Genomic DNA, 241,040 nt, shown 5'->3' with positions numbered 1-241,040 from the left:
ATTGAGCAAAAATAAGAAATCTTCTTTTTTTTTTCTTATAGCGCAAATTTTCTGTTGGGCTTCCTAGAGATTGTGCAGAGAGCAGGGCTCCTCTTTGGAGGCAGACTGTGTCGTATAGTATACATATATTATAGTTCTTAAGTGAAGCGTCACAAAAGTTGAGTGTACTCTGCAGTAAATCAACTTCTAACCAATTAGAGATAGAAGGAAAGAAACGAATTATTTATATTTAATTTTAAAACTTTTCTGATAAGTAAATAAAGAGTTTTCAGATTTTTACAGAATCTCTGTAAAATTTTTTTTTTGTAATAACGTTATTAAAAAATGAAAAAGGAAGAAGGGAATTATTTGTGTTTATTGAACAAATTATTCTGTTTGATTTAAATAAATCACTTATCTTAATAAGAGATCATTTATTAATATCGTATAGATCTGAGGTTTTGACACAATTTCTCATATATTTTAATTATTATTTTTCATATTATTTAAATTACAATTATTTATATTTGTATGTATTATATTATTATACCCTCAACCCATATTATTATTTGTTCAAAAGGCAAATTTATGTAACAGGCAGAAGGAAGCAACTCTGACTTAAAGAATCTATATTCTTGATTAGCGCAGATCGAGTTTGTTTCTGATAATCGATAACTTACTCCGTTTCCAAGTAATCGATAAAAATCGATATCGACCTTCTATTTTTTGAGCAATGTTGGTAAATAATAAGAGCTTGAGTAACCAAATTTAATATATAGCTTCTAGCAGAAGAGGGTTCACGGCTTTCCCCTTGTCGGGAGCTGCCGACTAGAACCTCTTACTTGTTAAACCATTTATTTATATTTTATACATTTTTTTTTTGCTTAACAGGCTTTCCAGACGATTGTAATTCTTCCAAAATAATATTGGTTCACAGACTCTTGTAATTTTAAATTCGACTTTGTCCATGTTTAGCCTAAACTTTAAGTTTTCTATATATTTCCGACTTGCGATAAATACGATTTTTATTTTATTCCCTTCCCAACATTAGCCTATTGCATTCCTCGCATCTATAACATTGTTTTTTCTTCACGTTCTGCTCAACTCTAAAATAACATTTGCTTTAAAATAAGACCTAGTCAAATTTCACTCTTATTGAGCAGAAGTTTGTTTAGATTCTACGAGCGCCTACGTAAAGCGTCATTAATTTTAAGTTGTTCTTCGCACGCTTAGCAAATTTGTTGTGTTCTACTATTGCAAATGTTCTGGACCATCTGGCATGCCCGAGTGCCCAGTGCGTGCCTACAAATTATTTTTCTTTTCATTCCAAATGCCCCTGCCCCTGGCCCTGCCCCTACATTAAATGTTTGTTTTGTATGCGCTTCCCGATTGCAACGCGTGCATTTTATAGTTTGTGCCCTCACTTTTCCGACGTGTAAGTTAGGAGCTGCGCTGGCCTCTGCTAAAGAAAAGTGAGAATGTTTATGCCTCTTGTTTTCATTTTCTCGCAAGCGTTTTGTTTACCCCACAACCGAATCTGATGATGCAAACATTTTTAATTTTTGGCTGGGTTTTCCCATTAGGGATGGGCCAAACGAAAGTTAAAACCTGGAATTACAGTTTCCTTATAAAGAAGAACCGAACTTTGGACTTTGGTTTAATTTAACTAAGAACAGAAGAAACTAAAACTTAACCGATTCTTACTTTGATAAGTTTTGCATGACCTTTGTACTTGGAATTTAAATGTAACCAAGTAAGAAAAATAATAAGAACAACTTGTTTTAATCATAAAATGATGGATAATTATAGTAAAAGTAATAATAAAACAATAATAATAATAATAATAATAATAATAATAATAATAATAATAATAATAATAATAATAATAATAATATTTATTAAATGAAATAATAATAGCTATGTATAATAATAATCAGAGCAATAATAAAAATAACAATAAAGTAATAAAAATAATAATACTTCAATTATAATAATAACAATAATAATAATAATATTATTAATAATAAACATAATCAGAAAAAGGAAAATAATACTAACAACAAAATAATTATAACATTAAAAATAACAAATATCAATTATAACATTTATTATAAAAATAATAACAATAAAATTAATAATAATAATAATAATAATAATAATAATAATAAAAATAATAATAATAATAATAATAATCATAATAATAATAATAATAATAATAATAATAATAATAATAATAATAATAATAATAATACGTAGAATTAATATATTTTATAAATAAGAACAATGTAATCGTGAGCCAAATTTCTTTGCAAATTTGTTTTAATCGCGAAGTGGCTATAGAACATTTTGGTTTAACTTGCAGCCATGATTCGTTCCGAACCTTATGTATGCCAATGCCCTGGGCATAGTTGGGGTTCGGCTGCTTCATAAGGTGTCCGTATATAATTAAATCATTAACGTGTGCAGAAAGCGACCTTTGGGGGCAATTTCTTCATTTTATTTTTGGCAAACAAACTGAAATTAAACTAATTTCACTTAACGTCGACCCTTTAACATTACATGGAAAATTACATGAAAATTTGGCAATTTTCATTTGAGCTGCGCGCATTTTTATGAACACTTTTGCGGCCTTTATGGTATGTGGGTCGGTTTATACAGTCAGGTTCGTCGGGTCGGGTCGGCCGGGATCGGTTGACTGGTCGCTCGATTGTGTAAACTCTGGGGTTTTCTGTTTTTCAAGTGTGCAGTTCGTGCTTTCTGGACTGTAAACTATACGAACGTACATCTCGCATGTGTACTTGAGGCCTATTTCGAAGGTTTTAATTAATAAAAATTGTGCTTGAGAGTAGGTCAAGTGTATTAAAGAACTCAGTGAGGATTACAACAACAAAAATAGCAGTATTTGTGCCATTAAACAAGATCAGGGTCTGATATGAAGGCCAATGTAATGCAATTTGTTTGAAATATAGACATAGAAATTGGAATTAGTTAGGTTTTCTGAAATAGATTTTTAATTCCAAATGCAAGCTAATTAGAGAGTATTGTAAAATATTTGATATGATAGTTGAGGAACTAGGATAGTTGTAATATAAACATATAAATAATAAAATAATCAAAATCATGTACAATTTATATAAAATGGGTATTTATGGAATCCGTTAAATATAATATAATATAAATTGTATAAGTTATTAATTCGAAAGTTTTGCTGTCTGCTCTATGTTTATTTTCAATTTTAATTTTTTAATGAATAATTAAAATAAATACTTGGCATTTTGTATATTTATTGTATACATAATATGATTAATAATTTAGTCGTTCTTAGGCAAGAGATTAAATTGAAAATATGCACATAGACGCTGCATTGCTCTGACGCAGCATTTATGGTTGATTTGAAACGCAGCCAAGATAAATATGAATTATAATAACAGCCAAAGGCAGACAGTGTCAATTCGTACCAAATGCAACCAGTTCTAACGACTGTACAAAGCGAGTCTTTTGTTATCGCGTAGAATTATATTAATCGCAACGAGCACAGAAAACTGTTGCGAAAGATTCAGATTGCAGTCGTCTCGGAGCTCAACTAAAGCAATGCAACTGCGCAGCCAGAAAGTGATAAATATGTGCGGCACAGTTTTACAAAGACCATGGAGCAGGGGTCCGAAGGGGCGCCACCGAGAGGGAGAAGTCTAAAGAAGTATTCTAAGCGTTGCAAAGGCGGTCGTAATGTAAATAAATAAAACGCACATTGTATAAGGACAAACATGGTCTTAGCGAAAGTGTAAGACTTGCAGATACCCTGTAAGCTGACAAAACTGTCTAAGGGTTACGTCAAATATCCAGAAACAATTATAGATACAAAAGCAGTTATATGTACAGAAGCGATGCAAGACAGAATACCTATGAATATGCCAGAGAAATAATTGAAAGTAGATATTGTTCAATTACAGGGAACAAACAGCAAAAAATGTCAGGAATATATTAAAATATAAGATTCATTTAATTTAAAAATTATGTGTTTTTTAGTCGGACCTAAGTCAACATAGCTTTGCTGCTGAGCGATGTCTGCTGCCACTTTTCCACCTCAATTAACACTCAAGCTCATGCCAGGGTATATAAAAAACTGAAAAGAAAAACTAAAATTGGAACACGGAACATTGAATTTATGCGCATTTTACGCTTTTTGTATATCAATTGCGAAATCGTATACAATTCAAAGCGAGCGTTTTCTATGCCCAGAACAGCTGAGATACTTTCGTATCTTGCAGTTACATTGCAACTTATTCAAAGTCTGGACAAATAACCTTGAACCCTAGTGTGTTGACAACAGCTGAAGATGAATTTCTATGGCAGACTGGACATGGCCAGCAATTACCACCCCTTGACCCCCCCAGACCCGACACAACTTGCACCCCGCACATTTCTCTTACAGCTGTTAATGAAGCACATTAATTTTAATGCACAGGCATTTGTTGAGTTGCTCAGCAGATTGAGCTGGACAGGGGGTACCGAAAAGTCTGCTAACAGGGCGCCTCATATGAAATTAATGAGTTGTTGCAACATTTTGTGTCGTGTTGCCAGTGCAAATGTCAGGCACTCAATCACATATGCGAATTTTGAAGCTACAGCTCGGGGCAGTTGAGGCAAAATGTTGAAATGCTTTCACAGAGACAATTTTTCTTTGACGGTTCAGGGGGCAAGTAGATTGCTGGAGGGAGTTTGAAATGTTTTGGGCGTGTAGAGGCATGGCTTATAAAAGATACATGTATACATACATGGTACATAAAGTCTGAGTAAACAAGTTTTAAGATCTGGATAACAATATACATATGCTCGATTATCTCGATATTGTAAAATATATTCTATATTATATTTAATTATTTAAAAAAATAACAATTCAGCAGTAATAATAAATTACCCAAAATGAAAATATTGCATTTGCTTTGGGTTATGCAACTCATCGAAGAAAGCATCCCCAAACTTATTTTATAAATCAAATATAACAATCTGAGCCTATTTTAGACACCTAAAAAAAGAGGAAAAGAGCCTTGTATCGATAAACTTAACAATTTCATAGCGATTACTTTCCAAGCTGTTCTCAAAAACGACAGCTATCGACCTACAACCTGGTTGCACTTAGCAAATCTTTAATCATATAATAGAAGAAGAAACAAAATTTATAGGCGTGCAATTCCACGTAAGGAATTCTTAAATGATTCCAGCTGTCTTCTTTTAAGCGAAATAATACAAAAATGATTCAAAAAATTTCAGAAAAATATTTAAAATAAAATCCACGTATTTCAGAGTGAAAAATTGCAGCTCATAAAATGAGACAGATTTAAGAAAAATGAATGTCACATTTAATGAACTGCATTAGCCGCAGCCGTTACTCAAGAAATTATTTTTAATGACCATAAATTAAAGATTCTCAGTTTTAATTATAAATTTCCACTTAAATAAAAGAACCAGAACTGCGAACGCGACTCATCAAAGATGCTGACAATTTTCAACGCATACATTTTCCTGTTAACAAATGTGCTTTTAACAACAATTTTTGAAGCATTTTTCGGGGAGGAATACCTTAATTTACACCTGACAAGCAGCCAGAGGGTAAATTCAGCAGAATTTCTGGTGACAGCCACGAGTATCTTTTTTTTTTCATTTTTGTTTCAAGGAAGTGAAAAATTTTTCATGTGAAAATGCGAAAGTGTGAAAGAGAATTTTTGCATGAGAGAATCAAGTTATTAAATTTTCCGTATATTATTTTTACTTTTTTTTTTTTGGACCCCAACAAAGCACAAGGAAATAAAGCGAATGGCTAACGCATTGGCAAGGTCAGCCACCTGGCGTGGGCGGGGGCGACACGTTGGTGGCAGCGTGTTGGTGGGGTGGGGTTTGGTTTATCGCGCTCGCCTATTAATCAACAAGTGGCTGCGAGTTGTCTTGACATCCAGACAGGCGCGGCTCTCAATAACACACAGCACTTGAAGCAAATGAATCGACCGATTGCTGTGTAAAATATATCATCATGCATCAGATTTCTCAAGTCCAGCAACAAGTCACGCAAATGTCCAAGTCTCGAGTCATTGAACGTGGAAATTGTTGTAAGCCAAACGGAAGTCGTTTGAGCTCGAGAAAGGATTTGCCAGTAAAAGTATCTAACAGTTAGATCGCATGCCTCGCAACTAAAAAGCTACCGTAAAGCAACGTCCCCGCTTTGCGTGTTCAATTTTACTGTTAAATTAAATTATTAAAAAGGTTGCTTAACAAACAACGAAAAAAAAGCCAAAATAAATTTAACAAATTTTAGCGCACCGCAAATAAAATACTCTAATCGATAAATAACAAGAACATACTTAAAAAGTTAAGTCAAGACAACCTTCTGTCATATTCATAGGAATGTTAAAATGAACTTTAAAATTTTGTCAAACTCCATTAAAGTTAACTTATTTCTTGAAGCTATGAAAAAGTCGCAAAAAGGTTATCATCATTGCAACTATTTAAAAATTGTATATCCTCATTGTAAATATTTACAATGTGGATAGAAGAGTCAGTTAAATGCTTATTATTATTAACAATATTTGACAATTCAAAATGGAGCACAAGAAGTAAAGTGAAATTGAAAAAATGTTACCATGGAAAAATGTGGTTGAAAAAATTGTCATCGAAGTAATGTTAACAAGGAGAATGTATGCTAGTTGAATGAGTGTTTAATGGGAAACAGTTTAGCTGCATGTACAATTAAAGCGAACAATTAAATTAGAACAAAGGGAATATTAAAGTGACCATGGCTGATGAATAATGCTTGAATGCAAATTTTCTGAAGAAGAATCCATGAGAGGTCTTAGGTATAATAAGTTTAAATAAACTGGAAATAGAGGACATTAGTCATATACTGAGATAAGTTAAAGCAAAAGTAAGTGACAATGGCAAACATATGAGAGTGGTTAAGTTAAGAAAGGTTGATTAATCAGAAACTAAGAGGACAGAATAGAGGACTTACCACGCTGCTAGAGTCCAAAAAACTGTCAATGATGATAAGTCCATATAAATCCATATATATATAAATGGTCCATAAAAGTGAATCATGTTAAATGTAATTCCCAGCAAATTAAAGTAAAGTAAGTAGGTGCACCTAAAATGGTCGGATTTTAATGTGTGTAGTTATTACCTAATGTGAAAAAAATTGATCAATATGCGACTTATAGAATTTAAATCTAATCTGCCTTATCATTTGCGATATATGATAATATTTGAAGACGAACGCGGTCGCCAGAGTCCTGGCTGACCCCATCACAGAGAGGCGCCTGTAAAGCTAACATCCCTGCGACCTACATCGAGGCCTATCATTTCAGTACCCTACAGTTTTAGACTATGTTTCTTATTCCCTTTATTGTAAAAAAAAAACATTAGAATATCCTAAGGGATTCAAAAAACATTAAATGTACCTTCATTCAACTTTAACGTATAAAAAGGCAAATTAGAAAAAAAAAACTGTATGTTGCCTATGCCACCATAAAGTGCAAATACCCCAAAAAAGCTAAACTAGCTGTGATTTTGTATTTGTTCAAAAGCCAAAATATATTTAATAGCCGAAATTGCCAGGCATCGCTTAAAAAAGTTATTAGACTGCGTCAACAGCGGCAACAACAACAAAACGACAACAATAACAAATTAAACTGTTGCCAGCTGTTCGCCTCATAGATGCTGCTGCTGTCGTTGTTGTTGTTGTCGTTGTTGCTGTTGTTGTTGTTGTTGTCGCCCAAAAACTGATCATTGACCGTCACGCCTGACGCAAATCTGGCGTCGCTTTCCAAATTCGTGTGCCCGCACGGCGAGTGGGCGGCGCGCATGGGCCCAGTGGGGTTGGTGGTAAAGGGGCTTGTTGGGAGGGGGGCGGGCGAGACGTGCTGTCTGAACGCTGGCTACTCAATCAAATGGCCAGCGAAGCGCCAGGCAGACAATGAGCCACACGCGATTTATTTATTTTTTTCTACTCTCTTCGCAGCGATTTGCATTTGTGAGATAAACTTCGAACAGATACTTTTTAGCGTTACAGATTCAGATACACGTTATATATATGTATGTGTATATTTTTTTTTACAATTTTTAATAAACACGTAGCCTAGGCCGCAGCTAAATGTAATTATAAATCGACGCGAATGTGAATAAACTTTTGCTTTGAATTGAAGGCGGAAGCGGCGCGGGCAACGGGTCGTATGAGTGACGCGCTGTTTAGATTGAAATAAATTGATTGAGCCTACTTTCAGCAATAGCAAAAACATGCGAATTTCTAATGATACGCATCGAGGTAGCTTTGTATCCAAGGGATTGCCACATTTAATTATAGCCATGATGCCAACTGGCTGAGATAAAATTTATAGATACATATATGTTTGTTTTTTTTTTTTTTTGTTGACTGTGGCGAATTATGAGTTATTATGTGGAAATTGGGAATTTATGTGGCGATAACTTGTTGAGTTTGGAGTTTTTTTTTAATGGTACTTTAATTGAGTTTATGAAGCGTAATTGTAGCTTTAATTGTGTGAAATTAATAGGCTGCAAGGCGAGCAGTGTATTGGATCTATTGATCAGTCTCATGCTATTTATGTAAGATAAGATTATGAGAAGTGACTGGTAGAATAGTAATATGTAGAACATTTTATTATTATTAGATATCAATAAAATTATTATTATCATTTTTTAAAATATATATACTTTATAAGTTTTATATACATTTGCTTAAACTACATGTGGCCTAAAATCAAATCCAATTTTCTTAAATCTTTGGATTAAAAGCAATTTCTATGTATAAAATTCTCCAACAATCTCAGACTATTAAAATTGCATTGCATTGTCGACAAGTCCTCACTTGTATTGTACAACAATTTCCCAGCTCATTTGCTCGAACATTAAAGTTTCATGTACGTTGAGGCCCAAGGCAATCATCGCATTTTCTTCAACTTATACACTCGGCTCATTTTAGAAATCATACAACAGTTTGTGCTACACAAAATCCCTTAGAATATATCCCGGCAAACGTAAAGTTCATGTTACCACAAAAACCTACACAACAATCAACAGCTTGTCTATCAAAAAAAGGTCGGCCCGCACAGACTCAGCCAGGCTTAGGGTGGCTCTTGATACTCAGGCATGTATCCCCCAGTCAAGTAAATAATGTATTGTAGTGCCGCCCCTTGCCCAAAGTTTATGTATCACTTTCGCCTGTGTCTGTGCGCATTTCCTATATGCCAGGCCAGACACAATGCGAGGCTGGAGCTGGGTCTGGGCACAGCCTATGTCAACATGAGAGCCCGGCGCAGACACCGATGAGTCATAGGCGGCAGAATTCGTCAAAGGATATGTTACAGAGCAGGGTTTGAACCGGGCAAAAAAGAAGATAATGCCTTTTGTATCCTCTTCGCAACTTCCATTTCTCTCGGCATTTTAGCCTAATTAAGCGTAAACTTGGCAACACTTTCGACTGATGCCTTTTGCAAGCGTCTGCAAACCCAGACATATAAAACAAGTCCATTTACAAGCCCCAAAATCTCACTCCATCAAATTGCTGCACTGAAAGAAAATTACAATACTAATCAAAATAAATATTAAAGCGCTTTTGTATATACATAAACTTTTTCTTTTGGTAGAATTTCGGATAAGTACAAACATATAAATTATTCTTACACGAAATTCTTTCAATAGAAATACTTTTTTTTTTAAGGAATGCCTATGTATCTTATGCCATAAGAAATATTATATAAAATTAAGAACATAATTTTCTAAAGAGAAATATATATTTATTTAAAATCATCAAATAGATTTTCTAAACATTTAGAAAAAATTTGTTTTACTACTTCTAAGCTTTTACTCAATATATTCTTAAAGGAAAAACTTCTCATTAAAGTTTGTAATGAATTTATATAAATATTTAAAATTCAATTTTTTTAAATATTTCTAATAAGTCTGATTATTTTCGCCAAAATTGCCTATACTACCTACAAAATAACTATAACTATATATAATTAAGATATACCTTCAGATATGTGTAGATATATATATTATGATTTAAATGTATATTTAAAGATATCTGTAGCTGTAGAATATTCTTTTCTCAATAATAAAAAATTATATTATGAGAAACAAATATTTTTGTAAAATATTCTATTGTGTATATTTTTTATCAAACAAATCAAAAGTAAATATTAATTGTTTTGAGTGTGTGTATCTGTTTGTTTTTGGCTGCAGTCATTATGTTGCCTCTGCCACATGCCATTTCCTATCAGTCTTTCTTTCTCTTTCTACCATCTCTCTCTCTCTCTCTCTCTCTCTCTCTCTCTCTCTTCCTCTCGCTCGTTCTCTATTTCTCTCTTGCTTTATTTATTACTCCTGCAGTTGGGCTTTTCATTTTATCGATTTGTATCTGCGTCTGATACGGATGCTGTTGGTCTGTTGGGGTTTCTGGGGTCCAAAATTGTTTTTGGCTGCCAACTGGGGGTTGTCCTTGTTGTTGTTGTTGTAGTTGTTCTTGTTGTTGTTGCTGTTGTTGTTGTTGTTGTTGTTGTTGTTATTGCTGCTGCTGGACCGTACAATGTGCTTTTTATTGGTCATGGACATGAAAATGTAGCCTTGAGTGAAGCGTATAGAAAGTTTTTTTATTTGTGGCCCTGATTCAGGGGTTTGTCATAGCACTTTGGAAGTGTTATGAAGTGTTTTATTAGAGAGTGAGAGTATAAATGAGCTTGTGGTAGATGATTTACCACGGATACTAAGCAGTCCCAAAGAAGATTGTGTGCTTATCGAAAGTTGATGTAACAATTAAGCATAATCTTATATTTCTTTAAAATATAATGCGTCTAATAGGAGCACAGCATGGATATCAAATTATTCTTATAAAACCGAATTAAAATTGATTGAAAATTCGAAAATATGAAACATTTTTATTTCTATCCTGAGTTGGCTCATTAAATGACTTGACAAGCGAATTTTAACGCATTTTATAACTGATTGAAAATCTCTTTTAAATGGATTCAACATATCGTTTTGTTTTTATTTACAAAATGTGGTTAGAAGAACTGCGAATTTTATTATGGGTCAACCTAAAATATCAAATGCTCTGAAAACTTTATATTACCCTAGTGCTAAGGCTCTAAAATAATAATAATAATCTTAATATTCAGTTTATCCTCACAATCACAAGGCATTCGTACTTTTTCTTTATCTTCATCTACTCCCTTTTTCAGTTATCTAAAAGGGTTTACACCGCATATATTTCCATTTTGTTCACTGAATATTTGCATAGATTTACTCAGCCATGCGATCTATAAAAAGTCAATGACCTGTCCCAAAATTTATTCATGTTCATTTTAATGCCAAGATTGGCATTTGCATTAAACAGTATATTAAATACTCTAGATGAACAAATTAGGCGGCAAGCAGAGCAAATGGGATGCCACGCGTAAGCTACTTTTCGGCTTGACCTTTGGATGCCATAAATTTTTAAACAGCAGGTAAATGAGGGATGCTTGGATGGAGGGATGCTAGGTGTTTGGCCAAAACTGTTGCCTAGTTTGACGCAAAACATGTCCGGCAGTAATAAAAGTGTATTTTATTACACACACAGAATTCACATAACATGGCCAACAAGCGGCTGTCTGTAATAGTTGGAACTCACGTATCATATATATATACATGTAGATATACTCTACATTTGGCCTCGACAAGTGTTGAGTTCAAGGAGACGTCACTGTTGAGGTCCGCGTCCACGTTGCAGCTTCCCCATACAGCTGTTGTCCAGAGCGAAGGACACTCGAAGAGCGAAACTCTACATAAGCTTTGGCTCGAACTCTCCCAAGTGGGCTGTCTCTCTCTCCCTCTCGCTCGCACTATCTCTGTCTCTCTATGAGCCTGCGCATTCGTCTGGCAACGCTGCAACTCACACACACTCAACAATTATGCAATGTTACAAACATTTCTTCCATGTTGCGGTCCATGTTTGTGTCTGCCATTAACACGGCTCCTGCGCTCTCACTCTCTCTTCTGTCCAATTCTAAGCTGCATCTCGCTCCCTTTAATGACGTCAACTGCCAGCAGAAGCTGTAATAGAGACTTTGTCGTAATACACGGGCATCTTCCAAAGCTGTCGCTTGGAGTGTGAACCCAACACAATGACGTCAATTTGGGGCGTGCGAGTGGGCGGCAACTAAAGCCGATTCTCGTGGCATCAGTTGCAGAACTTTTAAAAAAGTTACAGCTAAAGTTGGGGTTTCTTTTAAGTAGCTCCCGCATTCGGGAAGCCGGGCCGGTTTTTTTTTTGACTTATTGAATTCAACACTTTTAATTAAAGTTAGTTAGTAGACTCTAACTTAAATATCTTTCAAGCATTTTAATTTTAGATTAAAGGCGGCCAATTTCTTTTTCGGGCAACTACTGAACATCTTTTTTTAATATTTTCTTAAAACTGAAATTGTAGTTTAAAAATTTCTTCGTTCGATATAAGAAAATTGCTTTAAAAATTTCAGTAAAAATAATATATAGATATAAATTTCTTAGCTCATATTAAACAAAAATATCTTTTCATAATATTCCTATTTATTTTATTATAAATATTTCCTGATACTAGAAACTTGTTAAATTACAAGCTGTTAGATAATAATATATATGCTATATTATATAATAAAACACAATTAATCTCCATATTTGGTAACACTTAAAGTGACAACATTTCAATATAAATTACACCTGATTAGCAAATCGAAAAGGAAGTCATGAAAATGTGATGTAAATTGGCACAAAGACACAAACAAAACATAAACAATTACGTGTAAACTTAAAGTTTTTAATGCGAATCGTGAATTGCGCTCGATACGAAAATCTTTAATGACATTTGCAATCAAAATCAAAACAAGCCTCCAATTTTTAGTGCGTAATGCAACTAAATAATATACTATATGCCAATATGATTTCCGCAATTGGCGAGCCAATTAATTCATCTGGCTGTTTCCAGGGAGGATACGATATAACGGGAATTGAAAAGCCGCTCAATTCAAAGCCAATTACAAAATTGTTGTTGAAGGCAACTGAACCAAACTGATTTTCGAGCATTGCATTTTTTGTTGTTGTTGATGATCTTGTCGAGATATCAGCAACAAACAACAAATGCAGTCATTGACTGACTGCAGCAGCCACAACAATAATAAACAGCAGCAACAACAATCACAACAACAACAGCAACGACTACAGCAACACAATAGCAACTAGGAATTAGAAGAGAAATATATTCTGCCACAACGAACTGTAGTTACTCTATCAATTTAGTGAACACATAAAGCTTTGACTATTTTAAATATTTTTAAAATATTTTAAATTTCACAAAAGTTATATTTATATATATATAAAATATATTTTTATTTAAGATTTAAGTTTAAATTTTAAAGCTAAACTATGTAAGCTTATGCACTTGATTCTGGAAAATTAGAGCTTGTAGAAAATAAATAAATAAATAAATAGATTAAGTAAATTAAAATGCATCAATTAAAATAATGCAAACATGTGCATTTATTCATTATTTACTTAGATAAAATAATAAAAGTGTAATTAATTAGGATGCGTAAATAGCTTATAGGTGAAATTAAAAGGCAAGGGCTGCGCTTTATTTGTTTATTTGTTCAAGACATATACAGTAATAGTATATACTGAACTAAAAGTACTCAACTATATATATAAGCTATATATACTGAAGCTTATTAGCTCATTTATTATAGTTTATTCTTTCATTTTTTCAAAAGTAAATGACAAAGTCAGCATGCCCAGACGTAGTGTATAACAATAACAAAAACTTGCAACTGTAAACAAAACGCACGCGTCGCGAATGAAGCAACATAAAGAAGAGCACATTGGAGCCGGAAAAGTAGGTGGAGAGCGAACCAGTAGGAGAGAGGAGAGGAAGATGGAGTAGATATTTTGGAGTTGCGAGACGAGACGAAAATTTCACTGTACAACACATCGTCAGCCGCATATGGAAAATTTCACTTGCACGCTTGACTAAAACTGCAGTCACAGAGGGGAGGAGCGCAGTACCATTTGGGAGGGGATAGTGGGGGGGTGGGGGGCTAGGAGTAGCCCCCGTTGTCGAGTGCGGTAATCAGGCGTTTTCATGGATTGCCAATGGGGGGAACTGGCTACAGTGCGTTTTGTATTTATTGTTGTTTTTATATATTTTTTTCTTTCTATTTTTTCTTTTTTTTCTTTTTTTTATTTTGGCACTTTCACTCTCATCCTCAGCTCGTTCCGTTTCGTTCAGTTTAAGTATTACGTTATGTTTTTTTTTCGGATGCTTTTGGTGCGCGTTAAGCGGCATTTGTTTATGTCATTTGGAGTTTTGTTGCTCTCGTTTTGTTATTGTAAACATAAACAAAACAGTTGGAAATCGAATTGGGAGTTGTTTGATTTCGTCGACGAGTCGCAGACGTTGTGCAGTGTCCAAGGTTCGTTATACGAAACTCTATAAATATTTGTATTTTGGAAATATTTTCGTGCATTTTCCGTCTTGGCTTTCAAATTTATTCATGCGCCCAATAGCTGTGTGGGCGACTAAGCTGTGTGCAAGGCATTGCAGCTCATCTTATCTAAATTGATTTAAATGCATAATTTCCATGCATTCCGATAAACGCAGAGTTCATTAGTGAACGATAAAAATCGATTGTGCAATCGCATTAATCGGCGTTTGGTCGATTAGCTTAAAAGATGATAAATTATTCAAAGCGAAGTTGAAATCTTACCAAATGTTATTATTATAAAATTCTGTAAAACTTCTTTAGAGTATAGATAAAAATATATATAATTAATTTTAACTAACAGCACAGTTTTATATTTATTTATTTATTTCTCTTGTATGTAAAGAAATGCTAAAATTAAATTTATTGATAATAAATAAGATTATCTAAATACTGCATTCTTTTTATTTTTTCGACCAAGGCACTAAAAAACAAAAACTGAAAAATATTCATGACAAGTTCTCAGAAATCATCACAAGACCTCTTGCTTAACTTTCAACTTTAATATCTTTTGGCATAACCGAGCTGCTGTTCATATCTCGAGCAAGGTTTTTCCTGTACAGCTATAGAAAATGTATTTACAATCCAATAATAGTTTCTAGGTCTGCTCAGAGCAACACCTCTTAAATCTTTTAACGCCCAGGCATTGCCTCAAAGCCGCAGGTCATGCCACAAGGTGTACGCAAAGACAATTATTGAAAATATCAGGCCATAAATCATGTTCCAGTTAATTATGGTTCCGCTGTTATTTTGTTTATTGCGCTGCGGCAAGAAAACAACAATAAATACCACCCAGAAATGACAGTTTTGAGCTTCATTAGCGCAACGGGAAAAACAACAGAAAATGTATATCGAATCAAGGCGATTTGAAAGCTGGAGGATATTATTGTCGAGCTGTGCTGGGCATCTGTGCGCCACATGGCGCTACCTTGTGTCCCCCGCCCACCAAACCGGGCAGATGCAGATGCAGCCAGATGCAGCCTCATTGAACTGTCAGCGCAGTAAATTCGTATTGGGCAAAAGACTCAAGAGTTTGCTTTAAAGGTTTTTGTTTATGGACTTTTGCCCAATGCAACTGTTTATTAGCTTTTGGATAATGTTTTTGCATTTGCAGCGCGGCGCAAATGTATCTGCTGGATGCACGCGTATCTGTATCTGCAACTAAAGTATTTCTTTTTGGGGCCAACTTTAAGTGTCTGTCAAAAGCTGACTAATGGCCTACGCATTCGATTTATGTGGGCTCCTCTGCACTGCTTGAGGAAGGGGGAGGGGGGGGAGGGGAGGGTCAGAGGCGGGAGGGCGGGGCCAGCTGTCAGGCGGCGGCGTGTGAAAATTGTTAACAAATTGCAGCGTCGAAACGATTTGAAAAATACATCGATTTAAATATAGAAAAAATATATTGAAATATATTTCCATCGGACTGCACTTGCAGTGCGGGCGCGCACTCAAAAGTGAAATGTGTGAAAAATCGATGTTAATTTTATTTTTTCTACTGTGTGTGGGCGGAATATTCAACTTTAATTGACAATTTAGATTGGGAAATGTTTGAAAAAATTAAAAAAATTATAAAAAACGATGGCGTTGAGTGATCAATGCGATTGATGTGACGCGTACTTGATTTATGGCTTTGAGCAGGAACATAAAAATCTTGGCACCTGCATCAAAATATTGTAAAAGGTTGTTAGAAGAATTGGAAGACCTAGTGTGATTGTTTTTGGTGAAATTATTGTAATAGCAAGGTATTAGAAAGGTACACTAAATAGCCTTAACAGCTGAAAGTGTCAAATATATTTTTATTTTTAATATTTAATAAGACAAACTTGTTAACTGCATATGCAAAGTTACATTAAAGTCTATAGGCACACGGCTTGCGGGCCCTCAAGGTTCTTGCTTGATTGTTTATTCTTTATCGATGGCTCATTATTTTCGCAAGATCAGCAAACATTTTGAATGTTCATTGAGAGGCAGTGCCCGGCACAAATTGATAACAATTCACACCTAAATGTGGCACAGGCACAGGCGGTGGTGTAATTAACCCACTTTTGGTTTGTCGCTGGTGCCTGGTTCCAGGCCAATCGGATGACTCGACAGCTGTTGCTTTAAGTAATTTGTACAAATTATGGGCCATCGTGCAAGGCATTTTATTGTTATTATAACATTAACACAATCAGCGAGGGCGAAGAATCGAAAGACTTTCCACTCGTTTTTTGAAACACATTCAAAATGGGTCAACCACATAGGATATATTGGTTATATATATATATATATAAGTTAATTTTGTAGAATCATCTAATACTTTTCTCGATAAATATTGGTTTCATGTTTAGTTTAAGCATATATACAAGGTTTTAAGAGCTAGGCACACACTGGCATGCAGCTTCTCGTATAATATTAATGCATATAGAATATTAAAATTGCAGCTCCTTGCTCTGTACAGGGTATCCTCTATTCGAGATCCCTCGACTTATGCAGTCTTACTTGTTTCTTGTTATATTTTTATTTATTTCCCTTTTGCTGTGCTTAACTCTTTCTTTTTGGCAGTCTACGCACACGCACTTTCCAAATGCGCTACGGCCAACAACAACAAAATACTTGACTTGAATTCAAGCTAAGCAATATTATGAGAAGACACACTCTCCAACTATTTGGGCACAGTCTTTCTGCTATGCTTCTTTCTGCTGTGCTGTAATTTCGCCAAATTTTGTAATTTTGCGCATGCGTCAGGCATTTATATTATTTCACTCTTTTCTGCGGGGGGCCGGTTTTTACCGTTCAATATTTCAATTGCTAAATTCAAAAATAAACAATAAACAAACGAGATTTTTTTTTTTTGCGTAAAGCGTTTCGCGCCTCACATTTGCAATGAGTAATGAAAATGTGATTCACGGCACGAGGTTGCCTCCGCCTGTCAATTTTGACAGCTCTCTTTTGTTGTGCGGGCTCTTTTGTGGAGCAAGGACGTAAGCCCATTTGAACAGACCTTGTATTTCCTGCTTTCACCGATTTTAGAACCACCCACAGACAACAGAGCTTGCCGACATCCGTATTTGGCTGTCAAAGAAAGTCGCTTTGTGCTGTAATTTCACTCTTGCCAAGATAACGCAGCGAGGGCAAGTTGACAAATTCCATTAATAACATTTTGTATGTAACATTTGGCATTTTACATTATGTTAACATTCTGTTAACTTATTATGTTGCGTTTTGATGTAACTTGTTTGTTCCCACATAAGATCGTAGCGCATCTAATTATAAACATTCATCAATCAATTTTATCATTTTCCATAAGCCGAAATGATTCAAACCCTAAATTGAAATCGATTTTTTATTGTGAATGAAACACTTAACCAGTTCTTAAAATAAACAGCTGAACCGAAACACGTACTAAACCAAATGCTCTTTCAAAGATGAATTCGATTCAAATGAAGACATTTTGACGTAGAATTAGATTTAAGCAATAATATCTGGGGCCAACAAAAATGGACGCTTACTATAGCCAATTTACGGGGGAAAGAACCCCATTCTAAAAATATTAAATTAAATAAAGAATTTAATTAAATAAAGAATTTAATTTTTTTTGGTTCAGAAAATAAATGTTTAGCCAATACTATGAGCCAAAGCTTTGGTTTATGGAGGTGGACAACCAAGTCAAAGAACCGAATCTCAAAGCAGAAAGCCCGATCGAAACTTCAAATGAATATCTAGGGATATGAATAAAGATATGCATATTATAAATCTTAGAAATAGATGTTTATATATTTCATATTTAATAGAAATACGAGAAAATTATACACATGTAACTGATCGAAAATTCTAAATATTTTCAAAATATTTTTGCAGCCACTTTAAAGTAATTTTCCGGATTAAAAAGATGAATTTTGCATTTTGTCTAACATTTGTCTTTGTTTCATATGTTTTAATCGCTAGGAATACCTTCTCTAGGCTAGAGTTAATGGACTCTGCATAGCGGTGCTTGATAGTGATTACACTTTTGCAAGTAGCTGTCATTTTCGCAGCTCGACTGCTGGATCTCGGCATAATTGGGATTGGTAATGTGTGTGCGTAACATGGCTCTTTCTAGCTTATTTGTGTGTGTTACATCTACAAATTCGGCATCTGTTGGATCTAGACGTAACGCCTCCTCTACTGTTACAAATAGAGGCTTGACGGGATCTAGGCCGGCGATCTGCTTCAGTTTATGATCCACAAAATTGGCCGTCTGTCCAGCCAAATAGCTGACCAGATTGAAGGCAATGACATGCAGCCAATCATAGGTTGTTCAATTATGCTTGACCAGACTGCTTAGGCAGGCACTTGCTGACCCTGCACAGCCTGAAAATAACAGAGTGGGTGCAACAGTTCCTCATAACTCATCGGTATAACATAGAAATTGTCATAGTCGACCAGTGCGGGCCCTAAAACTTAAAACGGACTGCGCATAGACTGCCGATGGTCCCCATAGCCATTAGGTGCGACTGACTCAATTAGTTTTGGTTCATTGCGTGTCTCACTGTGTGTGTGTGTATGAAATAGTTGATTTCATATAGAACGTGTTTCCATATACGTTGAGCACATCATAATCTGCTCTTAACTTACTTGGAGTACAGCCAGTAAACCACGTTCAAGTTTGGACAATCGACATAGCGTATGTACATAGGAGCCGAGCACCAAAGCTGTAGATAGACTTACTTAATGTGCCACAGATTTATTTAAATATGTCATACACAGCAGCAAGAGCTACATGGCGTTAAGCGTTGCAGTTGGTTTAACTTATATTTGTAACCATCAAATCTAATTATTACAATTAAGCTCGCAATACTTATGCAGCATGGCTCCAGTTCGATTCACATTAGAGAACAGAAACTTTTTATTTATAAAGTGCGTATTTTCAAGAAGGGAGCAAGCAAAAGCGCTAGTTCTAAGAGACTTAAACAAGCTTAATTTAAAGATAATATACATTTATTCAAGCCCAAACTATTATTGTATAAGGTTTATAAGTAATATTTTTAAAAGTGTTTGATTTTTAAGCCAAATGGTATATTGTTTTATTTTATTAATTTAAATATACTGATTAGAATATGATATGCTGATTAAAATTTTCATATTTATGTAAGTTTTTATAAAACGAAACATTTTAGGAACAAAGTGCACAGAAGGTATAAAATAAATTGGGTGTAGAACAAGAAATTATTTATCTTCATTATCTTCAGCAAGTTTTTGCGTATTTAAGAGCTGGGAATTGCCTTTATAAGAACATACAATACCATTTTCCACTCAAAAAAATGTTCCTACCAAATTTTAGACAATTGCAATGCAAGTTTGTAGAAAAATGTTGTTTTTAAAAAATAAATTGCTTCTATTCGAAGCAAACTCTAAAGTAATGTAAAGAGCTATAGTTTATGCTAGGGAGCTCCCGACCAGGGGATACCCTGTACCCTCTTCTTACAACACCAAATGCAAATATATATACTATTCTAGAAGCTACATGTCAAGTTTGGTGACTCCAGCTATCATTATTTACCAAAATAGCCCAAAAAACAGGATTTCGATATAGATTTTTAGCGATATATCCTTTTTACCCATTTTCAATGGGTTCAGGGCGTAAAAAGATAAATGGATAGTTTCTAATCAGTTCTCAGGCTGCTGAGTCACAATTTCCATTATCAAGTTGGGGATGTCTATTGTGCTTATTAGGCTTCAGCGAAAAGGAGAAGACAACGGTTGAAAGTAGCAGAGCTAGTGAAAATGGTTTGTCACCTTTCCAGCAATTAGTTAGTTTGTTTTAAGCATAAAAACTGCTCAGGTGCATTAGCCTATTGATTTTCCAACAGAGAGAAAGAGAGCAAGAGCAAGTCAGAGACCAAGGCATCAAGAGAGACTTGAAAAGAAACTTGGAACTTGTTCCGTCTCAATTTGCAAATCAAACTAATCCGCTTAAGAGCCTCGATTTACGGCTAGACAATGACAACATTCTGGCCCGTCGTCTGGGCCCCCAATTGCAATTGAGGCGCACTAAGCTGTTGGGCCCGTATTGATTTTCAAATGCAAAGCCGAATGTGAACTCAGGCGAGCAGTCGAGATGGACAGACACGTGACTGAGCAGGTGCCACCAGACACAGGCACAGACACAAATACAGGCACGGGGCCAGGTTGTTATTTTTAAACAATGCAGCTGCTAATTTCGAGTGGGACACTGAGTGGATAAGTCGCCCAAGCTGCCGGCTAATCTAAAGCCAATGGCCACAGCCAAGCCAAGACCGAACAGTCAGAGAGCCCATCCAAAAGCCACAACGCGACCCACTTGAACATGCGCGCTCGTGACATTCGACTGTGGAAAACGTGCAAAGCGACGGGAAATCGACAAAAGAAAACAAAATGCGAAACGTGCGAAACGTCACTTGACTTGCGAGCGACAAGTCACAAAGCGTCAGATGCGTCACTGCGGAAAAGCAACAGCAGAAGACAAGACTCAAGAAGAAAGAAATGTCAAGCTAAACACACACAACAAAAGTGTTTTAAAATAAAACAAAAATCAGGAAATGTGCAGCGCGAAATGATGCGACACGCACGAGAGACACATATGTGAAGACAACAAACAAACTGTGACAAACAATAACATCTAATAAGAGAGTTATAAACAAGAGGCGGCTCGACCGCCACATACCCTGTAACCAGCCAACAGTTGCCCATAATAATCACAATCACGCTCAAACTTAAATTGAGTGCAAGAAATATTTGTAAAATATTGTTTTCATTAAGCTTCGAAATTTCTCTTTCGATATTCACAACATTTTCGGTACACTCAAATGGCATTCAAATGTGCGCTTATCTCAAGATTCCAATCTATAATATCTCTATCTATATTTAATAAGCATCGAGAAATACTCTTTAACATTGATCGATGTCATCGATATTTATGCGCATTATTGATTCTTATAGATTTTTAATTAGCGAATCTTCGAATCTTCGCTCCTGTGGCTATTTTAGGCTTAGAGAGTGACAGACAGACAAGCAAACCTGGCTCAATGAATAATTTGTAGATACCTTATGGTAACGAAGTACCCCACATGCTCCATCATAACCAGGCTTTTAATGGGTACCTGAAATGCAGCTATGGCAATTGTTAACGTTGACAGTTTGACGTTTGAAATCACGCGCCAAACGTCGAGAGTTGCCACTGCGAAGGCAGCGCACACATAAACAACAACTCAATAAAGGACATTTGACGACACAAAACTGAATTGAATAATAATCAAGAATTATTTATGTTTCTGTTTCGTTGCAATGCCAATGCAATTAACGGTCGACATCGAATTTATGGCAACAATAGCCGACAACAGAGAAAGATTGAGAGGTCAACGGTGTCAGATGCCAATGCAAATGCATTCAATTCAAGTGCATGTCAAACTGCTAAGGTGCTTGTCAAACTACGAGACAGCTGCGAGTGCAGCGAAAACCGAAAAAACTGTCAGTTCAATGCAATTCTGGTAGGCCTTCAAATTTGGTTTGAAAATATTTTAAGTAAGCTATGTAGGAAATTTAGTCTGTGTACTCTAAAATGCTTAAGTGCATGTCAAACTTTGAGCTAAACGAGAGCTGTTTAGAACCGTAAGGGGAGTTAGCTCAAATAAGTTTTTGACATTATGTGCCTAATGATTTGAATAAATTTAGTGCTCCTATTGTGGTGTTCCGTCAAACTTACTTAATACTAAGCCTAAGGTAGATGATGTTCTAAAACACTTCTTTAAGTAGTTTTAATTTATTAAGTGCAAATCAGGACTCAAATAAAGATGTAAAGATGCCCATTTAATCGCAACTAATTTTTGGGCATTTTATTATTTTAGTTTACTTTTAGCAAGGTTTCAATCTTTCACCCAATGCCTAAGGCAATCGACTGCTCAAAAGCATAGTCAAGCTATATGCGACAGCATTTTCTCAGTTCTTCCTGGTCACACCTACGCACACACAAAGACACACAGCAATTATTTGTTCGACTAATTTCCAGTCGACTTTCTTCTGTCGTCTAGAAGTAGTTGACTTTATGTATCTACGCTATTTATGTTTACCCCCACGCAAAAAAAACTAACCGCCTCGGCTGCATCTTCCATGCTGTCGAGTCTGTTCAGCAATTTACTCGTAGATTCGATGCATTGCGTCAATTGTTATTAATTTGTGAGAGTGTCAGCTGCACTATAGAAGATAAAGGCAACAACAAATGGCTGTATATACAAACATATATATGTACAGAATCGCACGCGTCTCATGTCAAATGCCTGACACATTCCCAGGTCCAGTCGAGTCGAGCCTCGGGTCAACTGCCTTTGGTTTGCATTGAATGCTCTGCTCTTCTATGTCTGTTTCAGTGCTGATATGATTTAATATGGTGCATGCTGAATAAACGTGTTTGGTATCAATTACCATGACCAGCTCTTGTTAGAGGCGAGCTTAGAAGCTTTTCTATTCTAATCCTATTAACTTGCTCTCTTCAATATGTGCACAGTTAAGGCTCAAATTGGCATTCGTTTGTCTATCATATTATTTAGACATTTTAATGGACTACAAATATTTTGTTAGGCAAAGTTTCAAAGAAAGAAAAACTTCTGCTGCTGCCACGTGCCACATGCCACTGAAGTTCTGTGTGGACGCCAAAGGACCTCCCCAGCACGAGTTTTTAATACCAAACATATTCATTTTGTGGGCTTGACGGCAAACGTGGCCTGGAATATATATACATCCAAGAGTGTGAGCAGACGCTAAGCAAATCCTTACACTATGCAGCACAATAATTAGTTTAAATTGAAAATTTCATATTTTGTGCATATTTCTTGATTGTATTGAAAGATTTTATGATTTATAGAAATTATATGGAGTTATTTAATGGAGTTATTTATAGTTCGAAAATACAATAAATTAATTATTTTTGAATTTACTGTTTTCAAGCTCTTTAAATGTGAAACTTTGGAAAACTCTTCCACGGTTTGCATTACATTTTTTTCAAAGCTCAACATAAAAGATTTATGAATACATGTTTTAGCGATTTGAGAATGTTTATTCATAATTTTCAAGATTCTCACCGTGGGACTAATCGGTTAATTTTATCGGGCGTGTACTTCTTAGTGAAAAGTTAATATCTTAAATTTGTTGCACAAAACGATTCGCCAGCAAGGCTGGACCATATCCGCTAGTATTATATATTCTTTAATTATATTACGATAAATATTTGTATATTCTATAAGGATTTGCATCATAGTGTACTTTAAGATTTTGTCTTATATATAAAATAATATAATATCATAGTGATTACAGTATATATAATAATACAATTTAAAAAGTCTTATCTAAATACAATTCAATTCATGTACAACTTATTCTTTACAATAAGTTCCACTTGTTTGTTGCACAGTGTTGTGCCTAACACTTGCCCCACCTGCGTGTTGCATACTTTAAGGCCGAGTTCCAAAGGTGGAGAAGGAATTTGCTTACGAATGCGCTGCGAAATTAAATTTGATTTATTTGGCGACGGGCGAAAATGTGCTAAACAACATTTTGCTGACGACATTCGCGGCCAAACAAATTTTATTAATTTGTTTTTGGCAGAACCTTTGCAGCGGATATGAATTTCAAATATTTGCTAAGCGTGCGTTGACGTCAATTGGGCACACAGAAGGAGCTGTTGAAAGCCAATTCATTTGAATATTATAGATGGACTGTATGAAACTAAACATTTATATTTAGAAAAACGTCCAAAGATAAATAACTATAACTTAAATGTAAATATCTTTGTCTTCAATTTAAAAACTTTTCTTGTGTGCAAGCAGATATATTGCCATTGCATACTTTCCGGCAGTGTTGATAAACGCACACAAACAGTGACTGCTAAACTGTAAAAGATCTTAGCTGTCTCTGAAAATTAATGCGTAACTTTCTGTTTTGGGTAGGCGCTTTTATTATAATATATTTAAGGAATTAAAAGACCAAATTAACTTAAATGTGGCCATATATTAGTTTAGTGTTGGGAAACCCTGAAACTAAGTTTTTACAGTTTTTTTCAAGTTTTATGTTTAGTGTTACTGGAAAACGATATCGACTCTTAATGACTCGAAATGCGAGCAATTCATCAAAAGAACATTGGGAAACAAATACCCTGATAGCATTAATGTATGCATTGTATTAAGGAATATCTATATATATATATATATATATATATATATATATATATATATATATATAAAGTTTATATAATTATTGCATGTGTAACTATTATTATTAAGAAGTAATTATATTATATTGTTATGAACCTTAAAAAAGTGAAAGAGTGAAAGAGAGATCGCCCAGCTCTCCTGTCGATCACTTTGCTCCGATCCTCAGCACCTTTCCAACACTGCTCTTATAAAAGTATCTTTTACAGTTCTGTTCTGCTTCTTCTCACTTACACACAGCGCTCGTCTAATTTGCATGTAATTTGTTGTGTCGGCACCACAAGACCAAAAAAAAAGAAACAACAACAAAAAAATGTTCAAATACTCGGCTCCATTTCCAGACGGACCAAAACAGGAGCACACTCAATATTTTTGTATTTGCTGGCAGCACAGATGCTTATCGAGGTGACAACCACGGCAACAACAACAACTACGCCAAATTGGCTCGAACCAAGAGGCAACTGCAGATCGAAAGGCAACTCGTCTGTTGCCACTTTGCATATTGGGCCGCTTTTTTAGCATAATATCAAGTTCACGCTCTGCGCCTGGTTAACCTGAGACCAACCATTGTTGTTGCTGTTGTTGGTGTTGCTCGATCATGTCTTCTTTTGGGCAACAACAAGCCAAACAACAACAGCCAGAACTGCAAAGCTCATTGGCCCAGTTGGCAACTGTTTGACATGTTTACCACGCTTCTGGGCAAAAAGCATAAGGATGAACCTGAAGCAGAGACTCTCGAGACAGATGCGAGGGTTTGTCGCGTTTCGATCTGGTTTTTCAGTTATGCGGAAGCTACTTGTGAGTTGTTATTGTTTCTGTTTGCATGGAAAGGTGTCGGCTTCTGGGCATGATTGATTGGATGCTCTGGGCGGAGACTGGCCATAACTGAAGAAATAGATGTAGGAGTCATAAAGAAGACACTGTTTTTATTTGAAAATGTGTGACTCCTTCAGCAATACAGAAATGTGTAAAATTAGCTGAGCTTCAAACAACATTATCGCTGCTTCAATTTAAACCACTTCAGTAGAAAGTTAACATTGTTTGCGAACATTGATTAGATTGTCTATGAAGATAAAAAAATTTGGATAATTTTAAAACTTTCCTTGACTTCTCCGAGCAGAGTCGCTTTTAAATCAGCTCCAATTTCTCCACCTTCTACGCAGATATACATTCACACCATCAACGACATGGTGCGCACATCCCGCCCATATTTTCACCTGGCCGACATTAAACCAAACGCTTTTAGCCAACACTCGGCCACACTTAATACCTTTAATTACGCCCCAAATATTGCGGCAGCATAACCGATACCCAGATACAATCTGCCGTTTAATCAGCAAAGTAAAGAAAATAAAGTGCCTGGCATTGGGGCAACGAGTGGTGGCAGCCACCGACTGGAATGTTATCGGCGGTCAGCAATCGGCGCATGCGCCACACATGCAACCAACACAGCCAGCCACTGCAACCACTGCAACCACTGGGAAAAGCAATTACACGCCGCATGAGCGCTGTCAGTTGCAAGGCCCCCCCCCCCCCCCACACGTCTCATTATAACTCTCCTGTGAGCCGCAGCAGCAGTAGCCGATCCTGATCCGTCTCCATTTACCTTGAACTTCTGTGCATTCCCATCTACTGGTTGCCCGCCGTTTTCCACTGCCATATGCAAATTGTCCGGCTAATAGGCGCTAATATGTTTTGCCAGCTACCGCCTTGCGTTAATTTACAGTTTACTTTTAGCAGTTGCCGCTACCCACGCGACCGTCGAGCCTCGACTCGCGTAAATCTCATATAATGCTCACACAAACTTTTTATGTGTATATATTTTTTTACGATTTTGTAATTGCGCTCTTAACGCGCAAATGGCGCCTCCGTCCGGAGGTGTAATATTTTTTGTGAGAAACGTGTGCTGTATGCAAATCTTTGAAATGCCAAAGCTATGAGCTGTATTTTCTCAAGTCTGACTATGCTTTGTGAGTCCGAGAGCGATAGCGACAGGGAGAGAGAGAAAGTGAGAGAAAGAAAGAGAGAGAGAGAGAGAGAGAGAGAGAGAGAGAGTATTGTTTTAAATTAATGTGCACAATACCAAAAATTTGATCAAATCAACTTTTTTTTCATTGGGTTCCTTATAAAAAAAATATAGGAATGAAATTTAAAAAATATATATATGTTAAAATATATTTTGCTATTTTTTGGATTTGAAGAAACGTTTGTTAGTTCCTATTTTAAAATGTTTTACACCAATAAAAAGTCATTAGACACAACAACAAACATTTTAATATAATAAATATTAAAAGAAAAATTTATTTAATTCCAAGACTCAAAGAAGAGAGCAGAAGAAATGTGAGGATAAAGAATTCTGCCTAGGCAGAAGTAAACCAAGAATTTACATAACAGACGACATTTTTAGGATATATAAATTCTAATTATCGAATTTGAAGTATAATGCAATTCGGCTGGACAACATAAACAATATTTTCCTTTTTTTTGTTTGCTATACATTTTTTTATTATGCATAATTAACAGATTTTAAAATTATGCAGTTTTCAATTTCATTTCACAAATGCAGTCTTTTCTCGAATTTCCCTAGATCCAGCTGAGTACACTTCATGAAATTGTGACACAAAGAAAATGCAACCCATTTATGACCTCGTTTCTCTTTATTGGTGTGTCTAACAAAGCAATTAATGGACATGCAACATTTTTGCCACAAAGAGTTAAAGCCCCCACGGACAATACGCAGCGACAACTTTATTAGCTTAATTAAAACTCTTCAAAAGGTTCAACAAAGCTGTGGACAAGCATGGTGAGGGTTGGCGTGCGGTGGGGAGGTGTAGTCGATTGGTTGCGCTTCTCTTCGCCCGTGGGGCTGGCAGCAAAACAAAATCTTTTGAGAAATAGAGAAAAATGCGTTGAAATGTTGGCAATTTAGCAAGTTTACAGCTCGGCGTCAGACCTTGCAGAGTCGCATAGTGCCCCACCCCGCTTCATTCCCTCCTGCCACTCCTGGCATCCATCGCAATTCAAGTCCAGGCTTTGTCCATGTCCCGCTCTCGCTTGCATATCGTGGGCAAGTCCCAGTTGAATGACGTTTTACTTGATTGCAGTTAATTTTCTTCTTTTTTCTTCTCCCTCAGCTTTGACCGAATGCAAATTCTACTTTTCGATGTGCCCCTGCCCCCCTACTTGCTGAACCCATCATGCGGCTTTTGTGGCTGTTGAAATCCAATTGAAGCCACAAAAAAACTTTTGATTGTTTGTCCCTCGTCGACCAGGGCCAGGGTTTTCTATCGGAGCACATCATAAAAAATTAAGTTGTAAAATGTGAAAAACGTGTTGAAAGAGTTTGGGGCCTAAGCGAACTCTTCGATTAACTACAGTCCAACATTCTCGGGTGTGTGGCATTGAATTTTTATGGCCCTTTAATGTGCTCTGTGTGTGGGGCTTACCAAAATAGTAGAAGCGCAGATCGGATTACAGATAAGTCCACTTTATAGGGTTTATCATAACAGAAAAACGATTTTAAGAGCGTGTTGTGGTTGATAAATATTTGGATTTGCATTTCGGGTTGAATAATATGGAAAGCAAAACAAAACGTGAGCTTAGAGAGTATTATATATTAAATTATAGGGTCGGAAAATTAGTTATTTATATTTTGATGAACTCATTAAAAATATAAATTATCCGCCGATAATTTAATATATTTAATTATGTATAGTTGTATGCTCATTTTTTAAACTTGACTTCTTTCCATCAAATGTTGAGACGCAATCAACTTAGCTCTGTACTGTTCAGCTGTAAATTGTTAGTGTATTTTATAATTAAACAGTTACTAATCAAACACTGGCAATTGTACTTTATTAGAATTCAAAAGATCTTCAAATATTGACAATATATATTATTTCATTTTTTGCAAATATTTTATTTAAATCCGTTCAAAAGTCCATTATACCCCACGGAAACAACACAGCGTAGGGGAATGAGAAATTGTAGTTTCATGACTTTTACCCGTCTCAAAAGCGCTGAACTATTGACCTGAATAGTTATTCGGATGCCCCACGACGAAGTCATCAATGACGTCGCTCTGATGATGACTTGTGTTTGATTTGGCCAGATGAAGTCAAGAGTCCAAGTCTGACTTTGAATTGAAACATTTTGCCCATTACTAGATGCAAAGGTGAAGTGGGTTCAAAACAATGGAAAATCCTCATTCGCAACGAATACGAAAATTTATGTTGTAAAAATTCATTGAGTAGTAAACAGTATAATGCGCCAATTAGGCGACTTCCTGCTGGGAAGCTAACAAGTTAATGGAATCCATTCAGTTGGGCGTTCTTTGACAGAAACTAGTTCTGATAAATATCAATTATATAATTGAATAGTATTAAAATAATATTTATTATTTTATCTAATAGAGTCATACGACTGCGACTGTCTAGCAAATCGGCAAGCTTTTAAGAGATTTGCCAATAAAAATCGTGAGATCGTTTATGGTTTGTTAACATTTTAATGGCAATTAACAGACAACGTCCATTGGCCTAAACAATTAAACGAAACTGTCAGCAATTTATCTTGAAGCGTCGACGCGACGTGACTTCCCAGGAAGATATGCCAGGTTTTCATTTGCGCCACCATAACGGGCTAGTCAAGCTACCTGGTAATGAGTGGGTTGTGCAGCATTAAGAGGTGACGAGGAGGCCAGTGGCAAGTAAAAGGGTCGCGCTTGCCTCTGCCTCTAATTGGCACCAAATATGGCAATCGACTTGCACTATGGCCAAGGCTGTGGCATGCCGCAAAAATATGTCAAAATGTGACAAAATGCGTGTAGTCGCTCGCTGCTGCTGCTGCTGCTGGAGAAAGGTACAGCCTGCTGGTAAATCTACAAGCTGCTGGCAAAAATACCATTTAAGGTGTTCATTAGTTGCGCACAAACCGAAGCGCGCCCCTCTCGCAAAAGGGACATCCAAAAATGGCAGCAAAATCTCATCAATTGTTGACCATTTCTGCAGATTACGAGACAAAGATCATCATGAAGATGAGGATCGGTTCAAGATCGATCACATTTTGCGATCAATCGCAGTCAGCTGTGCAAAAGTTCCATTGTCTGCACAGAGAGACGAGCAGAGAGTCTCCCTCTCACTCATTCTCTTACTCTTTCGCTTTTCTCTGCATAACTGTAAAGCTGATTGCCCTTAAATGTCATTGTTGACCAGTTTGGGATTTTGCCGGTCGAAATTAAGCGATTTTTGCTCAATTTACATTTTTTAAAATACAAGATTTCGTTTATTGTCTGTCAATTGAAGGCGAATCGTAAATTGTCCTCAGGTGCAAAAAACAACAAATTTAACTTTCACTTGCTGCCTGCTCGAGTTGTGCCACATGTTGCAAGTGCGCTTGAGGTGTATATATAAGATTTAATATTATTACGCTTGGCCGAGTCGTTTTCTGCAGAACCCACTTCTCAGTCAAGCTCTTAAGTTAGTCAATGCTTTTAAAATAAATTGCTGCTTCAATTGAAAATTTATCCATAGCAACGATGAATCGAGTTTCAGTATCAGTCTACAGATTTAGTATTTTCTTAGACGCGTCCCTTTAAGTAAATGCAATTTTAATAGTTAGATTAAAACATATCCCTTGCTTATAATAATTTGCATGACTGTTCTATTCATCTAAAAGATGAATAAAATATACATGTAAAATCCAGAAATTGAATTTACCTACATTTCTTTCCTCTCAGGCACATTTTGTCATTTTTGCCATTATTATCCTCGCTTTTGTTGCCATTTACAACTTATATCTATCTTGATCTCTATCTTTATGACAGTTCACGATGCTGCCATTGCCATTGCAAGTTCTTAGTTTAACTAATGCACAACATAGAATTTTAGCTTGTTAAGTGATTTGTCTAAAATTAATTAAATTGAACATTTTATGCCTGGAATGCGATAAAGCCAGACCACAAATGAAGCCAAGCACGCAAGCCACAAATAAAGGCAAAGGAAGAAAAACAGTCTGCATTAAACACTGAGAAAAATAATTAAATAAATAACTTTTTGTCAAGAATTAAGAGTGGAACTAAAATTGCAAAAAACGAAATGGCTTAAATTAAACATGAGAAGCAAAACTAAAAAAAAAATGTTTTAAAAATTATCTTAAAGTAAAAGAAGGGGAAATATTAAACCATAATCCTTTTTTATTATAGAGATATTTATCAATTTCCAATATAAATAAATATATTAAAATTCATTCAAACTGTATACTTAAGAAATATATTCAATTTCGCTAAAACTAGGCTATTATATTTTTTTAAATTAATATTTTTCTTAGTGAATCTACATTTATGTCAATATTATATAACTTTTTCTATGATATGCCCTACATATTTGAATTTCGATAAACATTATCATAATTTGTGTAGCTACATATTTTCATTATTAGCCCTGCTTTAATCGAAAATTTCGCTCAGTGTACGCACAATCAAGCCACAGGACCTAAATGGAGTTTAAATTAATGGGCTTTCGGTAGCAGCAGAAAAGACAGCGCACAGAATCAACAGCGAGTAGTGCCAATGCCATTGGTGTAGGAGTCTCCCGAGAGCCGAAAGGCAACCGAAAACCTTCAAGTGGCGTCTGGCCATGGCTTCGTTGCGATGGCTAATCAAAATATTTAAAATAGTTTGCCGCAGGCTGTTAGCAGCGCACATACATATAAATGGAAACTGATGAGAAGACTCCACCTACTCTCCACTCAAGAATCGAGAGTCTGGCGTGCGCTGGCTATATAAATTATGAAACCTCCCTCTGGTTTCCTTAAGCCCTATTTCACAATATTGCATTAAGCGGCGACTTAAACAATCTCTGCTTAATCATTGCACTTGGTTAGCAACGGGGGCCGGAGGTTTGGCTGCAGGGGAGCGTTGTAATTGCGCATGCGCGACATGCTTCAGTGGCGGCGTCTTTATGCCGCACATTTTGTATGTAAAATATAAATAACGCCATTTACGCGCACTGCATTGATTGGATACCCTTCCTTTGGCCTCTCACTCACGCAGCTTTCTCGGTTGGTCTCTGGGTGACCTACTAAACGCATTTATTTGATGCTGACCCCCCTTCTTCTTCTATCCCCAGTTGCAGCCGCGTCACGCAACGTTGCGCCGTTCTGGGCGTGCTGCGGCATTTCCCTTTCGTTGATTCCAAAGTTTGTCCCGGCTGGAGATGGCAAAAAAAAACTTAACCCCAAGGTGTGCCAAATTCCAGTGATTAGACAATATTATGAGCTGGCCTAATAATGGGCCAAGTCTTCATATAAAAATCGACCACACAAAATGCCAATTGAGACGAACAGCTAATTGGGCACTGAGTTAGTTATTTGCTGTCTTTATTATATGGTCACGATTAGCAGACAGATCTGGTTTCAATAAATATATACAGTACGCCCTCGCAAAACGCAATCCTCGGTGCACTTAATACCCTCAACATTGCAGACTCAGCAGCTACACAAAAATGCATTTTTAAAAAAACTGAATTCAATAAAATTGTTGCTTTTAATTAAATAAATTAAATTTATTGCTTCAAAGCTAATAAATGAAATTATTGCTATAGTTTTTTTTTCAATTTTTTTCAATATCAAGGAGAGGAAAATGCATCTCTTGTTAAACGCTTTTTAGCCCAATTTGCTAAAGTTAATAAGTTGCACTGTGCGAGGGCGTACTGTACTTGAATTTCATTTTATTATTGTATTGTAATGCAAATATATATAGAAAGAATATTTGTACATATATTAAATTATTTCTTTAAAAATATCAACAAATAATTTCGCTCCTTTGTAATAAATAAATTATTTTTTTCCTAAAAGTTTAACATTTAAAATGCAGCTCACTCGCTGACAACAATATCTTTAACCCTTGAACATATATGTTTCTTTAAAGGTTTCACGTGCTTTCTAATTAAATTACAGTGTGCAACGCCTATTAAACTGGTTTCGATTACAGTCTGTTTGCGGACTTCACTTTGAACTACAAAATACACGAGTATTCACGCCCTCTTTTAGCTGGAGCTAAGCGAACCCACAATTATAACTTAATTTTTACAGCAATTCAAACGCTTTGGGGCGTAATCATATTAATTTCCCATAAAATTCTCTAATTAGTAACTCATTCAAAGCGCCGCCTCATGCACAGCTGGTGGCTATAAAAAAAACATGGCCCAGCCAGAGGCTTTAACAGATCTTCCAGAACGAGTGTCAATCTGAAAATGCAGCGCATAACACTTAAAAGGTCATAAACTTGTCTGAACCCTTTCCAACAGGGATCTTCAATTTGTTGTTGTTGTATTTGGACTTAAAAAAATTGGTAAACACATTTCATGCCTGTCGTGATTGTGTTCGTTCTTATTCAAGGGCCGCCTGCTCAAGAAGTTTCCCCGCAACACTTAATTATAAATTCTATATGCATAATTTTGTCGTTTCAGGGAAATTTTTGGGGCAGGTTGCGGCTGCGCATAAATAGTTACGCATTGACTCAGTAGATGATCTAACAGGCAGGGTATTCCGTATGCGTTGACATGCAGCGAGTTTACAAGTGTTTTTTTAACTTTGGGTATTGTAGACATGCATTTGTATACACGTTTGTCTTATGTCACGAATTTGTCAAAAATAAATAGAAAATAAATTTGAATTTCAGTTGAAGTTCAAGGCTATTTCGGCGACTGTAGAAGAAATTTCAATTGGAAGACAAAAGAGAAAAACTTGATATTTAATATGACAATGAATAAAGTTTAAGTGCAGCAAAAGTGGAAGTTTAGCTGCTCCAATATTATTTTATATTTTCTGTTATATTATTATATTTATTGGACGATTTTGGAAATTTTCTTGTCTCAGAGTGTATATCTATTGGAAGATTGCTTGGAGAAATTAAACATTTTTCAAATAATTCAAGTCTAAGGAGTATTACTTATGTGTGTCATAATTTGATTATTAATATATCTATAAAAATTTATTAGTTTCTCTTTAGTTATCTCTATCTCTCCTCCTTTTCTATCTCCCTACTTTCCTTCTCTATCCAAAACAACGCTTGCTAATGAAGCGATCAAGTGGAAACCTCCTCAAAGAACCGTTTTTACCGCTAACTATGCGACCAAATGTATTTTCATCATTAATCTTTTAAACTCCTTGGGCAATGCCACAAACATTTTTCCTGGAAGCCCAAAAAAAACATTCAACAAAATATGTGGGAGTGCTTTAGTCGAACCTGCTCGACTAGCAGATATCCTCCAGACAACTTAGGATCCTCGTAACAATTATTCTTTGGATTTGATCCTGTCAAAACTATCCAATTATGTGTTCATACCGCAAAACAGGAAGAAAAGTAAAGCCCTGATCAATATATACATATATATATATATATTTTTTTTTTCATTAAGCACCTTTTTGAGCATAATTTTTGGCTACAGAGCAGACAAGAGTTGACTAAAAAAGGCAACCTTGTTAGCACTTGGATATCGTTTTTTGTGTACTCGATGTGCACCCACAAGTAACTCGTAGCAATTTACATAACAAGACCAGTTCCCAAGGCGAGTGGAGCACAATCAGTGGCGCTCCGGCAAACCAAAGCCTGTCAACGCGCAATCCATCAAACAAGAGCGTGCAACAACATGTGAGGCAACCGCTGCGAGCAGCTTGCAACTTGCAACGGATTAGACATATGTTGCGAGTGGTAGAAACAAACACTGAGAACTAGGTAGTTGGCAGTTGGCAGTTGGCAACTGGTAAAAATTCCCCATGGGCGATCGAAATCAATTTGGCGCTTTAGCACACGAACGTGCTTCAAACGTGCCACGCCCACCACGCCTGTTGCCCCCACAGGAATTGCCGAGACAGCAGCAGCAGACTTCAGAGTCTTGAGATTGCGCCTCAGCTGGCACCTAACTCTAATTGGGCATAATTTAAATTCCGCTCGTGAGCGCCATGAATTGTATTTAACGTTTTTGGCGCTTCCAAAGTTGGACTCTGGGCATCGATACCGAACAGAAATAAGACTCGTTGTGGCACTGGCGGTAAATTTTATTTGATTTTATTTGGATTTTAGTTTTTGTTTTTGTTTTTTTTTTTTTTTGCTTTTTCCGCCTGCTGCTCTACGCCACAGATTGCAGTCGCGCACAGAAACTTCCTTATTTGTATGAGCTTTGTTTTTGCTGCAATCCGGCCTGTGACTCCTCCTGCTCCTCTCCCGGCCCCCTGCCCCTAACAATCTCTTGGCTTAATTGGTTTTGCGCCTAGAGAACTGTACAAGCCTGTACGATGCCTTAGTTTTGATTAGAAGGCGGCTATTAGAAAATTGAATACACGAGTTCCTTTTAGATGCTGTGTGAAAGTCACAGACGAAACTTAGCCAAGATTTTTATCTGGTCATGAAAAATTGCATCACAGGCTACCCCAAGAAAAAAAGCATAAAATAAAAACGTGCAGTTCTTCAGTGGGTCATAAAGTGGGTGGAAATAGTTGAGGGTCTTGAACTAACAAGTGCTTTGGCAGAAGTGAACTTGGACTTGCAATTTCTTAGATACAATTACGAAAAAAAGACATCTACGCAAAGCTGGGATACATAAGCTATTTGTAAGGCCGCTTGCATCGCCTGTAAAGTTAATTTAGGTTCGAACTTAATAGAACATTGAAAATAATTAAAACACATCTATCTAAAATGAAATTTATTTGAACGAATAAACCACACTTTCATAATGCCTGCAAGGATATTTCTCCAATAACTTTAAGTAAAGTTAATTTGGAATAGAGTTCCATATAATCTATTAAAATACCAAACTAAAAACACATCTACTTAAAGATGGTATTTGAAAATTATTTATTAAAGGCTGAAGAAGTCGAAGCATATTATTAAGCGCATTCGTCAAATGCCTGCCAAGCTATTTGTTTTCTTTTCTGTTTTCACAAGCCCCTTAATGCAATCTTTAAACTCTAATAGATTTCAATTGTCCGCAGGAAGTTGTCACACTTCATCAAGAGGCCAATCCTAACTCTCAATTCACGTCTATCCGAACCATTCCCAGAAACAAAAACCAAACTTGTTGGCATGCCAAGGCCAAACGTGTCTCTGCGGCCAAACAATTTGTAAGCCATCATTTCAATTAAGACGCATAAATCACAAGGAAATCAGCAGCAGCCATGACGATGATGATGATGATGATGATGATGATGAGATGATGATGATCATCCAGCTCGTACACATCGTTATCCTCAAGTACTTAAACAGAGCACTTAAACAGGCACTGGGCAGGCGCACAGCCTACGCAACCAAAGCTGAACCTTTGCTTAACTCGTTGCCGCATTTCTTTTCATTTTGGTAAACGAACCAATTTAAACGGCGCAGACAAAGGGCGGCCGACTTAATCCTTGTCGGTATGACGATGGTCTGCACCGAGTTCGAACCGGAGGAGTGCACAAGGGTGCCGTAAATAAGGCGCTGCAATTGCAGCAGCAGCTCGTGAAACTGCTGTTTCACGCTTCGACAAATGCCCTTTGTGCTCGCTCGATGTGCTGAGTGTTGAGCGTTGAGCCTGCTGTTGCTGTTGTTGTTGCAGCGGCAAGAAATTGCATCAGATACAAAACGTACTGCCAGATACTTTTGGCGTGGTGAACTTATTAGGCGCTGCATTTCGAGGATGAGGTATTTATGTGAGTGCCACGAATTGAGTTGCAAATAGCCGGCGGGCAACATGAAACGTGCGCCACCGTTACTAAGCTGAGTCTCAAGTGTATCTTTCAGATACTTTTCGCAACAGATACATTGTTGAGCCCGTGTTGCCTGGCGTTAAGTGCCGCCATTCGTTGCGGATGCATCACCTGCTGCTCAAAAAAGAAAACACGAGAGAACAACAAAAGCACCGCAAGGATAATCAGGAATGCCCGTTGGACAGTTGTGTCCCTCCGTCCGTCCCTAACTGGCAACTGTCAAAACGAATTTAGAGCCAAACAATAAAGTGTAAAATGCCAGAGACAAGGGCAAGGTGCCGGCGGGCGGGCAACAAATGTTTTTCCTTAGCACACCGGAAAATCCCATTGAACCCAATACGTATTTCTATATTTCAAGTACCTGTAAAAGTCACAGCTGAAGAACAACACTGAAAAATCAACAGGTAAACACTAGCGAACGCACCAAAGTCGCTACCAAAGAGAAAAGAAAAGAGAAAAATATAAGTGAAAGAGCATACAAATAATCCCTCCTTGTGGAACGTAAGTTTAAAGAAGTGTAAACAAAACAATTGCCGGAAAAACATTAAGCTCATCGAGAAGGCGATGTAACTGTTCTGGTCAAAATAAATGTATATGTAGGTCTTTTCTAAGTAACATTAAAATTCTGTTTAATTCTTCTTTAAACAATGTTTATTTACCAAAATAATTTTTAATATTTAGCTCATTATTAATTTTGAATATTTATAATACTTAAATAAAGTTTATGTCTTTAATGTTAACTATAGAATTTATTAGTGAGTTCTCTGATAAAAAATTATGATTTTATATTTTGTTTTCATTAATAGGATATTTCATTATATTCATCAACTAGTTTCTAAATTTAAACTGCTTTCAAAAATTCCCACAAAGTTTTTCAACAAGAAAATAAACATGCAAACCAAATATTTTGTAAAATAATTAATCTGAACAAATTTATGTCTTTAAAAAAGATTTGTTTAATTTAGCTTGCATATCTTCTAGAAGGTCTGCAAGTGCAGCATGTTGCGCTATAAGGAACACCAGAGCATGCCCAATGCGTTCCACAACAACACAATCAACACGATCCCAATGCCACTTGCAACCAGTGCTGTTCATGTGGCCTTTTTGCTGCCAGAACTAGCTACTAAACAATGTAAAAAACTTGTGTGTAAGATTTGTAGATTACTTATAGAGTGACTAGATGTATTTAATCCATAGAAGAATTTAGATAATAATGCTTTCTCATAAAATAAAGGGACATAAAATAAATTCAAAATTGAAGTATGCAGTCTAGCTAAATTTATTTAGCTATGAGCTACGTTAAAAGCAGTATTCAGCAATTTCATAAAAGAAAACTTCAAATACGCTGACATTCAAAAAATCATTAAGATTTTTATATATTTTCATTAATAGCTCTTCGATTTTTTATGCAAGTCCAAAAACTCTAATTAATTAATAAATATATGCGAAAATGTAGTAGAATGTTTAGTACGCTACAAATAGCTGCATTGCAAAATCGTCTAGAGAATATAATTTGTTTAATGTTTAAAAGAAACAGCTCTTGTTCAGCTCTTGGCCTTTTTATCAAGTCAAGCCAAGTTGGCATCACTGAGTGCAACGAACAGGCGGCACGATCAGCAAGCCGGCACGAGTGCTCGGCTCAGTTTGGATTTGACGGTCGTTTGTGTAGGACGCGGCACTCGCTCGATAGCCGGATGCGTTTCAGTTTTCAGATCGTAATTTGTCGGTGCGTCGTTCGGTCTCAGTTGTCGATAGTTCCGAGTGGGATACTTAGTGCTACTAGTAGTTAGTATTGTTGCTGATAAATGAGCGTGTCATAAAAATTGCTGGCAATTAAATGATAATGCAGTGCCAATAATAAATAAAGGCGAAAGTGCTTTATGCAACTGCAACCACAGATCGTGCCTATATATATATATATATATATATATATATATATAAATTGATAAAAATTGTATTTTTTTTTGCGCACTTGTGTTGAGGATATACGAAAATAGACAAAGAAAATTTTGTCGCTGTCGCCGCGTGCAAAAGGGGCCAAAACGTGCAACTGAAATAAAATTAAATAGCGCAAAAATGTGCGTAAAATAAATGAGAAATGGGATAGAAATGAGCTGAAATGCAAAGAGTAGCGTATGCGCAATTCAAGTCAAATAGAGTGCCAAAGGAAGTGTGTATGAAATAATAAAAATAAAAGTCAGCCAAAAACGTCGCGACGACAACTGACAAGCGGAAATTGTAAAAAAGATTTGAAAGAAAAGAAAAAAAAAGAAAAGAATACAAATTAAATAAAATTATGAGTGAAAATTCTTGGAAATGTGCTTGAGTGCGCGTTTGGTGTAATTCAAAAAATATCTAAATATAAAAAAGGCGCTTACAACAAGTCAAATAAAAATATTCATCTAATATTTAAGGCACCCAGTTCAAGGGTAAAATGTGCTTTGTGTAAAATTTGAGTTGGTTTTTGCACATTTCAATAGAAAATGAAAACCAGAAAGCTGATCAATTGGCCCAAATGCTGCCTCCTACTGCAGCTGCTGATCCTCTTGTTGGTTCAGCAGCAGGCTCAAGGCAGGCGTTCCAACGCACAACTGAAACGCCTGAAAGTGCAGTCACCCGCCCAAATGCTTAAGGAATATACAACGTTCACCAACCTCAATGGCAGCTCCGTAGAGCAGCTGGAGGAGGAGAGCATTGTGTCCTGGACCGGCGCACGCATACAGCACGCACGCAAGTCGAGCTCAACTCGCGCACAAAATCCGCGTCGGCGTAAAACCAAAAGTGGCCTGCTAATTGAAAGTAACATCAGCGCTGAGCCGACCGACCAGGCAGCTGCTTCCTCCGAGATCAATGCCAGCAGCAGCACTAGAACAGGCAAGAAATCCAAACAGCGTGGACGCAACGGACGCCTCCAAAGAACGGACAGCAAATCGAATGCCAATGGTAAGTCGCTGTGGCCATAACTATGAGCCTGGACCAAACAGTTCTTAATATGGCTTTGATCGATTGTTGAGCCCAGTGGCAGACGCAAACATAATAAAAAGAAGTCGCCTCGTTACTGCGGCTTCCTTCTACTGGCGCGTCCATGTCGTGTCCGACGTGTCCAACGCGCGTCCATATTTGGGCGCTCAAGTTGAAAGAACTTTCATGTGAAAGTTGTGACAGGAGGAAGAGATTTTTTCTACTTATTTTCTTAGCTCAGTTATTTATTTATTTTATTTTATTTTTTTTTTTTACAAGTAATTCTATACGTTATTACGTGAGAGGTCCAGTTATGGGCCAGCAATGTTGTCGTTGCCTTTGCCGTTGTCTCGCCCATTGGGGCTTGCTGCTGCAGCTCCATGCTCAACATTTGCTATTCTTGTGCTTCTTCTTGGCCAGCGCAAAGGCTTTGTCATGTGAACTTTGCCTATTAGGCGTGCGATCTGCATAGCTGCATACCTGGTTGAGCAACTGAGCGACTACAAGTCGGTTATAGAACCACCTTTTTAATGCAGAAAACATATTTATATATAACTTTTCATAATTTCAAACTAAATCTCTCCCTCTCTCTCTTTCTCTTTAGTTTAATTACATTTAAAATTACTTGAGCAATAGATTATAGATCAAAGTGGTTACTGTTCTAGTTTGAAGAATAGAAATTTTAGCACAAACAATAAACACAATTAATAAAATTATTCGTAGAATATTTTCAATTTGCGAAAAATTGTTATTTTTTGCCATACCACTGTCACAAAATGAATACGCCCCATTATAAATGAAATAATTTATGTATTTAAGACAAAACACAGCGCAGAAATGAGTCTAAAATATGTCTTTAATTTACTCAAGTTCAAGTCTATTTAACATCTGATTAACACAAACAAAACAGCAACTGTTAGTCATAGCCAAAACAAAGAAAACATTGGATAGCAATTGAAAATAATTTAAGGACCCACAACACGAACTCAAGAACAAAACCAATCAATGTGGGGAACCCAAAAAAAAGGCACATTCTCTATTGAATGTACAGCTCTCTAGTAGTATAACATAGGGGTTTGTGTATGTGTATGTGTGCTTGTGTGTGCGTGTGTGGGTTTGGGCATTTTTCTTTGAGACCATCTGAGAGGCGCACATACACATGACCCCTTACGGAGGACAATAGCGCCAGGCTCTAGAGTGATGCCGCCTACTCTTCTACACTCTGGCAATTGTGGTCGTGTCTAAAGAAGATGCCCTTACAACAACAGCAACAACAGCTCAGATACAACAGCAACAACAATGTACACAATGGCCAATTGTTAGACACACATAACCCTCCGGAGCACATAATGGTTGGGCGAGTTGCGTGCGTAGCCGAGCATCGTATGGAATATGTCAGGCAGGAACCGCAACACGCGCTAATAGGAACATATGTTCCAGCTGGTAGTTCGCAAAGGTGTTGACCAAAACTCCGCCTAGGGTCTAATACAATGCGGTAGACGACGACGATGAGAACGGGCCTTCTGCTAACTGGTTATACAGAATTAAGTGGCTTATCGTGTCGAGCCGTTGAAATTTGTTATGGGCCCGAACTGATTGCTTGCTCGAATAGATGCATTCCTGTGGTCGCTTTTTAGAGCTTATGACTTGCTAATAGATTGCGCTGTGAATTTCAAAATGAATTGCCTGTGGATGTATTTAAGGCTGGGAATTTAAGGCGCGACAAAGTGAGAGAAGTTTTATGATAATCATGTTGTTAATATTGACGATTGTTGACAGTATTTTGAGCGCTTCTAAAACATCGTTGACCTAGTCAGATAAGCACTAAAAATATGTATAACCGAATTTAACGATTAATTTTTAGGGAAAATATTATGATAGGCTTCAAATGCTTATTTACCCAATCGAGCTCACACAGAATAAAACTGTTTGTATTGCCTAAGATATCTGTTTATAAATTCACAAGAGTCTGGCGTAGATATTGAATATATATTGCATCACGTTTTCTCTACCGAACTGTCTCTACCCCTAATAAAATCGTTGCTTTCAGGATACCTTCGGGAAGTCGCTGACCATTCCCAGCTATGAGCAGGGGCATAGCTAGCCGGACAGGCTGAAAAATTTTCCCCCACCGTGTCGGTGATTTCCCAATACTTTTCTCTTTGTCCTATCCACTTAACACTCTTTATCTAACTTACATTGCTTTACTTTATTAACAATTTTCTTACTTTCTTTTTTCCTATTTATTGTATTTTCTTTATTAATTTAGCAAATTAAGATTATTTTTAATTTCACTTGAGATCACTTTTTTCCTACTTACAACCTTCTGCTTAGATGTAGGCTCTAATAGCGTCACTGACAAAATTAGCTGTGAAAAGGGGCACAGCTGGCCGGACTGGCAAATAAAACACCTCCATCGGTCGGTGATGCTATTTAGAAAATTGTATCCTTTAACTAGGCTTTTAGAATATACTTATATTGTACAACCTTTTGAATAATGAGGAAGACACTCGTTTTGTCGACCATTAATAAATAAATATAAATATAATATAATTAAATTTTCAATTTCTAAAATTGGAGATCTGAATTTTTAAATATGAAAATTATTTTAATGAGTACATTTTTATTAAAGCAGAAACTATAAAACAATGTAGTCCCAAATATTTAGATAATATTCAGATTCTTTATTAAATGTTTTAGAATGTGAATAGTTTTACAAAAGACAATAATAATAAAATATATATATCTTCTTTATTTAATATAATTTACAATCTTTTTATATCCTTTTTTAAATCAATATTTTTTTGTCATTATTTTTCAATTGCCTTTGTGTTTGGTTAAACTGTCCAAAGTTTGAACTTTATTTGCGTATTATTGAGAAAACATGTTATACTCATTTCTTAAAATTGGCATATCGTTTTTACGAACACCAATTAAGTTTTGAAGACAATTAAAAAAAAATAGTTTATATTAAGAACACATTTTTAATTGCGACAGTTTTATAAACTTTCGGTTTCAACATGTTCGAAAGCCCCATGAATTTATAAAGAATATTTAAAAATTGAAATTGCCGTAAATAACATTCAATTATTATTTATATTTGCATAATGTGCTTAAGAATTAATACAACTTTGAGTTGATTACCATTGAAATTTTGTTTATAATTGGATGAAGAAAAAGACAAAACATAATGCAAATGTTTTACAAATAACCCAAACGCTCAAAATTTGTAAGCATCCACTTTTGAAGTTTAAAATAAATTTCCTTTAAATTTCAAAGCTTCAGAATCAATTCATAGTATCTTAAAGAAAAATGTTTAAAATGATTTAGGCTTAAAACTTTAAATACGAACAAAGTCTTGTTAACGGCATGCCGTGGCGAAGACTTGCGTCGAGCTGAGCATTCAGCATTCAGATTCTTCAAGCCCAATCAGACCCCCCCATAACTCATCAATATGCATGTTAAAGACTTGCGGCACTTTGGCTTCTTAGGAAAAAGCCCTTGACCAATGCATTTCCCAATAAAAAATAATGATAACACTGAGAAGCCAAAAGCAAGTTCAAAACTTTTGCTTTTCACGCTTTGGCCGCGAGGCGATGTTGTAGCGTAAAAGGCAATAGAAACCCAACAGTAAAGTTCACTAAACTTCTACAAACTTCACATGTCAATAAAAAATTAAAAACAAATAAAAGTCAATGACAGGCAACAGTACATAGGCGACGCAAGGGGGGCGGTATTAGAGGGGCACACACACAACAGTTCCGAGCTCTCTGCGGCATTTTCCCACAAATCTAAATTTCCAGCACTCTGCTCATTGTGTAATGCAGTTAACAAGAAGCAAACAACAAAAATATATATAAATAAAAAATAAAAAAACAGAGCCGCGTTAAAAATCAATGAGGAATTGAATAGTTGAAGGGTTGAAGAATGCATTCTTTAAACAGTTTTTTTTTTCTATTTCTTGTTTGAATGGGCAAACAGCAGCCGTTGCAGCTTTCCCGCCTGCCGTGTGTAAATATCAGTTAGCCGAGCTGGCCTCATGACTTGGGGAATCGTGAAATCGTATATCTATATATATATAGGTATATACATATATATGTATCCCCATACGCAGCAGCTAATGAGCTGATAAAGTGTGAGTGCGTGTGTTGATTAGCCATGGCTCAAAGCACAGCCGCAACAAGAAGGGAAATTCAGGCAGGCAGCGTGGGCTCAAACATGCAGTAGCCGCATTGTATTTAATGCCCAAATGTATCTGTATCTATATCTGTAAGTGTAACTTGTATCTATGGCCTCTTGTTTGACCCATTTTGTGCCGAACTTTCATTTTCTCTAATCTAAACAAGCCATCAATCAATTAATGCCAATAGCTGGTTGAATTTATCTATAGCCCGAGCCCCCCATTCGGCTTTTTATAAATAGTCAACACGCCGCTTAATCGCCAATAATTTGCTCAATCAATTCGCTGTCTCAGCCGGCTCAAGGCGCTGCCCACTTGACTACACGACTGCTCACAGAGTGCTGGTAACTTGTTTTTTTTTTTTTTAATTTTTTGTTGCATATATTTACAATTGAATGATTTAGAAAACTCCTGAACGCAATTTGATTTGCAATCATTATCGCAGCTGTTTATAAAGTCTCGTGCTTGACTTTTGATGACTTGCTTGAAAGTTGCTTTAGCTGCAATTGAGTTTTGCTTGGCGAACTAATTCAAGAGGGTTTTTTATTCGCTTAATATATCTATGAAACAATTAAAATGCGTTTGACATGATGCACAGCATTTCAAGGTGAAGTAGTTAGAATTTCATTCCACATTTTGGTATTTCATTTTATGTGCTCAAAGTAATCTGAGCTTGTTTTCCTGCAACTCTTTTAGTTACCTTTACACTGTCTCATTCAAAAGTATTTCACTCAACATACTGTATACTTTGATATATTCCCCTATGTTTTAACTTTTTCGCCGGCTCATAGTTGTTTATCTGGAACGCCTCATAAAAATCTCACGATATTTTCTCTTCTTCTCTCCTACTTATGTTGCATCTCACCTGCAATTTGCTGCTCAGCGCCCTTTGTTGTGATAATTTATTTAAATGCAGTTTATAGATCATTGGGTTTTATGTGTGAAGGGAAACACGTTGAATAGCCGAAACACCTGGCCAACTTGCTGTCTACCGCTCGATTTGTTTATGCAATATTTTTTTGCCCAGGGTTAACGGAAGAGCATAATTACAAAAGACAGCTGCTGGCGCAGGATTACAAGCTGCCAACAGTAAGGCAGGGCAGCAGAAATAAACGAAAGAAATATTCGCAAGAAAAAAAGGATTTTACAACTGCACTGGTTGAGAAAGTATTAAAAAAATGTCTTAAGCAATACAAGTTATTTGAACCGAGGGCCAGTTGAAATGTAGAAACACATGTCAAAACTCCACAAAAACAATAAACAAGCAAAAGATGATGCAGCGGCAATTGGGGAACACATTAAAAAATAAACAAAAGCTGAGAAATACAATAGCTGCGAGCCATCTTTTCCCGGTTATTGTTAGGACTCGTAATTTGATATCGAAACCTAATATATCTATACAAATTGCGAGCGCGCTTTTGAAGTAAAGTTCCAATAAATAAACCACTTAAGAACATAAAACTAAAGGGCAAAACAGGCATTTACAATTTTAATAGATCAGCCCAACGAGAACCCGAAACATCCCAAAACATCATGTAAACATTTTGTTTGGGATTCATAAATACAAATACAAAAAAAAAAAAAAAACGACGCAATTTGTAGCTGTACATAACTTCTATAAACAAACAAAATTTGTAACCAAATTAACTAAAAAGAAAATGTAATACTAGACTCTAAGGCTGACGACTCAGAGATACCCTGTAGCTATGTCTAAGGCGGAATAATATTGTCTAGACACAGACGAAATTAGAAAATTGATAATGTAGACGAATTACATGCGTAAAGCTTATAAATACACCATCTTTAAGATCCTTTAAGATATATACAAAATGTATGCATCGTCGACTTGAGATATGACTAACAATATAAGCATGAGGTCTTACAATAACCGATAAATATATATAAAATATATCAAAATATCTATTTTTATAGTCTATGGGGTAGGTTTTCAAAGTCTTATTGCATTGCTTAAAAAGGCGACACACAAAATTGTGCATCTTCTTTACTTAAGCAAGATAATTGAAGCTGAAAATTATTATTATTTATTACTTTCTAGTCTATTATGACCGTTCTTAAAGTCCACAGGGTGTTAACAAGCGCTACAACTTAACGCTGACAAACTGACGGCAGACAAAATGATCTATAGGAATTCCTCAGCTCGCAACTCCCAAACTGCCAAAGAGTGTGGAACTGTTTGAGGCGCTGTTTACACAAGTAGGAACAACATTTTGGTTTAGGCCGGCAATAAACTTATGCTTAATTGCTGGCAGATATCTGATGGTTCCAGGCAGTTCGACAAAGCTTTGAAGTGCCCCTCTGGCGTTTGGCCATAAATTAATGTAATAGGCCAAGTTTTGATAAGAGATTGACGCCGCCAAGCAGACGGCAACCCCGTCCCTCTCTCCGTTACCCTGGTCTATCTGTAGGGCCACCGGAACATTTAACGGGTCAGCGGGACAGCGACTGTTGATGTGCAGCCCGTGGAACAACAAATTCGTAGCTCGTTAGCACAGACACTTCAGATAAGAGAGCGGGAGACCCAGAGAGATGAAAATGCAATGAGCTCTGATTGAGATTGCAGCAGTTCCAATAAATTTCGTCCCAGAATGCACGTAATTGGGTCAACGAAAGGGCGCATCAATGTTTTTTGTAAACTACCTAATCTTCTGATAATGATGCGACTGATGCTAAAGAATTGTGACCAGATTGAGTAATCATTGTGAAGGTTATATGGAAAAACTAATTGGTTATGCCTAAAGGCCTTAAGCAATGAAAGATGTATTATGAGTAATGCTTATGTGAGTCATAAAGCCCATTGCAACTTATTTAATAAATTCCTGGTAGTTCATTATGAATAATGTACATCATGATTATGAGAAGAATAAAGTGGAATTTAAAAAGGAAATCTGTTTGTGAAGCAGCACTCGTTCTTCTGATAAATGCTCCTTCAAACATAGCATTTAAATTTAAATCAATTAAACACTTAACAATTTGTTCTTCGCTTAAATATACATAGGACATTTAATTTTCCAACAAAAGGAGTTTAGTTCATATGTCTACATTGGATTATAGGCTTGCGAGTCTAAGGCTCGAATTTAAGTTACTTTTCAAAAAATCTCTTGTGAATCAAAAACATTTCCTTAAAACCTATCAGAGCTGATTTCTAAATCCTATTCCTTCATGTATTTAATTATGCCTTGTTTAAAAACAACTTTACAATTCCTTTTCCCCAATCTTCATCGAGAACTTTTAAGATTCTCGTGTCATCCACATAGCTGTCATTTAGTTTTCCACCATCTTACACCTCAGTTATCAGGCTTAAGCACTCATCAATGTCAACGCTGCCATGTAGCGCCTTGATGTTTAACACTATCTGAACTTAATACATTCAATGTCTATGTCGCATTGGAACTGCTAGCGGCATCTTTATCGAGCCATTTGTCAATATTTAAGCTGATAAACGATCGTTGATCGAACGCAACAACAAAACCGACAACAACTGTCATTGAACTTCATTGATAAATGATGATGTTGGCGACAGGTTTTCCAGGCACTGGCGCTCAAAGCAAATACCAAAATATGCAGTTCATTCAGTTCCATAAAAGTATCGACTTTCGGCGATCCATATGATAAGCTAAATACACATCATCCGTTTCTTGCAACACGGAGAACTTGGAACCTCATATCGTGCCCCATAACTCAATTGATATCAGATTACACTGTCTACCTGTTGCTTTCCCCGTCTCCTGTCTCTCTTACTCAACGCAATGATCCCAAATCGTAGCAAATATTTTAGTATCATGTCAACACATAGACAACTTGTGCTGCTTCTTCTTGAAAACAGAAATGAAAGGAACAAAAAGAGATTCTCGATTTCTTGGAAGGGAAACGCATGCCCGGAAAAATCTTCTATTTTGTGTTGAACACTTGAAAGTGTTGTATAAATATTATATAAAGTGCAAGCAAATCGTTGGACCCGGCACTAATTATGCTTTATGTTTGCGCTGAAAGAAATTTCATTCAAATTGTTTATTTGCTTTCGAACTTCCCCTTTGAGCAGTCGCTGAAAGCTGCATAAAAATGAGCTGCAGTTGAAATTTTTCCTCTTTGGAAAGTTGTGTTTTGATTAAATTTGGCGTAAATGCACCGGATGTGATTTTCAGTCTTTGATGAAGTTGCTGGAAAAACATCTGGTATTGAGATTTATGTCGAACTTCCAAGTATAACTTACACATTTTTTGATTACTTCTTTTTTTTATATCTAAAAAGTTTGATCGATTTTGGACGTCGCAGTCAATATGGGCAACGTGTTATCTAAATTTTACCTATGAGAGGGTCAGTTTGAATTCAACAACAGATAAATAATCAGTGAGCATTGTTAAGGCATACGGAGCCGAAAGGAATGCCAATCTTTTAAAGCATATCCAAGGTGGATCAAAGTTGACGAATGCTGGACAACGGGTATAGGCATAATATTAGGCAAGCAAGCCATGAAGGATGTGTGGATGTCCTTAATCTTTGTATGGATAATACTGCCTATACTAAAAAACATGTTGTTAGAACTATGAACAGACCCGAAATAAACGAATTCCAGTAATTAAAATGTGTTATCTACAACCGCTAGCTACATATTTTCACGGAAGAGGAGCAGGAAGGTGATAATCTTCTAGAAGAAAAGTCTCCTAAGGTATATAAAAATCAACTGTGTAGTGAAGTTCCTCTCAGATAAACAGTGTGTTAGGCCAGTTTCTTAGTTTTTAAATCAATATTATTACATTTCATTTAAGCAACATTCTTTTTAATACGATTCAAATACTACAGCATATATCTGCAACAGAACAAATAAAATTTATCTTTTGCATGAATACCAAGATATTCTCACAAATGGTATCAAGATTGGAATACTTTACCTTAGTTATAACAGCAATAATTGATTAAGAGCATAATAATAAAATATGTGCTAAAAATTTCCTTCCTGACACTCTCCGAAGGCGGCTCTTCGTGATTCATCAATATAGAGATATACGACATCGCCTGCAACTTTACTTTGTGTTTATATTCGACTGTCTGGCAATTTAACAAATGTGCCGACAATTGACAACTTTTCGCCCAGTCTATTTTGAATATGGCAACGACGACCGGGCGCTGTGGTGGGGCAAGGGCGCAATTTGGGGGCATATCCATCAGCAGCCAGACAATGTGCAGACTATTTACAAGCTGGAAGCAACAAAAAAAAAAAAAAAACGACAGCCACAGACAAATATATGGATGAAACTGATGGACAGCTGCCGAAACGTGCTTTTACGCATGACGCACGCATTGCGTTGCATTGGCGGGGGAAAATTTAGCGGGAAAATTAAAAATAGAAAGTAAATTTGGCACAGCTTCAAGTCACGTTGTGTTTAAGCTGGTACGCCCATTTTGCGTAGGCGTAGACAAGACTTGTACAATTTCCACACCAAAACGCTATTAAAGTGCCAAGGCTAGAATAAACGTTTGAAAAAAGAAAAACCTGCCCGTCAAATCGTTGTGGAAATGCACGACAAAACAAATTGGCCGCAGACACGCGGCGCAGACAAGTTAAAAGCTCAAGATCAGGTTCAGTCTTCAGCTACAGATACTATGAGCTTCAGATACAGATACAAGCCGCCGGCTGTCGACTGCCGTTGGCGGCTTTTCTTTTCTTTTCGTTTCGTTTCGTAACGTTATTTTTTTTTTCGGGGTGGCATCTTTGACAGCTGCCCCCGAGACTTAACTTTAAAAGGATTGAAACATTTGGGGCCTGCCATGATTAGTGTTCTAAATAACGCAACTGTCGCCTTGTCAGAGGCCAAACACGAATCAATGGTAGAGAAATTGACGTGCGACATGCAAAGTGATTCGACTTGGATTTCGAGTTACCCGATCGGAATCGGGCTCAGCGACTGGACCGACGCGTCGCTTGACAAATTGCTTAATTAATACGCCTTGATGTCGATTTGTTATTGTTGGCCATATGAAAACCTGTTGCCAGTCGACATCAAAAGCCAATTGTCCGCACAGTTATTGGCATTTCTTTAATTAAAACGAAACTGAACGGAATACTTAAGTACATTTTTCGCTTGAAATTTTTGCAAAGCGATTTGTTTTTCAGTTCATAGCAAAAATTACGTCAGTTTTTGAACGCTTCTTTCATAATTATTTGCGGTTTTTTTGACGTGCATCCTTGAGAAATGTTGAAGAGACTGCATGTATCATAATTTTTTGAAAATATTTATAATCTGAATTAATGAAGAGGAAGTGAACATCAGAAAAACCACAAATTTATTTAACTGACAATAGAATATGATCTGTGCTTGTGTTCTTTTTATGTGACTTTCAATACTTAACTTAAAAGTCTTTTATAATATATACTTTATAAATATTATATTTGAATAAGAAATTTTATTTATTTTTTACGTAGGAAGTAGAATATAGTTATGGATTCTGCAATTAGGTCATAAGAAATACTACGGAAAACAGACTGAAACCATAATGCCCTAAGAAAGAAAATGAACACAATAAAAAACACCATTTAATTTTATGCACAAACTCAAAGCTTCAACAAATTCGCACAAAAGGCAATTAAGAAATCAAATAGAGTAACTTTTCGTATTGTATTTGAAATATTGTAATAACTGTTTATGACTAAAAAAAAACTGTTAAATGTAGTTGCAATAGACTTGTTGCATTCATTTAACAACTTCTCCAAGTCGTGACTAAACAAAACTAGAAAATTATCATCTTAGCTGCAACCGCCACCCATAGCTTAACCGTTACGCCACTCAGTTTAAGCAGCAAAAATCTTTTGGCAACAAAAACTTCAAGTTGAGCTCAGCTTGAAGTCAGCTTGTTCAATAAAAACGTTAATTGCTAATCAAAAGCAGCATTTTTGTGACGCGACGCAGGATAAGCGCTTATCAAATTGCAATATCCGATAACTGGTTAGTTTACTTAGTTCGTTCAGGCGATAAAGATTTGTACACAAAACAAAAAAAATAAGCGAGAAAACAAGCTAAAAGATATGCAACATCATCAACAGCGCGGACAACAACGTAAACAAGCAAATTAACGCAATTACTTCAATGTATCTAAGAGGTACATTGAATGTATCTCGCAGATACAAAACGACAATTAGCCAGCCATAGCTGACAACTAGGTATTACGGATTGCATATGCCATTAAATACAATAGCCAATATGGCCTAAACATACCAGAGACTTGATCTGTTGGCCATCTGGCCACAATTGGCGGCGCCATCAAATGGCCAAGCGGCGCCTGAAGCATTCGTGGGCTGACACCGTGGCTGACTCTGGCGGCGCCTTTTTACAGCAAACAGCACGAAAAAAAAACTAACACGTCGCGGCGCGTACGTACTAATTAAATAGTTTACAAGTCAACTCGATTGGCAATATATTTTAATTTTTTTTTTGCCAAAAAGTTGGAATCGTAACGTTTTTTTTTACGAACTCGTTGCCGGCTGGAAATGCTGGTGAGTTTGTATGTTTTTGGGTGAAATTAATTTATTTATGGCTGATCGCATGCAGCGTGTGCCATTAATGGCTGTCACTTGGATTAGCAGCTGATTTTTTGAGCGACCCACTTGAATTGCAAGTGCCAACTCGTTAAAATCCACTAAAGTCCGATCATGCTCGTAAATGTAATGTTTTTATGGGCATTCGCAAGTGATTTGTCGATGAAGTTTGTGTGGAAAAAATACAACCTGAACTGATTCTCTTTCTAATTCAATTTTCACCCATAAAAAAAGGATTAGAAGATTGTAAGGCATTTGGTTTAACGTTAAAAATAGCTGCGAAATTTATAGGAGTATTTTTTTTTCCGATTTACTTTGGTTTATCTTGACAGGGACAAAGTTTACGAATTGGATTGCTCAGCATTTTAGTCCTGATTAAAAGCAAAGTAGTACCGCAACGTTTACGAATGTGACACAAAAGCAGATTTGACAATTTAATGCTCCCGTGAGAGTAAAAAGCAAAAGGGAGAGAGAGAGAGAGTGAGAGGGAGAGAGCATGAACATGCAATACAATACACATTCCTCGCTTATTTATGAATCATCAACAGCCAAAGCAAAGAGGCCCAATAGGAATGCCTTAAGAAAACCGAACACAATTCGCAAAAAGATGTCCACCTCCAAGCAGTTATAACCGTACTCTAGTCTCTTGCAATTTCTTGAAAGCATTAATCCCAGCCTGTCTAGACGGCGACATGCCTGACAAGCCGTCCTGTGTCTTCTGCTCAGCTGCAGCAAATGCTGCTTGCTTAGCTGATGCGCTGACTCAGAGTTTATAAATTAAATTATGACATTATTATTATGCGAGGCTCGCACACAATATTCATTCAGTCAACATTCAACATACAGCATACACTACAGACTGCATTTATTAATAATAACTGACAGCTTATGACAAATTAACAGCTAAAAACGAGTGAGCCCCAAAAGCAAGCCAATCGAGCGTGGGCGATTGTTTGTGACTTGCGACTCGTGTCTCGCCCAAAAAGTATCAAATATATCAAATATCAAAAGTCTAAAGCTCAACCAAAACTCAGTCAGACGTAAGTAATGAGTGCGAGAGGCCCCAAAACTGCGCGCACATGCAGTGTTGGTTAACGTTTTGGGCACAAATATTTATTCGGAACTCCTAAGCGACTCGACGCAAATGCATTTCAAGTGATTGGCAAACACGCCAGGGCAAATTTTCATTGGATAATGGACATTTCAACGCCTTAATGAATGAACGCGATTGCCAGTGCTCGATAAGAGTTTTTGGGCTCATAAATCGTGATAATTATGGCTGCAAGTGCAGCTGCTTGTAACCGAAAAAAACAAAAAACATAAGTAAAAAATCGATTCATCAGGCGCCAAAATTATGAACGAAAAGTATTTCTCGTGATGTTGTGGCACTTATTAAATTATTAAATGAACCGCTACACGTTGAGATCTTTTGAGAGATTTCTTGTTTTTCTCTTAAAGTATTTCTTCTGTTTCTTTTAGCCAGTAGCTTACACAATTTCGATCACAGATTAGATAAAAGTCAAGTGCTTTTGGCGCTCAAGCGAAACAAGTCGCTTAATTAACACAGCTGACGACTGAAAGACTCAGAAGAGTCTTCAGGTGGAGCAGTTGGCTGCCGGTTCCTGAAGACTTTACTCTTTTCAGCGTGGGCACACGAACAAAATGACTTTATTTAAGTTAGTTGCTTTTAATGGGGAGTTAGAATGCGGCTTAAGCTAAGGCGAATTGATTGTGTATATTGTGGGGTGAAAACAAAATGTAGGCAAATATCTTTAGAGGGTTTAAGGAAGTTTTCTATTTATCTCACTTTAAGTATTGGATCAACATCCAACACCCAACGTAGCTTCATTGCGCTAATTTAACTATTTCTCACTTGCTCTACACACAAGAAGAAACCTTTCAAATTCATGTACTGACACCTCTCTTCAATAGCCACCCAATGTGCAGCGCACTCGAATTAGTCTCGCTGCCAACTCCCGCAACAAGCAGCTTGATTGTGCATTGGTTGTGTGTGTGTGTGAATGTGTGTGTTGTGTGTGTGAGTCATCAAAACAACGCCAAGTGGCAGCTACCAGTCTTCAATACCAAATCAAGCATTACTTGCATAACCCAAGCCAAAGTCATCGACCAACGATCAACAGCATTATGATCACGTTTGTAATGATCATCAAGCAAGACATGCATAAATATTTTTGTAAAGCCCAACTTGAACAGTGGAGCCTGCGCATGGAGCTATAAACTTGGCTCCACTTGAGCACGTCAGAACGCCGGTAGCGTAGTGTGGTTCGGCTCTCGTTCTTAGTCTCTCACCGGTTGCCAGCGCGTCCACCCGTTTGGCCATCCATCGGTCAGCAGCTTTTGAAGCACCCACCGAGCCGCTGATCAACTGCAGCATCCAACCACTTGGCCAGTGACTGTTGCCCGGTACGGCTTTTATGTTGACTGCGCCTGTTGTTGTTGTTGTTGCTGTGGTTGCCGTGGTGCACTGATGCATGTCCAAACATCCTCAGTTCTGGTCAGTTTGTAGCTTGTGCGTTGTGGTTCTATGTTCTTTCATTTTATTTCTTTTCTTGGAATTGCGTTTGTCGCCTCGTCTGTCAGTCTGTCTGTCTGTCTGTCTGTCAGTACCTTGTCCGTTTGCCGTCTTGTTTGTCAGTTTGTTTATTTGTTTGCTCGTTTTTTTTTTTTTGTTTATTTTCAATAAATATTTGACATTTGTCTAGGCGTTTTTCCGAGCCTTCCGCAGCCAGTCAAGCATTTGGCTGCCAACACGGCGCGGGTACATTAATTTTTCAAGTATTTTCAAACCTCAACCGCCCCATCGTAAAGTCTGCTTTTGCTACGTCGGTTGTCACCTGTCCCCACAAGTTCTAAGCTCTCTTCTGCATTCTGCTTTTCATGTTGATGCATTTTTAAGAACCCCTCTGGCCAGAAATGCGGATGTTTGAATTGAACTTTTCTTCTATTTGGTTGCGAAAAATTGTTCGTGGAAACTGTGTGATATGCTCAACGAAGTGTTGAATTTGTCGCTTTAGTTCACTTTGCAATCCATTTCAAATGCCATGCAGGTGTCTTTAAATAATTCTCAAAGTTGCATCAAGTGAAAGAGTACATTTAAGAACTAAAGAACATTAGCGGGTATTTAGGGCTAGAATACGCATTAAACTTATATTCATAGCTATTCGATTAGTCTATATATATTAAAAAATTACTATTAAATTAACGTTGTTTAATTATTTATACTCAGCTCTGCAGTTCCACAAGAAAGTATTTAAAATGCGGAAGCGCCCTTCTATGCGATTTTCATGAATTGAAGACACATTGACTTTGATTGTTTCTTTATCGTTTATACAAATGCATATATATACCATTTATATTTCTACATTTCCCTTTTTTTCATTCTCGCTAACTATCGGCTTTCTATGCGATTTAATCCTACATTATAATTCCGGACACATAGGACAAGTACAAATAACTGACTATACGCTTACTGTGCGGCAATTTCTTCTCTCTCTTACTTGACCCAACATGCATAGCACGCAGTTGACTCCAATTAGACCTGATGCAAAGTTCTTTCCCCTTTCCTGCCCTTTTCATCCAAAATAAATTTCCTGCCCAGCGCATTAAATTTGATTACTTTCCATTAAGCGCAGCGCCAAGCTCCAAAATTCTCCGAAAAACTGTTGCCCCAATATACATACACACATATTGAATCCATTAAGTTGAAGGAGCTGCTGTTGGCTGTTGGATCGTCATCAATTCCTATGCTAACCATTGTCGCCATTTGTAATTGAGCCGTTTCAGCAAAGTCTCTGAGTCTCGTCGCAGATTTCGGCCGCCTATTTATGGCCATATTTTGATTGCCGTTTCGCTGGCTTCAAGCAAGCAACCATCCATCCATCCATCCATCCATTCTCCGGTAGCTGTGCAGCCTGTCAAGATGCATAAACTTTGTTTTCGTCACGCTGCCGCCTCGCCACAGACATCAGGCAACGTCATCCGCCAGCTTTTCAGTTCACCAGTTGTGGAACCATGTGGTGATTGTATTTTTTTTTTCGCAATTTTTTTTTACCTCTTTTGGGGCAGCAGCATTTTTTATTATTATTAAATTTTTTTGTCGTCTGCTGCCGCGAATCGAGTGAGTGTCGTCATCAGACATTTTGGCAGCTACTTTGGCTACCGAATAACATTTTTTATTTTGCGCAGACATTCTTTCGACCAGGTCAACACATTGATGCAACTGGCAAAGAGACTGCTTTTGAGAAATTGACAGGAAATAATTTGCTTGGCGTTCACAGGTTCAAAACTAGACAGCGGGCAATTTGCAGCAGCATTCTTTGAAGTTCAACTGCAACTGCAACAACTTAATAAGCAGCTTGCAACTGCTAGATATAAGTAATTTATGCCAGCTCCACTGTCAGTTTATATGCATAATTGCCCACTAACAACAAGATGGAAACCAATAAACCAGGCAGCTGGACCAGACCCAAAGCCAAATGCACAGCTGTGCCGTAGTCGATGACGACGACGACCAGAGAGACCAAAAATAGTGAAAATATTTTTGTATTTTATGCGCCGGTCGGGTCGATATGAATAAAGTGCAGAAAACAGTAAAATGCTTTCAACTATGCGAGTCCGAGGTACACACAGCAACAACAACAAGAGCATCAACAACAACAACAGCTGCCGATCTGCAATTGTGGACTCCAGCCTCCAGTCACCCGACTCATGCGTGTGCCCATAATGGTTTGCAATTAATCAAAACCCAGCATCACACACTGAATTTCATATACTGAAGTTTGACTACCCTTCTTATATAATATTTTCAATTTTCTATCTGTTTGGTGTATTATCTGCGCTCCCTTAGCTTTTTCTTAAACTGATTTTTATTATTTTCGTTTAAAATTTATATTTTCTTAAGTGGAATGAAATGTAAAAAATAGTATATATTATTATATATTATATACAATTCTTTGCGCTGGCTTGATAATTCTTTATCACGAAATATTTCATTAATTAAATTTGATATTTCTTCAAATGAAATAAATAAATTATTGAGTACTTATCTTTAATTTATTTAACTATTTTTTTTTTATATATATAAATTTTAGAATATTTTAAATTGATATTTTTTCAACTCTGAACGCATATCAATTTAATTGGTGATCTAAATGTTGCAAAATATATCCACAAATTTTTTTTATTTTCCAATTTTCTTCGACCTGCTCAATATTTAAAATCAATCATTTTAACAATGTAACTTCGGCTTATAATCATGAATTTTTGCTCTTTCCAACTGATTTTTAATCTTACAAACTTAATAACAGATGCAATATACTTTCTTTAAGAAAAATAAAGCAAAACAAGTTAAGTTTCTAGTCTATTCTAGGTGTGCGTTTCTTTCTTGTGGCTGCCTTTTAGCAAATTTTATGGATTGTTTACCTTATTAGCTGGCATTTCTGTTCCCTAAATAGCGCCTGAATAAAGTTGTCTTCTGTCGAATCGCTCAAATTGATCAGCTATTAAATGTATAATTATGAGTTTTTCTTCGCGATCTGTTTTCTCTTCTGTTTTCACACTCTAAGCTTTTCATGTTGAGTGCTTTGTTCATTTTCTCAATAGCATAAATATTTCAGTTGCCATTCAATTTGTCAAAACATTTAATCAGCAAAACTTTTCTCACTTAAGCTGTCAGCGCATGGAAAACTTGCACACAACGTGGGCATATCGCTGTTGGACGAGGTGGGCTGATGGTGGGGCAAATGGGGGACACCCAGCTCGGTGTTGAGTGGAGTCAAAAATTTTTGGCTACCGCAAATTTGTTATTTGTCAAAACATTTAAATGCCATTTGCGTGTACCACCGCATTTTGACAGCTGCCGATAATTTTTCTTGGTTCGCCACTTTTCACACCTTGCCCTGGCTTGGCCCATGGCGAGGCGAATATTTCTTCCTGACTTTCTAGACATTTGTTTCGACTCATTTAAATAATTACGACTTGGTCGAGTTTTTCGTTGAAATGCATTTGGTGTTAAGTGAAAGTGATCTTTTGTGTTATTTATTGATGACTTTAATTTGAAGCCGTAAGCCTTTTTAAAGCAAATTTTGAAAAATTGCAAAGCTACTCGGCTTACAAGATCGGCCAGGCCTTAAAAGCTACTATTTGCATTTATTTAAGATTTAAGTGACTCCTTCAATATATTTTTTCATAAATAAAGCAATTAAAAGTTTTTATAATAAATACTCACAATTAAAGATTGTATTAAATAACAAATACAACATTAACGTAAGGGAAGGAGACTGCGAAATTTAAAATTATTCAATTTTTATGTTAGTATAACTAATTGTTAATCATATTATTTCCCTAGTCTTAAGCCCACTTCGCCAGACATCTTTAAAGCCACTTTTATCTACCTCAACGACCGTACTTATAGCATAATGGCAAACATTCACTTAAACTTTTGTTTAACTTTCAACATTTGCTAACTCATCTATTCCTTATAAGTTTCACACAACCTACTCACAATATTCACGAATATTTTAAGTTTCTGCAAAGTTTTTAGAGTTGACTCGTTGAAAAATAAAACAAGTTAGAATAGTGCAATTGAAAGCAACCGACTGCATAATTCACTTTACACATGACAATTTTAAGGGTACATCTAAAACTCTAACCCATAAGCAAGGACTCTAAAACTTTGACTAAAATTGTGGGAGTTAAATAATATTAACGATTTGTGGGCAGGAATATTTGTTGCTCGAAAAGACCACAGAAAATATTTCAGAGCTTCCTTGTTATTTTGTGGATTCAAAGTGACTCCAAAAAGCAGGCCCTTAAACAGAGACACTCAAATTGTCATCTATGGAAGACTACATATTCATCATTTTGTGGGCAGGAATATTTCATTAAACTCATGGAGACCATAGAATGTTTTCCTATGATATGTTAGTGCCAGTAGCTTTAAAACTTGGGGCGAAAAAGAAAAGACGCCTGACTTTAAAACTGCATCTTAGGAAAACAACTCGGGGCGACAGAGACCAAGATATGAATCAAAGAGAACATTAGAAATAGACATTGAAAAGCTGGACATCCCACAAAACCAATAAACTCCTGTACCCTTTTGTGTACAGAGTATAAAAACTTATATGCAATTTCACAGCAATTACGTCAACATTTTTCTTTGGGACAAACAAATGCGAAAACTTTTTGTTGACATTTGCCAAAAGCTGCACACGCTGACACCAACAACACCACCACCAACAACAACAACAACAACAACAACAACAAAAAGCAGACACACAAAGTTAGAAATAGCAACAACTGCAATTTTGAGCTACCAAACATGCAAATCGCATACCAGGTCAACATAGCTGGCCCAATCCAGCTGCTACCAACTGCGCTGCTGGTCAGCGATAAACATTATCTCGAAAGTTGCCTTGCTTTTGGCTATCTATCCGTGAGATACATTTGCCATGCAGGCCAATCAATATGGTCACAGACTGAGTCTGAGCTGAGACCGAGCTGAGAGCAGCAGCTGTTTGGTGATTTATGGGCCAATGTGCGAGGGCTTGTTCTTGACTTGTTTCACCAATTAAATTGATTGACATGGGAAAAACTGTCAAGTGCACTGAATATGAAGCAGAAAACAGAATATTGTTAGCTTTAAGCTGAAGCGAAAGCTGCCTTTTTTAGGTTACAATAAATCTAACTTAAGGCTTAAGGTTTAATTATTATTGCTTAATATATTTGTTAATTAATATCGGATTTCATTAAATTGCATTAATGTCATTTAAAAATAACGAGATAATACAATAAATCTTTGTTAAAATTTAAATGTATTGCGCCGGACAAAAACAACGAAAACAATAAGCTCAGCCAAAATATTTTTTGGCTTAGCTTAATTTAGTTAAAAGATAAGTTTCCACTTTAAGTTCCAGGGCCTTTAGAAACCTGCTTTTAAAATAAGTTTTTAATAAAATTAGATCACATTCAATTGTCGTTATACAACACTATTTCTTTACAGATTTGCGCCTGCGCAACACTCAACAGGCAGACGAGGCGGCTAATTTCGGTGGGCTTTTCCCGCCGCTTTTCAATGTCGCTCCCCGAGCATCGATTTCAGTGAACGCGACCTGTGGCCAAAATGGAGCCGAGGAATATTGTAAAATGGTGGATGCGTTTCCGCATCGATCCAAATACTGCGGCACCTGTAATGCCTATAGCTCCGATCGTGCCAAGCAGCGACCTATTGAATCGCTCATTTCGCCCAGCTCCAGCTATGAGGAGAGCTGGTGGCAATCGCCGACACTGCAGGGTGGCCGTCAGTTTGAGTATGTGACAATCACCTTGGATCTGAAACAGGTGAGTCAACTGGTCTGGTCTGGTCTGGGTCATAGATAACCAACCACCTCTGCATTGGCTGAACACATGTGACAGCCAAGCTGTGATCCAGTTTGTAATTAAGCCGCTGACTTGTCACTCATTTACAAGCGATTTAACGCCCGTTTCATGATCCATCTGTTCCCTGGGGCTTGTCGCCGATCATTAGACGCTGTGCGCTTGAAATATGATCGCAGCGAGCTGGTATCGAGTTTGGAACCGGTCACTAGGTATTACATTCTAATGCTCAAAATGGCAAACATAAATTTGCTTTGATGGAGCTTTGATTAAGTCATATCGTCTTACAGAAAAGCCGCGACTTTCTTCAGTTATTAATGATGGGGACACTATTTCCGGGTTTTAGATATTGAAATAGATGAAAAGTATCTCAAAAGGAGAGGTCTATCAATTTTTGCTGTAATGATATCGATTCTATCTATAATAGAACTGGCAGCTTTTCTTTTTGTCGTGGATAAAATAACAAAAATATTATTCTATCTATATATTTATCGATTAAATCGATATAACTAGAAAAAATATCCCCCATCACCCTGGTCCGAAAACGTGCGAACTTCAGACGGAATTGCATTGCTACTGAATTTGAGTCGTTAACTTCGCGGTTGCTGGTTCAACGCTGAAACAACACTTACATTGCAATGTTATCTCGGGTATTATCCGAGATTATGCATGGCGCTCGAATCGAATCGAAAGAACGCCCAGAACATTTTAAAATTATAATATATCATAAAGTCAAAAAACCCCCCAATTACATTACAGCATGAATTTCTCACAGCTCTCTAAAGCCGAGTTTGTGAATAAACATTGTATTAAAATACATTTATATACATGTGTCCGATGGCAACAACTTCCTATCATATCCCATCATTTCGAACTTTAGACACTTCCATCAACAAAATGGTTCAAGAAAATAACAAAAATCTGAAAAATAAATCAAAAATTCTGTGACAGACTGTGCATATCTCTCGTTCATGCAAAATCAACGTAAAGAGAGCGTGTAAATTTTGACACATGCCGTTGATGTGTTGAAGTCTCACAGCCCCTGCCCTTTCAATGGAAATACCATTGACTGGCGCTGCCCTCTGGCAACACCATATAAACAAAAGTCATGGGAACATTTAAAAATCGCAGAGTTTTTTGTATTTTTTTTTTTTTTTTTTTTTTTGCGTCTTATTTTTTTACATTTTTTGTGACATTTTAAAGCAATTTTTGTCGGCTTGTCGCCGTCTGACCAAAAACTCAGTTCAACATGTGTCAATTGTAGTTAAAATTGAAAATTGTCTCTGAACGTAGACTGACATCTACATAGAGCCCACAACGCATCCATAAAAGGTAATTCGATTTTACTTAATTTATTTTATGTTATTACTGTATTTTTGTCTGCGTAAAGTTTTGTACTCTAGAGAACTCTACAGAACTGACAAAGTTAATTGGGGTAGGATCCAATTTAAATATTTATATGAATCTGTGTTGGCGAGTTGTGGCTCCCGTTCGTAATTTATTAATAACTCTTGGAACGCATGGCTGTCATAAATCTCTCATACTTGCAGGCATATGCGAAAACATTGTTTTAATACCCTTGCACAGGGTACAATAGCTAACTCATGAATTGTGTAACGTGTCGAAAGCATTTCTATACTAATTATCATTTAAAAATATAACTTTGGTTTGAAGTACTTCATAAACCCGAACACAGAGACAGAATTTGGATTTCGATGTTGCTCGCTTTACACGTTAAAATTCGCAAAGAGTTTAAGCTTGAATCGAGTGACAAGGTGTGTGCTAACCTGCTGTAGACAATAATGCCCGCTAATGATAGAACCAGCATTTTCTCCACTGCCTGCTTAAATTTCATATTGATTTACTTTGTAGAAGACACTCCAGTTTTAAATTTATCTCTTAACTAAATAATGTCTAACCGAAATATAATTAAAAAAGAAGCACACATCTGCTTAATATATAAAAGAGTATTTGAGCTTCGGTAATTTAAAATTAAATGTTTTCTCTTGTTTTTAATATTAAATCAGCGCCCGAGTCAGAGTCGGCAGTTCTGTGCTCCGGTTCTCTGCACGTTTTAATTAAGTGTACACTTCCATAGTCTTGAAGGCATCTTGGTCTTGGCTGTATCTTTGTCTTGTCTGCAGCGGCATATGGCAATGAAAGAATTATATCAAAACATTGAGAAAAACAACAAAATCTTCTGAATCGGGGGAGGATTTCAACATTGGCAACGAGGCAAATGATGCCACTCGAGTGCAAACTGCACTTGAAATGTCAACTTTGTGTCGGTTGATGCTAAACAAATGATATTTTCAGCACTTAATTGCCATATATAAGAAAGTTCACGATAATCATGCAGATTGTAATAATGATGAATAATGAAAAATAATGATCATGGGTTGGCTAAGCAGCTGCAAGTGCGGAAATGCAATACTTTGTTGTATTTCGTTTGCTTCAAGCCGCAATGGATTTTCAAATAACACTTTAACGCTCTATTAGCACTCATTGAGGCTTTAAAGATTCATGAACTGATAGTTGGGTGGGCTAGGTCGATTAGCATTAGCCCAATGTTGATGTAAACAATGGAAGGCGTGAGGAGCATAAGAAAATTAAACTCACCGTCTTTACAGTTGCAGCTCTTTTTTCCAAAACAAAGTTTTCCAAGGTATTGTTTTAGTATTATCTACTTTGTTTTTGCTATTCCAAAGTCCATGCCTTAAATGCATCAAGAAAGAGATATATTTAAACATTTATTTTATATTTATTGGAATTAAATTAGTTTTGTTATGCTCTTAATTTATAATTGTAGAAGTATTCAAAACGCGAGAAAGAAAGTTTACATAGAAGAGATAATAAATGATCGTGTAGAACAATAAAAATATAATTGATATGATTTAATAATATCGACTGAAGCTGGCAAAAGAAAGGCCTGACATTATTATAATCATGAATTTTTTGGAAATGAAATGTATATTTATTGCCAAATGTGTATAGATTGAAATAGAGGCAACTTATATTGTCATTTTTATACTCTGAACCCATTAAAAATGAGTATAAGGGTATATTGTATTTGAGCAAAATGTAAATGTATGTAACAGGCCGAAGGAACCATCTCTGCCCCATAAAGTATATATATTCTTGATCAGCATCAATAGCCAATTCGATCTAGCCATGTCCGTCTGTCCGTTTGTCTGTCCGTCCGTCCGTCCGTCCGTCCGTATGTTGAACGCAAGGATCTCAGAACCTATAAGAGTTAGAGACTTGAAATTAGATGTAGATTAGATGTAGGTGCTCCTAGTGCCTACGCAGATCGAGTTTGTTTCCGATAATCGATAACTTATTCCGTTTCCAAGCAATCGATAAAAATCTATATCGAAATCCTATTTTTTGGGCAATTTTGGTAAATAATAAGAGATAGAGTCATCAAACTTGACACACAGCTTCTAAAATAGAATATATATATGCATTTGATGTTGGAAGAAGAGGGTTCAGGGTATCCCCTATCCCGACTAGAACCTCTTACTTGTTTAAATTGCAGGCTGTTGCATAAGGCAGCAGAGAGTTTTATAAATAAATAAATAAGGCCTATATTGTGTAATTTAAGTAACTAAATTCTTCAAGATATTACCTGATACTTATAATAAGATACTTAGAAGTAAATCCCTTGACTAAACAGAAATAAATGACATTCATTTCGTTTTATACATTTCTTATAATATGACCATGGAGGACCATTAGGGCAACAAAGCTGAAGGGGATTTAGTAGCTTCTACCAATTGTTGTTTAAAGTATTCCCCGAAAACTGTCTCGTGTAGCTGACTTGTCAGCCCCCCCTCCGCACAATCTTCAGCTGCCCGTTGTCACAGGCAATTAGCACTCGTTTCCATTTCCATTTCCTATTTCTAAACCTCCGTCCGTCCCGCTCTGGATCGCTTAATTTAGTTCCATGCGCTTTGGTTGGAAATATTTTCGACATTTGTCACAACTGTTTAAAAACACATTAGAGCAAATCTTTACTCTCTACAGACACAGACAACAGAGCATTCCGCGCCAAAGAAATAGAAACTAAATTTATGACCCCGGACAGAAACTTGACATTCGTTCTTGAAGTTGCTTATTTGTTTTCTCATTTTTTTTTCATGGGCGACAAAAATGTCGAAGTCGCGCGAGTTGATGTTAACAATTAGACTAATCGAGTGATTTACAACAACAAGAACAACAACAGTAACAACAACCAGAGCGAGACAGGCATGTGTCAACGATTTGACAGCTTAAAATATTTTTCTCGCTAGTTTGGTAATGCCTTTTGCAATAGCCGACGAAGCCGGCCGGAAAGCTGCTTGCAACTGCCAGTCAGACGCCCAGAGAGTCAGTCAGTTTGTCTGTCAGACTGTCAGAGTGTCAGAGTGTCTGTCAGCTTGGCTTGCCACACGCTTTGGCCACAACAATGTCTAGATTTATGCTTCAATGGCTTTGGGGCGCGCGTGACTAATTGAAAGTCTAGCGAGAATTCTGGGAATCGCGATAAATTCAGCTTGCACAGTGGCTTTTAAACTGTAAATAGCTTTAAAACGCTTCGGTTTCAGTTGGCGAAATTATAAAAATTATATAAAAATGGCAATTAGTTTAATAGAAATTTTAAATTATTATAGAAAGTTGACTTACTTTACTACATTTTGGAACTTAATTCAAAATTAGCTTATTTTCAAAATTAACTTAAGAGATACGAAAATTACATAGGGAGGAAAAAAATGCAACACAAAAATATTTTGTTGCGAAAATGTGAATCAAATTCAAAATTTTGATTAGAAATATTTCAAAAATTACAGTTGACAATATTTCATATTTTTTTAAAGCAGAAGTTAACTTGTCTTTGAATCTCACGCAGCTTGGAACACATATTTTTTATTGATTTGTATGCCTTTAGAAATGCCAATTTTTCGCAAATGTTTGCCGAGCGGCAACATCAACAAGCTAGGCAAGAGAAAAAATGTGTTTCTTTTATTTTTATAGCCATTTAATTGCTTCATTAAATTTAGCCAAATTTGGCCAAAGTTGTTGTTGTTGTTGGCGGCGGCGCCCGCGGCAACTTGGAGGCTTTGGGGCAGGCTTTACGTAACTGTAATTCAAATGTTTGACAAGTTGTTGCAACATTCGCAACAGCGGACCAACTAAAACAACAGCAACAACAACAGCAACAGCAACAGCAACAACAACAAGCAAAGCGTGTTACAAGCCACGTTCGCAACGCATTTAGGCGTTGCAATTATTTTAATGGTCAATTTATTTATTTGTTTTGACTGTTGCGAATGTTTTTCACGTTTCGCCTTTTTCAGAATGCTTCTTGTTGTTTAAACTGTTGTTGTTGGCATTTGCATAAATCACTTGAAGGTTTCGCTGTTAACGTGATTGAAGCTTTGCATGAAATCCTTTTATGTCGCTCTTTCCGGTTAACGGCCACTTGATTCGAGCCCAAATGGCCGCAGTCTGGGCTGTTATTTAAACCAAGTTAAGCTAGTTGCTCTACTTGTCAGCTGCGAGAATTGAGTTTTCTCTTTGCTGCAGTTGCATTTAATGCACCAATTTAACGATAAGAAAAGTTGTGGGCCAAAAAAGTTTGCCTTGCTCAAGCATTGAACTTTTTATTACCCACGCGCAAAATAAGACAAGCAAGTGAAACAAGTAAGAATTGATAAAACCCAAAAAGTATGCGACATAAAGATGCTCTATAAATAAATTAAAGGGAAAAATAAAAGTAATCAAATTATCTATTTAGATAAAGAACTCTTTGTGTTTGCAATCTGCTTTGGACTCTATCCTTAATTGTTGTTATTTTTTATTTGCTTGTAATTATGAATATCACCTAAATAAAATATTTATGAAAATTTATAATACTGCTTAGTCTACTAATAATTAACATAGTTGAGGTGACTATTTAAAAGGAACTGGAAGCTCGATTGGATGAGAATAAAAAATTAAATAAATTAGAACTGATTTATCGGACTGAGCTCTCTTTTAATACCTCTTCTCCTTAATTTCTCTCTCTTTAGAGAGCAATATTTGTCTATTATGCACATATTACGCATTCTTAAACGTTGCACTGGCTGCGTAGGATTTGATTTAAATTGTATGCCTTATTAATCCTTGACAGATTTTCCTTTTTTTTTACTATTCTTTATTTTTAGCATTCTGGTTTGTGTCGTGTTCTTAGGCCTTGCACTGGCTGCGTTTCATAAATAAAAATAATAACTAATATACTCCATTCTATTTAGCTAAAAATGGTATTTATTCTACACCTTCTGTCTGCCATGTGGGTTTATTCGGCACATAAGCCAAAAAATTATGCGCTTCGCTTGTTAGCCGCCTTATCTAAATACTAATGCCAGCCAAAAACTTATATTTCTTGGGCTGCAAGACTTAATAATTTTGCAAATATATATAGATAAAAATAAAATGATGTAGATAACAGACATGTGAGTAGTATGCATATGACGAACAACACAACCAAACACATAACAAAATGCCTGCTATTTATTTATTTCTTTTTTTGTTTTTGTCTTTATTTTCGGCTGTCTGCTAGACTTTTGTCTGTCTCATACAATTTCGCGCTTGTTTATTTTTAAAGTTTACGATGCGACGATTCAGTGAGTTTTTTCGGTGATTACTGCATTTGGTTTTATGGCCTGAAAGTTTTTCTGGTTTTCAACAATTAGTAGGGGGTAAAAAAAAAAAAGCAAACGTTGCGCCCGATTAATTCTGGCCATTGAGCAATAAATATTTAATGAGCAGAAACCCTGCTAGTTAAATGATGGACTGGCAATTGTTGGTTTATATTTTATCTAAGCCATAATTCAATGGCCGAACACCGCTAGGCTTTTGCTAAAGCTCTATAACAGCCTCTATCAATTCAATTAACTTGTCTCACTTGCATATTTTAAACATTCTGTTGTCTAATTTGACATGCAGTTTATCAGCTAGCTGGCATCTGAGAACGGGTTTTATTTTATGGCCAGTTATCAATTGGAAGTGGATATTGGATATAACAATAACTTAAGGCTGACCAAATATTAACACATATTTCAATGCCACGCCTTGAATGTGTTTTTTTCTCTTTTCTCTACCATCTCTCCCTCTATCTTCATATTTCTTTGCTGTTGTTTTCCCATTTGTTCAACACGTTTTTATTGTTGTTGTGCTTGTCAATTGCCAGTCAGTCCAATAGCTGATAAAAATGTCAAGTGCCGCCTTGTCTGCCCCGAGGGCTGACAGCCTCCACTTGCTGCTGCTGCTGTTGCTGCTGCTGCTCGATCTTCCACTGCCCTATAGAAAGACTCTTCTCTGTCTGCCTGTTGCGTTCTTATCGACAACTTGTTTCTGGCCAGGCAGCAGGAAGTTGCAGTCAGAGACGCGTGCACTTGCATTTTGGACCTGACTTTATCTCTGATCAAGGTTAGTGCAATTGACGTAGACAACATAATTTCATGAGATAACTTATCGATAGGCTGCCATGGCCATGGAACAATTGCAGTCGGAGAGAATCTATATAGGCAATTATTTTGTGATGGGTTTGAGGAATTAGCATGGTATTTTTTTTTTAATTTTTGGATACAATAATATATATGAATATATATTGAACTTTTTCTAGTTTTTTTTTTTTTTGTATGACAACTCCTCCATGTATTTATTTATCATCTTTCTGTGTGTGTTCTAATTGCCTCACCTGTTCCAAGTAAATTTTTGCCGTCTTCTTCAATATTAACTTGTAGTGCATTTACATAAATTTTAAACAAACCTTTATTTGACCCATTCACTTTGCCCCCATGTTCACATGTCTTCTGTGAGAAATTGTTTTCAACGCTTTTCCTCAATTTCTATAGATTAAACCTCGAGAACATGTGTCCATGTTCCCTTTAATTGCATCAAAGCTGCCTTAAAAAATCATATTAGTTTGCATTCCCACCTGTGCTCCTTGGTCACAGGCAGTTTTTCTTTTTCACTCATACCTTTAAAAATATATTCATACCGTTTTTTTTTTTCTGGTTCACAAATCATTTGGCAGCATGCAATAAATTTCTCAAGACATTCACTAATTTGCCTGGTCAGCAATTTCTTACGTTTGCTGTCTCTATCCGATTCGCTATCTCGCTCTAATCTTATCAGCGCATGTCGTGCCGTCTTCTGGCAGCTGATGTTGTTATACCCTGTACAAATCGAAAGTGGGTTTAATGATTCGCTGTGAATGTTTGTTACAATGGTCTCTGAAAGTTTATCTGTATAAACATGAAGGGTTTGTTGTTAGAAATATATATATATTTTTTGTATAGCTTAAGTAAATCAATTAAATCAGCTTTTATCAAAATTTTAAGCCATTTCTTCTCAAATCAGTAAAAATCGTATTCATAGCAAGGATTCTCAAGCTAGTCTAATGACTAGATTCTCGTTTAGTATCACAATAATTCCACTTCTCCATAACAAAAGGAGATAGATATAAAGGCCATAAGATAATCGCAAAAATCCAAGATAAGTCCAAAAGCAAAGTCCAGGGTATTTTCGAGTCGTGCACGCTCAATAGTTGTTGGCTGTAATCAAAACCAGGCAAAGCAAATTGATGTTGCCGCTGGCAGACGCACGCATGCGCAGTGCTTGGCTTTGGCCTTTTTTAACCAGTGGCTTTTCCGCCAGTGGCCAGCACTGCGTGCGTTTTATCAGCGTCTGCGAATCGGGAAAAACTAGCGGCGAAAATGTGTTGTTGCAACAAGTGCCGTGGAAATTTGATAGACTCGTTGTTGAATGTCGCCTGTCGCGTTGTGTTATCGCAATGCGACTGACATTTTGGCCATGGCTTATGAGCGGGTTTTTCTTTTTTTGGGGCTGCTGTTGCTGGAAAATGTCGCTGGATGGCGCCAGCCGGCTTAGCCACGTTTTATAATCAATTACCCAGGCTCAGAGCTGGTCAAAAGGCCACACCTTGCACACACACACACACACACACACACACACACGCCTTTTATTGGTTTTAGTTTTTCCATTTATTTGTATTTTTTTCCGATCTTTGGCAATCGATAGACCCGCAACACGCGACATTTTTGGCATTTTGGCCAAACAATTTTCCAAATAGTCAAGAAAAAATATATATAAAAACATATAAATATCTCGTGTCGGTTGCTGCTGCCGCCGGGCGTGTTGCTGGCGTTTGGGAGTCGCCTTCTTTTTCTTTTTTTTTTGTTTTTTGTTTGTTGACAGCTTGCAAAATTTATGACACGATGGTGGCGTTGGGTTAAAGTTTTTATTTTTTGCACCCAGCCAGCGGCAACAGGCGGCTGCTACAAATCTATAAGCTTTGCTGTTGTTGTTGCAGTTGCAGCTACAAAGATGTACACAACTAAATGGAAACATCAGCGCCTTGCCCCAAAGTGACAGAAGCAACAACGTTGTTCGCCGTGCGGCTAATTTATAGCGCAGCCAGTGAATCTAAAACTGTTAACTGTAATATTGTGGTTTGTTAAGCTCCCAAACAGACTTTTGGCCATAAATGTAAATAAATAAGTGAGCTAAAACATATAAAGTGAAAAACGAGCGAGCGGCTGTGTTAGTTACAAAATTACTTGCTAATTAAGTTATAAAGTGACCATGGAGGTCGATAATATGGGGGCAGTTGGAGGCGGCATATGAAGGACCTTCGCTTGTAAAATTACACAAGGAAAGCTACTAATAAAGTGACAATGGAGGACAACACGATTATTTACTCAAGCGACAATGCCTTAGCCTTATTTACAGACAGCTCATTGATTACGCTTTTAATAGGGATGGACGTTAGTTTGAAAATTGATATATAAATTGTTTATTAATAAAGTGACAATTTGGCATTAAATACAAGGTTTGCTACGTGCCATTAGAAATATGCATTAGCTGAAACTATACAGGGATCCTTGTTCAATAAAGTAGGATAAGACATTGAAAACTATTCTCCTTTCTTTAAAGTGACCATGGAAGACATGCGACGAATATTCATTCGATCTGCTTAAATGCTGACTTCTCATTAGTTTCTTTAGTTAGGAAAAAAAACTGTATTACTGTATACAGACCTATTACCAAGTAAAAATGGCAAGAATATGTAAAAATAATTGCTAAATCAGGCTATGTTTAACTGACAATGGAGGAGTGGGCATTATGTTTAAGGAACTTTTCGCAGAACTTGAAAATTGTATACAATTTTATATCTTTCCACCTGACAATCTACTTAAGTGAACCAGAAGAACAACCCTTTCCCACATTGTTTTATATTATTGCTTATAATAATGTTATTATTAATAATTAATATTATAATTAATATAGATAATATTTTTATATTTATTTCTTTCTTCTCCTGCTTTTCAGACCTATCAAATCTTTTTCGTCATGCTCAAATCGGCGAACTCACCGCGTCCCGCTTCCTGGATTTTGGAAAAATCAATCGATGGCATTAAGTACGAGCCCTGGCAATACTTTGGCTTAAGTGATGCGGACTGTAAGCGACGCTACAATCTGTCCGGCCGGAATGGCAAATATATATTCAAAAACGACACCGAAGTCATATGCTCGACGCAGTACTCAAAGCCGCTGCCGCTGGAGAATGGGGAGCTGCACGTGTCCCTGTTGAAGAATCGACCTGGCGCACAGGAGCAGACACCGGAGCTGATGCAGTTTATCAGGGCGCGTTTTATGCGCATACGATTGCAGGGGATGCACTCCACAGCGAATCTGGACAATAGCGTCGATTGGGTGCTCGACTCGCAGTCGCTGGAGAAGCGCAGTTTCTACAGCCTCAAGCAGTTGCGTGTCAGCGCCCGCCTGGACTGTCACGGTCATGCGAATCGCACCCAGGATGTGCCAGGCAGTTCCATGCTGCAGTGCGTCTGCCAGCACAATGCGTGCGGCATGCAGTGCGAGGAGTGCTGTCCACTGTTCCAGGATCGTGCCTGGACGCCCGGCGGAGATTGTGAGATTTGCCAGTGTAATGGTCATGCGCACAGCTGCAGCTACGATTCGTTTCTGGAGCGTGGCATTTGTCAAAATTGTGCCAACAATACGGCGGGCAATGAGTGTGAATTTTGTGTCGGCGGTTTCTATAGACCCTTTGATGCGGCGCCCAGTGAACCCTGTCTGCCCTGCGCATGCAATCCGCAGCGATCGACAGGCAGCTGTGCGCCTGTGGGTGGCGCCTGTCATTGTCTGGAGGGCTTCCAGGTAAGAGAATTTTAATCGACTATTCGATTTTTTCAATACCTATCGATTTTTGTATATTCTAATGTGCGTCGTTTCTGATTAGTCCATAATTGGTAAATAGCTTAAATTGTTTAGCGTCTAGTTTTTCGCGTAACATTTAAAGTGCTTATAACAAAATCGATATTTATCGATTTTTATGCAGGTGTAAATATATTCATATTTAAAGAATCTTTTGAAATGTGGTTTTTAGGAACTATTTAAAAATATATCGAATGATTTGAATTATTCGATATATTAGAACAACAATCGAAAAGCTAGAGTTTGAGATTTTATCGATTACATTTATCGATTTTTCTAAAGAAAATAAATTGACAGTTCTTCGATATTTAAAGATCCTCTTAAAATATAGAATGTTTTCTTTTTGGGAAGTTGATATTTCGAATATGGATATATCGGTATCGATATTTTTCAAAAGCCTATCCACTTATCGACTCTTTACTTTTTGGAGAAATGAATCGATAAAACGAAACAAATTTGTTTACTTGCAGGGTGCCCACTGCGAGGAGTGCGCCCCGAATCACTATGGCGACGATTGTCGGCGCTGCGAATGCGATTTGCGAGGTACTGTAGCAGGCAGCGCCTGCGCTGGTAGTTGCCAGTGCAAGGCTCATGTGGAGGGCGAGACTTGCGCGGAGTGCGCTACGGGCTACTTCGACTTGACTGAGCAGAATCCGGAGGGCTGTAGTCGCTGTTGGTGCTCGCACGTGTCGGACACTTGTCACAGCGCCAAGCTGCAAACGTTGGCCTTTGAGACGCTGAACGATTGGCGGTTAACGGACATACAGCGGGCACAGGCCATCCCTGTGGCCATGGACGCGGAACATAAGCGTCTGATCTTTGGTAACGAGCTGGACGAGGTGGAGGCGATTTACTGGCAGGCGCCGTTGGGCTATCTGGGCAATCGATTGACCAGCTACGGCGCCCGGCTACAGCTGCAGCTGTCGTGGGTGGTAATGCGCGGCGATACTTCAGGCAAACCCACCACAGGTCCAAATGTTATTCTATGCGGCAAGAATGGCCTGAAAATAGCCTATGCGGATGAGTCCTACGATAGCCTGGATCTGGCGCTGAATGTTACATTGACGGAGCAGGGCTGGTATCATGTGCCGCCGGCGGTGAAGGATATCAAGACTAGACTGAGACGCACCGAGGGTGGCGACTATCATGGCGAGGTGGTGACCAGATCACAGTTTCTCTCCGTGCTCGTCTCACTGGATGCGCTGCTCATACGTGCCGCCTACCACACAGATCAGGTGGAGACTTCGCTGGAACATGCCATTATTTATTCGGGCGGTGTTGAGCTGGGCGGCAAGGCCACAACGCAGGTGGAGCAGTGCATTTGCCCAGCTGGCTATACGGGTTTGTCCTGCGAGGGCTGCGCCTTTGGCTATAAACGTATTTATGAAAACTCTACGGATCATCAGCTGCTCGGCAAATGCATACCTTGCCCGTGCAATGGACACTCGAACTCTTGTGATCTGCAGAGCGGCAACTGTGGCGATTGCATGCACAATACATATGGAGAGCGGTAAGTGAGGGGTGGAGAAGGGGGCCTAAGGCATAGAGCTGCCTCATTTAATGCAAACACACTTAAGAGAATGGTCAAAAGCGAGCGCAATTTCTTTAAATTCAGCCAATACAAACACCATCGAAAGGGATTTTGAATCTTAGAATTTAGCCAATACAAATATCATCCACACAGCATAGAGACTATGTTTAGATAATAAAAGGGCAATAATGTGAACGAATGCCAAGTTTCACCTGATTCACCTACCATTTATATACACAATTCATTCTCAAAAATAAACAAATGAATTAGTTTTCAACTAAATTACACATAGTAAGCCTTACAGTATTAAATCAATTAAATCCAATCCAATTCACCGACCATCCACATATACAATGTACATTTAGCCTATACACGTACCGTACACTATGGCGTGTTAAATGGTGTTTAAATTGTACAGTTGGGGTTAGAAGTAATCCAAACCCAATCTAGTCATAAAGAAAGTAAGCGTAATTTCACATATTTTATTTTATCCCATGAAAAATATAGCGCTTGCATGCAGCTTCTGCTCACCTCTTATCAATAAACCAACTCAAATACCATCCACACACGCAGAGCAGGGCACACAATTTTAGTTTGTTTACCCAATTCACCTACCATAGACACAAAACTTTTATGCCTGTACACACACCAATATCTACGTAGTGCATTTGCAGCAAAAACACACCACAGCCCACCATAACTCATATTAACCAAGACACACACCTTATGCAGCATTTTTATTTTCTACCTTCTCCAGCTGCGAGCGTTGCCAGCTTGGTTTTTATGGCAATCCACTCCAGGGCACGCCCCACGACTGCAAACGCTGCGCCTGCCCACTGCTGGAGGAGTCCAACAATTTCTCGCCCAGCTGCCAGCTAAAGAGCTACAACTATATGGATCTGAATCCGCAGTTCGAGCTGATCGAGCATGCGGAATACATATGCACCCAATGCCCAGAGGGCTATACGGGCGACCATTGTCAGGTGTGCGACGATGGATACTACGGCAATCCTCTAGAATTGGGCAGCAGTTGTCAGCGCTGCGATTGCGAGGGTGGTCCATGCAATGTCACCACCGGCGCCTGCATCACCTGCTATGGCAATACGGAGGGCTGGCGCTGTGAACGCTGCAAACTGGGCTACTGGGGTGATCCGGCTGTGGGCTGTGAGCCCTGCAACTGCTATGCCGATGGCTCAGAGAGCGGCCTCTGCGACAGCGCCGATGGCCAGTGCCTGTGTCGGCCCAGATTTGCCGGACAAAAGTGCAATGAATGCGACATCGGCTATGCCCATATCGAGCTGCAGTGCCTGCCCTGCAATTGTGATGCACTGGGCGCCGCTGTGCTGGACAACTGCAATGCCAGCACCGGGCAATGCGAATGCAAATTGGGCGTCATGGGCGTCAAGTGTTCAGAGTGTCAGGATGGTTATTTTGGCATGAATGTTAACGCCGAACAGCTGGAAGATTTGGCTGCACTGCGCCAGGCCGAGAACGATGCCGACTGGGAATTGATAAGCGAGAATGACGATGAGCTCGATGCTATGGCCTGTGAGGGTGAGTACCATTTCACTTATTTACCTACACAACATTTTAAAGAATATTTCATCAAACAATACACTGCACAAAAACCACGTTTCTCAAAAAGAAAAATGCGGAATATTATTTAATTAAAAAACTAATTACATTTAACTTTAATCCTTTTTTTCGAGTGTGGGTATATTTTTCCTAAATAAATGTAGAGCAAAAACCTTGCTCAGAAAGCTTCAACTCTAGAATAGGGTATTAACTAGCCTGCTACGCATTAGAATTTTAAAACCTAGTTATGATAATGTAATCAGGATTTGAAGTTCAGAAAGGGAATTTTAGCAAAATTTACTTGACTCATACGTTCCTTTTATATCAAAATGCTTTAAGTTTTTACAGAACCTTTAAACGCGCCTGAACCTATTATATTTTGCACAATTACAGAACAAAGTAAAAGTAAAAAAAAAGCACATAATTTAGATAAGTGGAATTTCATTGGAAGTCATTCTTAAATACTGCAGCACACAACACATACAAATAAAACTAATTTGCGGTTAAGAACAAAGAAAATCTTAAAGTACTCCATATAATGTGAAATATTCCATATTCCCATAAGCTATTTGTTGCCCACTCTGATAGATGACTGTGTGGTTGCACCTATAAAAAACAGATGTTCATTTGGGGCGTAACGGGGCGTGGCAGTCCATCAGAAAGCACAGAAAAATGCGTTAGATCTGTGCAGCAGCATGTACATAATTGAATTTTATTTTCGCTTTGTAACGCGCTTCAGAGCTGTTCAAGAAACCTTTCGAGTTCTTTGGAAAATCAATTACACGGCCTAACCATAACTTATTAGCTAATTAACTGCCAGTTAAAACAAAAAGTGGGTAGCCAGCAATAAAATGCCAAAAGTAACTACCTGAACTAACGTCAAGCGAAGCCAAAGATTTTTGCATTTCAACATGGAAGCTTGACCAAAAGTTACGCAGCAATCGGAAGCAAAGTTAGCGAAATAAGCCAACTGAGTGCGAAGTCTTTTAAAAAAATACAAGTAATTTCTTTTAATTTCAATTTCATTAAACTAATTTTCTGATAGAACAGCATCTAGACTTTATTCGAACCTTATGAAAAACAAAACGGATTGTATTTTTATTATTCTGGGCTATGAAAAACCTCGTTTGAGCCGTGAAGCAAACCAGGCTTGAGCTGTAAATCGAATTGAAAAACATAAAGCTTGGAGGCGACTCTGGAAAAAATACTGAATTAAATGCAATTTGAGTGCTTCTTCAAGTACAACAGCAGCACGGTCAGCAGCAGAGAGCAGCAGCAAAGGCGGCCGAAGAATAGATGAAGACCCAGTCGAGTGGTTTCTTTTAACTGCACTTTGGGTTTGTTGCCCAGGCGTGTTACAAAACAATAAATTGTTATTTGAGTACGGCTTGTATTATAACTGCTTTTTTTCTCTTCTACTTATTTTTGCCTATTGTCTGTTTGGTGTTAAAAAATGGTACAAAAAGACTTGGAACTTCAAGGAGAACTGCCTCACAGTCCATGAGCAATATCTAGTTACAATGGGGCGTTTTAATGGGCAATATATGATATATGGGTAGAGTGTGTGTATAGAACATCAAATTAGATTTAAATGCGCGTAGGTAATGATAATGATGCTTATACAAAATATTACTTATTGTTGAATTGTATAGAAGTGTAAATTAATAAACATAAATATAAAGTTTATTATATTGATCAACTTTATATATATATTCTTTAAATTAAAAAGAGAATGTTAAGTTAATTCTTAGCTATTTGATTACTTTAAACAGACTCTTAATTGTATAAAAGACTCCCTTTAATAGAATGCTTCTCTCTCTGATTTCATCTAATATTCCCATACAGTAAATTCTAAACAATTTTTTCTTAAGCTGCGATTTCCTTTCTGCAGCTTACCGTAAAATATCAAACTGCTCTCCATTGTAACTGAAATGGCATTTTATTAATAAAATTTTTAGAGCTTTATATAATCTTATAACGTAAATCAGATCACCTGCACTGGCTAATAAAAAAGTTGGCAGCCCACATCTGGATTTCGTAAGGATTTTATTTTTAGACCATGCAAAGCCCACTAAAAAGGTGCATTTTATGCAAAACAATTGCAGTCAAGAAACAATTTTTTAGCCGAATGACAACAACTGAAATGATTTATGACCTGCTGCAATTTAAGTTATGAAGCCATAAACGTACAAATTTTTAATGCATAACTTGGCCAAAATAAAAATCTAAAAATACGAATAAGTAAATAAATAAAAGTGCGCGGCTAAAAACACATTAGGGTCCAGAGTCGAAAACTCAGCTTGATTGAAGAGACTTCAGACGCTTGCAACATGTTGCAAGCAGTTGTTATTGTTGCTCAACAATGTCTACAATTGCTGACTTTTGGGGTCGAAGCATCAAGCCGCTTAGTCAGTCAAAACTGGCCATTATACTTAATTAACGAATTTGTGGTGTTAGTTTGATGGCACAGTTTGGCAGGCACTGGCTGGCAACCCGTTTGCGCATTCTTTGGCCATAAATCTGACACTTTAATCTGCCAGTTTGTGACTTCTGTGCACTCAAGAAGTCAATGGCTAAAGCCTGTTTGACTCTCTCTCTCGCTCTTTCCCTCCCTTTCTCTTATCGATATATCTCACTATCTCTCAGAGCCAAATGACAATAAAAAAAGGCTTGGACTTGCTCTTCGGACTGCCACACACAACGGTAGCCACACAGTAGCCCGCAATCCCAAAACGACTTTCATAGCCAACACCCACGCCAAGTGGCTGGCAAAATAACTGCCCAGTCAGCAGCTCAAGATATTAGATTAGGAATGAAAAGTGATTGAGAGGCTGGTTTTAAATTCCTTTAGACTTTGGGAGCTAAGAACTGAGGCCCAATAAAATATACTTTAGTAATCGATAAAAGCCGTAGAATGCAGTGAATAATACAAATAAAAATAGGTTTTTGTAGAAAATTTGCAATAACCTCAGAAGAAACAAAATATTGTGTCACATTGACTGACATTTGATTTTATCTCAAAGAAAGCTATATTAATTGCAGCTGAAAGCGTAGCTCAAAGCTTACGATAAAGCTTGTACGTTAATTTGGCTTATGTACTTTCAACTTAATATAATTAAAATGTCTTACTTTTAATATTCCTAGATTAACCATTTTTTGTTATCTAAGAAGCTTTCATATGCTTTGGAAGCTTTTAATTGAATAAGCTTGTGAAGCTTTTTTTTAAATTAAGGCTCCTAAACTGCTTTTGCTGTGCGTTCGTTTATATTAATTACTCTCAGGCAGTTGGATTATATTTTGCCCCCACTCTCTTTTCCACTTGGCCAGATTCTTTTGACCTTATACATTTTTGGTTCATTGAAAGCCTTTTATAAGGCACCGCCAACGCACACGAAATTTGTTATAACTTCATTTTGTGGTTGCCTTTGAGGCAACCTCAAAAGCGAGCACAATTGCAATTAATTTTAAGGTATTTAACACAAATATTTGAAATTGTTTGACTAATCAGTTTTGGCCGAAACGTAAATCGGCACGGGGTGGAGCAAAGTCAAATAGAAGGCAATGACAATTTTCGCATTTCGATTTTGGTTTCGGTTTTTTTTTTTTTGTTTTTTTGTAAATTTCGTTGGGGTCTACCCAGTCGCTGGGCATACCAATGTCCATAAAAATGTCAACCACAGCAACAACAACAAGAGGCAAGTAAAATATGTGCCGCTTGACTTGGATTGCCAAAGTGGTTTGTCGCGGAGCCTAAAACTGGACACCATCTCGTTGGCTCCATGCTGTCTGAGACTTTGCCGTGGTTGCCGCGGCAGCCGCTGCTGTGGCATGTCTGTGGTGAGCGGCAAATGGAACTGATTACAAAATATGACCAGCGGCTAAATGTATGCGCCGTTTGCTGCTGCTTAATTTCTTAGATAGCAAAGACTTTGGCTGCGATTTTATATATACATACATCTATATTTTTTCTTAAGTCTTATGCGTGGGTTATAAATTTGAGACCACAAACGCACGTGCTACTGTTTGTTGTTGTCGTTGTCCACGCTAATGACTAAACCAACTGCCAAATTGCTAATGCAAATGAGCTCCTTAAGTGCCCCAGTTTCTGTCTTATTTGCAAATATGTGCAACTACATGAGATTTTTTTGTTCCAATTGGCGGACAAAAACAACTTTAATTTGAGAGAATGTTTCCAGTTTGACACGGTAAAATAATTGGGAATCATATACAAGCGAGCAATTAGAATATCAAATTAAATGTAAAATAGACAATAAATAAATTAATGCCGAATCAAGCGAGTATAATTGCATCTCAGTGTACCATGCAGCAAAGATTCGGTCGCATATTGATAAACTTTCTAGTATACTTTAAAAAAAATTTAATTGCCAGGAATAATATAGAAGTTTTATGGACCAACTTTCTATACCATGTACCATGTACCATGTACCATGTACCATGCACCATGCACCATGTATCATGTATCATGTACCATGTATCATGTACCATGTACCATGTACCATGTACCGTGTACCATGTATCATGTACCATGTACCATGTACCATGTACCGTGTACCATGTATCATGTACCATGTACCATGTACCATGTACCATGTACCATGTACCATGTACCATGTACCATGTACCATGTACCATGTACCATGTACCATGTACCATGAACCATGAACCATGAACCATGAACCATGTACCATGTACCATGTACCATATACCATGAACCATGTACCATGTATCATGTACCATGTACCATGTACCATGTACCATGTACCATGTACCATGTACCATGTACCATGTACCATGTACCATGTACCATGAACCATGAACCATGTTCCATGAACCATGTACAATGTACCATGCAGCAAAGATTCGCCCGCATATTGATAAACTTTCTAGTATACTCTAAAAAAAAAAATTTAATTGCCAGGAATAATATAGAAGTTTTATGGGCCAACTTTCTATAATTTCTACATTTTTTTATAAAAATGTTGTGCACGTTGTGCATTTCATTAGAATCTATGACAACGATAAATTTATATATTTTGCACATGTGCAAACAATTTGAGATGCTTCAGCGGTTAACTGGGCCAAAACAATTACAAAATTATAGTAAACAGGTACAAAAACGAGCCGAAAACATTTTACTTAACAGCGTATGAGTGTGTGTGTAGCGAGTATCTTTTTCACAATTGCCAAAGACAAGACAGAAAATTGCAAATACAAAAAGCAACTTTATACGTTGACGCGAGACTTGGGACGCGGACTTCAAGTCGGACTCCGAGTCGCAATGTCACAGCAAGGTAATCAAGAAGCGTCTAAATGGACAAAATGGAGCAACAACAACAACAACAACAAAAACTGCGACAAGTCGTTGTTGCTGCTGTTGTTGTTGGCCTGTCAACGCATCTCGGTTCGAATGATGACTGGAAATGGAGCAAGCACATCCTCAGCCTCACGTGGCAATAAATTTCAAATAATTCTCCAGCGACTTGTGACATAAAGCGTCTAACTGTAAAAATCGCTTGCTGCCAGCTGGCAAACGAGTAAATAGAAAAAAAAAATGGCTAAAACGAGAGTTTCACAGCCCGAGGACATGCAAAGCACATGGTGACACTAATGAATGTGGCTTACAAGCGTTTGTAATTGTTCGAGCGACAATTTGCTCACAATTTAAGTTTAAAATTTATTGGTCATTTGGCGGACCCCAAATGCCCGGCAAGCTGTGGCCAACATAAAGCAAACCAAACACTTGGACTTTTGGCATTTTCATTAACTTATTTATGACCCGTCTGCATTCGCTTCTTGTACTCCTGCTAGCATATCTTAATCTGCTGTCCACGTTGCCATGTTTCTCTATCGGGCAAATATCCGAAGGCCCAAAAAAACACGTCTTCAATTTTTGAGGCTGGTGTGATTTTAATTGCAGCTACAAATGTTCTCTCAGCGCATTTCGAGTGCATATCGTTGTATCTATGCAGCCTTTCGTGGGTCCGCTTTCAGTTGCACATGATACACAAAAGCGCCGAGATTTATGGCCACATTCATCCAAATTGGGCAAAGAACTTATAAAAAAATAGTCGTGTTGTTGATTACGTGGGTTCAAAGCAGCTCAGCAATAAATCAGCTGATGAGGTCATCAGACCTATGCCAATATAATTTTTGATTTCGATGAGCTCAAGCAGAGATAATAAACACACTTAGGTTTGATTATACAAATCATGAAATTCAATAAAGGTTGTTTGGAAATTTAAAAATAACAGAAATTAAAATCTTTTTCAAAAGTTTTCTCTATTCCGATTTTGTTTTATGAAGAGCTGAGTTAGAAATAATCCGCACTTTTTAATTGTTGGAAATTTGTAATTTCAGATACATGAAAATGTTCCTTCATAGAAATTTTTCTTTTCTGTTATAAAAAACTTTTGAGTAATTGTTGTCAGAAAATCCTTCTTTGAACATGCATTTAACAATAAATGTACAGGATCTATGTAAATTTAGACAAATACGCATATATATGTTATATATTATAAGTTCTGAAGCATGTTCCAATAATTTTCGCTGAATTATGTTCACAATCAGTCTCTCTCCCTCTCTCCATTATTTAAATTCTATTTCTAATTATGAAAAATTTTCGTTTAAACTAAAAAGCGGTACCAAAGTATGAATTACACAATTTTCTATTTGGTTTCCCAAATATATTTTATGCTTTTTAATCTCATTCTCAATTCTTATTACCATTTCTATTGCACTCAAGTTCTATTATCTCTTTAAAGGCCAATTTAGAGGAAACTTTGTCACATTAGTGTACGCCTCATTTGCACTTGCTTGACACCCCATAAACACGCATCAGTGCATAAAGCATCATTATATTCTAACAAAAATGATTTTTAAACGGGCAGCCTAAACGACGCTTACAAAACACTTGAAAAGACATTAAAATACACAATCTTTAACTCAAAATGCCACCCAAAAAACGAAACTAATCATCAAAAAAGATTTTTTCGAAAACGAAATTAATTAAAAACTGTATAAAACTTGAAGGAAAGAAACAATAGCGCATGACTAGCAAATACCCTGCATATCTTGAAGTGTCTATTAATTAACTCTGGATAAATCTTAAAAAATACGAAAATATATACAAACAGGCACAGACGCCTTAAGCTGCTAACTTTAGTCGGCTTTAATTATCTTCTGCTTTTAGTCCCAATCGTGCTGAAATTTATAGGGCATTTTTAGCTTATTTGTATTTCAATACCAAAAGTCGAGGTCTTAACTCTACTATAATATATCATCTATACTATTCTGTACTTTGTTATTATATTATATTGTTATATATTATACTTTACTATACTCTTATAATTATACAAAGTAGGAAAACTTGTAGAAAGGTATTAAATAATAATAATACATTCAATATCTCTGCATGCTTGCCTTCTAAGCTCCTAATTCTTCTACATATGCTTTAAAAGAAAATCAAATAACCAATCGATAGTTATCGACTTTAGGATAAAGAGTTATCGAAAACAATTATAAAATACTTCAGCGTATGATACCTCAAGTCTTATGGTCTAGGAAATTGATTTGTCTATATAAACAAGCGCATCCATTTTCAAGGGGCACAGGGTATACGAAACAAAAAGAAAAAAACACCAAAAAGCAATAAAAATAAAAAAGCACAAAGTAATTAATAAATTATTTCCAGTCAATAAACAGTGTGTGTGTGCTTGTGTGTGTGTGTGTAGGGGTCTCAGTTGCAACATGCACCAAGTGCGCCAGGCGGAGGCTTTAGCGGTGGGCGCCCCGCGGATGCGCAAGCGCCGCGCCGCACCGCGCCGCAGCATGCCCCGCGGCAACGAGCATGTCGCTGCGGCATGTCAGTTCATTAGGGTCAAATGGCTGTCGGCAACTGTAGCGACTGTGGGTTGGAGCAGCCGCTCTGAGAGCTCTAAGATTTCGGTTTTCCACGTTTCCGTAGCGCTTTAGCGGTTCATAAAAATTAGCTAGCCATAAAATTAGGAAAGAATCTCGTGAAAATAAACATAAATTGAATTGCAGTTCATTCATGAGCTTTTGCCCGACCGCCTGTTTTCAATTTTCTATTTTCCATTCAGTTTTTTTATTTATGATATAGTTTTCTACATTTTCCACTTGCCACCCGCCTTTTATGAATGAATATCAAACAATTTTACGGACAGCAAAAGATAGCACTATATTTTCATCGTCTGCTAAATGAAGTTTCTTATGTGCGCTCTATGAAAATAAATAGATGTGAGTATTGGTTTTCATTTTCGGAACAAAATAGAACGGAAAATGAGCAACAGGTGTGACTTGTAGATCGTCACAAAAATAAATCGGCCGATGTTGCGGTAGTTGTGATTTTTAGCTGATCGTAAAGTTTTTCTGTGGAGTATAAAAATTTCTAAGAATTATTCTCAGCCAGTCAGCGACTTTTGTTAGGTGAGAAAAATGATAAAAAGCTTGTCTATGAGATATGTATAGACGAAAATTATATTGATTAAGTTGAGTTTGCTTAAAACCCGAATGCCCAACTGCGCCTTGATTGGTTCACACAAATCATAGTATAATAAATATACATATATTTAGCTATATACTCGCTATATCACATTGCTTTTTAGGAAAATACCCCTGAATAACCAAGTTCTAATATTTTAATTTAAAATCAAATTAATTTAACTTTATTTGTGTAGGTATTGCGTACTCTAAGACTGCCGGTCAAGAAAGTAATAATGCTTGGCGAATGTAATAAAAACAATTCTTTCTTAATGTCCAGCTATTCCTCGAAAGAGAAGAAAACATCTGGGTAAATAGTTTGTTTCTCAGCTCACATCAGACCTCTTTTTAGAAGGAGTATTGCTCTCATTCATAAAGGAAACGGACAAGTCTTCCTTACTTACCTTATTGTGCCAAGCACAATAGATATACCTATCTTTACAAAAATATTATTATTGCCTACTGAAATAATCAAAAATTACAGCGAAATTCTCTAAAGTTCTCAAGAGTACTATGGCCTATTTAATTCCTGTTTCCAACGCTTCATGAGCAATATAAACATATACATAACTAATAAACAAATCTGTGAGGCAATTTGTTTCTTACCGCGCTCCAGAATAAATCTGACTATATATTTTGATTATTATTGTATTTATTTATCATAGAACAAGCAATTGTATATATGATCCCAGTAACTTTATTCTTTGTAACTGCTTCTTCACAGCAAATTCTTAACTTTCTCGCATCTATTGCGCCCATCTGTCATCCATACCTCTCTCCTATTACCTCGTTTCCTCGCCTACTCTTCAGTCACATGTGCTGCTCGTTGAAATGGCAACTCGTTAGGCTTTTGTTTTGCCTAAAAACATACCGGCCAAAACAATTTTCGCTTCGCTTTTCGAGCAACAGCAGCAGCAGCAGCAGTCGCGGCAGCAGCACATTGATTGATTACAAAACGTGCGCCAAACGTTTTCACGGCAGCAACATGCAACAAGCGTAGCAAGCAACCAGCAACAACAGCAACAAGCTAGGCAATTGTTTTTCGCGCTCAGAGATTTTCCACAATGGCATTTTCTTCATTTGCGCCTAACAATGGCAACACTTTGTCACGATTTCGCGACGCCGCCGCCGCCGCCGCCGCCGTAACAACAACTGTTACCGGGGCCAACTAACAAGACATCGGCAACATGTTGCTGCTGCTGCTGCTGCTCTCCAGCAACTGCTGCTGCTGCTGCTGCTGCTGCTGCTACCATTTAATGTTGCCGTTGCTGCCGTGTTGAATTATCACCGCGCATGTGTGACTAACCTCCCGAGGCGGTGCACAACAAAAAGATAAACCAAACCGTTCAACGACAACGTGGTTCGCTTTTTGGCTGCCCCTCAACGTTCTTCTGCCCCCCTCAGCTTCGAACCGCCCGCCGGTCCACTGACAGTGCCCAACCTGCTAATGTTTTTCCCTCAAGCTTGCGCTTCAGTCATAATTTTTACTGACTCCAGAGACGACAGAGATTCCAGCCTTATTTATGGTTACAGCACAGCACAGTGGCTACTGTGGCTCCGACTGGCTGGATTTGGGTTATGCAGCCAATGCGGCACTTTAATGATCTTGTTACTCTCGGGAATCGCTCGGTCGGGCCCTTTTGCATGCCGGTCAACAACAGCAGCAACTGGGCAAATCATGTTATATAGTTAGACTAACGAGCAATGCCCCCTATTCGCGTTAATTCACACATGATTTCATTGTGCGCTGCTGCTGCCTTTGATGAATCACCCAAATCATTCATAACTACAGAAGATTGTGCTATACAAATTGAGCATAGAAGAGACAGAGAGAGAGAGAGAGAGAGAGAGATCAGTAGGGTTTGGATTAGGAATTACAATGTAGCTTGTTTTTAACCGATCGATGCTTTAGCAGCTATATAATATAGTAGCCTGATTTTCTAAATATTTTATTTATATGCCAGGAGCATTGTGAAGACTTTTATGCAGAACTAAAAAGTTTAAAAAAAAACTTTTTTGCTCTGAAAGATACTTGTGCAGTTGATTTATATTTTAGCCAGATAATTCATTCTCTACTAAGTTAAAATTGAAACAGACAGACCTATTTATACGTTGATATCGATCAGAAATATTGAACCTGTTGAACCTTAATTACCCGAAACTTTATTACCCAGGAACGCCGTTAAGCCGCCATGCTATGTGGTTGAATTTATACCTCTATTATTCGTGATTTACCTATTAAAATTAATCTTATGGTCAATAAATATAAATCACTTTTAATATAAGCATAAAGGAAGAGAGACATACATTGACTACACATTACCTTGATCGAATTTCTTAAAAATATGTTTTTAATAGATTCGCAAAAATAATAAAAAGAATACTAATAGCATTTTGGAAAGCTTTTATGCGACCTCTTTTAAACGGGGTTTCTGGACAATATTTGTATAATTATTTTGAATGAATTTGGTCATTTGGCATTTCGATTAATCAATAATAATTTGTAATTTGAGGGATCAAAAATTGTATCCTTTGAAAGTTCTTAAGCTATATATATAAATTCATATTTGTCTTTCTTAAGAATTGTTTTCTCTATTCCATACATTCCAAAAAATTACAATTCCAAAGCAAATAAATACAATTATAATAAAATTAAAAATAGCAAGGCTGCTGCTCTTGCTTCTCTGAGCAGTTTATTCATAACTGAATAATATTTATCCTGTCGCGCAATGGCCACTTAAGTTCCACAACCAAATTTTATTTATATTCCCTCCTGTTTCTAATGTAGATGATAATTTGCATAGCAACTAGTCTAATATTTTTCTTTTTTTCTTAAGTCTGGAGCATTTGCATCTCCCCCTGGAGTGTGACTTCATCTTCATCAACGCCTTTGGACGTGTTTCGTGCTGCGCCCGATTAGCACTTCCCATGCACTGTTCAGCTGCGGTATGAATTTGTTTAGACTGCTGCACTTCCGTTTCGTGGCTTGCGTTTTGCCAGCTGCTAGAGTCATCTGTCTTGACTGTGGTCCATGGCAACTGTGACTGCAACTGCGACTGCGGCTGCGACAACGCCAACATCCTCCGGCCTCCGGGCCAACAGACACGTAACGTCATCAACTTGACATTTAAATTGTGCTCTTGATAAAGTTGCCAACATTTTTCATATGTTTGCAGAGTAGGAGGGCGGGGCAGCAGTTGTTGGTCACATTGTTGCAACTTCAAAGAGACGCAGTCACAAACAACCTTTTATATATGTACATATATATATGCATATATACACACATATATCTGTTGGCCAGCTGTCATATTCTCTAAGAGCTGTGTGGTCTCTGTGCATATAACTCATATAAAGCAATTTATGTCAGCCGAGGTGACAGTTTTCTGTTGCTTTCACACGAACGCAAATCATGCACATATAGCCAGACGCAGCTTTGGCTTCTTTTACTGCAGAGCTTTCGAAAGCTCACTAATACTAATGCAGCGGCATGCAAAATTACGCTAACCGTTATAATTAGCCGCTTTATTAGAGTTCTGCGGGTGTGCATGTATGTGCCTGTCCCATAAAACATTTGACTCATCGTCTGCGACTGCGTCCCTAGCTTGTTGCCAGCCCAGTTCACAGTTTTGAGAGGCGGCTTTGACTGTTGCATTTTTTACGGTTATGAGAAGCTTTCAACATTAAAAAATCGTAAAAATCTCAAGTAGTTGACTCCGATGATGGTTTCTATACCCTGTACCCATTGAAAGTGGTCTAAAAAAATGGGTACATTCGTGTGGCTTCTAAACAAATAGAAGCAGAGTTTATGTCTAAAGTTTAGTGTTCGGAATGTTTTGAGTGCTGGCTACAGGGCATCTACCAGTCAAGCATTTTCAAATAGAATTCTCTTACTTGTTTTGTTAAGTTAAATGTATGTAGTTTGCGGTGCCATTAGTTTTATGCCTCAGAATGGGACCGCAAAACATGTCAAATGCATTTAGATAGCAAAACCCAGGGCCATGGTGCATGGCCATACACACTTGTGGGCGTTACCTGATGCACTTTCTAATGGTCCGTCAACGCCGCCTGCTACATCAATCTACAGTTCTTTGATACACCCAACTCACAAGAGCTCATCTTTCATCACGCAAACCAAACCAGAGAGATGCATTTAATCAAAGTGCATTCGCTTTAGCTGAAACCCAGCCCCAGCCCCCAGCCGCAGCTTCAGCCCACGATCTTCGTTTGGGATTGCGTGTATTGACACTCGACAACGTAAATCACAAGTGCAATTAACAACTCCTCCGACTGGCGACTACAGCGATGATCATCAGGCCATGCATTTTGAGACAGCAACTCGTGGTGGCGGCTAGCGGAAATTGTTGTTGGCTCAATAAAAGTAAATTGCAATTAAACAAAATTGCTAATTTCAATTGATGACAGACGCCATAAATTTGTGCCTGCCAAAAGGCGGGAGTCAATTTCAAATGCGACTTTTCCCCAGTTTGTCTTTAATGGAGTTGCCACTTCTTGCCAATTCCAGCTGAAGATGTTGCCTGACTTTGTTTTTTTTATGTTTGTTTTGCCATGTGAATAATTGATTGGTATAAATTAGAGAGCATGCTTTCTAGCATTTAGTTTGATCAATGTTTGTGTAAGTGAATAAGCCCAACTGGTGCAATAAAGTATGCGAGAAGGAAAACTGTTGACTGAGGAAATTATTCAATTATATTGTTATAATACTTCACATAATGGAATTTAAGAAAACTGCACTTTTTTAGACGGGATACTTATTATGAAATTGACCACAAGAAAGTTTTCATAATTCATCAATAATGCTATATTCACAGCTCAATCTAATAATTTGTATTTGGCAGGGTGTTTATTATCTAATTTCCGAAAATCGAAAATCGATTATGTATTATTATTTATGTTCAAAATATCGTTGATCCTGATTATCTTAAAAATTATTTGATTAACCCGAATGCAACTTAAGCCAAAAATCCATTAGGCAGCACGTTTCCTAGTGGTTACCCGCTCCCTCCAGCTCCCCTTTCACTCGGCCCAACTGCTGCCTGACCAACTTTCGCCCATGGCAACAACAACAACAACAACAGCAACATGTTCTCATATCAGACACAAGCACAAAAGCTTTGCCGACGAGTGCAACAAAAATGCAACAACAAGCCGAAAAAAATCAATTAAAATCAAGACGACAGCAACGGGTAGACTGGGTGACTGGGAGATTGGGCGGCAGGGGCAACTTGAGGTGGATGGGGGGAGGGAGCAACATTAAAGGTAACGTTAAAATGTAATGCATTTGCACTTGGCACGCAAAGGAAGTTGCAACTGCTGCAAATGTTGCAGCTACGACAGCAAAAATGTTGCCAACACTTTCAGTCGCAGTCGCAGTCGCTGCCTCTGCTGCCGCTGGCAGTCGACGGTTAGAAAACAGATCAAAAGGTCGAAGATTGCGCTAACCCGAGGACGCCCACTTTTTCGCACGCTTTTCCTGCAGCCTGGCAGCCCGCGCCGGATACGCGAAAACGCGGCAACATGCCGCATACATGCATATAGATAAACACACTAAAAAAAAAAAAGCAGACTCCACCACGAGTTTAATCTATAATAATGCCCATGAACCCGAGGCCCCAGCCAAGCAGCTGCCCAACTGGGAGACTGCCTGAAATTTAGAAATTGAAAAAAGTGGCAAAGACAGCCGCTGGTGAAATTCTTTCATCAATAGACACTAAAAGCGCCTGGGTGAGACTGAATGGGGCGACTAGCATGAGCAGGGGTAAGCTCCTTCTAAAGGGTTGCCGAGTGCTAGAAGGCTATCTAAAAATAAAAGGAGTACGATGAAAGACTCTATAGGAAGTTCAGAAACAAATCCAAAGGCTTCTCAGGTAACATTGTATTTAAGTTCCTTTATTCGTGACAGATTCCAAAACGACTCCGGTGAACAAATAAAATAAATTAAAACAGTAGCTGTCATTTTCTTATTTTATATAAGTTTGAATTAAAGCTAAAATACAAATTGATTTTATAGTCTCGTAAGCTTTATTAACTGCTACGACTTGCTCGTTTATATTGATTTGTTCCCTTGGGGAAGGAAATAATATGATAATTAATTTATTAAGTAAGCACAAAAAAGCTTTCAGGAATTCTTTAATCTTTGATACTTATATCCTTAAGGCTATATTAAAACATATATTAGTGCAAAGATCTTAAAATACGGACAGAATATTCATATGCCTCGTTTCTCAGAGCTAACAATCAATTCAGTTCCCTTTTCAAACTTTCAGTTCTTGAATCAACACTTAGCTTTACCTTTCTTCATTCCTGTGTGCTCAAAACTCTTTAAAACTCAACTAACGAAGTTTCTTATAAAATAAATCTTCAATTTGAAGCATTACCTGTCTTCTGCCTGCTCATTTTTGTATACCAAAGTATTAATAAAATTCGCAGAATTCACGCACTGCACTTAATCTACAATCTCTATCCAGTCGCCGCCTTCATTCAAGCTCTCAGCTTACATTTTCAAGCAACTTGACAACCCTACGAATCATGCGTAAAACGTTTACGCTGCTGCAGCATCGTGGCCAGGCTCGGATCCAAACAACCAATAAATAGTATCAATCACAAATGATCGCAAACGAGACAGAGGCGACTGCGCCCAGAGGGTAACCAACTGGCCAAACTTGCAGCTGTCCCAAAGAGTCCTACCCGATTTGCCCCCGCCACTAGCTTAAGCTTTTGCAGAACAAATAATGATTCATGCGAGAAAAGTAGCGGCAAGAACAGGTTCTAAGTGGCCAAAATGGCAGGAAGGGGGGGGAAACGAGCAAAACGTGACTGCTAGCTTGGTAGTGGACCCAATCGCTGTCTCTTTTGGCCCGCTGCCAGATCCTTTCGGCACATGTGCGACGAGGCTTTGCGCAGTCGCATTTATTATGGTTCAATAGGTCAACGATGCGTTGAATGAGACGCGACGAGAAGAGACGCAGATGCCATAAGAAGAGATCATTGCATGAAAAATTACAGTAAGACACGTCAATCGTCGCACCGATCTCTCGCAACGAGCCATGTAATGGGCGACGTTCCGTAAATAATGCCCAGACCCAAAACCCGAAACGTTCTCTCATATATGAAGCCAAGGCCCGATTGCGATCGCAACAAATCAGAGAAGTAAACGAAGAAAAAAGACATGTAAGAGTAGACGAGAATACCACACGTGCAGATACCCTGCAGTCAGCTAGCAGAAGCCGTACATACCCGATAGACATGCACGAGCTAGTTCTCTTAATCCTACATTTCATATAAAAATGACGCTCTCTAATAACTTCTGTGTTTACAATCAGATCTTAATACAATTTTGTAAACGTTAAGACGGCTTTCATGTGTGTTCACGTACCAAAAATCAGCATTGTAGCTTTAAGAATTTTTGGGTTACCTGAGGGAGATACTGGGGGATACTTTTTGGTAGTGATCGACTATATAAATGTCTTTGCCTAAGCCTTCAGCCTACTATGTAGATAAGGTACCCATTATTCCCTCTTCCAATCGGTATAGGGTATAAAATGGCGACTCGTGCGCTCTTCACTGAGAAATGCGCGGACCACCAGAGACAGCTGCGGCTTGTTCGCTACACTCGAATGGTGGACTAGAGGAGAGGGTTCTGGTACAGGAACCTATTCGCAGTTTGTCAAAAAGATGTTGGCGTTTTGATAATTTGCTGCACAGCACTGAAAATCTGTGTGTAGGATTTCCTGTTTCAAGACAAAGTTTTTCCTCAGCTTTATATACTCCATATGTCTCTCCTTCAGCTACGTCTTGTTTCTTCTTTTTTTTTCTCTTCTTTTTTTGTGGCCGCAACAAATCTGTAGCTGATTTAAATCTTTGCATTTACTTATTGTTAGTTTCCAGTTAGAGGTTTAAAAGATTTCGGTTTCTGAGTGTGTGTGTGTGTGTTGCTGTTGGTATTTCGTGGGCTTGACTTTGACAACGAACGTTGCAGTTGATGGCAGGTGAGGCTTCTTTCGGACTAGCAGTCAGAGAGAGAAAGAAAGAGAAGGAAATAAAGGAAGAGGGCAGCGAAAGATGGCTTTAAAGTGACGCAAAGTTAACTAAATAGGATTTACAATTCTTGACTGAGAAGCTTAAAAATACTAGCTAGAGCGAAAAGGAGGCAAAAGGTTATTTCTGTAAGATGTTACTTTCAAGCAAACACTAAATACCGTTAAGTCTTTTTATAAAAATATTCTTACAATCGCATTCGACTAATAAATAGAAAATACATATATATAAAGGCATTAATAGTTGCGTTCCAAAACTATCGATGACCTGACGGATATTGATTATGTTTTTTAGATATAATAAAAAACGATAATAAACAAACTATTCGCTATCTTCATCTCAGTGAGATCACAGACAGTAAGCAAAAATTTAATAATGGAACATCGATATCGATAGCTTTGCTGTATCAAATAAAGCTTACATTATTCTTTGAATTGATTCCAATATGAATATTATGTTATTTTATTTGGCTCAATGAGCAAAGCTTAAAACAACAATAAAATATTATTTAAAACAAAATTAAAGCAATAAATTAATGCATAAGGCATGATTAAAACAAATAAGTGCATTTGAAATTTAAAGCGAACAATTTAATGCATATTATTTCAAAATCTTGCAAAAAACTGTTGAAACTAATTTCATGTCTTTTTTTTTTATTTTATTTTTGGGTTTTTTTTTTGTCAAGTTAAAAATTAGAAATTTGCAAATATTTTTGAGCTAAACTTACTAAGCTTACTTAAATTGTTGAAAACAACCATTTTAATATTTTCATGGATCAACTTTCCATCATGTTGAAAAGGTAGCTTGCATAGCTATAATATAAAGCCTATGAGCTAATTTATGCGTTGTGCTCTATCGAATATATCTCTTTAAGAAATACTTTATATTTTACGATGAATTGTGCTTCAATAACCAACACTTAACCTTGTTTTGCGTAAGAATGCGACCTTATAATGCCTACAAGACGGCCAGCTTTTATCCCTCCGTCGTGTCGTATTTATAGACTTTACTCATGTCTTTAATTGTTTGAATTGGATAAGACTTAACAAAAGTTTTTGTTGTCTGCTATTTTTGACTGCACTCAGCGCGTGGAGCTATGTAGACCAGAGTCAGACATAGACCCAGACCCAGATCCAGATCCAATGCCAGATCAGATCTTGATTGGGTCTCCGCCCAGCCTGCCCCAGTGCAGTTACGCTTTTGTGCGTGGGGTCTGCCCGCTCGCCCCTCCTTCTTGTTGCGTCTCATTTTGCATACGTAATTTCTATAGAGCCCCCCTAATTAAGTTTTCTGTTGTCTCGACGCAATTCAATGGAAAAAGAAAACTTTGTTATGCGTGGCCCGTCGATTATGGCCCATAATTTCGAGAGCATTTTGTTGCTTTTGACATTTTTATCGCTCACTTAGCTGCTGCCGAAAAAGACAAGAAAGAAGAGAAAAGCTTACCAAAAAAAAAAACAAACTAGTTAAAGCTAACGAAAAACCAATCGAAACACTTGCATCAAAATGCGACACACGCATTGCGAAGCATTTACTTTATTGGAAAAAGTAGCAGAAAACTAAGAAGAAACAAGTAAGCGTATTCTAGTCGAGAGTGCCCGATCAATAAATACCCTACAGCCCGCAGATCGTTAGATCGCTGTAAGAAAACGTCCTCCAAGAGCTTTGGGAGATGCAAGGGAAGAATTCAAAAATAAAAAGGAAATATATTCTAGATATTCTTTATATAAGTTACGAGAATTTACATGCTAAGCTTATTCTGTTGTCTTTAAAAATCTTAAAAATTGATTGGCTCAAGCAATGTATAAAATTAAGATATTTATTGATTTTGCTCGTAGGGAGGTTTAATTTCGTTTAATTCCATCAAGGATAATTAAAGACATTCAAATTGTATTTTTTGTTTGTAAAGTTTGTATATCTAACGTTTGCAATCTCTGCAGGACGTTTTTAAGAAATGGTTAGCATAAGGACATCTATCAATTTTGGTAGAGAACAGAAGGATTTATTATTTTTAACATGCAAGATATATTATTATTCAACAATGAATGTAATTAATGTGCTCAAAGAGGTCCTCATTCGCCTGTTGCATACAGTTCCACAACTGCATTATACCCTCTTTAACGCCATGTTTTTCATGCAGGGTATACAAAAAATGATTTTCCCGCAGAATGCGGACACACGCAGTGGACGTTGATGGCGACAAACAACATGGTATAGCCAAAGGAGGTGAAGCAGGTGGAGCTGCAGGCACGAACCGGCTGCATTTTCAGGCTTGGCAATTAAAATATTGACAGTTTTTCCATAGTGCGGAATAATAAGTTTTTGGTTTAGGATTTGTTTTCTATATTTTTTCTATATTTATTTATAAGATCTCCTGCTGATGTTGTTTCTGTTTTTCTATATTTTTTTTTGTTGCTGTTGTCGCTTTTGGCGCGAAAGGTTAACGCGACATGTTCATGTGACAATGTCATAGAACTGCCGGCAGTCGGTTGGTCTGAAGCGCATAAATAACTGCGTTTGTGACATGGAATGCCAGTGTTGTCGCCGGGCTGAGACCAGGCTGCGGCAAGGCCTAGTCCCAGACGGCTCTCACTGCCCGTCTGTCTGGGCTGTTGGCCATGTCTGGCACGGATTGGCCTGCTGCGGCTTCTGCTGGTAGCAAGGTGCGGTGCCCATATGCAGCACTCAAAGCTATTTGTAGCTCACATTGTTGTTGTTGTTGCTGCTGCTGCTTATGGAAAATTTGTAAGATGTTTTCCTTGTGCCGAGTTTCTATCCTATTTTTATTTTTCATTGCATCACAGCAGATGCGTTGATGTTGTTGTGATAAAAAAAAAAATATTTAAGTGGCAGCAGCAATGGATAATACATCAGTGGGGCAGATATACATAAGTATACTCAAGTGCATGTGGAAAAGATAAGCTCGGGCATTAAGTCTGCAGCTTAATGTTGATTAGTTTGCTTATTCGGGAGCTACAAAAAAATAAATGCAAATTGTGGCTAATTAGACGATAGCTAGTCAGTTTTGAAACATTTTCAGCAGAGATTTCAGATGAAAAGCTATAATTATAATTGAAATATCTCAGATCTAATATACAAAAAGTTTCCTTTTGGCAGGCGAAACTCCAGGATTTTAAACAAATTAATCTAAGGAATAGGTAAGAAATTTGCTAAAATTTCGTCAAATTCTTACGAAAGAACAACCTGAAATGTTAGCACAAAATGCCCGTTCTCGATCCTTAATATTTTCCATTAGGAAAGCGGAACTGTAGATAATTAACACTACATCGCTAACATATGTAAATATTTAATCTAACAGGTGGCGACTGCCCAGATAAGCTAACTAGGCAGTTTCTACGAAAACAAGAGATAAGTGTGAACTGAGCTTAAACAAATCAACAACACTTTGAAACTAACCATGCCCAACAAAAACAAGCCAATATATATAAAAATTATACAATAAATATTGTTTATATTGCAGTAAATTAGACAATCGATTTTTTACGAAAGATTATTTTAGCTACCTGAATAAGCACAATAAGGAAAAAGGCCTACTTAATATTGATTGTATTATATTAAAAAAAAAAATTCGTATGATTTTTAAAAATATTTTACACTTTAAGACGGCATCAAAATATTTATAACTAAACTAGACTTAGATTCAAGAAAAGCTGTTTCTTATTTTTAAAATTTAAAAAAAAAACACGAAAAAGCCGACGCCGACGCACTTGTCGCTGGCAACATGTGCCCAACCACTTGGCAACATCAGCTGAGCACACGCAACCCACTAGCAACACGGCCGCAACATGTTCGAAACGAACAGCACGGCTTTTGGTCAACGTCTTCTGATTGGGACAAATCGCGATCAGTTGCAACGAGACGACGCGCGCGTTTGGTTACATGAAAATCGTTCGGCTTCCCCCAAATCGAGACTCGTGTTGCGCTCTCTGGGGTTACGTGTCGGCACCTGAGCGTGTGTGTGCGAATGTGTATCGTCCGTGTGTACCGTGTGTGTGTGTGAAAATTTGTTTATGCAGAATGCAAAAATAAACGGCAAAAGAAGACACACAGCAAATCATCTTTTCTCCGTATGCAATTCTGCGGAAATGGCAAAAACACACAGAAAAAAAATAATAATAATAAAATCATATCAGCATTGGAAATGTTGAATTTGTTGATTCTGGCCAATTGCAATTTCCATTGAACTCCAGCAATAGCCCCCTCCCCCTGCCCGGCAGGCGGTTACGTTAAATGTTAGTTGGTTTTTATATTTCACACGGCAACGCGACGCGACGCGGCACGTACGAAGAGACAGCAAAAACAAAACAAAAAATCCTTTTCATTTGCCACGGCGATTGAAGCGATTCGATTCGATTGATTGCTTGATTGATCTATTTTTGCACTTGATTTTCGACGCACGCGCCGCCGCCGTTCGCAACGTGACTGGCGCTCCGGTCCAGTTGCAGGTTGCATGTTGCAAGCAGCGACGCGTGGGGGGCTGGCAATTATGTTGATTTGTGCACCGTGCGACTTCATCGATCGATCGATCGTTCGTCTTTCGTTTTACGGAACCGGACCGAGCGATCCTCCAATGTTGATAACAAAAATTTGCAATGCAAAGAAAGAAAATTGATTTGATGATCGCTCGCTGCAGCTTGCTGATCCACTACAGATCATTATCTTTGGATCTTTTATTATTTTTTTCTTAATATTCGCGCGATCGTGACACGCCCACATTTGTGTGGCTATCAAGGTGTTCATTAGCTGGGCGTAAATTGCATTCAACACGTGTGTTTACCCGCAAGTAAAAAATAATAATAATAACAATAATAATCAAAGTTTACTGAAAGAATTTCATATTATAAAGGTGTGAAAGACGGGCGCAAAATAAATCTACAATTGATAGTTGCTGTGTGATGTACGAAAACTAACAAAAAGTTTAAAAATTAATTTCTTACATTATTAATTATTTATAGCTCTCTAATGTATCAGTTAATCAAGAACAGAAACACATTTTATATTTTATCTATAAATAAGGAAAAGTAGATAGATTTTGTTGTCTAAGAAAAAGGTTTTTTAATTTTGTCACGAATTGTGAATTGCATTTTTGCAAGTGTCTAAACGATTTTTTTATCCGAAATCAGATTTGCATTTCCCATTTATACGGTTTTAAAGCTAGAACTAAAATTTTAAATGCATTTTAAATAGGTTTTCTTAAAAAATCATTTGTTTTCTTAATTATTTAAGTATATTATATCATGGTAAGAAAATGAATTTTTTTGTGTAGTAAAATAGGGTTTGAAGGGTTTATTGCGAATCGCTTACATTCTAAATATCTCGAAGATATCCCAACTTGTATATATTAATTATATTAATGCAGCTCTCTGTTTTTATGTTTTAATAGATTTCCTCTTTCCATTGACCTATTTATGCTTTATTATCTTTCTAAAAAAAAAAACCCCAATACCCTTTTTTATTTATTACATATAATAAAAAATTTGTTCTCAAACGAATCTAACGAATGCAAAGGGAACTGAAAGCTATTTTGCAAATCTATTTAATCTTCGTTTATTTTATAAATTTGTAGTAAAACATCTTGATTGAATATCTGCATAAAGAATTAAAATCCCTTCGCAAATTTTGACAATAAATCATTTGCTGTATTCAGGTGCTCATTAATCGATTTTCCCAGGCCTGCTACTTCTTGAGCCGTTGCTTATGTAACTCAACAATTGTGCGCAGTTTTCAAATCGCATTTACATATGTAATTACCCAGAGCTATTAATAAGCATTTAAGTTTAGGTTTCAGGGCTTTGGCAATGGCTGTTATAAACAGAAACCTCCTACAAAGGCTCATCTGCTAAAAGGTAAAGCTGATTATATATAAAGTACGAAATCGGTGTTCAAATCAACGGCTAATAGCCACAAAAGATTACACAATGCTAGGCCCATAACTCATTAGTGGAACGCCCTGGAGCTCTATTTAGTAGCTGATTGTCTAGACTTGACTATCGGGGAGTTGTTGTTGTTGTTGAAAAGCGGCTGCAAGTGATGATTGGCTCGGACATCCATGATGATTAATGGGCAAGACTGCACAGATTTATGGATGAGCAGTCGGTCCTCTCTCTCACACACAGCCTCCTCTTCCGCTCTCTTACACTATTTTATGTGGCCTGCAACTAGTTTCTTATTCTGGGAATGCTAATAGAGCTGCAACTGCTGCTTAATTTGGCCTGAAGCTGACTTCCCGGAATCTACAGAGATGCCACAGTTTGTACAGTAGTTGTCATTGTCTTAAACACTATTTTTTTTGACTTTATTTGCCCAACTGACAGATAAAATGAAAATAAAAAGAACATAGCTGTGACATTCCATTAACTGAATTATGTTTGCCAGTTGACAAAGTGCAACAATGGGGCAATGTTTGCTCTCGCAACGGCGTCAACTGATAAGCTAGGTATTCTATTATTTTGTTAGCTCTTCTTTTTCTAGTTTCTCTTACTTTTTTGTGACTCGTACATAAAGGTGGCTACACTAGGCGTTACGCCCAGAATTTATGACTCAACTGGCGCGTGTTGCCAAAAAAAAAGAATAAAAAAAAGCACATTGAAATAATCAAAAGGCGGTAATCCAATTAAATGGCTCAAGCCACAGAAACCGGCTGACCCAATTAGGCGCGCTCCTTACCGATCCTCATCGATCGCCGCAGCAGCCACAACAACATCTTGAACTTGAAAGCGGCGCCTCTCCATTGTTCTTTTTGAAGAGCGAACTCTCTTTCTTCCTCTCATAAAAACAAGTTCTAACTTTGCTCCCTACATAAAAAAAAGGTATATATAAAAAATAAAGATCGCATCGAGTTGATCTAACGGCCGCCCAGCTTAGTCTCAGTCTCAGATCTCTCTGTTGCTCCTTCGCATTGCTCAGCGTTTCGAATTGTAGATCAAAGATCAAGCAAAAAATACTTAAATTGGCATACCAAAGCCGCAAGCCTCAGGCCAAGCAGAGCCTTCAGCATAATGAAACTTGGTTACCCTATGATTTGGGTTTCTACGTTAGACAGCTGTTCATTGGGCTGGCAGTAGAAATGTAAAGAAGAGCTGAATTTGCGTAGAGTCTCTACAAGATTTGAATCTTGCAAATAATATATGTAAATTAAGCAATAAATATGTATTCAATTGAATGTTTTTTAGCCTTCTGATCATATTCTACAGCTGATCCTCTAAATATAATCTGCTTATTTAAACATACTCTATAACTGATCCTCACTTTGAAAATCACGAAATATCACTTAAAGCACAACAAACAGACCTATAAATTTACAGTACCCTTTTTTTTAAAAATAATACATGCATAGATCATCAAAACTCTTGTGTGTTCCAATTCAAACGATCGCTGTTTTGGACATTAGCTGCGATCGTTTTTATCTTAATCGAACAAAGGCAACGGAAATTTAGCAAATTACTTTAGAAAACGAGCGCATAAATCTAAATTGTCGTTCAGCTGAGTCCAAATGCCTTGATAATTCCAACACACATATGGTAAACATCAAGAAGATCGATGGCGATCTATATAGAGTAGCATTATAATTTTGAGTTTAATTGCTTCCTCAATTGCTGGCGCCTGGTCCCACACACAAACACGCACAGTGAGAGGGGGAGAGAGAGAGAGTACTTTTGCCTGTCACTCAAATCAGCGGATATCAGTTTGAAAGTTTGCAGCTGCTCGAGCTCAGCGCGAGACAAGTGCATTTGAGCCAAGTGATTGAGTCAGTTGGTCAAATAGAGAGTGCGAGCGTTTGATTCATATGCATATGAGTGCTACTTTCTACGCTCGCAGGCGACCCTTTCCCATGGAGCGACACACACGATTAATCACATGACACAGTCGGCAGCCACGATCAGTGATCGTTATCGAAAAGGCATAAACTGACACAAAGTCAAAGTTAAACAATGCAACTTGCTTGAACTCTAAAACTTTTAAATCTCGACTAGACGACGACGACGGCGGAAACAACGAACGTACACTCCGATCATGCTGTGTGCGATCTTGACAATCAAGATCAATATCATGCCATTACAATATTTGTACAAGACGCTGGCCTGGCATCTAGGCACAGACTGACTTTCCAACATACATTAAAAGCCAGCCTGCCTACGGGCTTTAAAAAGGTAAAATAACTACAGAAGGAACCAATATTTTAGTTGACGAAATCCGAATGCCCTTTCTTCAATTTAAATGAGGCTACAGTTCGAACTACTACTACTTCGTTTTTCTATGAACTCTTATGACTAATTTAATTTTTAAATCTTGATATCATTTTAAGCAGTTTTAAATGTATATAGAGATTTCAAGCTACAATTCTTCTGCACTAAAAATCAAATTAATTATTGTAAAATTTTACAGAGTTTCTATAACTTTACTTTGTTTTGTAGACTTTATGTCCATTGGAATTTTGTTCTCTAAACGAAAAACACAATTAATTTTCCCTGTGTGGATTGTTCAGATAAAACTGTATCATCTTCATAGCGACTTGGTTCTTTAGCAAATAACTTTTACTAGTTATATGTCGACGCTTATTGCACAGTTGTAGTATCCGCAGCTAGTATATTACCTAGATTATATAGACAAACACAACCGTCTGGAGGTATGTTAAGCAAATTAGCCTGAACCTAGGCCAATGGTTGAAGCTGTTGCCAGAGAGCGTTTGCATGCCCGCCTGGCCTGCCCTGGCCTGGCCTAGCTGGGCTCGGCTGTCCCGGGAAATGCTATAATTATGCAATTCCTCAAAGGCGCTGACGGTGGTCCCCACTTCCCTCCGACCAGCCCCTTGCCTTGGCTACTCTCTCTCTCAGACTATATAATCTGCAAACGGTGAGCGCGCGCGCGCCTTTCGGGGCATCGGAAATTATTGACTGGCAGTCAAAGGAGTTAAGGCCTTCAAGTAAATTGCTGTAAATCTTTATTTGTGCAGCTACTTAAAGACTTGGGCCACAAACTATTCAGCTGGGGTTAACAAGCCGCCAGCGATTAAGTCATTTCTTATGTAGGCTCATTATTTTTTCCCTCTTTTTTTTTTGTTTTTTTTTTTAGCCCCCTCGCACTAGCTACGCATAGTGCTACTGTGCGCCGGCAACCCTCGAATTCCCCTACTGCATTGCAATTTTTCACAGTCTAAGCCAAAAATGTGAAGCCGCGACAAACCCGTTTGGTTAGCTCGGGCAAAGCAGTTGCTACTTAGACCTGTAAATTGCCCGCAACTTTGTTAGTGAAATATTTTTTTCTTATATATTTTTATCTTGACAATGCGTTGTCACTTGGTCGAATGAAGTGTGCATGTGAGTGTGTGTGTGTCTATCTGGACTGTTTCCGTATTTGTTCTAATTAAAAGTGACAATTCTACGTAATTAGCTGGCGGCGGCTATTTTTAACACTTCACTGATTTCTGTTGGCAGCAAAAAGGACTCAGCTTCAGCCTTTTCCAAAGAGATATCAAATTTCTACCAATTATTGATTTGGTTAGCTTATTTAGTTAATTAGCGTTGACAGTTTCGCTTCTGTTTGAGAAGCTTCCGAAAAAATAGAATTTTTTGTTGCTGACCTTACTTATCCCATAGCAATCTTTTTGAGAAAATTCTTAAATAAATAACTCTTATCCTTACCAAATATTTTACACAATTACAATATCACCTAAGTAACAATGATTTCAGAGCCATATTAACAATTGCTTCTTCAAAATGGCTCTTAAAATTTTACCAAATGATTCCAAAACTTTTCAATTGCCAGAATCGCGATTGTTTAGTTTTTTTTCTAGAAATAATTCAAGAAACCTACGATCCTAACAAACTTCTTTGATCTAAGGCTCATGTTATTTTAGAATTAACATCATTTTTCTGATTAGAGATCTTTCTAATCGTGCAATCACAACGCAAATCAATTCAATGTCTGAAGCATCACATCATGAACTCAATCTTGATCTTTCTAATCAAAACAATCGCAGAATATTTTAAAGTAAAATAACAAAAAAAAGCAACATTAACTTAATTTTCATGACCCAGTTCCCTTGCCTTTCACCAGGCTCCCGCTGTGCCATGCCACATATATGTCCCAGTTTACTGTGTTCACTGCGAAATTGCTCAATTCAAATGGGGCGCATCGCCAAACACACATATTTTTAGCTCCAATTGCAAAAAAAAATAAATAGAACTACAAAAAGAGCAACAAATGTCTTCATTAATACAATTGATGAGTGTACATGACGCTGATGTGTTCGAAATGGCCACTAAATCAAATCATTAACATATATCCCCATCCACACTTTAATTTATAATGTGCACAACAAATAAAAAAAAACGAAATCGAAACGTGCCAAACAATTCAATTGCAATTATGCAATCAGAAAATATAAAAAATAAAAAGATTGGAAACGCGAAATGAAACCATTCCTATGGAGCGCTACATGTGGCCATGTCCAGTCGAGACTGATGGAACGGGTCAGCGGGTGGTGGTTGGTTGGTTGGTTGCTCTGATGCCGTCAAATGCACTGCCAGATATTAAAATACTTTATGACCGGCACTTTGCACTATTCTCAATGGTTTTTGTTTTTCATTTTCTTTTATTTTGGTAGGCGTTAATCGATTAGCATTTTTCGTGTGCACACAAAGTGAATGGTGGAAATGTGCGAAATGTTCAACAGTCTTCTAATTGGGTTAAGCTACAAAAAAAATGAAGATTCAGGTGTTGAGTGGTGTGGCCCGAACAGACTAAAGCAAACAATGTTGCAAGCAGTTGGTAAAATTTTCTGATTTTAGGAATCTGTATGAAACAAATCATGTAACGAGCTTCCCTGGCATTAACCACAACTCCAAATATGTTTATTAATGTGACCTGAACTGGTCTTAAAATCAGGGCTGCAAGTCGCAATAAAATGTTTGGTGATTCAATTTAAAGTTCGAACCGGCTTCCTGCCTTGGGTTTCGGTTTGTTAATCTGGTTATTAACGCCGGATTTGGCAGAAACCTTGCTTTGCCATATATTTTCGAGTCGTGTTATTCGCTTAAATTTACTATGCTATTTATAAAAATGCGTTTCGAACAGATGTGGAGGCTAAATGTTATCTCCACCCAACATTAGATTTAACCAAATTTGGAAACATATTCTTAGCGGTTGTCACAATTTATTTTATTTAATTTTATCATTTTATAAGCCTAATGTGTAGCATCTATGGAGTTGGCAAAAGTATCCAAAAGTGCTAAAAGTGTCCAAGAAAAAGCGTTAGAAAAGCTTATTCAAGCTGTTGGCAGTTACTGATAGTAAGGTGACAAACTCTGCAGCTGTTTACATTAAATGTTAAATTCTTTTTATCCACAAACTCAATCTTTTTAAGGCTACATATGTTCTTTTATTTATCTGCCAAGAAACCGACCCGCATCAAAAGAAAAAATTTGTAATGCCAGCGAATAAAGAGAAAACACAATTCGCATCACTTACAAACATTAAATTAAAGGGCTATGCCACAATCAATTAGGCCGCAATTTCAGAATTAATTATATACGCACACAGATCTGACATATTTCAGACATATTTCAGATTTAACATTAATTTGGCACTAAACTGTCAGATCAGAATGGTCACAGGGAGAGAAGAGCGACATATGTACATATACTCATGTCTCGAGCACTTTGCACTCAGCGCTGTTTACACAACAGGTAAATGTTGCCAGGTAAAATAAAAACGGTCCAAACTTGAGCAACGGGCAAATGTCCAATTTAATTGTAATGTGAGAAATTTAAATAAGGTAGCCGCCAAATGCGGCTCAGATGCTGAACAATGACTAAGAAACCTCAAGCGAAGATGCCAAAAGAATACAAAAATTATGAAAAAACAAGAGTTAAAAATGTTTCATTTTTTTATTGTTGTTGCTGTGGCGTTTGTTGTTTGGTTTGTTAAAAAAAAAGATCAAATAACAAAAAGCCGCCAAAATTCAATGGAAAACAAAAGCTCACTTATTTGAAATTTGTTGTTATTTGTTGCTCTTCTCTCTTTAGAGGCAACTAATTTTCCACTTGTGTGTGTGTATGTTGAGGGAAACCAAATCCATTGGGGCCTAGACCCATTTGTGCATAGCCCCTTTTATTTTTTACTTTTTTCTTTTTGCTGATTTGTCAGTTCATGTTTGATTATTTACGATCGTTTCTTCAGCTCTTCGATTGCTGAAATATACTATTTGATGCTCATCATAGGCTTGATATTATTTTTATGGCTCATATAACTAGAGATACCGAAAGCCTTTATTGTATTTCGCTTAGCGTCCGCAGTTCCATTCGAAATTTATTACATCACGATCTCTATTTTTTTTTTCTCTCTCTGTTTTTTGTTGCTTGAATTCTTCAAATCTACTTTGTAGTTTATGGTCAAATTTTTGTTTTCGGTTTGTATACTATGCGAATTTTGTTTGCAGCTGCGCTTCCTGGAAAATACACAATTTCTATCAGCAGATGACGCTAGAATCCCCCTTAGAAGTGAATAGATAGACAATAAGTATATAAACAATTTCATAATAAAGTTTTCGACACAAGTTTATGAGTTTTGCGGTACAAATTTATGCGTTTCGTATAGCTTTAAATTTGTTTGGCGTTGGGCCCTCAGGATTTGCCCAAGATAATCTATTCGAGTTTTTTATTTGTATATCTTTTCAAACTGTGCCGCAGTCAGATATTTTTATTGTGACTAATTTCTAGCTTTTTGGCTCACAATATTCTGAGTTCCAGTCAAAACAAATACACAAATTGTAACAAATTTGTTCAAAAGCCTTTGCTTGTTTTTTTGTAGTACTTTACTAATTAGCTTAACAGAGCCCACAAATACTCACACATCTGTCTGCGGGTTTTTCTGGATGTTTGCTTATGCTCCAAATTGAAATTGTAAATTATTATTTGTTTATCTACAAGTTGTCAAAAGTTTTGGTTGCAAAATGTGTGGCTAACTTGTTGCTGATGCCTAAACAGCATTGTAGATACAAATTTTCTATCAATTTTTCCTTATTGCGCTGTGCTAATTGAGATATGACCAATTATAGTTTGAGAACGGAAGGCATAGATGTGTTTAACAATGTTAAAAAAATTAGGGAATAAAAACCAATTTAAACGTTGAAAATCTTGCAAAACAAATTTTCTAAAATCTCTGAAAATTTTCTTTAAAAGTTTTGTGAATTTATTTAGATTATAAATTTGTTAAATGATGAGAACTTATATATATTCTAAAGACTTATAGAAGTTGATCATTTTGAGGATTCCTTCAAATGCATACAAAAAATTAATGTTGGAAACATTTTTCAAATATAAAAAAGATTTTTTTTATATTCCACTCGTATCGAAACTCTTTGCGACTTATGCTACACGACGCAACTGTCAATTGTTCTACAAAAAAAAAACTAAGTTCCACCACAAAATTCAACAAAAATGAAAGCTTGTCCCTCAATAAATTATCAGTAAAATTCAGTGTTAAAAAAATGTTCTATAACTCAAAGAAAACCACAAACAAAACGCGCCGCAAAATGTGTGAAAACTCAATGAAAGGCAACAAATACTAATTAAAAAAAAAAAAAAAAACAAAAAAAGAAAATATTCAAAAACGAATATGTCAGCGTCTGACAAACGAACTGTCAAAATGACAGACGCGTCAATAGAGCAACAACAACAACAACAACAGCAACGAAAACAACGACAACGAAATGCAGCTACAACAAGAACAACAACAACAACGGCAGCAGCAACAAAACTGCTGCATTTATGCATCTATCTAGTCTGCGTAACACACACACTGCAACATGCAGCACATCAGCGACAGCTGCGACATGCAGCGCCCGAGGGCAACATGTTGCAACAGCAGCAGCAACAGCAGCAGCAGCATCAACAACATCAAACAACTAGTGTAAATAGCAGTGTAAATATCAATATAAGCAGCAATTTCAATGAAATTGTCACCGCCACGGCGACGGCGTCGGCGACAGCAACACTACGCACGGCAACAACAGCAACGGCAACAATGGCAACAACAACGCCAGCGCGTCGCAAATGGCGTCGCAAGTTCGCCTATGCCACAAATCGCAATGCGAGCAGCAACAGCAACAGCAAAAGACGCAAACTGTTGCGGCCGCATCATTATCAGCGCAATGTGACGCATGCAACGCGCACAACCACAGCAATAGCAACAATTGCTGCCAGTGCGAGCGCAACAACAGCAACAACATTGATACCAAAGATACAACAGCAACAGCAGCAACATTTTAGCTATCACACCCGCTTGGAGTCCAGCTTTCAACAGCAGCAGCAGCAACAACATGTTGCTGGCGTGCAGCAGCAGCAGCAACAGCAACAACAGGAACAACATGTTGTGGCTATAACGCCGCGACCGCCAAAGCAACAGCAACATGGTTTTTCTCGGCTGCCTGCCACCTACTATCAGCAACAACAACAGCAACAGCACCAACAGCTCTTTGGCAATCTTAGCCGGCAGCAACAACAGCAACAGCAGCAACACTTTCTCATACACCCTGGCAACAACAACATTGTGCTGTACAGCAATCTGGACTCCCTGCCGCCCTGTCCGCCTGGTGTGCGTCTCATGCCGCAACATTTTATACCCCTGCGCCCAACAACAACCCAGCGCTCCCGGCAACGCGGTAAGCAAATTCACGCACTCACGATTCATTTAATTGTCGCGATGACTGCAGCGCTTGAATAAAACTCTGTGCACAAAGCAGAAGTAGGCAAGAAAAAAAAAGGTGTTAATTACGCTAATAAAAATTGCATTCGCTTCGTTTATGGCAGTTAATGTGTTTGCCCACTTAAATGGCATACGGGCAACGGGCAAACAGGCGAGCGTCACCGCGTCATGCTATCTGGCGCCTCAATTGCCTATCTACCAGTATAATTACCTACCCCGCTGGCCCGAGCCAAGTTAGAAAGCCTGCCTAATTGGCCAAAAGCAATTGGCATTTTGGCTGCCAGCGGCTTGAACTGGCGCCAAATTGTCCAAGACCAAGCCGTAGGTGATTGCGACAAATCGAAAGTTGAGGTTTAAAATTTAAGAGCAGGTCGACTTAATATAGTCGTACAGCTATATCAAATAAGGAAATAAAAAAGAAATTTTCCATAAAAACACAGTAGATGCTCGCAAGTTCTCCCAAGAATTAAATGCATTAAATCACATTTTTGTTTCACAACATTTGTTTCTTTTTAAAAAAAAATATATTTTTTTTATAGTTTTTAGTTCGGTATATTGAATTGATATATTCTTCATTATTTATTAGAATAAAGGAAAGATGTGGTCTGCGAAAATGAGCCCCAAAATTCTATTGAAGAGATTCAAAAATCACGAAAGTAAATGTCTAAAAAACATAGGTATCGCAGAGGGAATCATAATACTTCGATAAGAACTATACCTAAAAGAACATAATTTGTTTAAGAAAAGTAGAAAATAATATATAGTTAACACAATTTTAAAATTGAATACGTTTCTTTTTTTGTAATTTCTTATAACCGAAAAATGTTTTATTTTATGAATGTATTTTTTACGTTTATATAACTTTTATTTTTCCCACTACTAGCCTAATGAGTTCCTCTTAAATTCTTGCACTTCACAATTAGTATCAAAACAAATTCAAATTCAGTTGTTGACAATTAGAAATCAATATTCATGTCATTAATTTAAACTGTGTTTGCAAAGCAAAAACGATGATTAATAAACTTGATAATTATAGCCAGATTTATTGATATTTCATTAATAATTCTTTGTTGGCCACCGATTTTTGCTTATGTAATCGAATCACTCAGCGAATTTGCAAGCAACAAAAAAAAAATTGTGTTGCAAATTTGATTGGGCTACCCAAAAGAGTTGTACTTGTTGGGGGCCTATTGATAGATTGTCTCGGCGTTGGATGTTTGGCGCCTTGTTGCGCCCGGTCAATTAGCATTTTGGGGGAGCACAGACAGTCGACAGACAGGCCGCAATGTACATGCCCGCAAACTAGCACGTTGCTGACATTAGAGAGCCAGTTGCTCTGCGGCGACTGTGGGCGCATTTAAATATTTTCGACATGGCGTTCAATGTGGAGCGCAGATGACATTCGCCGCATAGAGATGTGTGTAAAGGAAAAAAAAGTATGGTTAGATGACTTAACTTAACTATTGTTGGTCAAAGTTGTAGGAGCACAAGCTTCTTAAATTGTGTAATGGGCTTTAAAGTCGCCACGCCAATCCCAGTCATTCAGCCGAAGCATGCCACATGAGCTAGCTAGACACAAATATTGACAGTCTCAGCGTCTTAGATCTTAAAACGAGACGACGCCAGACGACGAAAGAGAGAGAGCAAGACACTCAGCTGGAGCCGAGCAACACCTACATGCTGCACTAATCTAGAGTTCCATGGACAGAATTAAGCAACATGTTTCGGACAGCGTTGATTTTTTCTCTTTTTTTTTTAATTACAATGAAACGTGCCACACAAGCAAACAATGTGCTCGCTAATTGCGCATAAAGCTTCACCAAAGACAAAAATTGAGAAAAAAAAAGATATTACAAAAACAAACAGGAAAAAACACAAACCAAGACGCTGTATAAGAAGTGGAGAGGCCGGCTAAGGGGGGATTCTGTAAGAGTAACAAATGTTACTTGAAAATGTAAGCGGAGCAAATGGACAGGCAAACAAACCAAAACAAAACAAAACAAGACAAGACAAAGCAAAACCAAAGCAAACAAATGAGGCAAATGACAAATGCAAGTGTCAAATTTGTAGACACGACAGTTGTTGAGTTGACATTAAGCTCCAGTGGCTCACAAACTGTAAGACCAGAGCCGAATTAAATGTTTATCGATTTACAATTATTGGGAAATTTGTTGATCATTTTAAAAGATGACAAATTGACAGCTCGTGAGTTTGAAAAGCACTGAGGTATGCGAAACTGAACAGATGTTATTCTGAGTAAAATTGGAAATGCTATCCGTAATAATTTATATTGATGATTCATACTTATATATATAGTCTACCCTGTAATATAGGTCGATCAATTAATATGATAATTAAAAATTACAGACAGACTTTAACTGAAAGGTAACTTAATAGCGCCATACTAAATAGTGTTATAAGGACAGATAATTATTTTTACCAAGTTTATTTAATTTTGATATATTATGCAATAATATATTACGTTAAATTATAGTATATTATAATTAAAGATAGTGCAAAGATATTTATCTCAATCGTTAAGCTATAAAGCATTACCCGGAACAGATAACCTCTATTGCTCAAAAATATTTTTCTATATTAAAAAAAACCTTTAACCTAAAAGCCTACTCTTTAAGAATAAACGGAATTTAATAACTTTTCTAAATATTAAAACCAAATAAAAGTTGTTAGTTTTACCTTTCTCTGCTTAAGAAATCGGGTCTTGTTTTCAGAAAATATTTGTCGACTTTGTTTTTTTTTTTCGGTGTTCAAATAATTTAAACCCCAGATAATTTTCTGACGACTAAGAAAAGCATAGAAGTGATATTCTGATAGACTGATATTCAGAGCGAAAGACGGCTTTTCATACAAATCGTTTTGCTTTTCCGTTATGATTGCAATTGTGTCTTACTTTTAATTATCTAAACACATTATGAATCTAGTCTAGGGATGTGAGCCTGTCTCTCCACATCAAGAACTCCGTCTGGCACTCGAGGCTGCAATCCACATCGTAGATATTGGTATAAAGAAAGATCTCAAAAGCCCGCCCATGTTTGTATATTTGTTTCCCCTCCATTTGAAAAGATCAACATTACCACAGGTCCCACTTAACCGAACACTTTTACGGTTGCAGGCACCCCGCACCTTTCCGTCTCCACGAGTTCAGCTCTTGAAGCATATGTTATGCCAACTTTTTTGCCGCTTCAACTGGCAGGCCAAAAAGTTGCCGTTTCATTTAAACTGCCGCTTCGTTGTTTACGCATCGGCACAAACTACAGCAACAGCAACAACAACAACATCACCAGCAGCAGCAGCAGCAGCAGCAACTGAGCCCAAAAGACACCAGGACTGAAGACGGCGAAAAAAAAGGCAACGCCAAGAGAGAAAAAAAATCATTTGAAGTGCATAGATCAAAGTGACCGAGGCGCCAGTTGGGTTTATTGTTGTTGTTGTTGTTGTCGTTGTTGTTTGTTGTTGCTGTTGTTGCAGGCATATTTCAGACTTATGTCTGTTTTGCGTTGTTGATTTTGGCCCACGGGGCAGGCGTCAGCGTCATCTCTCTTGTCTCTGACCTCAGACAACCCGGCACACGTTGTGGGGGCCACTGCGATTCAACGTTGTATTTCAAGTCAAAATTACCAAATAAATATGAAAACGTGACTGGCCAAAAAAATAGTACGACGAGTCGAGTTATTTCTGGCCGCATACAACTATACTACATATATTATGTGTAGCATATGTTGACAGACAATAGAGGCCTTAAAGAAGTGAAATTCTTCTTTATATTATTTAAATTTCTCTAGCGCTGATTAACCTCATTCAGTTAATTTCCAATCTAACCACAGTGAATGAAACTCAGAAACACTTCAACGTCGGCTCCACACGTGGTCTTTCACACAAGGTTTCGTATTTCCGGTGTCTTGACTGGTTTTTTTTTTCTTTGATGCCCTATAAGAAGGCATTATAAATTTGTCATCAAATATCTCTAGTTATGATACATTAACTTGAGCAGATGGATGAGCTTAGGCAATTTCGATGTTTTCTTATTGAAATTTTTAAAAGATGCCTTTTACTTACAAATTGTTTTAATAACAATTTATATATTTTTCATTATACCTGCGCAATTAATTGTCAACATCGAGCTACTATATAAAGTATCTTTTCTGTGCATATTCGGGCAAAATTTATGATTTATTAAAACTTTGTATGCTTGAGATTGCGATAATATATTTCATGTTGTCTTAACTGGCTGAGCAATATTTTATCAACATCAAACGTGTATGTTATATATCTTTTCTAGGAATAATCAGCCAAATTATCATCTTTTAAACCTTTTGTATGCCCGGGATTACGCAAATATATTAATCTTTTATTTTAAATGATATCTCAGTTTCCTGAGCAATTTATTATCAACATTGAGTTTTTTCAGATTAAACGTCTATTATATACTATATATAGTTATATTGAATATATAATCGTCCAAAATTTTCATTTATAAAAACATTGTATGCCTGAGATTATGATATCGCTCATCTGTCAAATTTCAATGCAAAGGGTATTTTATCTTTGCGTACTTTAAAAATAAACCCACTTTCTTCATTTCAACATTAATTGGATTTTGATTTATAATGCATGGCATGCATATCTCTCATCTCTTCACGTTTATCTCTAACTATCTCTCTCGCTGCGTCTCTCGCTCTAAGCCACTAATTTGACATTTATTTGTAATTTTATACGTTGCACTCGGCGGGAAATTTTGTTGTCTGTGTGTAGCATGTTAACTGTTAAGCACCCAACATTATTTTTCTTATCTGGCATACAATTTTTCGATATCGCGCCCCATTCGCTTGTCACAACAAGCGCAGCAACACCTTAAAAAATGTTTCGCTTATTTCCCGACATGATCTCACACATAGTTTTTGGCGGCGCTCGCAAAATTTATGACGCCGCCTCTTGAACATTACGAAAAAAAAAATATAATATTAATGCTTAATTTAAGCGTCAGAAAAATAATTCGCTTGCATTTTTATTTGTAAGCAAACCGGTTTTCCCCGCTTGATAATCAGATTTAATGAAAATTGAATAATAAATATTATCGGGCGCAAAATTATTCAAAATTACAGCTGCCAACGGTGTCTGTGCCGGCAACAGTGGGTTAATGTTTCTAAACACAGAAGCCGATTGTGTAAAAACGAAAAAACTATTATAATATTATTGCAAAGGTAACTAAAGTTTGGAAAAACTTTTGTGTTAAACTGGCATTAAAATAAATTTAATGGATTTAATGCGCTTCAAATAGATTTCAATTTTTGATAGAAATAAAATTAAAAGACTGGATGCAAGTTTCTTATTAAAGGTTTCTTCTGCAATCATCTCATTTTTAAAGCCTTGATTGGGGATAGATTAAATAATATACACATGTAATCAGAGAAATCAGAACTGCATTTTATTTATTTTATACTTTTATGTCGTTTGCATTTAAAAGATAGGAAAAAGTTTCTTCACAATCTAGCGTAACAATTAATTTAAGGTTTTGAGATCATGTAAAAATTGCCAGCTTAAAAATTATTCTTTCTTTTTTATAATTTTTGTTGTTGTTGTATTAAATGAATGATTTGTTTATAATTTATATATTGAAAATTCTTAAAAGCTGTAATTGACTTCCATCAATTTTTCAATCTCTTTCGCACGTATAAATGTTTAAAACGCAACTGCATAAATTATGTTTGCTGCATTGATAGAAAATGCATTGCATTCGCATTAAATACTATCGAGACTATTCAAATTGCCCATAAAACGGGTTGCATCTTTCTAGAGCCAAAAAACAACTTTCACACTTTACACACACACACACATCACACACACACACTTAAGAGAGCTCTCGCTGTCTAGACTGCAACTTCTCACGTATTTAGCGAAACTATCTCCACATGCCATAAAAACGTCAAATTGAATTTTATTTCAATTAACGAAACTATTTGGCCAAAAAACAAAAAAAAAAGCGCTCAATAAAAAAGTAAACAAAACCAGATACAGGCACAAAATTATGCACGCTATCAAAAAAAAAAACCAAAAAAAAAGAGACAAAGTCTGCAGCCGGCGGCGATTCAAGTCTTGAAGAGCAACAACTTCTCCAGCAGCCAGGAAAATAAAAATACCGAAAAAAAAACCCAAGCCGAAAACCATTTAACAAAACACTTTGGGGCATTGTCGAGGGAGTTGCTGGCGATGCAGTTTAAATATTTGATAGTCGCGCTTAAATTAAAAATACATGTCGCAAATAAAGATAAGAAATTGCCAGACAAAGTTTCAGACATAAATGTTACGAGCAGCGATCAAAGACCCCTTCAGCTGCACTTGCCCCTCACCTATAAGAAAAAAAGTTAATTAAAATTGCCAAAAGTTCGCTTGTTGCAATTAAAAATCAACTGCAATTAGACAAAAACACGTCACGGCCTACAAAAGTTTACAGATTGGTTTTCCATAAAAAAAAACCTATTTTCAAATTTCGCAATTCAATTTTAGCTGTTTTTTCTATTCTCTCTGCAAGAATTGACAAAATGTTTAGTTCATTTGGTGGCTTTAAAAGGTCAACAATTAAAAAGGTTAAAATTGCATTTTACTTTTCATCACAAATAATACAATTAATATAAATATATATAGTGTATTTTTTTATGTCTTTTAAAATATACTTTTAGATAATATCTTTAACAGCTGTTCAACAAATTTTTAATATTTATCTCTATCACAAAATACGCTGAAATATTCTAAATACAATGTTTCCCTCAAACCTAGTTCTACTTTATATTTTAACATCAATATGTCATGTAATTGTAGCTGGTCCCATATGTGTTCGTGTTGGTGTTGGTGTTGGTGTTGGTGTTGATGCTGATGTTGTTTGCCATGCTGTGCAAGACACACAAATGCGCAGACACACACACGCAGACATCATGTACACCCAAAAGACACACCCACAACATTCGTTGAGGCTGACACACATGTAACTTTGCATGTCGTGGACCAGCAGACAATCAGGCAGACAGGCAGACCAGATAGACCAGGCAAACCCAGACAGACCCGGGCCAAGCTATATTAGATCCCGAGACCCAGAGAGATATACATACGTAAATGCACACACCCATAGAAACTAGGGGCCGAACTGAAGCTGGGTGCGAGATTCATGGCTGGGCTGGTCGAGCGATCGGCAAAGTGACAGGAAATGCAATTTGAGCCCCGCCAAACATTTGACTGGGTTCATTTTGATGGGCGAAAGTGTGCCCAGGCCCAGGCATATGGCATATGGAGTACATTGGAGAGCTTGTGGCTGCCGCTTCTGGTGGGCGTTACCAAGTGGGCGTAGCCTAGAAAAATCTCTCGCAAGCTTAATGGCAATTGCTTAATTAAGCGCGATCAAAGGTTTAAATTGAGCAACAAATGTGAAGTAAATTTAATAGACTTGACGGCAAACTATCCACACAATTAAACATTACGATATGATATATTTTCTTTTTTCATATTGAAAACTTATCTCCTAATCCAACTTCAATTGTAAGCCACACAGCCACAAAATTAAATGCCTCCTTTAGACAATAAAAATGGAATCATATTACAAATAGGTCAGAGTGTCGCATATTGGCCAGAACAAGCCAATTGTCGCTTTAATGTCCAATTTCTTTGCCATTTATAAATACGTTTACTGGGCCACATGTGCCGGCACTGTCATCATCATAATCATAGACAGCAGCAGCTAACTGCACCCAAGACCATGAACACCAACAACTGTTGGCCTGTTGGCCAGGCCAAAAAGATCCGCCAGCTAGTTGGCCCGTTTTGTGGGTTGCGCGTAGGCAGCACCACAAACCGCCCACATTTGCATAGAGTTTCCTATAGAGCCGGGGCGACAAGCGACAAATGCGACGACGTCGGCGCAGGATGCGATAGACGCCAAGGAGGGTAGCAGGAGGGAGAGGGAAGTGCAATGGACTCGGCAGACAAGTCTGCCCGTACGTGAACGGGTAGGCATATACGAAAATAAATTCATTCATAAATCCGGTAAAACCAACGCAAAACTTTTCAAATTGATTGCGCGATCCTATAAAAAAAAAAAAAAAAACTAAATATGTTAACATACAAAAATATGCCTAAAGACTGAAAAAATAAACGTTAAGATCAGACGAAAGTGTTTGTACGCTTACTTCAGCTTTTAAGAGTGATGTGTCTGTGAAGGGGGCTGCGATATGAGGCTCCAAGAATGTTTATCTTAAAATACACAATCAACTAAAGTATCTATCTGATCGTTCATAAATAAAGTACTAATATATTAATACTAAGATGAATTAATGTTCAGTTTAAAATCGATGTATGTAATGAAATATAAATAAATGAGAAACAAATGAGAATTTTCTTTAAATAAGACTTATTATACGTCTTGAATGTTAATGATATTTGATAAAAATTCCTTCTAGTTTTTATTAATTTTGTTTTAATTAATATTCGGTTTGTTAGTAATTAATTTCATATATAACATTTTTCAGTTATTTCCATGCAAAAACGAATATACTTTGCACAATTTTAGATGCCTAGTTCTTATTTATCTCTGATCCATAGCAATCTATCTGGCATCAATCAAACTGTTTTTCAACTTTATGACTAGCTACGAATACCCTCTCTGAACGAGCGTATATGCAAAATAAATGTGGAGAAATATGAACATGCCATCATAGCACGCGACATGTGGAGATAGTAGTAAGTACGACTGTGTCGTCGCCGGGCATGGAACGTGGAGGAGTTGTAGCTGGAAGAGCAGGCAACAGCCTCAAGGCACTTGGCCAACTTGCAGGCTAAGTTGAGGCAGGCTTTGGCTGGCTGCAGCTGTCAAGTGCCTGTTTGGGCATTTGCATTTTCATGAATGAAACAGACGCTGTCGCACACTGAAAACCTCTCGGGAGAAAGGTTGCCGTAGCTGCTGTAGCTGTTATTATTGTTTTTGTTGTTGTTGTTGTCTTTTGCCACCTCTCAAGCAAGCCAAAGCAATAAAAGGTTCAATCACTTCTCTTCACTCTGCTAAGCAAATGATGTCATTAAAGTTTACAATGGGGCATCACGACTCTGCAAAGACTCTTCAGAATTGCGTTTGTCATGCTACAGTTTGAGCGGCACTGTGTCGGCAGCGGCAACACTGGCAACTGGCAACACCCACAGAAGTTGCACTGTCTACGATCTGGCAATGTTGCTTCAAGTCTTTTTTAGGTTTTTACCGCGTGGGTCTTTCAGCAGAGTTTGTCAATTTTATTGACAATATTCTTTGTTTGCGTTTTATTAATGAGCGCGTTTTGTTTTTTTATTTCCATTTATTTGCTTCCAAGTTTGGTCTCAGCTTATGGTCAGATCTGATTAGTGTGGGGAGGCTGAACTGTGGGCAGTTAAAGTGCACTTCCGTTCGTTTAACGGTGCTTTATGCGAATGTGCGTGAAATAATATGGGGTTTTACACTGCACATGTGTTTGTGTGTGCCCAGATCTTGATGCATTGCTAGATAAAAAACTGTGCACAGTTGCATTTAGAGTTGGCTTTTTGAGAAGAGGCCGACCTGGTCAAGTGACATTAACTTAAGTTGCTTGAATTTTTGGTTTATTTCTCAGAGAAAAAGTGTGGGCTGTGATAAAAAGTCGAATTATTAGGCATAGAAAAATAACAAAGCGGCTTTTTATGAAAAATTATAATTATTGATGTTTTACAATTTGTTTGTATTCTTTTTGGAATAATCCATTAACTGGTTTTGATAGAAATCAAATTAGATAATGGAAATAACATATTTTCTATGAGAAATCTCTTAAATAAGAATTTGTTGGCAATTTAACAAAAAAATTTTAAGAAAGAGAAAAAACTTGAATAAGTATTATCTGTATTTACTTTTAAAAATTAAGCAAACTTGCTTTTGTGAAGAAAATATAAATTTCATTTTCTTCCACATCAAATCTAAAATTTTTCAAATTTTACAAAATTAAGAATGAGTATTTATAATAGTTCTACCTGGAACTGAAACGCGCTACTCTACAAGCACCCTTTATTGTGTAACTCTAAAAACCGAATTATATTTATTTTCTAAATTCTACATTGTATTTCAATTATGTAAAAACACGTGCTAGACACCTTGATATTGGCCTTAAACCTATTTAAAAAACCGTTAACGCAACCAAAAAATTCTAAAATCTGCAACATTTTTTTTTTGCTACAGTCACAAATCACAAAAGCATGTTATAAATTAACAATTAAACAATAATAATTCAGCAAAAGTCCATAAATGAACATGACGAAGAATTGACAGCATAATTGCATTCAACAATTCGCAACGAAAAAATTAGATATGTGTGTCTATGTGTATATAAATAATTTGCAGCATTGTGGCTAAAATGTGGAGCACGTGTTTGGCTGCCATGCAGTTTTTCACTCTGGACATGACAAAATATTGATTAAATGATTTATTCTGTGGCCAGTTGCTGCCAGACAACGTTGCGTATGCGCAATGTGCGGATTGCCAAAGAAACTCGCGCCAACGCGGTCAATCAATTATCATAAATCTCCAATCAGCAACAAAAAAAATTGTTCGGATACCAAAAAAAAAATAAGCAAAAAAAATGTGTTTAAAATATTATGACGAAGTGTAAATACTTTATAAGTATGCCTGGCAGATATTTTGAAATGTGAAATAGAAAAACATAGAATATTAAAAAATATATATATTTAACTCAAATAAGAAGATATGAAATAAAATATTTATTTTTAAATTTTTAATAAAACATTATTACTTTAAATTTTTGGTAATTAATAGAAGAGAATCCTTTAGAAATTGGTTAAATGTTAATAAAGTTTTTCAAAGTCTGGCCACACTAAGCCAAGGTAAATAACCTCTAACCTCGCCTAAACACCTTTGTCGAACCTGGCAACGTTCGATCACATCAAAAAAGGCTTATTGAAGCGAAGCACATAATAATAAAAATAGTACGCAATAATAAAATAAAATAAATTTAAAGTTTGGAAAGAGCAACCACAATAGATTAGGCGTAGTACCTCATGTAAGTAAGGGCATTTACTACATATTAGTTGCAGATATCAAACGGCAATTAAGCCTCTGCAGGCAAGAGCGATAACAATCTTGTGGCACTGCGCTGACCGCCGATTGAGTGACTTACTGTGTGAATGACTGAATGATTGACAGACTGACTGACTGACTGACTGAGTGAGTGACTGACTGAGTGAGTGAGTGAGCAGCTCTGCCTTGACAAGATTTATGTGTAAGTTGACATTTGAAATGTCAAAATGCAAGTTGGCCAACGGCAACGGCAGCCACAATTGCAGCTTGTAACTGCAGGCGTAATGCGTTAACAGCATTTGATTTTGTTTTTGTTGCTGGTTAATGTTTCGTTAGCCGCCCACTGTTGACCCACATAAATAAAAAAGAGAGGCATAGAGAGAAAAGAGCAGGCGTGCTGGCTATCGACCACCCGGCTGGGGTTTCGCTGTCTTTTAATAGCCTCACGTAGCTAGCGCTCGAAATTTCGTAGTTAATTAACCCGTTTGCATACATTTTGTCTCGGCCAGGCATTGCGACTGGTCCTGCTTCAACCAGTCGCTCCAGTCCCAGTCCCAGTGCCAGTCGCAGGCGCAGTTCCCAATTCCAATCCCCACCTTCCACTCCCACCTCCATTGCCGAGCATTATTTATGCTTTCTTTGATCGAATTCGGCGCTGGAGCGTCATAATAGTCACAATTCTCGAGTCTCCCGATTGTTTTCGTGCGCCCCATAAATTAATCGAATGTTAACTCTGTTCAGGTAATTGCCTTTGACTTCTTTGTAGCTTGTCAGACTCTGAGGTACCCTGTAGCCTAGCGTAGAACCAACTACTAACTGTGTAAAGTTATGTTGGGTAACCTTTAATCGAATGTAATCAGTAAGTTCTAAGAGAACATTTTACAATGTCAAGTATATATCCTTTTTTATAATCTAAACAAATATAAAGAGGCTTCAATTGTTTTTGAGTCCGTATAAATTAACTCGGATATAACTTCTGCCCAATAAGAAATTAGGGTAACTATATATACTTTAAAAAAGTCGCCTTCTTTCGTTGTTTCGCAGGGTAACATTTGATTACAGGGTATCTGCTAATTATGGCATTTTGTTTGTCATAATAAACGGTTGCCAATGTTGAGTTTGCGGCGCTCCCAAAGTCACACCAGCCGTTGAAATGGCCACATAAATTACAACAACAGACTTCATTAAATTCGCTAGCAGAAGATGGGTTCATTCCGGAGATGAGAATAGCAGAATATAAAAAAGTTCTTAAAGTTTTATAAACAATTTAAGACTTTAAGAGGGTTACGTGTTTAAATAGAATTCTCAACTGTTCAGATAACTCAATTAAATCATATATTGGAATTTAGAAGCAATTTTCTCTATTGATTTAAACAAATAGGTTATATGAAAGCCTCTGAATTTGAAGCATTTCAGTTTATGGACAACTACTGGATTTTCTTAAAAACCATCTCAGATGAAAGTTCGATGCATTTTATTTGCTTAACTGAGCTCGCTAAATCCGTACACAATACAAAAACGGATGCTCGCCATAAACTGTCAAATATATTATGGATTTTCCGTATGATTTTGCTTGACCACCTAAATTTGAGTATTTTCCCATTCATGTATTTACGGCTGTCATGTTGCGGCACATTTATAAGACACACTTAATCCGTATGTCTCCATTACGGAGGCACGCAAAAATCGTGAAAATCGTGAAAATGATAGAGTTTATGTGACCATATCCATAGAGACAACTGGCAGACATCGTTAAGACGTCTCGACATCTGAATTATGGACAGCATTATTTTTGCTCGACTATTTGTAGTTTACAGTCTCGAGCGTTTTTTTTTTTTTTTCTATTTTAAAGAGTCTGGCATTTTGAGGATTGAAGTCACGAGTGTTGGCTCTTGGCGTTGCAGTTGGTCCCAAGACAAGTGGCATGCCACACGCTGTCCGTGCCATAAAAAATCATATGCAAATTTGTTTATGCCACGTAATGCGAGCGCATTAACCGGCATCAACTTTGGTATTAAGCAACGAGTTTCGTTTTGAGAATTTTGAAAGCCATTGATAATACCCATTTGTTATAGCTTGGGCTAACAACAAAATTTCGAAGCGCTTTGACCTTTCGCAGTGCTTGTCAAACTGCGCCAAATGATGAATTGCCGCAGCGCTAATGAATGGCACATTAATTTGCATTTAAATGCAGCAAAACATTTTGTGTGTGTGTGTGTGTTTTTATTTTCGATATTTTCTGCATTTTTACAGTTTGTCATTGAATAATGAGACAAGCGGCCAGTTTTTCCCCTCAAAATCCACACAAATTTTCTGTTAAATGTTAAATGTTTTGGCCAGGAAACATAAATTACAAACGCGACAAAATAGATTGGTTTAAAGCTGCTGCAATTCCACTTCACTCTCGAAATATGAGAAAAACATTTTGTAAATGTCACATTCACATGCTGAAAGCCATGTGCCAAATTTCTGGCGCGCCCCCAATCAAAAAAATATTATTAATATTTATACATTTTTTTTCTCTTGGTTTTTCTTCTTTTATTTATTTATTTATTTTTTTGTGCACAGCGTTGGCGTCATTTTCAAATTTTTTTCTGTTGACAGTTTCAAAATATTTTTATGCGTGCACAATTTATGCACATTTATCAAAGTTGCAAATTGAAAGCGTTCTTTTTTTTTTTTTTTTTTTGCGGCACATCAACCGAAGAGCTGGCAAATTATTTTGCAAGTGTTTTGGTAGTTTTTGGGTTTTTAATGGCCGCTTTTATAGCTGCTAATGTTGACTACATGGATCGTTTAGATCGTTTAGATTTATGCCGATTGGACGGCGCGTATTTTAAGTGCTGCGTTTCTTTTTCTATTATGCGACGTGCCGCCGTCTTTTATCTGTTGCCAGAAATCAAATCATCCCAAATTCACAGCTTTGAAACTAAATACTCTTAGGCTTGTTTAATTTCATGTATGCAATTTTGTCGGTACTAGTTTGTGACTTTAACTCGCCGAAACGGGCATTTTTAGAGACTTAAAATTATTTATGATTTACAAGATTTTTCTTGTAACTAACCGAGCTAAATTGTGCTTTTAAAAAGTTGATTTCGTTTTTGATATTTGATTATATTTTTTAACTATTTTATTATTCACTTGCAATTTTCCACGCCCATTTTCACGCGTTTTGCTGAATTCACCAGGATTATGTCTTAAATGTGATAGCAAACGAATGGAAATTATGACCTTAGATTGTACTTTTGCACTACATTTTTCAGAGATCGATTCAACTTTAGTTAACAAATAAAAATTTCATATATCGAATGAAACTAGCAACAAACATGCAACATTTTTCACGTATTTTCCATACTCAAGGGTGGAACTTCTAAGTTGGGATTACTCTAGTTAGAAGGGACTTTCAAAAGCACATGAATAATAATTCAATAATTGATAAGTGCAAATAGTTTATTACCCATTTAATTTTCCTTAATTATCTACCAAGTTTATGATGCACTTACCCAAATTAATGCAAACTTTCTTTCCATATATTTTTTGCAGATTGCCAATGCAGTCCGGTTGGCTCGCTGTCGACGGCATGCGACAAACGGTCGGGCCAATGCTCCTGCCTGCTGAATGTGGCGGGTCGTCGCTGCGACAAGTGCAAGGCGGGTCACTGGAATCTCACGCAGGGCGTGGGCTGTCACGACTGCCAATGCGATCCGCACGGCGCACGCAGTCACGAGTGCAATCCGTGGACGGGTCAATGTGACTGCAAAATTGGGGTCGGCGGGCGGCATTGCAACGAGTGCACCGAGGGCTTCTTTGGCTTTAGCACAGAGGGCTGCCAGCGCTGTGCCGCATGCGCGGCAGAGGGTCAAGTCTGTGATCCGCTCAACGGTCGCTGCATTTGCCCGAAATTCACGCGCGGCTTGGGCTGCGCTCAGTGCGTGCCTGGCACCTGGGGCTGGCAGGCGCGTCTGGGCTGTCGCGAATGCGAATGCGATCACATTGGCTCCATTGGCCAGCAGTGCGCCGCAGTCGGCGGTCAGTGCCAGTGCCGTGAGGGCTATGCGGGCCGCAACTGCAACAGCTGCGCCATTGGCTACTTTGGCTATCCCGAGTGCCGACGCTGCGGCTGCGATGTGGCGGGCTCATTTACGCGCGCCGACGGCCTTATAGCCTGCGATTCCAATGGCCAGTGCCCGTGCAAATCGCTCGTGGTGGGTCTCAAGTGCGATACGTGCATGCAGAGCACATTCGGTTTGTCCGCACTCAATCCCGAGGGCTGCACACGCTGCTTTTGCTTTGGACGCGCCGCCGAGTGTGAGCAGAGCGAACTCTCCTGGGGTCACATACGCATGCCGGAGTCGCGCAATCTCAGCGTGCAACAGCTGCGACCGCAGCATGTCACCAGCGGCGACTTTGAGTACATTGTCGTGGTGCAGATGGCGGGCAGCGTCTCTTATCGCGAGGATGCCGAAATTCAGCGCATGAACGATCTCAGCCTGGTGCCGCGCTCCACGGGCAACGTATCCATTGGCGCCTATGCACAGTTCTATCAGCCGCTCTACTTTCAGCTGCCGCCCCAGTTCTATGGTGATCGCACCACCAGCTACGGCGGCTATCTATACTTTTCGCTGCTAACCGAGGGCGCGCACACGCCGCTCGAGCGGAAGGTGCTGGCCCAGTATCCGCTGGTGCAGCTGCATGCACACGCCAAGCTGGTGTTGGATTTTTACGAGTACGAGGAATACGAGTATTCGCTGAATGTGACGCATCGTGTGCCGCTGCACGAATCCTATTGGAAATATCATCACAATAGTCAGGCGGTGAATCGCGGCACGTTGATGGCGGCGCTGCAGAATGTGCGACACATATTTCTGCGCGCTTTTGCGTTTGCCGATTTTCAGCAAGTTGTGTAAGTCGAATTTATTTTAAGCTTGAGCGCATTTCCTGTATGTTTACTACTCTTTTTTAGCCTACATAATGTGCACATGGATGCTGCCATATATGTGCAGGGCTCCACCAATCTCATAGCCAAGGGCGTGGAGCGCTGCAACTGCCCCAAACGTTTCGATGGGCTGTCCTGTCAGGATCCGGGCCGCTCGTTCTATCGCTGGCGCAACACAAGCGACGTAGAAAGTGTGTTTATTGAGGATCTGATTGGACGTGCTGCGCCGTGTCACTGCAATGGACGCAGCAATGATTGCGATCGCGAAACCGGCGTTTGTTTGGTAAATAATCTTCTTTAATTAAGAAAAACAGACGCGCACTTCACTTTTGGCGCCTATTTTGGACTTTACTGCCGCCATTTTCCAATAGGCTTTTTGCTAGTGTTGAACAGGATTCTGGTTTCCGTTCACATTAGGCTTGGTATGCAGCCGACTTGTCCAATCAGCACAAGCAAGCAATTGATTGCAGTTTAAATTTGATGCGCTTTTAGTCAATTTAAAAATACATTACTGGAATATAAGCGCTTCTAAGCATCTCTTGCGATTGTTTTTAGCCGCATTAATTTGCTTACATTATCAGCGAGCAGCATACCAGTCCTTTGCAATCGCACTGCAGCACAATTTGATAGCTGCCCAACACTGCAATTGGAATTTACAGCTATTTGTTTAAGCTGAACATTTCTTGTTTTTTTTTTTTCTAGAATTGTCGCGAAAACAGCGGAGGCGCACACTGCCAGCAATGCGCCGAGGGCTACTACGGCGATCCGAATTCACGGCATGGCTGCCAGGCCTGCCCCTGTCCGGAGACCAATCGCAACTTTGCACGCGGCTGCAATGTGTGGGAGGGCGAGGTGAGCTGCGTCTGCAAGCCCGGCTACACGGGACGCCTTTGCGAACGCTGTCGCCTGGGCTTCTTTGGCAATCCGATGCAATATCCCAATAGCAGCTGCCAGGCATGCAATTGCCATGGCGATGGCATACGCGCCGAGGGCTGTGATGCGGAGACGGGTCAGTGCTATTGTCGCGAAGGCGTCACGGGTCTGAAGTGCAATAAGTGCGTGGCACAGCGGCAGCATTTGCAGGAAAGCGGTTGCACGCGTAAGTCGACTATTTCATACCCCATATATGCTAGATAAACAATTGTCTACTACTTTCCATTTAGTCTGTGACAATTGCACGCTGCTGCTGCTGGACTATGTGGAGCTGGTGGGGCATAAGCTGCGCCGTGGCCTACATAACATGGATCTGACGGGCATACCGGCTCCCTATCTAAAACTTGGCGAATACGAGCGCGCCTATGTTAAATGGCGCGGCCGGCATGAGGATTACAGCCAGGCCAGGCAGATGCTGCTGGGCTATGATACGGCTGCGCTTCTCAAACTGGACGCACATGCAGAGAATGGCAAATTTCAGTCGCGCAAGGCGCTGGCGACCATTGGCAAACGCCAGCTGGCGCTGCAGTCCATGCAGGACGCGGCTCTTGCACTGCAACAAGATGTACGCACTCTACACGCTGGGTTGATGCAAACGCTGTACGATTTACGCAACTATGGAATGGGTGCACAGCATCTGAGTTTGCCGACGGCGCTGCAGCAGGCGCGCTTCTATCTGCAGGCTATACAGCAGCACCATCAGCTGGTGCAGGACATACGCAGCACCAGCGACTGCGCCTGGCAACAGTACTATGTCACGGGCAATTCCTCTGATGCGGCATACGATCAGCGTGCACGTCTCGAGATGCTGTGGCGTGATCTTAACCAAACCAATTATCGCGTTGCGGACATGCGACTGCACATCGATCGCACCCAGGATGTGGAGAACGAGGCGGACGATGTGCTCGAGCATGTGCGCAATCTAAGCGCTCATGTTGCCGAGCAGTACCAGCAACTGGAAGAGCTGGGCGGGCGCATCGAACAACAGCTTAATCAGAGTCACACAGCGCGTGGCGAGCAAATGCTGCAAGCAGCCAGGGAGCAACAAATGCAGCTAAATGAGCAGCGGCAGCAGCTGTCTGCTATGGCTGCATTGCTGAACGAAACGCTCGCGGATCAGGCGGAACTGCAGCGCGAGGTGCGCAAGCACTGGCTGCCCAAGGCGGAGAAACATGCGGCACGCCTGCTCGAGCGCTCCAATGAGTATGCCAGGCAATTTCAGCCCACAAGAAATGCGGCACGCATTGCCATGCTGGCTAGGTGAATGACGAATCTAGCGCTAGCTCTGGCTTAGATTTACCTTCTCTTCCTCTTGCAGCTCGGCACACAGCAACATTTCCACAGCTATTGCGGCTGCACGCCAGGCATCGCTGCTATCCAAGGAACGCGTCCATGAGGCACAACGCACGCTTTATCCCAGCGATGGCAGTTCAATGATTGAGCGTGCCAAGCACTCGCTGCAACGCTCCAAGCAGCTGCAACGCGAGGCTCTGCAGCAAATGCAAAAATCCACGGTGCTCAAGGGTAAGTTGCAGCATCAGGAGCAACAAGTGGAGGGCATCAAACGCACCATCTTTGAGACGGGACAGCGCAGCAATAACATCTCCAGCCAGCTGCAATTGCTGACGAGCAGCTCGGCGCGACGTCATGCCCAAGAAAGCATGGATCTGGCGCAAAAGACAAGCGAGGAGATGCATGCGGAGCTGCGCAAGGCACGCGAAATGCAGAAATCCATACAGCTTATGCGCAAATCATTTGCCATGCTGGAGCCAGACTGGGAGATCAAGCTGGGCATGGCCGAGGAGAACATTTCGTTAACAAAGACAAATTTGCGTTTCGCCAACGTTTCGCTCAGCTATGTGGAGCAGCAGGCCGCCAAGGAGCAGCAGGTGTTTGAAATCTGGAACAATAGCATGGCCCAGCAGCTGCAGCAGCTAAGAGATCAAATAGCCAAGGCCAGGCATGCAGCGGAAGCGGTAGGTGGCATTGAATAGCTGTACTTGAAGTCGATTCAAGCATTTCTCTCTCTTCTGTCAGATTGATGTCTCGCTGGAATCGCTGGGTCCCAAATGCAGTCGCACATATTTGCCTGTTTCTTATGGCCTGAGCACATCCAACTCCTTGCGCTTGAGCTTTGCCTTGGCCAATCACATGGGAAACTCGCCCCTGCTGCATGTCCAGGGCAGCGAGGGACGACACATCACGCTGGAGCTGTATAAGCGACGAGTACGTCTGGTTTGGTATTTGGGCGGCAGCACAGCGACCATAACACACCCGCTTGAGGTGCAGACCCGCGATCCCAAGTACGATGATGCCTGGTATCAGGTAGAGGCGAATCGCACGCTGAATTTGGGTAGCCTGCTGGTGCGTCGCATGAACAACTTTGGTGCCTTAATGCCGGGTTCGCCAGTCATGGGCTCCACGGATGCGGAGCACACGCGTTTCTATCAAACGCACGACGAGCGCATTTTGCTGGGCGGCCATGCGGCCAAGGAGCAAACACCAGGTCTAAATGTGGTCGTGCATCAGGTGGAGGTGGACAATAAGCCGTTGGGCTTGTGGAATTTTATAGGCAGCGAGGGTCGCTGCGGTGGTGCCATGATTGGCGCCCGGGAATCATCCGCTTCCTCCGTGGCGCGTCATTTCAATGGCCTGGGCTATGCGCAGCTTAAGAAGACGCGTCCGCGTCCCTATCGCAAGAATCTGTTTGCGTTGCAGATGACCTTCCGCACACTGGACGAGAATGCCTTGCTGTTCCTGGCGGTTGATGACAAGAACGTGAGAATCCTTAAACCTTAACTCCTCAAGCTTTTATTCTACAATTTGTGTTTCTCTAGAACCGCTCCGTGTCGGTCACATTGAGTCGCGGTCGCATCATGTTCCGCATTGACTATGGCGACGAGTCCAAGCTGGAGATAAATACAACCAAAAAGTACAACACAGGGCAGTGGATCAAAATCGAGGCGGCCAGAGAGTTCTCGGCACGACGCAGCACGGAGAATGGTATGCTGCGTGTAAACAACGATCGTGCCATCTCCGGTGCACCCACATTGCCTGTGAAGAGTCACATGCTGCCCGATCTGTCCAAGGCGGTGTATTATCTGGGAGGCGTACCACCAGGTGAGCATTCCGGGATTTGTAGTAGCTGAGAACACCTGAAAAGAAAACGCATTGTAAATAAATTAGAGAGGTCTAGTTGAAAGTGATCGACTAAGAGATTTAGTAGTACTTATAATTAAAAGAGTATATGGACAAATCTAAACAAGGAAGAGCTGGCACGTCCTGCTTATCAAGAGTAAATATTGTTGATAGGGTCGAAGATATCTTCTACTCCTTTTGCAACTTCTCAATATGTAGTTGTAATTCGCACACGGTATTAGCTTTGACTAGTCGTTAAGTTTATTTTTCTTCTAGGCTAAAATAATAACAACACATATTCTAATATTTGATTAATTGCTTTTGAAAGGCTTCACATCGGGCACAACCAAGGCGCCGGGTGCCGACAATCCTTTCCTTGGCTGCATGATGGATGTGCAGGTGAATGGCGAGACTTACGATCCGCTCGAAAGTTCCACATACTTTGGCGTGGAGTCCTCCTGCAAGGACATGATTACCAAGTAAGCTCACATATTATTGAATTATAAAGAAAAACCGTAAATGTTTTGCTGATTCACAGAGCTGGCTTTACCGGCAATGGTTACCTGGAGCTGCCATCGCAGTCGCTACGCAAACGCGCCAACACTGGCCTTGTTTTCCGCACACTGCAAGCCGATTGTTTGCTGCTGTTGGCCGCCTATCCGCCTGAAGTGCTGGCCGACTACGATGACAAAGATATTAAGGGCAACTATTCGATGAGTCTGGTCGATGGTCAGCTGCAGGTGTGGATTAATTCGGGACGCAGCTTCATCAAAATGTTCTCCAATGCAAGTCAGCTGAACGATGGCGAACTGCATGTCATCAATCTTATCAAGACTGGGCGCCGCCTGGAGCTGATGGTGGACGATGAACTGCAGGAGGTGCGCAGCCTAACGGGCACGCCCTCACTTGTTAGCCTGCCACAGGAAGCTGGGGGTCTATATATAGGCGGCGCACCACCTCATGAAATTTACACTCCCCTGGCGCCCACATTTGTAAAGCTCGAGGGCGCTGTCCGGGATGTAGTGTTCAATAATCGTACGATTAATTTTAATGATGCTTTGACCTTTGCCAATGTGCAGATTGGACGCAATGGTCCGGTCATGGGCAGCCTCAAGGGCGCCCTCTACGATGTGCTGCTCAAGACGGAGCCGATGATTGGCAAGAGTTTTACCGCCTCGCCGGAAGGCTGCAAGCGGGTGAGTTGTTAACATCAGTTTGTGTAAAACATGGTCTGGGTTATTGAATTAAAAGATTTTGGGTGCGACGGTTTCTCTGGAGATGTGCATGTAAATAGATTATGTGGCTACCTAACTCTCAACACTCTGATCAACTTAAATGTTTCTCTTTGTTTTTATAGGATTTTAGTTGCTAAGCAATTATGTCAAAAGCTGCTACGCAAAAAGTTTCAAGCGCTGCGCTGCAAGAAAAGCTCTTTTGTATACTAATTTCGCCTAAAAAAAATAAAAGCTTACTAAACATAGCTACTCAATGTGGTCTACATGTGGATTAATCATACAAATCATCAAATATAACCTCAGATTTAACCAAAAGCTGCCATACGTTCGAGCTATCAAGCTTTGACGGCGCTTAAGCGCCATATAAGTTAGTTTACAGAGCGAAACGCCTCCTTGCAAAAGCTCTTTAAGCTAGCTCATTTATATTTAAGAATTATTTGGAAGCTGGCTTACAAGATTTAATTACTTTCGAAAGTTTATTAAAGCTATTATCAGCTGGCTAAATTGTTTTTAGCAATTATTGAGAAGTTAGGAAATAATATGCAGACATATGAGAAGATAAATAATAATGAGTTTAAATGTCGTAGTCTGTTTTGAAGCTATTAAAGCTTTGGTAAGCTGATTTACAGCATGCAAAAGCTTTGATTGTGGATTAAAGGTAATAAAATACTAATCGGTTAATAGTATGTAAAAGCTTCAAGTCTGTTTAAAAATATCGTATAAAGCTCTTGTAATCCAGCTTAATTCAATGTAAGAACTACAAATAACTTTAAGTTTTTAAAAGCTCTGGGTCGCATCTGGATGTTAATTACATTTGACAACAACATACTTATGTAAATATTGCATATTTTCATATCACATCTTTTGTTTATTTTAAGCTTAAAAGCTCAAATATAGTCTATAAGAAACCATATCATCTAGGCCTATCTACATATCAATATATATATATATACATATATTCACAAACATTATTCACTCATCAACGCTTTGTGTACGTTTTTGCTTTCATCAATGTATCATACGAATAACTTTTTGCTTTCTTCAACTTGTTATCACATTTTGCGTATTAAATAAAAAAAAAACATTTTTTTAACAAAAAAAAAACCCAAAAGAAAATCATGCCAACGTTTTTATTTTTTAACCTCACTAAAAAAAAAATAAAATAAAAAAAAAGCGCACGCTGTGAAAGCTCGCTCACAAAAGCTCAGAACTAACACAAAGTCGTCGCGGTGAGTTAAGTTCACATTTAAATAAATCTAGGGCTAGAATTAATGGAATTCATTTCTTACAGATTGGCAGCTACTCCTACGAACCGAATGCCTTCAAGTTTGGCGACGAGCTTTATAGCTATGCGCAGCTGAAGCTGCCGGAGCGACACTTTTGGCAGCGCAACTTTCAGCTGAGCTTTGATTTCCGCTCCTTCTATCCCAATGGCATGCTCTATTTGTCGCCGGGCAGCAAGGAGAAACCCAAGCATTATGTGGCCCTGCTCCTGAAGGATGGCCAACTGGTGTTGATTGTGCGCGGACGACGCCGCGAGGAGCTGCTGCTTACGGCAAAGCTAAACGATGGTGAATGGCATCGTGTGACCATCAGTTGCCACGAGCGCAAGGTCACGCTGAGCGTAGAGATTGGACGTACAGATCAAAAGACCTCGGCACAAATGAAGGTGCCCAAAAAAATAGGCGCATCACAGCTGCTGCTGGTCGGTGGCCTGCCCCAGGCGCCCGTCAAGGTGCCTTCAGAGCTGTACATGCGACTAGAGGCATTTAAAGGCTGTCTGCGTCGCGTGAATATTAACAATAGCACACAGGATCTGGCACGTCCGGGCAAGCACGCAAATGTGGGTCAATGTTTTCCAACCGTCGAGCGCGGCAGCTACTTCCCAGGCGATGCCTATGCCATATACAGTGAGTACAAATATCAAATATATATCAGTCCATATAAACATATCCTTACTTCATTTCATTCATATTTTTGCTTACAGAAAAAAACTTTCATGTGGCCAAATATCTGGAATTGGAAATGGAATTTCGGACCTCTGAGCTCTCCGGCATATTGCTGAGCGTTTCCGAACCAAGCGGTTTTCCCGCACTCTCCCTGGAGCTCAGCAATGGCAATGTGAGTCCAAAAGTTATCTCATTCAATTTAATTAAATCTAAATCAATTAATCGATTGTAGATCGTTTTCTCTTGTGACCTGGGCGATGGTGTGCCATTCCGTGTGGAGTCCACGCTGCCAAACAAATATGCGCTCTGCGACAACAAATGGCATAATATATCCGCGCTCTATGATGGCGAACAGATTGCGCTTAGGATTGATCAGCTGCCGGCCACGATCAGCATGTCAAATGAACGCAATGTGGGCAAAGTGCAAACACGTTCGCCCCTCTACATAGGCGGTCTGCCAGGTAATTTTCAATTAATCCAAATCGTTGATTACCTTATACTCATGCTTTGTCTATTTTTCAAATCGCACCGCTAGATGTTGCACCCAGCGGCTGTTTGCTGGCGCGTGATAATTTCAAGGGCTGCATACGCAATGTTTCTATACGCAACGAGAGACGCGATTGGATCGATATGGATGATCTGCACAATGTGCTGCTCAGCGAATGTCTCGTGTCCAGCGATGAGTAGCTACTGATTGCCGGGATGCTTTCTCTGGTTCCTGTTTGATGATGCCACACCAAAACTTTTTCCAAATGTATTGTGATCAATTATGAGTTTTATTTAAGCCATAGACTTAGACAACGTCCAGTTATAGTTGCATATCCACTGCCATATAAGTAATATTTATATAGCTATACGATTCGGCTTGTGCACGCACAAGTTTTCATTGCCAGTGACTGCATTTTAATTTTATTATATTAACTAGGCCCCACAAATTTTTAATTTATTTTATCTTTTAATTTATTATGTTTTACTTTAAAGAGGCTTTAAGTTTGCAAATCGATTTTATTTCAAATTTTATTTAAACACCCAAACTATGTACTTGTTAATGAATCTCCCACTTGTACAGTACTTATGCGCATATCTATTTATAAAATAAGTATTTCAATTAGCTGTATTTAATTAAATAATTATACTCATTTGTACATAACAGCCATTTAATTAGGAATTTTATATATTTAAATTAACTTTACGATTTGATGTTCAAATAAATCATTTAAATAAAATACTTATTTTAATATATGCATAAATTGTGTACAGTTTTCTATATTATCAGCTGTTACAATTTAGATTTCAAATCAGATGCCACAAATTATATATCAATTTCAACAATTTTAACAGACAGACAAATGCAATTTTGTAAAGATCTATCTTTTGTTGAAAACTTATCCATATCGGAATATTTTATAGAAAACATATTAAAAGAATATTTATGGCACAATAAGATAATTATATTTAAAACAATTGAGTCGGATCCACGCATATAATTTCAATTATATTTACCTTTTCTGCCGAGCTGGGAGTTATCCGTCAGAATCAAACGCACTTTTTCTGTTTATATTTACAACACGTGAGACATTCAAAAATAACCAAAATGAGTACATTAAGCACTAGGAGAACCGATTTTAGCAGTCGTCGTAGCACCCGAAAATCGCAGGGAGGTCCACCTGCGATCACCTACGACATTTACTGTGTCAATTTCTACGACAATGGGCTCAAGGCAGTGCGTGAAGAGTTCATCAAGCAGATAAAGCTTGGCCTGCGACGATTCCTATTTGTGATCGATCTGGATACTGAGCTGGAAGATGCTCGCGTATCCAACCAGCTGTCTAGTCGTCTATCAAGCAAGTTTAAAAAAGGTGAGCAACGGATATAACCCAACTCTATACCACTTTTTGGAGTTATTATTTGACATCAGATGTTCTGCCCACGAACCCTTTGGACTTGACCTTGCTGCGCATACACGATTGTTTGGCTGAATATGACCTTGTGACCCGTCAGATTGAAGCGGAGCTCAGCTTTAATATGCTCAAGTATTATCAGAAGAATGTGCCAGCCCAGCTTAAGATACGTTCGGTTGATTCTAAAAAGGAAAAGTCATCCGGCATGGAGTCCAAGCGTCGTCCCATTTCTAAGACAAAGGATACTACCGACACCAAATCCTTGGGCAAGATCTCGTGCTTTGGCGTCAATGCCAAGGAGCATCACAGAGTGGGCAAGGGCTACCCATTATCCAAGCGCTTGGTAAGCACAAAATTTGGTTTATTTTTGTTGGTTAACTTATCCTCACAAGACCTCAACTTCAGTATATTAAAGATGCGCCCTTGAATACGACAATACTAATTCTGATCATGGGTCGAATGGACAATGATTTCTACATGCAGCTGCTCGGGTAAGTTAAATTGCCTTTCATTTTAACAAAACTTAAAAATTGTTAAACACTATTGAGAAATCGAAAATATGTTTGACCCCAATTGAATGGAAATCAAACATTTGCCCAAGGTCATTTTTCAGCTGGATGAAAGGGATGTTCTGCTAACACTAGCGAACCAGCGACTTCTCGCTTGTTAGTTCGACGCTCACCATAGCGAATCTTTTATAAATATGTAGATTGTTTTCCCCCCTGCAAAAATGCTCAGCCATTGCGCGGTGCACTTTCTGCACGAGGAATGCGTCTATGATTTTTCCATTTTCCAGCCTGAAGTGGGATTTTCTGTTAACACCAGCGAACCAGCGACTTCTCGCTTGTTAGTTCGACGCCCACCAAAGTGAATCTTTTATGTAGATTGTTTTTTTACCCTGCAGAAATGCTGAGCCATTGCGCGGCGTGGTGCACTTTCTGCCCGAGGAATGCGTCTATGATTTTTCCATTTTCCAGCCTTAAGTGGGATTTTCTGTTAACACCAGCGAACCAGCGACTTCTCGCTTGTTAGTTCGACGCTCACCAAAGCGAATCTTTTATAAATATGTAGATTGTTTTTTCTCCCTGCAGAAATGCTCAGCCATTGCGCGGCGTGGTGCACTTTCTGCCCGAGGAATGCGCCTATGATTTGCTGGTGCCACGTCCACGTCGTGAGAAGCAACTGCGCGAGACTATCGAGAAAATCCAACGGGACATTTATGCGCTGCGCAAGCGAGCGCTTACCAAGCCGGTGGGCATATTCCAACAACAGCTGCCACAGATGTCCAAGTGCCAGTCAGTTAAATATAGCAGCGAGATCTTTGATCAGCTCAGCTATTATATGTACGATATGCAAATGTTGCGGGAACAATACGATGAGTACTATGTGAAACCATACCATGAGATCAATGTGAAAATGCGTGCGGACACCAGCCTGCAGGACAGCCTTCAGATGGCCGAGTCGCTGAGCATTCAGGGACACTATCTAAGGGCTGAGATGCCGGCGGTGCACGATGACGATGCCAGCATCTATCTTTATATGGAATCGCTAATGTGTACATTCGGTAATCCGCGTGATCTGATGTCCGAGATGGAAGTCCTGCTGCTTGCCAATCCCACGTCGTCTGTGCAAACGAGAGTGCTGGACAAGATAAAGGTCTATGCGAATGCCTTCAAGAGCATCATCAAGCTGGTGAAGAGCGAACGTTTGTTTGTGGAGCAGGCCAATACGCTGCTCTGCAACATTGTTAGCTATATGGATCAGGAAGCAATGCGAAATATCTATCATGCATGCTTGGAGTACAATGTGCTGCGTCGTTACTTCACCACGGGCTACATTATAGAGAAAATACATCCAGCGCCCTACAATACGGACATGGAGCCGCAGCATTTGCCCAAATATGCCAAATTGTATTTAACCGATGATTCCGTTAGTCAGCGCATTATCCAACTGATCACCGAGTATGATAATTATAAGGTGCAGGAAATTTATCCAAAGGTCAAGCTCTATACATTCAAGCGTGCCCTCAATGAGGTATTCGAGAAACAGCAACAGATTACCATACCGACGCGGCTTTGTTTTCGCGATTTTACGCTCTATGAGATGCAGCAGTTCCTGCAGGACTTGGTCACGCCCCAGATGTTTGAGACGGCCATCGAGGTGAAGCATCAGGAAACGACGTCGGAATATCCCAGCATGTATACCTTGGCCTCGGACGAGGAGGAGACAAAGCCGTTCAGTTGCTCCAGCAATAGGCATTATAACATTACGCCCAGCGTCTTCATACGTCCCAAATCCTTGAAGGCCAAGCGGATAACGGAGCAGCAACGGGAGCACGAGAAAAGGGAGAAGGTATCACCGCGTCCGTCCAGGCTGCGCAGCAAGGAGAGCTTTCGAGTGTCAAATAAATCGATGCGTAGCCTGAATATGCGCACTCCCAACAATTTAAAAGATGGCAGCGACCATGAGAAGCCCACATTTATTGGACTGGGACCAGATCATGCCATGCTAACAGGCTACAATTTGGATGATGCGCGTCAAACGATCAAGGCGAAAACCTCGAAATATTACTTCGAGGAGGGTCTCATAACACTCTACGAGGAAAAGTGGAACTTTCGCCAGATGAACAAGTGCCTGTCCATTGAGATTGACAAGCAGACACTGCATTTGACCAATGAACCGGGCAACATTGGCATCGTAGCACCAAATATACGATTGCGGACACCGAATGGCATTAGCCTGCGGGTGAGACCAAAGGACAAGGAGTGCGCCAAGGTAGTGCTCAATTATCCGAATGGACTGAGTCTCTATTGCCATGATAATCATGCCGAGCATCTGTGGTCGGGTCAGCAGAGCAAACTCAATGAGAGTCGACGCATCAATACACCCTACGGCTGTGTCATAGTCTTCTATAACAATACCGATACGGTGCTGATTATGCGCTATAATGGCGAGGTCTATCGTTTGTATAGCTATGTGGATGTCAAGGGCGAGGAGGAGGGCGAAACGGAGGATAATACAAGTTTTATAAATGCCTGCTCCACACAATCGACATACAGCAGCTATAAGCCGCTGCCGAAACGTAGTTTAAGAAAAAAGAGACGCCCACACATTACCATGTCGCAGACCAGTCGGACCATAGGCGGAGCCGACACGTTGGGTAGAAAAACGGCCAGTCTGACGCGCGACTCCAGTTCCATATCGTCGCAAACTCTGGCCGCACGCGCTGCCAAGGCGGAGGCACGTCAAATACAAATGACCCAAGCGGCGGCGCTCTTTGCCAGCATTGATCCGGAATTGAAATATTTGGAATTCATAATGCAGCTCTTCAATCTGAGCTATAAGCACCTGAAGCTAACCACCTCGTTGGGCAGCGTGGTGCATGTGGAGGAGGGTAAGATACATTGTGGCAAGCCGATCCGTGTCACCGAATGGCATGATTACTTTGCCAACGAGAGCTATGCCATGCGGGACGATGGCATGCGCATGGTCTGGACACATAATAGTCTCCGATGTTATCACGGCGATGGCACTGTGATCACCTCCACAATTGTGGATAGTTGGGATAGGGGCATTATCGAGGATGAGATTGATAAGCAAATCAGTTCCAGCAGCTCGCACTTATCGCGTTTGAAGCCAAATGAGCCTGAATCAGAAGAAACGGTAAGTCTTTCCCATATTGAGCTGGGTGGCCCTAGATCAACTTTGGATACGTTTTTATATAAATAAACAAGTCAGAGTTTGTAGTCGGAAGCTCACGACTAGAGCATAGCCAGAATCCTCTTATTGCAACACCAAATGTAGCTCGAGCACTCTTTTGCTTTAGTAGCAACAAAGAAACAAACTCTTGGCAGGGTTCGAACTCTCAACTGACCATTACTTGCTACCGCCTCACTCAACAACCACACCAGCCAAAAAAAGTTGAATGAGAAAAAACGAATTAAAATAGCAGCACCGAAAACAATGCAATCGCAATTGCAATGCTGTTGATAGCATTCGAATCATACTCGCATGAATATATAGAAATTCTTGGAATTTGCGCTAGCTGCCGCAAACACGTGGACAGTCAAACACACTTTGTTTTGTGTTCCTTAATTAATCTTGATGAAATTTTCGGCAGTAGAACTTATTGTATCATAAAATATTTGTGTTATCTCAAAATCACAATTGGATTTAAATATGTCGCCTATTTTGGTGGGCAGTATAAATTTGATCATTTATTTGATTATGGCGCTATGTGGTAGTTGCGGGAAGTTGTTGATAGTTATAAAATGAAAGATACTTGATGTATAAATACTATTCTAGAAGCTACATGTCAAGTTTGTTGACTCTTGAAAAAATTATTGAAATCCTTGCGTTCATACATACGGACAGACAGTTGGACTTGACTCGGATATTGATGCTGATCAAGAATATATATACTTTAATTTTTACACATTTTCAATGGGTTCAGGGTATAAATATGAACCAGTTGTCTATATACCTATTTCAAGAACTTTCCGCTTTAACAATTTGAGAATTACAAGCGTTAAGGTAGTAGAGAATTGCTTATAACTGTTCTATCATACTGTACATTTCCTTAAATTAATCCGAGTACCGTAAAATTAATCAAAATTGAACTCTACAGAATGTTATATATATTAATGTGCCAGCAGGCTCATCTCTTATTGATGAACTTTACGAGTCGAAGAAGTACGAAAAAAGGGAGCCGGATAAGTTCGATAAAAAGGAGCCTGAATATATAGAGGAAATACAGATTGAGGATCAGTATATTTATGATTATAGCTTCACAACCCTTCAGCCGAATAGCTTTTTGATACAGCACAATTCCTATGCTGGCACTCATTTCAACTTTACACACATCAACCAGACGGACTTGGAGCTGGAGACAAAGGTCATTGCCGCTGATAATCTACAATTTCGAATTTATCAATTGGCAAAAGATGAAACTGTGGTACAGAATGAATCGTCATATGGCGATGAAAGCCCCGAAAGGCGAACCAGTGGAGATCCAATCTCATCTGAAGCTGATGCAGACGAGTGGACCCGATTAACTAATATAAATACATTACGCTCACCAACAATTATTCCGAAGCTGCCATTAATTGTCGATATCGAAGCATCCAATCTTCAATTATCCATTCGGGAGGATCGCATCGAGCTTAATGCGAAGTTGCGAAAGTTTGGTTGCGATGAGAACGTCCTGGTGGTGCGGTAAGTTCCTGCTGTAGGCTGGGTCTTAGAGGGCTGCAAGCAAATTTTTTGAAAGTTGACGGTTCAAACAACGATTTGAATTTTGAAAGACCTAAAAGTTAGGTGGTTCGGCTCACGGCTCAAAATATTGCCTTGGCTTTAGGTTCGATTGGTAAACGTGGAGCTTTTTTTTGGTTGCGATGAGAACGTCCTGGTGGTGCGGTAAGTTCCTGCTGTTGGCTGGGTCTTAGAGGGCTGCAAACCAATTTTTTGAAAGTTGACGGTTCAAACAACGATTTGAATTTTGAAAGACCTAAAAGTTAGGTGGTTAGGCTCACGGCTCAAAATATTGCCTTGGCTTTAGGTTCGACTGGTAAACGTGGAGCTTTTATTTGGTTGCGATGAGAACGTCCTGGTGGTGCGGTAAGTTCCTGCTGTAGGCTGGGTCTTAGAGGGCTGCAAACCAATTTTTTGAAAGTTGGCGGTTCAAACAACGATTTGAATTTTGAAAGACCTTAAAGTTAGGGGGTTCGGCTCACGGCTCAAAATATTGCCTTGGCATTAGGTTCGGCTGGTAAACATGGAGACATTTTTTTAAACACGTTTTAATAGATCAATTAAATGTTATTTGATTAAGATTCTTGCTACTTTCCTTCATTTACAATCCATAGCGACAACATTCAGCTAAATGTGAACATGATGAAGAGCCTGTCCACAGTCTTTTCCGATTGGGTCGACGTGTTTCATAAATTTATCAATTGCGCCTGCCCCAAATGGCGCACCGCTTACTTTGTGGAGTCCACATTGAGTGATTGCCGCAGAAAGGGTAAATAAGTCGGGCAAATAGAAAACCGCATACATATATCGTAATGCCGCCTAACTAGGTCTAGAGCTGTTTAAAACTGTGCCAACGCTGGGTAATTATAATTTCTGTGCGGGCAACTATTTTATTGATCCGGAGGAGCTGAAAACTGTTAATGCATGCATGACCAGCAATATAGACTGGCAGAAGGAGGACATGGTTAAGTTTCCACGGTTTCCAGCTAAAAAGAAAGTCCCACAAATAATTCAATTTCCCACTGTGCTGAGCACCAAGTGAGTAAATGAGAATTTCATATATTCTCGATATATCTACTTATCTAGACAACTTGAATAGAATATTTGTGGAAATACCAGCTCAATTGGCGTACACAGATCGCATACACATGTTTATTTTTCCATTCGAGAAAATCAAGTTTCGAAAATTAAAGCACCGATTCAACGAGTAAGTTTCTAAAGTTTAAAAAATAAACACCCAAAGAATCTAGACTGAAAAATGTGTCCACCTGTTTTAGGGCCTTAATCTTTCATTTGTATCCGCATCTACGTGATCTGGTGCACAAGGAGATCAGCAATCGCAGTTGGCGCAATTTGCATATAGAGAACAAGCGTCGAGCATTTCTGGAACAGCAGCGCCTTAGCCTATATGTGGCTATGCTTAAGCACAAAGTGTATCCCAATTACTTTCAGTTTAGGGATCAATATCACAGTCATGTGCGCTACATTGATTTCTTTGAGTTTATGGCATCCAAATGCAGCGAGAAGAACAACCCGGAGCACTATCAAAATGTCAATGATGATGATGAGCCAGCAATTTCTGTCAAGGAACAGACCAAGGGCAAAGAACTAAAGGGTCGTCGCAAAAAGTGTTTGTGCCCCAGATACGAGAAATCCTTCAAATAGAACTCTTTTTGTGTTGCAAATAATATGAAGTGTGTAATAAATATTTTGAAAACACTCAACAAAAACTAAAAATACTATAAATAAATTTTTTCTGCTTTGCAACGACTTTTAATGAATTTATATAATTGGTTTTTTTTTAATGAAAATAACTGTGTTGAAAATGCTACCTAATTTTTTTTGGTTTGATAATTTAAATTGTGCGCCTTTGTTGGGATATGGTCACACTTGGGCTTAGCAATGCCACTAACCATATAATGTGCGTTTAGTCACTAACCCAAGACAACTATCGCAAAAACAGCTGTTTTTATGGATATCAATAGCTTAACATCGATAACAGCTGCTCTAAACGATAGTTTGCCTGTTTTGCGCGCTCTCACTCTCCTACTGTGTGGTACGCTCATTCGCAGTTAATTTCTTGCGGCAAGCGGTTGTGTTTGCTTGTTGCTAGTGACTGAGTCGCGCGCGTGTCTAGTTGTTGAATAGAAAAGAAAACCCAAATAATATGAAGTGCACGCAATTGTTTTAATCGCCCACACAAACAAAATAAGTCAAACCGAAACTAGACGAAACACACGCAAAATGGCAACACCAACAGCAGCGACGGAAGCAACAACAACAACAACAACAATAGCCAATGGCAACGCTGCGAGCGCTGCAGATTCCGCCAGCGGCGTCTATGCAGAGCAACTGCAACAGGAGAAGAAGCAGGAGCAGGAGCCAGAGCTAGAGCAAGCCGGCGAACCGAATGAGCTGACGGCTGTGCCGCGTTTCGGTTTGAAGCTGAAATTCGATCATGTTTGGCCAGAGAAACGCAATCAGAATTTGCGGCCATCGATAAAACAATCGCTGCCCATGGTGCCGCTCGTATGCAGGTGAGTCAACGTCGCAGTCGGCGTCGCGGTCGCTGCAGATGCTGCCGAGTGGACCGCGCTGTATATTAATAATTAAAATTAATTTGAGACACATAATGCGAAATCAATAGTAGGCCTAATATAGCTCGCATACGCCTGCCTCGTGCCCCCTTGCTCCCTTGCCACAACCTGCGTGCGTGCCAAATATAGCGTCAGGTCCTGGCTACACACACACATGTAAATACCACACGCACACACACACACACATATAAATTGAATACTTTTGTTCGCTTGGCGCCAACTAAATGACATTAATTCGCCTGTAGCAAAGGCTTTACATTAGAGATGGCAGCGAGTCGTGTCTGCAGGACACGATCATTAAAAGCACGAAAAGCACGAAAAAGGTTAAGAAATCAAATCAAATCAAATTATATGTGAATATAAAAGGCATTGTACAAATTTGAAAAATCACATTATATACCTTCAAGTTTTTGAAAATTAAATAATACTTAAATATGATGCAAGCTTAGTCTTTTTACTCTATCTCTTCCCAAGTCATTGAGTCTCTTAATGAAGAGTTTCTCTTAAAGACAGTATTTATTACGATACAAGACACTTTGAATTCATTGACAACATCCATACAAAATTTGACTTTCACTTATGCTTCTAGACATACTCGATGACATGTCACTTAAAATGTCATTTGTGCTAATACAGGCTACCAACTGGCAATCACATTAAACGCGCCCATCTTTAGTACACACAGAATACAACAAACAATGCCTTACTTTTCTATAACTATAGTTTTCATCTTTGCCTAGTCTATAGTCTGCTCTGAAGAATTGATTGCCTCATGTGTGCGGCTTTGTTTGACTTCAATTGAAATTGTGTCCTTTGAAAGGAATCCTAATACCAGCACAGTGCTATATGGCTTACACAGTTGGCTTTGGCTTGTCGTAGGTGCCCGCATGCCCCATTTTGGCGGCGCCACAAGTCAAATTGCCGCCCCTTTTGTCTGCCCGCATTGGCGCCGACTTGGGCGCCCGTTAGCGTGTCCTGGCCACATTTGAGGCAGTAACAAAAATATATAAAAAAAAACCTGAAAATGTTTGTACTTTGTTTGCGTTGGCTTTTACAAACAGTCAACGTCAGGCACGAATTCTCAGCTGTTCCATTTATGAACTGCCAAGTAGGCAATCGGCGCAAAGCGAACTGACCTATCTGAAATGCACCCCAGCCGAAATCCCAACCAGCCACCCCTTCGCCTTAACCAGTGCAATGAACTCGCTTACAAACCTGCATTTGGGTCAGAGCTTCAGCATCTTGGGAACTGTCTATTAACTACAAACAAGAAGAGGCACACGGAAGTAACTGATACAAATTTGTACAGTGATCGCTCGCTAAGTTTAAAGTTACCGAAGTAAACAGTTTCTTGAATCTGCTAATATTTAATAAAATAAGTTGGATTCCTTGACTCAATTGCTTTGGTTTAAGATTTTACAAAAAAAATTAATTTAGTAAGTTTTGTAGAAAATGTTTTTGAAAATTATTCTTCTAGACGTAATTAGTCTTCTCTAAAAAGAATTCACTCTTGCGAGCGATCATTGTATTTCTAATAAATTCTTTACATATTTTAGGTGTTACCTATACTTATCTCTTATTAAATAAATATTTTCCCTTGCCATATTGACAATTGTTTTGTTAATAAAAAAAATCTTTGCTATCTACCTAACTACAAATATTTACCATTCATACTTTTAGTAGTTCAGTATGTATATAAAGAATTACAAATTTCGTATTTCGGTTTCCTTAAGTCTTAAAATAATTCGGTTGCCAGTTGTAGATATCAGAACATTGTGTCATTCTATACCTTATCCGGGAATGTGTAAAATACTACTTTTTTAACCTTGGCAGCTTAATTAAATATACGTACGTTCCACATATTTTAGTTGACATTTTTTATGGGATCTTATCGTATTTGTTGTTTATATTAAATGAGTTGTTGAATCTGATTTTGCGTTCAAGCATGATAAACCTAAAATCTTAGGATGACAGTGTTTTGTTAGCTGTAAAAATTGTATGTAAGAGATGCAATGCGCTTTATCTACCTAGTTAATTAAACTTGTCAGACAAATCTACACGGCAAATTTCGGAGTAACTTAAGTATATGCATTGCAACACTGACTTTAAATTAGGTTGCAATGAGGACAGAATTAGCAAGGAACTTTATCAGGTACTTAGCAAAAGGAACCTAATCTCTTAGTTGTATACCTTTTTTATGATTGATAATTCGAGGCACCAATTCTATATTGTCCAAGAGACTTTTATGACTCAGTGTATTATAAATACTCGCCTTTGGTCAGACCTATTTTTTTTCTGAACATTGCAGACAACGCTGATTTCTTGGTTAGTAATAATCTAATCACGACAACATTTCAGCTGTTCAATTTTTATGTTTGATAAAAAAAAGGCGTGAAAAGATTAGAAAAAGCTTTGCCATATGCGAATACATTTAATATATACTATACACGTTTCCAAGTTCCAAGTATAGCTAGCTGTGATAAGCCCTGAAATAGTGACCCAATTGAAAAACTGCCGCACAGCTGCAAATTGGATTCGGGTTCACAGTAACAGTACTTCAGAATTTCAACATCTCAGCTATATCCGTTTCCTTATTGCCATTCCGCTCTGCGCACAATCAAAGATAGCATCAATTGCGTACATAAAGAAAGTAACGCGTCTGTCGTAAGACCCTCTGGCGCCAGAAGTACTGAATCCTTCATGTTGCTCGCATTTGATGCTTCTGTCACGCATAAAATGCCATTGGCAAGCTACCAGGCGAGCATTTTATGCGACCTTCTTCCGTATTTACCAACCGCATTTCGGGTTGAATGCATTTGATTGTAGCTTGTAAGTGGATAATAAAGTTGTTTTAATACCCTGTACCAGTTGAATTTGACAGAAATTTGTATAAAAAAGTTTTGCATCTTAAAGTCTTAAAGGTTGTCCAATATTAACAATTGTTCCTCACGTAGATACAGTTTTTTATGTTATCGATAACTTCATCCGAAATCGATAGATATCGATAATCAGCTTAGGGTTATTCGGGCAACATTGTTATGCCGCTATTTAATGTAATCGATAAGGCAATTTTGGCATTACTCTATTTAATGATATCGATAAGCTTATCCAACCTATCCAAAATAGATAAATATGGATTTCTAGCTACGTGTTGTTAGGTTAACATTGGCATTCCTATTAGAACTAGCTTTGATATTAATGATGTGTATATATTTAAATGCCACATTTACTTCATGAATAGAAGCAATATTTATATACATATGTATGTGAGCTAGCTTTTATTGAATGTGTGTTTGTGACTCATTACGAATGTATTCCAAGTCCTTTCCGAGCAAAAGGTAACTCCTTGTTGGTCACTTTCGACTGAAGCACTCCTGTTTTTCATTTCCTACACCCTCTTTTTTTTTGTCTGCACTCAAATCATGTGCTCATCGAGGCATTCAGGCTGCACTCCCAAAAGCACTTTTCATTATTGTTTTTCCATGCCAGGCATTTCATTTGACGCCTTCTGAAAACAAGTAGAGCAACAAGAAATCTTCTGTTTGTCTCCATAAAACTAAGGGAATTGTATTTCTAGTGCCGAGTTTTCGGCTTGTTTAGTTTTTCTTTTCAACGTTTTGTCAACTTGTCGCATTTTTGTTTATTTTTGGCTTTCCCTGGAAGAATTTTCTTCACTTTATTTTTATTTCTGTCTGAAATTCCTGAATCTATGCGCTGTGCATGCATCAGAGATTTTATATTTATGGAATAGTTGATGTGTTGCATTAAAAATGCATCCCGAACGAGAGATTTATATTAATTTTTGTACGAGATTTACGAGCTGCCAAAATGAAAACTTTCAAAATTAGTGTTGATGTGGATGTCAGAGTTAATTAACAGGGCAAATATTTAAGAGAAACAAATTTCTGCTCCTGCTTAAATGTTGCTGGAATTAGTAGGAGCCATAAATTATCATTACCATAAAAGTAGAGAGAATTATCCATGAAAGTAAATGTTTTACGTAATCGAAAACTTTGCAAAAGATTTTAGATGATTTCTCTTAAATCTAAATAAGATTAAAGATTGATATAGCTTGAGGAGATATTTAAGGAATATCAAAGATTATTTTCAGATCGATCTCTACTCTTCCTTGTACATTCCGTAACATGCATGGCAAATATTTTCCATTCGATTGTAAACATTATTTATTAGATTATTCCTTTAAAAAATTTTAACAGTGCTTTATTTATTTAATAGGTAACCGAAACCGAAACTAATTTAAAACCTTCACGATATTTTATCCGATTTTGTATTTCCAAAAGTTTTTCATTTTGTATGGAATATATTTTGTCACATCTTTTTCTCGGTCCGATTTCATCAGCTTTCGAAATTTGATTAGCATACATATTTGTTGCCCGAGTCCATTTCGCACGTATCTATTCCAAGTCCTGCACTGACATGAAAATAGCTTTTTAATTGAATTGCAGGCTTGACAGCCAACCCAGCAGCATCGTCTACCCCTAATTCAAAAAACATGGACGGAAACATTTTTTTTTATTTTCGCCACAGCAAAAAGTTTGCTATGTCAGTGGGGTTCAACGCGGTTCAAATTGGTGGCGTGGTGTGGCGGGGGTTGTGGGGCGGAAAGGTGCAACACAGAAAGGCAAATTGCTTGTGGCAAGTTACAAATGAAGTTGGCCATATTGTTGCACTTTGCCAGCAACTGATGGCTGGCTAAATGGATAGAATGAAATTAATTTATAACATTGTTGCTGACGGTCATCCAGAGCGTGGCTATTGGTCAGCTACTCTAGTCAGCTGAAGAGTGGCTTAAATCAACTTAGGATTAATATAAACTCAACTTAATATATGTCTTAGGTGTGCTGTAGAACTATCTAAGATGTTGCCAAGTAGAGGTCAAAGGTTATGAGATACCTTCAAGGAATTAGAAAAAGGTTGGAGTGTACTTCTCTAAAGCCTTCGCCTAAATAAAGGTAACTTCTTGGCAAGTTCTTAATTTCTTTTTTTTTTTCTATATATTTCGACACAATGACGGGATCATGCCTGAAATCCGAAGGTACCAGACTTTGAAATTTCAACTGAATTTCCATGCCAATACCATATCTGTTGATATGCTAAAGTACAAATAAACGAGAAAGAAGGGCTATCTTCGGCACGCCAAATATCTAATACCCTTGCAGACCCAACCTTTTCATAATGCTCATAGTGCCTTGCCCCTATCTAAGAAGTTACGGGAAAATAGTAAATGCCGCGTGTGGTCAAGATATCTTGATAAACAAAATGTTTTTTCATACAACTTAATTTTCGACCGATCATTCCTATGGCAGCTATATGATATAGTGGTCCGATCTTAATAGGATTTTGCATATATATGAGGAGCATAGTAAAACTAATAAATGCCGAGTTTGGTCAAGATATCTTGAAAAACAAAATGTTTTTTTCATACAAAAACTTAATTTTCGACCGATCGATTCTATGGCTATATGATATAGTGGTCCGATCCAGCTGGTTTTCACATATGTGCTGTGTGCAACAGAAAGAGGGAGTTCTGCAAAGTTTCATTAAGATAGTTTTAAAACTGAGGGACTAGTTCGCATAGAAACAGACAGACGGACATGGCTATATCGACTCGGCTGTTGATGCTGATTAAGAATATATATACTTTATGGGGACGGAGATGTCTCCTTCTATGCGTTACACATTTCACGACAAAATTATAATACCCTCTGCAAGGGTATAAAAAGGGAATTTTAAATAAACTTCAACTCTTCGGGATGGTTATTTAACGCTTTTCTGGCTGTTTTTTTGTTAACACCTTCAAATTGTTGAAATATGTTGTATTTAAGAACAACAATCATAGAGTTTATTATCATGAAATATTTTTTTAAAAAAAATCATTTCCGAATCTCTTCAGTCAATCAGTTAAAAGACCTAAGCAATTTATTACTACGAGCTACTTCTATTTTGTAATTTCGTATGTATTTGAAGTATCCCGGTGAAAGCGTTGTGTGTGCATACATATATGGGAACAATTTCTCCATTGCGATTGATATTTGGGCAATCGGGTAAGTTTCAGGTAAATAAGTTCTTAGCCAAGCTGATCGTCTCTAATCAATTATAAAAGAAATGAAATAAATAAGAAAAACACACACACACGCTACACACACACACACACAGATAGTAGGATGAACCGTCATGAGAACATTGTCTGCAAGGGCTGCAGCAAGGTGGACTTTACGGGTCGCTGTTATCGCTGCCTGAGCTGCCAGGACTTTAATATGTGTGCGGAATGTTATGATAATGATTTTACCACCGTACAGCATCCGTTCGATCATCCGGTGAAGTGTGTGTTTACGCCAGCCGATGTTGAGCTATATTTTGGCGGCGAATATCTAAATGATCCGCCCCAAAGCTATAGATGTCCGTATTGCAAGCAATGGGGCTACAATGAGTCCACATTTTTGGAGCATGTGTCCGCGGAACATGTGGGCGCCAGCACGTTGCTGGTGTCCACAATGGTAACGCTTTTTGAGCAACAGCAGGCGGTTCGTCTGTTTCTGGAGGACGAGCAGCTGGCGGTGTTCGCCTCGGCGGCAACGTCACGCAACGAGCTCATGAACCGCAACGAGGGTTCGCTTGAGCTATTTCTAGAGCCATTGAATCCCAATGGCAGCTATCAGCGGGAGCATCCGGCCTCGCCGTTAACATTTCGTGTTGCTAAGCCCGGCGCCGTCGAGGTAGCACCCTGGGTAGCCGAAGGTGGGAACTTGACAGCGTCCAATAGCAGCCACAACGTGGACAATAACTTTCTGATACCGGATCCAGTTCGTCGTCAATCTCTGTTGGATCGTGCCCGTCATCGCCTCAACTTTGACCGACCGCCGCAGCCGGTCCAGCAGCAGCAGCAGCAGCCCCAGCAACAGCTGAGCGGCAGCCACCATCCCACGCTCTCAGAGATGATGCGATTCAATGAGCCGCTGCCAACTAGTCGGGCAAATCGTCCAGGCAATTTTCGCGTTGTGGCCAACCAGTCGCCCAATCAATCTGCCAGCGGGCGCAGCATCAATCTGTTTGGACCAAATGCCACGGCCGAGAATATGCGACGCGCCTTCTATCCGCCCGGCGAGATAACCAGAACGCGCGCCCAGCGACATCGTGCGCCGCGCATGCAAATGGAGGGGTTTCCAGCCAGCGGCGTTCGCCAAGTGCATGTGCAGCGTTTGCGTGGCGGGCCCGGTCCTGGTCCGGCGACCGGACCCGGTCCGGGCCAGCGTCTGGTCGAGTTTAGTGAACTGGCGCATGGTGCTAACGAGCTGCTTGGCCAGAATGTGGCCTCCGGTGCGGTCATGTTGCGCACAATCGAGGAGGAGGAGCAACAGCAACAACAGCCAACAACCGAGTCCAAGCAGCTGGATCTGGAACGTGAACGCTACCTGTGCTATCCATTTTTATCATCCGCCTCCAGTGCACCGTGTCCGCCCGAGGAGCAGATAACATTTCTGGCACAACGAGCCGAATTTGTTGCCCAGCTGTTGGCCTCGGTGCTCTGCGAGGAGGAGCTGACAGGGATTACCTCAATGCCGGAGGCAGTTGATACGCTCAAATTGCGTAATCGATCGAATAGCGAATTTGTTGGCGCTGGTGACTCAGAGCTGGATCTAAAGCACACTACACCATGCTAGAGAAATTGACACTCGTCAAGTTTTGATTCGTTTTGGTTAACTGTCGAATGCAGCAAAACTTTCGTTGATACATACCTTAAACCTATAGGCACAAATTTTGTAGTTTCCCCAACTCCGTTTAAAAAGCTAACTTTTCGGAACTTGCGGCCCCGGGCCAACAAAAATTGCAATTGTCGTAAGTATTTGCGTCTTTGACTTTTGACTTGAACCGAATAACACCCCATGCAATATACGAAACATCTCGAATAAAGACGCTGAATAAATGAACACAGGAGATTTTCAATACGAAATCGATATGTTATCGATAAATTATTGTAACTTTTGTCGATATAACGTCGAATAAAAATGCAAATTCAGCATCGATATGTTATCGATAACTTATACAAATGCAAGGCAGCTTTTAATAATTCCAAAGCAAGGTTTTTAAAGAATATATATATATATATTTTTAAGGTAGAAATAAATAATCGATAAACTGTCGATAAATTATTGTAGTACAATTGTGCTATAGTTGACATAAATACAGAATCGATATGTTATCGATAACACATGTAAATGCAGGGAAGCTCTTGGGATACTTCATGCAATATGTGTCATAAGCTCACTTTTTGCGAGCTTATTAAAAAGTCAAGAGCACTATTGTCGAATGAAAATACCTAAGAACTTATCGATATATCAAGGTTTTTAAAGAATATGTATGCAATATCAATATCAACCAATATTGTTTTTTTTTTAAGTTAGAAGCAAATAATTGATAAATTGTCGATTGTAATACAATTTTACTATAGCTGACATGAATGCAGAATCGATATGTTTTCGATAACACATGTAAATGCAGGAAATCTCTTAGGACAATTTTTACAATATCATAACGGAATATAAAAGGGGTGAAGACGAACATATCTCAAGTCCTGAAGATGTGTAATTAGGCCCCGCCCTGAGCAAAGTCCCATAAGTAGCGCACTTTTTGAGAGCTAATTAAAAAGTCAAGAGCCTTGCGGCCTGCCAATGGAATTGTTGGAATCCGTGCCAACATTTTGCGTTTGGCCACATTTTCTGCTTCCACTTCAGAGGGGTAAGAAGAAGGGAAGCGTGGATTCGCGACGCTTAGCAAATATTCAGCTTATTTATTTAAATTGTAAATGGAAAGGGTTTTGGAACAAGAACGCAAAGTGGGCGGAAAAAAAAGAATATAATCTGCAAGCTGAAATTTCATTTTATAATTGAAAATAATTGGATAAATTGAAATGGAAGCGCAACGCTGCAGCTGCCACATGATATGTAAATCCCTTTGTGTCAATCGAGTGTTTCCTCCATCTCAGTCCCTCTCTGAAGAGATTATAATGAGATTTATCCAGCAGCTTATATGCAATTTGACCATACGTATTTCTTACCTAATGGATATATTTAAGATTTTTATTATTATTATGTGAATAACAACCATTAACTCATACTTTGTTGGGTTTATATGAATATAACTCAATGTTCAATACGAAATAAACGCATTCATTGTTCAGTTCTCTTATTAGCATTCAGAACAGCTGTACATTAGTCAGCCAAATGGTGTGTGTAGAGGTGTCACGCCAAGTTGAGAATTTAGAGATAGAGAAAAAACAACAAGTAACCAAACAAGAATATAGATTTATGATTACCATCATGATAAATATACCAAGCGGGTAAATTGCTTGTGCACAAGTTTAAAGTAATCACGCAAGAATATAGATTTATGATTACCATCATGATAAATATACCAAGCGGGTAAATTGTTTGCGCACAAGTTTAAAGCTAGGTGGCAACGCTGCGGAGCTATGCGCAACTTTGCGAAGCGGTTAATGTTAACTTAAACTTGGCGATAACTTAAACGGCATGTTAAGAGAAAGATGTTTAATTTCTTCAACCCCAGTCTGGGGTCTAGAATGTTTTGTTTCCTAATGCAGCTTGACTTGGCTGACACTCATCATAAGTATATGAAAGCACTTAACATAATATTAGGGTGTTGCCCACATATTTCCGCTTGGTAACCAACGCCATTGACCCTGCAACTGGGCTTGGCTTCCGCCACACGTGCACTTGACTTGGGCACCACTGAGAGACACTGACCTTCAAAACGAGACACTGGTCGGAATGTTAAGCTGGCCAACTGACTAGCCCTAAATTCGATATGTGTGCTGTGTGTGCAGAGCTTGGCAGAGCGCACAAACCAACCCCTTGTCCAAAGACCAGCCGCGACCCGCATTGGGGCTAGGCAAACATTCACGCGCCAATGTGACATCATCAACATAATGAAGTGAGGGATCCATTAGAGTGGCTCCAATCTAATGACCTCTTGGCCTGCTCTTCCTTTTCAGATATGCCGCCTACTACTGGAAGGTGTCGCGCGAAGGTCGTCGGGTGTACATGGACTACTACTATATGGAGAACGGTAAACAGATCTATGGCGTGCCCATCGGTGGCATTGGTGGCGGCAGCATTGGACGCGGCTATGCCGGTGAATTCTGTCGCTTTCAAATGCGCCCCGGCATCTATGAGTACAATGTGGTGCATGCCAATCAATTTATTGTTACCATCAAGGATCACAAGGGTTGCACCATCTTTCAGAGTTTGCTCTCCAGGTGCAGGTGAGTGGACAACACTGACCTTCATCTTGACTATAATATAACTTTCAAAGAAAACTTTAAGTCTACCATTAATTGTCATTAATTCAAAATTTCACCTCTGCTCGACTTTCTGCTCTGAAGCTTTTGATTTTCTTGCTTTTTTCTGAGATCCCACTGGGAACTCTTAATTCATGCTTATTTATTGCACTGTACTTTTCATAGCATGTTGTATTCTAAACGCAGCTGGTGCTATATAATAGCACGCGATTCAAGTAAATTACTTTATTGTATATGTAAACACAACTTGCTTTCAGCTTTGAGCTTTTGTTTATTTGATATCGTGAAAGTCATCTCATGAAAATGTTTATTAGCCTACACCAATACATCTTAGTTTTTATTTGCATTTCATTATTCAGCTTTTGCTGAATTTATTGATGAACTATTTCTACGTGAATCTAAAATGTCTGGACTATTTAGCTCATACTAGTACTTTTTCCTTCAATCAGAAATATTAAATAAAGCTAAAAATGTTAAACTGATGCTGTTAATATTACATGATTGAATTAACATTAGTGACACAGCCTCTGTTGATAACCTGTTAAAATCACGCTGTTAATGTTAACATTAACAGCACGTCTTTCATTAGCAGCTAACATAGTTACAAAGCTAATCTTCAGAATGACTAATAATAATCACGTATGGTTATAAAATAACATATCTGTACATGTATGTGTTTCATATTTCCATATGTTTTAATGCTAAAATTAAGTTCTTACAACCTTAAATACGACATTTGAATGTCCCGTATTATATATAATTTTTGCTATTCTTCTACTTCTACTAATAACACATCCGTGGCCTACTTCTGATCTCGTACTATTCCCTTCAACCCCTAGCTAAACCTTTTCTCTTCACTCGACCACTAATCACTACCACATTATGATTCTGGTAATCCACTAATTAACGGACTAATGTCAATGAATTTAATTTATAATTTCACAACGTGATATTTTTCTCTCTCATTTTGGCTGCACCCAAAACACGTCAAATAATCGACAACAACAACAACAATCAAAACACGTTCTGATACTGGGGAAAATGGAAAAACTATTATTGGGTTTATTTTTGTTGCTTGCGGGAAACGATTTGGTTTGCTTTGCTTATCAACAATCCATTCATAAATGCAAACAATATATATATATACATACATCATATATATGCGTATGCGAATCTGTAGCACCAAATCATTTAAGGCAAAGACCAACAACAACGATGCTGAGGCCGATGAAGCCGATGCACAAAAAACTAAATGTCAACTGCCCAATTGCAGCAGCCGACCCAGGCAGCCACTGAGTGCCTGGCACTCGAATATCGAAGACTCCCGCTGCAGTTATACGGGTCTATATCCGCGCGCCTGGACCGAATACGATCTGTCGCACTATGGTGTGCGATTGATCTGTCGCCAGATCTCGCCCGTGATACCGCACGACTACAAGGAATCCAGTTTGCCCTGCGCCGTGTTCGTGTGGTCTGTCCAAAATGTGTGCGATCAGGAGCGCAAGGTGTCCATTACGTTTACGTTTAAGAATGGCACCGGCAACAAAAAACAGGATGCGGATGGCAATGCCGAGTCGCAGCTAATCAGCGAGGGCAATGCCAAGGGCGTGGCCATTAGGCAGAATATTGCAGATATGCCCTGCAGCTATAATCTGGCCTGTCGCGTGCTACCCGAAATAAGCATAACACGTTGTCCCCAATTCGATCCGGCTGGCAATGGCGAACAGCTGTGGGCACAGCTCAAGGAGCATGGCCAGCTCAGCGAGCAGCCCACCGCGGAGACCCTGAGATGTAAGTAGAAGAAATTCCAATAAGTACAAATAGATCTCAATATTGTCTCAAATGGCCATATAAATCTTGAAACCGTAAAATCGAATTGCAAATTATTTAATTCCAAACTCTGCCCACAGCCAAGGACATAGGTGTAGCTGTCTGCGCACAGCTGGCACTCAAGCCGCAGGCCTACCATGAGCTGGAGTTTGTGCTGGCCTGGGACATGCCCAAGATACAATTTCCGCGCAAGCTGCAAACGCACACACGCTACTATACCAAATACTTTGATGACAGCGGCGAGTCCGGCCCCAGGATATGCGAGTATGCACTGAAGCATTATGCCAGCTGGGAGCGGCTCATTGATGCCTGGCAGCGACCCATACTGAATGATGAGTAGGCTTTCATATCAGCTTTATATAGCTAATTCCGAGCTAAACTCTTGTTTATTTTTTATAGCGGCCTGCCCGATTGGTATAAATGCGCCATATTCAATCAGCTTTATTTCATCTCGGATGGCGGCACAATCTGGCTGAAATGCGACTCATCGCTGGGCCAGTCGCTGGCTTTTGATGATCCACGCTTGGCATATGGTCGCTTTGGTTATCTGGAGGGTCATGAGTATCGCATGTACAATACGTATGATGTGCATTTCTATGCCTCGCCCGCGTTGGCGCATCTGTGGCCCAATTTGCAGGTCAGCTTGCAATACGATTTCAAAGATGCGATTGCCGCTGAGCTGAATGATACACGTAAAATGCTCTACGATGGAAAAGTAATGCCGCGCAAGGTTAAAAATTGCGTGCCACACGATCTGGGTGATCCCGATGAAGGCAAGTTGCCAAGGACTTGGTCTTGATTACTTGATTAAATCAGCTTTTCCTACATTGCATTCCATTATGCAAGCAAAATATAATATAAAACTTTCTTCTAGAACCCTTTACACTGATCAATTGCTATAACATACACGATGTGAATGACTGGAAGGATCTCAATACGAAGTTTGTGCTGCAAGTCTACAGAGATTACTATGTGCTCAATGAACTGGCCCAAGCGCAAGCGGACAATGCCAGCAAATTCAGTTCGATTGAGTTTATTGACAAGGAGAGCCTCTACGAGCTGTACACGCAGGACAACAAGCGCAAGAACTCGGCGGAGGAGAAACAGCGTAAGAATAAAGTAGCGTGTTATACAGACAAATCTCTACATGTTATCTCTCTATTTATTCCTTCAGAGAATCGTAAATCTGCCTCTATGTACATCAATGAGACCAATGGCAAGGTCTATCTCATGGATGCCATGGGCTATTTGAAGGCCATGTATGGCGCCTGTAAGGCCATTATGGAACGCACCATTGAGTATGACAAGGATAATGATGGCCTCATTGAGAACACCAAAATGCCGGATCAGACCTATGACTCGTGGGTCATGGATGGACCGAGCGCTTATTGTGCTGGCCTCTGGCTGGCCGCGCTGCAAACCATGTCCGTCATGGCCACACTTTTGGATCAGCCCAACGACTGTTTGCGCTATCAGGATATCTTGGAGAAGGGCAAGCACTCGCTGGAGGAGAAGCTCTGGAATGGCAGCTATTATCGCTTTGATTTGTCACACAATCATCGCGATACGATTATGGCCGATCAGCTTTGCGGTCATTGGTATTTAAAGTCCTGCGGCTTTGACTATGAGATCTATCCCAAGGAGAATGTCCGCACAGCTCTCAAACGCATCTACGACAACAATGTGATGGGCTTTCATGAGGGCAACATTGGCGCCGCCAATGGCTTCATAGCGAATGCCAGTGAGCCCTCAAAGCCAGGCCATGTGGACAACAGCAACATACAGGCCGAGGAGGTCTGGCCGGGCGTTGTATATGCTCTAGCGGCCACCATGATACAGGAGGGCATGTTTGAGGAGGCCTTCCAAACCGCTGGCGGCATGTACAAGACCATATCGCAGCGCATTGGCATGAACTATGAGACGCCGGAAGCACTATATGGCGAGAAACGTTATCGCTCGATTGGCTATATGCGACCCCTGAGCATTTGGTCGATGCAAGTGGCCTGGGAGCGACGCCGGGCGTTGCGCGACTAATTCCAAAGTACAATCTTTATAACTAGTTGATTTACATCTATATACAATTACAAATGCGCTACCAACCAAAGATATTTCTAAGCTATCACACAAAGGTTCTTAGCTTTTAGTTTTTTAACGAGCTTATTTGGCGGTTCTTAAAGCGCCCCAAAATTTGAAAGAAAAAGGTATTCACAAATGTTTAAACAAAAGCTTTATATTTAACTATATTTAAACTAAGTTCAGCCGGTTGCTTGTTCTCAATGTCTTCTCTAGCTACTAAGTCTGTTCGAAACACAAATCAATCGATGGGCACTTGCTAAATCGCTGTTCTGTTCCAAGTACAATTATTGAAAGGTATTCACAAAGAGCACAAAACATATTTAAATGTTAGCTAAGCATGCTGTTTACATTTAAAACACGCATTATGCTGTTTCATTAATTATATATATAAATGTATTTATGTCTATTAAATAAGCCAATTATTCAAATATTTAAATTGTTGTTGTCGAAAATAAATGCGTCAACAGAAATGTGGAAAAAATAACAATTATTTAGTGTCCTTTCAGACATGAAACATGTGCACGACCTATGCGTGTTTGTACACAAAAACTGTCTCTAGAGATTTATAATATAGTTGTCGGATGCTGAGTTGGGTGGATACTTCCAATAGTATCTACATGAGAGAGCGTCTAGACGATTAATTAGCATGGCAAGGACAGACAGTTCCTATTTCATCCCACTAGTTTTAAAAATCACTCCACCTGCGTTTCTTTCTTTACAAGTTGTATTGGTAAATTCTGAAATAGGTTTTTTTAAATCTTAACAAACAGCATTTCTAGCTTTCCAAAAACATGTTCTCATTTTATTAACAGACTAAATTTTAAAACAGATCAACAACTTGCCGCAGATTAATAGAAAAATAGATGCTATATAGGAATCAGTCGACGTATAAGAACAACAGACAAAAGATTGCTCTTACCTACTCAACTGATGTTTATCGGTTGCCTTTGGGGGCGTACTGTCATGCTGATTGTTCCATTGTTGCAAAAATTTGGCATATTCCCGCCTGCTGCGGCACAATATGACCAGCGAGGAGGGTCGACAGCCAAACGATGCCAACTCCTCAACGCGCTGCCGTGTTGTCTTTAGGCTGTGGCATAAAATGCGCGGCACTTGAGCTATTTCAAAGCGCGTAAATTTGGCCTCATCAAGCAAATAGTCCAGCACTTCTTTAATCTGTAAAATGGTTTGGCTAAATGCACATATATGAATGAAGCTGACGCCCACTACGAACCTTGGTAACGCGTACTGTATGCACTTGCGGATGTCGGTCCATAATGGCCTTTGTTTCGCTAACGGTAAAGCCCAAACGATGCGCTACATACTCCACCACAGAGGAGAATTTGCCCAAGACTTTCAGCTCGTCCAGCGATAGCTTCAGCGAGCTACAAGAAATCATCTCTTCAATTGGTAAACTATGCTTAAAACTGATTTGTCTCACCGTTGCAGTATAGGTTCCGGGCAACGCACCATCCACGGCATTATTTTATCCTTTTTGGCACGTTGAGCGCGCTCCAAGCGCAGCTCCACCGATTTGGGCGTATAGCGAAAGGCCCACAGATCTTTTAGTATATTGATGGGCGATACATTGTAGTGTATCATGTGCTGTAAGTTCTTCTCAAACATTTCATATGGCATTTCCAGTATGAACAGTCGTTTCGACAGATATTTGGTGACTATTTCTGGACTAACGTCCAGTTTCTCACTGATGTAGTAAACACGATTCTTTTGCGGTAATTCGCTGGATTCTGCATTCAAAGCGCTTACCAGCTTGCGCAGGCGTGGCACCGTGAGACGCAGAAAGGGAACAAAGTGGTTAATGTCGCGCACATGCATGGATTTAATTAGCTGTAGCTTGAGGCCCAGACGTTCTGCAAGGATTGAGACTAAACATTTCGACAACAGCATTGATGTTTTAATGAGCACTTACTCAGATCTAAGACCAGCAGCCAGGGATATTCCAAGAAACTGTGCTTGCTGACGCCCTCTAGCATTAGCGTGTCCAGCGTTTCAGTTAGGCAGCGATTGCGATAGCTGCGCTGCACTTGCTCATCGTTCACAATACGCTTCACTTGATCTTCCGTGAGGCGAAAGCGTTCCCGTAGTGCTGCACTTAAGATACCCAGGCGACTGCCTGATTCCACCTCCGCACGATACGGCACATACTCATTGTCCGCCTCGCTGGACGGGGGCGTGACATGGCTACTAAGCCTGGCCGTTGCCGTAGCCAACACTGGCTGCTTGTTTTTCGAGCGACTCTCGCATTCGTATTGTGTAAAGAGTGCACGGCGTGCAGTTGTTGATCTATTTAGCAGGCGTGCTGCTTGAGTGTGGCGCTGCAGATTGAGCGTGCATTCAAAGCTGCGCACTAGGTTGCGCAACATTATACGTTTGAGCGCTCAATTTGTGTTGTAATATAATAAACTTAAACTTAACAATTTGTACGCGCTGAAAAACTTTACCAAACAGCTGTTTAATGCACAGCGTTGCCACTAAATGTGCCGGCGTGCCAATTGTTCTCTAGCTGCGCGGTCTGGCAAGGCGGGCCCATGCATAACAGCCCTGGCACAGCATATTTATGGAACCTTGCGCGCAAAGCTGAGACAATATTTAAATTTGAGTTGCATTTGTGGCCATTAATATGTCAGCCATAAATATTGATCAAGTGCAATATGTATCTCCGCTGCAGTGCTATATTTGTGCTATAAATAAAGCAAGCGACTTGCAAAACCATCAACAGCTGTTCCTGCAACAACCACAACAACACGCGACCGATGCAGATGCCAACAAGCAGCTTGCGCCCACAGCGTGTGACACGCCCAACATTATCTGCAGAGGCTGCAAAATGCAACGATACTGCAGCCTGCAGCATCTGGTCGAGGATCAAGCACATCGTGACTTTTGTCGAGTGCTCATTGAGCTGCAAAAGTCACAAAACATTGCACATCCCCTGCTTCTAGCCGGCCCGCTCTTGGGCCGCGCCCAACTACAGCAGGCCACAGCTCAACTTATGCTGGCGGTCCGCGTCAAGCTGCGGCGTCTACTGACGCGTCGCGAATGCGAACTTATTGGCTATCCCGGCTATTGTGTAGTCTGCTATCGCCTGGAGCCGCTGACAGCTTGCGTGGGCTGCTCGGGCGTCGCCTATTGCTCCGCGGAGCATCGTCGCTTGGATTGCTGCAATCACACGCCGGCCGTGTGCCGGACCTTGGCATTCTACTATTCACCCTACCGACTGTTGTCCAGTCAACTGGACATTGTGCAGCTGAAGCAACGCAGTGACTTGAAGCGCAGCCATTTGGTGGAAACGTTTTACGCTGCCACAGAAATTCGCATTGATAGCCAGCCTTGGCGCTCCTTGGAGCAGTATGAACGGTTTGCCGCTTGCTCCTCGTTCAGTGGCATTGCCAGCGTCTGCCTGGCGCTTACTAATATATCCTTTGTCGCCGCACCTCATGAGATTCTCAGCGTTTATGTGGTGGGCGCCCAGGAGCTGCATCGGAGCTACTTTCAACTGATGCACCTCAAGTTCTTCTTTCTGCAATACCCAGATGTCTGCCAGCTGGAAGTCTACCTCATTGGGCACAAGCTGCAACCCCAAACTGGCGAGGAGGTGCTCACATTTATGCAAGGGGTGAGCAGATTTAATTTAGATATATATCTATATATTATGCTAATTTGAATGATTTATATATGACCGCAGGGCTGCCAACGCAAAGTTGTCCTGTGCACATTTCCAAAAACTTTCGAGCGCTTCGTCAAAACACATAGAGTAGATCCCGTGCTGATTATAATATATAATCCCGATTTCGCGGCAATGGACACGCTGACAGAAGGTATCGTGGAACGGAAGTATCCGCATGCAGTGCAGCCATCGGAGCAGGATGACTATAGCTGGCATGGCTGCCTCTTGGAGACTCTCCACACCTATGGAGTGCCTATTTGTTTTACCTCACCCACTAAGCTGCAGGCGCGTTCGGATCTCAATTGTGTTAATGCGCTGGCCAAAGTTCATAAAATTGCCATTGAACGTGTCTACAATTGCACAGAGAATCCATATCGCGAGATATTACCTCAGCACAATCCCTGTCCCGATGACGATGAAACCGTTATTTATGCAAATAACTATTTGGAAGTTGTTTTTACAAGCATTCAATGTTAAAACCTATTACATTACAGAAAATTGTGCTGTTAAGTAACAGTACTACATAATGTTAGCAGAACAGAGGGGCAGATGTTACACGGCTCAATAGACCTAAATACTAGTCCTAAATCTTTAACAGACCCTTTATGACGTACAAGAGCTAAAAGTATTCGTTTTAACTTGTACATATTCATTAGTTTTTCCTATATATATATATATATATATATATATATATAATAAGTAATGTTAAAAAAGTTGTTTTTGTTTTTATTTTCATATTTGACTTTATTGCGCAAAAAATACTGTTTTCCAACACTGGCATATGATCAACTAACCGTTACAAACAAGTTCAAACATGTACATAAATCATGAGATATGTATCACAAAAATTCCATTAGCCTTCAAATGGACGAAACAAACATACATACATACATACATATGTATAAAAAGAAAGCACACGCACATTTAGAAAATCAAAAAGTGTTAAAAGCAATCTGACAAATATTGAAAACCATTGATTTACTCCACATCAATGTCCTTGGTGACACGGCCCACCCAATAAACGAAGCCAGTCTGCACGACAGTTGCCATGAACTTGACATTACCCTTGTAGCCTGCTGGTGGAATCCAGTCGAAGGTGACACCGCTCAGCGGACTGCCCTTGGTGGCCTTCAGATGGGTGAGCGTGTCCTGTAAATCATAAATGTTCCAGTCAGTGCTTGAATTTATCTTTATTATATTGCTGTACGCCTCACCTGTGGTCCGGAGCAGTCCAATGTCTGCGAGTGGGCCGTGTCCACAACCTTAAATTGACCCACAACACGGTTCTGGCCATCGCGAGCCTGAATTATGAAGCCCAAGAACTCATCGCCGCCCAGAGTTAATGTCAGCTTCTGATCGCCACGCACATGAGAGGGGCCGGAGAAACTATATGGCGGCTTCCTGGTCTGCAGCTCAGCACCGTGCTGGGGCGTCAGGTCCCGACAGGCAGCCTTTGGCGCGCCCTCAGAGTAGGCATTGACGCTAACAGCCAAGCAGGCGGCAAGCAAGAGCAAACGGAACATATTGTCTGTAAGTTGGGGAGTAAATTTAAAGAATTGTTCAGCATTAATAGAGACTTTAAGAAGCATTTGTCTGTCTGTTAAAGTTAACAATATGTAGTACTGTTACTTAACATCACAATGTTATCCACGGCTGCATTGATACAGACAATAGAATTGGCATCTGCCCCTCTGTTAATGCTAACATTATGCAGAACAGTTACTTTACATCACAATGTTATGCACTGCTGCTTAGCGTAAAGAATTGTTCAGCATTGATACAGACATTAGAATAAGCATCTGTCCCTCTGTTAATGTTAACATTATGTAGTACTGCTACTTTACATCACAATGTTATGCACTGCTGCTTATCGTAAAGAAAAGTTTAGCCTTGATACAGACATTAACAGAAGCATCTGTCTGTCTGTTAAAGTTAACAATATGCGGTACTGCTACCAAAATGTTATGCACTGATGCTTATCGTAAAGAATTGTTTAGCCTTGATACAGACATTAGAATAAGCATCTGCCCCTCTGTTAATGCTAACATTATGCAGTACTGCTACTTAACAGTGCAATGTTATGCACTTCTGCTTATTGTAAAGAAATGTTTAGCCTGATACAGACATTAACAGAAGCATCTGTCCGTCTGTTAAAGTTAACAATATGCGGTACTGCTACTAAAATGTTATGCACTGATGCTTATCGTAAAGAATTGTTTAGCCTTGATACAGACATTAGAATAAGCATCTGCCCCTCTGTTAATGCTAACATTATGCAGTACTGCTACTTAACAGTTCAATGTTATGCACTTCTGCTTATTGTAAAGAAATGTTTAGCCTGATACAGACATTAACAGAAGCATCTGTCTGTCTGTTAAAGTTAACAATATGCGGTACTGCTACTAAAATGTTATGCACTGATGCTTATCGTAAAGAATTGTTTAGCCTTGATACAGACATTAGAATAAGCATCTGCCCCTCTGTTAATGCTAACATTATGCAGTACTGCTACTTAACAGTGCAATGTTATGCACTGCTGCTTATCGTTTTTAAATAGCCGTTAAATATCTGCTTTAATTTGTATCTAATTGCATGCACGCTTGTTTTTCACTAATTAATTAATTAACATTTGCACTGCTGTGCGACTGTTTTTTTTTTTCTCCAATGCGCTGCCCTTGGCCAGCTTGTCCAGCTACCTGTATAATATTTTATCTACATATTGCATTTTTAATTTATGTATGAATTGAAAACCAGAATCCGCCTATGCACTTTGCCGACGACAAGTTTTTATTATTTTGATGCAGCTTCTACAGCTGGCTCTTAGCCTTGAATAATTGAAGCCGTTCCCAAATGATATTTGGCTATCTTAAAGCCGAGTTCAACTGACCAAAGACCATCTTAAGACTTCAAAATTCAGCACGCGTCGCCCATAAATCGTTTCGAAGAATTACTTTTCGATATATATGTATATATGTATATATATACAATGTATAACAAAATAATTATCAACTTGGTCGGGTTGCATTTGCATGCTGATTAAAAAAGCTTTAGAAAAAAAGAAAAAAAAAAAACAGACAACTGGTTTTTGGAGCTATACGAATTTCGATAAAACAAAAAAAAAAAAAAATAAATAAAATAAATAATACATAAAAACGAAACCCGTTTTCAGTACATTTCCATTTCCATTACCTTTATCTGATCATTTAGCTACGTTCGGGACAACAAAATCAAATAATTTATTTGCTTCGTGAGTGGGAAATGTTTCAATTGCGCTAAACATTTCCTGAAGCTTTAATTCAAGTTCAAGGCAAACGATATTAGATATGTTTCATTAGTTTCCTATCGCACCACGATCTGTTTTCAAGCCAAGCTCTTCTCACGCCGACGCAGTCGAGCATCGAAGACCTTGTCGTTGCCCAAAGACCCAAACACAAAAAAAAAAAAAACCAAGTGTCAAGCCAGTTTGAGCCCAGCCTCAAGTCTGAGATTTATATAGCCATATTCATATGCAAGCATATATATCTTGTTATATGTTAAAGTTCAGCATTGGACACAAGTTGTCGTCGGCGTTTTGTCTAGCAACATGAAATCAATGTTTTTCTTGTTATTTTTTTTTTTGTTTTTGTTTTTTGGCTTTAGGCCTTTGGGCAAACCGGTTGGTTTATTTGTTTAAATGAAACATCGACGTTTTCTGACGTCTGCCTGGCGCAATAACAGCAATTATTCGAGTTGAGTTCATTGAAGCTTGAAGCTCGAGTACAACTATAATATTGGAATTATGGTAATCTGGACGCAAAATATAAATGCGAAAAACTGGCAAAATTTATTTAATATTATAATTATATGCAATTAGTATATTCAGTATGCCTAGCTTTGTATTCGTTGTGAAACTTATTTATTCAAGTTGATTCCTTTTCTCAAGTCTGTTTTTGTGAATATTGAACTTTGAGCCGCAGTCCTAGCGTTATTATTAAAATAATATTTTTATGACACTGCACGTTTGCTTAGTTGAAGTTTGGTTAAACCGTTACCTACCGCTTAAAGACAAAACCACACGGCACAAAAGAAAAACTTGAAATGAGCTGAAAATTCTACAACAGCCGCCTATTTATACCAGCAAGATAATATTAAAGCCAACTACAAGCCGGTCCACTTAAACTATAATAAACAATAGCTTTGTGGACCGGTCAGCGGCGAGCTTTGGCCAAAAGCTAAGCGCCCAAAAGCTCTGAGGCTGAAACGCCATTTCAATGAGAACTTTTTTGCCTCGGCTCATTTCAGGAATACCGAAGCATGTCCGCCCGACTAGCATGGCTCATACGTGTTGTGCTTAGCTAAACGCTGACTAATGCTTTGATCTAAATAAACAACAAATGCCAAACAATTAGCGACATACATTTTTTTTTGTTATTTATTTTTTTTTTTGTATTTCTCAATATAAATTCGCTAATAAATGTCAAAGCGTTTAATTGGAAAGTTAAATAGAAAACCTATGAGACTCTTAGGTGCGAAAATGCATTCATGTAAAGTTTAGCGCTCCTTAAAATAGGCCAATATTGGATTGGTTCGTAGAGCTGTCCAATAAAATTATTATTGATTTTCAATATTTGCCATTTGTTTATTTTTATAGGTTCCCAATAATAGGCTATCCCCAATATAAAGCTAAGTTGCTGTATAACAGGCTTTTATAGAGAAATTGCACATCTGATATACTTGTGTAAGGGTATTAGGTCTTCGTTAACTCCAAGACAAATGCTGTTGCTGTGTGCTTTAAAGCTCCCAATTTTAACGGCATCTTCACATTTGTTTGCATTACCCGTTTTTAGATAGCGGGCTTTTGCTGCGTTGCATAAACTTTCAAGGATCTGGCGGCTCTCCAGTGTTGCCACATAATTGCGTTTTTCTGTCATTTTAAACAGTTTGATTGGCGAAAAGGTATTACAAATAATTCTAGCTTCTCAAACGTCAAATAGGAATTGCGAAAGCAAATCTTAGCAGTCCTTGCTTAGACACGTTAAATGTTTATTAATATTTAACTGAATCCAAAATATGGGAGCAGAGCAATCAGCCTTGCTGGTCTGCACACAAACTGGGAAACCGGAAAGGCCTCTGAGGCTGCAAAATGCCGAACAATTTTTTCAACTGTATTTCGATAAAATGCCAGAACCCAAAACAGGACCAGTAACAGAAGCGCTGCTCCATTTGATAATGCATGCGCCACAGCAGAGCTTGGGTAGGTTGTTCAGCAAGCTACAAAAATTCCCATTAAATCAAATACAATTCATCTGTAGAATCCAGAGAGCAGCAGGCCAGCTGGGCCAGTCAACAAGAGCCAGATTCGGGTTATGAAAACGACGAGCTAGAAACGGAAGAAACGAGTGAGGAGGAACAGGATATTGATATGGTATCGGAGGAAGAAATTATCGACCAATTATCCGATAGTGATATGAGCATAGAATCCAGTTCAACTATATATAATATGCGAAATAACGATGACAGCGATTTTGAGCTGATCCCACTGGAATTTGTTGATCTACAGCCCATAGATCTGCTCAATATTGATGATCCTCAGCTGGAATTTGAGCAGGAGTTTATAATACGTGTTGCCGATTTGAATGAAGAATGAACAAATCCGTTTTTTTTTTCTTTTGGGCTAGTTACAGTTAATAGTTTTCTAAAGATGTTTTTTTTTTTTACATAAATTAAAACTTTATGTACAAGCACTGTCCACGAAATTCTACTTAAAATTAACCTTTTTCAATCTTAGGGATTTAATATTCCTCACAATGCCTCTGCGTTCCTCGCGATGCTTTTTCAACTCCGCTTCGCGTTTCTTTGCCATATGCTGGTTCTTCTTTTCTCTATTCACCTCGAAGGTCATTTGACGATTGCCCAGGGAGCGACCCACATTGGTCACTTGTCCTTCCAGGCTGGCCATGACGCGCACACGATCCTGTAGACTGGCCTGTTTGATGCGTTGCTCCGCCTCGCTGTTGCCATGGCTATTGTCCAGCGGCGTTAGCTTGAATGGCGCGCGACTGCTGGATGTGTTGTTGTAATTGCCATTTGCCAGTGGCGCCGCATAATCATCCGGACCATCCGGTTCCTCATCCTCGTTCTCTGCTTGCTGATCTGCTTCTTCCTCGTCATCACGTTGACGCTTGACCTGTTTGTAGGCCTGCTTCATTTCTTTGACATACTCACGCCTATCCTCATCATCTGAGGAGGCTTCATCGCCGCTGCTCGCCTCGCTATCACCATCGCTCTTCTCGAAGCCAAACAGATCCTCATCGTTATCGCTGTCCTCGTGCGCCTGCGCCTCCTCTGCGTGCAGCTCAGAGACGCGTGCAACCTCAATGCGCTGTTTAATCGCCTTTGCCTTAGATTTGTCCAGGCGATTGAGCACTGGTGCAAGCAGACGATACTCCTCGGCCTCCTTGTTGACAGCAAAGTCACTGTTCTCGAACATCGCCTTGAAACGTGTATCTTGCAGCAAACTGGGCATATTGCGTTGCTTGGCGCTATTTGAGGGATTCGCCTGCTCGTCCATAATTTTAAGTGCCAGCTCCTTGTTAACTTTGGGTAGTTTGGATTCAATTTGCAAACGCGACTTGCGCTCGCTCTCAATTTCCTGCCGGACTTTCTCTTTACGGAAGCGATCAAAGGCAAACGGTTCCACCACAGCCTTTGCCTTATTGTACAGCCGCACATCCATAAAGTAGCTGGTTAAGAAGATTGCATTTAAAAGGAGTTGATAATAGATAAAACCAATGACTCACCCATGCATGTAGCCCTTGAGCAGATTGCTGCCTATGAGATGCTCCAGGCCCAGTTCGGCGAGTTCCTTTTGTGTAATAAATTGATAATCATCATAGACGTTCTCCACAACCTCCGATTCAATCTCCTCAGTAAGATTATCCAAGAAGCTGCACCAGCGCGGCGCTGGGCCCATGGCCGGCACATAGTACGTCAACATTTTGACATCCTCTTGGGCCAAAAAGAACATGCCCGTATCGGGTATGGTGCAAAAGTCATTAAAAGACGATGTGGACTCCACATAGGCGATCTGCTTGCCGGTCTGCTCATCCCATAGCTTAAGCGTGGCTTCATCTAAACTGTAGACAGCATTCTGTGCCGGATTGAATGCCAGTCGCTTGATGGGCACCTTGTTTAGATGATCTTTGATAAGCAGCGGCTGGCGAGAGCGTATATCGTACAGCAGCACATGTCCCGAGCCAGTGCCAACGGCCATTTGTAGACCATTGCGATATTTGAGTGCTGTGACAGAGGGGAACACTTTGACGTCAGGCAGTTTAATGGCCACATCTAAGGTTGCGCAACGCTGTTTCATGCGTGGATCCCAGGCCTCAACTGTGCCCTCTTTGCTGCCCACCGTAAGCAGCTGATGCTCAGGATTTACCTCGCACGCGTTCAAACAACTCGCGTCCGATTCATACGGCTGCAGAAACTGGCCACGCTCCAAATTAAGGCGATAAATATCCTGGCGATGAGAAATATTTAGCTCGAATTGATTGATTGTCTAAGTGCTTCAGTATACTCACCCTGCCCACGCCCACAATGTACATATCACAGCTGGGCTTATGATACTTCATGTCACGGCCAAAGCGTGGAATGCGAAGCCTGTAGTGTCGTCCGTGTGCCGCATGGATTTCCACGTACCGATCGCATTGCAGGAACACCATTTTGCTGTAATCATCGCTTATCACCTCAAACGTGGTCACCTCCGAGTCGAAGCAGCGCTCAAATTTGATGGACAGATTGGAGACCTCAAAGCATTTAACACGTGGCTTATATGTGCCTGTCGCCAGTATATACTGCTGATCCGGGCTCATCCGTATGCTGGTACAGACGCCGGGCATTTCAAAGTCTTGTATTAGCTCAATCTGGCGCCGGGAATCCGCCTTCTTCTTCAGCTGTGAGCGCTTGCGGCGATCGGTGAGCCACTTAATTGAACAAACATTAATTGCCTGCCGTGTCCAATTAATAAACTATTACTTACATCTGGCACCGATTTGCCGGCGCTCAGGTTATAAATTTTCACATCGTTGACTTCGTTGACAAACATTACTGCATTTTAATAGCAAAAATCGTGCATAAACAAAATAAAACACGTGCGGTATAACAGTGCTGTGCAGCAAGATAACTGGATAATTTTACAGCACTGGCAGCAAGTGCTGCGCACAGCTGTTAATTTGATTACCATATATATATATATACCAAAAACCAGTGTGGCAACACCGCGCAACTCGTCGCTAGATTTGCAAACAAGAAAACGCAAAAGAAATTTGCTGCTTGCTGCCAACAGTTTTTATCTTTGCTATTTAAAGTTATTAATTTCGGTGTTTTATATATTCCCGCATATTTATGCTTATTGTGCTGCACATGTAATAGGCACATAATTGTGCTGTAATCGCATTTGCTTAACTGAAAATATAAACAAATACAGAAGCGTTACACACACACACAAAGAAGCACCCAGCAATATAAACCCCCCCGCGAGGCCCGTGCTCGTTGTTGCCGCCCTACATTCCTGTTCCCTAGCAGAAACCAAAATACAGAAAAAATAAAAACGGTGAGTAATACGTTATTTTGTTGCTGTTAAGCCAATTATATAGTGCTGCCGATTTGGTTGCGTCCCAAACTATGTCTTATAATGTACGTAACGTGTGGGTGGGTCGTCGAAGGGAGGGAGGGATGCAAAGACAACTTTCCCTTGTACTATATAAAATACTCGCTAGGTTGTTTTTGTTGTCGATTTTGTTGTAGGGCAGCACAGTTTCCCTCCCTCCCCCCCTTGCACTCATGCCCTTGTAATTGATATTAGGTCTCTCTGCCTTGGTCGACTCCCCTCAATTGTTGTTTTTGTCGTTCTCTACTGCCCGGGCGCGCCTTGTGTTTATTTTATCAAATAACGGTGCTTTAGCATGCCACAGGGAATATTCACACACACACACGCACATGCATATATTAATTATTTTTTGCGATAAATTTAAAACTCATTATCAACGTCTTTTATGCACAACAGACATTTTAAGCTTCAATGTTTTTTTTTTGTCCCTGAGTCAACTAGAACAAGCTGCGATTTCCTAAGCGCTGCAACCGCTTTCATTCATTGTTCTGTGATTGACTCGTGATAAGGGGGAAGCCGTAATCTATACAATACGTACAATAATTTATTGTTTGTTTAATAGGCATACAACACATAGCTACTAGAATTATGCAGAATTTTACTGCAAGCAATACAATATAGCAATATATATAATACAATATGCTACTAAATACACTCAGAACAAAAGCTACGAGAATTATGCAGAATTTAACTCCAATTTAGCAAAGTAAGAGGGTCTAGTCGGGAGCTCCCGACTAAGGGATACCCTAAACCCTCTTCTTCCATCATCGAATGCATATATATATTCTATTTTAGAAGCATTATGTCAAGTTTGGTGACTCTAGCTCTTATTATTTACCAAAATTCCCCATATCGATATTGATTTTTATCGATTGCTTGGAAACGGAGTGAGTTATCGATTATCGGAAACAAATTCGATCTGCGCAGGCACTAGGAGCACCTACATCTAAAATTTCTCTAGCTCTTATAGGATCTGAGATCCTTGCGTTCATACATACGGACGGACGGACAGACAGACGGACGGACAGACAGACAGAGGGACATGGCTAGATCGACTTGGCTATTGATGCTGATCAAGAATATATATACTTTACGGGGTCGGAGATGCTTCCTTTTGCCTGTTACATACATTTGGATTTTGCACAAACACAATATACCCCTATACCCATTTTTAATGGGTTCAGGGTATAAAAACTATTCTCGCCAATCTGTTTGTATTTGTTTAAAGTGCAAAATAATTATTTGCAGTGAATTTTTCAAAATAAAATGTCGCCTTTTTGGGTTAGTCAAAGCTCAATCAGGATTGTTTTAACTACGTTTTGTCAAGTTTCAGACATTGTTTAATTCCTTCTATACTTATTTTAAGAACATGCCAATTGAAATTCATTAGTTTTGTCCTAAATCTATACTGAACCCGACAATATTTGAGCACACATATTATAAAAGTAATAAATTATTCTTTGAATAATAATAATTTTGCCATTGTTATATACGCTTTATTCGTGCCATAATAAGTATTCTATGTATATTACGTGACACATGTAATGTAATGTATTTTCCATTGAGTCTTGTGTTTGATTACGATTAATATAAAACAGCGAATCAAGTCAAATAAATTTATTTAAAATAGCCTTTGCTAACAAATTCGATTCGGTTTCGACTGTTAGTCCTATATATATCTCTATATATCTCTATATATATATAAAACTGTCCTGACTGACTTATTGATGATCAACGCACAGCCCAAGCCGTAAGAGCTCGGATGCTGAAATTTTCACTGTAGTTAACTCATATGATGAAGGTTCAAGTTAAGACGGGGTATGGAAGCATGGAAAATTCGCGAAAAACGTTTGTATGTTGTATGAAACTTTTTTGTTTACCATCCAATGGGCCTCAAACTCAATTTCAAAGTTCTTTGTACAAATTCATTTGAGGGGTGTTTCACACTTTTCCAAAAACATATTCTTGGTGGAAATGGGGGTCAAAGATTTGATGGATAACGTTTTGCGCTCAAATTCATTTTCAAGGAGCTATATGAAAAATTATTTGAGACATGTTTCACATTTTTCGCAGAATTAAAGCATCCTTGGTAGAAATGCGATTCTTAGATTTTTTGGTGCAGTTTTAAGTATTGTCCGATTTAGCTCAAACTTTTTTTCAGAGCTCTACAAAAGAACTTAATGAATACGTGTTTTAACGATTTGGTAAATTCCACCCGCAACAGTTGTAAATTGGCAGATAACGTTTCTCCGATTTGTTTCAAACTCATTTTGAAAACTTTTTGAGAATATATATTTTATATGTGCCACGGGCAAGGCCGGGCTATACCCGCTAGTATTTATCATATATGCGCTAACTTATCGGGGAAAAAGTTGATAAAACTGGTTTCCCAGCTAAGAAACTGATTTGATTTCATCTGACATTTGGCTTACCAGAATCGCAGTACTGCAATGTTTATTTAATATCCCTCCGATGACTATGCTTTTTTTTGAACACATTCCAAATTTTGATAGCTCGCCATTTTTACCTTTGATATTTTTGGTATTGTTCAGTGCCTGTTATTTGATAGGCACGCGGGGAGCGTTGTTTTGCGACTATGTGAAAAACTTGAAAAGGGGGTTAAGACCCAAATGCGAGACAACTCTTTAAATAAAACAGCTCGGTTTTAGCTCAGTCAATAAACAAACTGGACGGCTGTTTAAACATGAGGCACAAGACTCACAATTGGGGCCAGGCCCAGACCACGCTGGCGACGTGCCACAAAAGGCATCCAGAAGTGAAGCGACGCTGAAACGAATTAATGCAGCGTTACAAATGCTTGATAAGCACAGGTCGCGACACCACACTCAAGTTGTGCCCTCCACATATGCATATAAATGCAGCCAATGTTAACTGTCTTGAGTGGTTCGCCAAAGAGGCAGCAAAATGGATGTGAAACGGCACAAAATGCGGAGTGTTGTTAACAAACTCTACGAACGCATTGATTATCTGATAGAGAAATGTGCGAGTTACCTAATTGAGGAAACCTTGCTCTGAGCACATATTAAAAAAAAAAATTATGCTTAACATCAATCCACAGGTCCCAATATGACTGCAGCACCCTATAACTACAACTATATTTTTAAGTACATCATAATTGGTGACATGGGCGTAGGCAAATCCTGTCTGCTGCATCAGTTTACCGAGAAGAAATGTAAGTACTACTACTATGTATTTATCTATATATAAATAAAAGTGAATCTGACTGATTGCCTGACTGATTGATGAGTTTTTCAAACACTCCCACAAGAGTGAAAATCAATTATCCATATTTTTTGGGATTTTTCCGATCCATTTTAAAGATATTTAAAAAAAATTCATTAAAGACAGAGGACCGCAAAATAAAGTATAAATAAATTGGATGTACAAAATAGAATATACATGCATTCCTATATTCTTCTTCCCTTTTGAAAGGAAATGAAATAATATATATTTGGAATACACTGCTTTGTAATAGATATTCCGTTTCGAATACCTGTTTCACACGCTTTTGGCTTGTTGTTTCTTAAACGTACCACTAAACATATTTTAATCCACAGTTATGGCCAACTGTCCGCACACAATTGGCGTGGAGTTTGGTACACGGATCATTGAGGTTGATGACAAGAAAATCAAACTACAAATTTGGGATACGGCCGGTCAGGAGCGCTTTCGTGCTGTGACACGTTCGTATTATCGCGGTGCTGCTGGTGCTTTAATGGTTTACGACATAACCAGGCGGTAAGTCACCTCAATGATCCGCAAGTAAATGTATTACTAAAATAAACCAAACAATGTTCGCAGCTCCACATATAATCATTTGAGCAGCTGGCTCACCGATACGCGCAATCTCACAAATCCCAGCACTGTGATCTTTCTCATTGGCAATAAATCCGATTTGGAGAGCACACGCGAGGTAACATACGAAGAGGCTAAGGAATTCGCCGATGAGAATGGTCTCATGTTTTTGGAAGCCAGCGCCATGACGTAAATATTCAGATATATAACAAAAATATCTTATTCTTAGATGCATTTCTAATTAATTTAGTGGTCAAAATGTGGAGGAGGCCTTTCTTGAAACGGCACGCAAGATCTATCAAAATATACAGGAGGGTCGCCTGGATTTAAATGCATCCGAATCGGGTGTGCAGCATCGACCCTCGCAACCGTCACGTCCATCTCTCAGCAGCGAGGCAACGCATGCCAAGGATCAGTGCTCGTGTTAAATGTATTAACTTTATTTACACACATAGTTATAAACAATCGAAATTTAATATTTAGTGCAACTCATAATCATATTGATTTCTTATCTATCTAAAACCAACACGTAAACAAATATGCAATGATAATGAAAACAAAAAATACATATGTATGTAGTTAAATGATTGGATTAAGTCGTGAAAAAGTGTGAACAAACAACCAAAATATATAAACGTCCCCGACATTTAGATATCTGTGTAATATCTAGTAAGCTATTGATAGAAAATTAAATAGCTAAATTCAACTGTTGCATTACATCTCATTAATCGTTGCAAAAGCTATGAAACTGTTTTGATATTTAGAAAAGAAAATTATGCAAATGTTGGAATGTCTCTTATTTCAATATACTTTCTACATTGAACATTTTACACATATTTTTTTTGTTCTAAATACAAAAATTTGTTAGAAATAATATGTATATATTATAATATGAATTTGTAACTCCTTTATGCTCATTTTGTTGAATGTTGTGTATTGTAAACGTGCATAATTGGGCGAGCAATGTTATATGAATATTAAAGACGTATTTAACACAAAATGCTATAGGTAATAAACAAAAAATATTTATAAAACCCAAGAAAAGTACGTATTCCAAATTAAAAGACTAACGAGTGCGCGCTTAGGCTCTGGTTACAGTGCGCACATACAAACATGTGGCAACGCTGTCAAAGCTGTTAACAACCAAGGCTTTCAACATGATTAAATTAAAATAGCGTTTGTACACCAAGAGATTCCAAAATAAAGACGGCCTAATATTTGTGAATCTTATATATATATGCACAAAACCATAGGCAATAACGTAGAAAGGTTAGTAACCAGTTATAGCCATCCAATCAAAAACCAACGAATGCGCTCTCACGAGCTGGTGCACGCACGGATGGCAACGCTCGATATCGATAGCCGAACTATCGATATCAAGTATGCAAATTAATTGAATTTAATTAAGGCAGCGCTGGTAATGCAAGATTTGTGTTGACGACATGGCACAAATTCCGGTTTTTTTGGCCTCGCTGTGATGAAATCTGCGCTAATCGTTAAGCATACGACAGCTAAACAACATATGATGCAAATTAAGCGTCTGCTATGCAAATCCTGCACCCTCGGCACGCTGCTCATTGCGGGCGTGTGGATGCTGGCGCTGTTGGCCTACATGCACCATCTGCGTAGTTCCATTCCGGCGGCTGGCTGGCGCTTCAATAACTCTGCAACGCCCCGTGCGGAGTTAAGCTATCAGGCACAGGTAACCGTTGGGTGTTCGCCCACCTCGCTTAACACCACGCACGCTGCGTCAGCGGGGGCGGCGGCGCAGGATCAGTTCGAGCTGCTGGGCGTGGTGCGCAACAAGCAGGACAAGTACATACGCGACATTGGCTACAAACATCATGCGTTCAATGCACTTGTATCGAATAACATTGGTCTCTACCGGGATATACCCGATACACGGCACAAGGTGTGCAAGCGCGAGGAGCCATTGGAGCCGGAACAGCTGCCACAGGCGTCGGTTATTATGTGCTTCTACAATGAACACAAAATGACGCTGATGCGCTCCATTAAAACGGTGCTGGAGCGTACGCCGGGCCATCTGCTAAAGGAGATCATTCTGGTGGACGACAACAGCGATTTGCCGGAGCTGGAATTTCATCTGTTGGCGGATCTGCACGCTCGACTCAAGTACGACAATCTGCGCTATGTGCGCAATGAGCGCCGCGAGGGTCTGATACGCTCCCGCGTTATTGGTGCACGCGATGCCAACGGCGATGTTTTGGTTTTTCTGGACTCGCACATCGAGGTGAATCGCCAATGGCTGGAGCCACTTCTGCGCCTGGTCCACGCTGAGAATGCGACGCTGGCGGTGCCCGTGATCGATCTCATCAATGCGGACACATTTGAGTACACTCCCAGTCCGCTGGTTCGCGGCGGCTTTAACTGGGGACTGCACTTTCGCTGGGAAAATCTGCCCGAGGGCACGCTCAAGGTGCCCGAGGATTTCAAGGGTCCCTTTCGATCGCCCACCATGGCGGGCGGACTGTTCGCGGTGAGTCGCTTGTATTTCCAGCACATTGGCGAATACGACATGGCCATGGATATCTGGGGCGGCGAGAACATTGAGATCTCGTTTCGCGTCTGGCAATGCGGCGGCGCCATTAAGATTGTGCCCTGCTCTCGTGTTGGTCACATATTCCGGAAGCGACGTCCCTATACGGCGCCCGATGGCGCCAATACCATGTTGAAAAATTCGCTGCGTTTGGCCCATGTCTGGATGGACAAGTACAAGGATTACTATTTGAAGCATGAGAAGGTGCCGAAGGATTATGACTTTGGTGACATCAGCGCGCGGCTGCAGCTGCGCGAGCGTTTGCATTGCAAGGACTTCGACTGGTATCTGAAGCATGTCTATCCGGAGCTGCGTGTGCCCGGCGACGAGTCCAAGAAGCCAGCTGTGGCGCCTGTATTTCAGCCCTGGCATTCGCGCAAACGCAACTACCTGGACTCGTTCCAGCTGCGCCTGTCCGGGACACAGCTGTGCGCCGCTGTGGTGGCGCCCAAGGTGAAGGGCTTCTGGAAGAAAGGCAGCTCGTTGACTCTGCAAAACTGTCGAACGCGTGCTGCCAACCAGATGTGGTACGAGACGGAAAAATCGGAGATCATACTGGACAAGCTGCTGTGCCTTGAGGCGGCAGCGGATACGCTGGTCATAATCAACAAATGCCACGAAATGCTGGGCGATCAGCAGTGGCGACACACGCGCAATGCCAACAGTCCCGTCTACAACATGGCCAAAGGCACCTGTCTGCGTGCCGATGCTGCCAAGGAAGGCGCCACCATCAGCCTGGATCTGTGCTCCAAGGCGGACGGCGTGGGCGGCGCCTGGGATATTGTGCTGCTAAAGCAGGAGCAGCAGCAGCAGCAGCAGCCAAAGCCCGACAAGCAGCTGTGAACGGCGCAGTCGGTCCGTCATGCAATAATTAGACTGAAGTTAGTCTCTAAGTATAAGCTGTTTTTTTGTCAATGCTGTATTAAGTTTCGAATAGTCAGTATTTTTGCACAAAAGTATATTTTTAACAATCAATGACAATGGTGAATGCTACAATTCAAGAAAAATCAAATCCATTAATTTAAAAGTATTCATATGCTAACGTACGATCGAAATGTTTTGTAGAAAGTCATTAAAAATCACGATTCGATTAAAATGTCTCAAATATATTTATGTAGATATCTATAAGTTCAAAATATATTTATATATATACATCTGTTAAATCAAAACGTAAGGAAGCAATGTAATTAATATAACTTTAATTATCAATATTCAGTAATAATAAAGCGTTCATAATTTATTTAAAAATTTTCGAATTTATAAAACATGAAAATAGAAATAGGGTGGTAGTACTTTAAATAAACAAAAGGTTTGTGACACCATGATTTGCAAATTGACGTCGATTTCTTTTTCAATTAAATCATTTTTAGTCGAGCTTTTAAAATGCTTTTGCAAATTTAGCAAGCATTAAATAATAATAGCGCTCAAGCGAATGATGGAATGACATTCTATGTCTCATTTGAGTGTTGATGCACGGTGCGACGAAATGTTAGCACGTGTCATTCCAGTGCTTGCAGCTGTTTTTTTGTTCGGGCGTTAACCAGCACTAGTTTGGTCGCGTCGTTCTGGCAAAGTGGCGCGTAAATCGGCAAATTGTTTAAAACCAAGTGAAAAAAACATAGTTAAAAGCCATAAAATGGAAGGAAAATCTATAGTAAGCAGACAGGAGCCGGTGTTGCATTTAGGTGAGCATCAAATAAACACACATTTTGCAGTTTAACCATATAAAAACGCTCTGCTGTACAGATACCAATGCACGTCGCAATTTTATCAAGTTCTACAACAAGCTGGGAGAGGTGAGTTGCTGATTTGTATTGCGTTTGAATTTAGTTAATTTACATATTAGATTACATTTCCCATAGAAACCCAGGTCGACAGTGCGCTTTTACGATCAAACCGACTGCTATACGGTGCACGGCAGCGATGACTGCGAACAGGTGGCCAAAATTGTCTACAAATCGACGGCGTATGTGCATCCACTGCTGCCGGACGACAAACAGGAAACGTTGCAGTATGTGGCCATGTCCAAGGCCAACTTTGAGCTGGCGGTGCGCGATTTGCTACTGGTGCGCAATTTGCGAGTCGAGGTATACGTGAGACGCACCGAGTGGCAGCTGGAATACCGCGGCTCGCCGGGCAATCTGTTACAGTTCGAGGACATTTTGTTTGCCAACAAGGAGGTGCTGGTGGGCAATACCATCATATCGCTGCAGGTTAAGCTGGAGGGCGGCACTCAGCGTCGAGTGGGAGTGGCTGCCGTTGAACAAAACGATTGTTCATTTCAGCTGCTTGAATTTGTGGACGACGATTTCTTTACCGAACTGGAGGCGACCGTGGTGCTACTGGGTCCCAAAGAGTGCCTGCTGCCATCAGCTGATGGCGAATACACAGCCGTCAAGACGCTGCTGGAACGCAATGGTGTTATGATTACGGTGCCCAAGCGTGGCAGCGCCGCCGAGCGCAATGATCTGCTGCAGGACTTGAATCGTCTGCTGCGCTTTGCCAAGGGGCAGCAGGAGGATGCCAATGGTCGCAAGGAGTTGCAAATGCAATTGGCCGCCGAGGCGCTGCGTGTGGCCATCCGATATTTGGATTTGATCAATGATGCCGGAAATTTGGGGCACTACGAGCTCAAGCAGTTGGACCTAAAGCGGTGTGTATAGTTCAATAATACGTTAAATATTTATATTTATTAAATTATGTGCTTTGCAGATTTGTGCACTTGGATTCGGCCGCTGTGGCCGCTCTCAATATAATGCCCAAGCCCGGCACACATCCCACCATGCCTTCGTATCGCTGGCAGAGCATTCTGGGCGTGCTGGATCATTGCCGCACGCCACAGGGCCATCGTCTTATGGCGCAGTGGGTGAAGCAGCCGCTGCGCAGCTCCGAGATTCTCAATGATCGCCACAACATAGTGCAGTGTCTGTTGGAGTCACCGGAGACATTGGATACGCTAAGTATGGACTACTTGAAACGCATACCGGATATCCTAATGCTCACCAAGAAGCTGATGCGTCGCAAGGCCAGTCTGCAGGATCTATTTCGCATTTATCAGGTCATTTTGCGTACACCAAAGATTCTTCAGCTGTTATTGAGCCTGGAGCACAGCACAGTGCAGAGCGTGCTTTGTGCGCCCTTTAAAAGCTTTTTGGAAGATCTAACTGGTCTGAAGCAAATGGTCGAGCAAGTGGTGGATTTTGAGTCCATTGAAAAGGGCGAGTATTTGGTCAAGAGCACCTTCGATAATCGCCTCATGGAGCTGCAGCAGACCATGACGGAATTGTATAACAAAATGGAGCGTCTGCAAAACAAGTGCTGTGAGGAGCTTGATTTGGATGGCAAGATGGTCAAGTTGGAGAATGTGGCCAAGCTGGGCTATCATTTGCGCACCACAATCAAAGATGATTCTGTGCTGCGCAAGAATAAAAACTATCGTATTGTGGATGTAATTAAGGGCGGCGTGCGTTTCACCTCCGACAAGCTGGAGAGCTATGCAGATGAGTTCGCCAGCTGCCGCACGCGCTATGAGGAGCAACAGCAGTCCATTGTCGAGGAAATTATCCAAGTGGCTGTTGGTTATGCGGCTCCGCTAACCTCCCTAAATAATGAGCTCGCCCAGCTGGATTGTCTGGTCAGCTTTGCCATAGCCGCACGTTGTGCTCCGACGCCATATGTGCGGCCCAAAATGCTAGCCGAGGGCGCTGGCAAGCTGCTGCTTGAGGATGTGCGTCATCCGTGCTTGGAACTGCAGGAGCACGTGAGCTTTATTGCGAATAGTGTGGCTTTTGAGAAGGGTGCGTGTTTGTTGTTTTAAGATTTAAGATCGTTGTTTATGTTCTTTTTGTATTTTCACAGACAAGTGCAACATGTTTATAATAACGGGCCCAAATATGGGCGGCAAAAGCACGTACATACGCTCCGTGGGCACAGCTGTTCTAATGGCCCATGTTGGCGCCTTTGTGCCCTGCAGCATGGCTACCATAAGCATGGTTGACTCCATACTAGGCCGCGTTGGCGCCAGTGATAATATAATTAAGGGATTAAGCACCTTTATGGTAGAAATGATTGAAACCTCGGGCATTATAAGGGTAAGTAACACAATATATCCATTTAAATATGAAATTTTCTTTGCCCGGCTGTCTTAAATTTTATAGTAATATTTCTGCTACGCCCGCTCCCTGCCACTTTAGGCGCCACTATCCATGTATTCCCCAGTTTGAGATCCATAGACACCTAATTAGGTGGTTTTTAATTATGTACTTTAAAGATCGAGTCCTTACTCTAAACTCACGCACACTTGTGGCCATTTAAATTGTCAACACCTTTATATTCAAAGATAAAGTCATATTTCCACCCGTCATGCCCACTCCCGACCCCGTAAATGTAAAACATCTGTATAAGATAAAGCCTACTCTCTTCCCAGAATATGCTACGATCCATATTACCTTCAGTTACAGTTTGAGAGACACATCCGATGCGTAAATGCGTTGTTATGGAGACTTTTCGCCTGTTTTCCATTATTTGAAAATATCATTACTCAGTCTGTAGCATTCGACTGCAAAGTTCTTGCTGTTTTTTTTTTTAATTGTGCTCATGTTTTTGGCATAAGGCAAGCATTTGAGGATTTTTTTAAAGAGTCAGAAATGTGCTCGACTGAACATCTTGTGTATTTGTTTTTCTTGCTAGTTTTCTTTTGTGTTTTGCTTTGAGGTGTTAGAACGACCATATTCATATCGCCAGGAATTTTTTTTAAATTTTGAATCGATTGCCTTAAAACTCAACTCTATGCACTGTGCAAGCACTCACTGGACTTCTTTTTTTTACCAACATCACAAAATTCAACACCCTGTATGGTTGTATTTATTCAAATTCAACTCCCAGATCTATGTTAACGCTGCTTTGGAATTTCTACTTTCTTGATAACCAAAATTTCAACCCATGTATTGAAATTGGCGGTTCCTGCCTTAATGACGAATATGTCACCCTTCACGAGCGGCTGATGGCTTCAAATTATTAGGAAAACACGGGCAAAGCCAGATTTTACACCAGCAAGCTTATTATAATTTTCTAAATCGCAGACTGCAACGGAGAAATCACTAGTTATCATTGATGAGCTGGGACGCGGCACATCCACATATGAGGGCTGTGGCATAGCCTGGTCGATAGCCGAGCATTTGGCAAAACAAACGAAATGCTTTACGCTCTTTGCAACACATTTTCACGAGATCACCAAACTGGCCGAAACATTACCAACGGTTAAAAACGTTCACATGGCTGCTGTGGCGGACGAGGATAACTTCACGCTGCTGTATCAGGTGCGGCCGGGTGTCATGGAGAAGAGCTTTGGCATACAGGTTGCACGACTGGCCAATTTTCCGGAGCATGTGGTACAAAATGCGCAAGAGGTGTACAATGAGTTCGAGGACGAACATGCGGGCAAGCAAAGTGAGGCGGATAAGGCGCTGCTGGATAAGATACAAGTGGCCATAGAACAGCTATCAACGGCTGGCAATAATACGGATATCAATGTGGAGGATCTAACACAGCTGGTGGCCAAGTTTGCCAAGGATATTAAACAGCTGGACAGCGATTATTTCAAGACTGTGCTAACCAGCAGCGAGGTTTAGCACACAGAAGCTACTTTAATTTAAAGGAAAGTTTTCGCTTTTAAAGTGAATAGTTGCTGTAAAATATTAAAAGAGCTTAGAGATTATAGTAATATATACAGTATTCATACGAAAGCTATCCATCCAGAGTCTTACGTTTATTATTTAAACATTTATTGGTCTTTTTTCTTATTAGCTGTAAAATTGTTTTTCTGTTTTCCCTTTTTTTTTTTTTTTTAATTCATATTGTATCAGTTTTAAACCGTTTCTGTTTTAAACATCAAATTTTTGCATACGAATTTTGCACTAATGCATCTGAATTTTCTAATGAAACTAAAAATAATTTTACTATTATTAAATATTATTAATGGGTTTTTAGTTTAGTGGACATTTGGTATTATATAGTAATAATTGCGATGTTGTCGCCAGTTTTGAATTGCAAATCCAAGCGAATTATTACCAGTTATATTTATGCACATCATTTAGTTTAGTAGTTTATTACATTTTACAACGTTTAAACACTCCAAAAAATAAATATCGTATTAGTACGCGTAAACATTTAATTAGTTTAGTTTTAGTTTCATTGTTATTATTTTTATTTTTTATTTTTGTAAATTACATTTAATAGTTAACTGTTTAGTTTTAAAATTTCCGTCTTCATTTTGATTTCAATAATGTTTCAAATTCGATAAGAAACTGAATTTAAAAAACATTTCACCACACTTCGTACTTGCATCAAATTCACTTTTCTATGCATAAATTCATAAAATGTTTCGAAATACGATACAAAGGCAATTGGGTTGTTTTTTCAACAATATTTGTTTCTCTTTTTGTTTTTTGTTTTTTTTTTTTTTTGTATTTGGTTTTACAATTTCTTGTTGCTCGTGTAAATGTTGCGCTGAATTTTGTTTAGCCAAAAAACCGATATAGTTAGTTATAAGAAGTTATTTTTGTTTTGTTGTGCAACTTAATTGAGGTTCTCGAAATAAGTATTGCATACTTTTCAGGTGGTCCTATTTGAATACCCCTGCAGCGGATCTGATTAGCTTTTTTGATACTATTTATATAAAGTTAAGAACTAAATACAACAGATCATAAAATATCTCGATAATAGGCTAAAGAATATAATTGTGAAGATTTTTCTATTTTTTTAGTTTTAATTTCATTCATGATTTGAAACCATTTTTGGGCTCTTCTAGACATTTTAAAGTTGTGTGTCCTAAAGATCTGCAAGGGTATTGAGAGCATCGGCCGAACCGAAGTCAACTTCTTGAATTTAGTGCATATTTTCGTCTGTTTTCGAGCGTAAAATAAATAAAATACAATAAAATCGTTACAAATACTTCCCGTACATTATTACAATACATATACAAAAACCATATATATAAACTTTGAATAGCGGTTAACAAATATCTATAAAAAACATTGAATACATTAATTATATTTTATATTATATAGAATATATTATATTTAAACATATCCTTTGATTTTTACCATTTAAAAAATCCATCTGATTGTATACGAAAAAGCTAAAGAATTTTGCAAGACTTTCCATACAAGTAATATATATATATTCTTCGGTTGGGCAAAAGGGACGAAATATTTTATATCTAGATCGGTTTATAGTGTGCTTTTGTGTGTTTTTAGATTTTTTCATTTGTAAAAAATCAACTAATTTTATAAAATTACAAAAATAATTATTATTTGAATTATTTTTGTTTACATACAATTTTTGTTTATTATTTGGCATAGGTTTTACCAGTTTTAAACCATCAAAATAGTTAATGAAACGTTCGCCTCTCAGCTATATGCTTTTGTATAAAACTTAAATTTCCTTCTAAGTTTTCGATAAACAGCCGTAAGAGCTAAAAAAGTGGTTGAAATTATACGAATCTAGAAATATTTGAGGAGTTGCTTCCTCGACTGCTTAGCAACGATTTTGTAATTCGTAAAGTAAAACGATTTTTATTCTTAACATTTGGCGTATTTTATAAGTCTAAGAGTTGAAATTGTTGTTACTAAATTTGCTTTAAGTTTTTTTTTTTTTATAAGATTGTGCCTTTGTTTTTTTTTTTAGTTGGTTTCTGTTATTTGTTGTTAAACATTCGACTAGAATTGTACTACACAATAGTTTACAATCTAAAAACAAACAGATCGCAATAGTACATAGGTATATAGTATATATATATATATGTATATATATATTTATATATACACATATATTGTATAAACTAGACGCGCATAAAGCAACGCGTCAAGTAAAACATCAAAAGTATGGTCAGCGGCAGCAGCTGAAGCGTCAGGCCCAGCCGTGAGGCGTTGCCGCAATAGGTGAACAGTTCCTCCTAAAAAAAACATTTATGAATATAATGAAATATCGGTATTAAATTGAAATGGTTAGCTCACATCGTCGTGCTTCGTGTAGCACTCCTCAATGCGGCGACGCTCGTAGAAACTCATATTCAGCTTGTAGCAGGGAAACTCTTCTTCGTAGTTGGTTATGCGCTGCGGTTCGGTGGTTAGGCGTACGCTGCGCGATGGCATCAGTACATTGACCACCATCAGCACTAGATTCGTGTTCGGTATCTTTTTTACCAGAAATGGACGCGTCGATGGCACCTCTATGTAGTCATTGATGCCCACCAGGGCGGAGGGTTGCAGCGCGTAAAGCGTTGAACGCATATCGCAGGGCTTGTAAATGGGCTCCGGTTCGGGCTCTTGAAATATGGCCTCACCATCGTCGCCATCCTCCTTGGGCTTGGCTGCTGATGGCGAATTGCTGTCGCCCACAGCCACATATTCATCCTCAATATTGTCCAAATACTCCATAACTAATTGACAGAATAAATTAACCGATTTGTTGGTTAATTCAAGTTGGTTTTCCAGCTACGATTTACTTACAGGGCGCACCATCCACCCACCATTGAACTCTTTGATAGTGCCAGAAAAGCTGCGCTATTAACCACTTCCAAGCTAGCCCGAGCACTTGTAGCGGCTGCGAAATATATAAATATATATATAATATATATATGTATGTGGTTATACACATATTAATATTTTTTATAAAAATGGTCTCTAAGATGTCACGACGTGGTTTTTTATCAGGTTTGTAATAGTTATCAAACGGGATTGAAACGGTGCTTACAGATTTCACACAAGTTAGAAGTAGGTATAAAAAGACCTCAAGCATATTTAAAGCAGGTTTGAATGAATTCAAGCTGGTTTGAAACAGGTTTCAAACTGGTTAAAAACCGGTTTGAGCCAGGGGGTTGAATCATGTTTTACAAAGGTTTGATTCGGCGAACAGGTCTCACACAGACTCCTGACAGATTTTTAAGCAGGGCTTTACGCCCTTTTAAAAAAGCTTGTATCAGAATTCACGCAGTTAAAAATTATATTTATAAAATTAAAATTGAATTTTCTACGTGGTCCGTGCACTCACATGCAACAAACTGTGTCCATCGCTGGGCGTTGTTGGCTCCACTTTGCATAGCCCCTGATAGTCATAGACCTCGATGCTTTTGAAGATGCCCTTCTGCACCATTGCGGCCATAACATCGCCATGGAATTCACCAAAGAATTTGCCCGTCGTGTTTATGTTCTGACCAACAACAATGTACGCATTGTTATCGATGACCGAACAGTCAACGTCATCATCCGTGCAGATGGGCAAGCAATTGTTGCACTGTGCGTAGAAAAAAAAGAATTAAAGATCCGATTGATTCGCTTTGGTGCCCCCCTGCACTCACATTATCCACGGCGGTAATGTTGAAGAAGCGCTCCCACATGCGCGCATGTGAGAACTGGAAACCGACTACGCAGGCGGGCGCCTCTTTGCCGCCATCTCGTGGAAAGATGGCATGCGAGGCGGTTACCTTGAGTTCGCTATCCTCCAGCGGATCGTGATAGTGTTTAACCGAATAGACAAAGCTCTCGGTGTTCTCCTGATGATGCTGCAATATGGCGCTCTTGTACCAGGTCTCATCAATGGCTGTTGTATGATAATCGCCAAATTCCCGATCCGTATCCACTTCCACCTCGCCAAAGATGAACTGCCAGCGTGTCAGGCCACTCATGGTGGCCACGAAACGCAGTGTGGCACCAAAGCGTTCAATTAGTTGTCGCTCCTGATCATTCTCGAACTTCCATTCGCCGTAGCTAAAATTGGTCACTTTGGCATCAAAGATGAGCAAGTTCACCAGCTCCTTGTTGCAATAGTAGGCATCATCTCCGAGCGTTTTGCGACCACAATTTACTGCGATTGATAGAGAGATTAATTGGCGCTGGTTGTAGTTTGGCACTGCTATGGAGTACTCACAATCATCTTTATCATCCCAATCGGACTCATCTTCGGCATATTGTTCCGGCCACTTCCAGTCGAGTTCCATCATCTTTACCAAAAACTCGCGCAGTTCCGCTTCAGGCGTCTTGAATTCGTGACCCTCAAGATAGTGATACTTGCAGTAGACCCTAGAAATATTGTTTGGGATAGGAATTGGGAATTAACAGCGCGTTAGTCGAAAATGCCTGACTATGGGTAAAACAATCTTCCACATACCAATCGGGATGCACCTTCCAGTTTTCGCCAATGAAGAACTCCGATATGTTTACCTTCATGTGCTTGTTCTTGTCCACCTCATCGCCCACCTTGATCCAAGTCTTGCCATACTCGCTGGGCATTACAATGCCCAGAGTAAATGGAGTATTGGGCAGCGGCGCAAAGAAATAATCCTGTTTCTCTTCCGAGACGCGACGCATTTTATCATAATGGAACTTAACCGGAATATCCCTAAACTCGTTGGCCTCATGATGCACCATGGCGCTGCGCAGGTTTAATATGGATTGTCCAGGCTCACGCGGATTCTGATCCTCAAACAAATGCTCCACTTCGGTGAAATCAATGCTGTTATAGTTGGGATTCATTTTGCCATTGGACTGAAGAGCAGGGATAATAGGTAACTACAATTTTCTGGCTGGTTAAAAGTATCTTGCTTACGCCAATGGGTCGCAGATCCGGATGCAGCAGCATGTAGCCATTGTTGGAAACCACAAAGGAGTAACCATTTACGCCCAGCTGTAAGAATTGGTCAGCTCTTTCAATATATTCTCATAAGAGTCTCAAGTAGCTCTTACCTTATAGGGCAGGGTTAGCTTGTCGATATCCTCGACTGGCAAATCCGTTCCGGCCACGCCCAGTAGACGGGCGCGTCTCCTTGTGCTGTTCTCATGGAGATAGGAACGATCAAAGGCGGGTACACCCACCGCTATCATGAGACGAGGTCGCCGTTCTGTGCTATTCATAGGATCATACTGCAAGAATGAAAGATTCAGACATGTTTTGGAAATATACGAGAGAATCAGACCAACCGTTTTATCTGTAAAAGCATGCGTCCAAGTAGGCGGATGCTGTTCATTCTGCAGCACCAAGGGCGTGGCTATAACATCGACATACTTGAGCACCTCCTCGTGCACCTCGTCGAGCGTCTGGACATGCGAATAGTAGCCACGATTCAGACAGGCCATCCATTGTATCTCGCGCACCTTGGTCACCTCCTTGCCCAACAGATACGTAAAGATGCGCACATTCATGCGCGAGGTGCCGTTCTCTCCATCACCCCAGTTGTATTTCTCAAAGACATCGGTGGTATTGCCGGCAACGCCGTCGGTGACCAGCATAATAGCCTGGTTGCAGGTGGAGGTTTCATTGCAGCGACGATTTATATAATAATTGCGTAGAATTTGAAAAGCGTGCTCGTAGGCCAGCGTTAGATTCGCATAGCCCTCGGGATCTTCCAGATCGGCAATGGCCGAATTGAAGACATCAATGTTTTCGGGCGTGGCTTGCACCAGTGCGTCCTTAAAGCAGGGTATAATGCCCTGCACCTCGCTGGAATACTGAAAAATTGTGAAAAAATCGTTGTTGGAGAACGTGTCCAATATGCTGCGTATGGTGAACTTGGCCACATGATGGCGATGACCAGTCATCGAGCCCGAGTGATCCAGCAATATGACAATATCCTTGGAGCATGTGGCCGTTTCAATGTACCAGGAACGTTTGCGGCAATCATAGGTATCCGCATCCAGTTTATTTGCGCGCGAGTCTGTCCACTGTGCGGCGGGATAGTGACGCAATATGCCCGTATCGGAGCCAAAATATTGCCAGGACAATGCTGGATCGGACTGATAGTTCTGTCGGAACACCTCATCCAGCTGCTCCGACCATTGTATTGTCTTAAGCACATGCGGCGCACGATCCCACACATTCGAGGGCACATGCACCGAGCTGTGCTCCGTATCTACGGATATATTGTAGAAATGGGTGTCCGGATTAAGCATCATATCGCGATACATATACGCATATTCTTCCTCATTGGGCGCCAACTGCTCCGAGCTGTTACCATTGAATGCCGAGTACTTGCTGGAGTAGTATGTGAAGTTCGCCTCAGCATATGTCTGATTGAACTCAAAGTTCTCGTTAACACTCTCCGCCTTCTCCTGTATGCAGCGCACTGCGTCCATTTTTCGTGCCAGCATTTTGCCCACATTCGCTGTGATGGACTTGATCAGTTCGGAGCCATTTTTTAGTTCCACGCGTGCATTGTACCCTTTATATTTCTCTTTGATCTGCTGCGATTTGGTTATCTTTTGGGCCAGCAGAAATAGCTCGTCTCCAAATTGGGTTGCCCATTTGCCAACGCTGAAAAGCAAATATGAAGTTGAATTGCATTAGAAAACTAAGTAAAAAATCTCTGTGCATTGATAGGTTTATGAAAAGTTCAAGAACCAGTCGAAATGAGGGCCTAACAAAATGTAGGAAGTGGTACACTGTATAATTGCCAGAAGTTGACAAGACTCTGGTTATATTAAATTAAAGTCACAAAAACAAAATGTTTTGTCCCACTAGAACTCTTTTTTCTACCCAACCTTACATTGGAAGCTGAAATCCAAATCGGACTTATTTAAATTTCTACATCTCTCCAACTTCTCAGAAGTTCCAATTGGGCTTATCCTACACCTGTTCCTGTTAACTTGTCAGCAGTCTGGCAACGCCAAATGGTAACGTCACAGCTGCCCCGTATAGAAATGTCAACCACCTGTCGACTTGCAAGTAAAACGAGGCCTCTAATTAAATTAGCGCAAATGTCTAGCACGAGTGTGTGGGTAACGAGCACAGCCAAAAGGTGTGCATGTGAGCGTGGTGTGTGTGTGTGTTTGTGTGTGTGCGGCAAAGAAACTAGCCAAACCAAAAACAGTTTAAGCAGCAGCGCTGCAGCGCCGTGACGCAGGCAGCGAGCAGAAACAGCTGTGCTTCGACATTGCATAAGTGTGTGTGTGCGACTGTTGCGTGTGTGTGTGTATGAGAAATCAACAAGTGCCCAGATAATGCGCGCGCAGGTTGTTTATGAAACTCTTCATTTTGAAATACTCTTAAAAAATGATGCTCTTAAATTAAAAGGTGCGCTATAAAAACAATTATTTTGGTTACGGCCAACGATAACTACTGCTACAATTAATTACGTATATAAAAAATGTATCTAAATCTATAAAATGAAAGCTAAAATTTTGTTTGATGACATATTTATTTATAGTTGTTAAACATTTACTAGTGTTATAATTAAAGAGCCACTAGATGACCTATTAAAATACCTCCTCACGCGTCTAACATAAATACATATTATTATTATTATATACATACGATATACATTAAAATTATTAACATTTGAAAGCATACTGAAGCCATATCTTTAATTTACCAAAAAAAATTAGTGAGAATCACATAGTAAGGCGATATTTGAAAGAAAAACGTCAGTGACTGTATGAAAGTAAGAGAAAGATACTAAAAAAGAGCTGAAATATGACAGAAAGAGAGAGAGAGAGAGAGAGAGTTGCTGAGTGAAGAAGAATAAGAGAAAGAGTCAGTGGAAGAGAAAGGAAATGAGAAATACTGAGTAAGAGACAAAAAGAAGTAAGAGAGGTAAAGAGAAACATGTATAACATTAGTGTGATCCGATTAGTTTGACCCCGAATTGTATACCGACTGATAAAATGAATTTTAAGGAAAATATAAGTAGAGAGTAGCCAACGAGAGTGTGCTTGTGGGAGAGAGAAATAATAGATGCACATAATAGATATAATAGACTAGTAATGGATATAAAAATAAGGCAGGAAGGTGAAATAAAACATATAGAATATTTTATACATTAGAATCAAGAGAATTTGAGATAAAGAGAAGTAGCAGAGTGAGAGAGGAAGAGAGTGAGAGAGGAAGAGAGCGAGAGAGAGAGGGAGAGAGATTAAAAGAGACAGGGAGAAAGGTAGGGATATAGTAAGAAGTATGGAAGATAAAGAGAAAGAGGAAGGAGTACAGGCCGAGGGAGTAAGGAGGAAATGAAATTATTAGGCGATATGCACAGCTGCGAAAGTAAAAGAAAAGAGAAATTAAGAGAATGTAAAAATTGAGAAAGGGAATTGATCGAAAGGAATAATAAATGAAAGTTCTTAGATAGAGCAAGGAATGCCGGAAAAGCGAGCTATAGATACAGTAAGTGCGAGAGAAACAAAAGATAATGAGAACTGTGCGAGCGCGTAAACTGAGAAATAAAAAATAGAACTGAGAGGCAAAATAAGAAAAAATTAGCAGCTTATTACAAAAAATATTCCAATTACAAATTAACTGCTGCTAATCCGTGATAGTGGTTAGGTAACATTTATGAAAATCGCATAGAGGCGTTTTGCAATACTTTTTTTATATATATTTAAAGGATGATTACTTTAGATTATTGAGTCCACTATCTTATACACCTGCTCATAGTGTCTGTTCTCTCCCTTAACTTATTATGAGATTTTACAATTGTACCGCTTTCTTCGCTCTCTTTCTCTTTCGGTTTGCCCTGATGCTCTTGTAGTTGCCCCATTGCCTTTGACACAATTATTTGCCTGTGCGTAAGTGCCGCCTCTGCTCAAGTTTAATTGTTGCTGTTGTTGTAGTTACGAGCTTTTTGTCTCATTTTGAAGTTGTTCAATTAAATTCGCAACATTCCTTTGTGGCAGCAGTCCGTGGGGCACCCACATCGTCTGCTCCTCTCACATTGTTTTTTGAACGGGTTCTGTTCTTATCTGCACTTAATATCGGACTGGCTGGCTCGTGGGTGTGGACGTAGGACGTAGCTTGTGAGTTGCCAAGTTTTTGCCTTTGTATACTGTGTTATTTATTTTCTTTTCTCTCTTTAATGATTATTTTTGGTTTTTCTTACAATTTACATTGATTTTTTATGTGCGCTTGCCTTATGGCCATTGTCTATTAATGTGCGCAGTGCGCCAGAGCGAAAAAATCGCATAAAATGTTGTATTAGATATGCCACGATCATAAATTAAAAAGTATTTTGCCAGTTTGTTCTTATTTTGTTGTCTTTCTTCTTCATTCTATTTGAACTTAAATTGTGCGACTTAACGGCATAAATTAAGTAATTTTCATAGATAATATAATTCTTAGCATGGGAGACAACACGGATAAACTCTGATATAAAAAAAATTAAAGTCAAATTTCGATAGTTTTTACACCTTTCAAGCCGTGGTAAATGGCAATATTGCAATATTGTGCCTTTCATTCACGACTATCAAATGTGTGACCCAGGAATAGCCAATATCTGTTGATATATATTTATTTGCACAAATCTGAATATTAAATAAGCTGTTACGCTTTAAATTATTGCGCGTGGCTTAAGCTGATTAAATAAAGTATTTTATTCTATTTTATAAAAGCAACTTTGAACGCTGCGAAAAATCAACAAAAACACAAGCGCATTGTTATATACAAATATAATATATACCTTTCTGAATATATCTCGTATTAAAAATGATGATATCATAGAGAATACGGCAGCTCCGTAGCACGCCCCACAAACATTTTTATTATTAATCTGGCTAAATGCATAAATTGCCAAATAATAAGTACATTTTAATTAGTTTTCTGGGCGTTGCTCTGAAATTTATTAACAAAAACGAAGGATTGTCCAGCTGAGGCTTTTCGGTCAGTGCATGTCAAAGTGTAATATTTGAACCCTGTTAATTAGATATTCCATTTACCATTTGATTTAATTACATTCGCTAATTGTATTTACTTAGCCGTTTACTTAGTCGCAGGTAAACATTCCGTGGCGTTAAATTAATAGAACGTTGACTTTCAGCAGCCCTACCAAATGCCCAATAAAATATGCATTACGCGTAAATAGACGTCTGTAGTACCTGCTGTGGCCCCAAGTCAACATGTCAGACAAATAATTCTTTTATGTGACTTATGAAAAGTGCGCCCCAACAGAAAAAAAAAACAAAACATGCGAAATAAGTAGCAAAAAGGTCGTCGCCGTTTTCGGCAGCGGCAGCTGAATTTGTGGGCAAATACGCTGACGCACACTTACAGACGCACACAGACGCACACATACACAAGCACATACATACACACACGCGAGCGCTAAAATGAAAATTCGAAACAAAAGACAAAACGCGTAAACACGCAACGGCCAAAAGGCAGGAAAAAAGAACACTGAGAATATTACAATAAAACCTAGACGACCGTCCAATACGCTACGTCAATGTTTAAGTTAAGCTAGTTAAAATCCGATTGTTAAAAGTCGCGTTTAAGCTACCAGCAGGATATAACGGTTATAAGTTATTATATTTATTATATATAGTTTAAAGCTGTTGTACTTTATTTCAAATATTATATGCCGTTATGGCCTTAAACTAAAACAAAACTAGATGCATACACTTTGAGATTTGAAACACAATCCACATTGTTCTGTTCCCTAAAAGACGTCTCTAATATTTTCAAGCTAAACAATTGTAAGCATTAAGTGTACGGTCTTAGCTTTTCTGTCCGATTTAGTAGTAAAAATGCAAGATTAAACTTAAAAGGTTAATGTTGCGATTTAAGCTTATGACAATATTTATAGTTCAAAGTTCAAATATTTCTTATAATCTTATTGATTTTTAGGCGTTAAGCCTTCGGAGCTGCTGTTTTTTGTATATCCTTGTAGGCGTAATTACAAATTTGGCATGAAATGAGCAACACATGAAAAGAAACTATAAATTATATTTTAATTCTCGTTCGGTATCAGCAGCTGAATCGATATTTCCATGTCCTTCATTCTGCTTTTATGGCTCAGTTCAAAAGCTATAATTATAAAACATCACATTCTTTCTGTTCTAAGTTGTATGTCCGATTGGAATCAATATTACTAATAACCAAAAAGTAAGTTCTTATACGTTCTTATATCACACATTTTGTTGTTCAAGAAATTGTATTCAAACTTGGCATATACCTAGTTTAACTATGATCCTTTTATGCATCTTCTCAATATATGACTATAATATCGTAAAAAAGTTGTTTTGCTTGTAAATTTTTATAATTTTCTCCAGGTATGTCCGCAAAACTATAAGCAATGCCTATGCAAGGGTATTTATTATTCTGCGTGACCTTTCTCTGTTTTTACTTGCAAAAGCTGATTCAGGCCAGAAATAAATATTTAATCTAAAAGCTGACCAAAATAATAAAACTTTATGGCACACAACATTCTTGCTACCCAAAGCACAAATTAATAATAAAAATGTAAAATGATGTATAGATTAATTTGGTAAAGTCATGGAGAAATTGAATGATTTAATTTTTATGTATGAAGTTTGAAAAGCGTATAGACGTACCGATCCTAAGACTTAATCGGTAAATATTCGTTTGAAATACTTGTTTATGAAGTGATATCTCCCCAAGAAATTGTGAGCTTTCATAAGTATATCGTTCGGAACAATAGCTGGTAAATGTTAACAATGCGAGTTTAATTTGCAATTAAATAATTCAATTGACAAACAGGAGTTACAGTGTAAAACTTTTAATATTATCCCTGACAAAATATGGAAATTGTTAAAGATTTCCGTTGAAATTTAGCTTTTTAAGCAATTTAAGTTTTGATCATCAGCTTCATATTGAGCTGTTAACTGTCAAGCTTTAAGCGATCTGGCAGCACGAAATTGCATGCGTTAAGTTGGCTGTGCCTGAAAATTTCCTAAAGGCCAACTGCAAAACATTTGAATACAAGCAAATGTCCGAGAAAAAAACATTTCGAACAACAAAGTTGTAAATGATTTGCTACGCATACCCTGCACATAATTATAGCCCACATGCCGAACGCCTCTCAGGTACAAATTCTTAAAATCTTTTATTGTTGATTATATGCATTTAAAGCAATCGACAAATAGGAGCCAGAGTCAAATTTTAGCAACTAAAGCAATTTAAATTTTGATCACCAGCTTAATTGCCTTTTTTTAGCTGTCAAACCTTAGGCGATCTGGCAGCACGAAATTGCATGCGTTAAGTTGGCTGTGCCTGAAAATTTCCTTAAAGCCAACTACAAAACATTTAAACAAAAGCAATTATCTGTAAAACGAACATTTCGAACAGCAAAGTTGCAAATAATTTGCTACGCATACCCTGCACATAATTATAGCCCAAATGCCGAACGCACGATTCGCAGGGCATTCGATAAGAAAAGTGAGGGACGATGGCAAATGCCAAAATAAATTAGCATAAAACGCACGAAAAATTAACGAGCGACGTCGACAACGCGTTGTGGAAGAGGGGCCGAGGACATTCTCGTGGATGATGATGATGGGAACACGCCCTTTAATGGGCGCTAAAAAACATTTTCATGGAAGCCGAAAACAAACTCAAGTTTTGGTAAATATTATGTTTTTTTTTTGTTTTTTGTTTTGGTAATTTAAAATTTTTGAAAACTTACGCTTCGTCCGCGGCGGAGGCATGCACCAGAAATGTGGTGGAGGCGGGGCCGCCATGTGGCGGACCGCAGATCAGCAACAACAACAGCGGCTGGGCGGCAAGAAATGCGGTCAAAATGACAGCAAAATGTGTCATCAACTTTTTGCATGTACCAAACATTTTGTTAGCATTTTTCAATCTGTTTTTATTTTATTTATTGTGTTAACCTAGACACACGCACTTATATTTCACTTATCCAGTGCACAATGCATTTGACCAAAATTATGTTTGCTCCCAAAGTTGGTATACAATTTTGGGTGGAGTCGCGACGTCAGCGGCGGCGCTGACGCTGACGCTGGCGCCAGGCTCACAGTTTTTTCTTGTCAGTTATATTTCACCACACGCGGCGTATGCGTAATATTTGAGTTATTGCATACAAGTAACAAGAGAACGAAAAACAAAAATTCTTAAAATGCAAAATCAAGTTAGAATTTTTATAAATTGTTGTTCGTAGTTTTCGTTAAATTTATTTTCAGCTACACAACGAATTTATATTTTTCCCTCAGCTGTGCGTACAATTTTCTATATATAAACTTTTGCTCTTAGTGCGGCCCGTTTTGATTACACATATGGCACACTGTCGCTGTACACGCGCGCATTTGTGTGTGTGTGTGTGTGTGTATCAGTGTTGTATATTTGCCTGAGTGAGTGTTGTTGTGTTGGTGTGTGTGTACGCGCTGTTTAGTTTTCCGCTTGATTTTCGGCTACCGCCAACGTTGAAGAGCTGCGTTTGACTAAAGTGGAAAACTGAAAATTTACTGAATGCTGCCTCGGCCACGGATTGAGAGAGCGCGCGTCTCTTTCTCTGACGTTGCCCTATTTATAGTCGCGCACACACACACACTCTCTCTCTCTTTCCATTTCTCTGCCTGCCTCTCTCAGTTTTTCTCTGCTTGCTTGTTTACGTTTACGTTTACATTTGCCAGGCGGCGGCACAGCTGTTTGGTATCCTATTGATTTTATCATGAGGGATTCCGTTCGTAGCACACCTCATACAATGGCATTCCATTTGCTTTTCTTCTTCTTGTTGCCTGCTGCGCTTTACGCCGCATATTCATAACAGAGAACAAATTTTGGGAGCGCCGCTTTACAGAGAAAGATAGCGAGAGAGAGAGAGAGAGAGAGAGAGAGCGCGTGACTGTGTGTGTGCGTATGTTGGTTCTTAAGTATATTTTTCTTGGCTATAACATTATTTTCACAATTTTTTATGCGTCTTTTTATTATTATTTGCATAATTTTTGCTTATGATTCCATTTGGTCCCATTTCGTGGACTAAATGTATTTTTTCAGATTTTGGTCTTAATGCGATTGACAAATTTTACGGGATTTAAATTATTTTAAATATAGAACCTGGAATTTGAAATCGTATTTTGAATACAATTATTTTTGTTTGTGGCCTAATATAAATCTAAAACCTCTAATCATTGACCAAATTAAATAAATATTATTTATAATATATATTTTATTACAAGAAAAAATAAAAGGAAAAATCGAAGAATTCGATTTCTTTCGCAAATTGAACTCAGTATAAAGTCGCTTATATACGAATTATTGAATAGAATAATAAATCTCAATTTCTGTATTTTTTAAGGGTTTTATGTTTTTATAAATTTTTGATGAGCTGCATTTGCATGTTGGAAACCATTTGAAAGTGATTTCATTACCGTGACTCACACAATGCAGGTCATAATAAATTATTCATAGCCATTTATTGGCCTGAAAGTGTGGGCATTTACACATTTTCAATTACAATATTGTATTATTGGAAATGCCTAAGCCGCAATAAAATAGCAGTTTTTTATAAAATATTCAACTTTCATTGATTTGAATTATCGCTGAGCTCTTTTAATTTGATGAATAATTCATTTTTCCCCGTTTCCTGATGCTAATGCTTTATAAATCCAAATTAGGCTGCGGGCAATTTTCGGCGCAAATTCGTGGCAAATTATATTTTTGGCTGAGCTCAGCACGAATAACAAATTTTGCGGGTAAAGCAATTTAAACACACACATTCGCACACGCACACGCATACACACACACAGATGGACCTATACATCCACATACAGTTCAAGTATGTGCCTGTCGTAGTCACGACTCACATTGTCATAACAGCTATAAGGACATGTAGGAAGGCAAGTACCTGTGCCCTCTATGGCCTGCTGGTTGTGCGGCAGCCAACGGTTCATGATGATGATGATGATGATGATGACAATAATTATGATGACAACGCACTTAGTCAAATTTTTAATGAACTCAACAGCGTTTTACTTTTAAAAGCACCACAACAACAGCAAGAACAAGAACATCTGCACAAGGATCACAACACGAAGGACACTTTTTAGTGCAGTTGGCTGAGCGGGCACAACTTGTCTGTGGCATGAGTTAGGGTATAGCAGAGAGTAGCTTGAATATGTTATTAAAAGGGGAATTCACTGAACGATACCTTTTCGAAGCTAGAATGTATATGTAAGCATATGATCTTAAAAAGTGCTAATATTAAGCTGGTCGGCACGAGGTTAATATTTGCTATATTTATATTAAATATATTTATCAACAAACTAGGCACGCATAAAAATTAGCAGCTTGTCGTCTGTTAAGCTACTTCAAGAACCTCTCGATTCTATATTCAGCAGACTTTGCTATCAACTCTACAAACGTCTTGTTTCCATTCTGAAGCTTAAGCTAGTTGAGAATTGCAAGCGTCGGGTTAAAAAAAAAAAGGAAAGTGTGCATGCATATGTCTATTTTATGTATTCTTTACTCTGAAGCAGTATTATCAGCTGTGTTTATTTTGCTAAGAAAGGGTCTATTTTTATTTGTATACTTATTTTTATGTTTTACTCAAATGCTTAAGTTGGAAATATTTGTATAGCTTCGCAGAATCAATGACAAATACGTGCATATGCAAGCATATTAAATATTCGGCATTGGCATATTGTTTATGGCATGCATTTTCTTGTACTGAAGTCGGCTTAATTACGAGCTGGCATTTTTATTTCGCATAGCATACTTTTCAGGGCAGCCCGAGCGCACGAACCGCTCTACGTGATAATGAGCATAATTTGCGGCAGATGGCAAACACGCAACTACCGCACAGTTGTGCAAGTATTTGTAATGGTTTGTATCTGTGTGTTGGGGCCTGACATGTCCTGAAACCTTTTGGCGGCCGTGTCACGAAGGCAAACGCGCCCATAAATTTGGCCCGTGTGCATTTCATTTGCATGGAATTTATGAGCCACAAGTGATGAGACTGCCAGACATAAGTGTACCGCACTTAGCGGCGAGGTGCGTGTAACTGACATCCTTTGATGCTGATTACACTTCAATAATAACTAACCGCCAAGTTAACTGAATTCCTAATTAGTGGCAGCCAACCAAGTAAAGAGGCGCAACTACTCATGTGAAAAAGTGGGAAAAGCAACTTCAATAATTGACAGCGCGGAATAGGCAAAACCGATCGAATGGAACGCCTCGAGGCATTTCAAAAAGTTTTGACAATTGCAAACTTTTTCCAGCTGTATTTTTTTGTTTTTTGTTTTTGAGTTATTCGCTGCCCTGGGGCAATCCACGACAATATTTTGCAGCAACTTGCGTTTGGTTTATTCAACCATGCTTAAAAGGAAAAATCGAATTGATAATAAAGAAAATGAAAGAGCAATAAAATTGAAAATAGCGAACAGGAGAGCAGAGGGTGCTTCAACCGAAACCTTTAACAAGAACGAGATGTTTAACAATCAAATTACAAATTAGTCAAACACAAAATTGTATATTGCAAAGTGTATGAAAGTTAGAGGTGAGGGAAGGGAATTTTAAGCTCGAGTTTACCTATAAAAAAGGGTTTCGTTGAGGCTTTCAAGGCGGAATTTACTACTCATTCTTCAAAATGAAACACCCTGTGTTTGAATAGATGAATGCCTGAACCTATTTTTATACCCTGTTCCTATTGAAAATGGGCAAGAAGGGCATAATGTATTTGGGCAAATGTTTGCAACAGGCAGATGGAAGCATCTCCGACCCCATAAGGTATATATATTTTTGATCAGCATCAATAGTCAAGTCTGTACGTATGTGTGAACGCAAGGATCTCAGCCCGCACATATTGCGTTTATTTCCGATATTCGATAACTTGCCCCGTTTCCAAGTAATTGTAATAAAAATCAATATCAAAATGCTGATTTTTTTTTAGCTATTTTGGTAAATAAATCATGTAAATAATCCAATTTATGCTGGCCTCCAATTTATGCATTTGGTTTTGGAAGAAGAGGGTTCAGGGTACCCCCTAGTCGGGAGCTCCCGACTTACTTGTTTTATATTTATTTCGCTGCGCTTGACTACGGGCACCAATGTAACAGCCACAGCAACAAAAGCAGAAGCAGCTACAAAATTGTAAAGATCCTGACAGCCGTGTCAGTTGTTATTTGCCATTTTTGCAGTTGGGCTAATGCCAATTGCACGACGATTTTCTTCCGTGGGTGTGTGTATCCTTCGTGACAGTTTTTTGTCATGAATATTTTATACATTTATTGCAACACGAATTTCGGTGAAATTTTTAAGAGGCGTTTGACATTGAATTGCAATTGAGTCCTTTGAGTCTCTTGAATCTATTTATGTGGCTAGGATACGTTGGCCATAACCCAACCGGCTCAAATTGTGTGCAGTGCCTTTTGTTGACCGCGTTCATAGCCTGAGCTGCTTGTTATTTACAGTTGGTTGACGCTGTTTTATGTGCCAGCAGCAGCAGCAGCAGCCAGCATTTCATTAAGACCGCAAATCCTTAGCCAGAGAATGTTGCTTCCACTGGCAAAATCGGGCCGTGCGCAGTCAGCGGAAATAATCGAGCACAACAGGGAGGTGGAGAATGGAGTGTGAGAGCGTGGGTTTTGATGGACGAAAAGTTCGAACCAGTTGACATTTTTGAAATACACAACAATATTGTTGTCGTGGATGTCCATTAACGTTAGCTGTGACAGCTATAACACGAGTGCAAATAAAGCAAACACATAATTGTAGCATACTTTCCGGGCCTCGCTCAAGGACTTGCATTGTTTTTTAATTGCATATCAGATGACAAAAACCCAAACTCGAATTCACAACGCAAACAACTACATAAATTCACTACGAGCTCAGAAGGGCAAGTTCGCTCGTCCTGCGAGGACGATAATTTATGAACTTGTGCCCATTTGCTGTGCTTATGCCGTAAATTATGGCCACTTCGGCACGTGTCCTTTTATCCTTTTTGTCTCTGCACACACACACACACACACGCATTGTGAGCTCTGCCGTTGACACATCGTTGTTATTCTTTATTTACGCACACGCACACAGCCAAAATGTGATTATATGTGATGTCGAAATGTCCTCATTTAGCATTCCGCAATTTAATTAATTTATTCTTTTACTAATTTGCAATTAGCCTTATTGCAAAAAACCCGTTAAATCGTTGTTGGTGTACTTAAACTTTTTGTGGTTTTAAAAAAACATGAAACCGCTAATTAGTTGGCCATTAATCCGGTCATATTTTTGCCTCTGTTTGAAAGTGATTGCATTTTTGAATGGCATTTAATTCACGTGACACTTGAAATAAATTAATATGTTATTGTGGAAAGTAAGCACAAAATTAAATGCATTTGCCAGGAATGCAGTTTCAAATCCGATTCAAATGTAAAAAAGATCACAGGCAACGATAAATTACTGGCACACACATTTTGCAACTCTTGGAAACAGTGTTGAAAGGTGTAAAGCTTATAATTCTCAAACAGTGTAAGTGAGCACGTAGTCTCAGGGACACAAGTTGTTGGAAAAGTACGTGCCCATAAGAGCTGCTGGCTTATTGCTTGGATAAGTTAAAACTGTGACAAATTTTAGTTTCTTATAACGCCAACTTATAAGCAAATTATTTATCTGACTATATATAAAAGCTTGGCGCATCTACTGTGGCATCTGGCACAGAAAAGCAACCAATACATATTATAATTGAATATCGCCTAAATACCTTCCTGACGATGCAAATAAGATGTTCCTTAGTATGTATGTACTCCGACTAGCTTTGTTTATATTCATCTACTCTTTCGTCTGGCAGATAACTTTCCTCGCTTACTAAGGATATTTTACTTGCAAGTTCTTTGTTAATCCTGTTGATTAACTCATGTTCCCCAACAAATCAGTCTCAAGTTATTAATGATAATCTCTGTAGCTCTGGCTCAACCACACCAATTTCAATGATTAAATTTTGCATAGTTACTGGCAACTTTAAGCCACGTCTGGCCACAATCTGTGCTTCACTTTTAATCCGAACAAATTGCCCGAAATGTTAATCCATAATTGTTTTGGCATCAACTTTGGCGTTTGGATTGGCATATCGCAACGACTTGTGATAATATTGGGCCCACCATTTGTTCATTTGCTTAATGCCAAATGCGAATTGGTCTTAATGTTGGCTTTATTTCTACTAATTCTTGCCAAGTTGTGCGTACTTTTTAATTAGGCGTGAGAGCTTTTGAATAGGCTTCTTTTTATGTCCATTTCTTTTTTTTTTTTGCTTTTGCCGCCTTTGTCTGTGCCACTTAGCTTAATTTATCTTTTCAATGAAAACGCGTTGCCAGCATCTTCAATTAATTTGTGCCACCTTCTGAAGGAGATTTAGTTGCAGAGCAAGATTTTGCTCGTTTTGGCACAGAAACGCTTCAACTTTAATAAATAGCTTTCGGGTTTGCGTTAAGTTCAACATTATGAAGCACTCGCAAGGTCTGCTATAAATAGCATTTGTTTCGGTAATCAATAATTGCTTTGTTGGCCAGCAAAATCTGTGGATAACAAATTAAACTTAATGTGCCGCAAAAATTGTTGAGCTATTATGCCCCAATCGGGCTCTGCCTAATAACTTGTGACCAAATTTATGGTTATCCTTACGTTCCGACAGACCTTTAATTGCTATGCCAACACTTTAAAATTGGTTTGGAGAGACCAAAAATCGGCCAAGAGAAGTCTGCAGAACGAAGTCATTGCGGCAAATAATTGTCTAGTGGGAACAACCAAAGATTGACTTTTATCGGGATAAAGTTGTATATATAAGAAAAGAGGAAAGAGGGAGATAATCGGCAGCCATCTGACCTACTAAGTATCTGTCAAACCTTATTTTTCGACGAACTTTCAGGCCTAGGTTTGGCTTAAAACATCTCGGTGACGTGATATGTGACCTCATCTGCTAGCTTAAAGCTGAAGTTAAAAGTATTTACGGTACGCAACAGCAATTAATTTCCATTGACATGCTGGGGACACGTTGAAAAACAGGGGCATCTGTGTAGCCGCGCCTGAGCGTATTTAACGACTTTTGGCCAGGCTGACAGATCAGGGCCTACTGCTGCTTGATTGTCCTTGACTGATGATGGGCGTTTTATGATTTATGGACATGCACGCGCTGCCCAGTTGACTATTATTTCAATTTTTGGCTTCAGGAAACTTCCGATGTTGATATGCAAAAAGATAGAAAACGCAAAAAAAAAAACAAAAAGAATAAAACTGCAAAGTCACAAGAGAAATTTGGCTGTTTTGGGCAGACAAAGTGACATTAGAATTGTTTTTGTTTGGTTTCCAGCAGCAAAAACTGTTGGCTGCCAGAAAGTATGTGTGGCAAAAAATTGGAAATTGTACGTTATAAAGGAATGTTAAATGACAGTCGTTCTACTAAGAGAGAGAACCTTTTTTTTTTGGCAAGCATAGGCGAGGAATTTAATAAGTGAAGTTGAGTTTTGAAATACTTTTTGTGCGAAAGAGATATTTCTGGAAGTCATGGCTTTGTTTTTAAATGAGTATACGGATAGTTTAGAGCAAGTCTCTTAGTTGCTACTTTCTTAGATTACAATATATTCTTTTCTATTTAAATTTGCCTCTTAGCCAAATGAATCTTAAGTCCTTGATATTTCTGTAACTAAGCTCTTTGATCCAAGTAAACTATCTGTTCTTTGATGCGCTTCATTAGACACAGAAATTACTTGGCAGAACATCTCTTGTCGCCCAAAACAAAACACAGTTTTGGTTCTGTGCGCCACGCCGCAAAATGTTTTTACCTTAAAGCGGCAAAGGAAAACTCAGCTAACAAGAAAGCTCAAGCAAAATGAGAAAGTGGGAAAGGGGTTAGCATGGCTGGCAAAACACAAGACAACGTGTTGAGATACTAAGTATCTGTCATTATGCAACTAATTAAAATGTCAACAATGAAGACGATGGCAAAGACAAGAGCAAAGCAAATATCATAGCGAATGGGGATAGTTCGCTTGCACAGAACTTCAAATGCGATATGTACATATCTCGTTGCCAATGTGGAAAACCTTTATAAAATACTAAAAGGGCTTAAATCCACTTAAATGCTGGTCACTGGCTTCAACCAGAGACTAACAGGACATGCATTCTCATTGACATCCTTGCGACGATTGGCAGCATTGTTAGCACTTTGCAGGTTGGCTAGGTGTGTGTGTGCATGTGTGTGTGTGTGTGAGAGTGTTTGAATATTCATATGCTTACAGTGTAGCAGATGCCAGAGCGTGCATGTATTAGTGGCTGATGCTCATGCATTATGCAATTGATAGAACATTTAAAACACCAACAACAATGGCAATGTGCAAGCATCACACACAGACACAAAATACATATATAACTAGCAAAAGAAAATGGGAATAGATTTCAATAGGTAACTATGAAAACTTACGGTTAAGGAATCGATATTTGTAAAACGACTATGTGGGACAATTTTCTCAAATGTTATAGCAAACTAAAATTAAAGGCGTAGTTAGAAATGTAGACAACATCTAAAATATTTTGAGCCAATTCGCGACTATTAGAACATTTTATTCTTAAATTGTGGAAACAGCATAAGGGGTAACTATATATTTAAAATTCATAATATTTTTTAAAACTAAATAATTGTTCTTATATTTTTAAATTAATGCGCGGTATGTAAAGAAGCGAAGATATTTTTATGATTTTTGAAAATATACTTATATCTTAAAATTCTAAATGAACTATTTTTAAATCTAACTAACTAAACTTAAAATTCTAAATAAAGAGATATTTTAAAACTAGAATATACATTTTAATAAGTAGCTGATCATAAATATTACTTATTTTAATATAAGACTTTAAGACCATACAAAATAAAGACTATAATAAAAAAGGATCCGATAAGCTACTAATATTTTAGCCGCGACTGTAGAAGTGGTTGTTAAAGTGAATTGAAGCCTTTTTAGCTTTTGTCAAACTAAATACAGTTAAAGCTTTTGCGGTGCGGCCATTGCTGCAGCTTTGTGAGCTTAAAGCATACTTAAATAGTACCAAAAACTTACAATAGGTAGCGTTTTAAAAGGACTTCGAAAGGCTAATACAGATAGGCTGAAGAAAATGTTATAAATTAAAAAAAAGATTTAACAATAAATGCCTTTCATTTATTTTAAGCAAAAATTTCATCGATATTTCTAAAGCACGTTAAAATTATATATTGTTCAAAAAATTAAATCCATTATTAAAAATAATTAAAATAACGAGTTGCAATGCAAAAAGTTTACAAAAGTGGCATCAATTTAATTCTATGTGGTTAGTGTTATGGTTTGTCTGTTCGTGTGTGTGCATGGCTGGGCATGTATAGTTATACTTAATATATTCCTGACAAATATTCGATTATTTCTCATTAAAGCAGAATTATTGATATAAATGCAATTTTTGGTATGCGTAATTAAATTGCCCTTTACAAGTTTATAGCGCATGCATAATAAAAGTAATTTATCGTCTGTTACATCCATTATAATAAGATATGGTATGCGCATTACTGACTGTATTTACACACATACACACACATAAATATTTATATTATGTCTGTTGTAGCATATTGTAAGGCTTGACTTAAGCTCTTATTGCCGTAGTGCATAAAAAATCTTTTTAAATTCAGATTGATTTATATTAATATTGTATGGTGGAAGTCCCTTTAGTATTTCGGTGGCGTGCACTGTTCATCATAAATTCCCCAGCGAGCAAAATAATTTTACAATAAACAACATTTTTACAAAGGAATTTGCAGCATGCAACACGTACTAAATAAAATGTCATTGATGTAGACAACTTCGTTGTTGTCCGGCGCACAACAATCAGCCAAAGTAGTCAGCCAGATGGACAGGCGATAGAAAAGACCAGAACAGTTCCCTTCCGTTCACTTCAGTTCAGACCAGTCCAGTCCCAAGTTTGTCTATGCAGTTGAGTCATGCCGCAACAGACCCCAGCGATTATCATTTATTTACACAGGCGGAGATGCCACATATATATTGCACATACATAAGTATGGCATAAACACATGGAATGCCAGCTGGACATACGAAGCTGGCAGACAAGTACGGAAAGCCTAACCATTGACGAAGTCCAAATACCCTGGCCGACAAGCTTTAAAGAGCAAACTATATTTTTAATATAGAATTTCCAAGCTCTAACTTTTATTTAGCCTCTTCTCTATTTTTGCCTTGGTCAAACTAAACTAAAACTAAAAACTACAAATATTTATGAATTTGTTACGATTAGTAGAAAAGCCTACACAATAAGCCACAAATTTCATTAGGAAACTGTATTACCCTCAACAAATTTAAACAAAACTAGTGTTAATTGCATTAACGTAGAATTGAGGGTGTTTTTTGTTGTCACTCAGTGTTTCAGTTGGAATTAAATAAATTAGGATTTCAATTAAAGAAGCATATGCTATTTAAGGGGATTAGTTATTTTTAAATTCTTAGTCTTCCAGCGTGTAACCTGAAAGCAAAAATGTAAAAGTACAGAAGGTGATATATGTAAACCTTTTTGAGGCTGAGAAAGTTTATATAAAAATAAACTTCTATAGTACGGCCGAGCGATGAAAGCATTTCTTATTTATTTAAGATTTATCAGTATTGATAAATTGTAGCGATATTGATTTCTGGAACATAGAAATTATTTAGAAAAACTGCATGGAATTCCGTCACATCTTGAAGAAATTCCACAGTTGACCAATGCATTCTGCATAGAACAAATACTGCAAGTCACGTAGGCGCATTCTGACTACTTTATTGCCGTCAGACGTTGGAAGCGATCTGGCTGAAGCTCATTTAGGAAACTTTTTCGCATATATTTTAGGCAATTTAATGCAGCTGATAGTAAATTGTGTGTGTCTGTGGGGGGTTGTTATACTTTTGAATATATATATATATATATATATATTTCGGCTGGTGCCAAAGTGCAATGCGCATTATTCATAGGCTTAAAAGCGTTAAATAGAACTGGAACAGGCCAGAGTGCTTGTGAATGTGTGTTTGGGTGCGTGTGGCAGGAATGTGACCCAAAACGATTGCAAATTGCAGTCGCAAGTACAGGACATTTAAGGACCCTGCCCTGCCGGCCAGAACGCCGCTGGCTGGTGTGTCCAAATTTATGTGGCTTGCGTGACCTTCGTGCGTTTGGGCGTGATAAATCAATTTCATTGCAATTTGTAATTGTGTAAAATGTATTTTCAATTTGCGAGGCATAGAAAGGAGCAGCGAGCGATAGAGTGTGAGAGAGAGATAGATAGAGAGAAAGACGTGAGAATGAGATGGAGCCAGCGCATGTTAGATGCCTTTTGCGGAAATGCATGATTTCGGTCACATTTCCAATTGTCAATGAGATTTCAAATTTTGCCGAGATTTATGCGTGTATAGTCCTAGCCACACGCACACAATAACAATTTGGGCCAGCCACCACACCCCCACAATTACAGTCTAAGCTATTTCTATGCCATTATAAATGTTCTATGTATGTATATTCATGCAATTATCTGTGTGTGCGGGTGCGCGTATGTGTTTGTAAATTTCAGCTTTTGGTTTAATGATTTATGCATGCTACCAATACCGCCAAAAGCCATAATGTATAAACAGCCAGACCATCAATAAGACTGGAAACAGATCTAATTGTATTTTGCCATATCCTACTTGAGATATATTTTTCGACTTCAATTAAATATTTCATGCATATAATTATTATATAAAAGATTTGTTGCTCTGATTTTGTAGCTAAATTTCTAATATCCGGTATGTGCAGAAATAGTTAGGTAAAATATAATTCTACATTTGATTTATGATAAAATTTATTATAAGGGTTAATCTAAAGGTTAATTTAAATAGTTTTCTTTTGCTTATTTTAATTAGTCTTTGAGCTTGCGTTTGCTAATAAGATTTATATTTATATAATCTTTAATATATATCTATAAATTATGAATTTTTTGGTTTTAAAACCTTTGAATGTGAGAATGTAAGTTTTGTGACAGATTACACCAGTTTGGTTCATACGTATTTGCATTAGATCTTTGTAATTGATTAATATAAGCAAAGTTATTCAGGCACGATTCCCACTACCATCTAACCAATTAAGAGGCACTCGTCGCTTAAGGGACGAAATGAAGCTGCGAAAAATAAGAAAGGTTACAGACTAAGACTACAGAATAAGGTTATTGACATGCTAGATAGCTTAGAAGAAAAGATTTCATGCGAGATAGAGAAGACTACAAAAATAATACCAAAGTGAGATAATAAATAGGAAAGGAACGCCTAGCTTACGAGAGGTATTATTGAGTATTATTACAGTAAGCATAATTCTACGATTATTTACATCTACTGAAAGCAACCAGACACCTGGAGCTCTGATCCATTTAGTGTGCATACAAATAATTGTTAATTCGTAAATTCTACAATAAGTTAATTATAAATCTGTAAATGGATTGAAACTTTTTGGTGACTAAAGACAACGGCAAGGGTTTCAGGGAGAGCATTTATTGTGTTTGGACTAAAGCATAAATTGCATGTCTGTAAGTGGACCTAACTTCGTAATGTTGTGTGTACGCATATACCAAATGGTATATTTTATATTTTTCAAAATATTGCTTAAGCCGCTTTTTAGACAGAATGAAAGAGAATGTTATTTACAAAGCTAAAAAACAGGCTTAATGGCACGCAAATACACTTTCTGTTTAAAAGGACATTCCCTCTACACTTTAAAGTGTTGACACGTTGCACTGTGTTTGATTTTAATAAAATGTCTTCATTTAAATAATTCAACAGAATTTCATGTTTATGCGCGTTAATAATTCATATAAAGTCCGTTTAGTCAACACAAATTAAAAGAAAAATCCATAAATAATTTATCAACTAACTGAAACTCAAACAGAATTATGGTGTTCTATTTAATCTACATCATTAATCAAAGGGCAATGCTTTAATTATAAAACATAATAGCATTAAATGCAATGAATTCAAATTTCTAACAAAACCCGAGCAAAAGTTAATTTCAACTATGAACATGCACACTCACATTTCAATCGATAAACCAACCGTGTTTGGGTAATCGGCCTAAATAAATTAAATACCTGTAATATGAGTAAATAAACAAAAGCTGCCGCCAGTTGCTGCCGCAGCAGAGCACACAAAATTATGCAACTTCTCATTAAGAGATTTTCTGCACGCCATTGAACAACTTTAATTTTACAAAATGTGCCATTTCACAAAATATAAACAACTTAAATAATTACGTGTAATCATAAGCTCAAAGCAACAAAGGTAAAGTCACAATCTGTGCCAAGCAAAGACAGCCATTTTTAGAGTTTTTTTAATTGTAAACTTTGTTTTCCAATGACGCTAAAGTATAATAAAACGAGAAAGTAAGAATGCACCAAAGATTTAATACCCTTGTACTCATTCAATGTGAAAGCAAAATATATTCCATATACAAGCTGACTTTTCGACAGCTCTTTCCTATGGCAGCTTTATAATATAGTAGTCCGGTATTTTATAGGTTGTTAAGATTATATACAATATATATAAATGCCGTTTGGTCAATATATCTAGATCTTTATGGGGGGTTGGCGATGTCTTCTCTTATGCGTTACGCATGTCATGACAACAAAGTCTCTAGTGAAGAGATACACAAACGTCTTTTAGACAGCAACATTTTCATTCCTCAGCCGCTTAATTATTTTGGGATTAAATATCGTATTGTTCAACAATGACCAGGATATAATGATGGCGTCTAAATATTTAAATACGTAAAATATCACAGCTCTTCAAATGTTTTGTGTGTAAAATCAATATCAATATCAAATTTTTCGACTAGCACAACACAAAAGCTTGTTTTTAACATACATTAATTTTCTTTATTTATTTGCTTGCTTTCTCCGATTACACATAAGCTCATAGATTATTTTGATGTACTGGTGAATGGCAAACTATTTAATTGCAGCTTGCGCACAATTTGCACAATATCAAGAAATTTTTTATGAAGTAGTTCCGTCAGAAGCTTAAAGAGCTGACTTTTGTAAGTTTCAAGAATGTCAGGCAGTTGATAAACTCCTAGCTAAAAACAGGCACAGACAGGTAAACTCTTAGGCAAAAAAGACAAACACGTCAATTGAGCTAGTGTGCACACACAGACACACACATGTAACTGCTATTTTGTGACCTTTTGCATTCTGTGAACTGTACAAAAAAATACTTCAGACTGCAGCTCTGTTGAGTGCCTGACATTGATGAGTGAAGCGAAATGCAAAAATCCAAAAGTTTGCTGCATATAAGTAAAAAAAAAAAAGAATACCCCCAATTTTAGACTAAACTTCTGACAAATTTGGGTTTAAGCTTAGATTTACTCGGCGAAAAACTTGAAGCATGCCATGAAATGCTTTTAGAATACTTGCAGGCACATCTCCGCAGCATTCCATTTCAATTGGCAATGTGTGTTTGGTTGAGTGTACTCATTATTTTTATGCATATTTATGCATTCAAATGCATTTAATACTTGAAAACAATTTATGTGGCAAATTTTAGTGCTGACGACTGCATTAAAAATGTGCTGCAAACATCAAATAGAAAATGTTCAAGAAGAAATTTACCCAAGAAAAAAATTTGCATAAGTGCTAATTTAATAATAAAAACTCAAAAATAAATGCAAATCAACTGCCAGACAGAGAGTTGGGCTTCAAGAGGCCGTGGCCTGCCAAATGAAGTCAATGAGGTATATTTATGCCTGACTGGAATTCAATTTGCATAATTAAAGTGAAATGCATTTGTGGCACAGTAAATACATAAATATTGTATGTATGTAGCCCAAAATACACACACAAAACATGTAAAAACAGCTGCGTTTAGTATAGTACAAAAAAAACAGCAACTCATCTGCTCGTTATGCAAAATTTATGCATTTGCTTGTAACGAAAATCGAAATCCTAATCAAATTCAATTTCAATTTCTGATAAACAAGCATAAGTCTTGGCCTACAGCAGGAAATTGTTTTAGCTGCAAATTATTTAAGGCCTGTAACAGTGCGTATGATTGATATTGCTTTCAATTCGAGCCAGTTTTTGTGCCACAGCAACCGGTTTAGCCAAATTCATTTGCCTTCTGAATGAACAATCCCCTGATGAAAATAAACTTTTATATATATTTCTTTTTTCAGTTTTTGTTTTATTAAACTTATCATAAACTTGGACATATGTTGCTTTTGGGCATGTTTAGAAAAAACTTGGCACAATTCATGTCCACGGCAGAAGTTATAAATGAGTTATTAGTTTTAATGAGCCAGTTGACAAAGTAGTAACAGCAATAAAAGCGACAAAAAAGTGCAATACACTTGAAAAGTTGCTGAAGTTATTTTTGAAGTGTCTCATGAATTCGCTGAACGAGAAATTGAATAAGATACGAGTTTAACAAACTTAGTTATTTAGATTGTTTTAAATTAAAATTGTTGTAATTTTGTATGTATATATAGGAAAGAAATTTGTCAACAATTTCTTCCAGTAATTACACTATTTGTAGGCAAACTAGCATGCCCAATGCAAGGGTATAATAATTGACCTAATTAGTATTTGTTTAGTTGTTTAAAAAGTTATTTACCAATTGTTAATTGTTGACTTTGGCTAAAAGTGATTTCTTTATCGTCAAATATGTTTAGGTTAACAAGCAAATATGTCTGCGATTGAAAATGAAATATTTAATGCATTCAAACAGTTTATTAATACATAATTTAAATAGTAAACATGTAACTAAAAGCTGCATAAATTGATTAGATGTCAATGTAAATTACAAGTTGTGGCAGTTGCATGGCGCAGTCTCTGAAATTTTGCTAATTGAGTTGAAATTCCAATGCGTTATATTTTAATTGGATATCTGCTTATATTCAATTACAAAACTGTAAGTCAAGCAACTTAGTTGGAAGCTTTTAATTAACTGTAATTTAATTTCAAAAAGACATTTGAATACGTACAAAATGATTTGTGTGTGGACAGCTCTCAAATAATGTGGGTCGAATCAATAAGCAAAAAGCAAACGCAAGTCGTGTAGAAGTTAAAAGTGATTTAACATCCTATAAAATACTGGTAAATATGATGAGCAATAAATACGATAATAAAATGGTTTTGGAGAATGCACAAAAAGAAAAAAAAAAGAAAAAAATTCGTGCACAAAATGGTCCCCAAGGACGCATACAATGAACCCGCATCAAAACGAAACCAATGAGCCAAACACGACCACAGACAGGAACAGGACTTGGGATTATGATAAAATGCCTTTAGGTGAGAGCGTATAGTAGAGTGTTTTGGGGGGGAAGTTTATACTATACGAACAATCCAAAATAATAATCGTGCGCATAAATAAAACATTTTGAAATCAAGTGGTTTTTCATTCGAAACAAACAAACAAATCGAATGGAAAGGCAACGAAACAAAAGTCCAAGGCATGGCAGGCCAAGTAGAAATTGAAAGTCAGGACATGAAATATTTATGTGTGCGTATGCCCCACCCTCCCTCTTCTCGCCCTCTCTCACACTTTTTCGCTACGTGGGACTATTGTGGGTGCGTTGGCATCTTGGCATGTTTGCCATTTGTGGTTTATATGCCAATAAATAAAAACCTTTGCCAACACGGTCGACAACAAATTTTCAAGTGTGTCCGTTTACCAAGACAAACCCCAGCCCAAATTATACTTTTTCTAAAACAACCCAAAAGAACTACAGCTCCTAAATGACCAACACATACATCCGCACACACACTCGCACACACATCTTAATCGTTAGCTGAACTTTGCTCTGTCCAGTTTCTGTTGATTGAGATGTTGGTTTTTGGGGTCTACGCCTGGGCGTCGTGCACCCTCCTCTTGGCTACACATCCTTAGCCCCAAAGTCCGCAAACTATTTGCACTTGGTTGTGGCCATAAAATTGCATAATAAATGTATAAACAGTTTTTCTTTTGCTCTTTTCTTCTCTTTCCTTTTTTCTTGTTCATTGTGACCAGAGTAGTGTAAATTATTTTGATATTGTAGTTGTTTTTCTAGGGAAATTTGTGGGCACTGTGGAAATGTGTGCTCCTTAAACAGTTGCTGACGGCTTGACCAAAAGGGAATTTGTGAGTGCGGGCTCTCAGATTTACAGAACTTAGAAAATTGTATTAAATATGATATGATATGTGATAAACAGAATGGAAGATAGAGTTAATTTTGTTAATGAGATAGGAAATAGGTACCATATTGATACTCTGTTAAAATTTGTAGCATATAATACAGTCATTTTATTTTGTATGTTCAGTGAACTGAATATCCTTTTGGATAAGAAAACACGACCTGTCTCTCGAATTTAGGTATTTTGAGAATATTTAATCAACCGCCAGCTCAAATCCGTGTCTTGGTCATTGTACAACAGAAGAACTCGGTATAAGTCTACCTAAATTAAACTGTAAAAAGGGCTAAGGACTAAATCAGCACATGTATACCTTGTTATATGTATGCCTTGCTAGCCAACAAAGTTAGTGTCAGGCGCCAGTCTGAGTCCGTTTCCAGACTCTTTAGACACGTTCCGCTGTTGGCAAACATTGTCGGCTTTTCTCTGCAGGCCAGCAGCCAGGTTCAAGAATGTCCTCTTTTTGGCCGCCGCTCAAGATCGACCGACAATTTATTTAATTCATTATAAAACATTGAAATATGTACTATGTTTATTCATGCGCCGCACTCTTGTACCCGCTTCTACACAAATGAAACAAACGGACCGTGGCATGGACTAAGGAAATGGAAAAGTTTTAGGCGCAGCTGCTTTTCAGCCGACGAGCGGTGGTTGGGCGCGGTTAACAGCCTACGGCAATTCGCCTGTTCTTTGAATTTTCACTTAGGCATTTTGCATAATCAAGATAAACGATAAGTAAATTTATCTTTATTAACAAATCTTCAACGTGCCAGGGTAATTTATTTGTGGTCTGCCCTCTGCTGCGCACTTTTGCCAGACTGCCCGTTTACATGGCACACGAAATTGGCCTGTGGAGTGGTTGGCCCTAAGCTAAAATGTTGTGTCTTAGGTCAAAGTACGGTCAGGTATATTAATACTGAATGTTTTTTGGTGATATAATAGTAATTGAACAGGTTAGGATTAGGATAATTCTTTAAATGAACCACATTAGCTCGAAGCTAATCAAGAAACTTGTCAAAAGCTGGTTAAAGCTCCAAAATGCCTAACAAATGTGTAGAAAGCTCGTGTTTTCTTAAAACTCGAGACTAGACAAGAAAATACTGAAAAGCTATTGCATTTTTAAAAGGTCAAGACACTTGTGAAAAGCTCGAGCTTGTATTAAAGCTAATCAAAAATCATGAGATAAGCTCTTATTTTTCTTAAAGCTGGTCTTGAAGAAAGTGATAATTAAGACGGCGATGAAAGTTTTAGTCTTGAGACTGTAATTGATGAATCAACTTTGTTTCTTTGAAATGAATTAAAAATCCTGGTATTACATATTTTACTATACAAATTTCTCTTTATATTTATTTTGCATTTAATATTAAATAATAAATAAATTGTAAGGATAGAGGATACTCCTGTTAAATAATAGAGAATTTATAAGAAAAAGTATAATCAAGAGTAAATAAATTCAATGTATTAAAATAAAATGGATTGAATATATTTGCGTATTTGATAACAAATATTTACATGGAAAATGCCCATTTAACCAAATACCCGACTTACACCAATACAAAAATAGTTTTAAGCTCATCTCGATGAAAATGGATTTCCTTCAATTGTATCTCATTCCTTAGCTATTTCGTAGAATATTTGCAGTAGCAAACACGTTTCGCGGAAACAATCATGCTTACAATAGCTTCCTGTCTGATTGTAAAGCGATTATCCCTACATATAGATATCTATATATATATTTATATATATGTATGTATATAGTTGCGAAATGCCTGTATGTATGTATGTCTGGAATGGTTTAAATATATGTAAGCGGTGTTCTGGCAATGCTGCTGCTCCTTTTGAGCGCATAAAGGATGTGCAACCGGCACACATGACTTCCGCTTGGACGGAAAATAAAGAAAACGAATTGAGTGCAGGACGATGCAGGATTCGCATCGAAGAATGCCACTGATTAAAGTCAGCTCGCAGTGTGGTCGGGGACCGAGCAGCGTCGTTTGGGTCGTTGTTGGCCAAGCCAAAAGAATTGCTGGCAAGGTAAGCGACTAAAATAGCTTTGGTATTGGTTTACTTTGCCTTACCTATAAAGTAAATAAGGTATTCGAGATGCTGCTAACGCAGCACCAGTAACAGGAGCAGCAGGCGAACAGGAGCAGCTAAAAGGCATTAAAGGATTACTTAGTTAGGAATTTACTATATTATGGTCATTGCTAGCTACTTCTGCTTGTCATGCTGTGTGGCATCTATATGTTCACAGGAAATTAAATAGAGAAAGATGGGCAGCGAGCAATAAAAAGTGGAAAACTCAACTCGTTAAATATGATATATGTGACATGCAGCTGCGCTTGGCTGATCACTTGATGTACACACATTAACAGACTCATGTGCCACAAAGCTATATAAATTAAATACTATTTTATTTATAGAATCACCAGATAAATCTTAAATATTTTTTAATTTTTCGACTGCCTGACATATGCGTATAGTTAATTAGGATAACATTTATTTCAAATTTCATCACCAAGAGTGCAATTTAAAGTAATTTTCTATTTAAACACAATTATTGTAAAACAAAAACAAAATCTTGATGTTCTTCAAGATTTGAATCAATGACTCCACGTTTAGTCTCAGTTAATTACATACTTGAATCCAGGTCTTGTTTAAAACCTTGGCTTTTCATATCCCAATTAGAAATGTTAAAATTCAACACAATTCAAAATGTATTTATGTTTAATCAAGTTTTTTGTTGTTAATAATACTCTGGACAACACATAAAAGTTAGCTAAAATAGTTCAGTTTCAGGTTAGGTTTATAAGTGGTAGAAAATAATTGGAAATTCGGTTTGGTTCAAATACAGATATCAGGCTTTGCTTAAATTTTTTATCAAACAATTTGGAATTAAAAATAAATAATACTAAAATAATTTTGTAATTAAACATAGTACATTTAATTACTGCCTTAGCCTTTAGGCATGTCTGTGTGAGTGTATTAATATCATTATTATTGTGATTAATGTGATTATTACTATTGTGATTAATGTGATTATTACTATTGTGATTAATGTGATTATTATTATTGTGATTAATGTGATTATTGTTATTGTGATTATTATTATTATTGTGATTATTGTGATTATTATTGTTATTGATAATGATTATGATTATGGTTATGATTATGATTATGATAATGATTATGATTTTGACTATTATTAACATTAATATTATATTTAATATTATCATCATTATGATAATGATAATGATAATGATAATGATAATGATAATGATAATGATAATGATGATGTCAATGTCAATGACAATGAATATCTTATTATTTTTATTTTCATTATTATATTTATTAACCAACTCAATTCCACTGGTACTTAAATGGGTAATTTTAAGTAATTATTTTTACAACTGAACAAAAATGATACACAATTAAGTGTTTTGATTATTTGTGAAACTCCTTCGGTTTTCTAGTGTCATTTTATTTATTAACTTTATGTTGTTGTCAAGGATCACATTCACAAAAAAAAAAGTTTTATAACTATTGCATTTTGCGAAGTTTTCTCAAGCACGTTAACAATCAATCAATTTGATTCGTATGAAATCCACTTTTATTATGGGCCAATTGCTGTAGTGGTGCACACACACCCACACACACGCACACTCATAACACACCGAATTCAATCAGCCAATAAAACTTCAATTAATTGAGTCTGGCCAAAGTAAAGCACACCCACACACACACACACTTACGTACGCACACACACACAATTCATATGAGAAACGTGTCTCCTGGAACATTGTTGGCGTCGTTATGCAGGACATGTAGACTCAATTGCCAAGCTCCAATCACTCAACGGGGGCAGCTGGCTAACAAAGTATAAAAGTGATAAGGCCCGTAGAGTGAGACCGAAAGGGAGGGCGAGGAAGACGCATCGGAACACGAAAACAAGCCATATAAAACTTTTGCACACACACACACACGCACTTACATACTCGAACACACAACAAAGCAGCGACCCGTTTCCGGCCATTTTTATTTTTGCCGCAGCTAATTGTTTTTCGTTACGCAAGGCATACCAATGCATTTAGCATTGAGCAGCGAGTGCTAGCTGTGTGACCAGGCGACCAGGACATAACTCTCGAGTGTTTTATGGCCGCACGCACGGCAGGACAATATCTTACCGCCAGATATCCTTGCGCACACATGTGCGTGGTAAGCTGAGGCAGCCATAAAATAAACCATGTACGGGAATTCAAACACTTGGAAATTTATTAATACGCCCCACATAGCCCCCGCAACCCAGCTCAGCTCACCCTCTCACCCTTTTATGGCTGCCCACGCGGCGTATGAGTAATTCCGGTACAACTTAAATGCACATTTAACGCATCTCCTGCGGCTATGGGGCCTCACATAAATTTCGTTGATCATTTAATTGCCACAGCAAAATAAATATTTTAATTAATCAAAAATCAATTTATTGGACAAGCTCAAATAAATTGCCATACAAAGCGCTGAAAGCAGTTGAGAAGCCGCCTTCGACATAAGCCGGAAACAATAGAGCCATTTAATCACATGTGTGTTATTGGATGTGTGTTCATGTGTGTGTGTGTGTGTAAGCTGTATGGTTCGTTGCTTTGGCTTCTCTGATTATCCGTCGACCCTTTTTTGTGCCACAATTTTTGTGAAATGAGCCATAATAAGCTACTGGCTTTATGTTCTCTTGTTCCTCTTCCATAAAGCTCTAGCATGACAAGCTATCTCGTCACAATGCTATTATTTAGCCGTTTTAATACCCTAACAGTGGGTGCTATGTTTATGTAACGACATGTTGAATACATAATAGTAGATATATCTGAGCCCATGAAGTATTTATATTGATAAACAGCATCAACAGCTAATCGCGCCTATCTGTAAAAACGCGACGATCCCAGACCGTAGTCAAAATCGCATCAAATACTCATAAGATTTATATTCATATAAATAAACGATGAATATCAGTTTCTAGCTAGCGGTTTCAGTAGGGTATGCAGACTTACGTATACCATGCACAGCATAAGAATAATTCACGCTTTCGATAACTGCATCAGTTTGTGAAAAATTCATTTGTCACGAGGCATAAGCTTCCGTCTAGTCAGGGTAACATCTCCCGGTCAATACCATTTTAAAAAGCCTCTAATATTTGTTATTCTAAAAATCTTAGAGGTATAAAGCTATAAGTAAACTTAAGTGTGGGCCTGTTGTGATTTGAAGACTTAATATCAGTCAGACATCTTCAATTAAAACTCTGTTGCATTTATCTGGCTTAAAGTTGTTGAAATAGTTGTTTTTCAATTTAAAAGCAATAAATGTGTTTATTAAAACATGAAATAAAAAGTAGATAATAGAAATAATGGCTATCTTTGCTACGCCGAAGACACAGTGCCTTTATAGAATTGTGCCTACGATTATGCAGGTTTTGTGAGGAGGAAAAAGAGAAAATGTCAATTTATGACCGATTTTTCTATCGATCATTGTATAGTGTTTGTTTATATCAATAATATCAGCATATAGCAGGTGAAAGACAGTTTTGATTTGGCTCGTATATAAGAAGCATAGATAAATTCATTCATTAATTTGGTCAGAGTAGGTTGAAAACAAATAGTTATTCATGCAAAAAACTGCCTTTTTGCTCTGATCTTTCGATAGCTTTATGATATAGTGGTCCGATCAAGCCGGTTGTACCTGTAATTTGCTGATACACGCTAATAAAAGCAATATTAATTAATATTTTATATGTTCATATGCAGTTTTTATATTCATAGCAGAAAAATAATTTAGGTATATTATAGCATATATTTTAAAGATACAACTTACTTGACTTTTAAAAGAAACAATTTAGAATTTTTACCTTGGTAAGCGCTCTCTAAATAACTATAATTAATTACGCACTCAATGCTTCTGCGGCCACTTGTCCACGTTACAATCCCCTAAATGTTTGCGCATAAAGTTTATTGCAACGTTAATTGTGCAAATTAAGCTGAAAAAAACTGCAACACAAACTGGCCAACAAAAGCTACAACAAAAACAACAACAACCAAACCACATGCCAACACTTAATGCCAACCACGAGGCGGCTGCTGTTCAGGACGAGGCTTAATTATAAGCAAAATGCATAAAGGACGCTCGCTGTTGGCCAAACTGGGACCCAGCAGGCTGTGGTCTCTGAGCTGGACAGACTGTAGCCATGCTCTCTGCTGCTCACATTATGCACATGTCCTGCAGGGAAATACCAGCAAACGCATACACACACACGTACACATACCGAAAAGGACTCGCTATGCGTGCTGCGCAACATGCAATGGTGCAAAAGTTGAGCGCAGCGAAAAGTTTTTGGCCAGCTTTGCTGCTTTGTGTCAAAACAAGCCGCCAACAATAACAACTCTCGCATTGCAACAATAATAATAACAAGCAAAAGTGTGCTAGTCGAGCGTGCCTGACTGCGAGTTACCCTCTGAGAAAAACGTGGCAGCAAACTCTAACGTTTGGTACTACATTCGAGTACAAAATCTGAACAGTTTGTGTAAATACCCTTTTTTTTTTTTTAATATTTGTACATTACTTATCCAAAAACGTGCAATATATATCTCTGCACTTTACGCACTTCCTTCACACTTAAGAAAATGTATTATTTAATTACTTCTATGCTCTCAAGTATGTTTACATTTCATAATCATCAAGATAGGAGAATGGCGCCTCAAAAGTGAAACCATTTTTATCTATTTATGTTATACGAGAATCACCATGTTAAATTCTGGTTATAATCTGTGAGTTATGCTCAAAAGATCGGTGCCTATAACCGACGTTTTATGATTACGTAAAGCTAAGAAAAGCTATCAATCAAATATTAATCAAATAAAACATAGAAAATGTTTTTAATAATAAATAATACAAATAAATAATAAAAATAATAGTAATAATAAACAGAAATAGTAATAAGTAATAAGTAATAGTAAAAAGTAATAATAATAATAATAATAATAAAAGGTAATAATAATATATAAAAAAGCTGACCTATTTGTACAGATGGAAATGATTGGGTGTATTCGGCAGTTCCTGCTGATCAAGAATATATATATTACTAAACGTATTAAAAATGACCCCAGCTGCCAGTTACATAAATTTGAACAAATTCATGATACACCTTTGAATATTTTGAGATCTTATAGGGTATCATAAGAAGCAGTGGCAGGACTTTTGGCATGTCTTCGACATGGCTATAAGCAAAAGTTGTGTCGTTTCAGTTTTGTCGCCTTGCCTATCGACATTAGAGCGCAGCCCACAAAGCAAACACAAAAATGCTATTAATGCTGCGAAAAGACATACCAGATTTGCCATATGCCACCATATATACATATAATGTTGTTCGCCTTTTGCAATATTAAAGTTCATTATCAAACATGTTAAAGTTCTATAGATTTAAGCATGCCATGCAAATACGTATAGCTATTTTACACATATATATATATATAGAAAGAGAGACATATATCAATGTTTAGTTGTCTATGCTACGTAGATTCCACACGCTGCTGATGTCGGATATTTATTATTTATCAGTGCAGATTTTTGCAGCTACTCTGACTGCGATTCTCTCTGGCGCACTCATGTGTTTAGGATAAGATTTCACACACAAACACGCACACACACTGACACAGGCACGCACCCATTCGTGACCCTGCCTTGGCATATCCTTTGGCAATGCTTTATTCATTGTCTATGTCTTTGTCCGCAGCCCTGTTCTTGTCTGCGTCTCGGAATGCAGATTGTTTACTGATGTTTTATGTTATTTCTCAACTACTTCGCTATGCTTTACATTTTATATGCAATTGCCTTGATTTCTTTTGCTTGTTAAAAATAAAAAAAATCCCTCTGGCATTGAATAAAGTATTGGTATGCTTAAAGCTAGCAGCTTGCAGTTCGTAAATATTTTTATTTACTCCTGTGTAAGTTATATGGAAATAACTCAATATCTGTCGAATTTGTTCTTTTGTCCGACAAACTAAATTCTTTTGCGAAAAATATTTTAATCTTGTTTGAATATCTTGTTATATTATATATATTAGTATTTATTGTGAAATGCTTGACAGCCGCCAAGATTATTTTGCCGATCGGTTAAATTGCTAGACATTAACTTAAGTACGTTTACTTAAGTTACGTATGAGCAATATTATAAATTTAACTACTTGTTAATATTCTTAAGGCGAAAACAACGTTAAATATTGTAATACATTTTAATTTTTCTTTTCTTATATCCTACATTAATGAAGTGCTTATATCCCTCACAAGCCATAATCAAAAGTCATTTCTAAATGTAAGTTGAAGTTCACGACTTGACTAGCCATGTTTAAGTTGGAATCATGAAATATGAATCATGGAAATTTACAAGAAAATCAAAAAAGAAAAATAATACGAAATTATTTGCCATTTGCCATGTCTTCGGCTCTTTAACACGGCGTTAACCCATTAACAACATTTCGCATAAGCCCAAATGTAAACTTATATGAACTGGGATTATCGCCTGGATTTTAGCTGGCAGATATGTGTGTGCGTGTTGGGCCGCTTGCAACAAAACATTCTTTGCCTTGCAAACGTTGTTGCAACATTTTGTTGCCTTGGTTGCATTCCGCTTGCCGACTTCAGTTGTTAGTCCTAATTAATTATTGTAATTAGTTAAAGGCAGCACGGTATGCAGCTACAGAGATAGTGCTGGGCTCCTCTGAGGCCTAGATAAAAAATAAAAAAAGAAAAGAATACCAGCTGACTGCGGCAAAAATGAATTTTCTGCTTCCATTTGCACGAAATGCTCAGATAATTTTCAGCTTTCCTCTCTTTCTCTCAGTCTGCGTGTTTTGTTTTCATTTTCATTTTGTTTGCTTTGTTTGCCAATTTAGACTTGAACTAGTTGTTGTTGTTGTTTTATTTTGTGTAATTGAATTGTTTAGCTGCCTTTCATGGATAAGGTTGTCTGGTTTACTTCTGTTTAATTTGTTCTTTCTCTGCCCCACAAAAACAATGAAATCAAATGAAAAGATTCCCCAACCAAAAAAAAAAAACAAAAAACATATGTTACGTATGTGATATTTGAAGTGGGGCTTTGTTGAGTCCATTAAAAACGAAAATTGAGAGAAAATTGAGCATTGGTTCATGTTTGCCTTCTGATTTAAATGCTTTTATGAAGTACACAAATTGCTATATGAGAAGAGTCGCAGTTAAAAGTGATTTTTAAATATTTTGACAATTAAGTATCTAGGATAAATAAAATATGTTTGTTCAAATTTTCGACGACGAAATGGCATTTACGAACTTAAAATTTCTCATTTTACTCAAATTAAAAATTCTTTAGAATGCATATTCGAATGCTGAACTTTGAAACATATTTGATATAAGACATATTTTTATACTTGCCTTATTAAAACCTGTCAAACTAATAAGTTTGTCAGCATTTTAAAGATTTTTAGGGCTTATTTAGTTATTTTTTGTATGTAATTGAAGCTTAAACACGTTAGGAATTACAACGCATGAAATAATAATAAACAGAAAGCCAACTGAAGTATACTTTTCTTCTCTTTTTGCACGTAGTTTTTGATGGGCGGCTGTATTTGTTTTAAGGCTAGCCACATATGCTTTATTATATTTCTGGCTTGCACAATTTCACTTAAAGTTTAAACCATCGACTGTTTTTAATTAAAAAAATTAGATTTTGCAACTTTTCAAATTTCTGCAGTCTTGCGCCTTTAATTTCATTACAGTTACCATTCATTTATTAATCATATTTCGCACTCCCCAATCAGACATTCAGTTGCATATTCAAATTATAAAACAAACTCAATGCATGCATGAAAAACTCTCTATTTGTTTGGATTATTTTTTTTTACACTTCAGCACTTGGGAATTGTTATGGGTAGGGTTTGGTGGAACCCTTTTGGGCTTTTTTGCATAACAAAGTGACGACAACGCGAGGATGTCCCGCTGCAATTTATTTAATAAAATGTGCGAACGTGGCTAAGGACGGTGCTGCAAGGAACCGTCGTAGACATCGTCGACCCACGCAATTGAAACTTTTTCAACCGCAAAACACTAAAGCATACTTCTAGGCAATAACGTAATTCAAATGCCATGCCACGCCCCCGCAAGCACCCGCAGACCCGCGTCATACCACACCGTAGACCCTGTCGACACACCCGCAAACTTTGCACATTTTTCGAAAAACTGAAAACTAAAATCTGCGCCTGGGCAGCGCCAAAAAAATAAAAAACAAAAAAAAAAATAAAACTAAACTTTTTTCGAAAATAGCGTAAATTGTGGAGGACGAGCTGCGTAACACTTGCCCATCTCCGCCCTAGCCTGCTGCCGTGTAGGTGTCCAAGTGCTGGGCGCTGGTTCAAAGTCAAAGCGCGACGTTTACTAAAATATTCATGGTTTGCTGCGTCAAGTGACACAGTTGGGCCGGCAAATGCTCGCTGTGGGTGGAGGGGCGGCCAGAGTCAAGTGGGTAGAGTATAGTCAAAATTGTGTAAAGCTGGCCTTTGAGCTGCGCGCTGCGCTATTCTGTCCCACTCTGCCTTGTCATGGTTCCATTTTTCACAGTTGGTTTGCGCTTTTTGTTTGTGGACACGAGAATGAGCAATAGTTGTTGATATTTGTTGATTGCTTTCTGGCTATGATTGGGGGCGTGGCTGCGGCATAAAGCCATTGCCAAAAGTGTTGACATGGTCAAGTGTATTTAAATTTCATTTCCGTCATGCTCGATGCATTGTTTGTGTAGGGCAGCATAAGGTAATTAAAAAGTTGGCCTGATTGGTAATTGATATACAAAAATATATTTGAACAGAAATACCAAATTCAATACGCACTGCGTGTAAAAAGTGAAAAGTATATATGCGAGTGTATATACTAGTCCGGGAATGGGGCCAATGATTTTTGTAAGAAATATCCCGTATTGTCATTGTTATAGTAATATTATTATTTATTTCTACACTTATTGCTTATATCTAAAATATGAAACTCACAAACAGTTTTTTGCGTTCAAATCTTAAATTTGCTTAAAGCGCACGCTACTATTCGCGTTTAGGACCAAACACAATCCTTCAATCCCAACACTTGAAAATCTTTCAGCATATTATGCAATATTACGAAAAGCTGTATACAATGAAAACATTTTCCCCCAGTTGCTAACAGCGCTTATTCTGTTCGTATTCTGCGCGGATTGAGTTGACTTTAACCCAAAACTTATATATATAAATATTTTATATGTATAAACGCACCACGTGCAACAGCTTCAAAAGACTTTTTGTTCGTCGCATATTCGCAAATCCTCATTGTTTTTTTTTCTTCCGGATATGCATAATAAAAATGCGTTGCGTGTTTGGGCTTAGACAAAATGTAGCCACGTGTTGCGCAGCTTACCTGGCGAGGATTTGTACTAATGGAAACAACTGTCCGTAGGCTATGGCAAATACACCGTAAATAAGATGTGCTGAATAGTTTGGAATAATAAAAGATATACACATATATGTTATTCAGATTGAAAAGGAGTGAATGTATAAACAAAAACCTTAAGGAAAAAAGAAAGGTTGATTTTTTAAGCTGTCGTTAATTTTTGGATATTATTTTAATAATAGTTAAAGCGATTATCTTTGGGGTCACAAATATTTAATAGCCATGCAGTTATTCAGCAAATTTTAAACAATCAAATGAATAATGATAATAACATATGAAAAATGATAATATATAAAGATGAACAACAAATCTCAGACTTTGTTAGGGATATGGAGAGATTTGGATGCCTACATTCGAATAGACCCGGTTTAAAAAACAAGGGTGTTCGTACATAACAAAAGTTAAATGAATTCGTCAAGGGCTTAAAGCTGTTTTCTTCACATTTCTTCATAGACTTATAATATGCACTGCAAGAGTTTACATATTTCGTGGGTTATCATAGTATAATTATTATTCGCTATCAAGTATATTCTACTTGAAACCTTGAGCTGAATATGTGTGCATTTTTAGCTATTTTTAGAACTTTGCGCAAATTCTCAGAAAAAGCAATCGCTGGAGACATCCAATTTAGTTCAACTGGCTGACAGAGCACAGGTCGTGTTGGGTCGCCCAAGAATTCGCAATAGCCTCGAGAACAATACACAGCACATTGCGTCAGCATTAGAGCAGAAGCCTCAACAGGGCATGCTTGAATAGCAGTCAGAGTAGAGGAGAAAGGATAGAGAGGAGAGGCTGTACTCAATCTGTTGCTTAACCAGGTATTTGAAGCAACAAAATGGCTGTCAGTTGCAGCTGTTGCTGGTCCTGCTCCAGCTCACGCTGCTGTTGCTGATGTCATAATCTTTACCGCTCCGAATCGATTTGTTAAACTTGATTGATTACTTGCAAGCTGGTGTTAAATATAGAACTCGGGCAGAGAGTTAAAATTTTATAAGTTGCGGCAAATAAAGACGCAAATTGATTGACACACACACACACACATCAAAAATGGCCACCGGAAATGAGCGCAAATAAAAGAAAAGGCAACAAAATTTATACGCAGACTTTTGGCCATGAACATGGGCCATGTTTGCCATTATTGTTGTTGTTGTTGTATTTTTATTATATACGCGCGTCCATGGTCGTCTGACCGTTTGGGCCGTTGATTACAATTCGCTTCCGGCAGTCATTAATTTTTATTTAGCACATTTTCGTAGCGGCAGACAAAAAAAAAATACAAAGGAAAACCGCCGTGCGTCGCTCAGAGGTAAGAAAAATGGCGCAAGGACATGGCTGGCAATATGAATAAATAATATCAGTGTGTGTGTGTGTGCTTGGGTACACATACACGCGTGTGTGCGTCTGTGTGCGTGCTGTAGCGGAAACGGAAAGTGTGTTAATTTCCGACAGCAAAATATGATGATGGACGTGCAACTGCAATTGATTTCAATGGATCATCGAAACAATGAAACGCATGGGGCGTGGCTGCTGAAAAGGGCGTAAAATCTGGTTAAATAACTAAAGAAGAGAGTTTTACTTGACTTAAGAAAATAGCTTAAATGTAATTTAAGGCAATTTCTTCGTAATAAATGCCTTCAGTTAAATTATTAGTACTCATCCTACCAGCTAACTCGGTGATAATTAAATAAGTTGTTACAAGGGTTTTGTAAAGAAATGTAACGTATTAATGCCATCTTATACCCTGCAAAATGTATTATAAGCTCGATAAGATAAACCAACGTAATCAAACAAATGCAAGCCAGTCTCATACTTTGAAACTAACTTGATGAAAGTTTACATATATACACCTTTAATATATACACCTAAGGCGAATCCGACGCTATCATGAAACAATTATTTAATTTCTCAGAATATTCTGAGCTTTGTGGTCCTTAATACGGACGAAGTTTATCAATATAATAACAATATAACTAAATTTCCTATTTAAAAATTGCCTTTTCCCATTAAGTAAACACTTTATAAGTGTTCATTAATTTTTATATTATTATATTAATTACTATAATAGATTTGTGTTTAACACTTTAGTGACATTTATTTTATTTCTGCAAACAAATTAAATAAGCTCTCATATCAAATGATACAGTACTCAAAAATGACACACACCCAACTATAGATAAGAGTATCTCTCAAATTTTTAAATACCCTTTTGCAAATGGGCGTTACGGATTCAACTTGAATGCATTTTACATGTTGCATGTTAAGTAAAAGAAGCAAAAGATAAATAAAAATTGGGGGGCGGACAGCATCAGAGGCGTGTCGCTCGTGCTATAGGCCAGTAAAAACGTGTGCATGATGATAGTCAGATAAAAGCAAGGAGAAAATTAAAAAAGAAATAAGAGACATATGCAAATGAAGTTCAACGGTGAACATGGACATGTAAAGTGTTGTTATTGTTGTTGTTGCCTTTGTTATTGCCATTGCCATACAAAAACGATGCCCAAAAATTGCCATTTTTTTGCTGTTGACTACAATAAATCGGTATATGATAGGGCTACAGGATATCTAGCAAACTGTTAACATAGATCAAAAATTCTTTAAATTGCAAAGATAAGTCTTAAAATGCATTACTAAAATTACTTTAACAGATTTCTTTTAAAAGTCTAAAATCTTAAAGCTGTCAGTCAGACTGTAATGAGTTATGTTTACGAACTTTGCATGCAACTGTTTATGTTTACTTGGAAATTGAAAGAAAGTTGATTAAAAATGTTAAATGTTAAATGCAAATGTTTATAAAAGTATTGTTTAAAGACTATCGGTTACAAGCTTGGTGTTTTATAGTAGTCAACATTCTTTTTAATTGCCAAGTTAATATTTTTGCAGGCCCAATAAATACTTCTCGCAGCATTAAAAGCACATGACAGCCAATTTTGATGCATTTAATTTAAGGACTTAATATTATATCGCAGCCGAAATAATTATATGAGGTTAGGAGCCATTTTCTACTATATTTCCAAGCGAGCCAGCTAAATTGGTATGATTAATAGTTCTCCACGCAAAGCTAACTCATTTCATATTAGACAAAAGCGGAATATTTAAAATCACTCTAAGGCACATTACTGATACTCTAAATTAAATACAATCTATAAGGATCTTCTATCAATTTACAGTTGTATATATAAACAAAATTGTATTTCTCAAAATATTTATTCTCGTTGCATTTTAAATGTAAACGAGCATACAAAATGAATTCTGATTAGTAATTATATTTAATTTTCTGACTATTAAATGTTTTAAGATGACTAAAATGTTGCTGGTAGCTGGATTTATATTTCTTCTAGAAGTCTACTCAGATATCAGTATTCCATACTATACTGATATCTGATACTTAACAAAATTATTGTTATGCAGTAATCAATACCATTTGTTCTTAGTATTTGTTTCTGTAAGCTTTTGCTTTACTCTACGAACTAAATTATTCACAAATTAAATTTTAAGTTATCCTTTGTTGTAGTGTTGTTAGTGCTCAAAATAGTATTTATTTATTAATTTCTGTGATGTGATTAACTTACAAACTTAGTTTCAATAAATAGCATTTTAGTCAAATTTATTACTTCCTATTATTTTTGTGACAAAGTGGTTCAAGCTTTAAAGTTTCAGCAAATAAGTGTTGTATAATATTGACTAAATATTGCTGATTTTCAACTTTACGGTAGCTCGGTCGAAAATATTTTTATATGATATATATATATTATATATATTATACTCGGTTGAAAATACTTTTGCATATCACTAAAACCTGGTCAAGAACAACTTTATTGTTTCTATGAGCTTTAATATCACTTGTAAGCTTTAAGTTGAATCAATTTACATTGGATATCTTATTTTAATTAAAAATCTTCGGTTTGAATAAGCATAAAATTCTACATAATAAAGAAGAAGTAATGCAAATTGACCTGTTTTTAGGATTGTTCACTCTAGCACGACCCCTAATTGTGTAAAACAATTACAACAACAACTATAACTACAATAACAACAGGTGGCTGAGGCTCGAATAAAGCGCACAAAACAAAATAAATTGTGTAGTTGCAGTCCCCTGATAACTGGCATATGCTCTCTCCGGACGACGGCCCTCGCCATTACATTTTACGAGCATGACATATACACAACAGACACACAAACACACACATACGCATTCAGGCCGCTGTTTCCGTTTCCGCTCGGTAAATGTTTCATTTCATTTTTGGTAGCTTTGCGCGTTGCGAGGGCAAGGCGGGTGGGGCAACGGCTTGTCACTCACTAAATGCGCCGTGTGTGTGGCCAATGTTAATGCCCCACACGCAGCCATATGCCAGTTAGTTGACTGGCCAACTGCATGTGTGAGTGTGTGTATTAATGTGTGCGTGTGCGTGTGTGTGTGTGCATGGGCCATGTGTTTGCTTTCGAGACAAAATGGCTTAAGTAGTCAGTTTTTGTGCTTATGGTTGGACTTTGGTTTAATTAATTACAAGATTAATGCGACTGTATATGTGCGTCTGGCAACTGCTGCCCAAAGCTCTCAATGTACTATCCACGAAGTGTGTAGCGACTACATGAAAGTAATTACGTTCACACCGCACGAATTTGTCACTCACGATTTGTGGTCAAAGGCGTTTTTGAGAATCGCAAAAGTTATACTTAAGTATATCAAAGCTAACTAGCAATAGTTGCAAACTACTTTTTGTAAATAAAAAATTGTGTTCGCTTTAACTACATGACACAATTTGCAAGGCACTTTATCTAAGTTGTAATATGTGCAATTAGCTCAGAGTTACAGGTTTGCACCTTGCAATAAAATAATGGCAAGAAAAATATAAAAATGTGTTTATTCATGTGTAATTAAAATAAAGTTTATAATAAAAATTATAAGCTTGCGATCTATAAAACCCCCCGTCCACTTGACAATGGCGTTGTCTTATATATGCAGCTGTGGCATTTCATTACAATTAAAATTTAAAATCTCAAAGCTATTTATCTTCATTGTAAATTTATCTTGATAATAACTATGGCTTGCTTTATATATTTATGTACATTTATTATTTTCATGAAATTTCTGAGATTTTCTTACCATAATTATTTTAGTTGTGATGTGGCCTGAGCTATAAAAAAAAATAATGTGCATATATTTATATTTATACATATTTCGTATACACTTTGCTTTTTTATAGACATCCGATTTATTAAAAAATTTATAAATAGTTATGTAAATTTTTGTGTCGAATGTTTTTCTATAGAAACTTCAAGTGAACAAAAAGCTACCGATATTTCTTCATATAGTTGTTGCGCTATAAATTTGTGCATATACATATATTAAATATATTTTTTGTGGCACATGTCAACATTTTAATTAATGCTTCAACGCTCAATTTTATTGCGTAGCCCTGCGGTTTTTTGTATGGCCTGTTAACAACAATACCGCCTCACGCCCTCTGCCCCCATTGACAAGAGCCAACACTCATTAGCCGAGGTAGTTTTTTTTTTGGTGATTGATGTGTCTGTTATTCAAATGTGTGTGGGACTGAGTTGGGCAGAAGGAAGTCAGGGGGGGCTGCTCTCATATGCAAAGAAAGCTTTAAATTTCATGTACATGAGAAACTTTTGACATTTTATCAGAACGAAGAGCATATACTATGTGTGCGTGTGCTCTGCTCTATTTTGTATTCAAATGGCAACCGGAGCTACCTTTCTCTTTTTATTTCATATGCCGCCCTCTCTCTCTCTCTCTCTCTCTCGCTCTCTCTCTCTCTCTCTCTCTCTCTCTCTCTCTCTCTATCTATGTACTTTTTTTAAAGCGCCTTTCAACTTCGATATGTAATCCTTTGATTGATGCGCCCAGCGTCAAGGCATATACACACGCACACCTGCATGCATGTGCGTGTCTTTCGTGCTAGTGCCCCGGCCCAAAATCAACGCCTATGTAAATTTACAGGCATCGAGTTCACGGGCGGGGTGTTAGACATATGATGACAAAGACGATTTTAGCATTTTTGCTTTTTGATTAGCTCAGACAGCAGCAGCAGGAGCAGGAACAATCGATGAAGGATCAGCAGCAGGAAGCTAGAGCAGCAGCAGCAAAACCAGAGGAAGCGGCTGCTGTTGCCTGCTTTTAGGCTGTTGCAAGTGAAATATCAGCTTACATTTGGTTTAGTTGAGGTTACCGTAACCGTAAACAGTGCCACAAAGCAAAGCGTTTGATTAGCCAACCACACACACATGCACACAACAATGACTACAAGGACGAACCAAGCCAAGGATGCTGCCCGAAACAAAGCTGTCGATTGGCTTGCTGTTCTGGCCATATCTCGAGCTGCTGCAAGCAGTCCACAATTGTGGTTACCAAAGATATGGGTTGACATGCAGGCGCCCTCGGCTAGTATTGTGACTAGCCTGCTTCAAGCTTATTCTAATTGAGTGAAATTGGGAAAATGGACATCTTCTAAAAGAATGATCTAGTCTGAAGTACTGGAGATAAAACCTATCATAGCTTCGAATTGCCTTTATTCATTCAAACTAGCTTTAATACATGCCTATACACAAAACGTACATTAACACTTCGGGCAACATTCATATTTTTGTTCATTAAATGGGGGTGCTGTATTCTGCAAGCTTTTAAGACAGTGCTTTAATATGTTTGGGATCGGGATACGGATTATTATATATAAGTAGTAAACATAAATTATGTGGGATGTCGTTAATGGTATGATTATTTTAATTAACACTATTATTATAATAAATAAATGGTATGAATCTAGCTCTTATAGGATCTATGTAATTAAATATATAAAATAGAAAAGATCGCCAAAATAATAATAATATTCGATAAATACCGGTGTACATATTTGAAATAATATTTTAATTTGTGTTTTGCGCTGTGAACATATGTATAAAAATATTAAGGTCGAAGATAGTGAAAGTTAAATTTAAAATTATTAAATTGTATATTATAATGATATTAAGAATGAATTAAATATAATTATATAAGTATATTTAAAAGGTCCTTATATGCTCGGTTTGCAACTTTTTAGTTGTTAATTTCCAACATTAAGTGAAGTGAATAGCAACTAAAATTGAAATAGACCTAAAATTATTTAGAGTGTTAAGTCTTTCATATACAAAGTTCGCATATAAAAGGTTGCTTAGATTAAGGTTTTATAAACTAAAATATATACATTTAAGTTAAAGCTTAAAAAATAAAGTAAATTGTTCCAATTATGGTTTAAATAGGCTAAACAGTTTAAATAATGAAACAGTAATAAACAGTAAAAATGACTATGTTTAATAATGTTAAAAACTATTCTAATATAAATTGTTGATTGTCCAAAAGAGTATTAAAGTGTTAATATATTATTTAACGAAAGAAATTTAGAATTTTATCAATTAAAAGGTTATTTAAATAAGAATTGAATGAGGTATACAAATACATAAAATATTTAAAAACAATAAACTGATTAAAAAACTTTAAAGGCAGTATTTATTTTTTAAAGATATATGTAAGTTAGGATACTCCTAAGGACTTCGGCCTGAACCGAATGTTAAGTTATTAATTAAAGTTAAGAGCTTTAAAGGTTCACTAATAAGTGTGTATATAATTATGTATTTAGTATTAATAATTATATATAATTATGTATTAGGTGAGATAGAATTAAAAAAAATAAAAACTAGGAAAATTTTTATTAAGGGCATTAAAAACTTACTAAGTATATAATTATTTAGTAAATGGGTGAGGTTGGAAATCATAGAAAAGTGATAATGATACTTTTTGATCAGTTAGTTTTGTTTTTGAAATATAAGGGTCATACATTGAGTAAAATGTTGCATATATTGCTCTTGAGATGTCTCTTGAATTTTTCGATTAAAAGTCAGCAAATTTAAATAGCCTCATTTTGCATATCGTCAACTGTTCACCTCAAGCTTCAAGGCCGCAAAGAGCCATTCAGTCAAGGTGCTTAAAGCCAACATACAAAAAGCACGAACCGTCGGCAAACCACATTTTGATGTATTCACAAAACCACCGAGACCGTCCAAAAAAACCACAATACACCAATTGAAATCAATTAGCTAATTATAGCACAGAATGCAGCCGCAAAGTGACACGAGAAATACGACCAAAAATTCGATGCAGAAAAGCAGTGAAAATTTAAAGTGCTTAAATGCTTAACCTTGTTCCAATAAGGTTCTAGTTGTTGTTGTTGTTGGCTCATAATTGAATGCGTTAATGCCAGGCAATTGTGGTGCATAAGCCCGCCAAGGTAAGCCAATGTGGTGGACTCTCTGTAAGGGATTTAATAATGCAAATTTTCCTAAAAGCTCCCCTTAACTTGGCCAATGAGCCGAACGGCAATTGGTGTGCGCGCCTTTCCTGGCCGCAGGCAAAATTTCGATACCCTCTACGTATAATTGAAAGCACGCAGAGTAGGTAGGTGGGTGTGGTGAGGTGGTTGGAGCTGGTTATTGGTGGTTGTCAAGTGGAGGGGGGCTCGGCAGCTGCTCAAACTTTTCACTCTAGCAATAATATTATTGAAGGATTAAAGTTTAAACTTTTAAGTGCAAAAACACTTCAATTGAATTGAATTGTGTGCAATGCACCGCTCTTCGAACGCCCCTTTTCAACCGGCTCAATCAGTTAGGTGAGCCACTGTGTTGCCTGTAAAGTCGTGTGGCAAAGCGCATTTTGAGTCAAGTGGACTAAAAACTTTTTGTTGCGGTTATTGTGGGCATAAAACCAGCTACAAAGTTTCTACCAGTTACTGTTGCAATACAGTTGCTATGTTTATCGGCAGAGGTAGGTAGGTGTAGAGGGTTGCTTTTTGTGATCAATCAGCTTACTGTAAGGTGAGATTCTGTATAATTAAAAGTATGCACGTAGTTTCTATATTTAATCAAAGTAGACCAGTTTTCTAAGCAGTGACAAAGCAGAATGGTTGTTGGAAAAATATAGAATATATTTCAATGCCACTGCCAAGTTTGGTTAAAATGGGTTAGATTTTAAGTCGATATATTTTAAAACAGAGAGCTACATTTTATAAGAAAATTATATTAAAATGTTGATAAATTATTGGCTGCATTACTCTACTTTTACTCTACTATTACTACTATTACTATCTTAATAAGTTCCGACTCGTAGGACGCCGAAATGTATATTGCCTGGAACAAAGAGTCGAACTACTGCAAGGTTTTAAGAAATTTTATAAAGAAATAGTCAAACGATATAATTTCAATCGAACCGATTAGCCTTTGCAAGAGTAAAAAAATTCAACAGCATAAAGGATCAGCTACTTAGTACGTTAAAGAAGCGCAGGAAGACATACACTAATATCGCTGAAAGCCGAACAAAAAAATGTGGTATCAAAAGAAAATATAAAATGTTAAAAAAGGCTCGAATCTTAATCTATAAATATTTAATGATATTGAACAAATATGCATCATATAAGTATTAAATATAAAACGTTTTCGAATATCAAGTGAAACTAGAACAAAAAAAAAAAGCATGCTTCTAAAATTGTATTAAAGCTAAAAAAGAAACTTTCAATAATACATGTTTTTGACGATACTTCAACATCATACAAAATATAAATGCATATTGCTGAAAAACGAATTAAAAATACGACTCATTAAAGCAAAAAAAGAAGCTATATAAATCCTTTTTATATTTTGGATGATGCTTAAAAATTATACAAAGCATAGTTGAACATTCCTCGAGGAACGCCAACAATATGCTTAAAATTAAATAAGCATTTTAAGCGTTAAACAGATAATGGTAGGCAAATAGAAGAGAAAGTAAAATACCAAAGCGCATATAAAAAGGAAAATAATGGAGAGAAAAAAGACTGCCACGCCAACAGCCTCGCACAATGGGGCCCCATTGACAAGTGGCCTTTAAATGAAGTGAAGCTATCCAAAGGCAGGGCTGCTGCCGACGATGAGGATGGTGATAACGTGAACTGGGCTTGATGTCCTTGACTATAAGTTGTCATGTTCTAAGGATACCCCCGTCATGAAGCCATCTCTCAAACAGTGGGCGTTGCGCTTGTAGCTGGTCATTTCTCTCTTTTAACACGCTTACAACGATTTAGTGTGGAATTTTATTTTATTTGATTTTTTCTTTCTTCCATTTCATGTTTTTTTTTTGTGTTCTACTCCTCTTTATTTCTTTAACTTTTCGCGCGGCCCTCACTTGACTGCATCCTTGTGCTTCCTGTTTGCAGTAGCTGAGAAGCGGCGTTTAAGTGATAATCCCGACTTGTGCTGCAAATAATTTGCTAAACTGTTGCCCCGAAAAACTCCAACTCGAACCGCTCATGGTGCTTAAAGTTCTTTATGTTTTTCCTTAAGTTTTACGGCAAAGTTTGGCGCAATTCAATTTGTTTCGTTTCGTAGCATTAAATTCATTTAATTCGTATGTATTTGCATGTAATACGATATAGACACGCATTTCGGTTCTCGAACTGTCAGCCGTTGAAATTCCGCAAATACTTTTGCATGCCACGCCAGAATCAGGTCCTGGCCCACATCTGCTGCCCGATGCCTGCCTGTTTTCCCTACTTGAATTTTCCTTTCGCTTATGCAATGCAGTCAAGGAAAAGCATTGCGCACGTTGTTTTTTTTTTTTTTTTGTGAATTGATTTGCTAGCATTTTGGGTGCAGGTTCCCGGGCACTTGGCCCCACTTTCGCCCATTTGCCCTTACTATCCCCGCACACCACATTTATAATGAATAATTTCCGCACGACTTGAATTCAATGGCCAAAATGGTTTGCCGGTTCAACGTTTCCCTAATGGCCATTATTATTATTAGGATTATTATGATCACGATTACAACTGGCGCGCCTTTCAGACTGCGCAGCCCATTCTATCATTGGCTCAGGTTTGAGTTGTTCAATAGTTTTGCTTTCTTTACTTGAATAATTTTATGTGCGGCAAAAATTTGCTTAATGCTCAATGATTTATTGCGTTTTTAATTAACGTGCAGACAGGGGTAAAAATGGGTTGGGCTGTATGTTAATTAATTGTTCTTCGAAGTTTAACTTATGAGTATTAATGAAAGAGCAGCCAAAATATTTGTTTAATTTAAGCACGGTCATTATTAAATTCAATTATATCTAAGCAGTATATACTTGTATATAAAACACTTTAATTCGCTTAAAATTATTTTTTAAAAGAAATATATGGCATAAGGTAAAAAGCATTATTTAATAATTATTTATACGCTATTTGCAAGATTTAATCAAGGTCTTTTTATAAGAAGCACAAACAAATGCATAAGTTTTGACTAATGCAGGTATTGCGAGGGGCAAAACAAGTTCTACATCACAAGGTATTCCTTAGTAAAGAAATTGATTCAAGCTCAAAGATAAAAGTTATATCCACTTTTGAAAAAGATCAGCGCTCTTGCGTTTTAAATATTATATTAACGAGTTCTTTGAACAATAAGCTTTGCTTTAAGAAATAATTTTAAAAGCTCTATAACAAAGGTATTAAAAAGCGTTTGGCTTGCTGCTAGCTTAATTTGCTCGCTGCCTTTTTTAGACTAGTATAAGATATTTAAAATTCACTCTGAAATTGTTTGAGAGATTAAGCTTACTTTATCAAATTCTAATTATTACAGCTTTTTATTTTAATGAACATTTGTAATAGAGCATGCTCAGTTTATCAGCTTCAATTCTGCCAATTTAATAAAGCGCAGAGAAATCAGCTTAAATGTTCAAATGCTACTTAATAAAGCTGCTTTAAAGGTGCTTTAAAATTCAAATTTCTTTGATTTTTGCCTATGCCATCAACCACTATTACATTTTATAAAGCTTAATAAATAGTCCTCTCAATTCAACAAGCCAAAGTTAATGTACTTTAAGCAAACTCTTCAAAAATTACCCAATAAATATGCCGTGTCAAATATTCATAACAAGCCCCACAAGAAATTCAATTAACTTTCTAAATGTTACTTTTATTTTATATTTGCCAATCAAAGCATTTAAATAGCTGGCACTTTAGTGAATCACTAAAGAAAAATAACTAAATAAAAACCACAGACACGCATTTGCTTAACATTGCAAATTGGATTTAAACAAATTGAAAACATGCTCTGACATTAATTGAAAATGCCACAAACTGATAACTTTGTAATGGGAAAAATATAAAAAAAAAAAAAATAATAAAAAAAGGAATGACAAAAATTAAATTTGATAATACTCAATGGGTTTGTTCGAAGCTATATTCCAAACAATATGTCCATTAATTGGCAAATAAAAACAATGATACGCAAAAAAAAAAAAACCAACAGAAGCCCCCCTCCCGCCACCCTCTACCATTTGGTATTTAAATTCGAATTATACAAATGCAAAAACCTATATGCGAATAGTCGTATTTGGGCAAAAGTCCTGACCAAAAGCTTTTATGTACTCTATAAAAATTTGCAAAAAAAAGTCACAAAAGTAAACAACGAAATTGCACACAGAAACCAGAGAACGCACAAAATGCCAGCTCAATAACAAGAGCATTGCATGAGCCAATAATAAAAAGGATAGAAAAGCAGAAAACTAAAAAACTTACGCAATAATAATTGTATTCGGCCATTGAATGTTATTGCATTAGTTTGCCGCAAAAAAATTTGAAAAGCAAAAACAAAAAAGTTAATATTTTTGTTAAATGCACGCAAATCGCTTGAAACAGAAAACTTTTCACAAAATGACACTCTACCAATTGCAATATCATTTTGTCAATGTGTGCAAAATTGGGTGTGTGGTTGTGTGTGGGGGTGTCTGTTTGTGCTGACATAGCTTAAATTTTGGTCTCTATTGAAATATCTACAAAAAAAATCTGATTTATTTTGCACGGAACGCAGACAACGAAATTAAAACATTTAATACATTAAAAACTCACGTACTTTATTTTCAACCTTAAATTGGCACATCGTAATTCGTGCCTCAATTTCATAACTCAGTAATAAACAAGTATAATTATATCGCACATATTTAGATACACATGAATATGTGTACGTACGTATATTTAACAAAAATAAACATATGAATTTCAGTGCAGGCAGAACAACTTCGTCCCAGACAGCCGAAAAGAAAACATAAACAGGGAAAAACAGAAACAACAACATGCGAAGCAGAAAAAATGTAGCCGGAAGTATAGGGGAAAATATATATGTGTTATCCTTAACTAGGGTAAAAACAGCATGAAACAGCATGAAAACAAAGAAAACGCAAAGGATATAAACAAGTTGTTAATGGAAGAAACATAATAGCACGAAAACACGTAATGGCAGGAAAATTATTAATAGATTGGAAATATAAAAGTCAAAATATTGAATAGCAGTTGGTTAACTCGCAGCTATATAAATTTTTCTTTCCGTAATTGTTGCAACAGCTTCTGAGATTCGTTTTATAAATTTTGTTTTCTTTTTATTTTGGGATCTGTGTTAAATGCAGTGGGACGTACGAAGTGCATCGAACGCATCGAGCAAATAAATTTGTTGACCAGAAATGCGACTCGAATCGTTTTAATGCACGCTCTTTGCGCATGTTTGCTCAGCAGTAGGAGAAGGTGGTGCACCCCCATCTGAAGCACGGTAAAGGTGAATTTTCACCAGAGACATGCAACAGGTGTTTGCCGGTAAGGAGATGAAAGTCTTGCAGGGGTTCATTCGTGGTGAGTTTTATGAAATGTTTTGCTGCTGAGGGTTAGTTATAACTGGAGAAACTTCGGGTGCACTGCTTTATCTACAGTGGGGTTTCCTCACAAACAAGTTGAATTTGGTGCGCTGATACGAATTTATGCACTGCTTTATACCATAATTGTTTCAGGGGCTGAATATAAACCCTTCCGATTGTTAAAAGGGGCAAACTATACAAACTGGAGAAAAAGTAAACAACACATTTAAAAATGTATTAAAATCTAAACCAAGACCAAATTAAAGCGCATAGGAAAAAGCACTTTTCACAAAATGTAACTAAGGATAAAAATTATGTCATGCATTTTAAACACAAATTCTTAATTGTATATACATAAATGATGAATGAGCAAAATCAGACGAAATCAATTAAAACAAGAGGCTCGCGACAGACCGCACCACTTACTATGCCTGTACTCAACAGCCATACCAATAATTGTGTATTACTGAGAAAACAAACGAAAAAAAAAACAAAACGAATTAAATTAGCAGCACAGAAAACAATCGCAATTGCAATGCTGTTGATGGAATTCGAAGAAAATGCGCATGGATATGCGTGTACATGAATATAAAAATTCTTGGAATTTGCGCCGCATCCAATTGCTACATATCTTTGGTATTCTCTTAACCGATATTAATGGAATTTTCTACAGTATATTTTATTGAACCATAGAATATGTGTGTATTCTCAAAAAGTCAATTGCGTTTTAATTGTGCCTTATATTGGTGGGCGGCATAAATTGGTTTATTTAGTTGAATTATAGCTATGAGGTAGTAGCGGGTAGGTAGTGATAGCTATAAAATGAAAGACACTTGATATAAATACTAGTCTAGAAGCACCATATCAATGTGACTCTCTAGCTCTTAATATTTAGCAAAATTGCTCAAAAAACATGATTTTTGTATTGATTCTTATCGATTACTTGGAATCGGGGCAAAGTATAGAATAAAATATAGTAATACAGCTAAATTTCCATAGAGAAGCTAATTCCGCTTTTACCTTGTTGTATAAGGCCTTTAGACCTAAATTCAATGTAAGGTCAATTGGGAGTTTTAAATGGTAAATGTATAAAAATTGTGCCAGCTTTGAACAGAAAGATGGACTTGATACCCCAGCAGACATACTCTGTTAATGTGTTACCATGATTATCCAAGGTATGCCAGCGTTTATCACATAGTTGTTAAAATATAATCCAACATAACTGCGGCAGCTTAACTCTTTTGCCAAGGCGGTGGTTTTCAAAGCAGCGTGAAAACAATCCCGCAAATGGCACGTGACAAATCCTTTGGCAAACGTCTCCAACGGCAACCACGTGAAATGGAAACGCGCAAAAGAAGCCAAAAAATACAAGTTGAAAAGGAAGAGGTAGCACTTTTTAGTTGTCACGATGGCAAGAGTCAAAGTTGCGTGTAAACTTCTTGCAAATGTTGCTGCATGTAATTGCATAAGGAGCGCAGCAAAAACTTGTTGCATACTGCAAGGCGTTTAAGCCGGGAGCACTCAATTGTAGCTGTGATTGCGTGGCAAGCACCACGAAATGATGCACTTAATGGAGCGTATTTGAGGAGCTTTGTGCGCACATCTTGTGCAGTCAAGTAAATTTTCAGAAAAGAGTGGCACACGTATATCTTTTGCGGATTTATACAGAAAATTCTGCCATTCAAAATTTCTTGTTATAGAGTAGATTTTATATGTGAGCTAAAGGTAAGGAAACTATAAAAAGCGGTATTAAATTTGATTTATAACTAGCATTGCCAACTAAAATTGTTAGAGAGGGAGACCTAAAGCATAAATAATTTGGGCCCCATTTGAATCTGCTTAACATGCCGAAGCTAAAGAGAAGTCACCGGTTCAAAATATACTACGAATAGTAGCAGCCGTAAATTAACCACATTCTATTAATAATTCTCTACTAAGTATATAGTATTCTAATATAGTATTTCTCTTATCACAATCAATTTATTAAATAAAAACAGAAGTTGCAAATTAATGTATTCACACTTACTTCCATCTTCGTTTCTTTTTGGAATCAAATCTCAGTGTCGTGTCCAAAAGCTTCACAATAATTACAAGCTTCACACAATGAGTTGGATCAGTAAACATATTGTATGCATATTCCATAGATTCACAGATTGCCTGACCGACGAAAATGCAAATATATTTATTGCGGCAACAATTTCTAAACTAATTTAACATGGTCCTCTTCCCTTGGCCACATAAATATATGCAAAATAGGCAAACAAAACTGAAACGAAAACAAACCAGACGGAAACGAGGGCTGCAACTTTTGTCATGAATAGTTGCCATAAATATTTAAACACAAATGTCATGCAAATTTCGGTGCGCCCAAAGGCTGCAATTCGAATTGGGACAAACAGAACTGGGCATTGGACCTAGAAATGTGCAACCAAAAATGACAACTAATTAGGTGAGAGCATACACAAATGTGTGCGCGTAGATCTGTGGGTGTGTGTGAATGTATTCGCAATCGCTCGTTAACAAATTGTCCAGACAGGTCAGGAAGAGAGAGAGAGAGACAAAAAATAAGAAACAATTAAGCCACGTTTGTAACATTTTTAATTAATTTTTAAAACACATGTTTTCACACTAACCAACAAAAAGTGTTCTTTTGTGCTTAAAATTTTAATAATAATAATGAATTATTTTTGCCCTGCAATAAAAATTACTTTGAGCTGTGCAGCATGCATATTTGATTTTGACTAAGTATTGAATATGCCAGAAATTCAGTCTAAATCGATTCATATTTAATGTGAACAAATTATTAGCGTTGTAAATTTATGTAAAATATTTGCCTTTGCCCTGTCGTCAAAACAAAATTAAGTTTATTAAAATAAACGCAGCAGTTTTAAGTGTTGGTAAAGCGTCGATAAATGTATACATATCGATTTACTTGTCGATAGCGAAACGATTTATTTAAAAGGCTATAAAGAATTTGGATTTTATTAGGAATTTATTATTTATATTTTTACATTCATACCTGTTTCAGGGTATATTAAAGTATATATTCACATTTATTAGATAGTAAAATAATTTTAGGTACTTTTCTGCTACACTTTTAACAGACTCTGGTCACCCTATTAGCAGTGTTGAAGAACGCGAAGAAGTCACCGATAATAGAGTTTCACTTTTATCTAGGAGCAAAGCAAAATTTTAATCGACAGTAATTATTTTTTTACTCTTCAGTCAAACCACAAATATTGTATTCACATATTGGCTTAGAAGGCAAAGCTAATCAAATATCTGAGTGCCATAAACATTGAAGTCTTTATCAAGGCCAGTTTCATAACGAAATTTCAGATTTCTAATACGCTGAAGTGTGTCAATTAAAAGACCAGACATTTGCATTAAGTGCACTTGGTAGCAGATACGAGGATACTTAACAGCATGACAGGAAGGACGAACTTTGGCTAAAATATGAGCAGCAGCATATATCTCGAATACGTGCGGGACGGGGACAAAGCAAGCGTGTGAGTCAAGATGTCTGAGGTTAAAAGCCTGGCAACAGTTGTAAGTGCATCCTGGCAGCTCATCTTGACTGTGTCTCAGCAGGAAACACTTAATAAATTCTAAACTACAATTGTCTGTGTCCTTTTTGGTGAGCATGTCAACAAAAGGCAGCTGGTTCCTTTTGTCCTGCACAGCACAGGAGCCCAGCTACAGCAGTAAAAGGGTTCAGCGAACCTGCCATAGCCTTACATGCATCATAATTATCCAACACTGTCGGTGATGTGTGTGCGTGTATGGTGTGTGTGGAGTGTGTTGTTGTGTGTGTCGGTCTCCGCGTCAAAATCAAATTTCATGTTGCCAAAATGCGCTACCAAATTACAACTGACCAGCAAAAGCTGCTGATGGCACATCAGTGCCAAATGTGAGCCAAAATGAAGTCAAGTTTCCAGCATCGCGTTGATTATGATGAGTGGAATCTGACGCTCTCTGAACTCTTGTTCTGGATGAACTCCGCTGTTTCCATGACCTGGCCACTGACATGTTTGTAATTAGTAGATCACCATACTGGCCACCGCGACATGTCTGACATTGGCTGTGGCTCTGATGTTTTAGTATTTGGCTCTAATGCAGTGGCAAAATATTTCTCTGCTGCTGCTTACATTGCTGCATTACATTTTCTTCTCTTCACGTCACTTTCCTCTGTATACATGTATGTACACATGTTGGTAATCGTGTCCAAAACTGTGCTGAGTGCAAAAATTTGACAGTTTTCCGCTGATGGATGCAAACGCGTGACAAAACCATCACGCAAATGAGTTTATAACTTTGACAGACGCGCAACCAAAAAAAACCTCAAAAATAAGCAAAGATAAAACTGGTTTCATATGAAAATTGTAATTGTAATCAAATTGTTTAGAAAAATTAAAAACTTTGTTATTTTTTTTGGTCAGAAAAGAAATTTAAAACAGCGGAAATTTATGTATTGAATGAGTGTAATTATTTAGTAGCTGCGTTAGTTTAGGGTTATTTTCGAGGAATGTTGTTTTAAGCAAAGCCAAATTATTTTTTCTGCAATCTGTCAAATATAATCTACATTCGAAATATTTTTTATGTATGTATTGTTTAATACCTATCCTTCTACTGATTAAGCGGTTAATATTTTTAGCACAGGATGATGAAAACACAACACGGATTAAGCAAATATTCAAAATGTTATTGCATAAATATTATCATCATAAAATAACTATAAAAATGTATTTATTTATTATTAGTATCATTATTATGATTATAATTATTATTATTATAATTATTATTACCACTATTATTATTATTATTATTAATATATTTATTGTAAAAAGCTTTTCATATATTCCAGAAAATTTCATAAAAATTATACATTTATTTTCTTGGCCTATAAACATTTTTTAACGATTGAAAATCAGAAAACACCATTTAATTAATAAATGGTTTATAGATAACAATTTAACAGTTTTGTTTATTCAGCTCCCATGAAATATTTTTTATTAAAATAGAGTTAAGACATATTTTTTAGTTAGTAGTAATGTGTAGCTTGTGTGTAAAGAGTTTAAATACTTTATTTCGATAATTAAATAATTTAATAGAAAATTTATATGCATTTGGACAACAGCCTTTACATATTACACAAGCATACACAACATGAGTTGAGTCTAGTATATGTTGCTGAAAACTTTACTCATTCGAAAATTCCATTCAGCGAACAAGTGCCCCCAATCTTATGCTACTTGCTGATACTTTGCGACATTTTTATGTCAATTTATTTATACCTGGCCTTTGAGAGATGCCTTTAAATCAGATTACCCACATACGTCAGGACGCATCGCATGGGAATAAATGTTGTAAGTAGAGTAGAAGGAGGAGAAAATTTAATTTGCCTTTACCTTTGATTTTCTGCAATATTAACTAAAAATTTAGTTGAAGTTGCCTTTTTAAAAATGTCAGCTTAAGTGAACGGAAGCCAAAGCAAACTAAATGAAAAGTGCACAAACTGCGCCAAAGTGAAGGACAATTTTTTTTTAAATGCAGTCGACTACAGAATTTTTACGACTGCCAAACGGAAATGAGTGGGCGGTGGTCAGTGGGCGTGAGTACATGATTAATTCAATGCGAATGCAAATTTGTGCAATTGAACTAACTGCAAGTGCATTAAATCTATTAGAAAATCCCATTAACTTGAAGCCATAAACAAGATTATTTATTTGTATACTCATTAGAAATGGCTGATAAATCGGTGTAAAGGTTGCTTGTAACAGGTGTAAAGTAATGTTTTGGACACCATTTTAAATCCGTGTCGATTTATAAACGTCTGTCCATTTACAGAACTTTTGTTAAAAAGATACCACAAGAGCTAGGACTTCAAAAAAAATTATCTATTCTATTTACTTGTTGTAAAAATTGTTGGCATCAATTTTGTTAAAATTATAATTATTGGGCTGGCTTTAAGCTGCACATATTCAAGCAATTTATTTCAGTTTCTTTTGATTTACATTATTTTTAATGCAAACAAGACATTAAATGCTATCTTGTAAATTCTTAAAATGTTATAGCGATTGGACAATATACGAATAATTAGTTTATAGTTTATAAATAAAAAACAAACAAAAGCCTGCCTCAGGTATCTACTGCAAAGAATTTGGAAAGAAGCCAGTTTTTTTCTTCATATTAGGATTTTACAAGATTTTTAATGCTTGACTTAGATTTTCTCTATTTAAAAATGTTACATGCAAAATCTATGTAATCTGAATAATTTGCCAAGTACTTTTTAATCTTCATAATAAGTTTTTTCTAGACTTCTATAAGAAGGTACACTTTCGATTCTTGGTAGGCGCTTACTTTTTGGTATACATGCTGTACCAACCCAAATCTCTGTAATCTGAATTATAAATTTATATATGCAGAGTCAGTTGTGTACACAGTATCTCTAAGTCACGCACTTTCCAACACGACTGTTTTTTTTTTTTTTTTTCTTTGTAAAATCTAATTTTAGTTGCTACTAAGCGACAAATTTAGTTATCGGCGCCACAAAGTTAAATTGAATCAAAGCGCAGCAGCAACTCGCAACGCACTTCAAAAGTGACAAATAGTCGCGGTTAAATTTGCCTCAACGTGGCGTTAATATGACAGGCAGCTGTACTTGTTGTTGTTGCTGCTGTTGTTGTTGTTGTTAGCACAGGAATCAGGACTAAGATGTAAGCACTGGCGGGTCTCTGAACGAATCAGTCTTAAATGCATTTGGCCGTCTTTCATATTTTTGCAATTTTACCCACCGTCACTTACGACTCGCATCATTCTTTTTCATTTCGCCCCAGCCCATGGATGAATGAATGAGTGCATGGAATGGATGGCTGTTTGAATTGTTCGCTGACTAGCTGACTTCCTGGCACAGCGCCCCTCCTCTCTCTGCCTGTCTGTCTGTCTGGCTGGTACCCCTGGCCATAGTTGCCAGTTAAAGCGGATTTGTGTGCCCGTTACTGTTGCACTCGGGGACCAGTCGCCAGTTTTGGCGTCAAGAGTTTGCATTATTTATTTAGTTTTTCGTATTCTCTCTCTTTTTACATTATTATTATTTATTTGCTGTTGTTGTGGCTACGGCTTAGAGTTTTGATCTTTAAATATCGTTTGAAATGGAGAACAAAATATATGCAGAAATTCCATGAACAATTTTTTAAAAACGCTTTCAGTGTGTGCTAATAGTTTTGTGCTAAAGTTATTGTAGTCACATTTTAAAACATTTCCCTTATGATATTAATATAAACTAATAATGTTTAAGAATTAAACAAAATAATTACAGCATATATGCGCGAAATATAGTTAAATTTCTTTTATATAAAAAAAAAAAACATGTCAAAAAATGTGCAACTAAACGTAAACTCGAGCCCTATTTTATAACTAACTATGAATCATCTTTTGACTAAGAATTAATATATTAAGGCCACAAGAGTCGAACCTAAAATGCAAATATCTTTTATTTATTTCTAAAAATTGACTTAAATCAAAAAACCAAAAATGAAATGGAAATCTTTAATTTAATTTATTATTTAAACTCTGCATTTCCAACTGGGAAACAAAAACCAAGATGTGGAAAACCAGATTCACAAAACGAACATAAAAGCGAGACTGTGATGGTACACATACATATAAAACTTACTCCCAATTGCACAAGTTTTAGTTGTACAGGCCAAATGCCCGCACATGATTAGCAGATTCGGTGCAATTGCCACAGCGAGCCTGGCGGCTGATGTTTCGGGCGGGCAATATTGACACATGACTTGAGTCTATACAAATGAGCAAATGGCCTGTGGGCAAGTTGTTCTGATTTGGGTATATACATCTGTTGTGGATTGATGTGAAACGATGTAAATCACGCTGGATGTTTGCACACGTTGCCAACTTTTATCCGCCATGCTGGTCAACATGCTCGTTAGCCACTGATGCAATACTTCAGATATCCTGCCTTTTTTCTTACTTTTTTTTTTTTTAATAAAGGACACTCGAAATCACAAAATAAGCTGCAGAGAGCTGCCTGGGAAGCGACCACCAGCGGTGCGTTAGCATTTGCCATTCTTAAAAATACATTTTTTTGGTTGTGTCGCATCCTGTGCGCACAAAACATTGTTCTGTTTTTTTTTTGTTTATTTTTTTTTTTTTATTTTTTGGGTGTTTGTCAAACAGGATATTACACCTCGGTTTTTGTCGCTGTCTCTCACTTTCACATGCTGTGACATATTTCTATAGCAACTCTAGAGGGAGGAGAGACAAACTTGAGTGAAAAGTCTGCTGCCAGGCAGTCAGCCAGACATTTTTGCGGTGGTTTCGCTGTTTTTTAATCTTATAAACAATGTCAGCATGAGCTCTGCTTTTCGCGCTGCTCGGCTGGTGTTGCCTCCGAATGTTGCATGTGCCTGGCGAGGCACACTACAGCCGCCCAAAGCGTTTTATGGCTTTAATATGTTAAATCGCATTTGCTTATAATTTTTTTTGTGTTCATGTTTTTGTCAACAAAATGTTTCCTAAATACCAAAATGATTGCATAAATTCGCACTCAACATTTATGATAGTTTAAGAATTTTAATAAATGTAAAAAGTTAAGCTACGCTTGGGGTATATGAATATATAAATAATTTTGCTTTCATTAAGCTACACCTTAAATATTAAAATATATATATATGAAAAGGGCTGTAATTGATAAACTTAAAAGTCTGCAGAACA

The 241,040-nt window shown here is 38.1% G+C and overlaps 13 protein-coding genes across 23 annotated transcripts; 9 read left to right on the top strand and 4 right to left on the bottom strand.

Annotated features, from left to right (window-relative positions):
* The first annotated feature begins 38,124 nt into the window (after positions 1–38,124).
* On the top strand, positions 38,125–129,722 carry wb (wing blister). Of its 3 annotated transcripts, XM_002057483.4 has the most exons (18): positions 38,125–39,412; positions 59,183–59,520; positions 69,934–70,782; positions 71,310–72,349; positions 73,128–73,924; positions 119,883–121,242; positions 121,303–121,558; positions 121,978–122,374; positions 122,439–123,468; positions 123,527–124,184; positions 124,246–124,986; positions 125,046–125,328; positions 125,675–125,825; positions 125,885–126,542; positions 127,873–128,491; positions 128,569–128,702; positions 128,763–128,991; positions 129,066–129,722. In XM_002057483.4, exons 1-18 carry the CDS (start codon positions 38,953–38,955, stop codon positions 129,215–129,217), a joined length of 10,152 nt encoding a protein of 3,383 aa, XP_002057519.1. In that variant the 5' UTR covers positions 38,125–38,952; the 3' UTR covers positions 129,218–129,722. The 3 variants fall into 3 exon arrangements, with proteins under 3 accessions (XP_002057519.1, XP_015025276.1, XP_015025275.1); XM_015169790.3 differs by lacking the exons at positions 127,873–128,491; positions 128,569–128,702; positions 128,763–128,991; positions 129,066–129,722 and adding an exon at positions 126,704–126,826; XM_015169789.3 differs by lacking the exons at positions 38,125–39,412; positions 59,183–59,520; positions 69,934–70,782; positions 71,310–72,349; positions 73,128–73,924 and adding an exon at positions 103,884–105,203 and having other exon boundaries at positions 129,066–129,720.
* Rab14 (RAS oncogene family member Rab14) lies at positions 102,240–169,315 on the top strand. 2 transcript variants are annotated; one of them, XM_070209327.1, is made up of 5 exons: positions 102,240–102,256; positions 167,935–168,048; positions 168,434–168,614; positions 168,678–168,860; positions 168,922–169,315. In XM_070209327.1, exons 2-5 carry the CDS (start codon positions 167,943–167,945, stop codon positions 169,097–169,099), a joined length of 648 nt encoding a protein of 215 aa, XP_070065428.1. In that variant the 5' UTR covers positions 102,240–102,256; positions 167,935–167,942; the 3' UTR covers positions 169,100–169,315. The 2 variants fall into 2 exon arrangements, with proteins under 2 accessions (XP_070065428.1, XP_002057529.2); XM_002057493.4 differs by lacking the exon at positions 102,240–102,256 and adding an exon at positions 164,464–164,798.
* Positions 125,226–155,009, bottom strand: mTTF (mitochondrial transcription termination factor). 4 transcript variants are annotated; one of them, XM_032433119.2, is made up of 5 exons: positions 154,451–155,009; positions 153,962–154,391; positions 153,755–153,905; positions 153,440–153,696; positions 125,226–125,363 (listed from the first exon to the last, which is right to left on the bottom strand). In XM_032433119.2, exons 1-5 carry the CDS (start codon positions 154,902–154,904, stop codon positions 125,306–125,308), a joined length of 1,350 nt encoding a protein of 449 aa, XP_032289010.1. In that variant the 5' UTR covers positions 154,905–155,009; the 3' UTR covers positions 125,226–125,305. The 4 variants fall into 4 exon arrangements, with proteins under 4 accessions (XP_032289010.1, XP_070065427.1, XP_002057524.1 ...); XM_070209326.1 differs by lacking the exon at positions 125,226–125,363 and adding an exon at positions 147,163–147,289; XM_002057488.4 differs by lacking the exon at positions 125,226–125,363 and adding an exon at positions 147,336–147,354 and having other exon boundaries at positions 154,451–155,008.
* On the top strand, positions 130,070–137,462 carry ms(2)34Fe (male sterile (2) 34Fe). Its single transcript, XM_002057484.4, has 9 exons — positions 130,070–130,389; positions 130,449–130,774; positions 130,837–130,922; positions 131,523–134,094; positions 135,059–135,645; positions 136,296–136,450; positions 136,509–136,719; positions 136,781–136,888; positions 136,959–137,462. Exons 1-9 carry the CDS (start codon positions 130,125–130,127, stop codon positions 137,344–137,346), a joined length of 4,698 nt encoding a protein of 1,565 aa, XP_002057520.1. The 5' UTR covers positions 130,070–130,124; the 3' UTR covers positions 137,347–137,462.
* Positions 137,740–152,994, top strand: LOC6634135 (non-lysosomal glucosylceramidase). 2 transcript variants are annotated; one of them, XM_015169793.3, is made up of 7 exons: positions 137,740–138,218; positions 148,309–148,578; positions 149,888–150,405; positions 150,525–150,780; positions 150,844–151,217; positions 151,319–151,552; positions 151,619–152,994. In XM_015169793.3, the coding sequence occupies exons 1-7, from the start codon at positions 137,926–137,928 to the stop codon at positions 152,476–152,478; spliced, it is 2,805 nt and encodes a 934-aa protein (XP_015025279.1). In that variant the 5' UTR covers positions 137,740–137,925; the 3' UTR covers positions 152,479–152,994. The 2 variants fall into 2 exon arrangements, with proteins under 2 accessions (XP_015025279.1, XP_002057523.2); XM_002057487.4 differs by having other exon boundaries at positions 149,795–150,405; positions 151,619–152,993.
* Positions 144,156–146,227, top strand: LOC6634134 (E3 ubiquitin-protein ligase Kcmf1). 3 transcript variants are annotated; one of them, XM_015169792.3, is made up of 2 exons: positions 144,156–144,343; positions 144,456–146,227. In XM_015169792.3, the coding sequence occupies exons 1-2, from the start codon at positions 144,301–144,303 to the stop codon at positions 145,958–145,960; spliced, it is 1,548 nt and encodes a 515-aa protein (XP_015025278.1). In that variant the 5' UTR covers positions 144,156–144,300; the 3' UTR covers positions 145,961–146,227. The 3 variants fall into 3 exon arrangements, with proteins under 3 accessions (XP_015025278.1, XP_015025277.1, XP_002057522.1); XM_015169791.3 differs by having other exon boundaries at positions 144,403–146,227; XM_002057486.4 differs by having other exon boundaries at positions 144,156–144,354.
* LOC6634158 (uncharacterized) lies at positions 155,011–156,819 on the top strand. The gene is made up of 2 exons (XM_002057489.4): positions 155,011–156,154; positions 156,224–156,819. The coding sequence occupies exons 1-2, from the start codon at positions 155,162–155,164 to the stop codon at positions 156,680–156,682; spliced, it is 1,452 nt and encodes a 483-aa protein (XP_002057525.1). The 5' UTR covers positions 155,011–155,161; the 3' UTR covers positions 156,683–156,819.
* l(2)34Fc (lethal (2) 34Fc) lies at positions 156,928–160,347 on the bottom strand. Its single transcript, XM_002057490.4, has 3 exons — positions 160,241–160,347; positions 157,420–157,733; positions 156,928–157,354 (listed from the first exon to the last, which is right to left on the bottom strand). Exons 2-3 carry the CDS (start codon positions 157,726–157,728, stop codon positions 157,184–157,186), a joined length of 480 nt encoding a protein of 159 aa, XP_002057526.2. The 5' UTR covers positions 157,729–157,733; positions 160,241–160,347; the 3' UTR covers positions 156,928–157,183.
* LOC6634160 (uncharacterized) lies at positions 161,177–161,899 on the top strand. Its single transcript, XM_002057491.4, has 2 exons — positions 161,177–161,438; positions 161,497–161,899. The coding sequence occupies exons 1-2, from the start codon at positions 161,255–161,257 to the stop codon at positions 161,829–161,831; spliced, it is 519 nt and encodes a 172-aa protein (XP_002057527.2). The 5' UTR covers positions 161,177–161,254; the 3' UTR covers positions 161,832–161,899.
* Positions 161,816–164,382, bottom strand: l(2)34Fd (lethal (2) 34Fd). The gene is made up of 4 exons (XM_002057492.4): positions 164,226–164,382; positions 163,768–164,169; positions 162,985–163,706; positions 161,816–162,927 (listed from the first exon to the last, which is right to left on the bottom strand). The coding sequence occupies exons 1-4, from the start codon at positions 164,289–164,291 to the stop codon at positions 161,943–161,945; spliced, it is 2,175 nt and encodes a 724-aa protein (XP_002057528.1). The 5' UTR covers positions 164,292–164,382; the 3' UTR covers positions 161,816–161,942.
* Positions 169,316–170,059: 744 nt separating the features above from the next.
* Pgant35A (polypeptide N-acetylgalactosaminyltransferase 35A) lies at positions 170,060–172,476 on the top strand. Its single transcript, XM_002057494.4, has one exon. The coding sequence runs from the start codon at positions 170,149–170,151 to the stop codon at positions 172,069–172,071; it is 1,923 nt and encodes a 640-aa protein (XP_002057530.2). The 5' UTR covers positions 170,060–170,148; the 3' UTR covers positions 172,072–172,476.
* A 281-nt stretch (positions 172,477–172,757) lies between these two features.
* Positions 172,758–177,982, top strand: spel1 (DNA mismatch repair protein spel1). The gene is made up of 6 exons (XM_002057495.4): positions 172,758–172,913; positions 172,975–173,024; positions 173,091–173,881; positions 173,941–175,025; positions 175,087–175,319; positions 176,310–177,982. Exons 1-6 carry the CDS (start codon positions 172,865–172,867, stop codon positions 176,856–176,858), a joined length of 2,757 nt encoding a protein of 918 aa, XP_002057531.1. The 5' UTR covers positions 172,758–172,864; the 3' UTR covers positions 176,859–177,982.
* Ca-Ma2d (Ca[2+] channel Muscle-specific alpha2/delta subunit) lies at positions 177,665–190,938 on the bottom strand. 2 transcript variants are annotated; one of them, XM_002057496.4, is made up of 11 exons: positions 189,629–190,938; positions 182,205–183,534; positions 181,971–182,147; positions 181,834–181,911; positions 181,396–181,772; positions 181,156–181,307; positions 180,587–181,092; positions 180,280–180,522; positions 179,739–179,832; positions 179,244–179,668; positions 177,665–179,182 (listed from the first exon to the last, which is right to left on the bottom strand). In XM_002057496.4, the coding sequence occupies exons 1-11, from the start codon at positions 189,784–189,786 to the stop codon at positions 179,069–179,071; spliced, it is 3,654 nt and encodes a 1,217-aa protein (XP_002057532.1). In that variant the 5' UTR covers positions 189,787–190,938; the 3' UTR covers positions 177,665–179,068. The 2 variants fall into 2 exon arrangements, with proteins under 2 accessions (XP_002057532.1, XP_032289009.1); XM_032433118.2 differs by lacking the exon at positions 189,629–190,938 and having other exon boundaries at positions 182,205–183,385; positions 183,442–184,557.
* Positions 190,939–241,040: the final 50,102 nt, after the last annotated feature.

Source organism: Drosophila virilis, chromosome 4 (assembly GCF_030788295.1).
Source record: "Drosophila virilis strain 15010-1051.87 chromosome 4, Dvir_AGI_RSII-ME, whole genome shotgun sequence".
Lineage (NCBI taxonomy): Eukaryota > Metazoa > Arthropoda > Insecta > Diptera > Drosophilidae > Drosophila > Drosophila virilis.
This window is presented reverse-complemented; position numbering and strand designations above follow the sequence as displayed.

What these genes read in the sequence shown, in the direction of transcription:
- wb (XM_002057483.4), top strand. Translation starts at nt 38,953, where the DNA reads ATGAAAACCAGAAAGCTGATCAATTGGCCCAAATGCTGCCTCCTACTG. An exon ending in CACAATACATATGGAGAGCG is followed by an intron (nt 72,350 to 73,127) that starts GTAAGTGAGGGG and finishes TACCTTCTCCAG; the next exon opens with CTGCGAGCGTTGCCAGCTTG. An exon ending in GCAGGAAAGCGGTTGCACGC is followed by an intron (nt 122,375 to 122,438) that starts GTAAGTCGACTA and finishes CTTTCCATTTAG; the next exon opens with TCTGTGACAATTGCACGCTG.
- LOC6634135 (XM_002057487.4), top strand. Translation starts at nt 137,926, where the DNA reads ATGGCAACACCAACAGCAGCGACGGAAGCAACAACAACAACAACAACA. An exon ending in ATGGTGCCGCTCGTATGCAG is followed by an intron (nt 138,219 to 148,308) that starts GTGAGTCAACGT and finishes CTTCCTTTTCAG; the next exon opens with ATATGCCGCCTACTACTGGA. An exon ending in AGTTTGCTCTCCAGGTGCAG is followed by an intron (nt 148,579 to 149,794) that starts GTGAGTGGACAA and finishes GCGAATCTGTAG; the next exon opens with CACCAAATCATTTAAGGCAA.
- LOC6634134 (XM_015169791.3), top strand. Translation starts at nt 144,255, where the DNA reads ATGTATTTGAAGTATCCCGGTGAAAGCGTTGTGTGTGCATACATATAT. An exon ending in ATTGATATTTGGGCAATCGG is followed by an intron (nt 144,344 to 144,402) that starts GTAAGTTTCAGG and finishes CAATTATAAAAG; the next exon opens with AAATGAAATAAATAAGAAAA.
- mTTF (XM_070209326.1), bottom strand. Translation starts at nt 154,904, where the DNA reads ATGTTGCGCAACCTAGTGCGCAGCTTTGAATGCACGCTCAATCTGCAG. An exon ending in CCGGAACCTATACTGCAACG is followed by an intron (nt 153,906 to 153,961) that starts GTGAGACAAATC and finishes GATTTCTTGTAG; the next exon opens with CTCGCTGAAGCTATCGCTGG. An exon ending in GATAAACATCAGTTGAGTAG is followed by an intron (nt 147,290 to 153,439) that starts GTAAGAGCAATC and finishes TAATCTCTTCAG; the next exon opens with AGAGGGACTGAGATGGAGGA.
- LOC6634158 (XM_002057489.4), top strand. Translation starts at nt 155,162, where the DNA reads ATGTCAGCCATAAATATTGATCAAGTGCAATATGTATCTCCGCTGCAG. An exon ending in TGCTCACATTTATGCAAGGG is followed by an intron (nt 156,155 to 156,223) that starts GTGAGCAGATTT and finishes ATATGACCGCAG; the next exon opens with GGCTGCCAACGCAAAGTTGT.
- LOC6634160 (XM_002057491.4), top strand. Translation starts at nt 161,255, where the DNA reads ATGGGAGCAGAGCAATCAGCCTTGCTGGTCTGCACACAAACTGGGAAA. An exon ending in TGCGCCACAGCAGAGCTTGG is followed by an intron (nt 161,439 to 161,496) that starts GTAGGTTGTTCA and finishes ATTCATCTGTAG; the next exon opens with AATCCAGAGAGCAGCAGGCC.
- Rab14 (XM_070209327.1), top strand. Translation starts at nt 167,943, where the DNA reads ATGACTGCAGCACCCTATAACTACAACTATATTTTTAAGTACATCATA. An exon ending in TCAGTTTACCGAGAAGAAAT is followed by an intron (nt 168,049 to 168,433) that starts GTAAGTACTACT and finishes TTTAATCCACAG; the next exon opens with TTATGGCCAACTGTCCGCAC. An exon ending in GTTTACGACATAACCAGGCG is followed by an intron (nt 168,615 to 168,677) that starts GTAAGTCACCTC and finishes CAATGTTCGCAG; the next exon opens with CTCCACATATAATCATTTGA.
- Pgant35A (XM_002057494.4), top strand. Translation starts at nt 170,149, where the DNA reads ATGAAATCTGCGCTAATCGTTAAGCATACGACAGCTAAACAACATATG.
- spel1 (XM_002057495.4), top strand. Translation starts at nt 172,865, where the DNA reads ATGGAAGGAAAATCTATAGTAAGCAGACAGGAGCCGGTGTTGCATTTA. An exon ending in GGAGCCGGTGTTGCATTTAG is followed by an intron (nt 172,914 to 172,974) that starts GTGAGCATCAAA and finishes TCTGCTGTACAG; the next exon opens with ATACCAATGCACGTCGCAAT. An exon ending in TCTACAACAAGCTGGGAGAG is followed by an intron (nt 173,025 to 173,090) that starts GTGAGTTGCTGA and finishes CATTTCCCATAG; the next exon opens with AAACCCAGGTCGACAGTGCG.
- Ca-Ma2d (XM_002057496.4), bottom strand. Translation starts at nt 189,786, where the DNA reads ATGTTTGGTACATGCAAAAAGTTGATGACACATTTTGCTGTCATTTTG. An exon ending in TTGGGATGATAAAGATGATT is followed by an intron (nt 181,093 to 181,155) that starts GTGAGTACTCCA and finishes TATCAATCGCAG; the next exon opens with TAAATTGTGGTCGCAAAACG. An exon ending in ACATTACCGCCGTGGATAAT is followed by an intron (nt 180,523 to 180,586) that starts GTGAGTGCAGGG and finishes TTCTACGCACAG; the next exon opens with TGCAACAATTGCTTGCCCAT.